Below are 269,605 nucleotides of genomic sequence, written 5' to 3' on the forward strand. Positions count from 1 at the left end.
CCTCTGTCGCCACTAATCAGGTGAGGGGCTAAGGTCACACAGCTGGCAAATGGCAGAACTGGCATTCAGCCCCCTAAGGGGACACATTTAGCCGCTTTCTAGATAATTCTGCAACCTAACAGGGACTGGAGTCTACTGGGCTCCTTTTGAGAGGATGCTACAGTGCAAAGGTGAATGATTGCGGTCTGGCGTACCGTCCTTGTTTTGCGGGATTCAACCATTAAATCAACAGCAGTCACACATCGCCTACCACCGCCAAGCAGCAAGCTGGGTGAGAGGGAGCCTCTCCCAGAGGCTGGCTGAGGCCCTGCAGAGCCGTCGCCTGGGGAACTGGGGACAGGTCACCAACAAGGGAGGAGACCTTCTTCAGAGTAAAAATTTGGCTTATCTCAGCCTCTAGCTGTCTGCGTCTGAATTTATTTCTTCTTCCCCTTTAATAGCACTTGCTGCTCTGCTACACAACCCACGTGACCCCAAAACCATTCATTCCCCTGGTCCCAGAGGGAGAGATAGGGAAGATCACTGTCCTGTCGGCAGCCTGCGTTGCCGTCTGCTGGGCCCGCTCTGCACTCCAGCTGCTCCTGTGGGACTGGACCAGACCAAGAAGGGGTCTCCCCATGGAAGTGGCTGCATCAAAAGGGCAAAGGTGAGCGTGGCTCGGGGAGGGACGCCAGGGTCATCACTGGGTTTGGGGGTGGGCATTGAGGTCCAGGTCGAGGATGAACAGGGAGTGGGAATCACTGAGGAGATACTTCCTGAGTGGATGGGTGAATGAATGAATGAGTGAATGAATGAACAAATGAATGAAGCCAAGGAACAAGGGCTGGGAGATCAGGACTAGTTCAAGGCAGAGAGTAAGAGAGATTCAGGGCCAGAGGCTCAGAGTCAGGATGGTACGCGGGGTGCGCCGGCCTTTCCCACCAAGTCATGGCCCCAGGGCTCTAAGGTGCAGGCCCCCGTCTTTGTCTGACCTTCCAGGCCCCAAGTCCTTGTCTAACCTTTGCACTCTTCTTGGATGCAAAACTCTGCTGTCCTGACCCTCTGCTCAGGCTGGGAGGGTCTCCTCTTCTCACTTCCCTCGAAGTCTTCCTCTCCAGGGCCAGCCAGCACTCGCTCACAAGAGAGCAGACTTCCTTCTCCTTTGAGAGGTACAGCCCTGCCCTGCCCACCCCTGACCTTCTGTCTGCAGGGCCTAGAGGACCCCACTCCCGGTCCCCGCTCCTGGCTGGCTGGTGCCTGGAGCAAGGCTATTGAATTGAATCCAAGTAGGACAAGTAGGACTGGAGACGCCCTGGGGTGCATCCCTGTTTCACTGTGGAGGAAAGGAACCCTGGTGAGTCACTGTTTTTGCCCAAATCCCACAGCTGGCTGGCAACCGGCTGCTTAGAAGAAATTCACACAGTTTACTTAAGAGCAGAATTCCGACTTGGTAGAAAGGGTTTTCTCATAAGGGATGCCTGGAACGGCCCAGAGCTGGTTCCTGTTACACAGTGCTCTCTGTCTCATTGTGATGCTTACCAGATGTATCGGCAAGGGACAGACCCAGGGGAAGATGCATGTGGACTTGGGGACCGAGGCTTGTCCCATATAACCACGGTCACGTGCTGGCCACAGCGCCAAAGACAGTCCAGGACCCGTGAGCCAACAGCAGCCCTGGCCTCCAATTTTCCCTCCTAAAAGGCGGGGAAAGAGCTTCGCTTGCCCCCCTTGTTGTCTGCCTGTGACAGATGTGGGGTTGTCCCTACCCCGGCTGTGGTCCAGGAGCGCTCAGCCGGATTGCTGGAAAAACAAAGACGCAAACCTGGAAACACAGCCCATACTGCTAGTTGATTCCTGAACCTGGCTATTTATAGAGGCGGTCTGCAGCAGCCTGGGGCCCTCCCCATAGGTCTCCTCGGAACCACCGCGGAATCTACACGTGGAGTGTGTGACAGCTGGACAAAAAGTTTACTTGGCACGCAGGCCCTGAAACCCAGGGCCAAGGCTGCCTGGCGGAGCGGAGGATCTGATTTTGTTTTATTTGCCGCTGGCCCGCCACGGTTAAGGGCACAGAGCGCATGTGTGTTGGCACCCGTTCTCCAGGATGAAGTTCAGAGCACGGCCAGACCTCAGACCTCTCGGAAAGCTGGCGTCGTCCAGACTCGGGAACAGGCCAGGCCGCATTTCAGAAAAGCAAGTTTAGGGCCCTTCATCTCCAGCACAAGGACCAGAAGGAGAATTTAAAATGATCTGAGGGCACTCGGTCTGATAGGTTTGTTAGTGGCATAAAAGATCCTGGAGAAAAGGTATGTCATGGGTGACATCTGGGAAAAGGACATTACAAGAATAAGAGAAACCTCTCAGAGGCTCGGTGTAGGGCCCAGTGGGAGGAGACCGAGCACGTGCAGCCCAGCTACCCCTCCATCCCCACCCACCGCCCACCCCTCCCCGGGAGCACAAGGCCAGTCTTGTTTTCTGGCCCTGAGACTGCACAGAGCATCACATCATGGGAAGCATGAGGTGGCCAGAAAGAAAGGGCAAAGAAGCGCGGAGAGCCTCAGAGCAGGAACCCGCCCTCCCCGACTGCGGCCCAAGGCCCCTGCGTGGAGCCAGAACGAGGAGTAAAAGCAAATCGATGTGCAGCTTGCTCCTGGCTAATGATATTTGACGAGGATGGAGAAGTTAATGCTTCCGTGTTCTTGGCAGGGGACGAGACCTGGATGGGCAGGGGCAGCCCTAGAAGGTGACGCTTGGGGTTTGAGAGGGGAAGGGAAGGGTGAGTGCTGTCGAGTGGTAAAATGGGGACAGAGCTGCGGGAGGACTGGTGGCTTTGAGAGGACCCTTCACACGGTGGGGCCAAGGGGGCAGCGAGCGGGGCAGGGGAAGAGCTGTGAACACATCTGCCACTGAGGGAGCCTCACGCCAGCAGGGACTTCGGGACAGGGGAGTCTGAGCCTATACGGGGAGATATGTCTGCTGCTCGGGGATCTCGTAACCCAGCCTGATGCTGGAAAGTCCAGGGGAAGGGAAGTGACCAGTGCAGGATAGAAAGTCCAGTCTGGACTGGAGGAGACCAAGGGACGTTTCACATGGGTCCAGTGCAGCGAGGGAACTCAGGCCCAGCAGATCCAGAACAAGGGCCTGCACTTCCAGGTAGAGGACCCAGACCCCAGTCCCCACCCTGCCATTTACCAGCTGGGTGACCTCCTTACACTCCCGGCCTCTGTTTCTGTATCTAGAAAATGGGGTCATTGTGAGGAGTGAGGGAGCCTGGCACAGAGCAGATGCTCCACAAAAGCTGGATAAGCCCAACTCATTTACATACCGGGGGGTGGGGTGCCATGCACCCTGCCTGAGGCTTTACATTTGGTTACAGTTAAAATTATATTTGAAAGTTCCAGAAAGATGAAAAACAAGATCCCCGAAGAAAATGAGAGACAGAAATCGACTCCAAGTTAGAAACAACTCTGGGAAGTATGCTCTAGACGGGTGTGGTAGGTCGAAAAATACCCACCTGCCCCCAAGATGACGTTACCCTATTTAGAAAAAGGATCTCTGCGGATGTGATTAAGGGTCTTGAGATAAGGCAATTACCCTAGATGATCTGGGTGAACCCTGAAAGCCACGGCAAGTGTCCTTATAAGAGCGATGCAGAGGGAGATTTGAAACAGCGACACACAGGAGGCTCTGTGACCACAGAGGCAGAGAATGGAGTGACGCAGTCACAAGCCAAGGATGCCTGGAAGCTGGAAGGATCCTTCCTCAGAGGCTCTGGAGGGAGCTTGGTCCTGCCTACACCTTGATTTCAGACTCTGGCCTCCAGAACTATGAAAGAATAAGTCTACGTTGTTCTAAGCTGCCAGGTTGACAGTAACTTGTTACAGCAGCGAGAGGAAACTTACGCAAAAGGGGGAAACAATTTCATCTCAAGGAGTCATTCCCCAAATGGGACTAAGCAGGAGTCAGCGCCCATCCTGAGAAGGGAGAGAGTGGGAGGGGCTTTAGCAGCTATCTTCTCCCAGTTCACTCCCGCCCCGCCCACATCTCCCAGAGCGCTCCCCAAACTGCAGTTTTAGTAACCCGATCACCTGGTGAACTAGAGGGGACCACAAAACACACCCAAACGTGGGATAGGTCCAACCTGGGGCTCCCCTTCATTCTTGGGCTTTGGAGGTTAGAGCTTCTAGCTGTGTTCCCTTTCGTGATTCCTGGAAAAAGCCCCTGAAGCGAAAGGCCACGGAAACCTCCTCTGTCCAACCTGTAAACAGGAGAGGCAGCCACGGCCTGCAGAGGTCAGAGTGATCTGGTCTAGAAATGTGGAGGCCAGAGGAAGATGGGACGTGACCCACTCACCCTGAGAGAGACAGGGAGGCCAAGACGGGAACTAACTCAGCTGACATTGGCAGATGGTTGCCCCTGGGAATGTTAACTCCTTTGGGAGAAAGCATCTGGTATTCCCTCGCTACCTGCCTGTCCCCATGTGGCCCCATAGGTCAGGCAGGTTCTGTGATTGGTGAAAGTCTCCCCGGAGACCTGTTGGGAAAGAACAGCTGACTTTTGGAAAGGATGGTGGTCTTAGAGGTGGGAGAGTGAAGGTCTAGAGCTGCCAGGCTTCATCATGGGAAAAGAGCCCACCTGGGAATGAAGCTGACACAGAGATCAGAGAGAGACAGACAGCACCGGCTCCTGACCACATTGTTGGAGCACCAGGATCCAGCCGTACCTGAAGCCATTGGAGTCAATGATGATTTTCCTTTTCCTTATTTGAGTTTGGTATTTTGGTTCCTTGCAACCAAAGGGCCCTGATTAGTAACAAGCCCCTGCTGTGTACTAGGAGCTCTATAGGCATCATTTGACTAAATCCCCTTGATAAGAACAGGATGGAGCTGGGGTCAGAACTCAGGCTTGGTCTAATTCAAAAGCTCATGACCGTTTTTCTCACTCTCCAGATGTGGGCTAAGCTGAGAAAATAGCTAACAAGAGAGCAAGGCTGGTGCTCCCTTCTCAGCCTAAGCGGGACATCCTAAAATCTTAGCTTTTTCCCACTATGAGTAAGTGACTGTAGGTGATTACTGTTTATTCGGCATCTCTTTTACTTTAATGAAACGCAATTCTGATTAAAACGCCAAGATCAAGTACAATCTGCCTTGATTTTGGGGTTTTTTGTTTGTTTGTTTTTTGCGGTACGCGGGCCTCTCACTGTTGTGGCCTCTCCCGTTGCAGAGCACAGGCTCCGAACGCGCAGGCTCAGCGGCCATGACTCACGGGCCCAGCCGCTCCGCGGCATGTGGGATCTTCCCGGACCGGGGCACGAACCCGTGTCCCCTGCATCGGCAGGCGGACTCTCAACCACTGCGCCACCAGGGAAGCCCCAATCTGCCTTGAGGTGTTATTATCTCTTGCTGGTGGCTCGCCCCGACATCTGGGTCTCTAACAGGCACCACTGCATACTTGGGGATAAGGTCCCAGATCCCAACAGAGTTGGCCTCTGGGGACCAGGCAAGTGGCGTCAACCTTGCACAGAAACAGTCCACACCAAGCTGTCTGAGACCCACGCACTTGAATGAGGGAATCCTGCCTTGCTTGGTGGGAAGTGTGGGTGCACCCTGAGCGGGAGAAAGGAGGGAAGTTTGCCCCCAGCAGATACAGTCCAAGAGGGAAAGCAATGTCGGGGATACAGCCCTTTAAACCATCCCGGGGCGAATCCTCCCACGACCATCTGGACCAGCAAACGTGTCTGCAGCAAGAGGCCACCGGAAGCACAAAGGACGTGAGCTCAGCGCCCAGCCTGGCTCCAGCCCCTGCTCTGTCTTGTCATCCACCTCGTCGGTGCCCAGCTCTCCTAGAAGGAGAAGAACATCTTTGGTAACATCTGCCCTCAGCGTGACTCTCTCCTGCAACCAAAATCTGCCTCAGCCCAGCCTGTCCCTGGATGGCACCGTCTCTGCAGCTCCCTCTGGTCCTAAAGCCCCTGATGACAAGACTCGCTTGCCTGACTTGACAACGCCGGGGCCACAGCTGTGCAGAGAGGCCTCCTGACAGCCATGGCGACAGGTTGGAGCTGGAACTCCGACTCCAGGCACCAAACTCGCCTGTGCCCAAGGCCGTGGGGGACGGCGGCCAGATCATCTATTTACTCCGTCACCAGGAGCGGATCCCAGAGGCGCTCAATTAACACTTGTTGACTGGAGCAGCTCCCGGAAGCTGCTTCAGCTTGGGGATCCGAACTGCAGCGCCCACCCTGGGGGTTAGAGCAGCCTCCCTCCAACTCAAGGATACGGGAAGAGACAGCTCCTGATGATGCATCCTGACAGAGCAGTGGTCCCATCACCGAGGGGGTCATTCTTTGCTGGGGAATGAGAGCCGCATGGTATTGCCCAGGACCGAGACTCACCTGGCCTAGGATACAACAGAGCAGAGGGCGTGGCGGAGCCTCGGGAAAGGTAGAACATACTCTGCGACTCTGGGAAGGTTTGCTCCCAGCAGGTGGAGTCTGAGAGGGAAGCACAGCCCACTCTGCTCCAAAGCAAAAATGATCCCAGCACGCAACCCTGCCGGGAAGCCTCCATCCGGGGCCTCCTGAAGACTGGCTCATTCCAGGGCCACACACCACTCCTGTTTCTCGTCCAGAGGAGACCACTGGCCCTGCTCTCCTGGGCAGCCTACATCTAGGCTCAATTCATAAATCTATGCAGCATCTATTTCATGGTTTCCACCAACTGCTCACCTCTGTCTCTACCACCTGTCACCAGGACACCAGGTCCGACGGCTGTAGGTGTCCCCCAGCTCAGGGAGAAGCAGTCAGAACAATGCCAGGGGACAGAGGGCTTATGTGACCGCCCACCCCGCCTGCCCCCACCACCCGGACCTGAGGACGTGTCCTGGGGAGAGGCAGCCGGAGAGAACCACAAGCCAAGAGACTTCATCAGCTGTCAACCTCAGGCCTGAGCCAGCCACAGGATGGACACTTTTATTGTGTGTTCTCTTTGGAGAAAGAGGAGGAGAAAAAAAGTTTTGAGTCTCATGCCTTTTCTACATTTTAAAAACAAAACAAACAAACAAAAACACCTATGCCTTTGCTCTCTTTCTTGCCAGCTAATCTAGCTCCAGCTGGCTTGTTAGGCAGCGGGACTGAAGTCTCCAAAAGGGACCACGAGGGCTTCCCTGGTGGCGCAGTGGTTGGGAGTCCGCCTGCCGATGCAGGGGACGCGGGTTCGTGCCCCGGTCCGGGAAGATCCCACATGCCGCAGAGCGGCTGCGCCCGTGAGCCATGGCCGCTGAGCCTGCGCGTCCGGAGCCTGTGCTCCGCAACAGGAGAGGCCACAACAGTGAGAGGCCTGCGTACGGCAAAAAAAAAATAAAATAAAGAGGGCCACGAGCCTCGCCGGCCCTGCAGCAGGCCAGGGATGCCCAGTTCCCCAGCCCCACGCAGGCTGGCAGCGGGAGCAGGAGATTGTCACGCAGACGCGGCCCAGGCTGCAGGCTGAGGCATTGATGTGACCGAGGAGGACCTCCTGCACCTCCTCCAGCGACAGACGCAGGTACAGGCTGCTGCGGGCGAGAATATTCAAGGAGGGAATGAGTCTCCCTAGAGCAGAAAAGGTGACAGGGTAATAATCGTCATCTTTAATCAGTGACAGACAGAGCCAGGGCAGCTGCTTCCGAAATAAATGCTCCCACAGCGTTTATCCAGAGAGCTGGATGCCAAGCTGTTCATTTCAGGGTAAAATCAGTCTACCCCAAACTACAAACAACAGACAGGTTGCCACCACTGTTACTCCAGGCCTCCCCCACCAGGCGCCTGGTGAAACCTCAGCCCAGTGGGGTCAGAGGAACGGTTTTTGGGTTCATCCTGAAACAGCAGGGGTGGCCCTCTTTGCTGGTCCCCTTCTGGGGTCCTAGCTGTGCTGGGTTCACTTTGGCCTGAAATGGAACAGCCAACTCCTTGCCTTGGGGGCGGGGGGATGTTGCTCTTCAGTACTAACTGCGGAAGTCCCACTGCCCGTGTTGTTACCGATAATTCTGCAGCTTTAGCTCTTGCTGTACTTAACCTCCTCCTGTGCGGGGCTGGGATGAGAGGCCCTGCAGCCACAAGCAGCTTCTAGGGCTGCCCTGGATTGGGTGGAACAAGAGCGGTCCCTGTGCTGAGTCCCCCCAGGAAGAGTCTCCCCCACGATGCAGGACACTAGAGCTTAATGTGGAGGCTGTGTCTCACCCTCCAGCTGCCCCCATCCTCCCCACCCAGGACAGGCTCAGCCCCCCAGACTTGAACCTGCACTGCCAGCGCCCCTTCTTGCTCAGCCCCTTTGCTGCCCTGACTGCTCAGAAAAGCGTTTCTGGCAGAAGAGGGCATCTTTGTTACTGCAGCTCTGGTCACACTTAGGTTGCTGTTGCAAAGTGCCTGCCATTTCCTTTCATGGTGGTCCCTGTGGAGGGGAGTGGGGAGATGACACTCTCTGCAAAACCAATCCAAGCCAAATCCAAGCCAAGCCTGGTTTATTTTTTTTACCTTAAAAAGTGCAGCAGGCACACACTACCTTCATGGAGACACAGCGTGACCAGGATCTATTTCTTCCCGCTTTGCCATGTAGAACTGGGCAGAGAGACAGAGCAAGAGGAAAGTGGGGACAATTGCATTAGGCTCAGCCCCAACTTGGGAAGGCAGGGCAGTGAGGTGTCCACAGCTGGAGGCACAAGGAAAAGCAGGTGCTTTGGACCCTGAGCGGGTATGCAGCAGAACCAACAGGCATGGTTGGAAGCAAGCTGAGGTGGCGGGACACCAAAGTAGGACTCAGGCTGCCACAGCCTGGCTGTGTGGCTTTGTTAAGTCACTTAACTTCTCTGGGCTTCATTTTCCTCTGTCCAATGAGGTGGCTGGACTTGACCTCCTGTTTTCTTTCCAGCTCTAAAATCTAATTCGATGACTAGGAATAGACAGAAAATAAGGATTATTAGAAAGAACACATGAGGCTGCCTGCTTATTTCTTTAAATCTTGCTCTCCCAGTGTGATCTCTTCATTTGAATAATTAGGGATATCTGTTTAAGTTATTATGCTGGTCATTATAAAGAGCTCAACTTTCAAACAAATTTGTTCTCTTTTTATTATCTTTGATCTAGTAATTCCACTTCAAGGAGTCTGAATAAAGGGTGAGGCATTGAGACAAAGACTCATATACAAAGATGAGCCATTTATCCTGACTAGCAAAGATAAAAAGGCAAAAATAACCCCCCAAATGGATATAACCAAGATAAATTATGACATAGCCATTAAAATGTTTTCAATGATATTCTAAAACATTGGAAATTATTCATAATATGAACACAAACACACCCACGTACGTGACAGATGCTGCTAATAGTATGCAGCCTTCTTTTCCTCTTGGAGGTTGCATTCAGGCTCAGCATCCTTCTCAACACAGCCCTCTGAACAGCCACTATCAATCACAGTGGGCATGCAGGTGAAATCTACTAGTCTTCTCAGTATGAGATCCTGCCGCTATAAGGATAACAGTCAAGGTCAGGAGGAAAAAGGGAGCTAAATGGAAGTTCAGTAGCTCAAATCAAAGAAGGTCAAATGCAAGGCGGGTGCAGGGTTATGACAGCCCATCGGTGGGGACCAGAGATGGTCTAGGATGAGGATAAGGCTATTGGAAATTCAATACATGTCCTGCTGTGTTTCTCGGAACCCTAGGAGCAGAAAGTTGTGCTTTTGAGACAACAAATTTAAAAGCTTTTGGGTGTCCTTGTTTCCCCACTCCTGTAGGGGGCAGAGTGTCCTTCGAGATATAGCTTCTCGAGAACACTAGGCTCCCAGGGCCAAGTGGTTGAAGTGGAGGGCTTTTCTCAGTTGTTTGAGAATTGATAGACTTTTGGGGGAAACTCCTTCAGAAGGTTTGCCCCAGATCTGCAGTCACCACATGACCAAACATTGCTGTGATAACTCAGGGTGATCCCGAGGGTCTCTGGGCTGCCAAATGGGGGACCAATGGTCAGAAAAGGAAGCTAGCAAGAGCAATTTTCCTAGTCCCTCCTCACTGAGGACTGATGCTCTCAGGACGGGGAGATTAAGAGGCTGAGCCATGGAGATTTACGGAGCTCGCAGGGCAGGCAGAGGTACTCCTGCTGCCGGGGGACCCCTGGGCCCCAACGCCCACATCTCAGATGAAGGAGCAACTTTTCCCTTCCCCCAACAGACACTCTCCACTACCCCTGTGAGACTGTTTGATTCCAAGGGCTGGATTTTCTAGATTAGGTCCTTTATTAACCCCAGGTTGGGAGGGGGGAAATGGGTGGAGACAAGAGGCTGCCTAGCATCTTCATCTCTTCTCTCCTGCCCTCCATAAATCCATTCCAAGTTGATGACATTTGCAGAGTGTATTTTCACGGGTCTCCATAATCCCTTCAGAATATTAAGGCTGCATTACTTTATCTTTGGTTACATTAACTTCAATTTTCCTTATGAGTTAGTATTTGGCTAAAAATTAATATAGTGAAGTTGAAAAGAATCTTATCATAGGAAAAAGACTAATTTCATCTCTGGCTGCTCCGATCCCGGAGTACACCAGGGTTAATGTAATTAACTTACAATTTGAGCCCGGGTTGTGTACATACACTGAATCTCCCCGCTAGAAACGAGATTAGATTTTATTACTCTATATATCCTGGTTATCTTCACCGAGCCTGCTCGGTGCTGCAATGAAAACGCAGAACCATCTGGTACTGAGCCCATGCAGTTTATTTAAGGATTTAATTAAATGCTCTAAATGGAGAGCTTCTCTGAATTAACATTTTAAATGTGACTTATTGCAGGTTTAATATTGTCTTAATGCCAACCTGGGAAACTCCATCGTCAAGTTGTTGACGTTCAAATTGAATTCATTTGGGTGGCTCCAGGGGGACCCATTAATTAATCTAAACAACTAATGGCGATTGGTTCTGACTTTTGATGAAGATTATTTACTGAGACAATTTGCAATGAATAAAGAGTCACAGTAGGCAAATGCTTAATTGAATTCAAAAAAGTCTCATTGTGTTTAATATCAGGGATGCATCATGTGAGTAAGCTTTGAAATACCATGAACGGGGAGATTGCTTCAATCTTCTTAGCTGTGCGCTAATAACAAAGCAAATGGGTAATTACATTTTCCTGGGTAATTTGCTGCTTGCAAAAGGACAACAGGTCTGTCTGGCTAATCGCTTCCTTGGAAAGAAATTTCTGAAAGCATAAACTTTGCCCTTGGATGGCACGTGGCCCCACTGGTTGCCTGAAGGCAATGATGCCGACAGGTCTGGGCTGCACACAGCCGGATCCTCACCCTCCAGCTGTGAGGAACCTGCCTGGCTGGAAAAGCCCTCCTCCGCACCGCACCGCAAAGTCCCTAAGTAGCCACCAACTTTCCGCTGCTTTTCTGCCAGACACTTGAGTGTCTCAGGTGATTCCTGATGAATCAAGCAAGGAGGAGCTTGCCCACCCCACCTTGCTCTGGTTTTCACATTCTGGGTCCACACAAGGCAGACCTCTGCTTCCCGGAAATTGCAAGGTTGTCCCAGTACAACCAGTACAACCTCCATCCTGTCCATCCGTCAAGGCCCAGGGCAGCATCTCAAGATCACTCCGCTCACCGTGCTCTTTCCTTCAGTTTCTCAACGTGCAGCTCAGGACCAGCAGCACCGGTCACCGGGCGTGTTGGAAATGCGGACTCTCGGGCCCACCCTGCCCCACTGAATCAGAATCTACCTTAAACAAGAACCCCGGGGGACCATGTGCATGTCCTAATTGAGACCCCTGATCCATAGCGCGTTTTCTCTGGGGGTATATGCCATCCGGTTGAATGAGCTTTTCTTCTCTCTGGCCCTGCTGGTGTCAGGTCCCTGGGACGAGGGCTCAGGGCTCTGCTTCTCTGGGATCTGCAGTGGCACCAGGGACCACGGAGAGCCAGTGAAAACAATGGAAGCCATTGGTGGTTTCTCCCCAAATCTCTCTTCAACCTGGCCTGGCGGGGGGGTCCTGAGAGCTCCCTCTATTGCACTGGGCACCACAGAGACCCAATCAGCCAAGGTCAGGGAGCACCTGCCCTCACCATGACCCCCTCTGAGCCCAGGGCTTGAGGGACACTCAGCAAATATCCATTGGGGTGAGTTTGCTGGTCATTACTATGGGATGGTCCTTCACATCCACATCCTGATGGATGCAAAGAGTCCCCGTGGGCCCCAGTTCTAGATGACGGCCTGTCTTCAAGAGAGGGGACTTGTGTCCCTGAGAAGGTCCAGCCACTCCAAGTCTTGCCACTCAGATCTCTCGCCTCCCAAATGCAGGTTTGTTGATGTTTTCATGGAAAGTACACCTGGGTTCTGATTTCATAAAGCCTGACCTAAGGTGATCTTTACCAAACAAACCCATGATGCAAAGGTGATCCATGTGACAGAGGTTTTATTTGATGAAATGATGCACCCCCCGCCCCCGCCAGAAGAAGCCTCCTTCACATGCTTACATTTTGTTTCAGGCCACCAGTGGCTGAACTGAGAGCAGAAGGATATGGGGCATAAAGAGATAAATCAAAAGTGTTAAAAAGCCAACTGACAGCAAAGGAAACAAGAGAGAGAAAAAGCAACCTAAGAATAGGGGAGGATACTTGCAAACCACAGACCTGATAAGGGGTTAATTAATATCCATAATACACAAGGAGCTCCTACAACTCAACAGCAAGAAAACAAAACAAAACAAAAAAACCCACAAATAGGGGCTTCCCTGGTGGCGCAGCTGTTGAGAGTCCGCCTGCCGATGCAGGGGACATGGGTTCGTGCCCCGGTCCGGGAAGATCCCACATGCCGTGGAGCAGCTGGGCCCGTGAGCCATGGCCGCTGAGCCTGCGCGTCTGGAGCCTGTGCTCCGCAACGGGAGAGGCCACAACAGTGAGAGGCCTGCGTACCTCAAAAAAAAAAAAAAAAAAGAAAGAAATAGCCCAATTAAAAAAATGGGCAAATGACCTGAACAGACATTTCTTCAATGAAGACATACAAGCAACCAACAGGGACATGAAAAGGTGCTCAAATCACGAATCATCAGGGAAACGCAGATCAAAACCACAGTGAGCTACCACATCACACCTGTCAGGATGGCCACTTTAAAAAAGAAAGAATAGATAACAAGCGTTAGTAAGGATGTGGGGAAATTGGAACCCCTGTTCACCGTTGCACCCACCATGGAAAACAGTATGGCGGTTCCTCAAAATATTAAAAATTAAACTACCAGCAATCCTACTTATGGAAATTAATCTGAAAGAATTGAAATCAGGACCTCGAAGAGATTGTTGCACTCCTGTGTTCATTGCAGCATTGTTCACAATAGCCAAGATGTGGAAGCAACCTAAATGTCCATTGATGTATGAATGGATAAAGAAGATATGGTCTACTTACACAAGAAATAGTATCTGTTCACCCTTAAGAAGAAAGGGAATTATGATACATGCTACCACATGGATGAACCTTGAGGACATTAGTTGGAGTGAAATAAGCCAGCTTCAGAAGAACAAATACTCTGTGATTCCACTTATATGAGGGACCTAGAGTAATCAAGCTCATAGAAGCAGAAAGTCACATTGGTAGTTGCCAGGGGGAATGGAGAGTCGCCAATCAAATAGTATAACGTTTCAGTTGTGCAAAATGAAAACGTTCTAGACATCCACTGTACAACTACAGTGCTTATAGTTAACAATAACATACAGTACACTTAAAAATTTGTTAAGAGGGTAAAAGAAAGAAGCCAATTGATAATAGTATTGCACCCATGTCAATTGCTTAGTTTTAGTGAATGTGCCATGGTTACTGTAAGATGTGAACAGGAGGGATGCTGATGAAGGGCGTGTTTTGAACTAGATCATTCTTTGTCGTGGGGGCTGCCCTGTGCACGGCAGGGTGTTGAGCAGCAGCCCTGACTTCTACCCACTAGATGCCAGAAGTACCCCCGCCCCCCAGATGTGACAATGAAGAATGTCTCCTTACCCCGCCAAATGCCCCATGAGGGACATCGCTGGTCAACAGAAACTCTCTGTACTATCTTCACACCATTCTATAAATCTAAAATTATTTCAAAATAAAAAAGTTTATATCATAACACCAAAGGTATGATCCATGAGAGAAATAATTAAGAAGCTGGGTTTCATTACAATTGAAAACTTCTGCTCTGTGAAAGACAATGTCAAGAGAATGAGAAGACAATCTACAGATTGGGAGAAAAAAATTTGCCAAAGACACATCTGATAAAGGACTGTAATCCAAAGTAAAGAAAGAGCACTTAAAATCCAACGATTAAAGAAAACAACAATCCAACTTAAAAAAGGGCCAAAGACCTTAACAGACACCTCATCAAAGGAGATATACATACAGACGGCAAATAAACATATGAAAAGATGCTCTAGAACATATTTCATCAGAGGAAGGCAAAAATAACAATGAGGTCTATACACCTGGCCAAATCCAAAACGCTGACAACATCAAATGCTGGTAAAGATGTAGAGCAACAGGAACTCTCATTCATTGCTGGTGGGAATGCAAAACGGTACAACCACTTTGGAAGATGGGCAATTTCTTACAAAACAAAGTATACTCTTACCATCTAGCAATCGTGCTTTTTGGTATTTACCCAAAGGGACTGAAAACTTATGTCCACACACAAACCTGCCCACAGATGTTTGTAACAACGTATTCATAATTGCCAAAACGCGGAAGCCATCAAGATGTCCTTCAATAGGTGAATGGCTAAACTGTAGAACATCCAGACACTGGAATATTATTTGGCACTAAAGAGAAATGAGCCATCAAGCCATGAAAAGACATGGCAGAAACTTACATGCATATTACTAAGTGGAAGAAACCAATATGAGAAGCCTACATACTGTGTGAATCATTCTGCAAAAGGCAGCTCTTTCTCTATGGAGACAGCAAAAAGGCCGGTGGTTGCCCAGGGTTAGCTCATCTTGGAACCCTGTTTTCCAGAAAATACCTATCGGTATCCCACTGAACTTGGGTTTCACATAGCACATCTTGGGAAACACTGTTCTAGACCAGTAGTTCTGAACCAGGGACGATTTGTCCCCAGGGAACATCTGGCAATATCTGAGGAGCTTTTTGGTTGTCACGGCTGTGGGTGAGGGGGTGCCGTGGCACGAAGTGGGAGGGGACCAGGGATGCTGTCAACATCCTACCGTATACAGAGCAATCCCCACTATGCAGAACCATCTGGTCCCAAAGATCAACAATGCCACCGTTGAGAACCCCTGCCCCGAGGATCAAGGGAGTATTTGCACTTAGGCTGCAATAAATTCTGCTGACATAACTGCTTATAAAGAAGAGTCTCCACGGCCCGAGTGTTGTTTAGCCACAGCAACTGGCTTTGGGGGTTCCCTTTTAGCAGAGGTGGCTGTGACGGGCATGATGGAAAGAAGGGGAATCGGCCTAATAGGGCTTTGGAAACCAACGCCAAGTACAAACTCTTGCAAAGCAGAGCTGCGAAGGGTCATGAAAAGTTAGAGGCATGACTGGGGAGCAGAGGGAGAGTCAGCGGGCGGGAAATTTGACTCTGCAGGCTGACACCCATTATTTTGTTTATGAAAGGGATTTCATTTGTCCCATTTTTTTTTTTTTTTTTTTTTTGCAGTACGTGGGCCCCTCACTGTTGTGGCCTCTCCCATTGCAGAGCACAGGCTCAGCGAGCCCGCTCCGCGGCATGTGGGATCTTCCCTGACCGGGGCACGAACCCGTGTCCCCTGCATCGGCAGGCAGACTCTCAACCCCTGCGCCACTGGGGAAGCCCCATTTGGCCCACTCTTATTCACAGGTGTATGGACCCAAAATGAAATAGCAGAGGGGAAATACGGAACAGATGTGAGACCACAGGAAACTCTGAGCAGATCTTTGCTCTCTCCACAGGACCTGCTAGCAGGTCCATGAGAGCCCTGTAGAGAGCCCAGCCGAGGGCCTCCCCGTCCCTGAGGGCGTAGGTGGTCCACGCACCGCGGAGCGCGGGCCCTGCCAGACCAGCACCTCTCCCATTTCCCTCCTGTGACAGCCCCGTTCCAGTGCATTAAAAGGAAGCTTTGCGTGAACTTCAGTTTTACTACATTTATCTCATTGCCAACCTTCAAAATGCCAAACGCTGCCACTTGCCCCGGGGGAAGTAATTTCATCTCTTACCCTGAATGTCACCCCAGAAACTCACTTCAAACGCCTCTGACTGATTGGTTTCTCCTCCTTCAGCACCGACTCCAATGCCAGGCGTCAGAGACAAAGGGACTCACCTCTGCCTCTCTGCGCTTTTGGCTTTTCCTTTACTATTAAAATCACAAGCTTCCACTTCCACGTCCTGAGAGAGACGTGGAAAATAATTTATTCGCAGAAAAAGCTTAACTGTGATACATCCTCATTATAAAATAGTATGCAGCCACTAAAAAAAAAAGCATTGAAGCCTATTTAAGGAAATGGAAAAATGCTCACATTATGATGTTAGCTGAAAAAAAAAAAAGCAGAATACGATATGATCTCAAGTTTGTAAAAATAAACAGGGAGAGAGTGAGAAAAAAAAAGCATAGAACAAAAAAAACATTATCTCTTATCTCCAGACAGAAAAAGTATAATTTGTTTACTTTTTTGCACTGTTCTACATTTTCCAATTTTTCCACATATGTTACTTGGATAATATGTAACTAAAAGATCATTTTAAAAAGAAAGCTTAACATTGTAAATCAACTGTACCCCAATAAAAATTTAAAAAGAAAAAAAAAGAAAGCTTAAATCCTATCTCTCTCTTCAGGCTTAGGGCAATGATGCTTTTATAAGTTATATCCCCACAAGAAGAGCCCAGCTACCTTCTCCCCTAATTTATCACAAAGAACCTCCCCCAGATTAGCCCACAAAGGACATCTTCATGGGACTTCTTTCTGCTAGTAGGAGTGGGCAGAAGGGGCCACTTGGGAGAACACACATGGCTCACTGCCACAAAGCCAGGGGCACAAAAGTACTTTAATGGCACAAACCCATTTCAATTACAGAATAAGAGCCCCATCCCACAAACTTTGACACCTATAGAGTCTTCCAGAACCCAGCCAGCCCTGCAAGATGCTAGCCAGGTCCAGGAGCATGTCCTAGACCTGATACCAGAGCTCAACAGGCAGGGAGAACGTATCTGGGTGTCCCGGTTAACGGAGCCCCCCTGAGAGATAAGTCCCCTGCCCGGGAGCGGGGGCAGGGTCGAGGGGGGCGGGGCCTGGCCATGGAGAGCTGGATGAGCCAAAGACGGCCCAGATCAGAAAGAAAGAGGTTGCTGTGAGCCACCTCCCTTCAGTCCCAGATCTTGGACTGGGAGTACCGGAAATCCACCTGCTGTTTGCTCACCACCCTTTGTCGCTTTGCACACCGGCTGGGGAGAGGGCAGATTCCAAGAGCGTTTCCCCAGCTCCAATCACCCAGCCCCTACTTCTTGGACACCTACAACTGTGTGGTGCGTATGTGCTGCGTGCTGGTATATGAAATACACTGCCTTTCTTTAACACAGCACTTCTCACACCTGACCGGCCTCAGCATCTCCCAGGAGGCTCGTTAAAACACAGGGTACCGAGCCCACCTCGTTTCCCATTCAGCAAGTCTGGAGGGAGGACCCCCAAATCTGCATTTGTAACAAGTCCCCAGGCAGTGTGTTGCTGCTGCTGCTGGTCGGGGACCCCACTTGGAGAACCACTGAAGAAACCCCAGTCCTCCAGGAAATCTCAGACTTGGACGGAGCGGGCAGGAGGAGGGTGTGCTCCCAAGCCTTTGTTTCTTGGGGACATGTGTGCCCAGAGATGGAGAATCTGCCCAGCCCCAGCCGTCTCCTTGGCAGCCAGGTTGGCTGAGACTCATTGGAATTCAGGCTGCTCGTAAACACCTGCAGGTTTTGAGATTTTGCTGAGGTCCAGGGCTTGGGGATTTTGCTTGGGGAGTTTATCAGAGCTAAGTCAGTTGTAGGTAAAAAGAGGTGAGTGTGTGTGGTGGGGAGGCAGCAGGGGATCGGTGAAGATTAGTAAATTATTCACACATCTCTTTCTACCAGGACGAAAGCTCACCTTCCACTCAAGAATGCTTATCAACACCCTTGGATTTTTCATCCATTTTTAACGGAGGTAGAAAAAATATACATAATAATTTTTAATTAAGAAATTAAGCCATCCCCTTCCTAAATATTCAGTTCTGCATTTATGGCCTCCAGGAGGGGGGAAGGGAGAGTCCAACCTCCGCAGGAAAATGGTTTTCATCATCCACAAAATCCGATGCCCAAAATAGCCCCACTGTTGCCCTGGCAACTAGCATTTGCCCCCCCTTCTCCTCCCCCACCCCGCCCCATCCCTTTGCATATTGCTGCATATTTCTATCACTCTTTCCAGGCACAGTTCATAAACAGGATGGCATAATAAAGAATGTTATCACCAATGACTTACAGCCCAGCTGCGCCCAGCGAGATAGGAAGTGGCAAGCAAATACAATTTCATGCCGTGAGAGTAACAGATTGATTGGGTGCCCTTCAAATGTGATGCCACTTCTTTAAGTCAGTCCAAATTCAGAAATAAAGTTGGTCTCGCCCTTTTCCTGGCCGAGATAGACAATACGCGCAGGGATAATGCCTGGGGGTCTCATTAGGACTGGAACGATCTAGCCCCGAGACAGGGATTATTCCAACAGACTCTCAGCCCCTCTCCCTCGCTTCCCCTCCTCTCTCTGTCAAAGGGCCAAGGCCCGGGAATGTGGGCCTTTCTGAATTAATTATCCTCTCTTGCCACGGATAGCTCAGGCTCCGATGCCAGGGGCAGAGGGGGTGGGGCGGGGGCCGCAGCAGATGAAGGTAAGGTACGATTTTCCCCGTATCCGTACCTGGTCTTCCAGCTTGCGGGGTAGCAGCGTCCATTGTAGCATCTCTCTCTTCACTGGTTAATGCAGGGAGAGTGGGCTCTTAGCACGACCCTCAAGAGCCACTTCTGTTCTGAGAGGCTTCTTTGAGGCCTGGGAGTTGGGGACCTGCCTCTCCCTCCCGCCACGCAGGGATGTAGTGGAGGAAAGAGGGAGTCCCCAGGGTACCAGGAGCCACTTGAAAAGACTGTAATAGGGGACAGGCAGTCTCGGCAGTCCCGAGATGGGGGTGATGATGGGAGCCGGCGGGGGGGGCGGGAGGGGAGGGAGTCAGGCATCCAGGGTGGATCAGGGCCTGTAGGTGCCAGCAGTTCAGTGACCTCTGCCTCCTGGACCCGCCCAGCCCCCACTGAGGACCTGCGGTTCCCCCTGGACCCTCAGGCGGAGCTGGCTCAGAACTCCAGGCCATCCTGGGACCAAGCCAGAAGGAGAGCTCTGAGGAATGTTCCGAGGGCAGGGGCGATGAGCAGGCGAGAAAACGTCCACCGTCCCTCCGGGAGAGCTTAGGGGCTGCCTGGGACCCAAGCACCATCAAGACACCATTTACGGAGCCTGCCTGTGGGCCAGCCCTGTACCAGCTCCAGGGAGGGAACCAGGTAAAGCGGGCCACCCTCCTGGAGCCCACAGATGGGAAGAGACAGCGGCACTGCAGTCCCCGGCTGGCCGAGCATGTGTCCCATGTGCCCAGCTTCCTGGACTCATTCTCCTTGACCCGCTGCCAGCACCCTCACCTTACTGGTTCTCACTGACGGGGTTGGCGGAAAGGTCTGGCAGTGTGGGCAGGTGCTTGTATGTGCGTGGGGTCGTGGGGGGCGATTAGCTGCGCGGGAAATGAGTAGGATTGGGGAGCTCGCCACTTTGCGTCCCCCTGGGTTCTTGGGTCTGTCCAGCCTGGGTCCCAAGATTCTCCCAAGGGAGCGTTTATCTATTACCTGACACCCTCCCCAAACCGCCACTACTGAGATACAGGAAGCAAGAAATTCTGGAGGAGAGAACAGCCGACTCTTCGCGCATTCACGGCAGCTCCCCCTGAGTCAGCCTCGCTCTTTGAGGCTACTTCTCAGGGCCCCGCTTGCAATTTTTTATATGTGTATTTTTAATTGAGATGAATTTTACGTAACGTAAAGTTAACCGTTTTAAAGTGAACAAGCAATTCAGTGGTTTTTGGTACATTCACAGTGGTGTGCAACCACTACCTCTATGTAGTTCCAGAACATTTGTATCACCCAAAGGAACTGCACCTACTCATCAAGCAGTTACCTCCCCCCCCCCCCCCGAGTCGCTGGCAACCACCAACCTGCTTTCTGTCTCTGCGGATTTCCCTGTTCCGGGTATTTCACATAAATGGAATCACACTGATTTCGTTGACTTAGCATAATGTTTCTGAGCTTTACCATGTATCAGAACTTTATCCCTTTTTTATGGCTGGATACCATTCCATTATGTGGATGGACCACTTTTTGTTTATCCATTCATCTGCTGACAGACACTTGGATTGTTTCCACCTGTTTTGGCTTTTGTGACTAGTGCTGCTGTGAACATACACACATATGTATTTGTTTGAATACATTTCTTTTGTTCTCTTGTGTATGTATCTAGGAGGGGAATTTCTGGGTCTTAGGGTAATTCTGTGTTAAACTTTGTGAGAAACCACCAAACTGTTTTCCAAAGCGCCGCACCATCTTCCATCCCTGCCAGCGCTGTGAAAGCGTCCCAACTTCTCAGCATCCTGGTCAACACTTGCTATTACCTGTCTTGACTCTAGTCACCCTAGTGGGTGCGAGGTGGGTGGTTTTGACGTGCGTTTCTCTGATGATTAACGACGTTGCGCATCTTTTCACGTGCTCACCCGTCCCTACTTGGATGTGATATTGGTTTCTCTTTTTTTTCCTCCTTTGTAAAGAAGAAGCGTGGTTTTTCAATAAAGATTTTCACTCACAGGGTCAAGAACTACAAACTGGACCCTGGGGCACATGTGGCCCAGACCAGGGTCCATCGAAGAGAGAGAACTTTCTGCCTCTTTCCTCAGACCTTCCTGATCACAGAACCAGGACAGAGAACTGTAACAGAAGACCTGAAGGTTTTGAAAAATACTTAGCATCAAATTCTCTGCTGTTCCAGGAACCTCTTAAACCTCCCACTCATGAGCGTGAGAAGACACATCCTTGTTTTCTTCCAAGCTGAAAGGTTTCTAGAGAGGAAGTTCCTTTTCATCTTTTTCACATGCAGAAGGAGGTTTGTAAATCCCATTTATTTTTCTCACCTTGATTACATTTCTGAGAAAAGCAAAACCAAAGCAACTTTGTATTCTACAGATGATGCAGGTCTTTGCAGAACAGAAAGTTCACTATTGACTTTTCCCTCTCCTAAAACCTTACACCCTGACGCCATAAAACATCTCTACAGGCCATCAGATGATCGGGCCCCATAATCTATGGGAACATTAAATGGAGGAAAATCGTGCTGAAAAATGACACTGGGTCTCTGCCCCTTCCCCCCTCGGTGGTGAGGGGGTGCTTCACTGCTCTGTGTTTTTGTCATCCAGGTCAGACACCTGCCTCCTCTTTGTCATTCTGCAACGTGACAAATGCCCCTGCACACTGACTCCCAGGGTCTTGCCTGCTGGCCAACACAGCCTCGCGGCTGGGCTTCGTCCCAGGGAAGAGCCTGGTGAGGACAGCTTGTCCCCTCCATCCTGCCTCCTATGAAGGCACATCAGTCAGAGATTTCGCTCCAGCCCAGTGTCGGACGGGGGTGAAAAGGCTCATTTGAGTGGGTGGGCCACCCAGCTGCTTCCTGACCTTGGGCCTGTTATTTATTTTATTTTTAGTTTTGGCCACTCCGCGCCACGCAGCATGCGGGATCTTAGTTCCCCAACCAGGGATTGAACCCGCGCCCCCTACAGTGGAAGGACGGAGTCGTAACCACTGGACCGCCAGGGAAGTCCCCTTGGGCCCGTGATTAAAACAGGCAGGGAGGGGCTTCCCTGGTGGCGCAGTGGTTGAGAGTCTGCCTGCCGATGCAGGGGACACGGGTTCATGCCCCGGTCCGGGAAGATCCCACATGCCGCGGAGCGGCTGGGCCCGTGAGCCATGGCCGCTGAGCCTGCGCGTCCGGAGCCTGTGCTCCACAACGGGAGAGGCCACAGCAGTGAGAGGCCCGCGTACCGGAAAAAAAAAAAAAAAAGCAGGCAGGTAATCCAAGACACAGTCACATCCCCTCGTTTCTGCTAAAATGAGCCCCTTCACCCCCAGAACTGAGAGCATGTTTCCCTGCCACACTCCCCCATGGGACACAGAGTTCATTTGCACTGCTGCTTTGATGACGGGTGAGGGTCCAGGTACTGAGGAGGGGGCACAGGAGGAAGAGAGGGTGGCCAGACCAACCCCTCGGCTCCATCACAGAGGACCTACTACACGCCCAGCACCGTGCTAGGTACCAAGGGGAGGCTGTGCTGAGACTCCTGGAAAGCAATAGTAATTTATAAGGTGCCTACTATGTGCCAGCACGGTTATGCACGTCCCTGTGTGTCCTGATTGAATTTCAGCAAATAGTGATAAGACGCACAAGTGAGAAAGCTAGAGAAAAGAGAGGTGGAGCAGAGAAGCAATGAGCGAAACTGACATCAGAGGCTGGGCTGCCCCGTAGTGATGGTCATGGTCGTTATAAGGACAATACTCTTGGATAACATGCACCTTGCACTTGCTGTGTGCCAGGCACGGCTCTGCGTGCTTCGTCTGTGTTGTCTCACTTAAGGCCGACAGAAACCGATCAGATGGATACCACGGTTAACACTGACTGTGTGGATGACGCCACTGAGCACAGTTTTGAGAATTTGTCCAGAGTCACAGAATCGCAAGTGAGTGAGCTGAGATTTGAGCTCCAGAGCCTGCGTTTTTAACTATGAAACTACTCTTCCTTCTGATGGATTGAGGAGAGGAAGTAGGGAGGGAAGAAGGAAAGAAGGAGGTCTCAGCCCGAGGACCGACCGTTTCCAAGGTGACCTCAGACCACGTGGCATCAAAGGCACTGCCGGTCACGGGGTCCCATCCAGCAGCCACGGTGGGAGGGACGGGCCTGGCCTTTGAGAAGAGGCTCTGGCTGGTGACGGGGGCCATGGTCATCTCTACGTGGCCACAGCTTGTTCCAAAACCTGTTCTGACAACCCACATTTAGCCTGACGTCAGCATCTCAGGAAAGGAGAGCTGGGAAGGAGGTGGACCAGAGGCCTCCGGAGAAAGGTGGACACGGGCCCGAGCCTCGGACTGCAGCCCCCAACCGTCATCACTGTGAGTCTCGGACGCTGGTCAGCAGGACAAGCTACCTGGAGTAGCCACACGTGAGGGCATGGGGGGTCATGAGGATTCAAATGGACGTGCCTGGTCCCACCAGCCATCCAGGACCTCAGCAGGCACTGCTAGTGGCGGCAAACTGTTTTGGGTCCTTAGGGGGTAAAACTAAACCTTAGCAAGGTCCCAGGCTGCAGGGCGAGGGCTGTGGTGGCCACAGGGATGGGCCAGCTGCCTGTCCCAGAGGCTTTGGCCAAATAAACAGCCACCTTGGCTGTCCCCGGAAAGGCCACGTGACCATGCAGGGCAGATGTCATTGATGTTGTTGGAAAGGAACACAGTGTCTTGGGGTCAAAGAAGCGAGGGGCTCTCCATGGCGGAGGGGGACGGGAAGGTCCCACGGGACAGTGTATTTGCAGAGGGCTGTTGGGAAAGCCCAGGACTTCCACAGACCAAAAGGCAGGGGGTGGAGGATACTGTGAGGGGAAGCCTAAGCAAGACCCAGGAGATGGGCACACGTCCGCTACATTGCCGGGGGGCTCACTGGGCCCTGGCTTCTCGCCAGGGTGTGGGGCGGGCGGAGAAGGGCGGGGGCACCAGATGGAACAGGGGTGGGGCCAGTTCGTGGAAGGGGTAACCTCAAATGCAAGGCGGAGGGGCTAGCATTTGGTTCTGACCTCTGCCTCACACCCGCGGGGGGCGTCAGCCTGATCTGGAAGGAAACCCCTGACCTCTCCCTGCCTCTTGGGCCGGAAGCACAAGACGCCCACACCCGTGACCTGGTGACCAGCAGCCCTGCGGTTGAGGTCAGGCGGCAGGGCTGTCACCCTCCCGTGCCCTGGGGGAGCATTGAACCCTGAGCCCCAGTGCCACGTGGGCTTCCTAGGTTCCCCCGGATCCTGGGCCTGGAGGTACCCGTCCCCTGGAGGTACCCCGAGCATATGGGTAAGCGGCCTCCTGGACATAACCCTTCAGCTGCCTGGTCTCCTCCTTCCTCTGGCCTGATCCGTTTCTGGCTGCATCCATCTCTTTTCCTGGGACACAAAGATGCAGTCGTTGCTGGAGGTGGCTCAGACCATTATGAGAGCTGGATCTGTACATCTCTTCCCAACTCCACCATCAGTGAAGTCCTATTCCTAAGCTTGAAATTGGCTGTGGTGGGAGTATTTACACCAGAGGAATTGGCAAACGTCAAGGCTTCCCCCCCAGCCCCACCAAGAGCCAGTTGTTAGAGACTTAGCAACATGCCACCACACATACAGGATGCTAGCGAGCTTCCCACTGTGCCAGGCTCAGGGTGAGCAGAGCTGCTGATCTGGCAGGGCAAGGGAGAGACCCTCGGGCTGGGTCAGAGGGTCTTCCCGGAGAAATGGTGTTTTGCAATCAGCCTGCATCTTTTTCATGGAAGAGCTTTGCAGGTTCTGATAATTCTTTCCTCTATAATATTCTGAGTCCCTGGAAGGCAGAAGGTCCTAACTGTGCCACTTTACTTCCCTGGACCTTCACCCCCATGTCCACAAAAGGGAAGACAGGGAGCTATACGAGTCCTTCTCAAACCTTAGCGTGCATGTGAAACACCTAGGCAACTTGCTAAATAAAAATGCAGATTCCCAGACCAACCTCAACTAACAAAATCCAACTCTTGGGAATTCCCTGGAAGTCCAGTGGTTAGGACTCTGTGCTTCCACTTTAGGGGGCCCGGGTTCCATCCCTGCTTGGAGAACTAAGATCCCGCAAGCCACGCAGCATGGCAAAAGAAAAAAAAAATCCAACTCTCAGGAGGTGAGGCTGGGAATCTGCATTGAGTCCAAGCCCAGGACTCTCAAAACCACTTTGGGAAACGCCAGGCAGCCAGGCCTACGTGTCCCACCCCCCAGATCTCAGGGGAGTGATGACATGACCTGCTAGTTGGACATCCATGTGCATATTTGTTTTCTCTGCCCACAGACGCTAAAAGTGCAACAGCTGCCTACAGGAATTTGAGCATCTTTGGCGTTCAGAGGAGCAATGGCTTCTAAGATCCCCTCCAGCCTGCTGCTCAAAGATGTCATGACTAATTGTCACCATGCCCTTAGGATGCCACTAGCCACTCACGGGGGCTTCATGAGGACTTGTTGGCTCGTGTGCCATATGTAAAACACTTGGAAGGAACAAATAATTCCCACACAAACAGCAAAAGGGGAGGCAATTTTCATCAGCCAAGACACCATAAATCTTTATATGTTTTATGAATCTCACTTACATTTCTTGTCTGACTTGTGCATAAAACTTCTCCAGATTTATACAGCCAGCTGCATGTCATTCCCTTCCCCAGTGGGCTCTATATCTTGATGACCTTTTAGAAACCAATGACTGCTTTTCTGTTGTTGTCCATAATTGGAAAAGCACTGGAGATAAGAAAATTTATGGCAATGAATGATCTACCTGAGCAAAGCTATAAAGAACGCTGGATATCTAAAAGAGGGCAGAGGGGACGGCCCGCTCTCCCTGCTTATCAAGTGTTATCTCCGCCAGCCAGGATCCTCTACAGCCGGGGAACCCACGGCACCCACAGCAGGCTCCGGAAGCCCAATGGGACTCATGCAGGGGTGGTCCAGGCACTCCCGCTAGAGACAGTGGTCCAGGAGCAATTCTATTTTCCGTAAGTGGAAGTCAAGAGATACAGTCTTCCCCCATCCAATTTCACTCCCATTTCCACACTGATATAGACTGTGTTTCCATGGCATTAAGAAATGGGCAAAAAGGGCAGAAACCTAAATAGACATTTCTCCAAAGAAGACCTACAGATGGCTTACAAGCACATGAAAAGATGCTTAATATCGCTAATGATCAGAGAAATGCAAATCAAAATTGCAATGAGGTATCACCTCACACCGGTCAGAATGGACATCACCAAAAATCTACAAGTAATAAATACTGGAGAGGGTGTGGAGAAAAGGGAACCCTCCTACACTGTTGGTGAGAATGTAAATTGGGGCAGCCACTATGGAGAACAGTATGGAGGTTCCTTAAAAAACTAAAAACAGAGCTACCATATGATCCAGCAATCCCACTCCTGGGCATTTATCCAGAAAAGATGAAAACTGTAATTTGAAAAGATACATGCACCCCAGTGTTCATGGCAGCCCTATTTACAATAGCCAAGACATGGAATCAACCCGTGTCCATCAACAGAGGAATGGATAAAGAAGATGTGGTGTATATATATATATATATATATATACAATGGAATATTACTCAATCATAGAAAAGAATGAAATAATGCCATTTGCAACAACTTAAATGGACCTAGAGATTATCATACTAAGTGAAGTCTGTCAGAAAAAGACAAATATTACGATATTATTATATGTGGAACCTAAAAAATGATACAAATGTACTTATTTACAAAACAGAAGCAGACTCACAGACATAGAAAACAAATTTATGGTTACCAAAGGGGAAAGGTGGGAGGAGGGATAAATTAGGAGTATGGGATTAACAGATACACACCACTACCTATAAAATAGATAAACAAGGGTTTATTGTATAGCACAGGGATCTATAGTCAGTATCTTATACTAACCTATAATGGGAAAGAATCTGAAAAAAGAATATATATATATATATATATATATATATATATATATATATAACTGAATCACTTTGCTGTATACCTGAAACTAACACAACATTGTAAATCAACTATAATTCAATTCTTAAAAATGGGCAAAAACTGAGGGGTCTGAGGGAGGGGGTGGGAGGATCACATCTCCTTGTTCCCATTAGTTTCCTGTTGGTTTACTGAGGACCTACTATGTGCCTCATGCTGTTCTACAGGCTGGAGACCTCAGTGAATAGAAAATTCTGACATGTGCTATAACATGGATGAACCTTGAAGACCTTAAGCTAAGTGAAATAAGCCAGTGACAAAAGGGCAAATACTGTATGATTCACTTATATGAGGTGCCCAGAATAATCAACTTCACAGAGACAGAAAGTAGAACAAAGCTTACCAGGGCTGGGGGAGGCGGATAGGGAGGGGAGTCAGTGTTTAATGGGGAGAGAGTTTCCATTTGGGAGATGCAAAGTCCTGGAGATGGATGGGGGTGATGGTCGCATAGCAATGTAAATATACTTAATGCCACTGAACTATACCTTTTTAAATGGTTAAAATAGTAAATTTTATATTATGTGTATTTTACCACAATAAAAAATTAAATAACACAAATTCAATAACATCACTTAGCCCCGTCCTGCAGTGCCTGCCCAGGAGGACACTTGGAAGGAAACCCAAACTCCTTCTGCTGGAGGACAAAACCTCAGAGACCTGGCCCCAACCCCGCCCATTTCCTCTCCTGCTTCTCTCCCCTCCCCCACCTGCTCCACCCCAGAGACTTCCTTTTGTCCCTTGAATGTGCCAAGCTTGTCCCTACCTTGCATTTGCTGTTTTGCATTTGCTGTTCCCTCTACCTGGAAAGTTCTTCACAGGGTTGGCTTCTTGTTACTCAAATTTCAGTTTAAATGTCACCTCCTCAGAGAGGCCCTCCCTGACTACCCTATATAAAGTAGCCCCACCCCTGCCACTTTCTAGCCCATCACCCTATTTTAACTGCACAGAACACATTTCTCTACCGGATAGTTTTCTTTTTTTAATTGATTTTTTATTGAGGTATAGTTGATTTACAATATTATATAAGTTTCAGGTGTACAACATAGTGACTCACAATTTTTAAAGATTATATTCCATTTATAGTTATTATAAAATATTGGCTATATTCCCTGTTCTGTACAATATATCCTTGTAGTTTGTTTATTTTCTACATAATAGTCTGTACCTCTTAATCCCCATCCCCTATCTTGCCCCTCCTCCTTCCCTCTCTCCACTGGGAATGACTAGTTTGTTCTCTGGGTCTGTGAGTCTGGGTTTTTTTGGTTATATTCACTAGTCTGTTGTATTTTTAGATTTAGATATAAGTGATATCATACAGTACTTATCTTTCTCAGTCTGACTCAACTCACTTAGCATAATACCTTCCAAGTTCATCCATGTTGCTGCAAATGGCATTATTTCATTCTTTTTTACGACAGTAATATTCCATTGTGTGTATATATATATATATATATATATATACCACATCTTCTTTATCCATTCATCTGTCGATGGACACTTAGGTTGCTTCCATATCTTGGCAATTGTAAATAATGCTGCTATGAGCATTGGGGTGGGATATTTCTTACTGTGTGTTTCTTTTCTGTCTTCGCCAATCGGCATAGATGCTCCACGAGAGCAGAAACTGTGCCTGTCTGGCTGACAGTGCTTGGCACAAATCCAACAGAATTTGGAAGGGGGGATGGAAGGAAAGAAGGTGCTCAGAAATCACACACCTACACGCGGCCGTGGTCAGGGTCACGGTCAGGGTCCGGGAAGCTGGCCGGGAGATGGAGTTTTATGTGCTGGGTCTCAGACCTCGGAGCTTCCTGGCAGCCCTAGTGAAGCCTCAGCCGGCCCTCCATCCTAGGAGCTTGAGCTGGGCGGCCCCCCAGAGTTGCTCAGCTGAGTCAGGGTGGCCTGGCCTTTGTCCCCCTGTGCTGGCCAGGACTGGGATACAGGCTGCCCCAGGTAGGCCCGGGCCTTTGCAGAGGCCACTCTCCAGCTGAAGGCAAGTCCAGGAGAAAGAATCAGCTGAGAGCCTGAGCGGGGGAATGAGTCCCCGGGGCCTGGACCGCAGCATCTACTATACAAACCCACGTTCCCTGCAGTTATCTCCCCATCATGGGGAGGACAGCCTCTTCCCAAATATTTCCTGCTATGGATGCTTTCTGCCTGAGGCATGCAATGCAGTGAGGGGTTGAAGGAGGGGGTAAGGGAGGGGGGGGGCAGGATGGCTGCAGAGACCCCTCCTGTGCAAGTCTCACTGCCTGCCCCCCCACCAGAGGATGCAGCTCTGGACCAAAGCCCCCAGGGGAGCGGGGATTCTTCCAGAATCTGACCTGTTTCATCTCCGCACCAGCAGGAGCCATTTTCCCATCCAAGAGCCCATAAACCTCCTCCTCAATCTGCTACCTCAGCAGATGCCAGCCCTGTTCATCTCCCTTCCCTAGGGGGTGGGCATTTCTGACCATCCCTTTGTGGGGTCCGAACCTGGGGCGGGGATGCACAGGGGGCAGTAGGGAGAGCACGGGGCGGGGGGTGGGGGGGTTGGTCAGTGACAGCTCTCTGTGGCACTTGATTTTCCAGTGGGGAGTGTGTGTGCATGCATGTGTGTGTGCGCGTGCGTGCGTGTGTGTGCACGTGTGTCGCTGCGGAATGCTGCCAGAGCAATTTGGTTTCCAAGGAAACGGTGTGAAGGTGCACAGGCTGTTGCCCACGCTCAGCGAGTGAGAAATGCATTTCTTGGTAGCCCCGGCTCCCAGCTGGAGCCCAGCCAATTACTGCCCACTTGGTGCAGCAGAACATGGAGGGGCTGGCCTACAGCGGAGCTGGAGAGGGGCCAGGGGCCAGGGAGCACTAAACCACCCCAGGGAGAGGGCCTGGCTGGGCCAGTGGGGCTGAAGGAGGGCTGGGTCACAGGACAAGGGTTAATCCTCAGCCACCAACCAACCCCCCCAGTGAAAGCCAGCAGTGCGCTATACCCACCCTCTCCCCGCCCCTCAGCCTCAGGGTTGGGGAGCCAGGCAGGCAGGCATCAGGCCATCCTGGGCCCCACTCCCCCGCTAATTATTTTCCATGATGAACATGATATTATGTCTTATACTTGAAGTAATCAATTTGGAATCACCACTTTGATGAGTTAATGGGCATTTGATGGGTGTCATTTGAGGCTCTCTCTGCAAAGTACAATTCTATTTTTAACAGTGGCTGCATCAGGTACACGGGAGGACAGGGTAAGTATGCACGGGCTCCCAGCTCCCAGGGGTTCTCTCTCTCTCTCTCTCTTTCTCTCCCTCTCTCTTTCTCTCCCTCTCTCTCTCTCTCCCCCTCCCCCTCTCTCTCCTCCTGCTTGCCCTGCTCACCCTGCTCCTCTGGGCTGTGGTCCCAGGGACTGGCAGTAGCCAGTGGAGTGGCTCCATTTCCTGTGCTCAAATCATGCCCCCTCCCCCAGCTAAGCCCTTGATGTGTTATAGAATGAATACTTGTGTCCCCCTCAAAATTCATAGATTGAATTGTAACCCCCAATGTGGTGGTATCAGGATGTGGGGCCTTCTGGGGGTGAGTGGGTCATGAGGGTGGAGCCCTCATGAATGGGATTAGTGCCCTTATAAAAGAGACCCCCAAAACTTGCCTTGTCCTTTCCACCATCAGAGGACACAGTACGAAGACGGCTATGAAACAGGAAGCAGGCCCTCACCAGACACCAAATCTGCCTGCACCTTTGTCTTGGACTTTCCAGTCTCCAGAAGTATGAGAAATAAATTTCCATGGTCCATGGTATTCTGTTATAGCAGCCCAAATACCCTGAGACAATGTGCCCACTGAATCCTCCAAACAACCCCAGAGGTAGTTTGGATTGATAGTTCCATTTCACATGGAGAACACCGAGGCCCTGGGATTTGAAGTCAGAGAGTCTGATCTCATGCCCAGCGGACGTCTGCATTATCCATCCCAGTATCACGACATGATGCTGATGAAATAAGCAGCAGAGAAATGTCAGCAGGTAGAACATTTTCATTGCAAAGACAGACCATAGGAGAATGAGAGGATAACTGTCAAACATGGTAAAGGAATGTGGAGAGAATTGGGTGGGAGGTGGACAAAAACTCGTCACCCACAGACATGCTTCGGATGTGCGAAGCTCAGCATCCAGTTTGGAATCATGGAGGGAAATATTGAAGAAGTAAATCTTCCAGGTGGGGAGCGGCAGGGGGCTGTGCTCTCATCACGGGCTCCCCCGCACTGGGATTTGTTCCTATGCACAAGTACTGCTTTGACTAAAAGACACCCTCTCAGCATGGAGAGATGGGACTGCTAGAAGCCACGTTGCCATTGGACGGAACGTGGATCTGAGCGGCCCAGGAAAAGGAAGTCTCATCTCCCCTTGGGGCACCTTGGATGAGCTCCCTTAAGACAAGCCTGGCTTCCATCTATGTGCTCTCCCTCATCCCACCTGCACAAGGTCACTGGACCAAGGCCATCTTTATGCCGGTATTGAATGGATGATGTGCCAGCAGCCCGGGGCCAGGGTACCACCCCTCTCACACATCACAAACTCACCAATGTCCACTCTCCTGAGGTGACCCTTCCCCGACTTCTGTGATCACCTGACTAGCAAACTTTGGTCTCCCTAACCTTAGTAAGACAGACTCCTATTGGTTGCCTCCTTGGTACTTATATCCCCTCTCCCCAACAGCCTCCACCTCTCAAGTCAGGGGTCTATGCCAGTCCCAGGAACCCAACTCCATTCCTGTGTCCAGGGATAACGCACATGATGTAGGCTAAGCCAACGAGTGTGTTTCCCATCCCTTTGCCACAGTGAGTGGTCCAAATATGGGTTCATTAACCAATGCAGCCTAATTAAAGCAAACTCAGAACCTTTACTTAGAATGTTAGAACAAGAGCCTCGCTCTTCCTTACTGGATATAATCAAGGAAGCATATGGAGCCCTGAGGAGGTGCCAGCAGCCATCTGGGACCTGCTGAAGGAAGAACTTAGAGATGAAAACCCACCTGCACGCACACACCCATGATAGCTGCCATGGTTTTCGTGCATCAGAGGGTCCTGGTTGCAGAACACACAGACCCCCTTGGGGAAAGTGGCCAGCAGATGGCCCCAATTCAGCCTGCTCCTCAAAAGCTGGGCAGCTCCCAGATCCGTTCTCTGTGCTCAAGAGCAGCAGGAGGCATCTAGACAGGCCGGAGCAGACAGGCCTCCTTAGGAAGAACTCCCATCCCCTGGCAAGGAGAGGCCAAAGGCTGCCCTCTCCAAAGCAAATCCCAGCCTCCCGATGGTTCCAGAAGTGGAGAACCAAGTTCTCTTCATTCCCTGCTTCATTTCTGTGTCCTCTGGCCACACCGCGCCGCTCTCCAGGGTACCTGAGCCGTTAAGCCTGCAGAGCTCGTAAAAGTCCACACTCAAGTGCTTGCTGGACACTGACAAGTTCACTGGGGTTTGCAGAACCCAGGAGAGCCGAAGCACAGTGAGATTCCCAGGGCGCCTTTCCAAGAACTGAGGTACTGTCCAAGGGAGGAAAGGATCCAGAGAAAAGCAAGTTTGCACTTGGTGTTGTGAAATCTACTGGCTCTCACCCAAGGGCTGAGAAGATGCTGCAAAAGTTTGCAAACCCTCAATTCAGGATGTGACCTATAGGAAAATGTGCAGGAGGGTATGTGCAGACCCATCACTCCCGTGCTCACTGTTAGGCTCGCTGAGGAGCTCCATCTCCACTTCCCAGACACCCAGCTGCAGAGGGTGTGGCTCTCAGTGAAGCTGGTCACAGGGGCCACCAGGCTGGAGTGCTCTGAGCTGCCCCTGCGGGACTGATAGCTCTCCGGTGCTTGCTGGGTGAGAGAAAGGGCCTCTGTAGTTAGTACTGCCTGATGCATTTCGCTCAGTGGTCAAAGACAGACTCGCTCGTGTTCAATAGAGGCTCTAGGGGACCACAAGGAGGAACAGAGCAGGATTCAGAGAAGCAAGAGCCTCAGGAACACACAGTCTCCCAAGGAAGGAAGAGCAGGGAACCTGGGAGATGCAGTTGAGGCCATCAGACCCCCAATCTCCAAATGCGGAGACTCAACCTGCCATCAACATTTAACAGGTTAGAAAAATAAAAAGGCCATGTGGGGACTTCCCTGGTGGTTCAGTGAGTAAGAGTCCGAGCTCCCAATGCAGGGGGTCCGGGTTCGATCCCTGGTCGGGGAACTAGATCCCGCATGCATGCCACAACTAAGAAGCCACATGCTGCAATGAAGAAGATCCCGTGAGCCACAACTAAGACCCAGCACAGCCTAAATAAATAAATAATATTTTTTTAAAAGGCCATGTGTTGAATAGAAAATTTAAACGCTACAGGTGTGGAACAGGTTATACTTGTAAAGAACGTAGATATCACTGTTATTGATTAGAGCTCGGGCATTAGCACCTTGCTTTATCCATGTGCTGCATTTCTTGCATGGTCTTGAGTGTTCTGAAGGAAAGGTAGAAAGTCCTCAGTAGAGTCAGGCTGGCATCATTATTACGAAAGCAATGCATCACCTGTTTAAAAGATTTTTCATACTTGCATATATGATTATTTCATGCTTGCATATATGACCTGGAAGCAACTTCTAACACATTTAAAAAAATATTTCATATGAAGAGTTTTGTGGGTTTTGAACTCACTTATTAAAGATATGAAATGTATAACGCTTTCCAAGATTGCAAGAACAACTGGTTGACATAAGGAAAGATAGAAATTAAACCACCAAATTTCAATTTTAAAAAACTTTACACAATTGTCAGATGGGATTGAAAAACAACTGTCTTGGTTTATTAGCTTCAGCCACCAACCCGCTTCTTCTGGTTGGATCTACACCTTTGTGAGGTGTCATTTTCACCTATGATCACCATGAAAAAAGTCTTCAATAAACAATTTAGAAGTAGACCTTCAGGGGATCCCCTGGTGGTCCAGTGGTTAGGACGCGGTGTTTTCACTGCGGGGGGCCTGGGTTCAGTCCCTGGTCGGGGAAGTAAGATCCCACAGTCTGTATGGCACGGCCAAAAAAGAAAAAAAAAATAAAGTAGACCTTCAAATCACATTCAGCATTAAGCCAAAGTTTTCCAAACAAACGAGTTATGGTTTATTTATTGTCCACAAAGGTACAAGGGCATTCCCATGGAGAAAGGACAGTCTTTTCAAGAAATGGTGCTGTAACAACGGGACATCCACGTGCAAAAAAGATGTATCTCAACTCATACCTTACACCATATATAAAAACTAACTCATAATGGAACACAAGCCAAAACTTCTAGAAGGAAAACATAGGAGAAAATCTTGGATCAGGGGAAGATTTCTTAGATATAAAACAAAACGCACGATTCGTTAAGGAAAAAAAAGTGATGAACTGGACTTCTTCATAACTAAAATCTTCCACTCTTTGAGAGACATCGTTAAGAAAACAAAAAAGACAAACCTAAGACTGGGAGCAAATATTCGCAAAACACGTATCTGCTCAAGGACTCATATCCAGGATATTTAAAGAAGTCTCAAAACTTAATAATAGAAAGACAAAGAACCCACCCAATTCGAAAAAAAAGGCAAAAAGTTTGAAAAGACACTGCGGTAAAGTAGACACACAGATGGCAAATAAACACACGAAAAGATGTTCAACATTATTAATTATTAAGGAAATGTAAATTAAGATCACAATGTGATATCACAACACAGATATTAGAAAGCCTGGAATTTTTTTTTTAATCTGACAATAGCAAAGTGTTGGTGGGGTTGTGGAACTCTCACACTGCTTGTGGGGATGCAAAACGGTACAGCCACGCTGGAGGACAGTGCGGAAATTTCTTATAAAGTTAAGCATATACTTATTATGCAACCCATACTGGAAGCGTGTGTTCCCACAAAAACCTGTCTGTGAGCGTTTACTTCAGCTTTATTCATCATTATCCCAAACCGGAAACATCCCAAATATCCTTCAGATGTAAGAAAGAGTAGTAAATCCACACGATGGGATGCTGCTCAGCAATAAAAAGGAACAACCCATAAATGCCCACAACACAGATGACTGATTTTCAAATGTATTTTTAAGCGAGGGAAGCCAGACTCAAAAGGCTGCATACTGTCTAATTCCATTCATAGGACATTCTGGAAAAGGCAAAATTATAGGGAAAGATAACAGACTATTTGTTTCCAGAGACCAAGGGGAGGGCAGCTCTTGACTACAAAGGAACATGAGGGAAGGTTCTGGGCTAAGGGAATTAATGGTTACACATCTTAATTGTGCTGCTGGTTCCAACACATTCATCAAAGCTCACAGGACTGGGCTTCCCTGGTGGCACAGTGGTTAGGAGTCCGCCAGCCAATGCAGGGGACACGGGTTCAAGCCCTGGCCTGGCAGGATCCCACATGCCGCGGAGCGACTAAGCCTGCGAGCCACAGCTACTGAGCTCGCGTGTCACAACTACTGAAGCCCATGCGCCTAGAGCCATGCTCCGCGGATAAAAGAAGCCACCGCAACAGGAGGCCCGCGCACCACGGTGAAGAGTGGCCCCCGTTCACCGCAGCTAGAGAAAGCCCGCGCACAGCAACAAAGACCCAACGTAGCCAAAAATAAATTAATTAATTAAAAAAGAAAAAAGCTCACAGGAATGTCTACTAACAAGGGTAAATTTTACTGTATGCAAATTAGACCCCCAATAACCCTGCCAGATAAAAAAAAAGAATACAGTAGGTCAGATTGACCACATTAAAATATAAATTTGTAACAGGAATATAACCAAGTTATTATCAATAAATATGGCATGTGATCAGGTCAGGGTGCTAACGCCGAGTCAAATAATTAACCTTAGCAATACTCAAGTAATTTTCAAAACGGTTTACCCTGCAGTTGTACTGTGTGGTCTCTACAGCCTCGCAGGCTTTCTTCTTTCTCACACGTGCAAATGTGGAAGGCAGGCGGGCTCTGCATTTGGAGACGGATGGCGGGGGCCGCAGGCTGATGTCCCGGAGCAGCATCTTTCGTGCCACTCCTGGCGGTGACGGTTTGTGCCATCCACTGAGACGGGGCGAGCAGGGGAGGAAGGGGCGTCTTCGCCTGCCAACATCCTAAATGTCATCCATCGGGCCAAGAGAGACCCACTGAGGTCCCAGGATTGGTGGAAAACTAGGTGAACAGGCTGGGGGCCAGGTGTGGAGGGACCAGGCAGAGGGGAAGGGGACACTTAAACAAGAGAGACCGTGGCTGAGAAGTGTGCTGGGGGGACAGGTGGAAGCCACCTGAGTGATGCCACTCAGCAGCCCGCCCCGGGCTGTCTCCTCCACCGGGATTTCACGAGCAAAGCGGGCTGAGTTGAGGTCTATCTACCACAAGCCAGTTCCCCCCACTGGGGATCATCCCGGCCCAGGAGCGTATAACTTTGTGACCCTGTCACTCCAACTAAAAGGGGTCACCAGCCCTTTGACCTCCGTGTAGCTTGACCAAAGACAAATAAGCTCTCCTGTTTGTTTAAGGAAAATCTGCAAAGCCCAGAGCCCTGAAAGAGACCTCCTTCCTTCCGCGTAGAGGAGCAGACTCCCCTACGGCCCAGGTGCCCGGCCAGGGTGCAGGTGCTGGGGGAACAGGCTGGAGGGAGACCCAGATCTCTGTCTGCACTGGGGGCCCATCATCTCCAAACACGGCATCTTGCTTTTATTAAGTGGATGCACATTCACCTGGGGAGGATGTCTCTAACACTCACGGGGGTTGCCTGACTCACAGCAACCCTGGGTACAGGTGAGGCTCCAGGAGCCAACAGACAGAATGCCAAGTGGACAGACAGGAGCCCCTCCTGCCAGGTGGATGGACAGGAGCCCCACCCCAGGAACTTGGAACTGACGTTTCCTCCAGGAAACCACCCCACTTCACCCGGGTGGGTGTGGTCTGCTCCCCGCCTAGCTCCCTGTATTGTGTAATTGAGTCAGCATGCCCTAGAAACAAAACAGAATTTCCCTTCTGTACACGTGTGCCCTGACTTCCCAAGTGAAATGCAGACCCTTCAGGGGCAGGGAGTGTGTCTTGTGCAGCTTGGTTTGGTCCACGGTGTCCAGTACCCAGGTGATGAGCCGTCAATCATTTGTACTTACTTGATTGGATTACCAGCCAGGCATCGTTCTCAGAACGACGTCAGCGTGCAACAGCGTGTTGTAGGTACGTGTATTCACTTTCTATTGTTGCCATGAAAAAATCACCACAAACTTAAGAGGTTTAAAATAACATGAGTTTATTATCTTACAAATTCTTTAGGTTCTAATTCTGACGTGGGTCTCGCTGAGCTAAAATCAAGGTGTCGGCAGGGCTGTGCCCCTTCTGGAGGCTCTGGGGAGAATCCATTTCCTTGCCTCTTCCAGCTTCTAAAGCATTCCTTGGGTCCTGGCCCCTTCCTCCTTCTTCAAAGCCGGCAACGTTGCATGTCTCTGACTCTTCGGTCGCCACATCTCCCTCTGACCACAGACAGGAGAAGGTCTCTGCTTTTAAGGACTCATGATTTGATTGGGGGGGCAGGAAAATCCAAATGACCTCCCATCTCAAGGTCCTTAACCACATCTGCTAAGTCCCTTTGGCCATATGAGGTGACATATTCGCAGGTTCTGGGGAATTAGGATGTGGACACGTTCAGAAGGCCTTTATTCCGCCTATCACAGTGTACTAGGAACAACAACAAAAGCGGGTGGGGCTGCTTCGGTGATCATTTAAATGTGACTCACTCTGCTAATCCAAGTTAACACAATTGCAGGACTGTTCAGAGCCTTTCCTATGCATATGAGCTTGGGAAATTTCTTTTTTCTTTTTTTTTTTTTTTTTTGCTGTACGGGGGCCTCTCACTGTCGTGGCCTCTCCCGTTGCGGAGCACAGGCTCCGGACGTGCAGGCGCAGCGGCCATGGCTCACGGGCCCAGCGGCTCCGCGGCATGTGGGATCTTCCTGGACCGGGGCACGAACCCGCGTCCCCCGCATCGGCAGGCGGACTCTCAACCACTGCACCACCAGTGAAGCCCAAATTTCAAAGAAAGGCTTATAGTGTATGGCATTGGGCAGATTTATGGCTACACACCTGTGACCCCAGAATCCCTTTTTCTGCCATAACTACTGGCACTCCATGACGGAGCTCTGCAGGTCAGTGGGGTTAGGAACACAGAGTGGGACTCTCTCACCCTTCCGGTTCCTCCTGTGCTCCCCTCCTGCCAGCCTTCCCAGGCCCAGTAAGATGTCACCCAAGGCCACATAGCAGCCGAGTTCTGGAACAGCCGGGATGGGAACTCCGGGTTAGGGTGAAAACAGTAACCTGAACCTTTAATTCTGACTGCGGGTCAGACTTAATGTGGAAGCGGCAGAAACGCTACTGCCTTGTGTTGTAGGCTCTGGCTGGCCCAGATGAGATGGTCTCCCCGCCACAAGCCAAGACCCTGGGCCTCTGTGTCGGTGACTCTGACACAAGGACTGCAGGGCTCCGGGGATTAAGCTCAGCTTCTGTTAAGTCCCTGACCTTCCGGATAACATCATCCAAACTAAACCGATGGGACATCTGTGGTTCTCCTCTGCACACAAATGCTTCTCAGAGTCCGCCAAGAAAGCTCTCAGCACAACTTCCCCATCTGCTGTCAGCCACTCTTCTTCTGAGCATCCGTGGGGGTCCCACCGTCTGGGGACACACTTAGGCACACACACACCTGAAACACTGGAGTCAGTGCAGCCGCCTCTCTGAAACACCAGGCTTTTGTCTGAACCAACCACTTCCGACCCTGGGGAACGTTGTAAAGACTGTGTCCTGATAATTTCCTCAAGGCCAGATTCTCATCTCTGTGGGACACCCAAGGAGATGCTGTAGAACAGGGGTCCCCAACCGGTACCGGTCCACGGCCTGTTAGGAACCAGGCCGCACAGCAGGAGGTGAGCAGCTGGGGAACGAGGGAAGCTTCATCTGCCGCCCCCCATAGCTTGCATTACCGCCTGAGCCATCCCCTCCCCCGTCCGTGGAAAAGCTCGTCTTCCACGAAATCAGACCCTGGTGCCAAAAAGGTCGGGGACTGCTGCTCTCTAGCCATTCAGGAAGCCTCCCCCTCTACATGAGGTCAGGACCACCTATGACCATCTCTACTGCAACTGACCGCCCAGTCTTTTGAGTTCTTAATTGGCTGATACAGTTGTCCATCACCAACCCAGGGAGCCAATAGGGTGACGGTCTGCAGTCCAGGTGTGGCTGCTTTGGCTAATGGCTTCTGCATCAAGTGCCCAGGACTCTACGCAGACGTAGCATCCACACCTCTAGATATACGTTGGCGTGACTGTAATTCCTGGTGGAAGGAAAGTGCACGTTCCCTGACCCTGTTCACATTCCATCTCTACATGAGGTCAGGACCCCCTACTGCAACTGACCGCCCAGCCTTTTGAGTTCTTAATTGGCTGATACAGTTGTCCATCACCAGCCCAGGGAGCCAATAGGGTGACGGTCTGCGGTCCAGGTGTGGCTGCTTTGGCTAATGGCTCCTGGATCAAGTGCCCAGGACTCTACGCAGACGTAGCATCCACACCTCTAGATACACGTTGGCGTAACTGTAATTCCTGGTGGAAGGAAAGTGCACGTTCCCTGACCCTGTTCGCATTCACCAAAGGAGCAAGTAACGTGGCTCCTGTTAAGGTCTTGGGATGCACAGGTGGTTTCACTGGCCTGGCCCTCAGTGAAGGGTCCATTTCTTCTCTGATTTTTTTTTTTTAATTTTTGGTCACATGACAGGGCATGTGGGATCTTAGTTCCCCAACCAGGGATCAAACCCATGCCCCCTGCAAAGGAAGCACAGAGTCTTAACCACTGGACTGCCAGGAAAGGCCCCAATTCTACTCTGACTAATGAGGTCTCTCTTCCCACAGAGGGACTGCACAAGACACCTCCTATTTGCTGAGTGTTTGTATTCACAGTTGAGCAAAGAATGACTGAACCAACACCTCAAACCCAACCTCCTTTCCGGGGGCCAAGGCCAACAGAGTCCGAGTGGGAGAGACCTCACGCCGTCCTCATGGGTGTGGAGACACCTGCTCCAATTTGCACAAGTAGCCTCAACATCAGGAACAAACACAGCATCTCTGTTGCCTCGTCCTTCTCAGAAGCATCTTTCCATTCCCACCACATCCACATCCTGTGCGGTTTGCCTTTCAAAACCCAGGGGAGGTACTTCCCTGGTGGCGCAGTGGTTAAGAATCCGCCTGCCAATGCAGGGGACACGGGTTCGAGCCCTGGTCCGGGAAGATCCCACATGTCACAGAGCAACTAAGCCCGTGTGCCACAACTACTGAAGCCCGCGCGCCTAGAGCCCATGCTCCACAACAAGAGAAGCCACCACAATGAGAAGCCACCGCAAGGAAGAGTGGCCCCCGCTCGCCGCAACTAGAGAAAGCCCGCGTGTAGCAACGAAGACCCAGCACAGCCATAAATAAATAAATAAATAAAATTATTTCAAAAACAAAACAAAAACCCAGGGGAGGAGTTCACAGAAACTCCACTGACCTGGGCTCGGGGTCACAGGGCACCCTGACTCAGCCCCAGTAAGCCCGTGACCTAGGGCAAATCCTTACATCTCCCTGAGCCTCTTCTGTGAGGGGAGCGGGGTTAGGCTAGTTGGTTTCCATGGTGTCTCCCAGCTCTGCGGCCTGTGCATCCATGTCGAATACCTCTCTGTATATTCTCCCTGAGTCCAAATCTGGAAGAGAATGATACGCATGCTCGTGTTTTCCAAAGGGACGCTCTCTCTCATTCCCCGGCATCCTTTTACACTGCGATTTTCTACCTGTATCTCCTAGCTCCCGGGGAAAGACTTGTTTAATCTCGTTGTATGGCATGGTGGTTATTAGCTGCACTTTGGCCATTGAAGAAATTCCAGCCATAAATAATAATGATAATTATAGAAATAACAGGCACAGTCCCTCCCCGTGTCAAAGCGCTGGCTGCCACTTTTTTTTTTTTTTTTAAACGCCACTCTGTGCCAAAGGCCTTCAGAAAAGGAGTTAATTAATATCCCTTGCTGTGGAGTAATTCTCATTTCAACATGTGGCTGTCATTTCCCTGTCATCATAGCTGATTTATAACAGGGTTTAATTAAATTCTCAGTACATTATTCAGCGTTCCCCAAAGACAACACCAGAGAGGCCCAGGGTATTTAAAATGTCACCTGCTGAGACATATCACCTCTTCTTAAATAAATATGACAGTGATCAAACTTTGGCTAATTACAGTGACTTAGTTATTTGTTTGTATGTTTTAATATTTAATTGCTTTCATGTTCATCCAATTACCAAGCAACAGCAAATAGAAATTAACTTTTTATCAGCGTGTTCCCAGCCCAGAATAAGCACCCGGGAGCCTCTGTACAAGGGCAGCTACCCAGCCTGAGAGGATGGCAGTCACGGTCTCAGCTCAGTGCACAGGTCGATTAAATTAAGGGAGAGCCTTCCCGGCTTCTCCCCCAGCTCCCAGCCTGCCTGACTTCAGGAGGGAGCGGCTAACTCAAGACAGCAGTGTTATCTCCTGAACACAATCAGGGATTTAGCTCCACACTGCCACCCCATGGCCACTCCGCGCAATTGCCCCAGCTCCTTCAGACGCTTGCTTGGGACACAAGCCTCAGCTGGTGTCTTCAAGTTCCCACACCGGCAACCTGCGTTCTCCACACCGTGGGTGAGGTGTCTTCACGCTCCTCCAGTTTAGGGGCGGTTCGCTCCTCGTTAGATGTGCCAGCATCTTCTGCTACGCTCTGGGGACAAGGCAGCACCTGAGAACATGTCAACTGTGTGCCCTTTATACCACGAATTCCAGCAGCCGGATGCACCATCAACTAAGAGTCGGGAGCCAGGATGTGCACACAGCTTATCACAAGCCGTGCTCTACCAAATGCTTAGTCAGACCCCAAGACAGCCCCAACCCCTCTGGCGTTATCTCCAAAGTTCCCACTCGTTCCCTCCAACACATCATTGGACACTTCCACATTTGCTTTTCTCCCAAGCCTAACCTCGGCATCTCAGAATCTCTGCAGAATATATATTTTTTTAATGGATGGAGAATTAAGCCCTTTCTGGAACTCTTCAGTGATTCCAAATTGGATAAGCATGGTCTACCTCTAACCTAACCCCACAGTCTCATGGGAGGCTGGCTTCAAACGTTCAACTTTCCAAATTAAAAATAATCTTTCCAAGGACTTACATCTTATCTCCCCAGCTCAGCTGTAAGCTCCTTAAGGGGTGGGCCCAGAAACTAGCAGAGAGACTAAACCATGGTAAGAGCTAAAGAAAGTACCAACAAGGCCTTCTGTTGAATGGCCCAGGAGTGGCCCTTGCAGAGCGTCTGGCTCACAAGGGGACAGACGGGTGTCGTGTAATGAAATCCATGTGTTCTTCGAGCAAATAATGCCTACTATGCACTAGGTGTTGGCTGTATAATGGTGACAACACGATGCAAAGTCCCTGTCCTTGGTGCTGGAGTCCGGAAGGAAACATGAATTATTGAGTGAGTTGAGGTGTTGTTGAGGGGCGGAGGGGGTGATGAGTGCAGCCAAACGAGGGGAACCTGGTCTGAGGAGCCAGCAAAATCTTCCCAGGGAAGCCATGTGTGAGCTGACAGCTAGGGAAAGAGAAAGAACCTTTTTCATTCAGCGAAGAATAGGAGGCCTTCTGGTTTATGCAAATGAGCCCAGTCCAGAAGGAAGGATTCTAATTGGTCCCAGCAGGTGTTTCCCTGGTCACGGTCAGCACAACAGTGCGACAGTGAAGCACCTGTGTGAGCGTCTCCCTCGGGGGTCCCTGAGGCCCACGCTGACTGTCACACCCACTGTCTTCAGATCCAGGAGATTTTTACCTTAAATTCACATCGAGTCCTTATTTCCCTTTCCTCTCAAACTAATTCCCCTTGACAGGCAAGTCCTTGGAGAAAGCAGCAAGGCTTCAAATCCCATGGCTTGGCTGAGAACTACTGAGAAACCAGGACAGGGAGAGGGCAGAGAGCACAGCGCAGTGGATGGAGATGAGGCTGGGCATCAGGGGCAGGTCTGGACCGCAGGTTCACACAACAGCGCTTGCTTGTGGGCACCTAGTTAGAGTTCAAGGTCAAATAAGGGCTTCAGGAGCCTAGAAACTCTAGCCTGGCCTTCTCCAGACTCTGTGTGGTCCAGATGATACTCTCCACTGACCCGGAGCGCTTGGCTTTTTTGGAAGGCCATACAGTGTGGCACATGGGACCAGTTGTCCAATGGGCTGGGCTTTAATCCCAGTTCTCCCACTTCCTAGCTATATGACCTTGGGCACTTACTTAAAATAGACCTCAATTTCCCCATCTGTAAAATGGAAATAATTCTAGGACAAAATTTATAGGGTTGCAGGAGGATGAAATAAGATAACCCATGTAAAGAGTGTGATGTAGTGCCTGATACTAGGTACTAGTTCTTTGAATCACCCCAACCACCCTGTGTGGTGGCTGTCATTCCAATTTCAAGGTGAGCAATGAGAGATCAGAGCCCATATCAGGCAGCTATGCAGTGGGAGAGTAGAGTTCAAACCCAGACACGATACACCCTCAGATGGGCATACTTGCTTTAGTGCACACCAGTGGTTCTTAACATGGCTCTGCCATGGACCCCTTTGACATCTGGTGAAGCCTATGGACCCAGTTAAATGTATAAAATTAAATACATAGAATTATAATGGTAACCAACGATACTGAATACCAGTTCTTAAAATATTTTTTAAAAAGCAAGGTATTATATGTTCTTCTTTAGTAATGCATTAAATAAAGCAGAGCTGCTGGTTTAAAAACACCATAATTTCTTAGTAATGACGAGCGTAAGAATATTTTGAGATATCTGCAACAATTTTAATATAGTGGAGAAATAGCTGTGAACGCCATGGTGCTGTGTTGATTTCCATTTACAATTGACGGAAATGCTCGATTTCAGAAGTTTCCTGAAACTAAAGATGTAAATTTGCCTCACCCAAGCTCCTGGACTTCCTGAATTCTTTCTGCAGACCCTAATAGGTCATGAACTCCAGGTCAGGGACCACAGGTCTCTATTGCTTCTCAATGAACGTCAGCTACTATTCTTTGGGACGTGGATTCCCTTTGAACTTCTGCTGAAGACGACTGACTTACTTCCTTAGGGGAACATAAATGCTTGTCCATGTGCGTGGACACAACATTTGCCAGACAATTGCAGGTGGTCCCCAGACCCTCAGACTCCCCGCTCAGACCCCAGAATAAGGAGCCCTCCTCCTTAAACAGACGTCAGTGTCCTTCTCCACACAGCAGCTTCCTCCAACAGGAAAATTTTCATGATATCCCCAAGCATACACAGTACTTCGAAAGAAAAGAAAAAAGCAGTGAGCAAAACTGACCATTTGGGAGTAGAAAGAAAACATCTTTCTTAGCCATCCAACTCAGCAGGCAGCTTCGATCCATCACATCCCATTTCCAGGTCTGATTACTTCACAGAATCCAGTTCGCGACAAGACACGGGGGTGAGGCCAGCAAAGGGCTGGATGTGGGAGTGGGGGACATGACAGAGACGCTGTTGGATTACACTAATTACTAATAATGGCCCAAACCAGGAACCCAACCACAGGTCAATTCATTTTTAAAGCCATATAATAATGCTTAGAATCGGGAATTAATTTTTATAGCCACTGGAGCAGTGGAACTTCCACTGTAACACAGATTTATTACAAATTACATTTTCTCCTCAAGTGGTTAATGTAAAGACACAGCAGAAAGGACTCCTCAATCAGACCCCCCCCTCAAGCTAGGCTGGAACCCAAGGGTGGGTGTTCAAGGGGCTGCTGCCCCTACCCCCAGACCACGCTCCCCAAATGGCACATGCCACTCGCCCAGCTCAGCACCCCCTGCTCCAGGGGGATGGGAGCAGCAACCTCCTTGCTTCCCGGAGACCAGGGCACCGTGGAGGCCACGGCCCTCTGGTGCTGTGTTCTTGGCTGCCTCATTCAGAGCCTGGAAGGGGAGCGGCCGGGGGTGGTGAGTGGTGCCAGCGCCTATGGTTCTCCAGGCTCCGACTTTCAGCCCAAGGAGTTTTGTGTTCAGAGAATGTTTTGCGTTCAGAGATAAGAATAATCTCTGCCCACAGACTCCCTGCCTTTTCAGACTAGCCATTGTCAGGTGGGGCAGCTATGGAGACCCCGGCATCCTCAGTCAGGTCAGATTTCCCTAGCTCCCCCTGGAGAGACCCAAGCCACGAGTTTCCTGGGAGGATCCCGGGCAAGGTTTGGTATCGGCACCCTCACCCGGTCCAGCTCGCCCTCAGGCCTCCCTATTGACCACAGCTGTGCACCAGTCCGCAGAGATGCGTTTAGGGGCAGCATCCGGGGCCCTACCTTGCCGTTCCTGTTTAGCAGGCTGGCATTGGGCCCGGGAATCTGCATGTGGAAGCCCTTCTTCTGGTTCTGACGATAAGCCTCTACAGGAAGCCCGTCTCTCTGAAAGGATCTCAGAGCTGCTTCTACCATGCACTCCCCAGGGTAAGTGTAAAGATCCACTTTGAACCCTGAGTAAACCGGCTTTTGGCCCTGAGGAACAATGAACTCTGATGTACCAGGCACCTGGGAACAGATCGCGGGTGCTGAGTGGGCAGGAGGGCGTCAGGGACTCCTGGGCTTCTGAAACATCAAGGTCATTTCCTTCCGAAGACTACAGGTCCTTAGGGGCAGAGCTGCCAGGGGCTGGCTCTTGTCCAGACCCTGACCGGCAGCAGGGAGGTAGAGCAAACCCCGTACCCAAGCACAAAGGGTCTCCGGACCCCTGACCTCACTCTCTCCCATCCACCCATCTAGCCACCCCTCCCAGAGATCTCACTAGATAACTGACCTAGGGTTTTTTTTTTCCTTTTTTAAAAAGTTGTGGTAAAATATACATGACATAATATTTAGCATGTTAATCACTCATAAGAGTGCAGTTCAGGGAATTCCCTGGCAGCCCAGTGGTAAGGACTCCGAGCTTCTACTGCAGGGGGTACGGGTTCGATCCCTGGTGGGGGAACTAAGATCCCACAAGCTGTGAGGTACGGCCCCCCAAAAAAGTGCAATTCACTGGCATTAAATACATTCGCGATGTTGTGTCACCATCACCACTACCTAAAATTTTCTCGTTATCCCAACTGAAAGTCTGTCCCTGTTAAACACTACCTCCCCTTCCTCCACCCCAGCCCCGGGAACCTCTACTTTACTTTCTGTCTCTACGATTTTAGCGACTCAGTTCCTTCGTATAAGTGAAATCACCCAATATTTGTCCTTCTGTGTCTGCCTTATTTCACTTAGCATAATGTTTTCAAGGTCCATCCATATTGTAAATATGCTAAAATTTCATTCCTTTTTATATTTGAATAGTATTCCATTGTATCTATAGACCACATTTTGTTTATCCATTCATCGGTCAATAGACACTTGGGCTGTTTCTACCTTTTGGCTACTGTGAATAACACTGCTATGAACACGGGTGTACAAACGTCTATTCAAGTCCCTGCTTTCAATACTTCAGGGTATATACCTAGGAGTAGAATTGCTGGATCATATGGTAATTCTATATTTAACTTTTTGAGGAACCACCAAACTGTTTTCCACGGGAGCTGCACCATTTTACCTTCCTACCAGCAATGCATGAGGGTTCCAATTTCTCTACATCCCTTCCCACACTTGTCATTTTCTGTTTTGTAAATAGTAAGTCATCCTGGTCAGTGTGAAGTGACATCAAATTTTCATTTCGATTTGGACTTCTCTAATGACTAATGCTGTTGAGTGACCTGGGTTTCATTGTGATGAGTTTGACTTTGGGAGTATTTGTGAAAGCCCCAGAGGTCCTCAGAGACACCTGGCTGGTGTGATGGTCAGGGAAGGACTTGCTTCCTGGCCTTCGAGATGCTGTCAGCTGAGCCCACCTGTGGGTGCTGGGCAGGCCACTCCCAGCCTAGCCTGCTGCCTGGCCACCTCTCCTGCCCTCCTTGGGACTAGGGCCAGACACTTAGACACGCTCATCTTGTGAGACTTTCCAAACCCACTCAGGAAGCCTTCAGTTAGATTCCCCCAGGTCCCAAACTGGAAGGAGTGTTTTTCTCCTTTACCTAAAGGAGTGTTTTTCTCCTTTACCTAAAAAGGTCTAGTTAAGAAGTAAAACTTTGGAGGTTTTTTTTCCTGCCTGCTTCTGCTGTTAGAGAAAAAAATTTCCCCCATTTCCTTTGACGTTAGTATTCCTGGTTCATATCAAAATCACTCTGCCTGTGAAAGCCCAGGTAACAGCACCTCACCTGTGCTCCCCCCGACACACACACACACACACACACACACACACACACACACACACACAAGCTCAGCTAGCAGGCTGCCAAGCAGGAGGGCATTCCCTCCAGTGGGCTGTGTGTGACCTCAGCCATCTAAAGTACATTAAGGAATTCATCCTTCCAAGATATCTTAGGGATACGCTTTCTTAATGAAAACAGCCATCTCTGACTTACTTGGTAAGTAGATGCGGGCTGAACATTTTCTTAAAGCAAAGTTTCTTGACACCTATAGCACTGGTGCCTCCCTAGATAGATGACCCCATTGTCAAATGGCTTCATGTCTCAAAATTTCCAACGTGGAATTTTTTGGAAAAGCACCACATAATATGTGAGATATAAAAATCACAAACGCCTGACCAGGGTCACGTTCCTGAACTTCTCTGCCTCTCTCTCCCCGTCTGTAAAATGGGCATGATGTGACCTCTTTCGTTTCCTACAGTAAGCATGGGCGGAGGGCAGATGTGCTGAACGGCCAGGGCTGTGGAGATAGTGGGATCCACTTCCCCAACTCTCAGGTGCTCTGGAGTCTAGGGTAAGAGGTAAGGGCACAAGATCCCGAGTGGTTTGGAAATTTGAAGGAAGGCAAGGGTATCTCTGGATGTGGCACCATCATGGAATCCTCCGTGAGAAAAGGAGGGAGGTTGTGAGGACCAGTTGAGATCATGTGATTCTGAAAGGCTTGGAGATAGGACTCAGGGCCGGCTGCCCCAGGCCCCCAGAGCAGCCACGCTTGGCTGTGTCTCACAGGCCCCCTTCCCTCTCCAGTGACCACGTGGATGGCAGGGCCACATCCTCTGGTTCCCACACTGGAGGCCCCATCAGGAAGTGGGTCACAGACACAAAAAGCTGCTTGAGGAAGGACATTAACATTCTCAACTGCTCCCCAGGGTTTGGGAAAACAAAACATTGCGTGACGGGGTGGGGGTGGGCAGGAAGCAGGTCTGTCCTCTATCAAATTCATTCCTCTGTCTTTTACTGGAATAACTTCATTCCCATTAGTAGCTAAAACTGACAGTGATGTGACATTATCATAAAGGTAAATACATAGCTACAGCACGCGGCAAGTTTAAAGGCTGACGATTTATGCAACCAACTGGCAACCCCCTCTGACAGGTGGGCAGATTCAGAATTGCTTTTTAAACGTGTATTGAAATGTTGATCTGTTGGGTTGATACCATTTTTTAAATTCTTAGATTAATTAATTAATTTATTTTTGGCTGCACCTCGTGGCATGCGGGATCTTAGTTCCCCAACCAGGGATCGAACCCATGCCCCCTGCAGTGGAAGCGTGGAGTCTTAACCACTGGACCGCTGCCAGGGAAGTCCCTGGGTTGATAACTTTTTAAAAGGCCACATCTTTAAGGAGCCGTCGTTAAGGGGGAGCTTGTTGGTCAGGGGCGTGGGGCGTGGGGCGTGGAAACTGTTCCTAAGAGCATCTTGGTGTCTCCCGGCCACACATTTGTGAAGCGCTTCCCCTCCGATCAGAGCAGAGGTTTTTAGGGACCTGGAATGTGTCTTTAGAAATACATTTTGGATTCATTTTTTTTCAACAGATTCTGCACATGTTGGCTCAGCTACCATGACAAAGCACCAAGACAGGGCAGCTCAAACAACAGAAATGTATTGTCTCACTGTCTGGAGGCTGGACCAAGGTCACGGTGCCCTCAGGGTCAGTTCCTCTGAGGCCTCCCCCCTTGGCTTGTTGACTGCCGTCTCCTCCTTTTCCATGATCCTCCCCGTGAGTGTGTGTGTGTGTGTGTCCTAATCTCCCCTTGTTATCAGGACAGCAGTCCTATTGCCTTAGGGACCACCCTAAGGACCTCATTTAACCCAATTACCTCTTTAAAGACCCTCTCTCCAAACACCCTCACACCTGAGGTCCTGGGGGTTACAACATGAATATATGAACTTGGGGGGAACATGGCCCAGCCCGTGACAGAGTCCTTCTGCAAACATGCGTTACTCAGGGAAGGAAGGGTTTCCTGGGAATGGTGTGGGGCACAGTTCCGAGAGCTCTCCTGGTTTTGACCACTGGCTTTATTTATCTTTAAGTAGAAATATGCCAGAGGGTGATTTTAAAATAATAATAAATAAAATTACTGCCTCAAAGGAAGAAGGAACATTCCAGAAAATCCCCGTCTTGGAGGACTGTCCTGATAAGAGAGGCAAGCAGCTGGTTTCCAGAGTCAACCTTAGACGCCCCACGAGGTGGCCAGGAGGGCAGGGGGAAAGGGAAGCCTGGCCGCAGAGAGCAGGAAGCGGCACCCCCAGGCCAGCCCTCGCCCCCGTGGGCAGCCCCTCTGCAGCCTCGTGAGCAGCCGTCCCTGCTCCTGGGGGCCGCTCTCCTGCTCTGGGAGAATTGGCGGCTCTTCCCCGCGGGGATGCAGGCAGGAGACCAGTGCCCATCTGACATGTGTCAGGTCAAATCACCAGCTCTCCTGAAAACATCTTCCTCATGTGTCACCCTCGCCTCCAGCCACCCCACGCCAGCAGTGGACAGACAGACAGACGACAGCCCCCCTAATGATGCCAGGCAGGCGGCCCCCACAGCACTGTCCTCCTGGCCCTCCAAAGACCAGCAGAATAGTCACCACAAAAGGCGCGGTCCCTGGGGCCCACACCTCCACTTTAGAACAAAGCGTGGCTGAAAGCGGGGCACCCAGAGCGGCGTGGCTGGAGGGCTGAGGACCCTCCCTTTCTAGCCGGCCCATCACTTCCAAGCTGCAGAGAGAAAAGGAGGGACCCGCTTCCCAGGGGACTGCATCGTCGCAGCATCTCTGAAGCCCCGGTCCACAGTGGCCCCTACCTGTGTGTGCAGCCCATGGCCCTGTTTCCTGTATCATTGTCACTGAATTTATTCTATTTATTATCATCGCTGCCACCTTGGCATTTCAAACTCTGCACCAGGACAGAGATGCGTGCTCCAGCCCCTGCGTGCGTGCCCCCTGCCCACTCCCGAATGCTCTCTGCTATTGTATGAACTGGCTTTTCAGAAGTTTCCTCAGCCGGGCCCTGGCCCTCGCACGGGCAGCTGGAGGGGCATCCAGGTGCTCTGCGTCCTGGCAGCTGCTACGGCAGGGCAGGTGGGCGGGCCTTCCTTCCCAACAATGGTCCCTCTGTCCCCCATCCCTTCTCTCCTTTGGGGGCCCCGCCCCCTGGGAAGCTGTGGGAAAGAGGGTGGTGAAATGAAGGGGCAGAGGGAGGGAAGAAATAACAGCTCACGGGCACCGAGCGTGGCTGCGTGTACAGCGGGTGGAGGAAAGAGGGGCGCCCCGAGTACCCAGGACAGGCAACTTGGAGGCCAGGGCGCTGACACAAAAAGCTTTGCAAGAAGTTAAAAAGCAGAGGGGAGGGAAGAGGGAAGGGCTTGCAGGGTGGGAAGTGGGGAAAGAAGAGGAGATCCTCTCTGGCCACACTGAGCCCCAGAGAGGAGCAGAGGGGCAAACCAAGGCAGGGCCCTGGCATTGCCCTCCCCACCCCCAGGGAGCTTGCCCACAGCCTGGCGCACCTGCCTCTTGGGCGACGACGGGGCACGCTGCCTGGCCACTGCCACTCAGAGTGCCACCCTCCCAGCTTTTGTTCTTCTCTTCCCAAAGTAGCCGTGCTTTGTTCTAAAGTGGGAACAAGGGCTGCAGGGACCACGCACAGGACAGAGGGTCTTCTGCTTGGAGGACATCGGGAAGAGGCTTGGTTGAAGCAAGAGCCCTTGACTGGCCCCTCGGGTTCCCCCCAGACTGTGCACACACTCATGGGCACGACTCAGGCTCTGAGCAAAGCAGGGAGCGAGAGCATTGATGCTCCGGTGCCCAGATGCTGCCCCTGGGCACACAGACGGGACTCGCCGTCCAGTCGCCCTCAACAGCCCAGCCCACACCATGCTGGTCTTCTAAGTTCATTTGCCTGCAATTAATTATAAAGCAAAATCTAAACCCTGAAGATTTTCCCGTTATCCAGCGGAGTGACAGGCACAGAGGAGCCCTCAGGCTGCAGTGGAATGTAAACAGTGGTTAAAAAATACCTGTGGCACGACGGGGAGGGCAGGAGCAAGGTGCAGGGCCGCCCCAGCCTCAGAGCAGCTCCACCAGAAACGGCCGCGTCCCTGCCACGCCCGGCATTGCAGCATCCCGGGGCCCGCGGCTGGCTGCCGGCTGCTGACTGCATCCCCAGGAAGGACCCCAGGGTGGCCACGGCTCCAGGGGGAGGCTGTGGTGCTTCTGAGCATGGGAGGCACTCACGGTGGTAAACATTTCCACGCCCTGAGATGGGGAGGCTTGGGGATGTGAGAATATTATCACAGGGGCTCATTAGCCTCGAGCCCAGATAGAAAGCCAGAGCCTGTGACTGCTCTCTTGGTAGGATTTCTTTTTAATCCTTGTATGTTACAAGAACACGAATTAAGCTCTGATGAATGTGATATTAATTAATTACATGAAAATCCACGTGGGAGAGGAATGCCCCGCAGATCCCGGGGAGGAAGGAATGCTGCATAAACGTACTTATTGTTTCTCCCTCAAGAACGTGGAGGCCCATCGCAGGCAGCAGATGTGGCTCCACAGGGTTGAAAGCTTCTGGCTCCGTTACAGAGGAGGAAAGCGGGGGCACCGGGGGTGACATCCACGTGGAGGAGGGGGGAGGGGAGGGAGGACCCTGGCACAGGCTGTCATCTCCTCTCACTGCCAGCATGGGGTCGACATCCACTTCATATGTCCTAAACCGGCTGCTCCCAGCCCTGAGCCCTGCAAGGCTCAAGCAAGTAGGGTCTTCACTGCTTTTTAAGAGCCATTTAGAAAAATCTGGCTAGAGGAAGATGGTTCTCCAAAATATTTTGCAGGGGCCTCTTAAACCTCCCTCTCCAACTCTGAGTCCCTGGGGTCGGGGCAGCTGCCACAGAAACCTCCCCCCGCCCCAAAAAAAAGACACTTCTGAGGAGAAATGTAAGACTGAACTTGAAAATCAGGAGGAGGACACTGCAGCCTGGGTTTTAAACTGTTCGGCTGTCAGCAGCCACTTCCCAGGTGGCTCTTGGATACTGGCACTCCTCCCAGTACCTCCAACTTGAGCACCTACACCTTCAGGAGATTTCTTCAGGGAGCTGAGCAGACCCGCGGGGCGGGGGGCCCCCAGCAGGATCCAGGCCAGACGGGGAGAGACACGGCAGGTGCAGAGAAGGGAGCCAGAGGTCAAGTCCAGAGACCCCCGCCAAAGGCATGAGCTGTGGGTGTAGGCAGTGGGGTTAGGTCCGTCTGAATTAGGTCCACCTGGAAGGTGAGGGAAGCAGCGGGCAGCAAGACTTGAGTTCAGGGGAGGGGAGTGCCTGCAGCAAGTACTGCTTTGACACAGCTGGAGAGGTTCCCCGCTTGAAGGGACTCTTGCATTAACGCTGTCCCAACCGTCACTGCAGGGACAGGCCTGTGGCTGCAGGTGGAAACTACTGAGTCACCAGGTAGGGGAAGGGAAGTAAGAGGGAGGAGCAGAGCACACCGGTCCCCTGTAATCCTCCCTCCTCCTCTTCCAGGAAGCCCCCTCGGCTTTCCCTCTCCTTGATATGAACATTGGTCAGATGCTGGAGTCTAACATCATGCTTAGGTACGAGGTCTCTGCTTTATTTAATATTAGGGATTCCCTATAGACGGAATGTCTGTGTTCTCCCCAAATTCATTTGTTAAATTCCAGCGCCCAAGGTGATGGTATTAGAAGGTGGGGCCTCGAGAGAGCACCAGGTCATGAGGGTAGAGCCTTCACAGATGGAATTAGTGTTCTGACAATAAGGACCCCAGAGAGCACCCTTGCCCCTTTTGCCCTGTGAGGACACCAAGAGAAGGTGCCTTCTATGAACAGTAAGCAGCCTCTCACCAGGCACCAAATCTGCCGGCATCTTGTTCTTGGACGCCCAGCCTCCAGAGCAGTGAGTGGGGTAAGTGTCTGCTGTCCATAAGCCACCTAGTCTATGGCATTTTTACTAAAGCAGCCCAAGTCCCTAAGAGGGATTCTTTCTGCCAGACGGAACCAAGGCTTAAATGTTCTGCAGCACCATCCATAAAATGTCAGACGTTGCGTGTGTGTTCACAAGCCATTTCCCTTACTTCACCTGGGCTGGGGACCCAGGGAAACTCAAGACACATCTGGAGGTAAAGCAGATCCTATTATTCTCTCCAAAGACCAAAGGAGAATTTTTCTGCCAGTTTGCGCTGGATATTCTCATTCAGCACCCATTCCTACCACTTTGTGTTAGGGGAGATAGAATGCTAAAAGCCACATCTCCCAGACAGCCTGGCTTTTGTAGAACACCAGATTAGGGTGATTTAGGGGCTGCCAACAGATGCACTTGTGTAATATTTGAACAGAGAAATCCTAACTCTTTTCTGTGGTGGTGGAGATTCATGAGTGAGTTTCTCGCTCCCGAGCCCACCTTTCACTGCCTGGTCTGAAGCAGTGGTGATGCCAGGACCTCTGGATCACAGCTGCAGTGCACGAGCTTGAAATTAGTGATGCCCCCTCATTCCCACTGTTTCCACCTTCCATTAATCTTATAAGCACCTACTTTCCCATATTCAATCCCTTTTGGCTTGAAACACCCAGAGTGGTTTCTGACTTTAAAGTCACAACTTTTAACAGTTCATCAGTAAGTACAACACTTGCTGTCAGTTTGGGGTAGACCACCATTATTATTAGATTAAGGCTTCATTATTATGATTCAAAAGTGGCCATTGAATTGTACCATGTACCTTTTCTGTATCTGTTGAGATTGTCTAATCCTATGGTGTTTAAACCTTAATCTGTTGGAGGTACTTCTGGGCTAGGGTGGGGTTCTGGGCTTTAAGTAGTAAACTAGACAAAACTGTCAAAAAATCAACCTTTTGGGGGCACTGGGAATCAAGTAAAGACAAACAATAAGCTGAGAAGCTCTTGTTCTTGGAAAACTGCTAGAGCTTCAGGTGAGAATAGCAAGGGCTGTGGTCTTCTTACCTGGGGCTGACCCCACCCTCCCTGCGTGAGGTGAGCAGTGCAGCTGTATCAGGGGTGGGGATTGATTCGGGACAAGGGGGAAAACCACAGTTTTGTAATGCATTCTGAGCTGAGACAAGCAGCAAACCAGGCAGAAATTTACCAGGGAGAACCTGGAAAGGAGAAAGCTCTGGGAGCCCTGAAATCAGTTTTCCAAAATACCTGGCTGAATGGGGAGCAACGTGCACGCAGGACACCTGAGGGAGGCCAGAGGGAGGCCGCCATAAAGGACGAGCCAAGGGAGGCTGGGCTTTGAGTCCACTCCAGAGGGAAGAGGCTTAGGGCTCCGGGTGTCCGAGCACGAACTGTCAAAATCATTGGCTGGGGCTTCCCTGGTGGCGCAGTGGTTGAGAGTCCGCCTGCCGATGCAGGGGACACGGGTTCGTGCCCCGGTCCGGGAAGATCCAACGTGCCGCGGAGCGGCTGGGCCCGTGAGCCATGGCCGCTGAGCCTGCGCGTCCGGAGCCTGTGCTCCGCAACGGGAGAGGGCGCAACAGTGAGAGGCCCGCGTACCGCAAAAAAAAAAAAAAAAAAAAAAAAAAAAAAATCATTTGCTGCCCACTAAGCAATGCAGACTCAGGGGTGACTCTGAGAAAGGCAGGCTGAAAAGCCAAAAATGTGAGAACAGACATGAGCAGCCACACACCTGGGGGAACAGATCCTATAGGTGAGTCAAAAACAAAACTCAGAAAAATAAAGAGATCCAGTGGTTAGGACTCTGATTTCACTGCCATGGGCTCAGGTTCAATCCCTGGTTGGGGAACTAAGATCCTACAAGTCTCATGGTGTGGCCAAAAACAAAAAAAGAAAGAGAATCCAGAGTTACTGCACTGTATTATTTTAAATGTCCACTTTTGATCAAAAATTATGAGACCTGCAAACAAACAGGGAAGCACGAGCCACATCCAGGGAAACACAGCAGTGGCTCTGTGCCCTGACGCTGCGGTTAGTTTCCAGGCAGCTCTTAGAAATCTGTTCAAAGAACTAAAGGATAGAGAAACTGTTAAAATGACAAATTGTATGTTATGTATCTTTTACCACTATTTTTAACCTGAATGTGGGAGGGAAAAAAAAGAACTAAAGGAAACAATGTTCAAAGAATTAACGAAAACGTGATGACCACTCAACAAATAGTTTTAGTAGAGAAATAGGAATGATCATTCTAGAGATTACAGGTAAAATAACTGAAATGAAAAATTCCCAAGATGGGCTCAACGGCAGATTTGAGATCATAGAAACAACCAATAACTACCTAGAGATGGAACTGCTGATTTACAGAGCAGGCGTATGTTTCACTCCATTAAGGAACTTTCAGGAAATTAGGAGAGTTCTGCTTGTTCCACATCTTTGCCAATACTTACCATTATCAGAGCCTTAATTTTATTGGACGTGAATCAGTATCTCCTTGTGGTTTTCACTTACAATGTGATGGCAAATGAAGTTGCCCAGGTGTTGACGTGCCGACTGACCTGTACCTATAGCCTGTTATCTTCTTTTGTGTAATATTTACTTTCGTTGCTTTGCCCATTTTTGAATGGATTGTTTTTTAATCGAATTTTAGCAATTCTTTATATATCCTGGGTTCAAGCCTTTTGTCAGATGTATGTTTTGCAGACATTTTCTCCCAGTTGGTGACATGCCTTTTCACTTTCTGAGTGACATAGCATGGACTGCGTAAAGCAAATATAATTAGAAATTTTCAAAATTGACAAAATCGTAATCACAGTGGGAAACTTCAACACACATCTCAGGAATGGGCAGGTCAAACGTACCAAAAATAAAATAACTCCATAAAGAATTTCAATAGCGGCTATAACCAGTGTGAACATCTCATGGCAGCTGCTCTGATAGGCTTCATGAATTCTCAGTCTATACAGAGGTGCCCAGTCATCCAAGACCCAAGGGCTATTTATATCACACTCCCACAGAATAAATCTCAATGTCAAAATACGAGTTTAAGCCCAGTTTGGCAAATTCTTCTTCTTCTTCTTTTTTTTTTTTTTGGCTAATTACTCTTTAAATGAGACCATCCAGTGCAGTAAGAATATAGGAAGATGATCTGTCCTATCCATCTTTGGCATATATATAGATCCACCCTTTCGGAGGATAACTTGGCAATATATATCAAAATTATAAATGCATGCCCTTTGGCCCAGTTATTCCACCATCTGGAACCTATGCTGCTGAAACATTTGAACACCTGTGCAAATATATGTGGTCAAGAATGCTTTTGAGGGCTTCCCTCGTGGTGCAGTGGTTGAGAATCAACCTGCCAATGCAGAGGACATGGGTTCGAGCCCTGGTCTGGGAAGATCCCACATGCTGCGGAGCAACTAAGCCCGTGCGCCACAACTACTGAGCCTGCGCTCTGGAGCCCGTGCTCCACAACAAGAGAAGCCGCCGTAATGAGAAGCCTGTGCACCGCAACAAAGAGCCCCCGCTCTCTGCAACTAGAGAAAAGCCCGTGCGCAGCAACGAAGACTCAACGCAGCCAAAAATAAAATAAAAAAAAAATAAATTTATTAAAAAAAAAGAATGCTTTTGAAGGTGACATTAGGTGTGGCAATGCAGGTAGCAAAAGTTTTGCAATCTGGTTCCAAGCAAGATGTCTCCCACCCATCCGTGCACCTCCCCTGGTGAGCTCCCTGACATTCCCTTATGCCCACTTCCAGGGAAAGGGCAGCCCCAGTCATGGAGACTGGTTTGACTATTTTGTTAAATGTTCTCTGAGCTGATCGCAGTAGAATCACAAGAAGTACACAGCGCACAAGAAAGGTTCCTTCCGTATCTGTTATGAGCCCTCAAGGCTTTCACAGTATGATCCCTGCCTATGTTCTGTCCCCCGCCCACACCTGCCAGCTTCCAGCCGCCCCTCCAGCTCCATGGAATTCCTAACTCACCTTTGATCCACTTGTGCTGCTTCATGCCTTCAGGTCCTGAGGCTCACCTTCCCCTCAACTGAGCGCTCCCACCTCCCCTGCTTCATCTCTTCACCCCCTATCCATCCTTCACAACCCAGCTCCTGCATCCCCACGTCACTGCTTTGCACAGCACAGCTCCACCTGATTTGGGTGCCATGCCCTCAGCTCCTCAGCCCTCTATGCCAACTCCATCTGGAACTGTAGTCATGATACAGTCACCTGTCTTCCCCACCAGACAACAGAGTCCCATCTTTTATGACTTAGGCTCCCCATAGGGATCATAGTGTCTGGCACATGGAGTTTCCCCCCAAAAAATATTTCTAAGATAAACAGCGGGGCTTCCCTGGTGGCACAGTCGTTAAGAATCTGCCTGCCAATGCAGGGGACATGGGTTCCATCCCTGGTCCGGGAAGATCCCACATGCCACGGAGCAACTAAGCCCGTGTGCCACAACTACTGAGGCCCACGTGCCACAACTACTGAGCCCGAGCGCAGTAAGTACTGGAGCCCATGCGCCTAGAGCCCGTGCTCAGCGGCAGGAGAGGCCACCACAATGAGAAGCGCCGCAACGAGGAGCGGCCCCCGCTCGCCGCAACTGAAGAAAGCCCGTGTGCAGCAACAAAGACCCAATGCAGCCAAAAATAATAAATAAATCTTAAAAAAAAATTTTAAATAAACAAATAAATAGCTAATCACATGAATGCAGAGAGAGGAGCAGGAATTCCCTACAGGTCAGTGGTTAGGACTCTGCGCTTTCACTGCCGAGGGTGCAGGTTCAATCCCTGGTTGGGGAACTAAGAACCCGTGGCGCAGCCAAAAAAAAAAGAGAGAGAGAGAGAGGAACAAAAGTGGGGCACTCAGTGCGTCAGGGAGCAGTAAAGGGACTGGCTGAATAATAGAACCTGGGGAGATGGGCAGATTACACCTTTCAGCGGGCTTCCATCCAAACCGATGATCAAACTAGGTGAATTCAGAGCTTCGGAGGAAGGCACGGTTGCAAAGAGCAAGTTCGGTTTCCTTTGGGAGCTGCTGAACATTCAATTAACCTTTCTAATCTCGGAAAAGCAGCACAGACCCCGATCTGCACTTTTGTGTGGTCTGCAGCTGACTGGGGGTGGGGATGGCAAATGCCAGCCTTGGTTCGGAGCGTTAAAGAGAAAACTATTAAAGCAGCATATTTTTTAGAAGAGCGAGTACGAAGAAGAATTACAAGAACCCCCTAAATTACAAGTGTGGGTTACAGTAATTGCTAAATTACAGAGTTCCAACTTTATTAGACACACACCCCCTCAGCTTCCACAGTTTTCAAGGGCTGTCTCGAGATGACAAAAGCCAAAAATCTCGGTGGGAAGTCTGGCAGGGAGCTGAGTGGGGCTTCGGGAGCCCCCATTATGGGCAACGCTGGAATGCAGAGATGGGCCAGGACCAGTGAAGTTTCTGTTCTGTAATAGCAAATTCCTGTGGGGGACAGTGCAGCCTGCGCTGGGGATTGCAGGCAGAACTGGGATGTTGGCCCTTTTTGACTACAGTAAGTCCCCTGCATACGAACAAGTTCCATTCCGAGAGCGCGTTTATAAGTTCAATTTGTTCATAAGTCCAACAAAGTTAGACTAGGTACCCAACTAACACAATCGGCTATATAGTACCGTACTGTAATAGGTTTACAATACTCTTCACACAAATCATACATAAAAAACAAACACAAAAAATAAAGAGAACATTTTTAATCTCACAGTACAGTACCTTGAAAAGTACAGTAGTCCCAGCTACATCACCGCTGCTTTTACGCTTGCTTCCAACATCCTGGGCTTGAAATAAAGATACTGTACGCACGTGACAATGCGCGCCGGACGTGTAAACTAACTTACGTGATTCGACGTGCGAAGGCACGTTCGCACCTTTGAAAGTTTGCAACTTGAAGGTTCGTATGTAGCGGACTTCCTGTACGTGGAAGCAGCAGTGGCCTGTAGCCAATTGATTTGGAAATACTGAGAATTTTTCCAGGGTCTCTGAAGGCACTGGATTCAGGCCGGTCTCCATCATTATTTTCAGCATTCCCACCTGTACCATCTAAAGTTTCAAGGATAAGTTCTCTCCTCCCCTGAGAATTACCACCCATCTCTGCACACCAGCGGTCTCCTGTTGAATATCACGTCCCCCCTCCACATACCATGTTCATATCTTCGGCGGCTCCAGACACACCAGCTACATACAGGTGTGTCCCGCCTACATTGTTCATATAGACACACGTTATGCTTTTCATGCTGTCTCTAAGCGCTTAAGGGAAAGACCTGATCCCACCTTCAAAACATTTAAAGTGAGTGGGGAGGTGAACCTAAAACTTCGTCAAAGCCCAGACGCAGCTCACCTGCATATTAGATTGACAGCCCCTCACAGTCATGGCCTGATGGAGGAAGGGGCAGGTTCTTTTTCCAGGGAAAATATATCTATTTTACATACTACTGTTTTTTTACACACGATATATGGAGTAAATAAAAAATGACATGCAGGGAAGTCCCTGGCAGTCCTGTGGTTAGGATTCCGCGTTTCCACTGCAGGGGGCATGGGTTCGATCCCCGGCCAGGGAACTAAGATCCCGCATGCCACCTGGTGTGGCCAAAAAAAATAAATGACATGCAAGGAAGCAGGTCACATGTGGGAGGGTCGGGGAGAGGTTCGGGTCACAGCTGCTCCTGAAGGGCTGCCAAGCGGAGCCCAGCCCCACACTGGGTCCTTGCCTGCTTCTCAAGACTGGCGCCTACACGTCGGCCCCCTCTAAACCATCTTAGCCCCTAAGGAAGTGGCCTTCTAGGCACCTTTAAATGAAATCCTATGACGTTTCCACGGGTCCAACAGGCTTCTGCCCTCATGAGGCGTCTGCTCTAGTGCAGGAGTCTCGGGGCCTGTGATGAGTGTAGCCGGCCGGTGTCCCCCAAAATTCACGTCCACCGGAATCTCAGAATGTGACCTTATTTGGAAATAGGGTCATTGCAGATGTACTTAGTTAGGTCAAGAGGAGGTAGTACTGGATTCGGGGGCCCTAAATCCAACGACAGGTGTTCTTATGAGAAGAGGTGAGACACAAGCGTAGACAGATGCAGAGACTGAAGCGGCGCTGCCACAAGCCACATGATGCCAGGAGCCACCAGAAGCTGGAAGAAGCAAGGAAGGATCCTCCCCTAGAGCCTTCGGGGTGGGTGGGCTGGGTAGGGACAGGCAGGCGGGGGGCTGGGCCCTTGTGCCCTCCTTCCACCAGGCAGCTCAGTTCTCTTTTGTTTTTTTTTTAAATTGAAGTATAGTTGATTTATAATACTGTATTAGTTTCAGGTGTATAGCAAAGTGATTCGGTTACACACACGCACATCTCTGTATATGCGTGTGTAGTACATACACGCATATATAGATGTAGTATATAGATATATCTATGCTCTTTCTTTTCAGTTCTTTTCCTTTATAGGTTATTACAAGATAGTGAATATGGTTCCCTGTGCTACACAGCAGGTCCTTGTTGTTTGTCTATTTTATATAGAGTAGCGTGCATCTGTTAATCCCATACTCCCATTTTATCCCTCCCCTCCCGTCCCCTTTGGTAACCAGTTTTTCTTTGTCTGTGAGTCTGTTTCTGTTTTGTAAATAAGTTCATTTGTACTATTTTTTAGATTCCACATAGAAGTGACATCACAAGACGTTTGTCTTTCTTTATCTGACTTCACTCAGTATGATCATCTCTAGGCCTAACCATGTCGCTGCAAGTGGCGTTATTTCATTCATTTTTATGGCCGAGTAATATTCCATTGTATATATCTGCCACATCCTCTTTATCAATTCATCTGTTGATGGACACTTAGGTTGCTTCCAGGCCTTGGCTTTTGTAAATAGTGCTGCTATGAACATTGGTGTGCATGTATCTTTTCGAATTAGGGCGTTTGTCTCTTCCAGGTACGTGTTATATATATGCCCAGGAGTGGGATTGCTGGATCATATGGTAGCTCTATTTTTAGTTTTTTAAGGAACCTCTGTACTGTTTTCCAGTTCTCTTGTGTGTTATAACCAGATTTGTGGGTTACATTTTATCTTATTTTATCTTTAACTTTTAAAAATATTTATTTTATTTTTGTTTATTTTATTTTTGGCTGCATTGGGTCTTTGTTGCCACACGTGGGCTTTTCTCTAGTTGCGGCGAGCGGGGGTTACTCTTCATTGCGGTGCGCAGGATTCTCATTGTGGTGGCTTCTCTTGTTGCAGAGCATGGGCTCTAGGCACGCGGCTTCAGTAGTTGTGGCACGTGGGCATCAGTAGTTGTGGCTCATGGGCTCTAGAGCGCAGGCTCAGTAGTTGTGGCACACGGGCTTAGTTGCTCCGCGCCATGTGGGATCTTCCCGGACCAGGGATTGAACCCGTGTCCCCTGCATTGGCAGGCGGATTCTTAACCACTGAGCCACCAGGGAAGCCCCACATTTTATTTTAAAACCCAGCATTAGATACAGCTCAGGACAAGAGAGACTGCCCACACACACCTTAACCCGCACCCAATACACACTGTCTTTCCTGCACATACATGACCTTATAGTCACAAGAGGCCAAACCAGCCAGCTCAGCGTCCCCCAGGAGCCCTCTGTCATGTCGGAACCCAGACCTCCTCACCCCTCTTACCAGAGCTCTTTCACAGAAGTCACACCCAAAACTTGGTTCGCAACACAAGACACAGGACACCCGGTTAAAGTTGAACTTTGTACACATAATGAAAAATAGTGTAGTGTAAATCCCCTGCAATATTTGGAACATACATATACTAAAAAAAAATAAATAATAATAATCATTTGTGACTTATCTGAGATTCAGATTTAACTGGGCATCCTGCATTTCTGTTCACTGAATCTGGCAGCCCTAGGAACTCGGCTGGGAGGTGCCTATTCACCCCCCACCCCTCACACCCCACCCAGTCACCCCTCCCGCTCCCTCAATCTCTCTGTGCCTTCCAGGGACCCCGTGGTTTGGCCAGCCCTGCTCTCAGCAGCCTCTCCCAAGGCCCTCATGGATTTGGGCTGCTTCTTACTCCGGGACAGGCCCCCCTCTGCTCTCACACCGCATCCTGCCGAGGTGCAGGGGCCCCCTCCCTGCACCCCCATCACCCAAGGAGTACACCTGGAGCCACACCCGCCGCTGAGAGACGGGCCTGCTCCAGGCCCAGTGGGGCTGAGACACAGACATTTTGTTTTAACACTCATTTTGCAAATTGTGGGAAACTACACATAACATAAAATCTACCATTTCAGCCATTTAAAACTGTACAGCTCAGTGGCATTAAGCACGTTTGTGCTGTTGTGCAACCATCACCACCATCCTCCTCCTGAACTTTTTCTCTTCCCAGACTGAAGTTCTGTCCCCATTAAACACTCCCCCTTGCCCGCTGCCCCAGCCCCTGGCACCCACCATTCTAGCCAAGGATGTTCTGAGGGTAAGAAATTCTGAAGATGCCCAGCCAGGACGAGGCTGAGAAGGATGCAATCTGGGGCGCATCCCCAAACCGCACCCCCCATGGGGCCCCTGATGGGAGGAGGCAGAGGCTGATTCTAAGTGGTACCCACACTGGCTGGGCCGGCGAAGTCACCCCTGGGGTTTCCTGAGTGTCCTGGCCCTAGACTCAGCCCCTCCTGGATGGCGTCCTTGGCATCCCTCCCACGTGGTCACTCCACATGGCTGTGTCCTTCAGGGGACTTAATATTTTTCCATGGAACGGGCTCTGATGACGTTACTAATCAGGGAGGTGGAGAGGCCGTGGCTGTTCTCCATGTGCCGGGACTGCTTGATGACTGTGCCCCTGCTACCCAAGAGCGGGGAGGGGGAGGGGGGAGGGGGGAAGAGGGGGAGTAAAGGGGAGGGGTGGATGGAGAGGAGGCGGCGGCGTTGTGGGCGACGGGCAGCAGCTCCCTGGCAGGGCAGGCTCTCCAAGTAATTAGTTTTTAAATCATGCAGACGGTTCAAGACCCACTCACTCTGCAGCTTTAATTATTTACACTCCCTTTTTAGTCTCATTATTTACAGTCGTCCTCTCTGAACTGGAAGGAAGATGCTTTCTCCGCCAGCGTCTTGGCATTCCTACAGCTGTGATTTCTCCAAGGCCCAGCGGAACCTCCTGCTTGCCGGGGAAGCAGCGGCTGCGCAGCTGGACAGCGCTGCCCACAGGACCCTCAAGGGGCTGGCCAGGCCCCCGAGCGTGGAGGATGGCCTGTAGCAGGCGTGGCCCCGGAGCCAGTCCTGGGAGCGTGGGGCAGAGGCTCTGGCTGGCCGGACCTGTGAGAGGATGAGTCCCACCTCCAGGGGTGCGGGGAGGAGAGCCTGGTGCAGGCGGGCGCTCACCCTGCAGTGCTTGGCCTGGGAGAGAATCGGCCCCCATCGTGGCCTGGCCCCCGACCTCTCCCCACCTTCCAGCCTCTCTGGCCTCCTGGTTCCTCCAACTCTGGGCTCCCTCGTGTCTCAGACCTTTGCACAAAGGAGGACCTTCCTGATGCCGCCCCAGAATGGGTTGGGTCCCCCCATTATATGACCCTGCAGCCCCGAAGTTCTCCATCCAGCACTTAGCACCACGGACAATACATAACCATCGGGCCCTTGGGGCCTTCTTGTCTGGCATTTTCCGGATGGCCTATGTTGTACGTGCTAACTCTGTAGTCAGAAAGTAGTGTTTACAAATGGGAGGGGCGCACCCATAAATACAGATCCGAAAGGAGAGCCCCGAGTTGGCTGATTTCTATCTGGCTTCCTCCCCAGGTGGAGCCTACCTGCCTTGGGTCCGCGCCAGATGCATATGAGGCAAAGTAGGTCTGGGCAAACCCAAAGGCTACCTGTTGATTTTCTGACTTGTCCAAGCACTGCAGCCCAGAGCAGGGGAGGAGGTGACACAGGACACCTGGGCCTTGCAGCCCCATTGGGACATCCCAACCCAACCCCCCCCCACCCCAAGCAGGTGCTCAGGCCAGCAGGAGGCTGTGGCTCATCCCCCTGGGACTTCTTGGCGACAGCCCAGCCTGGATCTTGAGGTCCTTTAGGAGCCCCTTGGGCCAGAGAGCCTGAGGCCGGGGCTCCAAGGGTCAGGAGAAGGTGGAGCGGGGTCTACGCAGGGACAAACTCGTTTAGTCTTCCCAGGATCTCCCTGGTTTTAGCACGGGAAGTACTGTGTCTTTGGAAACCCCTCATTCCCAGGCAAACTGGGACATTCGGTCACCTGGATCTACAGCAGGGGATTTGATTGGTTGGGTAGAAAGCAGGAGAACTCATCACTGGGCCTTCCTGGGCTGCCCTTGGATGGGAGGTGCAGATGAGCTGGGCGGAGGTGATGGCCCGGGCCCTTCTTGGTCCCGGAGTCAGGCAGGCTATCGAGGTGACAGCAGTGTAAGGGTCAGGGAGCCGGCTGGACATGGTAAGCAGGCCCCTCGGAGGAGATGCACGGCTTGGAGCCGGTGTCAGCCCCGGAGGGTCAGGGCCACAGAGAGAGAAGCTGCTGGACAGGCATGGCCAGCAGAGGCGGCAACGGGGATGGTTTTAGTCTGCAGGAGGAATTGGGGCTTCAAGTGCAGGAACTGCCAAGAGCTACAGACGAGGAATCGAGGGATTGGGCAAAGCCGGCAGAGCCAGGAGCGCCTTCAGATGCTGGCCAGCAGGGTTGCAGCCCCGCGCGTGGGCCAACCCTCCCCTCCCCTCCCCTCCCCTCCTGAGCCCACAGCAGACGTGGGCGTCGATGACATGCCTCGGATCCTGGAAGTAGAGGCTCCGTGCGGCCACTGCCCATCGGCTCATTTGGAGATGAAATCCACTTGTCTTCTCCAGAATGAGCCAACCTGCCTGACAAAAGGGCCCGGGGGGCCCCGAGGGGCTGAGACAATCCTGAGGCCACCCGACTCACTGGTGGCAGAGCCTCGAGCCCAAGTCACCAGAGTCCCAATTCAGGGCTTTCCTGCTCCCCACCTCCGCTGCCTGCCTCGTCCTGAAGCCTGAGACGGGGTAGGGGCAGGCATGGGGGGTATCGTGGGTTGAACAGTGACCCCTGACTCCCCCAATTCATGTCCACTTGGAAACTCAGAATGCGGCCTTATTTGGAGACAGGGTCTTTGCAGTTGTTAAGATAAGGACCGAGATGAGGTCACCCTGGATTAGGGTGGGCCCGAGATCCAATGAGAGACAGACAGACACAGAGGTCCCGTGAAGGAGGCAGAGACTGGAATGATGCAGCCACTGAAGCTGGAAGAGGCAGGAAGGCTCCTCCCTGGACCTTCAGAGGGAGCCCGGCTCTGCCCACACCATGACCTTGGACGTCTGGCCTCCAGACTATGAGAGAATCCATTTCTGTTGCTTTAAGCCCCCCAGTTTGTGGTGATTTGTGACAGCAGCCCCAGGCCACCCTGCCACGAGGGAGAAAGGGGCTGGTGAGGCCTGTGCACAGCTAAGAATCTGGACCCGGACCCCCAGCCTCACTCCCCGGCTCTCAGGATGCAGAGAAAACCTCGCATGGCAGCCTCTTATAGTCTAGCCTTTGGGGGCCAAGTTCTCTTGGAATAAATTGGTATGAAATTATTGTCAAATATCGACCAGCTCATAGAGCTCCCTGCAATAGATTTCAATTTTAACAAGAAAAACATTTCCAGGGATACAGTAATAGAAACAGCTCACAGCACTGCCCTGTGGAAACCCTGCAAAGCCTTCTTGTAATGAATAAATTAAGATTCTCTGTTCTCTTTTCAATCATCCCCTTAAATCAGTGCTTCTAAGTCCCTGAAACCTTTCTTCCCCCCCCCCCACCCCGCCCCGGGGAAAGGAGATTAAACAGCTCCCCAGCGATCACTTTCACGCTATGTCCACAGTCATCTGCTCTTCCAGGGTCAAAAAAGAGAAAAAAAATCCCCACTCCAGAGCCTCCTGGGTTTGCATTTGGAACATTTATTTCAGGAAATACATTTTCAACACTTTGTTATTTATACAAAAAGAGACGAATTTCTCAAGAGGCACATAGCGAAAGGCCACTGTGGAACAGATCCCAGGGAAACTAACAATGTTTCAAAATCTGGCTACAGACAAGGAAAGCGAAGGCATCCCGGGACGGAGGCTGCGACCCCGACGCTGGAGACAGACGCGTCCTTCAACATCTTAGTTTTGGCAAAAATGGCAAGTCGGCAAGTAAACTGTTTCGCTAAGGGGTCCTTCCTCTCTTGAGTGGGGAGGGAGCAAACACGCAAAGCGACGACACTCGCACGCACGCGGACATGTGCACACACACGCACGCGCGCACATGCCAGGTCAGTCTGCACCCACTCCTCCCACATTTCTCACCAAGCCAGGGGTCTGCAGATGGCCGTGCATCTCCCGGTGTCTAAGCTCACAGGCCTGAGCCGTGCAGACGTGAAGCCCGCTCTGCAGCCCAGCAGTGGGCCATGCACACCTGACCCCTGGCCAATCCCTCCTTGGGGTCATTACGATGGGCTCCGGGGTGCGGGGGGGAGGTGAACAGAGGCCCAGGCAAACTTAGGGCAACACAAAGTCGGGCTTGCCTGGCCTCCCACCTCCCTGGCGGCGGCGTCAGCACGGCCTGGGCGGGAGGGCCGAGTGTGCATCTGGGGTGCCCAACTGGGCATTCACTTAACCAGAGCATCTCAGGCCCAATGGATGTCTGAACAGACAGACACAGGCTTCCCCAGTCACACGGGGTGGGGCAGGGCAGCCACCAAGGCCACAAGGGCCACTCTGAGCGTCCCCAGCCATGGTCCCCGTGGCCCACTTCCTTTGGGCACCTGCCAGTACCTCCTCCCTTAGCTTCTGCTTCAGATTCTCTCACCGGACCTTCCCCAAAACTCAGGCGGGTGGGGTGCACCTTTCCTCTTCCTTTGAATCCTCAATCAAATCCCAGTGGGGGGTGGGTGGGACACGAGGGGAGATGAAGACACACCTCCCTCTCTCCAACTTGTCCCAATTTCTCGTCCAAGGGGACAGCGGGGGAGAGCTGCTGGCTCGCGAGGACGGCTGAGATAAAGGCACTTCCTGCTCCAGGACAGGTGCGCAGGCAGGTGGGCGGGCAGCAGCCAATGGCCTCGCTGCATCTAAAGCAATTGGCAACTTGGGTCTCGTGGAATGAACTGCTCTCCCCTGGGGCGGGGTGGGGTGCTCTGAGTTACGGCCAGGGCCATGTGGGGAGGCAGGGGCAGGCAGGGGCTCCAGGTCCACGAGGATGGCTCCATCCTCCCACGGGCACCACCCTGCCACGCCGCAGAGGCTGTGTCCGAGGGGCACCAAGAGCTGGAGGCCACTCCTCCGGCCCCGGGGCAGGGTCAGGACTGAGTCAGTGGTCCTCCCGCCCCTCCTGGACCTCAGGGACGGCCAGAGAGCCGGCCTCCACTCCGAGGACCCCCCCAGCCCGGGTCCCCATAGTCAGCGGGCTAATGACAAACATACTCAGAGGACACTCGTCATCTTGTTACTTGGCAGGTGTAAAGGGGCGGAGATGGAGGACACATGGAGAAAATTATATAAAATAAAACGGGGCAGGTGGGTGGGGGGAGGGTGGGGGGAGACGGAAAAGACTCGGGGCGGGGTCCCGGGACAGGCGGTGTCTACATCTCCTGGGCTTCTGGAGCCTTCTCCTCGACACCATTGGCCACAGCGCTGCTGCCCTCATGCAGACGCTTCACGCGATAGGCTTCGAAGTGGATGGTGCTGGTGATATCCTTGATGTTCTGCATGTGTGTCCTGGGCGGGGCCGGGGGGGGTGGGTCTCAAGGCGGGCCACGGGCGAGGGCAGGAGGCTGGCCTTGCTCACTCGGCCTGCCCTCCCCACCCCCAATCCCCACTGCTTGGCTCCCCGGGGGTCCCCCAGTGATAGACCAAGATAGACCAAGCCTGGGCAGGGGTGTGTGGAGGTGGGGGGGCGGTCTGCAGGGCAACCCCAGCTGCTCTCGGGACCATGTGTTCTAACATGTCCCCCTTTCTCTGTGTCAACCCAGTGGCCAGTCCAGGGACAGGGGTGAGTGCAGAGGCCCCTGGGCAGTGCGCAGGGCTGGAGCGTCCCTGCTCCAGTTTAGAAGAGCCAGGCCGGCAGCCAGGTGTGCTGGCAGGTAAGGGGCAGCGGCTTGCGGCAGGCGGCTGGGGTTGGGGACGCTGGCACCCCGCTAGTCCTGTGTTCAACCTTCCCTTCTCTGCAGCTCAGCAGGAGAGATTTGGAAAGGGCGTGTCAAAAGGGCCCAAGGTGGGCGTCCTTCCTCAGCCAGGCTTTCCAGCATGGCAGGGCTGCTCCTGGAAGCCAGAGCCCCCCAACCTGGAGGCCGCGAGAGACGGTCCCGTTCCTCCTATTGACATTGTCCCTAGCATCCATCCTGCTGGCTGAGAAGCTGGGAGCCCCTGGTACCCTGGTGGGAGCCCCTACCTTCTCTGTTCACCTGCCCAGGCCCAGACACACCCACCTGGCACCCTCACGAATGGGCGGAGGACGGGCTACTCCTTGCCTGGGCTCAAGGAAACTGAACAGGGGCCTCCACCAGTTCAGAGGATGCGGGGATGGGAGCTGGGAACCCCCCAACACACGCCTAGCGTACGAGACCTCCGGGGGCCCTGAATCTAATGGGCTCAGGCTGCGGCGATGCAGACTCAACCCTTTCCAAGTAGAAGCAGAAAGGAATTTCACTTCTTGCTTCATTTCCAAGAAGGTGTTTTAGAAAATGGGCCTCCGAGGTCCCTCCCGGGAAGGCAGGCAGATGCGGGGGGCCATGCCGGCTGCTGCTCAAGACCTCCGCCCGGTCCCACCCCTCCCTCGGCCCCGATGGAGGCCCCTCCGGCGCTGTCAGCACCAGCCCGGCTCTCACCTGATGAGGAGGTCCCGCAGGTAAGCAAACTCACAATGCGTGGTGTTCTCGACTGCGGAGAGACAGAAGGGGCTTTAACGTCAGGCAAAGAAAGCCCCGTTCCCCCAATGCTGGGCAGGCAAGCGGAGGAGGGGTCCACCGCGCACAGGGGAGCCGTGGGCACCTTGGCTTCTGCCCTCCGGAGGGTTCTGCTCTCGCAGGGAGATGGCGCAGTAACCCGGCCAAGACGGCCGCGGGGGGGGAGCGCAAGGCTAAGCAGGCGGTGGCGGTGGGGCGGCTGCTATGCCGGGGGGACGGGGGGGATGTCCCAGGGGAGACCGGAAGACGAGAGGGGGGCTGGGAACGGAATGAGGCAGGAATCAGGGCTGGGACTTCTCCCCCACGTGCTCAGGACACACACAAGGACAGCCGTGTACAGGCCAGGCACCGGGGGTGACTGTTAACACTGAGCTCAAGAACCAGCAGAACTGAGCCGTACGCCGCCTGGGGAAGGTGCGCACGAGGACACACAAGAGCCTCCCAGACCGACAAGCTGCAGAGCAGCGGATAGCTCTGGGGACGCGGGAGGAGGGCAGGGAGGGGTCCCCGGGCCCCCGCGGGTACCCTGGAGCGCGCACGTAGTGCCTTGGGGTTGAAGCTAGCGGTAGTTACCGCCACGGTCCAGAACCACGTGGGAACACTCCGCACAGCTAGCACACCTTTTAAAGGGTGGTGAGTGGCATCACTTGGACTGAGGGAGGTGGGCAGAGAAGGCAGAAGGAGAGGCTATTCTCTGCTGTTCTGTGGAGGCGTCCAGCCCGGGGGACTTAATCCGACCTTCACACACCCTACGGGATAGCGACTAAGGTTCCTCTTCTGTGCTTGTAGGGAGATGGGGCTCAGAGAGCAAAAGAGATCTGCCCGCGTTCCACAGCCCGTGAGGCCTGGCTCCCTGGTCCAGGCTTCCCCATCCCAGAGCAGCAGGGCCTTTCTGAAGCTTAAAGGGTTGGTGAGCTGGCAGGCAGGGCCTCCACTGCTCCTATTGGATTTCACTTGCCTCTTGCCTGGGCTCTGCCCTCCACACCCCTGCCCTCCTTTCTCCCTCACCCCCCGCACCTGCAGGGCTGTGCCCACACTAGAATCTTCTGCCGGCTGTCTCTCATGCAGCCTTTTTTTTTTTTTTTTTTTTTTGCAGTACGCGGGCCTCTCACTGCTGTGGCCTCTCCCACTGCGGAGCACAGGCTCCGGACGCGCAGGCTCAGCGGCCATGGCTCACGGGCCCAGCCGCTCCGTGGCGTGTGGGATCTTCCCGGACTGGGGCACGAACCCGTGTCCCCTGTATCGGCAGGCGGACTGTCAACCGCTGCGCCACCAGGGAAGCCCCTGACGCAGCCTTTTAATCTAACTTGGAGAAGCAGTGAGAGCTGGTGGGAAGAACAGAGCTCTGAACCTGGAGTGAGTGTGTTTCTGCCGCTTCCTGGCTTAGGTAAGTTATTCTGGCTTCTCTGACCCTCAGTTTCCTCATCTGTAAAATGGGGATAATAATGCCACCCACCTCTCAGGGACACGAGAGGATTAAATGAGTTAACTGTGTGCTTTATGACACCTGCCTACCTCTTAAAACATTTCAGGAGGCTTCCAAGGATGAGCAAAGTACCTCAGGACGCTGCTGTACACCAAGTCAGAGGAAGAACAAAGAACTAGGACTGGTGGGGGTGGGGATGAGGAGAAGCACTTAATAATTCTGGCTGAGGGCCAGCACAGAGTGGCCAGCTCTCTGGCCAGCTCCCAATTCACAAGGTCCCAGAGATCAAAAAAAAAAAAAAAAAGTCCACCAGGCCCTGGGGAAGTTCAACTATTTTAAGATAGGGCAGAAACTCCCTCTAGGGCCTCATGAAGGCTGCTGGGATGTGAGAACCACCACCCCACCACTGTCTTTACAGGCTCCATGGGGCTGTTTCTCATCACCACCCTCAATGTGAGCTGGTGGCACCACGACAACGCACAGGTCATTCAATGCATGGTATCCGGGCCAGAGCAGGAGAGGGGGACACGGATAACCAGCCTCGCTCATTTCCTGACAATTTCCTTTACCGCCTGCCTGCAAGGCCCTAGCTGGCCGCCAGGGGGCAGCAGAGGCCTGTCAGCTGCCGGGTTGCCCTTCCCTGCCCCTCCCAGGTCCCCATTGGCCTTTTCTTTTTTTTATTTTTTTGGGGGCTGCGTGCCGGATCTTGGTTCCCCGACCAGGGATCGAACCCGAGCACCCTACAGTGGAAGCGCAGAGAACTACTGGACCACCAGGGAAGTCCCCCCCGCCCCCACTGGCCCTTTCTTATCCCGAACTTCTCCACCCTCCAAAACATACCTTCACAAAAAGGTTCCTAAACAGCAAGATTTCAGGAAGAGAGGAAACGGAAGAGGTGGGGCCAAGGCGGGATGAGCCCAGGGTGCAGCCTCATTGAGACGGCCCAGGTGGGTCAGGGAGGTAAAGGAACTTAACAATTAACCCAGGTAAAATGAGCCAGGCTGGGAGCGCTCCATTGTATCGTTTTCCTTCTATCAGTTACTTAAAAGTATCTGCTGGCCCAAAGCTCCAATGGTCCCTGAGACATTCTCTCATTTTATTAAACTCTTGGCACATGGTACCCACTTTACAGGTGGTGAAAACAGGGGCCCTGGGGGATGCAGGGACATGCCCAAGGTCGTGAGCTGGGCGTGGGTTGGGGTGGCAGCAGCTGGAGCTGAAAGCAACTCCTGGATTTTCTGCTTCCTTCTCTACGCTGGGCCTTTCAGCCAAGTGAACAAGGAGCAAAGTGGCCTATTTTACTCTGTTCTAAAGAGGGAGAACGGAACGGGGCGGGGGGGTAAAGAAATGCCCAGGTCCACCCCACCCATGGTCATGGCCACCGTAGTGGGTTGGATTGTGTCCCCCAAACAACGTCCAACTCCCAACCCTGGGCACTTGTGAATGGGACCCTATTTGGAAAAAGTCTTTGAAGGTATAATTAAAGTAAGGATCTCAAGAGGGGGTCATCCTGGATTTAGGGTGGGCCCTAAGGCCAGTGACAAGTGTTCTTATAAGAAGAGGGAAAGAAAGACACAGGCACACAGAGGAAGGCTGTGTGAAGACAGAGCAGAGATTGCAGTGATGCGTCTATAAGCCAAGGGATGCCAAGGACAGTGGGCAGCCACCAGGAGGGCGGCAGGGAACAGATTCTCCCTCAGGGCCTCCAAAACTCGGAGGATAAACTTCTGTTTTAAGCCACCCAGACTGTGCTGGTTTGTCAGAGCAGCCCCAGAACACTAAGACTGGGATCCCAGGAACTTCTGGGCGTGGGAAGTGGGGAGGGCATCTGGCTCTCAGCTGGACAGAGCTATAGCCCAGCCCTTTCCTAAGCCCAGAGAGGCGGGGTGATTTGTCCAGGGTCACACAGCACGCCTGTGAAACCCCAGCACCAGGACCTAGAACTTGACAGTGCCCGTCATACCTCCTTCCTCCCTGGATATTTCCCCGCCCATGGGAGATGGGAGTGGAGGTGCAGCTCCGTCAGCTAACAGCTGTGGGCCCCAGACGAGCCACTTGCCCCCTCATTTCCCCCTAGCCGAGCGGTAACCATGGGACCCCTCGCCATGGCTAGGTGGGCAATGCAATAGATGAACGCAGCTCCCAGTCAGCAGAAGCAGCTTTTATTCTGACCTGTCTGGAGGCCCCAGACATCAGCTCAGTGATTACCTTCAATGGTGCCCCATTTGGTTTTCCTTCCAAGGATCCTCTTCCCGTTCACTTGGTACTCATGGTCACTGCCCACCACGGCAAACGGGATCATTTCCTGGGGGAAGGGCAGGCAGCATTGGTCACGCGAGCGTGCAAAGGCCAGTCCACTCCCTGGGCCCCTGGGTGGAGCTGCCCGGAGTCCAGGCCCCCAGCACTAAGACCCTTGGCCTGAGAAGGTTGCATGTGAACACTGGCACCGACTCCTAGCCCAGAAAATAACGTTCTCATGGCTCAAGGCCTTCCCACCCGTTTCCCAGCACACCCTGGATGGGGTGGGAAGACCCCCACCCATGTCCTCTAGCAGGAAGTGAGAGGCCTCTGGGAACAGCATCCTGGTCGGTCCACTCACTCGGAATTTCTCGTTCACCAGCCGGTCCTCTGAGTCCTCGTCAAACTCCTTCTGGGGGTACACGTCGATGCCGTTGGACAGCAGGTCTGCGGTGATCTGGGGTCCAGAGGGGAGAGATGCGGGCACCGTCCACGCAGCAAGCTGGACAAACCCAGCTTTGGGGGATCTGCTCATGCCACAACCTCCACAAAGTGAGTGGCCCCAGGCTCGGGATCAGGGGTGGGCTCTGGGGGGCTGGTGACACTGCTACTCTTCAGTTCTTGTGCCTCCCGAGTGGAGGAGGGGCAGCTGCAGACCTGCCTGCCAGGAGAGACCACAGCCGCCCAAGGGACCCGGGTCTCTGTCCCGGGTATCTCCCTGTCCTTGTCCCCCAGCTCATCACACCCCGAAGAAAATCACTCAGGCTTGCCGAATCCTCCCCTCCCTGAGCTCTACCTGGAAAGCCTCTCACTGCAGCTCACCATCCTGCACAGGTGCACCTGCTTGTGTTAAACCGTCACCACCCTTTGCAGCGACAGCTACCCATATGGATGACGTTCAGTGATAACATCCCAGTGAACAACTGTCACTTCTGCCCTGAGCGCAAATGCCTGTGTGCAGCTTTGGGAGCTCTCTCGTTCCTTTTTCCTCCAGACACACCCATTACCAGGACACCGTCCTCCCCGAGCATGCTGGGAAAATCCCTGGCACCTGGGCTGTGAGCGGAGGCCCGCGGGGTGGTTTGGTGGGGGGGGGGGGGGCGGGTGAGGAGGGCAGAGCTTTGGGGATTAGACTGAGGGGCCTCCTTGCTCACGCCCACTGAGGCGGAGGCTCTGCGGGGGCCCAGGCACCTGGGTTTTTCAAGTTCCCCAGGTGGTTCTGACGTGCGGCCCTGTTAGGAAGAAGAGGCCCAGGGCTCACCCTCCTGCTCGGACAGCGGCCCAGAGCGGGACAGTGGCAGAGAAGAAAGCGGCCAGCTGTCCCCTGGCGGAGCCCATCCCTTCCGGACCATCTCTTCCATCTAATAAAAACCTGGCCTGTTCTGTCTGACTGGCCCTCACCCGCCTCGCTCCCACAGAGGGGCAGGGGGCCAAGGAGCTGGGCAGAGATGGAGCCCTACCCGCTGTTTGAAGTAGACCCTCTCCTCCAGGGTCAGCGTGTCAGCCTTGGCGATGACCGGGACGATGTTGACCACTTTGCTCAGGCGCTTCATGAACTCGATGTCCAGGGGCCTGAGGCTGGAGCAGAGAGACATGGCTGAGGGTGTGGCTGGAGGGACGTGGGAAGTGGGGGGCAGGAACGAGGGACAGAAAAAGGAAAAGGGCTCCTGGGACACACTGAGTCCGGGCAGCAGGGGGCGGAGGGGCAGGCCTGCTCCGAGCACCCTCGTGCACGAGCTCCCAAAGCCCCCAGTGTGTCCACTCGGAGAAGTGCTGCCCCTGCCACCGGCTCAGGTGGCCATCGTGCCGTGGGTCCTCGATACGGGGGAGAGGAAGGAGGGATGGGAGCTCACTCGGCCCCAACTCCCGGGACGGGCTGGGAGGCTGCTCTCTGGGGCGGTCCCAGCGCCCCGCCCGCAGGCTCCAGTGCGCCTGAGATCTGACGTGGAGAGAGGCTTACCCTCCAGCCCCTCCCTGCCCCCCACCGACTCGAAACCTCTTCTCAGCAGGTGTGTGGGCAGGGCCGCAGGACCCCCGAACGGCGGGCAGCACGTCCCCACCATGAGCAGAGCTGCGTCTGCTCTCCTCCCCCCGTCAAGGGTCAGTCAGTCGCAGACATGGGGTGGGGCTGAGGCGGGTTCCGGGAGGAGGTCCGAACGAGGAGGGCGAGGGGCCACCCCAGCCCCACGGGCCCGGGACCCGAAGGAGGGGACGGCGCAGCGCCCAGCTGGGTCCCTGCGGAAGCAGCAGTGCCCACCCTCAGCTCGCCGGCCGGCTCTGCTTCCCAGCGTCGCCCTCAGTGGAGCAAAGCCTGGACCAGCTGGACCAGCTGCCGTGGGGCCCGCGGCTGAGCCCGCTGTCCCCCAGAGGGAGAGGCTCGGCCACAGTCCCTGCTCTGGTGCCGGGCCTGCTCACCCCTGAGCTGACCCTCGCTGCGGGCAGCTCGGGGACTCGGCCTGCTTTCCCACAAAGGCCCCGGCCGAGGCCGGCCGCCTCCTGCCGGGCTCCTTCCTGGACGTGCCTGCGGGGCTGAGGCCCCCAACCCCTGGGCTCCCTGCTCCGAGTAGAACCGAGGTAGAACAGCCAGAAAGAGCCGGAGCCTCAGGCCGTGGCGACCAGCAGGACGCCTGGCCCCAGCTCTCCCTCTCCGTCCACCCACGCTGCCTCCCCACCCCACTGCACCTGCTGCCCGCTGGGTGCTGGGTACACCTCCTCCCCACGTCCTGACTCAGGACAAGCCCGAGGGTGTCCACCAGCGGGCAGAGAGGCACCAAGGTATCTGGTGCAGACAGAGCCGCAGGGAGCCAAGGACAAAGGGTCTATGAGGCCATCAGGAGCCCAGCTGCCCTACAGGGAAGACCACCCTGCTCACAGGAGGCAAGGAGACCCCCCACCCCGGCTCCGGGGCACCCAGCGCAGGCCAGCCTCGCTGACCCGTGTGTGCACCTCTAGCTGCAGACAGAACCCGCAGGAGAAAACAGCTCTCACCAAGGTGGCCTCGACCGACAGCCCTCATCCAGCCCTGCCGGGGGCCAAGCCCGTTCTCTGTGCTTTAAACCCTCCTGGTGGTCCCTGCCGGGGACTGTTATCACACCATCATCACCCCCCTTAGGGACCGGCAGCCACCCTGGAAGAGCGGGTAAGTGCTAAGGACACACAGCCGGAGTCTCAACCCGCCTGCCAGGGGTACCCGAATGGCCGGCCTGAGAAGGCAGGTCCCAGGCCCCGAACCATCCTGGGCCCGCCTGGTCCTCCACCCTGCCAGGCAAGCTGGATGGTGGACAAGTGGGTGGGACGTGGTACGGGGGCAGAGGGAGACTGGGGCACATAGGCTGCTGACCACGGCCCACCCAGCCCTTCTGCACGCAGGGCAGCCCAGCCCCGGGCCTCGGCTGTGTGCACCTACGAGTGGCCGGTGGCGGGGATGAAGTACAGGCAGCAGTGGACGCGCGTGTCTGGGATGCGCTTCTTCCGGTTAATGTTGACCTCCTCCTGCAGGTACTTCTCGTACTGGTCATTGATGAACTTCATGATGGGCTGCCAGCTGCATGGAGAGGCCCCAGTCAGCCTGCACGCGGGACCCCCACCACCCAAGCTGGGGGGCATGCCTCCATCCCCACCCGCAGGTCCGTAATTCCCCAAATCCCAGCCCAACGCCCGTACACGTGTGGAGGTGTCTGACATTCTGAGCAGAGCAGAGACCCGCACTAGCCTCCCATGCTGAACTTTGACCTCATGGGTCGGGGGGAGGGGTAAGATTCCCAGCAGCCCCGTTAGGGCTCTTCCACCCGGGGAAGCGGCCCCCGGAGCCCCTCACCAGTTCTCATTGTTGATGTGGTCCCCGAACCCCGGCGTGTCGATGACCGTCAGCTTCATGCGGACGCCCTTCTCCTCGATATCTGCACAGAATCCCAGCCCCACCGAGCTCAGGGGGAGACCCAGGGACCGTACAGACACCCCGGCCAGGCTCCCTGACCACCCTGCCCCAAAGAAGCCCACTTGGGGCGCCCGCAGGGTGAAGCCAGGGAGATGACAGCCTGCAGCAGTGAAGTCCGGCAGAGCTAATGACACTTATCCTGGGCACGCCCTGCCCATGATTTTTGGTGGAAAACTCAGCTATCTCCAGGGGGCTCTGACCAGGGCCTGCAGGGGTCCTGGAGAGCAGCCCTGACCCTTCACCCTTCACCCTGAGTCTCAACGTGCCCAGAGGTGTTGCCGAGAGTCACCAGCTCAGGGGACCTGAGGTACCCGATTTGGCATCCCTCCGCCCAGCCCCCGCCCGGCACTCACCGTGTGTGATGGACTTGATCTCAATGGTCTTAGGGATGCGTTCCTCCGAGGTGGGCTGCACTGACTTCCGGCTGATTTTGGATTTGAAGAGGGTGTTGATCAAGGTGGACTTTCCCAAGCCACTCTGCCCTGGGGAGAGAACGGGGCTGTTTGGCGTGGCGCTCCAGAGAGGGCAGGTCACGGGCCTGCGATGCAGTGATGCCTGGGCATCGCCCCCCAGCACACCTTGGTTGGGGGTGGGTCAGGGGGAGGTCAGGAGGCAGGAGGGTGCCTGGGTGGTGGCCGAGCCCTCACAGTGCGTTGTGGCAGAGCAGGACACGGACCCCTCGCCTTCTGACCACAGGGATGGTCAAACTGCCCCATGCGAGGTCCTGGGGTGCCCGGGAGGAGCTGAGATGCAGAACGGTGTTGGGGAGGCAAAGTGCGGGGCTGGCCCCTCCAGTGCAGATCCACTCTTAGCTGTTGGGAATACTGGGATCGACATGGGGTTTGAAGGAAAAGCCCTACAGAGCCCCCCACCCTGGGACCTCAGGATGGAGGGTCTGCATCCCCCAGGGCCGGGCTGCCCACACTGTGGGGCTCCAGTCCAAAGCCCTGGGGGCCGGGCTCCCCGCCTCCCAGGATCATCTCGGTTGAAGAGTCGGCACACAGCACACACAGCCTGCAGCCAAGTGACCACCAGGCTCCATAAAAGGCCACTGCTGCAGTTCTTCCTGGCACAAGAGGTCTGACCGGGCCCCTGGATGCTGGGCAGCTCTGCCTCACTGCCAAGGGCAGGGACAGCGCTGACCAGTGCCCACATCAACAGACCTGGCAGCTGAGGGGCCGAGGGGCCAGTGAGCCCCTGGGGCATCAGCCGCCCCCAGGTGTGGCCCCAGAAGCGATTCTGGCCTGGCTGTGAGCCCAAACCTCACGTCACCCACAGTACCCTCCCACAGCAAGAGGGACGAGGGCAGAGGGCACAACAGGGAGGGGACCTGGACTCAGTCGTGACTGGAAGGCCCCCCCTCCTGCTCTAAATCACCCTGAACCTAGGGTCCGCCTCGCTGCTGCTGCCCCACGTCCCGCCCACGCAGCAGCCCTCGCTGTGCGCCAGGCACTGTCCTAAGAGCGGCAGTTTAACCCTCACAAGCAGGTGCTGTCATTAGCCCATCAGACAGATGAGAAAAACTGAGGCCAAGTCCAGACTGAGGATTAAAAGCAGCAGTCCAGCTCCAGGGCCCCAGCCAGGACCTTCCACATCGGGGGTTAATAGCGGCGATGGCCACTGACGCTTATAAGATGTCTACTACGCACCGGGCACACCTCAGCACCATGCACACGTGCACGCACATGCACGCACCCGCACATGCATGCACACAGGCTCACACACTCCAGACTTGCAGCCCCATCACTTTGCCTCTGCGCTGAGCTGGCCTTAGGCCATGGTAACCAAAGTTATTTTTAAAAATTAAATCACACTGATTTTCCAACTCTGATAACCTTTCAAGGAAAAGTGTGAATCCCCCAGAGGGTGGCGTCGGGAATCCCTGGCCTGAGCTGTTTACCAGCCCGAGGACTGGCCCTCCTCCTCAACCATCTCCCCTTCTGCCCAATGGTTTTGTGTCCCCACCAAGCTCAGGCCAGGGGCTACATCAAATATTCCAGCCATGGCCCCTGACACCTGGGAGATGCCAACCAGGATATTATAAAGTTTATCCTGTAATTATTATTTTTATTACCACCATCCTCATAATTGCTTCTGAAATCTTCTTGAGTGCCCATGACCATGCCAGGGACCGAACACGTTCTCCCATGTACCCCTCCTGGCCCTTGGGGGCCAGGACTATCCCATTTTATGGATGAGGAAACTGAGGCTGAGACAAACCCCAGGGAAGTCTGGGCAAGCATCAGGCAGCTCAGCAGGGGCAAGGCTGGGATTCTCCCCCTGTCTGCAGACCCCCCACAGGTGCCTTTCCACCCTGGCTGCATCTTCTGCGGGGGCACTGCTGTGGGAAGGAGGGCGGAGGCGTGGAGCCTGGATTGTGAGCTGAATGACCTCATCATGCCCTCCTGTAAAATGGGCGCTCCCTTCACAGGGTTACTGTGAGGACTGAACAGGACCTGAGAGTCTTCGGGAACAAGGGCTGCCCACTGTTCCCCCAGCCTAGCCCCCCAACCCTGTCTGGGCCGGGCTGATCAATGACCACCCCCTCCCCGTGACCATCCATCCAGCTCTGCAGAGGCCGCAGGGGAGCCTCCAGCCAGGCCTGCTGGGTGCGGGGCTCAGCCCACCCAGGGCTTGAGCCACAGCGATGGGGATGCCTGAGCAGAAGGTAAAAGCAGAAGGTGGAGGCCACTGGTCAGAGAGCTGTCGTCGCCTGAGCCCCTGCCCGGCCCGGGGCCGAGCTGTCTCCGGGGTTCTTAATGTAATGGGCAGAGGCCCTGCTGAGGAGCTGATGGAGGCTGAGACCCTCCTGGCGGGCACGCGTACACACACACAACGCCACTCGCAATCTGTTCTGCAGGCCAGGTCTGTCGCCCCCGTTTTACAAGAGAAGATGCCCCGGAGCCTGTGTGGCTGGCCCGGGGGCAGGCTGAGCAGTGGTGGGGACCGGGGACTCACCGACCACCATGATGTTGAACTCGAAGCCCTGCTTCATGGCCTTCCTGCGCATCTGCTCCAGGATGGAGTCGATCCCCACGTAGCCGAAGTCCACGGGGGCCTTCTCATTCCTCTGCGCGGGCGGCTGCTTGAGCCCGGCGTCTCTGGGGGTGTCGGCCATGTCGCCAACGCTGCCGGGAGCTGCCTCGGTGGCTGCGGGACGACGAGCGGGCGCGTTAGGGGGTCATGGGGGGCACGTGCAGGCGTCTGCTAAGCCCCCACATCCTCAGGCGGGGAAACTGAGGCTCAGCTGCCCGGGAGACCCCTGAGAAATGCCCGGAGCTGGAGCCGGAGGCCCAGGTTGTCCTGCAGCCACTCAGCTTGGCCCACAGAGCCTCGCTCCAGATCTGAAGCCGCCAGCCCTGCCTAGGCTGGGGCCCTCCCCTCCAGGGCAGGGCTGAACCCTGAACCCTCCTCTATCTCACCTGAGCTGCACCCAGGAGAACTAGCCTGAGCACGGCGGGGAGCGCTCTTTGCCCCCCACCCTCCTGCCCTGCCCGGGGCACCCAGGTGGGCCCCCCCATCTCCTTCACCTTTGGCCCCAACACCTGCTGCAGCCTGACGGCCGAAGGGGCCCTGGGGGTCAAACAGCCAGTGTTTGGGTGAACCCATGAGCCAGGACAAAGGAGAGGACAGCCCTCTGAAGGAAGGATGGAGGAGGCCCGGCACTGGCTCAGTCCCAGGTACCAGCCAATAGCCCTGGGGCGGCAGGAGTGCTGGGACGAGGGGCGTTCTTTCGAGGCAGGAGGGCTTGGATGCAGTGCTAGCTCCTCCAGGCCCAGCGTTCCTGGGAGATGGCAGGAAGGAGAGGGCCCCGGGCAGCACCTGGGGGCACTGCCCCCCGCCTCCCCCCTCCTTGGACTGGATCCAGGTGGCCGTCTTCTCTCTGGCCACCCAGCACCTGTGGGCCTCACACCCACAGGCCAGGAGGAGGTTTTGCTTTCATGTCTGCGGGCGGGCTGAGCTGCTCGAAATACCTCAAGCTTCTGCGGTCTATAGGTTAGAGCCTTCCTCCTTTCCTCCCGTGCTGCCCTCAAGAATCCACATGCCCAGGTTGGAGGTCTGGGGGTGGGGGGATGCCCCCCCAGTGGGGACCTGAGGTGCACCCGGCCAGCAGGGCTGGTCAGGGCGCTCAGGACGGTGCAGGGTCCCCACCAGGGTCCCGCTGGAGCACTTTGGCCGCGTCCCACTGAGCCCCCGACGTGGCACATGCCCAGGCCACACCCTCCCCGGCTGGCCCCCCAGCTCCCCTTCCCTGCCCCCTTGGGTCCAAGCTCTTCCCACTAAGAAGCATTTTCGGCTTCATCCTACCTCCCAGGAAGGATCACCGTCTCTCCTCCTGGGGCACCCTGAGCTCATGGGAAGCGACCACACAGCGAGTCCAGATGCCTCCCCCGCCCCGCGAGCCCCTCCCGCCAGCCCTTGGGGAGAGGCTGTCGGTTCCCTGGGCATCGGCTCCGGGTGCCCCATGCTCCAGGGGGCGTGCCCCACCGCCAGGGTGGGCAAGCAGCCTTCCCAAACGTGCCCTCCTGCCCACCCCCTCCGACCCTGCCCCAGGAAGCAGCAGGACACAGGTCGCCAGGTCAGGAAGGTCACTGCTGGGCTTTCAGATAAACTGCCTTTCCACTTCCTGGGGAAAAAACCGGACTCTACCCCGTCCCCAGGCTCGCACCTCTGCAGCCACATCTGTCTTCAGGAGCCGAGATGGGGGCCAGCACCCTCTCCTCCCACGCCCAGGCCCAGGCCAGTAAGACAGGAAGGATGACGGGCACCGTGTGCTTACAAATCCGAGACATTGGGGTGTTGCTGGTTCACCCTCAAGTCAGCCAGTAACTTCCCCATCTCCTCTGCCCTTGACCAAGCACAGCCGTTCCTGCTTCCCACAATGGGGGTGCTGAGCAAGGAACATAACGCAGATAAAAGCGCCAGGGGTTGCCAGGGGGCGCATGCATCTCTCCTAACAGGCTGATGCTTGAGGCTTCGGTTCCAGGTCCACCCCCACCACCGCCCTAGGCCAGGGAAAGGCGAAGGGCCCGGGGCGGGGGGGGGGTTCGACCGCCATTCGCGGGCCTCCTCCCTGCATGGCCTGGAAGGCCTGTGCCTCTGTTCCCTCTTCAGAAACACTCTGCCCCGGGGGCTCCGGCATCTTTAAATAAACAAAGACCAGAGCTGCATCTGGCCTGAACGTGTGGCTTTGGGGCTGTTTCCTGGAGACAGACGTGGGGCCTTGTCTTTCAGGACCGCAGTTCAGCCCTGCCCCACGTGACCGAAAATTGCTTCCATCTGTCTGCGGGTCTGGGAGCCATTCTGCCCGGGACTGGGCCAGCCCCCCACCCCACCCCTACATCTCCCTCCATCCCTCACCCCCTCCCGAGCAGCACAGGGGGTGGGGTGGGGGGCGTCCCCTGAACCCCCTCACCTCCCTCCACGGGCCCTGGGAGCAGCAGAGCGAGAGAGACTCCAGCCGGCCCCTCCACAGGCACCAACAACCACTGCAGAAACTCAAACCAAAGCAAACATCCTGCCCACCAGGGCCCTGCTTGAGAAATAATCACAAAAACATGACAAGCACCATCCTTTCCGCTGAGGGAAAGGCCTGGCCCTTTGCACAGGTGAGGGTACATTCCTGCAAGGTCCCTCCTCCTCTGGGAGGCCCCCTGGTGGGCAACCCCAATTGTGCCCACCCAGATGGCCCGCAGACACGGGACCCTCCCTCTATGCCCACCCAGCCAGGAGGCTTCGGGGTTTGCCTTCAGAACCGCGCGGGCGAGAGTAGAGGCCCTGGCAGGCCAGCTCGCCCAGAGACGCTGTCTGCGTGCGACCCCTTGCAGGCCCCTGGGGCTCCAGCCGGCTGGATGGGACGACGGAGACCGGCGACTCCAGTACCATCCAGTGTGGCAGCCACGTGTGACTTCTCAAAAATTGTGATAAAATGTACATAACACAAAATGTACCGTCTTAACCAATTTTAAGTGTGTAGATCGGGAGTGCTGCAAAACTGAAACTGTCCTCATTAAGCACGAACCCCCCAGTCCCCACTCTACTTTCTGTCTCTATGAATTTAAGTACTCTGGGTAGCCCATGTTAAGTGGAGTCATACAGTATCTGTCTCTTTGTGGCTGGCTTGTTTCACTGAGCTTAATGCCCTCAAGGTTCATCCATGTTGTAGCACGTGTCAGGATTTCCTTCCTTTTGAAGGCTGAGTAATATTCCACTGTGTGCATGGACCACAGTTTGCTTTCCCATTCATTCCTTGATGGATACTTGGGTTGCTTCTATGTTTCAGCTCCTGTGAATAGTGCTGCTGGGAACATGGGTGTACAAATATCTCCTCGAGACCCTGCTTTCAAACCTTTCGGGTGTAAACCCAGAAGTGGGATTGCTGGGTCAAATGGTAATCGTGTGTTTAATTTTTTGCAGAATCACCAACTGTTTTCACATGTGACTGGCGTGCTTGAAATGCACCTGGTCCAACGAAGGATCACAATTTTTTATTTAATTTAATTTTAATTAATTTCAAATAAAGAATGGCCACTATACTGGACAGCACAGAATTCTTGTTCAACCTACTCATTTTACAAATGAGGAGACTGAGGTCCCCAGAGTGATTTTTTTCTGAAATGCATTGGAAGCGGTCTGGCCAACCTGAGACCTTCACTGAATTTAAGCAGCCCTGTAACTTCACATTCACTCCTGCGATATTTGATTAACATCCATGTCCCCCCACAGATCGTGAGCTCCAGTGACTATGGCAGTGATATGTATGGATCCCCACTGAGCCTCCAGAGACCTACAAGGAGGGGACACTCAACCAATACTCCTGAATGAATGGGGTCTTAGGAGTCTCCCCTCAGAGTGGGGTGGGGAGCACAGGGAGGAGGGCTGTGCTGCCCCAGGCTGCCTGCAGACCCTCCACGGAGGCCAGACGCCACCTCCTGACCCGCCCCCCAGACCTGTGTCCAATCCACCTCCTCCAGTGAGCTGCCTGCGGCTGAGGCCTCACCCTCTTCCCCATGGCCCTGTTATCTGTTTTTGTTTCACACCCAAACTTCATCAAATGCTATTAATAGGAAAGGGAAGTTCTTACCAGAAAAATAAGAGGTTTCACATTTATGTCCAAGGTGACTCTCACTTCAGGCAAGTAGAGCAAGAGGGAGCCCTGGTCTTTAAATGTGGAAAACTCACGCTCAGAGAAGTCAAGTAACTTATCCAAGGTCACACAGTACGAGCTGCTGCTACTTTTCACTGCACCTACTTGGGAAAGGGGATGGTGGGGTGGGGAGGCGGTGTGTGGACCACCATATCCCCTCCTTCCCAGAGCCACACTCTGAGGAGGAAATGTAGGTTTGTGGTGGGGGTGGTGACCCCTGGGGCAGCCTCACCCCTGCTCCACCGGGTCGGCCACTCTGGGTCAGTCGCTCTCTCCCCAGGCTCCCAGGCCCAGGGCAACATCCCTGCCCACCACAGCACCACCCTCCTCTGGGGAAGAAAAGCCCAAGTGACCACCTGGGGTTGGGGTGTGTGTGGTGACCTTAACACGCCAGTTTACGCCTTCCCTCCACTTCCTACTCACTTTCTTTACTGTAGTAACAGACACAACGTACAACCTTGACCGTTCTGACCATGTTAAGTATTTGAGTCCGCGTCATTAGATACATTCAGGATGGCATGTAACCACCACCACTACCCACCTCCAAACGCCTTCATCATCCTGGACAGAAGCTCTGAGCCCATCAAACACTAACTCCCCCTCCCCCTATAGCCTCTGTTCTACGTTCTGTCTCTGTGAATCAGGCTCCACTAGGAACCTCATAAAAGTGGAGTCATGCTGTATTTGTCCTTTCGTGTCGGGCTTCTTTCACTGAGCATAATGTCCTCGAGGTTCCTCCCTGTTGCAGCCTGTGTCACAAGTTCGTTCCTTTTTACGTCGGAATAGTACTTCATTGTTTATCCATTCATCTGTCCATGGACGCTTAAGGGGTTTTCACCTTTTGACTATGATGCATGATACTGCTATGAACATGGGTGGACATGTGTCTGAGTCCCTGCTTTCAATTTTTCTGGTATCCAGCTTAATTATTAACAGAACCCAGGTGGCGCTCAGAAAGGCTGCAGTTTGGACAATAGGCGACACGGTCATCCCGCAGTCAAAGTGAGGTGCAGCGCCCCCCTCAAGGCTTCGAGGCCAGGAACCAGGGGCCTCAGGTTCTCGTCCTGGCTCCACGTGGTCCTTTGCAGGTCCCTCCAGCCTGCCCTGCACTCCCCCCCCCAGCTCCTACCCCACAATCTCCTCAAACCCGAGGCCATGGCTCGCTCAGCGGTACCCCCAATCCTAGCCCAGGGAGTGGCAAAAAGTAGCTTTTCGAGAAATACCTAAAAGGTCCACCCACAGATGAAAGGATAAACACAATGTGGTAAATCCACACAATGGAATATGAGTCATAAAAAGCACTGATGTAATTAGAGAAATGCACACCAAAACTGCAATGAGGTATCACCTTACACCGGTCAGAATGGCCATCACCAAAAAATCTACAAATAAATGCTGGAGAGGGTGTGGAGAAAAGGGAACCCTCCTACACTGTTGGAGGGTTTATCAATGTAAATTGATAGAGCCACTATGGAGAACAGTATGGAGGTTCCTTAAAAAACTAAAAATAGAACTACCATATGACCCAGCAATCCCACTACTGGGCACATACATACCCTGAGAAAACCGTAATTCAAAAAGAGTCATGTACCACAATGTTCATTGCAGCTCTATTTACAGTAGCCAGGACATGGAAGCAACCTAAGTGTCCATCGACAGATGAATGGATAAAGAAGATGTGGCACATATATACAATGGAATATTACTCAGCCATAAAAAGAAATGAAATTGAGTTATTTGTAGTGAGGTGGATGGACCTAGAATCTGTCATACAGAGTGAAGTAAGTCAGAAAGAGAAAAACAAATACCGTATGCTAACACATATATATGGAAACTAAAAAAAAAAAAAAAAAAGGTTCTGAAGAACCCAGGGGCAGGACAGGAATAAAGACGCAAATGGACTTAAGGACACGGGGAGGGGGAAGGGTAAACTGTGACAAAGTGAGAGAGTGGCATTGACATATATACACTACCAAATGTAAAATAGATAGCTAGTGGGAAGCAGCCGCATAGCACGGGGAGATCAGCTCGGTGCTTTGTGACCACCTAGAGGGGTGGGATAGGGAGGGTGGGAGGGAGACACAAGAGGGAGGAGATATGGGGATATATGTATACGTATAGCTGATTCACTCTGCTATAAAGCAGAAACTAACACACCACTGTAAAGCAATTATACTCCAATAAAGATGTTAAAAAAAAAAGCACTGATGTCTTAGATGAATGAATAAAGGATACGTAGCATATGTATACAATGGAATATTACTGAGCCATAAGAAAAGAATGAAATAATGCCATTTGCAGGAACGTGGATGGACCTAGAGATTATCATACTGAGTGAAGTAAGTCAGACTAAGACAAATATCATATCATCACTTTTACGTGGAATCTAAAAAATTGATACAATGAACTAACTTATTTACAAAAAAGAAACAGACCCATAGACATAGAAAACAAATTTATGGTTACCAAAGGGGAAAGGGTGGGGGAGGGAAGCAGGGATAAATTAGGAGTTTGGGATTAGCAGATACAAACTGCTAATAAATAAAATAGATAAACAACAAGGTCGTACCTTAGAGCACAGGGAACTATATTCGATACCCTGTAATAAAGTAAAATGGAAAAGAATCTGATAAAGAACATATATATATGCTAAAGAGTATATTTATATAAAAACTGAATCCCTCTGCTGTACACCAGAAACGAACACAACATTGTATTGTAAATTAACCATACTCCAAAAAAAAAAAAAAGCACTGATGTCCTGACAGGCTACAACAGGTGAACCTTGAAAACGTTACGCACAATGAAAGAAGCCAGACGTGAAAGGCCACATACGGTATGAGTCCATTTAAATGAAATGTCCAGAAGAGGCAAATCCATAGAGACAGAGAGCGGATGCGTGGCTGCCAGGGGCTGCGCCATCATGCCTATGGGATTTCCTTTTGGGTGATGAACACGCTCTGGAAGTAGGTAACGATGACGGCTTTTCAACATTGTGAAGAAGCGCCACTGACGCACACGCTCAATGGGTGAATTGTATGGGGTGGGGATTATATCTCAATGGGCTGTTATGTTACGACAAAAACGAAGACGCTGCTGGTAGAGATGGATTGAAAAGAACCCACTGTGCCCATGAGTGCCCACCAGCCAGCTGTATGACTGGAGGACAGCTGAGGCCCAGACGCCCCCACTCAGGCCTGAGGTTGTTGCGCACCCCCCGTGCTGTCCGGCCGTGGAAGCATCCCGTCATCTCCCAGCAAGGATGTCCAGACCAGCCAGAGGAAACCTTGGCGCTTTCTCTCCGCAGGCCGCCATTTTGAGCCCAGGCCCGCGTCCCTGGTGGGGAGCCCTTGTCCCCACAGGCTGGTGGCAGCTGGTCCCGCCGCTGATGGGGCTGCCCTCTCCTCGCCCTCTCCTTCCCCACAGGGGCCTGCTGGGCCGCCTGTTCTAGGAGTTGACGGTGGGGGTCTGTAAGTCACCAGCGCCAGCTTCGGACTTCTGCTCCAAGGGAGAAATTCTCCCCTTGCCCCCAGGGCTGGGATCGCTGTCTGCGGCTCGCCGGGACCGGGGCGGTGGGACACACGTCTGGCTGGGAGGTACCGCCCAGAGAGGAGCCTGCTCCCAGGTGGGACGCCTCACAGGGGGGTTCACACTTCATCGCAGCCCCAAGGCGGCCGTGGGAGGTGGTTCGGCATGGCAGGCTTGCAACACCCAGGGGTCACCCTTCTCCGCCCGCCCCCTCCCTGTTTGTCCTGCTGCTTGTCCTGCGGCCCAGAAACGTCCCCACAGGTTCCACCCTCCCCGAGCATCAGCCCCATCTGCCAAGTGCAGAGGTGGCTCTATGGGAGCAAAACGGCCCCTGGGCCGCCCAGCCAGAGGGGGCAGCCACGTGGTACCCGTGTCACAGGCAGGGACACAGCCCAGGACAAAGCTCTCAGGGTAAAGCCAGCTCAGGGCTCCTGATCTCACCCCGCCCCTCCCCAGGCACACCGGCACCAACACCCGCACAGGCCTTGCTCAATCACCGCCCACAGTGGCCGAGCCAACCTGTCTACAGACACCCACGAGGCCACCCAACAGAAGCCAGTGTCACCAGGCAGATCCAGATGGACCCACTCAGAGGTCTGAAGTTGGGGGTCCTAGGGAGCCGACCACCATGTACTCTTCCTGCAGGAAACTGTGTCTCCAGCCAGTACCCCACCCTCAGTGAAGCCTTCCTTCCCCGTCCCACCCTCGCCCAGGTGCTCCTCGCAGCCAGGCAGTCTCCCAGCTTCATCTGGCAGCTATGCACACAGCAGAGGGGCCCCCATCCCCAGCGGCCCTGGAGTCCACCCTCTGGGACCACGGGGAAGGCAGCACTGCAGGCTGAGGGGACAGCCACAGCCCCCACCAGAGCACCTGAGCCCATGGCCAGGACCAGGCAGCAGATGCTCCTTGCCCCCTGCAAAGAGGCTTCTTAAAGATGGGCATGTCCCTGATGGAGGAAGTGCCAGGGGGACAGAGTGACAAGAGCTGCCCCTTCCTTCCCTCCCACCTCCCTGGGTGCTGCACAGGCCTGCAGGGCCCGGCCTGGCACCCAGATTAGCCGGCCTCACTGCTCTCTTGCTGGGCCTGCGCTCCACTTTATACAGTCTCCACAATGATAACCGAACAGGGCTTCCCTGGTGGCACAGTGGTTAAGAATCCGCCTGCCAATGCAGGGGACACGGGTACAAGCCCTGGTCTGAGAAGATCCCACATGCCACGGAGCAACTAAGCCCATGCGCCACAACTACTGAGCCTGCGCTCTAGAGCCCGCGAGCCACAACTACTGTGCCTGCGTGCCACAACTACTGAAGCCTGTGCGCCTAGAGGCCGTGCTCCGCAACAAGAGAAGCCACTGCAATGAGAAGCCCGTGCACCACAACGAAGAGTATGCCCCGCTCACCGCCAACTAGAGAAAGCCCACATGCAGCAACAAAGACCTAACGCAGCCAAAAATAAATAAAAATTAAAAAAAAAAAGATAACTGAACAGTGATGTGTGTGGTTTACTTTAACCACGTGTCCCCCCCCACGTAAGATTCACAAAGCCACAAACCTCAGCCATTAAGCTCACTCCTGTGCTGCCACATTCGGAGCAGGGCCTGGCACGTGGCAAGTCCAAGACTAAATGTTTGCTGAGCAAACGAACGAACAAACAAAGGAATGACGCAAATCACAACAGCCAGCGTTTGCTGGGCTTGCTCTGCACCAGGCGCTATTCTAAACGCCTTCCGCGCACCAACTTGGGGAACATCACGACAACCCTATACGTCAGGTATTGTTAGTTTCCCCATTTCACAGATGAGGAAACTGAGGCCTACAGTGCTTTTGTCACTTATTATGGTCACAGAGCTAGTGAATGGCAGGCAGGGTGACTCCACAGGCCAAGAAAAGGCTAAAAGAAGTATAGGTTTCCTACAGCAAAGACCCAGAAAGTGCCAGGTGCTGGGGTAGCGCTCTGAGGCCTCAGGGCTCCAGCGCTTCCTTCCTTTGGGTGCTCTCCCCAGGAGCTGCTGGGAGGGGATCCCACCCAGCCATCTGGAAAGGCCTGTTGAGTGCATTAGCATCTTAGTCTCCATAAACTCCTGAGAAAAGGAGCCTGCAGGCCAAGCCTGGCAGGCCAAGCTCTTCAACTCCAGCCGCCAGGCTCAGCATGGGGTCCAGGATTCCAGGGCCCTCTCAGGATTACCTACAGCTCCCTCAAGACACCGGTGCTGATGAAGGCAAACCCTGGCACATCAGAGGCCCACACACCTGGTGCCCCAGCCAGAGGTTCCGGGTGGACTGATGCCAAGCACATATCCAAATGCCCATCCTCATTGTAAGCCTGCACCTCCGCGAGGCCCCAGGGCCCCAAAGACGACTCCCCACTTCTCGCACACGTGACTGAGTTGACGGAGACACTGTTATTAACCAGCTCAGGAAACGCGGGTGAACGAAAGAGAACAGGACAGCGATGGGTCTGGAAACCAGACACATGTACAGAGGCGGGGAGACCTTGGAGAAGAAACTGCCCTGGAGAAGATGTCAAAGATATGGCTATAATAACAATCTTGAGAAAGAAGAACAGAGCTGGAGGAATCACACTCCCTGACTTCAGACTATACTACAAAGCTACAGTCATCAAAGCAGTACCATACTGGCATAAAAACAGACACATAGATCAATGGAACAGAATAGAGAGCCCAGAAATAAACCCACACACTTATGGCCAATGAATCTACAACAAAGGAGGCAAGAATATACAATGGGGTATAGAGTCTCTTCAATAAGTGGTGCTGGGAAAACTGGACAGCTACATGTAAAAGAATGAAATTAGAATATTCTCTCACACACCATATACAAAAATGACTCAAAATGGATTAAGGGCCTAAAAGACCGGAAACCATAAAAGTCCTAGAGGAAAACATAGACCAAACATTCTTTGACATAAATGGTAGCAATGTTTTTCTGGATTCGTCTCCTAAAGTAAAGGAAATAAAGCAAAAGTAAACAAACGAGACCTAATTAAACTTAAAAGCTTTTGCACAGCAAAGGAAACCATCAAAAAAAAAAAAAAAGAAAGAAAAGATAATCTACTGAATGGGAGAAAATATTTGCAAATGATAATGACATATAAGGGATTAATATCCAACATATACAAACAGCTCATACAATTCAACATTAAAAAAAAAACCTGATTAAAAAATGGGCAGAAGAACTGAACAGACATTTTTCCAAAGAGGAAATGCAGATGGCCAACAGGCAGAGGAAAAGATGCTCAACATCACTAATCATCAGGGAAATGCAAATCAAAACCACAGTGAGGTCCCACCTCACACCTGTCAGGATGGCTGTCATCAAGAGGAACACAAATAACGAATGTTGGCGAGGATGTGGACAAAAAGGAACGCTTATACACTGTTCATGGGAATGTAAACTGGTGCAGCCGCTGTGGAAAACAGTGTGGAGGTTTCTTGAAAAACTAAAAATAGAACTACCATATGACCCAGCAATTCCACTCCTGGGTATATATCTGAAAAAATCAAAAACACTAATTCAAAAAGATACATGCACCCCAGTGTTCAGAGCAGCATTATTTACAACTGCCAAGATATGGAAGCAACCTAAGTGTCCATTAACAAATGAATGGATAAAGAAGATGTGGTGCATATGTATGTGTGTGTACACACACACACACACACACACACACACACAAAATGCAATACTACTCAGTCACAAAAAAGAACGAAATTGTGCCATTTGCAACAACATGAATGGACTTGGAGGGTATTATGTTAAGTGAAATAAGTCAGACAGAGAAAGACAAATAATGTATGATATCACTTAAACGTGGAATCTAAATATACAACAAACTAGTGAATATAACAAAAAAGAAGCAGAAACAGATACAGAGAAGAAACCAGTGGTTACCAGTGGGGAGAAGGAAGGGGCAGGGACAAGATAGGGGTAGGGGATTAAGAGGTACAAACTCTTACATATAAAATAAGCTACAAGGATATATTGTACAACACAGGGAATATAGCCAATATTTTATAACTACAAATGGAGTATAACCTTTAAAAACTGAATCACTATATTGTACACCTGTAATTTATATAATATTGTACATCAACAATACTTCAATTTTTAAAAATGGCTATAAACGATAATGGTTGAAAAAGATCCTGGGGTCCTGGTGGACCAGGACCACAACAATGATTCATTCAACAAATATTTACTGAGTACCTATTACTTAGTAACAAACAAAAAGAAAACACTAGAGGCTTAAAAATCAGTCTGAATGAAAACAGTGGTGGCACATAGGAACATGAATTTCATTTATTCAAATGTTTATTAGCCTAAAACTTCCAGGCAGATTCACAGTAGTCCCTTACATGCAAGGAACCCAGTCTGGCACAGCAATTCAGGACTTTTGTGTATGTATCACAAACCTGTTTTAGAAGCTGTTGAAAGGTAAGGACACTCTCCCTAAAAAAAAAATACACATGAAGACAAGACACATGCAAATAAATTTGGACAATCTGGGGGGATTCATCAAAGAACCCCTAGCTTTCTTTTATTATTTTTCTATTTTATTTTTATTTGTTTTTGGCTGCGTTGGGTCTTTGTTGCTGCAGGTGGGCTTTCTCTAGTTACGGCGAGCGGGGCTACTCTTCATTGCGGTGGCTTCTCTTGTGTGGAGCACGGGCTCCAGAGCACAGGCACAGTAGTTGTGGCACACGAGCTTAGTTGCTCCGTGGCATGTGGGACCTTCCCAGACCAGGGCACAAACCTGTGTCCCCTGCACTGGCAGGCGGATTCGTAACCGCTGCACCACCAGGGAAGCCCACCCTAGCTTTCTTGATGAAATTAATTTGGTCTAATGAGAACTTAGAATTTAATCACATTATCTCTGAATTGAACTTCTCAACATACAAAGATGTTCTGGGTTCCATGGTGAGAGAAGGGTGAGAAAGAGTTTAAGAAAATGATCAGGGAGGGACTTCCTTGGTGGCGCAGTGGTTAAGAACCCACCTGCCAATGCAGGAGACACAGGTTCGAGCCCTGGTCCGGGAAGATCCCACATGCCACGGTGCAACTAAGCCCGTGCGCCACAACTACTGAGCCTGTGCTCCAGAGCCCGCAAGCCACAGTCACTGAAGCCCACGTGCCTAGAGCCCCGGCTCCGCGACAAGAGAAGCCACCACAATGAGAAGCCCGCACACCACAACGAAAAGTAGCCCCCGCTCGCCGCAACTAGGGAAAGCCTGCACGCAGCAATGAAGACCAATGCAGCCAAAAATAAATAAATTTATTAAAAAAAAAAAATCAGGGAATCCCGTGGCGGTCCAGTGGTTAGGACTCTGAGCTTCCACTGCAGGGGGCATGAGTTTGATCCCTGGTCAAGGAACTAAGATCCCACAAGCCACGTGGCACAGCCAAAAAATTTTCTTAAATAATAAAAAATTTTAAAAATGATCAAAGGCGGGAAAAGAGGCTATGAACAGCTGGTCTCCATCCCTGAGCCGGAGGAGAAAGCTGCGAGTGGGGGGTGGGGGGGGTGGGCAGGGATGTAAGGGGTGCCATTCTCTGCAGGGCTTTGAAACAGAATCTTTTCCCATTTACCGGATTGCGCTTTTCCTTGTGTCCCCGTTAAGCCAGCCAAGCCACTACAAACTCCCTATAAATGTCACAGGGGAACTTCCTGTTCCCTTCTAAAGATGGAAACACTGACTATAAACGACCGAATTTTGCAAATTTGTGCAGTCAGGGATCAAGGCGTGAATTTTTAAAGTGCACATGGCTCATCTAATTTGGTAACTAATTCCAAATCGAATTACACTTCACACTTTGTACAGGGCAGGAAGCGTCTCCCCGAAGTCTGATCGGTAAGCGTGAGGCCAGAAATCTGAGACTTTGCCCTCTGGCCTGAAACCCAGCTTAGAAATCCAGCACAAAGGTGAAGGCCTCTCCAGAGAAAGACAGGGTTTTGCAAATGCAAGGGCTGCATCTCTCCCCGTTGGAGCCCCAGCTCTTTCCCAAGAGGAGACCCAAAATGAAACTGTAGTTTTACGGTTTCTGTGTGAGGAGAGATTGGGTGGAAAGAGTTCCCACGACCCTGCGCCCTTTGCAGGACCTGGGAGAGGTCACGGCAGGAACAGCGCCGTCCTCACCCGATTCTATTCATTCAGGGGCCCAGGGCGCCCCAAAGTCCTGGAGGCGGGGCGTTCTCCACTCTTACTGCCTGCCCCTTTCTCTCGCCAAACCCTTTGAAGCAAACTTCTTCTCTTTTGTCCAGGAAAGAATCTCAAGAAGCTCTTCATTTCTGCCAACACGGTTTCAATTGGCGTCGGTCTTTAGAGCCAGATTTGGACAGCGTCCAACTCTGAGCCCGCCCCCCTTCTGGAAGAGGCCCCTTCTGTTCTCTCATTTCCAGCCCGCCTCCCGCCTCCTCTTCCAGCAGAGCTCCTCACCCGGGCTCAGCGGCCTATTGAGACATCAATCTTTGGTCAGAGCAGGCTCCAACCTGCACTCCATCCCATTCACTTCCTAAAAAGCGGCCTGCAGTGAAGGCCAGGGAAGAGGCCTCCGACTTCCTGTGTCAAGGGATTTATCTTTCGTTTCCTGTTCCACCGCCCACTCACCTCGCAGGATCAGGGAATGTGCCCCTGAGCCGCCTCCCACCCCAGGGAACCTTCCAGCGTGATGGGCCCCTGCCCCAAGGCAAACGCAGAATCTGGCCCTGGCCAGCCCGCCCACCGCGTCCAAAGCAGCCGGCCACAGAGATTCCTCCATTGATTCTTGGCAAATGCTTGCCAAGTTAAAGAGAGAAAGAAAAGATCTCCCCCCTCTGATGGGTGGAAAGTAGCCATTTGTCACAGGGTGGAATTTCCTCTTATCAGGGATGTCCCCCTAAGGGGGGGAGGGGCAGAGCATCCCTCCCCCAGCCCCCTCTGCTATCAGCAGGGCTGTCAGCAGATGCACGCCAGGGCTCCATGGCTGGGGAGGCTGGGGAGGCTGGGGGCGGTGGGGGCTCCACCTCCCGCAACTGATGGGATCATTTAAAATAACACGAACTAGACAGGGGTCTCTGGGGCGCAACAGGGCGTCCCGCTGCCAGGGGCTAAGTAGGAAAAGAGCTTTTCCCCTCAAAGGTATCAAGCAATGCCCTTCTCCTGTGCAGATCTGTCCACTCAGGCTCCGGGATGCTGCCTAAGGTCTCCCCGGGCCCTGGTCCCTTCAGAGAGGCAGGGGCTAAAGGCAGGGCCAGGGAGGGGGACAAGCGGGGAGGGGGGAATTCCTGGGGCAGGAGTGGAAGCCTGACCCATGACCCTTGAAGGAGGCAGGACACTTCGTACCACTGGCTGGAGGGTCTAGGAATGTTGGGGGGGGGTGGGGAAGAAACGAAGGGTCAGCAGCTCTGGACCATTTAGAATGATGTCAGCCATCCAATGGCAGCCCCAGCTCCGGGCTGATGTGACTTGGGGGGAGCTGGAGTCATGTCCCCCCCCACCACCACCACCCCGGCCAACTCCGGGCAGCAGGTCAGGAAGTGTGCTCATGGCCTGGGAACCTGCAAGGCCCCTGACATGGCTCCCTCCGCGTGAGCTCTGCAGACAGCCCACCTGGACTGTGCCCACCTGCCTGCAGGGCTGCTCAGAGCCCTGCCTAGCGGGAAGACCCCACTGCTCCCCGCCCCACACAACCTCGAGCCCCTGTTCTCCCAAGGGAGCCACTCAGGGGAGCGGATGCGCCAGAGCAGGCCTGTGAAATCTTAGGACACACCCTAAGCCACGACTTCAAATGCTCTCTGAGGTGAGGGTGAGGATGGATGGCCCGCCTATCCAAGCAGCCTCAGAGACACACACCTCCTCCTACCCCAGGCTCACTCCAGAAAAAAGCAGTGTGTGTGGACAGCTGCCTGGACACCCCTTGGGAGACATGCTCATCACCCCTGAACCACTGCCCGGGGGAGAAGCTGGCTGCGGGCAGGGTGCACAGACACCCCTGAGCCCCCTGCGGGTCGGACACCAGAGCGAAGCAGGAAGGGCCCAGCTGCTTGCGGCCCCTGCGTGCCCCCGCTGTGCGTGAAGCTTGGGTGCACCTCTGGGCTTGGGGCTCTGGCCAGATGGAGCCGCCCACGCTCTGAAGAGCAAACGCACAGGGGTCACCCCTCACCCCAACTCGCAGGGATGCAGCCCTGACGGCCCAGCTTTTCCTCTGCTGATTCTCCTCTGTCTCTGGTTATTGGTTCCCAGCGGCCTCGCTGGCTCCTCCTCTACCTATCGCCCATCCTCTGGGCATCGAGTGCCAAACTCTGTCCAGATTGATACACCAGTGCCAACCTGACCGGTGCCCTGAGTCCATCATGACTCAGCAGAGATGTCCCGCTATGGCAGGCCCCCTGCCCAGAACTGGGTACCTGTGGCCCCTGCCCTAGGGAAGTCTAGATGTCTCCCACCGAACATGCCCCAGACTGAACTCTGGACCTCGAGCCTACCCTCCCCACCCCACCCCCTCCCCGGTGAGTAACGGCATCTCCATGCATCCATTTATGACAGCTAGAAATCCAGGGGCCAGCCTTGGTCCCCCCGCCGCTTCCATCTCCCCAGATCCAATCATCCACCCCGAAGTCCTATCAATCCGAATCCAACACACATCTTGCAGGCAGTCGCCCCGCCTCCCTCCCTCCATGGCTCCCACAATCCAAACCGTCATCGCCATCAAGTGCCCTCCCCCGCAGTCCATCCTTCTCAAAGCACCAGGAAGGCCTGTTTAAAAGAAACTAATTGCATCATCCCCCTGGCTTGAAATCCTAACTAGTTCTCCCTGCACCTGGGAGAACACAAGATCCCGAGGCCCCAGAATCCTGGGGCTGGGATCCTGTTCCATCCCAGACTCCCTGTGTGACCCTGAGCAAGTAACTTAACCCCTCTGTGCCTCAATTTTCTTATGTGTGAGATGGGATAACAATACTTGCCTCGTAAGAGTACTATGAGGACCAAACGAGATATTTACAAAGCACAGAGAATGGTGCCTGGCACTGCAAGTGCTCTAAGCGTTTGCTAATCAAATACAAGCACATGCCCACCTCTCCAGTTTTGATATGTGCACCATCTCCCTGGCTCCTTTCTGCGGCTCAAACAAGGTTCCTCAGAGAGGTTCTCCCCCAGCACTGCTCAGGGGGACTCCCGCTGGGTCCCGTGGTTCTCTTCCGGAGTGGTCCTGCGCTCAACTTGAAATTGCAGGTTTTATCCTCCTCTATTGAACGCCTGGGTCTGTCTCCTTTGCTGCTCACAAAACCTTACACATTCGAGCGCCCAGTAAGTAAGATGTTGAATGAATGAATGAATGAAAGGTGAGTTCACTGCCCTTTCCTCCTGCCCTCCTCTCTTCCCAGAGCATCGCGGGGCCGGCCACTGCTCCCGGGTCAATCCAGGTGGCGCCTCTCCAGCCCTGGCCCCTCCACGAGGTTCCCGCAGTGCTGGCCTGCATCCTTTCCCATGGGCTTCCCCCTCATTCGGCTTTCAGTGTGTAGCAGCGTGTGAATGAGATGTGAACAATTTCCGGTTTCCGTCCTCCTTCTGCAGCCACAAAGCACCTCAGCGGAAGGATGGATGGACATCCTGGGACAGCTCCTGCCCATTCAGGACATTTTGCTCAGGAAACAGTCAGTGGGGGGATGGGGGCGCCCACTGGGGCGGGGAGACTGGGTGGTCCCTAATCCCTACCACCTTCCTCACCCACTCCTAACTGGGGCTTCAAGGCACGTGGGGTCTCTCCCAGAAGCTTGAGGCAGGCAGGGCTGGTGTGCAGGGGGCTCAGGTCCGAACACCTGGACCCACCCTGGGCTCTGTGCTGACTCTGAAACCTCAGCCACGCTGCACCCATGCTGTAGCTGGCCTGGCCTGCCTGGCCGCGGCTTTGGCGAGCAGTGGGTCCCCTACGTGGAGTGGACAGGCTACCAGTCACTAGGTATCCATTAATTTGCTGTCCAGCAGTTAAATGTGACGTATCACCAGCCCAAACTTAAGAGTGATTTGGCCAACTGCCAAAGGGTATTAATCGAGACACAAGTAGGGGCCGGGATGGACCATCAGAGGAGGGCTGACCCCTGGGCTGGCCTGCGCACAGCACTTTACAGTTTACAGAGCGCTCAGATTTGCTTTATCCTTCCCTATCCTCGTCCTCACATCCTTCCTTAGAGTCTACATTTCCTGCTGTAATTAGCTGAGACTTTTGACATCAGACCAAAATAACAAGAGCTACAGTAACAACACGTTCTCCTACAAGTTGAGACGAAAGCTAAAGGAGGGAGCACGCCTGTCTCCCGGGCCTCCCACACTTGTTGGGACCCAGCAGGCTCTGCCCTGCCCGCAGGCAGACCCCAACCCACCCCCCACACCCTCCGCATCCAGAGGGGACCTACTGTGGATCGAAAACGCCCGGCGTCTTCCACCAGATCGATCTGTGCCACGGTCAGCACAGAACCGGGAGGCCCCCGAGGGTGGGAGCCTGTCCCCTCCCAGGTCTCCCCAGCCGGCGGCTCCGGGAAGGAGCCACATTCATATGGTAATTTCTGCCTGAGAACTGGTGAGAAGCAGAGGTCCCTCCGGCTGCCGGGCGGGGAGGGCCCAGAGGAGGAGGGAGGAGCCCAGCCGCTCGGCCGCCTTCCCGGTGGGCCCTCCCCGGCGCGCTCCCGGGCTGCGAAGCTGAGAGTGGACGCCCAGCGGGCGCCCAGACGTGTGCAGGGGTGGGCCTTTCCCGGCTGCACTTGTGCGGTGGTTTAAAAAGACAACCGACATGCATTCTCTCTACGGCTTACCTTTTCTGCGTGTGACGCACAGAACATCAGAAACGCTGTAGCATGTAGCTCCTGCAGATCTGGGAGAACCGCGGCCACCCTCACCCCCTCCTTGGATCCCAGAGGCAGCCCCCCACCCTACATTTCCACCCTCCCAGGAAGGAAACGCCTCCTACCCCCCCCACGCCCCCTGGGGCCAAGGCTGGTGGAGAGAGGGGCAGGTCCCCCCGGGGGAGGGTACGCCAAACCCACCCACTCCTTCCATCGACCCACTTCCTCTCACACTGCGACTAGCTCACTGCTGCATGCTTCCCTGTCTCCCTGGAAGAGGACACACAAGCCTTCCATTTCCCCTTTCTGCCTTGTTCTGGGCCCCATGCAGGCAAAGGAAACTAGAAGTCAGCGACAGGCCCCAGCTGCGGACCCAACGGGCTTCTCTGCCCCCGCCCCCCCCCAACTCATCCATGCATTGATTCCACGTCGATTCATCCTGTTCCACAGATCTTGGCTCTGGACTCAACAGTGAAAGCAAAAGAACCCCCAGCAAATTTGCACAGACACGCAGATTCGAGACATGATATGCAAGATGCTCACAGCCACTGGGGGTGGGGCCCGAGGGACCAACAGGGCACCCCCGACTCAGTGCTGGTGAGCCAAGCTTTCCCAAGTGACCCCAAGAGAAATGAGAACACACGTCCACACCCAAACCTGGACACCAATGCTCACTGCAGCGTGATTCAAAAGAGCTACGAAGTGGACACAGCCCAAATGCCCATCAATTGATATAAAATGGAATACTATTCAGTCAGAAATAGAAGTGGGACATGGACATGTTTACATATGGATGAACCTTGAAAACATGACACTAAGTGAAAGACGCCAGACAGAAAAGGCCACCTACTATACGATTCCACTTATATAAAATACCTAGGATAGGCAAATTCATGGAGACAGAAAGCAGATTCGTGGTTGCCAGGGGCTGGGAGCAGGGAGTTGGGAATGGAAAGCTACTGCTAATGGATCTCTTCGAGGGGTGATAAAAATATTCTGGAATTAGTGGTGACGGTTGCCTAACTTTGTGAATATACAAAAACCACTGAATTGTACACTTTAAAAGAGTGAATTTTCTGGAAAGTGAATTCTTTCTCAATAAAGCTATTATCAACAACAAGAAGGCTGATGGCTGAGCTCCCCAGGGAATCAGAGCAGGGACTGTGTCCTCTGGTCCACGGCCAGCCCCCAGCACTGACCCAGCATCTGGCCTGCGAGGCGCCCCGCCCCCTTACAATTCCGCAGCCCAGGTGACTTCGGTGACTTCTATACCTGCCCAGCCTGCTCCTCAAACCACCAGTGCTCATAAGGACGTGAATTTTTAAAAAGGGCCCTCGGTGTCATGGGCTGGAACCTGTCAAGTCACAGAATGACCCGGGAGCAGGCCCCTTTTAAAGACGGAAGCCGTAAATCTCACCCTGAAAGGAGGGGGAAGTGGAGATAAAAACAGCCCATAAGCAATCAGAAAGGTTGAACTTGGCTCATCCTGAATCCCTGGGCAGGAGGGACAAGAGGGGAAAACCTCTGCTTCCCAAGACACCCACTCAGACCCCTTCCACATACCTGAACCAGCGGGGGGCAGCGGCCCCCCGGCAGCAGGACTCAGGCCCGGCACCCACCTGCGGCCCGGCCCGACCGGTCAGGGGCTGAGTCTGGTCAGCACCTTCAGCGCAGGCCCGGAGGAAATGATGGGGGGAGCCGGAGCTGCTGGGGGGCCGCTGCCGGATTTCCTGGGCCCTCTTGGTAGGACCCACCCCAAATCTGCTGGAAGCCCAAGTCCTCTCCCTCCCCTTCCCAAACCCTAAGGATGCCAAACAAGCCACGACTAGAGAGAATTCAGTTCAGTCCCACTTTTACAGGGTTATTAGCACAGGCCGCAGAGGGAGACGGGCCTCTGCGTTGCTCAAGAGCAACTTTAATTATAACTTTCGCACTCGGGTCTCCGGGTGCCCCGTGGTGTGAATCAGCTCTTTACTCCCCAGCCGTCGTCGGAGAGCCCCACGAGGAGCCAGCTCAGGGGGCACCCACGGAGGGGGGTTTACCTCCCCTCCACCCACCCCACAAAACCGGAGGACCAGCCCCCCATCCCCACCTCACATGTCTCCCCACAACCCGACGAACTGGCAGCAGGCTGAATGCAGAAACTGAGGTGCACACAGAGGTCTCCTGTCCTTCCCTCCGTGGCCCACGGGGGACCTGGCGCCCAAGCACAGTGGCACCTCTTCCGCTCAGGATTGTTGAGCAGGTGCCCCCAAAAGCACTGGTGGATGAACGCACGAGGGAGTGAAGGAGTGAATGGGGACAGAGGTGGCTGCTGGCGCATGGTGGAGGGGGGTCCCAGGAGCCTCGGGGAGACGGGACCAGGCCATCCAGTTTCACAGCGAGCCCTGGAGGAGGCTGGGGAGACAGGCAAGACTTTGGAAAGATGGAAAAGGAACTTCGTGTCAGGCAAGGAGGAGGCGGGCATCTGCTGAGCGGGTGCCGTGCCGGGGTGGCCCTGCCGGAGGTGAGCGATTTGAGCAGAAGCCGCCACATCGGCCCTCCCCCCGCTGCCACCTGGACACGCAGCCCCACACTCCCCGGGTCCCCTCCTCTGCCCCGACCTCGCTCCTCACTAGCACTCCAGCCCCAGAGGGTGGCCGTGGAGGCGGGGTGGACGGCAAGCGGCCAGAGACGATGGAAAGGCCCCTTCCCACCTGCCCTCAGCACCTCCCAGGCAGCAGGTGACACAGTGGAGATCCTTCTGTTTTCCCACTTTTTTAAACAGCTACACTTAAACCAAGGGTAAACAAAAGCCTCGAAAAACGTGTTCTTTTTCCCATGAGGAAAAGTCTGGGAGGATGACATTTTGTCGTGGACACGTCCCGACCTACCGTTCACCTCGGCCTTGGTCCCCACCTCCGTCACGTGGGGAGGGAGGGAGGGAGGCAGCTCCAGCAGTTGGTGACAAAGGTCGCTTCAATGAAACTCCTCGACATTAAGACTGGGGGCCCCGGGCACCTGGCCAGAGTAAACCTGGCCAGACAGCGCTGGTTGTGGGGTTTGGGGCCTGGAGACTGACTGCAAAGCCACTGGGGTGACCAGAGTGACATCAGCAGAGCATGCGGTTTGCAAAGTGGCCGCAGTGCCTCTGCTCCGTGCCCTCCGTCGCCGCAGGGCCGGGGGCAGATGAGTGAAGCCAATAGGTGGTGCATTGCCCACCTGCTCCCCCATGGGGTCTGTGACACCCCCTCCGCCCTCTGCACCCCCTGCCCACCCTTGGCCCCCACCGACCCCCAAGCTACAGTCAACAACGATTCTCCCTCTGACTCAACGGGGCCGCTATCCAGTGGCCATTTGTCTCCGGGGCCCACAACTGACCCCCAGCAACGGGCAGCTCTTCCTCTGTCCTTAGAAGACAAGGAACAAAAGACTGGGATCCTGTCCTCACTCCCCTACGGCTCCCCCAGCACCAGAGCATGTGGGCAAGCCTGGGGTCATCTGGTCCAGTCCCCTGCCCCAGGAGAATGTATTCAAATCATGGAAGAAATGCTGCTCTTTGGTCCTTTATCTTAAAAAAAAAAAAAAAAGCCTCCAAGGAGAGCTTGTATGAAGAGAGCAAAACAAATGTCTGTTCTTATAAGGCCCTCTCGAGCTTGTCTCACAGAAACCACAAGAGTATTTGGACAAAAGATGAAACGCTGCAACCACGTGGTGCGTGCATCTATTCCGACAGCAACCGAGCAAGCACCTGGGGCGTCCAGGCCGCCACAAAGACCAAGAAAACACAACCCAAGTGCACAGTCCAGGGAAAGACACACGGACAGGACGAGGACGTCCCCACCTGGTGTGGGATGTCCTCCACGCAGGAGGGAAACTCACTTTCCTGCTCCCAGGAAAGGAAAACCTTATCTACTGTCAGAGCCCGGTGACAGGCCTGGTGACAGGTCTGGGAGATAAGATAAGCGATAAGGATCTGGGAGGTTGGAGGAGGTACGGGCACATTCCACCAGGGACACCAGCAAGGGCGCTCTTCCAATGCCATGGGAGTGACTGCCTCACTGGGCACTCAGTGCCTGGCACTCACAGAGCAGGACAGGGGCTGGCATCCCCTCTGGGGGACATGGCCCCAGAAGGGGGTGCTGCACACCAGGCGCAAAGGAACAGAGGGCGGGGCACCCCAGCGGCTGGTGGACCTCCTTCCCTGTGGGGGTCAGCGCCGGTGACTGAACCCCAACCCGGAGCTTCCGAGGGCGGCCTGGGTGCTCAGGAGCTGACCTTTCACCCCACTCCCAGCTTCAGGAGAGCGACAAGAGATTTGGTGTTTCTGCTATGATCCGGCTACCAAACCCAGATTAAAGGGTTTAAAAATCGCATTTAAGCTGGAATGGCCTCCCTCCAAACCAAGGCCCAGCCCCGCACCCCAGAAGGGTGGGTGGGGTGAAGCTGAGTCCAGATGAGGACAAGTGGCCACACAGGCCCCTGCAGAGTTGGAATCAAAGCTCCGTGGGCCTCTCGGGATTCAGCCCTTCTCCACAGGACACAGATAAAAAGAGAAGAGAGTGACAGGCTTGAACCCCACCCATCCACCCACGCCCAGGATGAGATGTTCCACCCGCCACCTCTGCCAGCCCCAAACAGGGCTCCTGGTGAGCCCGCTGGGAGGTGGGCCGGTGGAGGGCTCGCCAGGTGGGGCAAGGCGCCCTCCCGGCTGTGATTAGACCTGCACCGTCGCTGGGCCCCCAGCCTGCTCACCCAGCAAGCTCGCCCTCGGAGCTGTCTGTGCCCGGCTGCCACCTCAGGAGCGCTCCTGGGAAGGCGTCAGAAGGCTCCACTGAGCTTCTGAGAACAGGTCCCTACCTGTCCCAGGAGCCAGGCTGGCAGGCAGTGAACAAATCAAAGCCCGGTGCTGGAAGGCAGAAGTCTGGGAAGAGAGCCCCGGCCAAGGGCTATGAGCTCTGCTGGAGTCATCTTCCCCGAGACTCCCCTCCTGTGGGGAGCTGGGCCACCGGGATCTCAGCACCAGGCCACATCCAACCCCGCATCTTTCTGAAGCCCAGGGGTATCAGTGGTCTAAACCAAGGCTGGGGAGAGGAGGGCTGAAGAGAGGGATGGGCGGGAACAGCAGGTGTAGAAGGCCACTGCAGAGGACCCTGACCAGGGACTTGGGGTGGCCAGCAAGCGTCTGTCCTCACCCTCACACGATAAAATAAAGTCCTCCTTCCTACACACCTGGCCAACGGGAAAGTGAGGGAGCCCAGAGCCGCTGGCGGTATGGGAAAGCCAGCCCAAGAGTGAACCGTGCAGGGGGTGACAGGCTTCCTAAAACAGCCTAGAGACCTTTGACACCGTAGGAAGCTGGCACTGCTCCAGGCTGGTGGGGGTCTCTCCTTCTGCCGAATGCATCTCAGCCCCTAGGAAACCTCTTTCCTGCAAAGCTGCCCTATCTGACCAGAGCAGCTCAGGCTGGTGGTGACACAACAGGAAGTGGGGCGGGCACGGTGGCCCGGGGGATCAGGGAGGGGGTGGGGAGGCAAGGCGCCCTAGGGACCCTGGTTACCCTAACGGGTTCAGGGCTTCTGGGGTGAAAGCCCTTGTGAACCCCGTCCTGGAGGCCTGGGGCAGTGGGCCCGGCACTCAGGGGGTGACCCCACGGGCCCCACAAGGCTTGGGGTTGATGGGACCCAATGACAGCACTGGCTGTGTTCTGCCTTTTGGCTTCCCCCTTCCCATCAGAACAGGGCTCTGTCTCCTCCATCTCAGAATGCCCGGGGCCCTGATCCTCCCCACGCGCCAGCTGAACCGGACAGCATCCCGATCACAGTGCTGGCCACGAGGTGCGGAGTCTGGCGGAAATGCAGACACAAACCAGTAGACCCAACAGTACCGCAGGTGCCACAACCCGGAAATGATGGGGGCAGCAGGGACACCCAGGAGGGGTGGGCGAGGGTCAGCGACCAACGCAGGTCCCCCGAGACGGGCTTAGTAAAGAGAGGTCAGCCACAGAAGTGGCCCCCTTCCCCAGCCATGTCTTCACCCAGAAGGGACCCAAGGGGAGAGAGGTGGGAATCCCCCCTTTCCAAAGAGGCGTCATGTGGATGCTGCTCCCCACCCCCAGATGGTTAAACAAACTTGTTCTTTCTATTTCCTGAAAAGGAGCCCCCAGGTTGCCAAAGAGAAATGACATTTGTGTAAACACCCATGCAGGCCCTAGTTTCAAGGCAAAACAACAATGAATGAAGGGCGGGGAAAGCACACACAATTATGGGGACACAGGGGCTTTTTCTCCCTCCTTCCCAACAGGTTTTTCCATGCGGGATCCAAACTGAATCCCAACGAGGGTGCTGTCCCCACGGGCCAGAAACCAGCTGTATGGACCAGAAACCCGCTGTATGGACCAGAAACCCGCTGTATGGACCTCTGCTGGGCAGCACACTTTTCTCCAGGAAAGGAATTTCAAACGTCTCTTTGGTGAGCAGAGATGCTTCCCCAAACCTCGGACAAAAATGCCAGCAGATTTCACAGCAGAAGAAGAGGAGGGAGACAAGGACGAAGGGCAGCAGCCTGGAAGCTGAGTCAACACCCAGGGGACATTTGGGATGAAGTTTCAGAGCAGATGGCACTGCCTGTGAAGCACCTCGGCCCTCCAGCTTTGGTGCCTAGGGTGACGTGCCGGGCTGGCTGTGGGATTTGAGTCTGGGGGTTCTCCCAACTTCTTGGCCGGGCCGGAAAGCCCCTCGGAAGGCACGTCCCCGAGAAGCCGCTTCCTCACCCCTGCTCCTCAGCACGGCGTGACGACGTGGTGGACGCCCTCGCTCCATCCTCCAGCAAAGCACTCGCATTCCAGCCCCCCGCACCGCCACCCCTCCACCGCCCCCCGGCCCGCTCCCAGGAACATCGCCCACATCCCAAACACCTCCCAGGAATCCAGACACGCTGCGGCAGAAACTCCCCAGTTCGCAATGCCGGCCGCAAGATCTCTGATTCCAGCATTTCTAGCATCTGTTGAAACTAATCTCCAGCAGGTCCTCGGAGCCGCCTACCCCTAACGGCTGACCATCTGGACGGGACGATTTTAAGAGGCAGCGGTGGCCAATCCGCAGATCTTCCCAGCCCTCCTGGAAGTCAGGGAAGCTCCTTGCGAAAGGGAAATGGGCTCCAAGAAACTCCTGGCCGAGAAGGACTTAACCACTCGGGTAGCTGGCCAAATATTTACAGAGACACGGCTGTGGCACACAAAGCCCTTCCTTCTGCTCCGCGCCCGAAAATCTGGGCCCCGAGTGAAGACCGAGATCCCACCGTCCCGCTCCTGGGGCCCGGGGGCTGTCCCGCCGGTCGGGGGGCTGGACCCGGGGGCCCCCGGGGAGGCGCTGCTCCCGCCCGGCCCTCGAGGGGGCTGCCGGGCAGCCGGACCACCTGAGGGGCCCCTGCAAGCGGTGCGAGGCTGGAGGGAACAAAGGGAGCGAGGACTCACCCAGCAGCTGAGTCGGGCTGCGCTGGCCGCCTGAGAGCGCGGCCCGCCCACCGGGTCACATGGCTCGGAGCCGAGCAGAGGATCAAAGAGGCTTTGTGGCCGAGGAACAAGGAGCCTCCCAGAGCGCGGGCCCGAGGTAGGGAGGGACCGCGACGGCCTCCCTGCGGAGGGGGCAGGGCGAGGGGCTGCCGAGGGAGGGGGGGCAGGCGGAGAGAAGGGGCGCCCCCGGCAATCACCCCCGCCCCGGGTGCCTAGGAAATGCCAAGGAGCCCAGTTCCCAAGCCAGCCTGAGTCACCCCCAAAGGGAGTGACATGGCCCCCGGGGAAGGAGTCCGGGAAAGAGAGAAAAGGAAAGAGGCTCACCTGGCCAGCCAGCCAGGCTGCCCTGCTTTCCCAGCCCGTCCGTTCAGGGCGATGCCAAGAATCTGACGCTGCCCACAGGCGCCCTCTCTCCCCGCCGCCCCGCCCTCGCTCCCTCTTTGCCAGGTGCACCCCCCCACCTGGTCCTGACCCCGAGCAGCTCGGATGACAGGCCGCCCTCCCCAGGAGGTCCAGGCTTCCTGGCAGCTGCGGGTGGGAGCACAGCCAGCCCTGCTGTGTGTGCGGAGGTGGCAATGACCCCGGGAGGGAGAAGAGAGGAGCGGGCAGGGGCTGGGGAGGCAGAGGTGGTGGCCAGCTCACCCAGAGCTCTTTCTTCTTCCTGGAGCCTCGGAACTCCGATTCCGATCCGGCTCCTGCCTCTCCAGCCCCTAAGGGCCTGGGAATGAGTGACGGAGTCTCCTCCTCTCTCCCCTCCCTGCAAGCCCCTGGGAAGTGCCGAGACCCCCTCAGGGGATGGGCTGGGTGGTCCCCAGAGGAGGGAGCTTGGGATCGACCCTGTTGGGCCTGGACACTGGGATCTGCCAGATCCATCCTGTGTCACGACCTCTGACCCCGAGGGAGTGAGTCACTCCCAGGCACAGGCAGGGCTGACTACGCTCAGGCCGACTCCCACAGGAGGAGAGAGCTGCTGGGGGCCGGTGTGGGGGGTCTTCCTGGGGCAGGGAGTGGTTATTTCAAGTGCACAAGAGCCTGAGTGACACCTGGGAAGGCTGTCTTAGGGCCAGTGACACCAGCCAGTCCATCCTCCTGCCTCCGGGATAAAGACCTCCAGCCCGGCCCTCGTGGGCCAGGCCACACCCAGAGTTTCCCTTCCCAGATGCCCCTGCGTGGTGGGTGGGTAAGGCTCCAGGGCACCCGCCCCACCAGTCACATGGGCGGGCTGACCACGTCCACCACCATGTCCCTCAGCAGCCAGCTCTCCCCAGCAGCGGCCACTCCCACCCCTGACAGCCAACTTGCTCCCCAGTGGCCTCCGAGGTCTTGGGGTTTGTCACAAAGGCTTCAGGGGGCTGTGTCCCACACCCTTCCACACCCCCATGTGGAGTGGCCATGGAGAGCTGCTGCCATGGGTCTCCAGGCACTTGGCCAGAGCCGGGGGAGTGTCCGCGGGAGGGACTGCATGTCTGGAGCCCTCTTTCGCATCTCAGTGGGCACCTCAGTGGGCGGGAGGCCGTGGTGGATCCGAGACATGGGCCTCAGAGTCAAAATGAGATGGAGGTCCCTTCACTCGAACTAGTTTTGGCCCACTACTCGACATCTGCTGGCCTGGACCTTCCCCATCTGTAAAATGGGTGTAATCAACTCCAGCTGCAAGAATTAAAGTGAGATGTGTGTCCAGAAACAGGAATGGCAGCCACTCAAAAAATACAATTCCCTTTTCTCCAAGGAGGTGATTTCCTAGGCAGAGAGTGGGGAAGGCCCAGCCCCTCCTGACACCCCTGCCCTCTTGGCTGGGCCCTCATCACTGGGCCCTAAAAAGCAGCTCCAGGAACCAGCACAAAGGAGGCCAGGCCAGGTGTCAGGGTTAATTAACACAGAGCCTCCGTTCCACGCCTGCCCCGGCAGACTCCTTGCCCCCCAGCGCTCCCCTTGGAGCCTCCTTCTCATCTCTGGCCTCACTCTGTCCCCCAGCTTTCTGGCCCCAGAATCCACTCCCAGGGCCCACCACCCCTTCCTGGGCGCCAACCAGCTGCTCTCCAAGCCCAGCCCTCGCCCTGCCCGCCGTCTCCCCCAACCCCCAGATCTCTGGCCCAGGAGGCAGCCTGGGTGCTTTGTATACGTGACAAGCTCCTCTTGTACCTTCCCCTCACTTGTCACTGACAGCGGCCCCCAGAGTACAGGAGAGGGAATCCCTGCGCCTGACAAGCCCCCCAGTCCAGGGGGCTTTTCCAACACAGCGCATCTGCCCCCCAGAACCGCTCAGAGCCCACTGCTGCTCAGCACGCACGCGGCATCTAGAGAGAGCAACCCGACGCCTGCGCAGCTGCCCATCCAATCCTCTGGCGGAAATGGAAGGCCGTCCACAGACGGGCCAGCCACATACATAATTTTAAAGGTTCTAGTAGCCACAGTAAAAAAGTAAGAAGAAACCGGCGACGTTAATTTCAAAGCATTTTACTTAACCTAAAGAGCTAAAGTATTATCAACCCAACATGTAATCAACATAAAAACTTTTGAGATATTTACATTCTTTTTTCTTTCCGTACCAAAATCTAGCGTGCATTTTACACTTACAGCACCTCTCGATTTGGACTGGTCACACTTCAAGTGGTCAGTAGCCACATGTCCTGGACAGTACGGCTCTCAATACCCTCAACTGCATCCTGAGATGACACCAGATCCTTGGAGAGCCGTTTATCTGCATCATTTTTAGCACCGTGTATGCAGCCACGCGGGGGGTGGTACAGGACACAGAGAGGCATCTACTGTGAGATACTGTTGAGGCCACTGATCCCTACATCACAGGGTCCCCTTTCTGGGAACGTATGGGGACATTACTCTCAGATTCGACCATCAGAAAGAACAGAGCTTCTCCTAAGCAATCACTTTGCCAGATGTGTGCTAAGTATCCGTCAGACGGTTCCAAAGATGTGTCCGTTCCTGCGACTGCCAACCCCCCCGCCCTTTCCGGGGTTCCCTCACTTACCTGGCTCACAGGTGCTCAGGCCAGGATGCACCCCTGACTCAAAAGCAGCGGCTCACGAGTGAGCTGGGCTGTTGGAACTTCCCCGGGAGCATGGAGCCAGGAACCCTTCCAGACACCCGAGCTACTGCAACTTGTGCTCCTCTGTGCACAGGCATCTAGGCACCGGCCTCCCCGAAGTACCTCAATATGCTTCTTTTTATTGACTTCAAAGTCACACAGAATTACAGTGATTAAAAAACAATCTGTAGGGCTTCCCTGGTGGCGCAGTGGTTGAGAGTCCGCCTGCCGATGCTAGGGGACGCGGGTTCGTGCCCCGGTCCGGGAAGATCCCACATGCCGCGGAGCGGCTGGGCCCGTGAGCCATGGCCGCTGAGCCTGCGCGTCCGGAGCCTGTGGCCCGCAACGGGAGAGGCCACAACAGTGAGAGGCCCGCGTACCGCGAAAACAATCTATAGAGACAGAAAGCAGTGGTTGCCAAGGTGGGGGCAGGCGTTGGCTGGGGAGTGACTGCTTCGTGGATATGGGGTTTCCTTTTGAGGTGATGAAAATGTTCTGGAACTCGGTAGTGGTGATGGTTGCACAACAATGTGAATATGTTCACGGCAGATTAAAGAGAAAAGAATTTAACGTGTCCTTTTTTCACTTGAGCCAGTTTCTTCTCCCGTTTTAGACCTTAAAACCAGAAGGGCCCTGAGACAATTCAGGAGCCCTGGGGGATGCTGAATCATGCCCCCTCTTCCTGGAACCCGTGAATGTTACCTTACATGGCAGGACGGACACTGCAGAGGTGACGAAGGATTGTGAGATGCAGAGATTACCCCGATTATCTGGGTGGGCCCCAAACATAATCACGAGGGTCCTTATGAGAGGGACGCAGAGGGAAAACTGAAGAATATAGAGAAGATAACCGGGTGATGCTGGAGGCAGAGTGGAGTGATGTGGCCACAAGCCAAGCAGTGCCGGCAGCCACCAGCAGCTGGAGGAAGTGAGGACAGACTCTCCCCTGGAGTCTCCAGATGGGACCAGCCCTGCTGACACCTTGACTTAGCCCAGTGACCCTGATTTCAGACTTCTGACCTCCAGGACTGCCAGAGAATAAATCCTATTGTTTTAAGCCACTGAGCGTGTGGTAATTTGTTATAGCAGCCACAGGAAACTCATACGGCCCTGCAGTCTGGAACTCGACCCGTATATGTTAGGATGAAGAAGCAAACACTCAGAGCTGGAGGGAACTTGCTCCAGGCCGTGCATCCATGAGCGGGACCCTTCCCAGACCCGATGGGGTGTAAGTCAGGTTTTGGGGGAGGGAGTTGGACTCACCCCCACAAAACTAAGGAAGCTCCCCTCGCTGGGCACCAGCTGACGTGCAGTGGAGGGGGGGGGTCCCATGGTGTCCTGGACAAGGATGCTGTGGGCCGTTTCCACCTGCCCATGAGCAGAGCCCACCATCCCCCCTGGGGAACCCCCAACAGAAAGGTTGCCAGGGGCGGCAGCACTGATCAGCTGTCCTGCAGCAGGATCCTACTCTGGAAGCCACAGAGGGGTAGTCGGGGCTCCCACCTGCAGCTGGGCCAACTGGGTGAAAAGCACAGCAGCCTCTGCGGGACCGCCCTGCAGGACAGGGGCACTCATGTGATGCCCGAGACGGTTGCTCTAGCATGCAGCAGCAGCGGAAGGGGAGGAAGTGGTTACACAGCATCCTCCCTCCCTCCCTCCCTGTCTCATGCACACTCACACTCACGCACACACACATGCACACACATACCGCCCCCCCACCCCAGCTCCCAGGTCCCGAACGTTCCTCCTGCCAAGCCCAAAGCCCGAGCACGAAGCTCAGCCCACCTGCCAACTCTCTTCCCACCCACCCCGGGCAGGCCCCCATGGGAGGCAGCAGAAGCTTCCTGTCAACTGCCAAGAAAAAGATCCCTCCCTCTCCTCTGTGGGCAGCTCGCTGGGCTCCCCCCCAACAGGGGGACAGGGGAGAGGCTGGGCGGGTTGGAAGTGTGGGCCTGGGGGCTGAAGTGGGCAGGGAGCATACTCAGCCACATGCCCCCCAGGGGTGGGGGGGTGGGGAGCCCCCTGCCTAGAGGCAGGCAGACCTCAGAGAGGTGCTGGCACACACACACAAGCCCCGACCGTCCCTGGGGGTAACCCCCAAAACCCCAGAGCGAAGGCCCAGGCATGCATGGGGGAGAGAGGGGCCCTACCGCACAGCTTCTCTCTGCAGCAGAGCAATGCTTGCAGGGGCTAGCTGTCACATTGGGTTGACATCTTTCTTTTTTCCAGTTCCTTCTCAACTTGACCTAGGAGAACGTTCAGGCTGCCCCTCATCTCAAAAATAAGGCCAGCCCCCTTCCTTTGGCCCAGCTCCCTCCTCCACTGTAGGCTTGCTTTCTTCCTCTCTGAACAATCCAGCCTCTTAACAGTTGGTCTACACTGCGGCTTCCACCCTCCCACCACCCACTCACTTCTTAACCTTTGCTATCTGGCTTCTGCCCATTTCACCATTAAAACCGACCTCTTGAAACAATCCTCATGGCCAGCCTCCAGTTCCTCCGTCCCATCTGACCTCAGAGGCAGCACGTGGTGTGCATTAAGCACCCCTCCTAGAAGGGCACTTCTCCGGGCGACCTTCCTCTCTCATCTCCCAAGGCAGGGGTTTAGACAGCACACGGGGGTCTCCTCTGAGATGCGAGGAGAGGAGAGGCCGGCCTTACTTCCATCACCAGCTTCAGCCACGACACCCAGACTGCCGCCGCCTCTGGCCCTGACCACCTTCCCGCCAGCCACATCTCCAAACATACTGTGTTCTAAGGACCCTATGCCCTTCATCCAGGCCCTGCAGTCTCCCAAACCCCACCTAAAATCCCCTGTTAGAAGTCACCACTTCCAGGAAGCCCTCCGGATGTTTCTCCATCAGATGTGACCACCCCCGCCCCCTTTCGTGTTTCCCACCTCACATCTTGACCCGGAGCACTTGCCTGGCTGACTTACCTCCTCCTGGGTTCCTAGGTAGTGGCCCCATAAATGTTTGTGGAACTCAGCGGCAGGAAGGCCCCATTTCCTCCCTTGTAAGAAGTGCTTCTCCCACCCCCACTGTCAGGCTGCACCTTCCCCTCGCAGGCACCTTTAATACACATTTCTTTTTCCTCTTGAAAAGCTATCATTAAATCAACAATGTGTCAGAAATTATTTGATGATATCTTAACTCTCGTTGGCAGCCAACTCTGTTACGCTGGTGTGAAGGATACTTTGTAGCTGAGCAGTAGCCCCCGGCACATTTCCAACCCCACCACCCCATCCTCCTTCCAGAATTCTGAACACCCAGCAACAAAACAATCAGATCCTGCACTGATTTCAAACAGAAACCAAGGACGTCTATCGCATCAGGGGTGTCTGACCCTGAAGGCTTTCTCCAGGGTGTCAGGAGGGAGGACCGCCAGGCGGGGGCGCTCCAGGCCGCCATTACGTGTGACACTCTGGACCTCCTTACCCTTCACAGAAATAAGGACCGAAACAAAAGCTTTAGCAGCTAAGATGGTAAATTTTTGAGTCAAACAATACATGGTTTAGTATGTAGAAGCGGGGGACTGAGGTTCTACCGGGGGGTAGGGGATAAGCAAGCAGAAAGGGCAGGGTATTTGCTTGGCCTCTGAAAAGAGGTTCTCAAGCCTGGTGGCACACTACCATTCCAAGGGGAGCTTTTAGGAAATACAGATGCCCGGACCCCACCCCAGTGATTCTGATTTAACTCATCTAGGGGTTGGTAATTTTAAAAAGATTTCTTAGGGACTCCAATGGGTAGCCTAGGTTGAGAACTACCGTTAGGACTGACAGACACATACACAGCCCTGAGATTTGGTGAGATCTTGACAGCGTTTTAGAGCTGGGTGTGCCCAAGAGACACACGGGCGGGGGGGGGGGGTGAGTGGGATGGGAGTGGGAGGGTCAACAGTTCCCGCAGTGGCGGGGGCGGGGGCCGGGCCAGAGGCGCCCCGGCCAATTCAGTGCGCAAGGCTTGGCCTTTTTATTAAGGGTCTCCACACTGCCCACTGCCTGGCCGGCACCTGGAAGAGAACAAGAGAAGGACACCCAGAAAGGAGTCCAGGATACGCTACCGCGGCATACGATGTGGGAGAGAAGGCATTCGAGTTCCTTAAATCTTATCTGCCTAAAAGCAGAGCCTTCCAGAAGAATGCAATTGTCATCAATCCCCTCCCCTGAGCAACCCAGGGAAGACCGACTCTATCACAGCAGAGAAGTCTGCATACCACACCTACCAGATACTCTCACAAAACTACCCTATATCCCATCTCTCCTCCTAAGGGCCCATTTATCTTTCCAGAGTCCTTTGTTTTCCAGTAAGTGCTCTTCTCCCCCTCCCCTTCCCCTACTAAGAAGGTATGTATATAAGCCCCAAATTCTAACGCCCCTTTGAGTCACAGTTTCCTGTGAACTCCCTTATGTACGTGCTTAAGTCTGTCGTTCCTCTTGCTAACGTGGCTCTTGTCAGTTTAACCTGCACACCCCCAGAGACTGAATCTAAGAGGGTAGAGGAAAAGTTTTCCTTCCCCAACATTTACCCAAAAAAACCCTCTTCACTGCAGACTGGCACCTTCCCCACCCACAGCCAGCACTTTAGACCCGTTTCTCAAAGTCTGTTAAAGCAGGACAGCCTGCTCTGCAGGATGCTCCCATCCCAAAAGGTTTCCGCAGTCAAACAGACTTGGCAATCGCTACCCTCTACAGTCATTCTTTTGGATATTTACAAATACATTTCAATATATTTTTGAACTAAATTCTACAATGTGAGTTTTTTAAAAGTTCAAAGTCTCTAACTATTTCCCAAACTCATTGGACTGTGGAAACCCCCTTTGCCTCTCTAATGCGTATTAATGAGCCCGAAGAGAACACAGTTTGGGAAACCCTGGTTTAGACTTAAAAGCCCATCAGCTCTCTGCTCTTGCTCTAGGCCAGACATCGGACCAATCCAGCCTCTCTGCACACAGGTTAGGGAGGGGTGGGAGTGGAGAACATAAGTCCCAAAGAGGGGGAGGGTGGTAGCCTACCTGGGGCAGCCACAGGTCTTGGAATAAGATTTTTAAGTCCAAATTCCTAAATTACCAGGGGACACAAGAATGGTCGGAGCAGCATGGTTTTTTATAAAGGCAAAAAAATATGAAAACAACCCAGATGTCCATCAAGGGGAGCACAGAAAGCTATAGTGTATCTGCCCGCTGACTACCATTTGGCAGAGAAAATGCACAGGCCAGAACTACAGGCACTGGTGCAGATGACCTCAACTCACAAATAGAGTAAGCTTCAGAAGGCTACTTACAGAACATGCTCCTGGTTATGTCGTTTTGCAACGTGTAAAACAATGGCATACATTACTGAGAGAAACAGAGGCGCGTAGTAAAAGTTCTAAAGTAAACATGGGAACGATAAATAGATAAATACGGATGCAGGTCGTGTTTGGTGAGAGGAAGGAAACAGGACTGTCAAATGTTTGCTTCTCAGGCTAGACAGGTGTTCACTGAGACAGTGCCTGTGTTTTTTAAATGCAAGCAATTTTCGCAGGCACTGGGGAATCAAAGCCCTGAGCTTACCCATGGCTAACTGGCCAGGTGGCCCCGGAGACGAGGCGCCACCTCCCTGAGCCTCCATTTACCCAACTGAGACCCAGGGCAATGAACCCACCTGCTACTTGGCTGCTCATGAGGAGGGTGGCTCAAACTTCCTGCCCTCCCTTGTGGGGTTCTGGGGAGGGTGGTTTGAACTAACCATGTCAAAGTGCTTTGAAAACCACATGAAGCTTCTAACCAAGGGGAGCTGGCGACTCCAGGCCCGTTTTCATGACCTGGCAGAAAATGCCCCAGCCGAAGAAGCCTTGTTTTTCCCTCGGGGCGGAGGCCTGGGTGTCAGATGTGAGGGCTGAGGGCTTTTACGGCTGCTGAGGGCGTATGGTATGAGGTTTTGTGAGCCCCAGACCCACTTTTAACTGGGGTGCCTGAAACCCCTCTTCCCTTCAGCAAAGACCCTGGGGCAGGTAAAACCGCCCCTCATGGGAAACTAAGCAGCTTGTTTAATTGGGAATTGGGCCCAAACCAGCCCAGCCCAGCTCTTTCCTCTCCTTTCTCTTCTCCCAGAACTGGCAGCTCAGGAAATTCAAGGCTGTGAAACAGCGGGCACATGACCTCCGGCTGTTTACTCAGACAGGGGACACTGACCCTTCCCAGCTGGCTCCACAAACCTGGGCATCCCCTTATGCCAGACCCTCCCTGCCCAGGGGCCAGCAGTCCCATTTACGAGCACTCCAGGGCCTGCAGTCCAAGCCACCCAAGTTCCCATTTTATCCAGGAAACCCAGGCTTAGAGGTCAGAAGGACGGGTGTTCAAATCTGACTCCACCACCTATCAGCTGAGTGACTTTAGGTAAATTTCTTTATCTCTTGCGAGTGATTTTTCACATCTGTCGAAAGCGGGAAGGGGTTCTTCCCTCACCAGAATTCAAGGAAGATGAAAAGGAAAGAGACGGCACTGAGCCATCTAAGCCCAGTACAGATGGTACAGACTGGCGCTGAGCCTGGCACCCAAGCAGACGCTCCACGAAGATGCTTCCCTGCCTCTTCTTGGTACCTCCACAGGCGTGGGAGCAGGGAAGACAGCCTGCAGGAACGCAGTGTCTGCCAGCTCCCCAGCGGAAGCGCAGAGAAGAATCAGCAGAGACTACTGATGGACATGAAGAGTTTGGATTACCGATGAGTTTCATGTAACTGTGCTTTCAAAACCTTAATGGTGGATCCAGAAGATCTTCTGGGAAATTTCTCTTTTAAAAGTACATTAAAAAAAAAAAAAAAAGGAACAAATCCTGCAAACATAAGATTCAGTGAAAGAAGCCAAAAATAAAAGTATACTGGGGCTTCCCTGGTGGCGCAGTGGTTGAGAGTCCTCCTGCCGATGCAGGGGACGCGGGTTCGTGCCCCGGTCCGGGAAGATCCCGCATGCCGCGGAGCGGCTGGGCCCGTGAGCCATGGCCGCTGAGCCTGCGCGTCCGGAGCCTGTGCTCCGCAACGGAAGAGGCCACAGCAGTGAGAGGCCCGCGTACCGCAAAAAAAAAAAAAAAAAAAAAAAAAAAGTATATACTGTATGGTAACATTTAGATAAAGTTCAGAACCAGGCAAAACTTTCTCTGGTGATGGAACATTTCTGTCTCCTGATTGTGGCGGTGATTGCATGAACCTATGTATGTGATAGAATTTCCAAGAACCATACACCCGAAAGGGGGGGGGGGCGCCTGTAAAACCGGTGAAAAGTGAATACAGTGTGCAGCTGAGTTAACATTCTTGTACCACCGTCAGCTTCCTGGTTTTGATATGTACTGTGATATGTCATTAGGGGAGAAGCTGAAAAGGGTACACAGGAACTCTCTCCTATTACTTTTGCAGTTTCTGGTGAGTCTAAGATTATTTCAAAATAAAAAAATATTTTTTTAAGTACACTCAAGGGAGCTCCCGACTAGTTGCTAAAGGGGATGCTGCCTGATTCATGAATCACGCAATAAAACCACTTCGATCTTTCACACACCCACAAAAGTATATTCAAAATGTGAAATGCCACACATATTTTATCATGATGTACCAGTTAGAAATGGGAATTGGATGATTTCACAACCTAACTGTTCATTCCTTCATCCCATGCACACGTGTAGTGCGTGCAGGCATCTCGTCAGGTATGGGGATGGGGCTGAGCCTCACAGAGGCCCTGCCCACTCAGATCCTGGCCTCAGGGAGAAGACACAAAGCAAGGAATCTGGCAACAATGAGCAAGGGCCAGTGGCGCCTGAGAACGCTGCACTAAGGCTGTTCTTAGAGAATCCGAAAAGAGGCCCCACCGCTGTGGGAAAGCAGACCTTCCAGGCTGAGGGACCTGCAGGCAAAGGCCAGGCAGCAAAGCCTCGGGGAACCTCAGGGAAGCCGTTCAGGAAGCCAGGGGAGGTGTGAGCTGCAGAGGGGCAAGTGATGCGGCTGTAAAACTATCACTAAGTGTCATCTGGGCTGTTTTTCCAGACCCCAGGATAGGATGATCACAGCGGGTCAGGGGGCAGAGATTTGCTCACCTGGGCCCTAAGCAGCTCAGAAAATGACTATTTCATGGCCAGAGACAGGAGCCTAACTCTTGTAAGCTGCTGGCCACGGGTGCTGAAGAGGAAAGGCGGGGCTTGCAATCAGGCCTCCACCCCAGGCAGGACACCTGACACTTTCCCACGTGTTATCTCAGGCCACGGCCTCCAAGCCTGGGCATCCTCTGGTCCCTGGGGCTCCTCCAGCTGCCCGCACCGCCCCCCCCCCCCCGGGCCAATCTGCTTTTCTCCCTGGACCCGCTAACCTTCCACCACCACCAGGCACGCCCTGGCCACGCAGGCTCACTTCTCTGGGCCTCAGTTTCCTCACTTGCAAATCACGCAGATGAACCCTGGGGTCTCCTGCAGCTAAAGAATTCTAAGTCTGGGGGGCGGGAAAAAGGCCACAAAAAGGAGGCAGGTGCACAAGCCCACACCCTTGCCCTTCATCTGTATAAAAGGGAAACAGTTTCACAACTGGTTTCTTTCCTGCCCTGCCTGGGGGAGCATCCTGTGCACTCCAGGGCTGGGAGCGTCTAGGGGAACCCAGAATCTGCCAGGACTCAGGATACAGAGGGAATTCCTCCTGAATCCTTCCAGAAGGGGATCACCGCTTCCTAACTGTATTCGCTTCATGCTGCTGCTGTAACAAATCACCACAGCGTGGTAACTCAGGACAACACAGGTTCCTCATCTTACAGATCTGGGCGTCAGAAGTCCAACACAGGTTCACTGAGTTGAAACCAAACGCTGGTTCCCTCTGGAGGCTCCAGGGAAGAATCCGTTTCCCCGCCTGTTCCAGCTCCTAGAGGCCGCTGCATTCCTTAGCTCCTGGTCCTCCCAGCATCTTCACGGCCGGCGTGGCCAGTGGAATCTCTCCCACACCCCATCACTGATGCGGACTCGCTTCCCTCCTCCCTCCACTTCTAAGGACCCTTGGGATTACACTGGGTCTGTGTGGATTAGCTAGGATAATCTCTCTAGATTATCCTGGATAATCTCCCTATTTTAAGGCCAGCTGAGCAGCAGCCTTGATTCCCCTTTGCCTTGTGACCAGACATTGTCACACGTTCTGGGGATTAGGACACGGGCATCTTTAGGAATCATCATTCTGCCGACCCCACTAACCCAGGTCCTGAAAGGAGACGAAGGGGAGGATGCCCAGCAGGCTGCCTGCTTTTGTTCAAATCCTGGCCCCACCACTTAGTAGCTGAGCGACCCAGTTATGCACATCTGTAAAATGGGATAATGTACCTAAGAGGGGCCGGGGGCTGCAGAAGGTCCTCCCCAGAAATTCCATCCTCAGCTTGTGACCAATGATTCTTCCAGGACAATGTTGGGGTTCACCTGGGCTCTCCCAGCATGGTGCTTGGCCGCCCCAGAAGGGTGACAGGCCACGGCCACAGCGATGGTGGCAGCTGGCTTGTCCGCGGTCTCCTCCCTCACCAGAACCACTGGAAGCTAGCGCAGTCTGCCTCCCTCGCTGGCTCCCTGGACGCCAAGCTCCTCCCACCTCACTGTGGCACCCTCTCGAGCACAGAGAGCCCCCTTCCACCACCGGAGATAACTGGTCACAGTAAGACAGCCTCATGTCCAGCGAGATGAATTTGGAATCCCCGAGCCCAGGTCACTCCGGCTTTGTGGCAGAGAGGTCCCGGGGGTGTGGGGTGCAGGATGTGGGCAAGGCGTCAGTGCTCTGCTCCCAGGAACCAGGCCACTGGTTCCTGACAGCCCAAACCACAGGCCTCACTTCTCTCCCACGGGTCTTACTTTCCAACCACTGCTGCATCAGGCGTCCACGCTGGACAGGCCGAGGGGCCCCAAACCACAGCATCACAGTAGCTGCCACACGGGGAGGCATAGAGAGAGAGAGAGAGGGAGAGGGGTGCTGGGCTGTGTGGCCTTGGGGAAGTCACTCTGCCTCTCTGGGCCTCTCATTTCCTCCTCCATAAACTGCGGGATCGGGGCCAGGGGAATCCCATGAATTGCCTCCTGCATCCAGAGGACAGAGAACAGCTCACCAGTCCCTTCCAGCTTTGGTCTGGAAGACAGAGCTTCCAGAGCCCAGTGGCACCCCCCTCCCCCCACATAGTGGCCCCCTGGCCTTTCCCCTGGTGTCCTCCCAACACCAGGACAGTCAGCACTCCCTGCAGGGGCATCGGCTGCCTGCAGTTCCTCCCAGGACCTGGCCTGGCTGCCGGGAAGTGGCTTTTGCCCACGCCCGCCCCAGCCTCCACGAAGAAAGGCCAGTTCTGCCAAACAGGAGGCGGTAGGTGGCAGGGGCCAAAGGGGCCAAGCCATTCTCTTCCGCAGGGGCAGGAGGGAAGTGGAGGAAAGCAGGCACGTGATTCCAGCCTGCGGTTCTCAGGGGAAGGGCGAGCCGCAGCAAAGGGAAGCAGGGGCCCCGGAGCTCAGTTGTGGGGGAAGGGAAGGGACTCCGGCCTCACCCCCCACCCCCACCCCCTGGCTCGCACCCAGGGCCTCCGACTCCTGCAGGACCCTGCCCCCATCCTATCTCAGGGGAGAAAGTGAGGCTCTCTGCGTTGCCAAATTCCAGTAATGAATCCCACATTCATTCCTCTTTGCTTATTGGAAACCCTCCCTCCTCCTTCTGGGTTCGCTCTGAACAGCTGGTCTGCAGAAGTCGGTGGAACTGAATATGCAGGGTGGCTGGAGGTGCCTGAGCAGAGGAGCTAGCTCTCCTCGCATCCCCCGCCCACCCCTTCCTCTGAAGAGGAGGCCTCGCGGTTCCTGCCCTTTTCCTGGGAAAGCTGGAGAGGGATCCATTGTTAACTCTTTCACTTCCTGCGGGCATCCTCCCCATAGAGGCCAGCGGGGCAGGAAGGCAGCCAGGGCCGGTGGAAGCGTGGACGGCAGAGGCCGCCACCCTTCCCCGACGCCCCAGGCACGAAAGCGCACGCGGTCAGGGCTAAGAGGACACACGCTCTGTCGGGAAAGGGCTTTTCTGCTCTTGCCCTGCACAAGGTAGGCAGGGCGCGGATTCTGCAGGTGGAAGAAAGGAAGCCCCAAGAGGTTGGCGCCTCACCGATTACACAAAGGCAGAGCTCAGACACCCACGGAGCTGCCTGCAAACGTGTGCTGCTCTCAGGCACACACACAGCAAATGCAAGAGGTGAAGAGCCGTGAGACGCAAAGGCACCCGCAGAACTGTAACAGTTCATTAGCGCGAAGGCGTCCGTCTCCCCCCAGCTGCCCCATCGATCCGGTATTAATGTCCTTCTGGAACGACGTGTGGGAGACTGGGCTGTGCAGACCAGCCACTGCTGGCACCTCTGGCCCCACCCCAAGGATGGGTGGGCCATCCAAAGAGGCACCGGCTCAAGAAAGGCTGCAGCATCAGGGCCTGGGAGACGTGACTCCACCTCCGCCACTAACCCACTGTGTGACCCTGGCCATGTCACCAGCCCCCTCTCTGAGCCTCAGGGACAAGAGGGAGTGAAACCAGAGGTCTGAGGAGGTTTAGGGCCTCTGGAGTCAGGCTTGCTGAATTCCAACCCTCCTCTGTCACACCCACCAGCTGTGTGGCCTTGGGCATGTTGTTTAACCTGTCTGTGCCCTGGGTTCCTCATCTGTGAAATGGGAATAATGACAGAATGGACTTCACAGGGCCGATAAGAGGATTAAATGAGGTACTGTACTTATTCCAGGTAAAGAGCCCTGCGACCGTGCAGGTTCCACAGGCAGCCCTGGTTACTGACCACTGCTGTCCCGGGCATCAGGGATCCTGCCCGGCCTTGGTGGAGAATGGCCTGGAGAATGAGGTGGAGCATCCCTGGTCCTCTGCTGCCCTCCTGTCCTCTAGGCTCTCTGCTGACGGCGGCCACAGCTGGAGCCCAGCCGTGGTTCCCAGTGACCCGCCACCCTCCTGCATTAGCCGTCACAGAGGCCCCAAGCCCGCCAGGTCTAGATCAAACCATCCCTCCTCGCCCTCATCAAACCCACACCTTACACTCCCTCCTCCCAACGAGTCTTTACTTCATGTGTGTGTGTGATGGGAGGTTGGCGCGGGAGACACAGGGGTGCCTCGGACTTGAGGCTGCCACAGTAAGCCAGGACGGCACGGAGATGCCCGCGGCCGTGGAGGGTCTCCCCGCGGGCCGATGGGGCCCTGCCATCCCTGCCCGCCACACCGCTCCCTCTATGCTGCATGTTCCCTGTCCCCTCTGCCCCTCCCTCCAGCGATGCTCCCAGCAGCCCTGCCGGGAGGACACAGTGAATATGGCCCAGGCAGGGGAAGTGCGGGGGAGCCCCGGGCACACGGCTAACGGGCTGGAGCCCGGAGCCCGAGCTGGTCCTGCCACCACGCTGCGTGGCCCTGTTCTAGGGAAGCTCCTATAGAAAGCAGGCCAAAGAGGAACAGCCCGGATCAAGGGGGAAGGGGCCTGCCTCTCCCAGCGAGCACGGGCGGCTCGGCCTGCAGACACCAAGCCAAAGGCCCTTAAACAAGCGGGAAAAGTGAGAAACACACGCAGATGGGCTGCAGCTTAGTATTTCTCCTGCCCCACACGCACGCACACACGCGCGCGCGCGGGCACACACGCACAGTCTGGTTTTTAAGCCCAGGAGATGAGGGCTGTGCGCTGGGGAAGCCCCACCCCGCTGGTCGGGGAGGCACCACACGAGCTTCGCTCTGGCCGTCCACGGAGCAGGGGGGCGGAAGGCCCTAATCGGTACCATACGCTTGTGCAGGGAGCAGGAGGGGGGCAGGGAAGGAAGCCGACAGGCACACGAAGGGCCCAGGGAGGGCAGGCGGGGGGCCGGAAAGAGCGGGGTGCCCACCCCGCAGGGAAGGGGGTGCAGAGGGGCAGCGCGCCCCCTTCGTCTGCCAGTCTGTCCCAGCATTTCATTAGCTACAGCCTGTCGCTGGGACAGCTGGATTCCGCTCAGAGGTCAGGCTCCAGCCCGAGCCAACCCTCTCGCCCCAGAACGCCAGCCGGTCGGTGCCGTGAGCCGCAGCTGCCGCTTCCGGCGTGGCCGGCCGGCCCCCGTTTCAGCCTGGGGTGGCAGATGGGGCCTGGCTCATCCGCTAGTGGTGGCTGTACACGCCTGGTCAGGAAGGACCGGTCGTGATGGCACCGTCTCTACTCGGACCCCAGCTAGTCAAAGGGCCTTGTCCCTCCTTGCTCCCTCTGCCGAGGGACAGTGGCCACAGAGGACACGCGGTCCCTCCCTCCTCCGGCCCCGCTCTGCCCGGCCGACCCTAATTTGGTTCAGGGGTTCACTCTCCTCGTTGAGCTGCCCGGAAACACTGCGTGCTTCGGGGCAGAAGCCATCAGGTTGGGGCTCATCCTGTGCCCGGGGGCTAAGGGAGGGCGCCCGGGGGCTTGGCGCAAAGGTTTCCCGGCTTGCGGATGAGGCCCACAGGAAGGGGGCTCGAGTTCCTCTGAATGCGGCGTGTTGGCAAATGATGCAGCGTCTGTGACCGTGGGGACCAGCCGGGAACAAAGCCACAGCCAAGGATGGCCGAACGCAGGGTCCTCCATAGCATTCGTGGGCTGCCCAGGCTCCGCACTTCTCATTTTGTGCAGCAAATTCTCCTTGGAGCTCAGGCCATTCTGAGTCGGGGTTTCTATTACTCGAAGCCAAAGCCTCCTGTCATAGCAGCTGAGCGCACAGCAGGCCAGAGCAGCGAGGGAGGAAAGGCCCTGGCCATCAGAGCAGGAGATGACCAGACTCCTGCAAAGGGCCGTCCAGGCACACCGCCACCAGCCCCCACTGCCCCCTGCTCAAGCGGAGGAGGACAGAAGTTTCTGGGAGGAGGGACTCCAGGGGAGCCAGCCTCCCTCTCGAGAACAGTGACTGTGCTCTGGGCCGTGGCTCCCAAGTCAGTAACTGTTCCTGCAGCCGCTGAGTGCCCCCCTTGATGGCTTCCAGAAACAGCATTCCATCCACAGTTGTCAGTGTCCGGAGATCCAAGAATATTCTCAGAACAGCAACTACAACCAAAGCTAACACTGAGTGAGTGCTCACTAAGTGCAGGCCCTGTTCCCAGAGCCTCACACGCAGCCCCCTTAGGTCCTCGGGGCAGCCCCATTCGAGCCTCACTATGGCTCTCCTCCTTTAACAGATTTCGAAACGGGCACAGAGGAGCTAAGCGGCTTGCCCCAGGTCGCACAGCAAGAAGGGACAGAGCTGGCTCCCTCCAGAGCTGGCCCCCTTCCCTGCTAGCTTTCCAGTGTCCCCCTTGAGGAGGGGGCAGTGGGGCAGCCTGGTGGGCCAGTCTCCAAGATCATCACGTTCTCATTCGGAAACCCCGGGGTCAGGGAGTAGGGCGTCATCCTCAGCTCCAGGCCTGACACAGAGGAGGGCTCAGCAGGTGAATGAATGAATGAACCAACGAACGAGAGCCTGACCACGGAGGAGAGAAACAGGGATACAGACAGAACACAGTGAAAGTACCATTTACCACAATGGCGGTGGTGATGCCAGGCCCGCCCTAAGTCCTTTGCGTGTATGAGCAAGCCTGTTTCTCACACCGTCTCTTGAGCGGGCGTCTCTATTCGCCCATTTTACAGAGGGAAACAAAGTATGCTGGCCAAGGTCATGCTGCCAGGAAAGGTCGCGGCCCAGACACTAGCCACACCCTCACTCACACCCCTATTTTACTCCAGATATAAACCCCCCGGAATAAAAAGTGAAAGCATCCAAGCACCCCCTCCCCGCCCACCACGCTGGGCTGGGGTCCACCCTCTGCCAAAACTCCTCAGCCTGTTTCCAAGTCCCACCGGCCACGAGATGGTTCTTCAACTGCCCATACCCTCCTAGGGCAATTTATCCCCATCCCTTTATGAGGCAAGGCTTGGGCCAAGAGTGAGGAAAATCTCCCAGTGAGGGGCGGTCTTGTCAGTGGCAGGGAGAAGTGTCAGATCCCACTTTTGTTCTTTAAAAAAAATAAATAAATCATTTGTATTAAGTATATGTGTAGGGAAAAGACTGGAAGAAAACCCCAAAACGTGAACAGTGCTTATTTCTGTAGAATGCAGTTATAACTGATTGTCTTATTTATGGCTTTCTAAGTAAATTATTTTTGTCGTAAGAAGGCATAATTTTTAAAATCGCAACAAAATTGTTTTTCAACCAGGAAGATAGATGCTTCTTAGCTTCTCAGAAGTGCTAACACCTGCCCGCTGCATCACCTAGACAAGTGGATGGAACATTCCAAGGATCTGTCAGCCAGGCACTGGGCTGGGTCTTCCCCGGGGGGCTCCGAGGGGCCTGGACCCTCCTCCATGTGCAGAGCTGGGTCCTGGCTCTGCCGGCCCTGCCATGAGGTTACTTCCGCTGGGTTGCAGGGAGGATATGGGTTCAACCGGAGTTTGTGTCAACACAGCTCTGCTTTGCCCACAGCCTGGTGGGCGCCCCCCCCCCCACTCCACCCGGCATGACAACCCCGGGAGAAATGTCAGCAGGGAGGGACGACACTGTGGGTGTGATGCGAGAGACTTTGCAGGGACAGATCTGTAAAAACTCCACTATGCCCAGTCCTCTAGGAGGACTTGAGGCCTCCACTGCCCCCTACTGACCAGCCGAGGCTCAGAGAGGAAGCTGGAGGTGGAGTGCCCTGTGAGACCACAGCTGGGGGGACAGTGGCAGCACCGGGGGAGGGAGTGGAGCTGGGGGCACTGGGAGGGCAGCTTCTTACCTGGACCAGCTCCTGTCTCCAAAAAAGTCACTGTACCCCTCTCTCTCGCCACGAAATGAGGCTGCCTGGGATGGTACACGGACTTCCCGGGTTGAGAAAGCCCGGCTCTGCCTGGGCAGTGCACCCCACGGCCAAGCCCTCCAGAGCAGGATCCCAGGGTCTGCTGTTGCCGCGGAAGAGGATGTGGGGCATCGACAGAGCCCAGAAGCGCCCACGCTCAAGCCGGTCCCCGGGCTGTGCCGGGAAAGGATTTGACAGCGGTGGGTGGTGGGGGGATGGGACAGGGGTGGTCACAGTTCTGCAGCAGGAGAGAAAGCAGGCAAGGAGAGCTCTCGTCCACTGTCCTAGAGACCCTCACGGCTCCAGGCTGGCCCGGACCACCCTGATGGGCCAGGCTCCTGCAAGGCACGTACAAGCTACGAGCCTCAGCGGGAAGGCAGGCCGCAGCCAGCACATTCAGACCCTCCATTCATTCGCCCTGCGCGGGGACAGTCAGGCACAGCGACAGCCCTGGGTGGGCCCCGTGATGTCGCAGCCTCACTCCTCCTGAACAACGGGGGAACGAACGGTGCTCACGTCACGGGACGAAGCCCAGCTCACAGGTGAGTGGTCCTGGCTCCACGAGCAGCCGGCGCACCAAGACCGCCCACGACTCTGGAGGCGAACCCCGAAACGGCAGCCCAGAGCGGCTCCCAGGAGCCTGCCCCCAATCTGCCCCCGCCCGCCGTGTGGCCACTGCACACCCCTCCCCTCTGGACCTGAGTCCCATCAGCTCTCAGGATCTCTGCATGGCTTCCGCCCTCACTGCTTAGAACGCCAACCAAACCCTGCCGAGCCTCCCTCGTCAGCTCCACCCCTCACCAGCCCCTGTCTCCAGCCTTTTATTCCCCAAACCCTTCCTCCTCCAGGAAGGAGACTGTCCCCAAACATATCTCCTAAGAAGCCACCCTTTTCTGATCACAGAAAACTGAAACGCAGCTTCCAGCCTTCCTGGCCCCTCCAAGAGGACAGACATCATCACCTGGGTGCCCGAAGCCCAGAGCAGCCCATCCACATCAAGGTGCCATGGCCTTTTCTGAGGTCCCCTCGGATTCTCTGCCACTGCCCCAACGATGCAATCATCCCGCAGCTCCTCCACCAACGGAGCCACGGCAGCCCAGGCGTCCGGCAACTTCCACACACAGCCCATGCCGGTGCCAGCCCAGCGCTCCGCCAGGCAGCTGCAGGAGCCAGTGGGCAGCCCAGGCACGGTCCGTGAGTGCTGGCGGCAGCGGCAGAGACAGCGAGCCTTCCACATGTGCCCACTGGCTCGGTCAGGCCGCGGGTGCACACTGCTAACAGCCACCAACCCACACGCTCAGCCCTGGGAAGCAGGCTCACGGAGCGGGAGGCCTGCCGGGACGCGCCCACGGCCGATGCCGTCAATGGTAGCAACACTTAGCATTTATCATACACTGACTGTATGCCCAGGGCTGCACCACGGCCACCTCTCACATTATCCCATTAAATCCCCACATGTGTCCCCCCCCCCCCCCATCTACAAACGATGAGATGAACTCGGAGTAAACAACCAGCCTGGAAGAGTCAGTAGAACCAGAATCTGAACTCAGGCCCGGCTCCAGCCTCCCTCCGTCTGAGCCCACCAGGCGCCGGCCAAAGTAGGCGCTTATTAAATATTCGTGAACTGCTGGGAAGCCCTCCCTCCCTCCACTGACATCCCACCCCCGCCCCCATGCTTCCAGCATTCTCCCTTCCAGCACTGCTGTCCGCAGCCCAGGCTCTTGCTGTGTGACCAGGGTCAGTGCACTAACCTCTCAGGGCTGCAGCTTGAAAATGAGGACACAGCAACACCAGACTGCTTCAAAAGGCCATTGAGGGCACACAGCTTTCCTGAACCCCACGTATGCTGCCCCTACCCACCTTGCGGGGTAGAGACGGTTAGTTCCCCTTTTCCTAGATAAGGAAGCTAAAAGGTTCTGGGAGGCACCCAAGGTCACCCGGGCTGCAAGTGGGTACACGGAGCTCAGAGCCCACACTCCTGTTTGTCAGTGGACCAGCCCACTGCAGTCACTGCATCAGCTGGGCCTGCTGGTGCTCAGAGGTCGGGCCAGTTCTCATACCTCACACTTCCTCACCAATATCCCCCTGGGGCCCTGCAAAGGCCCTGAGGTCAGAGGTCCCACTTGAATCCTGGTGCCTGCGGTGCAACTATGGGCCAGCAACTCAGCCTCTCTGTGCCTCCTGAGATGCTACGAGGGCTGCAGGAGATGCGTGGAGAGCAATGAGTCCGGTGGCTGGCACCCTGGAAAGGCTGGACACATGGCAGCTGTGGGGTAGGGATGACAGCGACTAGGATAAATGGATCAAACCAAAAAGGCAGACGAGCCTGGGGTGGGACGCTGATTAAACCAAGCCGAGCTGATCGGGACTCTGAAATGTCAAGCAGCGCTCCAAACAGTAACCGAGGTAGGGCCTGGGAGGACAAGGCCCTGGGCGCTGTCCAGGGCCCCCTCTCCCCACCCCTCGCCCGCCTGGTCTCCTCAAATTCTGCAAATGGGATCACTCAGGGCCGCCCGTGGTCTCTCCCTCACCCGAGGCAGACGTTGCCAAACCAGAGAGAAGGTTTTCCTCCTGGCCTCAGAATCCTTCTCAACACAGTGCTTCAGGCAGCCACGACCCAGGGACTGCAGCCAGCCCTGCACTTCAAACGCATTCACCCAGCTTCACCAAGAGCTAGAGCCGGGCTGGCCGGGGGAGGTGAGGCGGTATATCCCCCGTAAGGAGTAGGACGCCCACCCCAGCCATTTCTGCCTCTGGGGGCTTCCAGAACTCAGCCTGCCCTCTCGGTTCCCATGGTTCTACCCTCACTCAGCCTCCCAGAGCCTCAGGCTGGGCAGGCTTCAGGGCCCGCTCCCGTCCCTTCCCTTCTGTTCCACTGTCCACCTGCGCTAGATTAGTCCCTCAGAAACACCCCCCTCATCCTTCCTGAGGCACCTTAGTTGGTTGGTGGTTTCAGGGCTGCCCCTCATCTGACAGGGCTCCAGTGGCCTGAGCAGACAGGCCCACTCCACACTGAGCTGCACCCACGGGTGTCGTTCCCACCTCCAGCCTTTGCTCAGCCGGGAGCTCAGCCTCCCTGGGGACTCTGACTCACAGGTACTTCTCTCTCTGCCTCCTACTTGTGCCAGCCGTCGATGCTCAAGGCTGTCTGCTGAGTTATGACAATGCCCCTTTGCCCTCTGTCCTAATCTGGCACCAAACCTCCCACTTTCCAAGGCCCCCCAGACACCACTTCTTCCAGGAAGTCTTCCCTGATTGTTCCAGCTGGACAGAGCCTGCCCTTCGGTGCTCCTCTAGCACTCAGTAGGTGCCCAACAGGCATGAACTGGGCACCGCTGACATGCCAGGCCCTGGGGACACAGCCAGCTTCCCCCGACTTCCTGGAGCTCACACTCCGTGTGAACAAATCAGTGGTAAGAGTTTGGGATCCCATATAAGCAGGCAGACAAGTGTATAAGCAGGGACCCAAATGAGGCAGTCAGGAAAAGATGTGGGGAATGATATCCCAGGAAGGAACAGGCTTGCTGGGGACAAACGTCTGTGTCCCCAGGAGCAGCCAGGCCAGGGGGCTGCAAACCCATAAGCAGGGAGTAGGTGTCCCAAGTACAGGAGGCACCCACGGGGAGCTTTAAGCTAGGAAGTGATCTGAACCGATCCTCCATCCAGGAAATCACTGGGACTGTCAGGCTCACCATGTCCAGCCAACGCACACCTCCAGGGGGCGTCCTTCACACACATTACAGGTGTGGACGCTCCTGGGGAAGGTGTAGGGGCCTGTAGGCCACTGCGGGGAGCAGACCGCAGGGGGCAGTTCGGGGCGGACCATCTGCCAAGGCAAGGCCTGGGGCTGGAGCAGGCGGACGAGGCGCACGCAGATTTGGGTCTGTTTTGGAGACGGCTGTGGCTGGTGGATGATTCCCAAATTTCTGAGGCCCAGGCAACTTGGTGGGCGGAGAGGGTGCTGTTTCCGAAGCAGGCGGCCTGGGGTGTGGACTCAGGAGGAAATGGCTGAGCTGGGCTGTGCTGGGCTGAGAAGGCTGGGAGGCGCCCAGTGCAGCTCAGGGAGGGGTGGGCCTGAGGAGGCGACCCCGGAGCCCCCCATCCCCAGAACCCTTGCTCAGCCCCATTCACTGTTTTGTGCCACGCCCACCTGGGCGAACACAGACCTTAACTTCTCAGAGGGAACACCTCCCCTCACGTCACACCTCCTCCTAGATTAGGACACACAGGCAGGAGACCTGGGTCTGTCCAGATCACAGGACCAGGGGCCAGCAGAGCTACACAGAGGGCTGTGCTCCATGCATACACCCTGAGCATGGTGCAAATGTCTGCTGGATGGGTTGGCGGTGGGGTGGGGGGAAGGACGGGGTAGGGGTGGACCTGTGAGTAACTGGAGGATGCGCAGGGCTGGGGAGGTTGCTTGACCGCATGTGGAAGTGCAGTGTGCAGAGTGGACGTTCTGCCCCGAGTGAGCTCTCCCTCCATTCCCGGGAAGTGTGACCCCGCCACCCCCCAATCCTGCCCCCGGCTGTTCCTGGCGCCCTGCCCTCCCCCAGAGCAGGCCTGCACCACGTGACCCGGGCCTGGGAAGATGGACCCGGCTGTGGGAGGTCGTGTTGCCTGGGGAATGAGCATGCAGGAGGACCCAGCTGCACAGGAAGCCGGGCCAGAGGCCTCCAGAAGCCTCAGGGTTTCGCAGGCTGGACTCCCAGGGTCTGCTGCTGTGGGGCCCTCTTCTGCCTGCAGCCGGCAGCCCTTGACCCACACCTGCAGGCTCCAGAGATCCAGGAGGGGGGATGTGGCTGCGTCCCCAGGGTGGCTGCCCACCCGGGGTGCGACTCTGGGTGCAGCCCCCGCCTCTCCTGGCCCCATGTTAGCCATGGGGGGGCTGCCCCGGCTGCTGCCTGTACACAGAAGGAGCCTCAGCCGAGCTGGCTGCCCCAGGGGCACAGAAACCACGCACCTAGTTACAAACCAGCCGCGGCTCTGGAGTCAAACGGCCCTGTGTTCAGATTCAAAGCTGGATCAGCCACTTCCAGCTGTGTGGCCAAGGGCAAGTTACTCAGCCTCTCTGTGCCTTGGTACCTTCTTTACAAACCGTAACAGTAACTGTTTCTAAGGTCGTTGTGCAGAAACATCCCAGGAAGCACATATAGCTGCTTCCAGCCCAGCACTGGAGCGTGTAAGTACGCAGTAGGCGGTCACTGTGATTAATGAAAAATTAATACAGGCTAGGAAGGGAATGACAGCCTCCCCGCGGTGTCCCTCAAATGGAAACAAATCCGTGCAGCTCTCAAAGCAGCAGAACTCAAGCCAAGGGCAGGCTCCCAGGTCTCGCTTCCAGCTCGTCAGGCAATTCCCCTGCAGAACATTCCCTCCTGGTTGCAGGCAGGGCCCAGGGCAGGACGCCACCTTCAGATAATCTCAGAGCTGGCACCGGCTTCGCAAGCACATGGTTGGACTTTCCAGATCTTTCCTCCCCTCTCTCTGACCTTCCCCTACTCACTTACCCCCAACACACTTTCTTACTCACTCTCTCCTTTCGTTCCTGTTCAAAAACAAAGAATCGGGGCCAAATGTGACAGCTGGCTCCCTGGAAAAGTTTCTCTGCAGCGTGACCGGATGTCAGTTACACTGCAGGGGGTGTGGTGCTGGGGGGGCTCCGTCCTCACTGCAGAGCCAAGGACTGGGGGCCGGCGGGGGGTGGGGGTGGGGAACAGTGGGGGTTACGAGGCCCCAGCCCCCCCCTCCCATTAGGACCTGGCCTGGGGCCACATCTCTAAAGCCTCCTGGGCAGACTGCACACACTTGGTCACAAACGCTACATCAAGTCGGCCATTTGCGGGGGTGGGGCAGTGCTTAGGGTTAGGGTTAGGGTTAGGTTCCTGAGCAATCAGTACACAGAGCTTTCAGGGCGACTGAAGCTTCTCATCTTCTACCCACGGCGTAGCCAGGAGGCAGATGTGACCTCAGAGCCCACAGGTCTTCCCGGTGCCCACCCTGGAGCCCAGCCCTGACCAGGGTCCCAGAGGGAGGACGGAAAAGCCTTAGAAGGTGCGGGGGAGGGGTCAGAGCCACGTTAGTAACTTTCTCTGCAGAGCTGTCCCCACGCCTCCCCCACAGACCCTGGTCCCCAAAAGGCTGGGTTTGGGCCCAGGAAGCTGCCTTCAGATTCAGAGGTGCCCACCGTGCTTTGGAAATACAGGCCTGGAGGGTAGAGCTCGGACCCAACAGGTAATAAGAGTGCCCTCTGCTGTGGGGTCTCACCCCGTGGGTATCAGCTTCCCCACGTCCACGTGGCCAGCAGCCTCGCTCCCTGGGACCAACCCCAAGCAATCCTGGGGAAGGAAGGGCTGCAGGGGTAGGCGAGGGTGGGGGGAGATAGTTTGCCAGAGTGCCCTGGCTCCTCCAGGCCCTTACTCTCAGCTGCTCCTACCTCAGGCCCCCAGGCAGAGCTCTGGGGGCCTGCTCCCGAAGCCCAGGCCAGAAATGAGGGGAACTGGGGACAGAAGCTCCCCTCCTCATATCCCCTGGGCCGTGCTGATGGGCTGACCTCCCAGAAAGCCGGGCGGTGGCCGCTACTGTCCTGGCCGCCCTGCCGGGCCCCGACACAGCGTTGACAAGAGTGAAGATGCTGTTTGTCCAACTGCTTCTCCACCTGCCTCTCCGTCTCTCTGATGCCCTGCGGGTACACCACCGCCCCCCGCCATGGTGTCCAGCAAGCATGGACAGGGCCTGGGCTGTCCAAAGCAATGGCAATCAAGAGCTGAGCCAATCCCTGGGAGTAAGACCTGTGCCCTAGTGAGGTTAGTTAGAGGAAGCCCCCAGGCAGAGACGCCCGCACTCACGGGACCCCTCCTCCGCCCATCTCAGCGCCTTGCTCAGCCCAATCAGGGGAACCACTCCAAGCCCCAGGAGGATCAATAGCCCAGGCGAGCCTGCAGAAGCCGTGCTGTACATAAGGACAGCCTCTCTGGGACCCGCAGGGACCTGCTCCAGGGCGAGGGAGCAAACCTGGCAGGTAGGGACGACGGTCTCCCCCTCTTCCAGTGCCAACCAGGAGACTACAACCAGGGTAAGGTCTTAATTCAGCCCCTCCCAGCCGAGAAGGCACACCGCCCCTCTGCTCCGCCCCCAGCCCAGCCAGCACATCTCTGGCTGGGTCTTCAGCAACACTCACGCTGGTCTTGTGAGGAGGAATGGGGTGGGGAGGAAAAAGAGGAGAGAGGGTGAGACGGGCTGGGCTGGGCTGGGCTGGGGGCAGCAGCCACTGCAGGCTCCCTGCAGCTGTGCTCGGGGGAGAAACGGGACTTCCAACCTGTTCCCACTCACCCCGGACAAACAGCATCTTGCTCCAAAGTCCAGGGCAGCTGAGGGGCTGGAGGAGGAGGGGGAGTACCAGAGTCCCTCCTTTCTAACTGGAGTTTTCTTTTCTTTCATTTCATCATCTCATGGCACCTTCTGAAAGAAAGAGGCCAGAGGAGGGCGCCAGCCTAGGCGGCTCCGCACCCCAGTCCAAGCTTCGGGGCAGGGATCCAGCTTCATGCCTCAGCCCTGGTCCCCAGCCCTAAGTGGCCAGCGCCGGCAGAGAGCTCCATCCCCCAGGGTTCAAATTCAGACTACTAACAACTGGGGGGCCTTAGGCAAGTGGCTGGAGCTCCCTGTGCCTTGATTTCCTAATCTGGAAAATGGGGTAATGAGAGCGCCTGGAAGCTAACCTTATCCTGCTGGAGTTGTTAGGCTGGTGGTTATTATCAACCACTCGGCCTCCTACTCCGGCTGAGATAAGGATTTCCCTCATTGTTGCCACAGGGATCTGGACCTGGATGGACCTGGAAAGTCTTCCAGTTTCAAAGTTCCATCCGGAAAGTGCTTGTGCCAGCTGGCCCGCGCAGGGGCCAGGGAAGGGGAAATCCAAGGGATGAGTGAAGCGTGCAGGAGAAGGGAACAGCCAACGGGGAGGCCCCCACCAAGGCCGCACCAACCACTCCCCTAGCCCCCCCCCAAGCCTCATCTGGATACTAAGGCTGAACCGTCCCGGACCTTCTCAGTCCAAACAGAGCCACCCACCACTGGAGCCCGAAGACTCACGGGCTTGAAGGCCCAGGTGGGGCTGCCCAGGCATCACGGGGGCAGGCACCAAGGCCGGAAGACCCACGCCACCCACGGAGAGCAGAGCGCAAATACCTGCCCCGAACAAGCACGTGTAATAAGCAAGGGCTTGGTAGGGGCGGGGAGGCAAACTTGCACTAAATTAAATATCAAGAAATTCAGCTGCCAACTCACTGACCTAGGCTCTCTCGCCTGAACAGAAAGTCCATTGACAGAGCCACTAAATAAACCACCCCACTCCCGAAAAGCTGGGATTGGGATTCAAGGTCTGCCTACCGTTCCTGCACCAGCTGGTCCATACAGCTGCCCTACAGCCTCTGCCCAGCTGCCTGTCACCCTCCTGAGAGACACAGGAGCGGCCAGGCCCCCCGGCTGCCACAGGAAGAAGTGGGGCTGCGCCTCCCCGCTCGGCCTCTTCCATCGCAGCCTCCCCAGCCCTGCCCCCCACTGGAAAACCACAGCCCCCCGCCACGGCCTGGGAGCCCCAGGACGAACTCACCTGGTGGGGGCTGGGGACAGAGGTGCCTGAAACCCAGGCGGGCGGTGGAGGCCGACACTGCAGGGCCGTGTTTCAGGAAGTGCCCCAACCCTCTGTAACCTGAGCCCTGGACGCCTCACCAAGCCAGCTCTTCCCATCAGGCACCAGATAGGCATTAGTCAGCAGGTAAACAGGCAGGGAGCCACAGACCTCAGGAAGGCCTGCCTTAGACCAGCACTAAGGAGAGGGGGCATGATCCCAGGGGTGAAAATAGAGCCCCCCCTCCTGGGCTGGGCTATTGCACTGTGCAAAGAAGTGGACCCGACTGCCAGGGGAACGGGCAGGGGTCACATCGTGACTCAGGCATGCCCTGGGGTCACCAGTGACAACGGTGACCGTGGGTGTTACCTACCCCCCAGCTGGGCTCCCCATCCCCGTGCAGAGGAGGGAGTGGACACAGCAAGTTCTGCCAGGGCAGGAGGCTGCGTCTGCAAGGGCGACCCGCCCCGGGGAGGGACAGAGCCCCTCTGTTCACACAGCAGTCTCCTCACACCCGTCGGGGGTCCCCCAAGATCTCCCTTTTCTGCCCTGTCAGAGGTAAGGCAAGGCGTGAAGTCTGGGTGACAATAGATGAGAGGAAGTGGGCCTGGAGACAGTGACTTAGGAGAATGGGCTGTCAGGCTGGCCTTCTCGGTCCAGGGACCAGGCGACTGGGGGGCTCAGAGGAAGGGAGGGGCAGGCCGCTCCCTGGGACGTGACAGCCAGCCCTCCCCACCTCCAAGCTGCGGCCGCCACGGTTATAAAGCTCCAGCTCCTCCCGGGCCACAAGGGCCTCATCTCAGACCAGACACGCCCCCCGCAGCCGGTCCCACGGCCCTGCACGGGAAACAGGACGTACAGGTCTCAGATGATGGCCAGGGCTGTGCTCCCGCCAGGGCCTGGCCGAGCTGAGGCTGCCTGGAACCGAATATGCTGTTTGGCCAGCTCAGGGAGCCCCCAGAAGGAGAGCGCTTTGGGTAGAGCACCTGGAGACCTCACTGGGATAGACAGGAAAGGAGGCCCTGCTGCATCCTCGGGGCCTTGGAGGCCAGCCGGGCAGCAGGTCCGAGTGGGCAGGGCTGCCTCCCCACCGTCAGCAGAAGGCCCAGCCCAGGCCCGAGCTCTGGACCCCCTTTATTACGCCTCTTCCTCCCACTGGATCTCTGGGTGTGCAAGGGACCCTCCTCTCCCCGTCACACTCCATTTAGGGGGACAATGCCTCGGCACAGACGCCAGACGTCCAACAGCAAAATGACAGGCCGGAAGGGTGGTTGTACAGCTCCCCCCATCCCCACCCCACCGAGCTTTCTAGAGGAGGACGCTGCAGCGCCTTCCTGCCCCCAGGCACTCCCCACCCTGCCCCACCCTCCCCACTGCCATCCCTGGCAGGCGCTACACTCTGCAAGTTCAAAGTCCTCAGCCCCTCAGACCTCAACGCTCTTGGGGCGGAGACCAGGGAGCGCAAATTTCAAAGGGACCGCCACATAACTCAGGAATCAAGATACATAATATGTCAATGCAATATTTTTTGAAAATCAAACTTCTGCAAAAAATCCGTAATGATTTTTTCCAATCCAACAGGGCGGGATTCGGGCGAGAGTGCGGCAGGGCTGTGCACGTGCCTGGCCCATCTTTCTTGAAAATGTGCATATTTGTTCACTAAGGATTTTGGGGGGCACAAGTCTGATTTTTAAAAGCATTGCATAAAAATACTACTTCTCCTGATTCCTGAGTATTCTGGCGCTCCCCCACCCCTCTGCTAAATTTTGTGCCCCTGAGGAGTGCCTCGCTTGCCCTAATCTCGGGCGTGTTCTTCTTGCTTTCACCCACCAACCTCCAGGGGTCCACACCCAAGCTCGACCTTGAACCCAGGACCACCCTGGTTAGGGTCACAACCTCCTGGTGCCAGCGATAATTCCCGAGCCGCCTCGCCTGCTTCACTTTCCTCTTTGGCCCTCACCACGGCTAATGGGCTTTATGTTTTACTGTTTGCTTTGTTTACCCTCTGCCTCTTCCCATCAGCACATAAGCCCCAGGAGGACAGGATTTTTCTCTGTATGTTCAGCACCCATGAACTCCTCAGCGCCGCGAACAGTGCCTGGTACATGTCAACGCTCAACTCTTCCTGAATAAACAAACACTCCAGGCATGATAATCTCTAGGAAATCTGATCAGGCCCTGGTGAAACACCTCTGGTGGATCGGGCCCGTAACACAGCATCCAGCCCACCTCTGGCCCGGCCCGCCTTCAGCCCACCGCCTAGGCCAGTGTGTCCCAAACTGTGGGTCCTGACGCTTTAATGGGTCCTGAAGACTAGTTAGCAGGTCCTAACCAGCATTATTTTTTAACATTTAAAAAGAATACATTCATCCTAGAAGAAGAAGGTAGAAACAACCCAAATGTCCCTCAGCTGATGAATGGATAAACATGATGTGCGCGGTCCATAAATGGAATATTACTCAGCTAGGAAAAGGGATGCAGCCCTGATCCAGGCTACAACACACAGGAACCCTGCAACACGATGCAAAGGGAAGGAAGCCAGTCCCAATGACCACACACTGTATGATCCCATTTCTAAGGAAGGTTCACAACAGGCAAATCTACGGTCACTGTTTAGGGCTGGGAGAAAAGGGGGTGGGGGACAGGAGGTGACAGTTAATGGGGACAGAGATTCTTTCTGAGGTGATGAAAACGGTCTAAAATTGGATGTGGTAACAGTTTCACAGCCCTGTAAATAACTAAAAACCATTGGATTGTACACTTTAAATGGAAGAACTAAATGGTATTATGTGAACTGTATCTCGATAGAGCTGTTTTCAGAAAACAAGAAAAGCTCCCCCATCCAAAGAAGCACACACAGCGAGTATGAAGGTGTAGCAGGCACGCAATAGAGGTGAGAAGTACTCCGTGGAAATACTGTTTCATTTGTATACACACCACACACACACACATCTACACATACGTGTGTCCCGGTTTGTGATGTAAAACACGCTTCCTACTGGGGGTTGCAGTCCAAAATAAGTTTGAAAGCCACTCTCTGGGCAACATCAAACTCAGGATTCCAGAAAGCCAACGGCCCTTCACCTGCCTGGACCACTCTGCCCCCTTCAAGACCAAGGGCCCTACCCCCCACCCCCCACCTCCAAGAGGTCTCTGCTGGCAGGGTTGGGGGGCTCCCTCCTCGGGGTGCCAAGGCCCTCTGGACTCGTCCCTCTCAGAACACTTGTCACACTGCACTGCACACATGTTTCGGAGGGAGCGTCCCCAGGACATGGGCTGTGTCCTGGCCACTGACGCATATTCTCCTCTGAGGACAGAGCCAGGCCCAGGGCAGAAACTCAGGTGCACAGATTGATGGTGGCAATCATGGGGGTCTGGCCCCTCACCACCCCCTCTACACACCACTACCTCTGAATGATCTGAGGGATTTTAAATAGCTTACAGGATGATTTTCTAGGAAAAAAAGGTATAAAATAGGAAGAAACAAATGCTAAACTCAAACAAACCTATGGAAAAAACTTTTTAAAGGATGAGGCTCCCACAAAAGTATCCAGCTCAGATGGTTTCACTAGTGAATTCTTCAAACGTTTTAACACAGAGATGATCGTGTAGCCGCTTAAAAATGTTCCAGAACACAGAGGGGGGTAAAGAAACGCATCCAAATTATTTTTGCTAAGCCAGCACGACACTGACACCAAAATTGATAAAAATAGCAGGGGCACACATGTCCAACACGCTGTAGACCAAGCTCACGCGTGCGCATCCATGCAGGAGTTGTGCCTCTCTACCTCGCTGTTTAAACCCCAGTAAATTCCAATGGATTAATGATTTCAGTACATAAAAACGAAACCATAAAAGTACCAGAAGAAAACCTGAGTGAATTCTTTTGCTATGATTTTGGAATGCAGGAGGCCTCTAAGCAGGACATAAACCTCCACAAGAGAAAAGAAAAAGAATAAACTTGACAACCTAAGGGTTAAACATCTCTGTTTAGAAGAACACACTAGCCACAAAATTAAAAGTTAAAAACTGGGAAGAAGCACTTGTAACAGCTACGACAAAGGTGTACCAAGAACTCTTAAACAAACAAACAAAAAGAATCAAGAAAATGATTCACGACCCAACTGGGGAAAAAAAGGAACCTAGGACAGGAATGAGAAGTTCACAGGGAACCTAGGGCCCTTGGCCTGTAAACAGAGGAAAAGATACCCCTCCACCCCCCCCACCCCCGCAACTTAATAAGAGATGCACAAAATAAAACACCCATCAGATAGCTTTCTACCTCTCCGCGCAGGGCAAGGGACACAGTACCTATCTCTGTCACGACCAGAAATTGATGTAGCTGCTTTAGAAGCCAATTTGGCAACATGGATCACAATCTTAAACGCACACGTCCTTTGGTGCAGAAATTCCACTCCTAAAGGTTTATCCAACATGTGCACATATATAAGCCAGAGGATGTTCATGGAAGCCTCGTTTATCACAGAGGAAGCCGGACAAGAATGGCAGGACCATGTCAGGGCCGAGGACGCAGCTGTTATGAGGAATGTGCCCAATCTACATCCACAGTGTCATTAAATGGGGAAAACACACACACGCAAACTCCAGAAGGACACACAGTGCGCCCTACCATCCACATGGGCTATCCTGAGGAAAGGCTGGGAGATCAGGAGAGACAGATTTCCTTTTCACATTTCATGTGACCTTGATTTTTTCTCTTCTACCAATGGTCACGCACTGCTTTTGAGAATTAGAAGAGAGAAAGTCAATGGGGCAGACGGGGCCGAGGGAGCCAGGGATACAGACCAGAGCATGGACTACAAGCTCGGGGAGGGAGAGGCACCGTGCAATGGCCAAGCTGAGCCCGTTCGTTAAATAAGGCTGCATTTGGTTTTCATTTATGAGCCTGTTTAACAAAACCTCCCGGGTGCTGGGCCTGCACTGGCGGTCCTCACACGTTAGCACTTTCGTTCTAACAACGCTGTGCGGGAGGAATGAGGTCCATTGCGATGATGAGAAGAAGGACTCAGAGAGCATAGGTCATCAGGCCAGGGCAGTCTGAGGGCCATTTCCCCCACGAACAAGTGGGCAAGGCCTCCCGAGTGGCTTCCTGCTGGAACATTCTGTGCTTCTAAGCTGTACTCTCTGTGTGTTATATTTTAGAAGGAGGGAGATGGAAGAGGTGACCTCCAAGGCCACTTCCACTTCCCAATTCCTTGCTGGGACCAGCGCTGGGGTCTCCGAACTGCATTGGACAGACCAGGGATTTCCAAACCAGGTTCCCTAGAGCCCTGGGGTTCCACAGCGGTGTGCCCGGTGACAGCATGGGGAAGGGGAAGGGGACAGGAGGCCTCCCTGCTCAGAGAACTGGACGCTCAGTCCTGGCCACGAGCTGCCTTTGCTCATTCGCTACAACTGGTAACTGTGGGAGCCCCTGGGATTCCAGGGTGGGGGCGTCTGTGACACCCACAGAAAGGCCCAGGTCAGGGAAAGCCAAAGTGGATAAAACGTGGAAAGGAAGTCATGCCTGGACCCGAGAAGGGTCCCCTCCTCACCGCCCACAGCTCTCAGACATGCGGCCCCAGGTCCACATTTAGCCACGTCAGGCCAGTGGGAACCACGTGGCATCATCCTTCAGGCTGCCTGCTGGAACCCAGGGTCTGGGCAGGGCCGCCCACACTTCGGGGCACCAGGCGGGGGTCCGAGCCGCTCCTCCGGTGCTGAATGTGCCCTCTGTCCACAGAGCGTGGCTGTCCGCGCAGGCGTGTCCCCCGGACAGCAGTCCCATTGTGCCGACCCTGGCTGCCAGCAGCTGTCCTGGGCGGAGAGGCTGCGGCTGCAGACACAGCCCCTCTCCTGGCAGCTGCTCGGCTTCCCAGGTCAGGCACCCAGGAGGCCTCACCCAGCACCACGTGTCTGGGGCCTGGGCTCTGTCCCTGGTCAGGGCTGCAGCCCCCAAACTGCAGGGAGGCAGCGCGGGGACCCGCCTGCAGCGCCAGCCTCCCTGCCCGGCCCGCTCCCGCAGCTGTGCCCAGCTCTATGTAAGGCATTCCGCAGCTGCTCGGCTGCATTCCCTGGATGGGCCCGCATTCCTCCCTCCTCACCACTGGGCTGGGCTTGGCAGACAGCTGGAGGGCCAGCGGGGGAGGTGAGTGTTTTCTCCCGGGCCCTGGAGCCACGCTCTGTCCTCCCTGCCCCCTACTCTGCCCCACCTTGAAGGAGACACACCTGGGCCTGGCCACCCCTCCACCACATCCTCCTGTCCCCCCATGCATGGGGACTTCCTGCTTCAGAACGAGGTGTGCACGGGCTTCAGGGTCAACTCAGAGGAGAGCGTCTGTTCTTAAAAGGCGGAAGGAGAAAGGGACCCAGTCCCCAAAGGTGAGGGGGTGCCTGGATGCCCTCTGGGGCCACGACGGAACGGGGAGGAGCCCAGAGCAGAGGGGTCTGTCGGGCAAGGCAGCCAGGTGGGAGCATCCCTGCAGGAGGTACAGCCTTTTTCCCACCAGAATAGAAACACGCAGCCCCACACAGAAGAAAACGCTCCGGGCTAAGGGCCCAAAGGCACAGAGAGATTCAAGTTCACGGCTCTGCTTTGCCAGACACAAACGAGACCCTCAACATGTATGAAGCTCCTACCATATGCCAGGTGCTGGGATGAAAGGGTGGACAAGGTGCAGACCCCGGCACTGGGGAGTTCACAGTCCAGGGACAGGCCCAGTGCGGACCCTGGTTAGTGAGTTGTCCTGCGAACACGGGGGGTGTCTAGGGAGCCTTTGCAGAGCTGGCCCTTCCTCCCTAAGCAGATGGCGGTCCCCTTCTCCCCCCTCTTCACGCTCTCTGATCCCCACACACACTTCTGGGGCACGTCACGGTCCCCCCACTTCACTGGCTGACCCCTTCCCACCCTTCAGACTCAGCTCAGATCTCACGTTCCCCAAAGCCTTCTCTGCCCAGCCTCCTCTGTCCCCATGTCCCTGTGCTTGTAGCCTCCCATGATTCCCCGTGGAAGTGACATCTTCCCTGTTCTGCCCCAGCCCCTAACACAGGCCTGGTGCAGCCGGCACCCAGGTACACCGGGAAGACGGCAGGCTCACCTCGTCTGCCAAAAAGCCACGCTCACCACCAGAGGCGTAGGGGGCCTGACGTCCACCTTCCTCAAGGCTCTACCCACGACCAAAGATATTTCTAGATGTTTTTAGCCGTAGGGAAACCGGGGGAAGACATTCGCTGTGTCTGCCCCACCCCAATGTCACGCCCACATCACCAGGGGCTCCTGGCACCACCGTGAACTGGATACCTGTCTTGGTTATCGGGGGCTGGGTAGGTGCAGCTGTACCTGGACAGCTCAGACCCCCTACCACCATTGTTGCCTCGGGCCAGCAAGCCCAACGCCTCCCTCGTTTGACAGATCAAGAAACTGAGGCTGGGGAGTGGGGGGCAGGTTGGGGGGGCCGCGAAGTGATGGCTCAGAACCAGTCGGCCAGTGGGGTGGAGCCAGGACACACCCAAGAACTCAGCTGGGCGCCAGTCCGGGGACACCCCACTCACCACATGGCCCGGTCACCCCAGCCTCCCCCACAGCCTCCAGTGAGCATCCAGAGATGGCAAAGAACCAGACCCACGAGTGAGCGGCCAGCGCCCGCCTTATAAGGCAGCCTCGGGGAAACTTGGCCGGTGGAACCAGGGGATGTGGCTCCCGGGGGGAGGGAGAGCGATGAGCCTGCCACACAGACACGGTTCTGGGTCCTGCAGCCCAGCCCCACCCAGAGCCACCCAGGTGGGGGCAGGGGGACCTGGAAGGGGAAGCAAGAGCCTGAGAGAGGAGCAGGGCTGGAGGCTGCCAGGTCCAGGGGCCTCGGAAACCAAGAACCCAGCACGCCAGAGTGAGTGGATCAAACCTGTGGGGTCTTGGTTGACCAGAAATCTGCTTGATCCTTGGAGAGTCCCATGGGGTCCCTGCAGCCCCTGCATCTGCCTACAAGAGCCACCACAAAGCCATCCCCATGTCACTCCTCCAACATTGTTTTATTGAGCACCTGTTATGTCCAAGTCACTCGGTATCTCATGAGAGTCTTTCAAAAAGAAAAAAAAAGACAACAGCCCCAGCCTCAAGTAACCTAGAATCCAGTTCAGGGCATGGAAGGAATTCTGAAGAAGACATAGCAAACGTTAAGAGTGGGTATCGCTGGCTTACAGGTGAATTATAGTTTCTTTCTAATGTCTATATTTTCCAAATTTTAAAGAAACAGTACTGTGAAAAACTGTTTTTGCATTAAAAAAAAAATCTAGCAGAAGAAAGAAGGTTCATACACAAATAATTTACATTCCAAGACAAACACACGATATTATACATGAGAAAGATGCAAAAAGGCACGGGAATCAGAGGAAGTGAGGCTACTTCCAGTTAGTGGGAGAGGTGCCATTTGAGCAGGACTTTGAAGGATGCATAGGAGTTTGAAAAGCAGTGATGTGAAGAGGAGCGGGGCTGGGGATCAGGAGATCAGTGCAGAACCGCTGTGAGGAAAGGTGGCCAGTGGCAGACCACGAAAGGACCAGAGCAGGAGGGGCTGCGGAGCAGGGAGGTATAAGCCGGACAAGAGGGTGAATCCACTGTGGAGGGCGGGGGCCCGGGCGGGTGAGCAGTGAAAGCTCATAGTGGGCATGGATTTCATCAGTGCTGTGCTTTAGGGAGGTCAATCTAGGAACAACTTAGCTGAGGTCCCAGGACACCCTGTCCTGTGCCCACGGTCACAGTCTGGAGGGCTTCCTGGGGGTAGAGGCAAAGGGCTGAGTCTGATCAGAGGGCACAGAGCTCCCTACCTCCCTGATCCTTTGACCCCGCAGCGCCAGCTGGCCCTCAGGGGTAAGGGATAGTGAGCCCATGGAGGGCAGTCAGAGCAGGCCCTGCAGGCTGGGGGGCTCCTGGGAGCTCCCAACCCAGCCCTGCCATGGAAGGGCGGAAGGGGATGGGAGTGCCAGGTCTGCAGGAAAGATGGACAGGAAATGAGGCCGAGGGACAACCGGATCTGTGCCTGGAGGGGCTGGATAGGCCGAAACCAGAGGAGGGGGAGGGAGGGAGAAGCGGATGGAGCCTCAGAACAGGGGCTGGTGGGGGGGAGCTAAGACCCGGGGCTCTGCAGAAGCCACTGCAATAGATGCAGGGAACACCCCTCCATCGGGAAGACCCTGGCCTCCACCTGGACTTGCCCAGGACCTCAGGACTGGACGTGCAAGCGAGCAGGTGAAGGCCAAATTTCCGAGCCCACAGAGAGCCTTACTTCCTCCCCCCCAGCCTACTTCTCACCCCGCATTACTTCCAGGCTCACCCCACAGTGACTTCTGTTTTAAATGAAGAGAATCCTCCCAGAGTCATCCAAGCCCCCACCTCCTCCAAACCTGAGAATCCTTCCTCTTTGCAGTATCTGTCCAACGCCCCCGCCTGGTTCAAATGCACCCAAATGTTCTCAACCTGTGGGCCCTGGTCTCAGAGAGCCCCCTCCCCATCCAGCCAATAGGACATACAGGAGGCGGGCTCAGCACACCTGTGAGTTCACACATGTGCACACCCATGACTGCCACATACGCCGACCCCCAGTTCGTGCTCCAGGGGCGGGAAGGCAGCACACCCCTCCCCCCCGGCCCGTGGACCTCTCCACGAAGAGCTGGACTTCCATCTGCACAGAGGGGCTGCGGGTCCACGGTGCTGGCGCCCAGCTCAGACACTGAAATGCTTTTCCCTGGAAAAACCGCACAGGCCCAAAACCAGGCTCCCCAACACCTCTGGACTGCGGCCTCAGCTGGGAATGCTCTTCCCTCCCCCGTCTCTCCCTGGTTAAATCCCACCCTCTCCAAAACTCAGCTGCTGAGGCCCGGGCTCCCGGGGGGCTCTCCCACAGCCCCGCCCACTTGGTTCCACGGCCGCTGTTCACATCCCGCTCCCGAGGCAGAGCTGACCTGACCAGTCCCCACAGTCCGACCTGACCAGCGGCTGCCGCTGGAGGAAGATGTTCTTAGACGTGCCCGAGGCTGCGCCCCGCCCTGCCCGCCCTGACAACCCAGGCCGGTGTCACCCTGAGCAGACACCCCCTGCCTGTCCCCCAGAGCAGGACCACCTCCTCGGGCATGCAGTGCCAACTGTCATCAAGATCTGGACGGCGACGACCGTCTCCCCAGCCACATGCTGTTTGACTCAGCTGAGCGCGAACACCTCACCCCTGTGACGGGGCCGCGTATCCGGCAGCAAAGGCCCTGGACCAGCAGAAGATCGTGAGGAAACAGCCTCCTTGCCGCTCCCCAAACACCAGCCATGTGTCCTGACATTGGCACCAGCGCACCTGGAGGGTGGCGTGGCTCTGCAGGGTCACGTCTGGGGAGATGCAGATTCACACACCAGGGCTGGAAGGGACCTCTTGGCCCCTGCTGCCCACAGCGTGGCTCAGCGTCAGAGGAAATTCAGTCAGCCCCTCGGCCCACCAGACCTGCTCGGTCAGATGTGCACTTGGGCAGAATGCAGCTGCTCCACCAACACCCCTACCCCACCCCATCACAAGCCCCCAAGTCCACGGACCACAGGAAAACTCTCATTCAAAAAGGAAAACCTGAAAGAATTCAAAGCAAGGAGTCGAGATACTTGCACACCCACGTTCACAGCAGCTTCACTAACAAGAGCCAAGCAGCAGGAGGACCCCAGGTACCCATCGACAATGGATGGATAAGCAAAGTGTGGTCTACACATAATGGAATATTACTGAGCCTTAGAAAGGAAGGAAATTCTGACACCTGCCACAACATGGATGAACCCTGAAGATGTGCAAAGAGAAACAAACCAGACACACAAGGACAAATATTTAGGATTCCACCTACATGAGGTACCCAGGGTAGTTAAATGTGTAGAGACAAAAAGTAGGATGGTGGGTGCCAGGGGATGCGGGGGGAGGGGGAGTTAGTACGTTATGGGGACAGAGTTCCAGGTGGTGAAGATGAAAAAGTTGTGGAGATGGAGCACGGTGACAGCTGCACAGCAACATAATGTTTTTAATGCCCATGCCTTGTACACTTAAAAACGGCTACACCAGTCAGTGTTGTTATGTGTATTTTACCACCATTAAAAATAATTTTTAAAAGGTATATCAAAATCCCAGAATGTTCTGCCTGTTCAACACAAAGGACACTTACTGAACATTTACTGAGCTCCGAGTCCCGGGATCAGAACTGGACCCAGCTTTCACTGGGCTTACAACCCAGCTGGCACCTTAACACAGCCCATGGGGCCAAGACCCTCCCTGCGGGGGCAGTAACAGTGTCCCACGGGACCGGCACCACCTCCCCTGTGAGCTCCCCGTGAGCACAAGTCCGGGTCTGGACCCTCCGAGGATGGTAGCCAAGCAGAACACCCCCGAACGGAGCTGTGAATAGGAATCACGGGGCTCCCTGGCCTGGGACCCCCTCCAGGCAGCCCTGAAAATATTAGCATGCAGAGATGAGGCGTTCTCATGCTCCCTTTGCATCTGGCCACAACCCTCCCTACCTGGGAAGGAAGAAGAGGAAGACCCTCCTGTGCAGAAAACCCCTCCTCACCCCCTGCCCCGGGGGTACCAGCAGGGCAGTCATAATCCCCTCCTGAGCAGGAGCCTGCCTCCCCACGGCCCAGTGACCACCAGCCACCAAGAATGTGACAGCCTATCCTAGGGTCTCAAACCCATCCAGCCCCGACACGAGCCTGCCCCGGGTCCTGCCCCCAAGTCCTGGGCTCACAGCAGAGGTTACACCACGGCCCTGTGGACCAGTTAACAGGGGCCCTCCACAACCCAGAGATTCTTTGCCAAGTCTAACTCAGATCCGACTTGCTGCATCTCGGTCCATCCCCCGTGGACAGAAAGAGCTGCCAGTCCCCCCCGCCGAGCCTTCGGAAGTATACGCGCCCCCTCCTCAATATTCAGCTTCTTCCTCCAAGACTCCAGGGCAGAGCCAGCTCCCCACCCCCCAAATCACTGCAGCACGGATGACCAGCACCTGCTACTCACCCTCCTGGCTCTTGGGTGGGGCCTCGGCCACTGGCGGCTGGGGCTTGGGCTCCAGCCTGCTCTGCAGCTGAGACATCGGGGTGGGTTCCGAATTCTCCAGGGTCTGGGGTGGGATGGGGGAGGCGGGCCCCTCGGCTGGCTTGGGCACCTGGATCTCGACCCTCTTGGGGGCTGCGTCGGCGGTGGGGATGGAGGGCACCTCAGGGATCTTGGAGGTGGGGGTCTCCATCCTCCGGTGGGCTGACTCCTGGGGCTTGACTATGGTGATCTCCGTCCTCCGAGGGGTGGGCTCTGGCGTCTTGTGGCCCAGTGCCTCGGCCCGCTTGAGCCCGAACCGGGACGGCCCGGTGGTGCCGGTGTTCTCTACCTGCTTGGACGAGATGTCGATGGAGATCTCGGTGCGCCGAGACACAGGCTCGGCCTTGGGGCCCGAGAGCTCAACCCTCCGCAGGGCAGCCTTGGGGGATCGCTGGCTGAGGGAGTCTACATGGCGGGCCGTGGGCTCTGAGTTCTTCACACCCAGGTCCTGGAACTTCTGCGTGGAGCTGGCCACAGAGGCCCGGAGCAGGGGAGTCTGGACCCTCCGGGTTGGGGTGGAGTTGGGCGTCTCGACCTCCTCGACCTCAAAAGATCTTTTCAAGGCTGAAAGAGAAAGCGAGGAGAATGTGGTAAGTAGACAGCTCGGGAACCCCTGGGAACATCCCACTAACGGGGAACATCCCGCTAACAGTGAACACCAGAGGCCGGCTGGCAGGGATGCTACAGCAAGGGGCCCCCGGGAAGACTCTTGCGCCCTTCACCTCTCAGGAAGAAGAGAGGACAGCCCCACTCTCCTAGGGGACTGAGGCATCAGCAGCCACGTGTTCTGGGAGACAGAGAAAAGGCGGAAGCTTGGAGGACGCCCTCTGTCCTCTCTGTCCTCTCTGTCCTGCCGTGGCCACGGTCCCGCCAGCTACATTTTCTATAAGGATGTTCTGGCTCAAGGGAGGGGCCTTTGATTTCTTTCCCTCCTCACCTCCGACCAACACAGACACCAGCAGCAGCGGTGGAGAGATGTCCCCAGTAATAACAGCCACAACCATAACCAATCAGACTCTCGATGGGGGGACTTCCCTGGTGGTCCAGGGGTTAAGACTCTGCGCTCCCAATGCAGGGGGCCCGGGTTCGATCCCTGGTCAGGGAACCAGATTTCGCATGCATGCCGCAACTAAAAAGATCCCGCGTGCCGCAACTGAGACCCGGCGCAGCCAAATAAATAAAAATAAATAAATAAATACAAAAATTCACTAGAAAAAAAGAAAAGAATCTCGATGGGAATGTCACCACCATATCAATAACAGCAAGGACAGCCAACGCTGGAACTTTTAACACAGGCAAGGCATTGAGCTTACTGTGCATAACCACATCTACCCCCCCCACCCTAACCCCATGGTGTAAACGATGCTATAATCCCCTGATACAGATGGGAAAACTGAGGCCCAGGTGCTTAAGCAAAGTGCCCAGTGGCGTGGGGTGAGTAGCAGAGCCGGAAGATGTGTCTAACTCCAAGGCCCAGGGTTCTTACTCCTTTCTGGTGGAATAATGGAGATCCTGGGCGAAGTTCACACCGCTGCCTTTCTTAGTCCTCACACCGGCTGCTTCTGCCTCCATCCTATACCACTTGCCCCAGCCGGACCTGGGCCCAGGCAGCACACTGACCACCAAACTCCCACCCCGCAGCCCAGCATTTCCACCCGTCCACCCGCCATCTCCGCCAGGATCTGCTCCCTCCAAGGCGGTGGGGACACTGCCTGAGAAGCCACTATCCCCACAGTTCCTGCAGCCGTGCTGCAAACGAGAACCAGCTGCTCCCGGTTATAAAGACCAGAGTGGGAAGGGGCCCGCAGGGCAGGAACATGCACCAGCTCCTCCCCAGCCGGGGCCACAGCGCGCCCTCAGCGACCCACAGTGTCTCTCCCACCCCCCTCCCCACCTCACCTCACAGCCCCAGGAGCCCAGGATTACAGGGGTCCCCCCCAGCCCACAGCTGGTCCCCAGCCCCCAACACCAGCTCTCAGGGCCATTCTGAGCAGCCCCTCCCTCCAGTCTTCCTTCCTCCAAATTCCAACACAGCCCTCGTCTCTTCCCTGTGGACATTACCTCCTTCAGAAGACCAGGGTGTAGTGGGTGGCTGAGTGGGTGGGTGGCCAGGGGCATGTGTGCTCTGAAGCACTGGATGTAGGGAAGCAAAGGAGACCCCAGACCCTGATACCTGGCTGCCGGAACTACCAGTTTCCCAAACGTGACACCTCTGGGGGACCCTGTCTAAGCCCAGGGCACACCTCCTTCACAAAATCCCGGGTCACAAAGCTCGACGGTCCCAGAGGCCCTGCAGGGATGGGAAATGTCCTCCGAGGGAGGGAGCTGTGCAGATTTCGGGAGCGGGCGCCTCACCACGCACTGACTCAGGGACACACCTGCTGTCCAGCTTCACTGTGGCCAAGCAGGCATGTGTGTGCAATGTGGCCAGAGCTCCTGATTCAAGAGAATCTGAAAATCTGTGTTTTTTTTTAATATGTTATCTCCTGATTTTTAAATGCTGGCACAAACAAAGCAAAACAACCCCTTTAAAAACACTGTGCGGTCAAAGGAAATCACATCCAAGGGCTGCACTCGGCCAGTGGGCCCTGCCGTGACCTCGGGTTGATAAGGCACACGGCCAAGTGCGGCAGGGGTGTGCCTGTGCAAGGACCCCAGCTGGCGCAGCTCTGCCTCTCACCGGGGGCTGTCCAGCAAGAAACGCAGGGTACAAACTACCCATCCAAAGAAGCCTCAAGTGCCCAGGGAGAGGTCGAGTGCCTGCTAAACTGGCCAGAAAGTCCAGGGCTGAGTGCCCGGAACTCTATCCTCTCATGGTTCCCAGGGCCTCCCGAGACATCTGGTCTACCCCCCCCCCCCGAGAGCACTGTCCAAACTGTCCCCGATGGTGGCTCCTGTCTGTGAGCTCCCTCGAGGAGGGGTCCACACCCCACCCGCCTAGGCATGTGCATGTCCCAGAGTACTTGGTGTCAGCTCCTTGGGGCCAAGTTGGGAGAACAGGAACTAGGTGGGTGAGGGCTCTTTCCCAGGTTTGCCCCACGGGAATAAGATGACCTTTTCCTGGGAGTCCCGACAAGGTCTGTGCCCCTGTTTGGAGAGCCCCCTTCTTGGGGAGCCCATTTGAATGAACCTCCAACTGCAACTCATGAATTAAGACCCTGCACCAAAGCAAAGGCCTCCCTCAGTCGGGAGGCCCAATTCGGCAATGACTTGGAACCAGACTGGCCGGCACACAGATCACTGCTCCCCGGAACACAAAATCTACACAGAACGCACAAACCCGGCCCCATCCGCCGCCCTCTCCTCTCTTGGGCTGCTCTGTGCTTCTTCCTGGCACATGCCACTCCCTGGGCCCATGCTATCCACATGCTAGGCACTCGGCTGTATTATCTATCCAGGCATTCACTGGCCAGCACCAACACCCCCATTAGTCTAGTTCTCTCTGAGAGGACAAGGGCTGTTCCCACCATCAGGACGGTCACTGCTCAGCAAACACCCAGGGCTGTTGGGGGTTCTTGATGGCTTACGCCATCCCCACAAACAAGCATTACCCCCACCCAAGGATTTCAAGTACCCCCCGTAAAGCCAGGCTCACTCTTGCCTCCTCCCAAAGCCTGCCGTGGTGGCCCCGTGCAGTTCACGCCACTCCCTCCCGTGTCATCCCGATCATCCCAGGGTGCCAGGACTGACTTCGGGGGAGGGGGGCTCCCTGGGAAGAGAGCCAGAGTCCTCTCCTCTGTTACACCACGAGCCAGCCCTCCAGCCCTTCCTGGGCCTCGGGTGCTTCTTCTACACAACGTAAAGGCCAGACCGGATCACAGGTTTGTAACTGTGGGCCCAGAGCAGGGAGGCACCAGGCCCTCAACCCCATCTGAGCCTGAGAAGTTTCACTTTCCTCTAAGGTTCTATAGGGAGTTGAACAGTGTCCCCCCCCACCCCAACCCAAAAGCTACGTCCAAGTCCTAAGCCCCAGAACCTGTGAATGTGACCTTACTTAGAAAAAGTCTTTGCAGATGTAATCAAGGTAAGGATTCAAGATGAGATTATCCTGGATTTAGGGTGGGCTCTAAGTCCGGTAAGTGTCCTTATAAGAGAAAGAAGAGGGAGATCTGAGAGACACGGAGAAGAAGGTCATGTGACAACAGAGGCAGAGACTGGAGTGATGCAGCCGCAAGCCAAAGATGCCTGGAGCCATCAGAAGCTGGAAGAGGCCAGGAAGGATTCTTTCCTAGAAGCTTTGGAGAAAGCTGGCGCTGCCAACACCTTGCTTTTGGACATCTGGCCTCCAGAACCATGGAGTAAATTTCTGTTGTCTAAGCCACATTGTTTGTGGTCATTTGTTACATCAGCCACAGGGAGCTAACACAGGGACCGTTGGAGGGATGAAACCTCTGGGCTACAAGATTGTCTGGGGCCCTTCCCGCTGGTGCTGTCACGCCCACTCTGCACCCAGCCCCACTCAAGAAATGTCCAAGGACTTCCCGTGGCGGCCCAGTGGTTAGGACTCGGCGATTTCACTGCCGTGGGCCCGGGTTCAATCCCTGGTCAGGGAACTAAGATTCCGCAAGCCGCGAGGTGTGGCCAAAACGTAAAAAAGAAAAAAAAAGAAGAAGAAGAAGTAGAAACGTCCAACGGATGGACCAATGGAAGCGTGGCCGAGTTCCGGAACTGCTGTATCAGGCACCCAGAGGAGGAAAAGCTGACTCCTTTTTCAGGAATCACACAAAACCCCGGACGGTGGGAGAAGTCATCACGAGGATAACATTGCTCTAGATTTACACCGGCATATTTGGTGATGAAACCAAAGATCATTTTTTAAGGCAGGCTGTGCGAGGGATGCCCTAGGAGCAGCCGCCTCTATACAGAGGATGTCATGACACAATTAGCACCCAGCTGGGAAGAGTTAGGAGACGGCTTGTCACGAAGCTGGCAGGACAGGGTCCTCCGGCATCCCGTCCCCCAACGGAAGTCCTAAACACACGCTCCAGGTCCTGCCCCAACACGCACAGCCACCCCTCCCTTTCCAGGGTCAGACTCACCCTGGAAACTCCTTCCACTTCCTCCGTGGAGAATGGCTATAATCCACCATGGCAGTGGGTGCTTTTTTCCACTTTACTCTTCTCCCCCCTCCCTGCGGAGAGGCAGCCCAGGGGGTCCAAGTGCGGCCGAGGAAGCCAGCAAGAGTGCAGACTGGAGGCCCCTACGTAACCGCATCTGATGGGGGACCGACGGGCAGAAAAGTGGCCTTTCACTGGACCAGGGCAGTGGGGAGTGGTGCTGTGCTGCTTCCTCTTTTGTCTGCAGGATGCTAAATGCCCTCAGAGGGCAGGCAAGAGACCCCCACATCCCCGCCCCAAAGCTGGACAGGACAAACGGCATGGCTGAGGGGCACCAAACAAACATGGGACCAGGCTGTACTGGGAGGGTCCCCGAACTGCCACTGGGAGGGAAAAGGACTGACATCTCCCACAGGGCACGGGGGGCCCACCCATCCTCACACCATTTCCCAAATAAGAATGCCCCCGTTCTCCCTCTCGTGAAGTCAAGAACCCCCAAAGCTGGGCTTGAACACTGCTTGCTTCCCAAAGCCCTCCTCGGCCCCAATCAGCCCTTCCCGGCGAGCACATGAGCCTGAAGACTGCCATGCCCTTTGGCCCACTGCTGGGAATTTACCCCCAGGAAATCATCAGACGTACAGAAAGATTTATGTTCGGGATGTTTGTATCAGCATTAAAACAGCAGATGCTGGAAACTATTCGAGTTTACGTAGAGTTTTCTGAACCCATATGCCAGAGTCCTGCAAAGTCATCAAAATCACGGTTCTGAAGCTGAGAAACGCTGAGAATACTAAGTAAAAATAGCAGAATCCAAGCTGCATGCACGGGCCTGGATTCATCGCACACACACATGTGCAGGGTGCACGCACATTCGAGGAAAACAGCCGCCTCTGGATGGAATTAAGGTGGCCGTTTAATTCATTACACTTTCCTGCCTTTTCCCAAGGTGCCTATGCTAATGTGGGTCACTTCATATTCTCAGGGGATAAAACCATCAGCACTGCTCTTAAAAAACAAACCTTGCTAAGAAGAGGGGGAGGGTGTGGATAACTGCGCCTCCGGCCCAGCCTCTCCCGGTCCATCAAACACCTACAGTCCAGGCTGCTGCAGAGGCCAGGCCGCCTGGCCAGACGCAAACCTCCCGTCGTCGTGTGCATGGGGGTCGAGGCAGGAGCAGCCTGGATCTGGGCCTGTTTAAGGAGGAATGTGCCGCACACAAGAGGCCATTGTGAGGGCCCCCGCTCTGACCACAGGCACGCTGCCTGCCCGCAAACCTCTCCCCGCTCCAGGAACACTTCCTGGATCACACCGCGGGCCTCAGTCTGGGGAGGGGACACGGGCTGAGCCACAAAGCCCTGCTCCAGCCTGGGATAAATGTCATGCAAAGAAATGTTAGAGAACAAGGTCAAAACAAAGCCAGGGTCAGCTCCAGTGGGAGGAGCAACGTGGCCACTGCCCAGCTCAGGGGTCTGATTCTGGGCTCAGGCTCCAGGAGCATGGCCCTGGTGAAGGTGAGTCTCTTCCAGGCGGCAGCAAAGCAGGTTCTGTCCTGAGAAACAATGGCCACCTGGGAGCCAGGGTGAGACACCCAGGAAACACAGGGTGCCAGGCGAAGGACACCTCCTTGCTCCCTGGCCTGAGGCTGCAGGGAAAGGTCACAGGAAAAGTCAACCCTGAAGCTAAGTGCATGGGCCATCAGACTCACAGAGTAAGTCCGGAGCGTGTGCGACCCCTGGGGTGGGCTGGAGGCAACCCCCCAGTTCCTGCTCTCCCGCGAGGACAGGGAGCTGGGGCTGCAGCTGGGCGGACAAGCTCCCTCCAGGGCAGCAGGGAAGATGGAACAGGAATCGGTGGGCCAACGGGCCAGTCCCTGAAATAACAATCCTCCGGAGGGAAGGAACCCAAGGCCACAAAAGCAAGATCTGGTCCAGGCGAAAGAACAAATTCACTGGGGAAAACCGGGCAGGGCAGGGCAAGGCGGACGATCCCAGGCAGAGGGCAGGGCAGGACAAAGGCCCTGCGTGCCTCGGATAAGCCGAGAGCTGGCCGGACGTGGGGGTCTTGCAGCCTGGATGCACATCGGACTCCTACTTTCAGGGCCTAATGCAGGGGCTCAAACAGGGGGCGGCACAACCACAGTCACCTCCGGGCATCTGCTTCCCCATGTGTGGTGCTGAGGCGCTGACACGGTGGTGCCCGGGCAGCAATCATGACTGTTGTTGGTATAACTGCCATCTGTGTGTGCACCCCGGGGGGTGGGTGTGCACACGTGCATGTGTGGTCACCCCACTGGTGGCCGAGGCTGCACGTGCCTTACCCGTGTCCATCACACCCACGGTCAGTATCTTCCCTTGTGCCCAAGGGCCTCCCCCGGCGCCCCCCCCGGTGCCCAGGCCCGGAAGGCAGGAAGGGGTTAACAGTGCTTCCCTGGCACACAGCCTTTAGGCAGTAACTGGAGGGTAAACACTCTGGGGGGCTTGGTGCAGGGTCCCCCAGCACCCCCATGCCTGGGGACCACCTGGGATCACCTCCCACCTGAATCCTTGTCTCAGGAACTGCCTGGGGGCGGGCAGTGGAGGAGGGGCAGGGCTGAGAGGGCAGGTGAGAGCAGGTGTGGGGCGGCAGGCTCAGGGCAGGGAAGAGGATGCAGATGGGGAAAGTGGGAGGGGGTGTCCTCAGGAAGAAAAATAGTCCAAAAGGAAGGGCTTAAAATAGACACAGTGGCTGAGCAGAGCCTGGACAGGGACATCAGTAAACAGCGCTGTCAGCGGGTGGCCCTGGGTTTCCCACTGAGAAACACAAGAAACCAGCCAAAGCCCAAACAAAGGAAGAGACAAGGTCCAGCCTGGCACTCACAGCTCAGAATCCTCCCCTCGGGCCTCTCCCCTGCCCTCCCTGGGCAGGCCTGGCTGGGCTGCAGGGCCAGCGGCAGCCTAAGAACCCTGTCCAGTGCCAGCCCCGTCCTGCTTCCCGCTCCGGCTCCGGGTCCCGGCGCGCTGGCCAAGGGCACCGGCCGCCCTGGGCTCAGCTGCACACGTGGCTGAAGGCGGCACACAGCCCCTGCTCCGGGCCCTGACCAGATGCAGGCCTGCATCTCAGCACCCTGCACAGTCCCACAGGGATGGCCTGTGCGCTCTGGACGACAGCACCAAGCTGAGCCACTTTCACTCGGCCCTGAGGGGCCGTGCGGGGTGAGCCCAGTGTCCCTGAGAACTGGAGGTTCCCCGGGGGGTCTTAACGCCCAGGTGAAAGATGTGAGGTCAACCCCTCCACCCTGCAATTTATTTTGAGGATTGTCTTTTACTTTGGCTGTTAGGACACGGGCACCCCAGGGGGCCTTCCTGCTTCTCACAGCCTCCCCCTCAGGAGCCCTGGCCCACGGCCCACCCTGGAACAGCGACGTGGGAAGGAGGTCTGCCGTGCCTGCCAGTTGGGTTCCCAAGTTGGGCCAAGAGAAAGCAACAGGCCCCCTCCTCCCTTCCCAGGCTGCCACTCACCGCAGGGGGACCCTCCACGCAGCCCTTCCCGCCCATGACATTTCCAGGCACAAAAAGAGCGCAAAGGTGATCCCTGGCCCCCTCAACTCGGGACACGAACAAGACCCCTCACAATGGGCAGGGAGCCCAGTGGCAGCTGTGGTCAACAGCCAGCCCTCGGATTCCAGACCTTCTCTTAATCCCCAAATTCATTACGTTAACTTCTCCCTGGAAAAAGCTCCCCAGCGCCCTGGCTAGCAAGGACACAGGCAGAACCAGCCCTCCCCAGCCCAGCTACATAGTGTAATCCACCCAGAATGGGTCCTGTCCGATTCCTTCACAGGGCTTCCAAACCTCATGCCGTCTGCAGAGGCCACCGGTCCAACAGTGGCCCCCAAAATGGTCTGAGTCCTAACTCCCGGAACCTGTGAAAGTGATGTGGGAAAAGGGTCTTTGCAGATGTAATTAAGGCAAGGATCTAGAAGTGAATCATCCTCCATTAGGGTGGGCCCTAACTCCATGACAGATGTCCTCGTAAGAGACAGAAAGGAAGACACACAGAGGAGAAGGCCGTGTGAAGATGCAGGGACGCATACACAAGCCAAGGGACGCCAAGGATTCTCGGCCGTCACTGGAAACTGGGAGAGGGGCCTGGAAGAGGCTCTCACTCGGAGTCTCCAGAAGGAACCAACGCTGCGCACACCTGACATCCGACTTCTGGCCTCTAGACCTGGGAGAGACCAACCACATTGCTATGTTTGAAGCTCCCCAGTCTGTGGCACTTTGCAGCCGCAGGAAATTCACGCATCAAGAGAACAGATTTTTCGGCTGCCGTGGCCTTTCTCTTCAGTCTCTCAGCCTCCGTTGACGCCGAAGCTACTTTCCGCAGTGACTCACCAGCTCGGGGAGGGCACGTGGGTGCCCTGGAATCGGGCTGGCTGGCAGGAAGGACCTCTCCCCTCTCAGCCTGCGTCAGCCATCAGGTCACCCCAGACCTTCACAGCTGCCAACGCCTGGGCCAGCAGCCCCTTCCTGCGACTGGCCTCGGAGCCTCGCCCCCCATCTTCCTGGGGCAGGGCCCTTGTGTCCAGCCCACCTGGGACGTCCCAGCACACACCCGTTGCTCCACTGTCATCCATCAGGGCGCCCTGTTCATTCCCAACAGGGTCCCCATCGGGGCAATGAATTATCTGGTCGGCCTACCTAAGGTGGGTTCATTACCCGTGTTCCCCTCCCTGCCGTCAGAGAAGGGTCTTGGGGTGACGGCTCTCAGGGTTGGGGAGCAACCTGACAGTGGAGACCCTGGCAGGCACCATGGGACAGCCACATAGCAACTTCTGCTTCAGGAAATCTCTCAACACAGAGAAAAACCACAGCAAACGCTCCGAGGAAGCCACTTCTCAACCTGAGGTCTCTTCTCGCTCCGGCCGTCTACCGGTCCCCCTGGCTCTGGCGACACCGGGGTCATCCCGGGCAGACTTTAACAGTCACCCTAAGACACTGGACTTCCTTCTTTCCTTGATGAAATTCAAGTTATGGGAACATGAGCACATTTAGACCCATCTGTCCTCCCCCTCTTAGGCCAGCTGTGGGCTCTCTCCACTAAAAGGACAGACGGAACGGGGCTTCGGAACGGGGCTGGGCTGAAGCCGCGTGTGAGGAGATGCGGGCCAGATAGGGGAAGAATTTCCTGACCCAGGGTGGGGACGCTGGGGGTGGTGGTGACCAGGCTTCCTGAAAGGCCGAGGAGGAGGGCCTAGGTGCGGCCCAGCCTGCGGGGAGAGGAGGGGACAGAGGACTTTTCTGGCCTCCAAGGGTCAAAGGTCCCCTGATAAATGGCAGCGAAGGAGGGCAGGAGGGAGCCCCTGGGAGGGGACTGACTTCGAAACCAAAGCCACAGGCTGCGGCTCCGAGGGCTCAAAGGTTACAGGGCCCTTTAATCCACAACGCCCCTCTGGGCTGCCCCGGAAGCCCTGGCTCCAGGTTGGAGCACAGCCCCTCCCCCAACAGGAGGGTTCCGCTCCCCCAGCCCCACCCCCCCCACCACGGAGCAAGGATCATCCCATCCACGAAAAGACTCTGCGAACAAGCTGGCCTGCTCTCAGCCATCCGCGCCCCTGCTGGCTCTTTCCCACACGACTGGGCTGGGTGCAGAGCAGGACCCCAGAGCCCCCGGGTGCACCCGGTGGCCTCAGCTCCACGGCACCGGGCTGGGCTGCCAGGCTGCTGGTCAGCGTGACAGTCCAACCTGGTGGAGCTGCTGTTCCCTTCTCTGTTCTCAGCGTAGCGGGTGGTGGCTGTTCCCTATCCACCGGGAAGAGGAACCATCCTGCTGACTGCTACAGGAAATGGTAGAAACGCTTGAAAATGCAAAAAAAAAAACCAAAACAAAACCCTAATACCAGGGGCTGCTGGGCCCAGCTGGAGCCCTCCATTAATCACGCCAGAGGGACAGTTGCAGCTCTCTGTGCTGTGGCCTGAGGGCGGGCGCAGGCGAGTGCTGCCCAGGCCCATATGAGCTCTGGCCTAATTACAGGGGACGGTGACCCTAGAGAGCAGAGTTCAGGCCCCGGTCAGAGCAGCAGCCAGGAGTCCAGCTGCTCCCCAGGCCTCCCGAGGAATGGAGTGGGTCACAGCGCATGACCCCAAACTAGCCAAGCTCCGCTGGGCGAGAGGACGGAGTCTCCGTGACCACAAAGCCCTGCAGGCACCAAGGCCGACTCGAGGGTTCAGGAGGACTTGGTCTCTACCCTCAAGGACACAGGGGTAGAGGGGGCTGGCAGAGAAGGTAGAGTCCAGAAAACTGACAGGAGGAAGTGGGTCTGTTGTGTGACACAGGCCACGGCTGGACCTTGAGGAGATTCTGGAAGGGGCTCCCAGGGGCTGCCCAGCTGTTCCAAAGAGCCCTGGTGGGGCCTGAGTGAGGCCACCTCCAGGGCTCCTCTCGAGGCCTTACCAGGCTCTCACCAGGAACGGCCAGATCCTGACCGACTCCACACAGCCACCTGGAACTCGGGGAGAACCCTGGAAACCTAAAGCAAGCCAGGCAAGGCCTCTAGGCCCGGCTGCACCACCAGGCAGAGGATTGGAGACGGGGCACCCTCACGCTCGGGGGATACAGACGGGGAGGCCGAGGCCCGCGGAGACCATCGGTCAAAGTCACGCCATTAAGCCCGTCCAAGCCTGGTCTCCCGACTCACACCCAGACGCTCTGCTGCCCCCAAGGAGGGCTGGCGCAGAGGGCAAATGGGGCCCCCAAAGACTGTTCCGTGCCCTAACCCCCAGAAGCTGTGCACGTGACCTTATTTGGAAATAGGGTCTTTAAAGATGTAATTAAGAGCCTTGAGATTAGATTACCCTGGATTTAGGATGGATCCAAAATCTGAGAGTGAATGTCCTCATAAGAGCAGAGACAGGGCTTCCCTGGTGGCGCAGTGGTTAAGAATCCGCCTGCCAATGCAAGGGACACGGGTTTCAGCCCTGGTCCGGGAAGATCCCACATGCCGCGGAGCAACTAAGCCCGTGCGCCACAACTACTGAGCCCACACACCACAACTACTGAAGCCTGCATGCCTAGAGCCCGTGCTCCGCAACAAGAGAAGCCACCGCAATGGGAAGCCCACACACAAGAGTAGCCCGCGCTCGCCGCAACTAGAGAAAGCCCACGTGCAGCAACGAAGACCCAACGCAGCCAAAAATAAGTAAATAAATAAATTTATTTTTTAAAAAAAGGCAGAGAGAGAGACACGGAGGCACAGGGAACAGAGACTGGGGGGATGTGTCTACTAGTCAAGGGCACCACGGTTGGCCAGCCCCCCCAGGAGCTGGGGGGAGAGGCTGGGCAGGAGGAACCAGCCCCACTCACACCTTGAATTTGGACTTTCTGGACTCAGGACTGTGCTTTAAGCCCCCAGCCTGCGGTCTTTGCTGCGGCCGCAGGACACTCACGTGCTCCTTCGGACTCCCAGCCCCTCACCCATCTCTGCCCCCCGCCTCTGAACTGGCCACGCAGCTGTTCTGTTTTTCTGTTGCACCTTCCAGGGGCCACCCAGCCGCGGCTTCCAGGCAGCGACCCACTTATTCTTTTCTCTTTATGTTTGTTCTTTGAGCCTCTGAGTGTTCACCTGCCCCCCACAGGTTTAGGCAAAAACCTCCCGAAAGTCAGAACAGACCTGTCTTCTGGGCAGGGCGGGCACTGTGCCCCGACCATTCTCGGAGGGTGACCAGCCTTAAATATGACCCTGTAAGGCGGCCTCTGGTCCCCCCACACTTTCTTCCCAAGAGAGGAAGGGCCTCTGGGGCAGGGAGTGTGGGAGCCTTCCGCCACCGGCCTGCGCAGCTGCAGGTGGACAGGTAAACTACCCACACCCCGCAGAGCCACAGCCCCAAAACTGACAACCTCTCAGTTCTGCTTCTGGCCTGAGGGAGAGGGAAAAGATGAGAGCTGTATACAGTAAACTCCAAACCCGCTGTGCCACAGAGTGCTCCGAGAGGCCCACCCCCGCCCCTACCACCCAGTACCACCAACTCAGCCCCATAACCTCTGACCTGGCTGCCAGCCATGCGGGGCCCAAGCTGCCAATCACCACCTCCCCGATTCCCACCCTGCAAAGCCCCTGGACAGCCAGGCCCTTCCGGCCACCAGCTGCAGAGGCCATGGGGCAGAGAGGGCTAAGCCGCCCCTCATACACACACCAGGAAACTGCCCAGGTACCCTACACCACCAGGGACACAACCAACCCCCCAGCCTGAAAGCTCCTGGGTGGGGGAGGTCCGGAGCAGCAGAGAGAAAGTGCCTTCAGGAAACAGGGCTGCAGGTGGGAGTAATTCTTTTCTTAACAAAAAATGGAGAATTTCAGCCAAGTTGTCCTCAGCAGAACTGCTAGGTGTAGGAGGGTCTGGGGGGGGGTGCGCGGGGGGCTCTGCAGACAGCCCAGAGCTGGGGGCTGCCAGACGATGCCCAGAGTTGTCACGAGTACCGTCTACGCCCCACCCGAGCCAGGCAGCTGACCCCTCTGGCCTCAGCATCCTGGTCTCTTCCAGCCGGGACACCGAATGACCCCATGAGGGCCATTTTGGGGTCTGCCACCAGCTCCAAGTTTCTCTCATCGCTCCTGCGACACAGGCCCGGCAATTCCAAACACTCAGCAGAGCTGGAGGGGCCCGGCCAGCCCACCTCCCATCTGGGCCGAGGTCGAGGACCAAGGCTGTGGCCAATTCCTCTGCAGCCGAACATACAGCTGCCGGCGGTGCCTGCAGAGGTGCTCCCACAGCCTGCGCGCCTGGGCAAAAGCTTCACTCCACCCAGCACCCCAACCCAGTGCTGGAAAGAGCCAGGGGGACCCGGGGGTCCTGGCTCGGCCACCATCAGCCAGGGGACTAGTCACTTGGAGTCTCTCAAACTGGGGTGGGAGATCGGGTTGGGTGAGTTGTTTTTCTTTTTGACAATGAACTTTAAAAACTAATATCTATTGCTCTTTTCCTGACTCTAAAAGCAATATGGAAAATGTATGTGCAATGCAGGAAACCTGCAAAACACGGAGAAACGAAGGGAAAAACGTATATAAACCCATGACCCAGATAACCACTATCAATAGTTTGGCAAACGTCCTTCCAATCTTTTCACTGAGGGTATATATAAATATTTTGAAAGCAGGCTCGTGGAGACACGGCTCCAGGCTTTTCTCCTGCAGCATCCCACAGCCCACATCTCTATACATTCTTGCACTCGTTATCCAAATTCCTTTGTGGTTCTAAAGTTCTGGTTCCAGATCATTCTCAGCTCCAACTGATGATGAGAATCATTCCTGGAGCTTGTTAAAAAATAGACTGGGGCTTCCCTGGTGGCGCAGTGGTTGAGAGTCCGCCTGCCGATGCAGGGGACGCGGGTTCGTGCCCCGGTCCGGGAAGATCCCACATGCCGCGGAGCGGCTGGGCCCGTGAGCCATGGCCGCTGAGCCTGCGCGTCCGGAGCCTGTGCTCCGCAACGGGAGAGACCACAACAGTGAGAGGTCCGCGTACCGCAAAAAAAAAAAAAACTACATCGACTTTACTGCAGTAAAAATGTCGGCTGAGCCTGCGCGTCCGGAGCCTGTGCTCCGCAACGGGAGAGGCCACAACAGTGAGAGGCCCGCGTACCACAAAAAAAAATAACAATAAAAAATAAAAAATAGACTGTCCCCGCCTCCTGGAGGTTCTGTCAGGAAAGATGGGTGGGCCTGGCACCCCAGGGTATGTCTGGGGTGCAGGTGGGTGAGGACCTCTGCCCTCCCGTGGGCTCATAAGCCTTCTCTCCATCTCCCTCCTGAGAATCCTACAAGAAGGAAACCCTAAGCATCCCAGGCCAGCAGCTCTGCCCGCCCCACCTTCCCCTAAGGCACCCAAGGTCCAGCCTCAGCTGCCACATTCAGCGCCTGGGTCGGTCAGAGACCAAAGGATGTATACTGGGGCTCTGCTGGGGCAAAGGCCCGTGTGACGAGGGGGCATGTCAGTCACAAGGTCCCCAAATCTGCCCAAGGCCCGCAGTACGTGCACCTTAGAGAAGGTCAAAGCCACCCAGGGCCTCCAGGCTAACTCACCTGCCCCAGGAAACAGGCAGGAGAGAGGCCCAGCGCTAGCGTCCAGTGCCCCAGCCAGCCTCCAGCCAGCCTCCCCCTCCTCCCTAGAATGGCCATCACATCCCTCCCAATAGGCTCTCACCCTCCTGAGGGCAGGAGCCAGGCTCGTCCATGTCGGCCCCTGCTACACACTGCATGTGCTCTCCACTGATTCACCAGTTGAATGCTACCCCTCAAGGTGATGATATTAAGAGGTGGGGGCATTTGGGGTGATTAGGTCACGAGGGTGGAGCCCTCGTCATGGGATTAGCACTCTTATAGAAGAGACCCCTGAGAGTTCTCTCTCCCCTTCCGACCTGTGCAGACACGGTGAGAAGATGCCATCTATGAAATGAATCTGCCGGAGTCTTGATCTCGGATGTCCAGCCTCCAGAACTGAGAGAAGTACATGTGTGCTGTGTCAGCCACCCAGTCTGTGGTCTTTCTGTTACAGACGAAGACAGTTCCACTTTCCACTAGGGCCTTGGGCCCTGTCTGGAATGTCCTATGAGTCTCTAAACGGTGTTTGTTGCCTTGAATCTTTAATAGTCAATGTTTACTGAGTGTTCACCACATACCCGACACCACCCTAAGGGCTTTTGTTACATTAGCTCGTTCACTTCCCATCATCCCCAGGAGACGGAGAGATTTCACTCTCATCCCCATTTTAGAGATGGGAAACCGAGGCACAGAGAGCCTAATAACCAGCCCAACATCACAGCGTGAGCAAGGGTGAAGCCGAACTGAGCCAGCATGCTGAACCATCCTACCGCACTGCCTCCAAACCCCACCCCGCCCCCTAAAAGCCAGGCTCTAAAATCGTACAGCGCCTGCTACACACCAGCACTGCACCTGTCCTGTGCTGAGCCCCAGACACACACCTGCAAGATGGGCCCTGGGATTCCCACGTCACAAACGTGGTCATGGAGCTGGAAAGCAACGAGGCAGGGATGGGAGCAGAGGGAACCCCTGCCAGACCCCAGGCTCTGGACAAACAGGTGTCGCCACCCACCACTGCCAGGTAGAATGAGATTTCCATCCCAGCCAGGCAGGGTCAGCCCTGTGAGGTGACACAGGCAAGGGCCGGGGGGCAGGTGCATTGGGGTCTGCCTTCCAGCGTGGCCTCGGGCCAGCCATGACCTGCATGACCTGTCCACCTTGCTGAGCTCCAGGAGGACCAAGAGCCCTTGACACAAAGTGCCTAGCCCGGGGCCTGGCATGTAGTAGGTGCTCAATAAGGAGACGGTTACGAAGAGCAAGAACCAGCACAGTCAAAGAAAGTACCTGTGAGAGAAGGGGGAACAGCTGGAAGGGCTGGGACTTGGGTCAGAGATAAAAAATTCAGGAGGGAGGCCGGAGCCCACCAGCTGGCTCCCGGGCAGCTGTTCGCAGGAGCCTGGCTCCATCTTTTAAATATTAGGAGAGATGTAAATATTTGAGTGCCACTCTCCTCCGTGCCCCCCACCCCGCCAAGCCCAGCCTCACTGGAGCTGCAGCCAGGGCAGGGGCAAGACTTCTGCACTCACCAGTGTCCCCACCCTTCCCCCAGCTGCCCTCAAACTCCTCCTCCAGGGCCAGGAGCCGGGGTGGGGACACAACCCCACCTCTGCCCTCTCCTCTGCACTGCACCTGCAAAGGTATGAATGGGGCCTTCCCATTCTCACCCACAAGGGGCCCCAGCGTTTCTTTTGTAGTTTAGCAGAAAAGCAAAGCAGCCCTTTCTGAGGTCTTCTGATGGAGGCCTGGGGAGTAAGTAAAGTTCGCCACTCCAGACCCAGTCCACCCTCGCTACAGGAATACATCACGGGCCCCTCTCCCACCCGGATTATGCACCACCCAAGTCCCTCCCAGCTCTCTGACCAGGAGGAAAGATGGAGTCTGGAGCCTCTTCATGCCCCAACCTATGCTTGAAAGCACAGGCCCCTCCCACCACCTTCCACCTCGGTGCCAAGGGCACCTGTGCCAGGTGTGGGCATAACAATGTCTTCCAAACAAACTACAAGTTGACAGAAATTGCAACGGGAGCCAGCCAGCACCATCTGCCTGGAGACCTTACCTAGTAAACTCCTACCCAGCACTCTGCTTGGGTGTCCCTTCCTCCAGGAAGCCTTCCTGAACCTACCCCTCTCCTGGGCTCATGCCTGGACCCCCAGAATGTAGAACAGAGCTAGCACTTAGCTGGCGCCCACAAATAGCTGTTAAATAAACAAACGAATGAGCTGTCTCTCCCACCCTGGCCATCCTCCTCCTGGCCCACCAGAGACAGAGGGATTCCAGCACTTACTTCATTTTGAACTGAAAGAAAAACCCAAACCCAGCTACTCTACAGAGCACTCCTCCCCTGACTTGTGATGGGGGACAGGAGGCAGGGGACAGCAGAGAAGGCCACCCCTCCGGGCCTGGGATGGAGCCAGGAAAACTGGTATGCTTTTACTGTAGATAATATCAGTCTCCAGGGGCTCAGGGCAGAGGCCTGGCCTACCCCTCACAGGGAAACTGCCCACCCACGTGGAAAGGAGGACCAGAGAGATAGCCCTGCCCAGGGTCGGCTTTCTGCACCCAGGGAGGGGCCAGCAGGGTCCAGGCTGAGATCCTGCCTAGGAGAGTCTGCAGAGCCAGAGACTGCTGGCCACTGATGGGCAGAACCAGAAACATCTCCATCTCACAGGAGACGGGGGAGGGGGCACGGTGAGGCAGCCCGAATCTAGGCCCACTCTGCCCCACTCTGCCTAGGACACCATGCCCCCTTCCTGCCCAAAAGTTCCATCAGTTAACGTCCCGCAGAAAGGGGGCCGTCTGTGTTCCAGTGGCTTCCTTCCCCATTCCCAGGGGGACCTTCAGCCACAGCACCTCCCACAAGGAGGTGCCCGGGACCCCCAGGCCGCCCCAGGGGACAGTCAAAAACCCAGCAGCCAGCAGAGCCATAATCCAGCGCTCCTCATAAGGCAGGGGAAGCCTGTGGGTTTGAGGGGTAGAAAGCCAGACACAACCATCAAAAATGACTGGTCACTGGCTGCAAAAAGCTCAGAGTTCCAATCTCGCCTTGTTTGAGAGAGGGAAAAACCAGACCCAGGAACTCCCAACTCAGTCTTATAAAGGCTCAGGAGGCAAGGCAAACCCGACTCCCTACCCCGGCCCATCCCCCGCAAGACCCTCCTGAGGCCCTGGAGGTACACTTGCCCCCCATCTGTACCCAGGGAACACCCATCGAACCCCCAACCAGATGGTCCCTTGGAGGCTGTAGCCAGAGGACAAGTGGAATGGACAGGAGGTGGGGGGAGTGGTGTCACCTCTCCTGCCTCCCCTCCCCCATGCCACCTGGCCCTCCCAGTGTTTGAAGGCAGAGGCTCCCGCTCTTGGGGACAGGGACACAGGAAGCTCTAAGCCGTGTGTGGGGAGGGCACACCAATGTGTTCAAGGCCAGGTCCCTTGCAAAATCTCTGGATTTTGCAACTTGGGGCAGACATGGGCTTCCCCAGCTGGCCCAGAGACCCTGGTGGGCAGAGAAGGCTGGAGACTACGGGGGCTCAGCATCCCGGGAGGGGCTGTCAGAGACTCAGGAATATGAGACAGAGCGTCAACAGAGAAGAGCACCAAACACAAAAATGACAGAGGCAGGCTGGAGCCTTATTCCCAGGGGCTCCCCCGCCTCCCCTGCAGCCCCTGCTCTGTCCTATGGGGTGGGGGGCTCGCTGTGTATATTCTAAGGCCACCACCCTCTTGACCCTTTGCCTAAATTTCTGGGCATTGGCAGCACTTTAAAAAATGACAACAAACTTGAAGCTTCTAGACCATCTCCTGGTCCAGGCTGAACGGAGCCTCCGGGCTCTGTCCAGACCAAATTAAACAGCCGGAGCCCAGAAATGCCCCAGGCGCCAGGGGTGTCTAGGGGTCAAGCGCTGGGTCTGTTTGGCCAGAGAGATGACAAGTCCTCAGCCCTCTGGGACCATGTGCCAGAGAGTTCCAGCCTGTTTGGTCTCATAACAACTCAGCCTCCAAATTTGGGAAAAACCGAGAGAACTTTGGAAAGATAGCCACTGTTTGACCATTTTTCCTCAGTGGCTTTGTCAAGAAAAAGCAAAGGAACTGGTTTCCTGGCTGGGTTTCTGGGATGAACCAAAAAACTGACATCCCCTGAGGCCTTCATCTCTGATAAACCTGTAGCCCGGCACCCCTTACCCCCTATCCCAGCCCACCCTTCTTACACACACCACCAGGTCTTTGAGGGTCTACAGCATCATGCATCCACTGTTCCTGCCCATCGGGAGCGCCTGGCCTGGCCTGGCAGGAAGGTGGGACTCCTGGGTTTGGGGGCCACCGTGGATCCCTTGAGCCTGGCCCCCAGATCCTTGCTGCTGGCCCCGTGGTCCTGTCTGTACCCCAAGGAGACTCTTCTGATAGCAGCCAGCCCACCCCCAGCACAACGAGTGAGGGACATTCAGCTGGGAAATGGGGGGCGGGGGGTGTGCAATAATAGTGATGGCTGAGCTGAACCGTGGTAGGGGGCTTGATCTCGGAATGTGACAACACCCCTGAACTCTGAACATTCAAGGAAGAAGAGAAGGGGAGGCCCCATACTGCTCAGCCAGCGCCAGGATGAGGGCCACAGCACCCCTGAGGGGCATGCCAAGGCCACAGTCACCGAGCTGCGATGTCCCCGGCCCCTGCAGGGCAAGCATGCCACCTGCACGTTAGTACTTCCTTGGCAACGTCCCATCACGAATAAGCTGCCAGGCCACTGCTTCCACCAGCAGGACAGCCTTGCCCAGACACGTGGCCTGAGCAAGTACCCACCATGTGCTGGGCACAGTGCTGGCCGTGGCTGCCACTGAGCCTGGGGGCTCACACTCTGGTGGGCTCGTTCCTCCAGGCACAGAGGCCCCAGCCCGTGCCCAGGCACCCTGCCCCCAGCCCTCAGCCTCAGCGGGCGCAGGGGTGCAGACCTAACCAGCCCCCGGGGCGAGCTCGAGGCAAAAAGCTCTGGCCTCTGAGCGCTGGCTCTCCCCACTGGCCCCAGATGGGATCGTCCTCCTAGCTCCTGGTCTGCAACACAACCAGCTCCCAGTTACGACTCCCTTTCAGGAAGGCTGGCAGCCAGCAGAGCCACGGGCGGGCGGCCACACCCCACTATCTTCAAAGTCAGGTCGCCCAGCGTACGCCTGGGTCGCTGTCTGTAGGACGGGCCCTTGGTCCACCCATCTGGGATGCTCTGGGGTGGGGGGATGCAGAGGAGACTGGAATGGCCTCCCCAGTGAAGGAACCCTGCAGCCCACCTGACCCAAGCCTCCAAGCTCTGACAGTGAAAGAGCGTGATGGGATGTCCACTGGGCTGGGGCCAGGGCTCCCACGCTGGCCGGCAGCCCAAGTATCTGCTGGACTCAGGGGGACCCCCCGGCAGGCTCCGAATCTGCTGTGCTGACCATGCCACACAGTCTCACTCACCACCCCATCACCACTCAGGGAGACCCTTGCCGGTGGCCTCTGAACCCCCCTTCCGTCACCCAGATTCCTGCATTTAGGCGTCCACGCCCACCCGTTTCTTGCAAATACCTGACCCCCCACCTCAAGCTCTGCTCCCGCGAGCAGGCACCAGGCTCAGGCTGTCGGCTACCTCCCCGAGACGACCCGCGGGCAGCGGTGTTTATGACCCCATTCAACAGAAGGGGAAATTGAGGCTCAGGGGCCAAGACACCCTCCACCACCCAGCTGTCCAATGGCAGAGTGAGCCTGCCCTCCCAAGCATTACACCGCGCGGGGCTCCCAGCTGCCCTACCCATCACTTCCCCCAAAGGCCCTCTCCCTTTGGATGCAAACTCTGCCCACTTGTCTCTTTCAAACCTTCCTACGTGGACTTCCCTGGCGGTCCAGCAGTTGAGACTCCGCGCTTCCACTGCCGAGGGCCCAGGTTCGAACCCTGGTTGGGAACTAAGATTCCACAAGCCACGTGGCACAACCAAAAAAACCAAAACAACAAAATACCTTCCTAGAGATCCATGTCCTCCAGGAAGCCTTTCCAGACTGACGCCCCACAGCACGGGGTGTCCTCCCTGCTGGACCCACCTCCCTGGCCCACGTCTGACCCTCAGCCCAGCCGATGACGGGGACGCTTCTGCCACCTGGCACGTGTGTGTCCGCCATCTGCCTCACAATCAGGACGGTGGGTGAGCCTAGTCCCGGGCCCGGGACACGAGAGCAGCAGGCCAACGAAGCCGGTGGTGGTCAGAGCCGTCAGAGAGCCGTCCCCCCGTAGCTGAAAAGCAGGACTCATCCCCCAAGAGTCCAGCAGAATGCCGGCAAGGCCGGCTCCTCCGGTCCACCAAGTAACCTCACGCCGCCATAGATCCTGTCTCCTGCCACCAGATGAGAACTGCGGGAGGCTGAATTCACAGGAGGCCTCGAGTCTTGCTGAAAAGCAGGACTCATCCCTCAAGAGGCCAACTGGCATTAATTAGGGGCAGATCTGCACCTGTCACAAAGCTAGGCCTTGTCCTCCTGGGAGGAAACGGGCACCCGAATCCAGCCATCGAGGGAGCCCTTGTCCAGGAGGTGTCTGGGCTCCCAGACAAGCAGGTGCATCCGCATGGTCTCGTCTCCCCAGGAGACCCTCTCCCTGCCCTCTGCCCGTGCTCATGCTCTGGGGCCTAGGGCCTGCTTGGGCTCCAGGACCTGGCTGGCAGGGTCCTCGAGGAGACGGCAGAGGGTTCAGAAGGGCAGACATGTCCTCTAGGCGGGAGAACAAGGCTCTGGGTCCGGAGCTCCTGGGTCCTGGGCCAGACTGTGTTTCAACCAACATCAAGGACTTTTAGGATTCTTTCTCCGTGTGCAAATCTGGTTACAGCAAACACTGCTAGGGAAAGTAGGCCAACAGCTAGCACTTGGAAGGGCTTTTGTTACACAAAGACCAGGGTTGTAATAGCGTTTGCGATAGCAGATTTGGCCTGCGTTCACTAGAGAACACGCCGTTCCCCTGCTCTGTGCCTGGCAGCCAGATAGGGGACTACGTCACCGCTCGGGCCACCCCATCACCCAGGGAGTGACGGGCGCGGAAGCCACCTGAGGCCCATCTTCAAACAGGGGGAAGCGGAAAAGGAGACTCTCTAAAAAAAAATCGCATCAGCAAAACACAAAATACTTTTCTTGCCCCTACATGAGGGTCTCCACGGAGCCCTGAGATCCTCCTTAGGGCGAGAGCAAAGACCAGTGTGGGAGGTTTGCATCCATGGAGGACACTGCCACCCTCTCAGTCCCCCGGGAGACCTGAATCCAAAGACGTGTCCAAAATAGAAGACAGGCTGAATCCCCGTGCCACCTCGGTGATGTGATGAAGCTTAAAGATCTCGCCCTCAATTCTCCAGGGTGGGGAAGGGGACGGGCAGGAATAATAGGATGAAAAGAGAAGAGCGTTCCTCAGGGAAGGGGGTGGATGTGCCCGGGATGTGGGGCATCAGCAGAATTTAACGGTGGGTGCCCGTTCCATACCCCCCCACACATGCATATCCACCTGGGGCAGCTATCTGTCTGCCCTGCAGGGCATGCTGCTCTGGCCTGGATACTGCCATCACCCCAAACCTCCAGGAAACACCCCATCAGAGCCCGTCGACCCCCGCTGCAGGATTCCAGTCTGCTCAGACGTACAGTCATCCCCAGCAACGCCGTGGCTCAGAACTCGCCCGGCTTTGGTGGTGGCCCCTGGGGCCTCCATCCTTCGGCCATCGACATGTGCTTCGAGACGGGGCCAGGTCCGCCAGCCTCAGGAACTACTGAGACTTTGACCCTACCTCGCGGAAACTGAGACGCGGAGTGGGCAGCCCGGGCCGAGGCCCCCCACTGGCCCCAGAGAAACAGACCAGCACTTCGGCTCCGAGCTCGACCACTCCGGCTGCCTCCCCAGGACGGTCCGGGCTCCCTGCGGATGGGCACACCTGGGCCTCCGTGGCCTCGCCGTCCGACTGTGGCAAGCTGGCCCCTCTTTATGTCCCAGTCCTAATGGATCAGCTCATTCCTGCCTCCCCCGCTTCTGTAGCTGCCTGAACGCGCTCCTCCTTCCGCTGCAGTCAGACTGTGTCTCCTCCACACGGCCTTCCTCTGCCCTGGCTCTGCCAGCCTGTATCACCCACTGCCGCTCTGGGTCAGGCACTCTCCTCCTTTCCTGATCGCTCCTTCCCACGTCTCTCTGTTTGAGGCTATCAGCCCCAAAACCCAACTCCACTCCAAGTTCCTGGGGCTCTCAGGGAGGCCGCCTTTCTGGTCCCCAAGCTGGCCGTGCGGAGCCCACACACACACACACACACGCGCGCGCACATGCCCAGGTGCACTGGGGGGCTCTAACTCTCCTGTCTTCAGAGCACAACGGCTCTCCAGGGCACACAACGGAGAGGCTGACACACAGGGAACCGGGGGGGTCCGAGGCCGCGCTCCCTAAGAGTGAGAAATCTCCCCCCGATGGCACAGGGTTGCCAACTGCTGCACCAGGACAGTCTCAATGAGGCCATTGTCTCCAACTAAATGACAGCCTCCAGAAGCCGCCTGGGAAGCAGCCTCAGAGGCCACCAGCGTCTCCAGATGGGGCACTTCGGGGTGAGGATGGAGTCGCACGCGGGGCCGGGAGGGAGGGGCACTAACTACCTTCGTGGCACGAACTGTGACAGACCACACAACCCCCAAACCTCCTCCTCCCAATCCTGCCTCAGGGCTCCCATCTCATCCCCTGAAACCCCAGAAAGCTCTGCTTCCAGGTCAGGGACCGCAAGCCAACCTAACTCCCACAGGCCACAGGAGAAAAGCACACACAGCGCGGAACCTGAAGGCGGCAGCAGTCTCCAGATGGGCCAGTTCTCCCGCTCGGACACTCAGGAGATGAAAGGCCCCTGAGGAGCTGCGGGAGGGCTGCTGGGGGCAACCAGAAGGCGAAACAGAAGGAAGGAGACTCGGGGAACATGCTGGGTATGAGCATGCGCCCCAAGAGGTCCCGATGTTGGGGTACAAGCCATCACAGCTCTGCAGACCCACACTCCCCTTGTTCAGTGCCCAGTGTCAGAGTCGGAAAAGTGCTCCAACCACAGAGCCAGCCCCCAGCAGACCCATCCCTCGCACAGGGCAAGCCGGCCACTGGACCCCACCCCCTCCTGTCTCTCCACCCCCTGCTAAGCCAGTCCAGGCCCAGCCCAGAATCACCGCCTCTGGGGCTCTGCTGGGGGCGCAGCCAAGCTCTGGTCCCGGAGAAGTGCCCCCCGCCGATGGGGCTGACCTCCGGTGGGCCACGTGCATGGCTGGGCTCTGGACCCCCAAGAAGATCCCAGTCCTGATTCTGCCCTTGGGGGAAGGGGACCTCCCCGCAAGGCCTGGCACCTGGACGTCTGTTAACTCCTTTCAACCCAGCCTTCCCAAGGCCAGGTCCACCAGAGGGCTCTGCCCAAGGCTGCCTGGGAGCCCCTCCGAGGGGCGGGGGCTCCAGATCCCAGCAGAGGCAGACCCGCCCCTCAGAAATCCGGCCCCTAAGTGCTGGAGACTATTGTGTGAGCTTCCCTTCCGACCGCTTTATTTAATCCCCAAGACGCAGGACGCAGAGCCACAGGCAGTCACGAGGACGCACGAAAGCCACACACACGAGCCCAGGACCGGGATGCCCTACCGCACCCGGCGGGAGAAGCCCCCCAAGTCTCTCAACACTTTGTAAACCCAGGAGGGGGGAGGGGACCAAAACGCGCTCCCAACCAGCAAGCAGGCCCCTCCTCCCCCCACAGCCGGACTCCGGGAGGACGAGGAGGATGTCCCCAGGCCCGGATGGGGGCCGATGGGACGCCCCCCTCTACACTCGCCGCGGCCTGGGCCGTGTCCACTCGGGTCCCTGCCCAGCCCGGATTCGGCTCAGCCCCGGCTCCGAAACTGGTGTGGGGGAGGGGGCTGTCCTGCGGGCGGGACGCGGGGGCGGGTAGCGAACTCCCCCAACCCGCCGCAGGGCCAGGGCCCCGAGGCCGACGGGGAGCGCGGGAGGGATAGGACTGAGCGACAGCTGAGAGGGAAACCGCGCGCCAGGGCCGTTTGAGGAAGCCCCGCGAGCCCTCGAGGAGACTGTCGTCGCTCGGCAAACACAAACAACAATAAAAGGAAGGAAACCCGGCGGCAGCGCGCAGGGCGAGCGCAAGGGCCAGCGAGGGCGCGCGGTCCCCGTGTCCCCCTAACGGGGTGCTCCACGGAGGCGACGCGGGCGCGGGGCGGGGGGCGCGGCGGGAGGGCACCCCGTCGGGGTCCTCCCTCCCCGTCCGCGCCCCCGTCTCGCCTGAGGTCCGCCCCGAGGGGGCCCCGAGCACGCCCGCGGCGCGGTGGCCGGCCGGCACCCACCTTCGAAGTCCGAAATGATCCCGTCCAGCTGCGCGTTGACCGCGGGGTCGGACATGGTGGCTCGCGGGCGGCGCGACGCGCGGAGGGCGGCGGCAATGAAGCGCCCCGGCCGGCACGGGCCCTGCGCGCTGGCTGGGGGGGCCGCGCCCGCGCTCCCGCCGTGTAGAGCTGGCCGCCGGAGCCCCTCGGCCCCCGGGCTCGGCTGAATGAATGGGGGAGGCGGGCGGGCGCCGGCGCTCCCTGCTCCCCGCGCCGCCGCCCCGCCCCGCCCCCGCCTCCCGGGCGGATCAGGTTCCCGCACCCGCGGCCCGGCCTCCACTTCTCGCACTGGCTGCTCCGCCCGCCTGTCAAGGTTGGGCCTGGGGGGCTGGGACCCGAGCGGCCGCCGCGGGGACAGGCCGAGTCCCGGGCGCCCGACCCGAGAGCCCCCCTTCTACCCGCCTGGCCCGCGCCCAGGGGACGGCGACGGACGCGGCCCCGGCGCCCTCCCCCCCCGACGCCCCGCTGAGGCCAGATGTGGGCGGATGTGGAGGTCGGGCGGCGGCGCGGGGGCGGCGCCGAGGGGGGAAGAGATTCCTCCCCTTCCCTGGGGCGCAGGGTTCCTTCTGCGGGAGGTTTTATTTACGCAGCCAAACAAAGTTCGCCGCCGCCTTCCCGCGCGCAGCGCCTCCAAAGGTTAAGCGCTCGGACTGGCGGCCGGCAGGAGCCCAGCATGTTGGCCAAGAGCCGAGGGGCGAGCGCCAGTCACGTGACCCGGGGCGGGGAGGGGGGCGCCAAATCCCACCCTCTTGGGGCACCTCTCCAGCTGCTCCCTACCCCCAGCCCACCGCCCCCGAGGTCGCTGCTGCACCCTCGGGGGCGGTGTCAGAAAAGGCGCTGGCCCACCGGGGACGCGGGGCAGGGACGGAACACCCTTGTCAGAACCGCCAGGGACACGTGCCACTCCAACGCTGCACAACAAGGGGCTTCCTGAAGGCAGAGCGTAGACCCCATGTTCTCCCTGGTAAGGCGCAGATATTTCAAAGTATCTGAAGGGAGGCGTTGGGGGAGGGGACGGGGAGCAAGGGGCCTGCCGGTGAGGCTCGGCCCCATCTGGCCCACACCTCAGGCCTGGCCTTGCCCTCCCGGCCAGTTAATTTCTACCCTTCTCCGTACATTCGACAAACATTGATTAAGCCCTATTACCTACAAGGCAGTCAGGTCCCAAGGGCTGGGGACAAAAGGATGGGCTGGAACTTGAAGAGCAGCCAGGAAGGGCCCTCCAGGTCTGGCACCAACAATGGGGGGAGGGGGTCTCTTCCAATCCCCCCAGCCAGTTAGGCACTCCTGCCTATCCTCCCATTTTCTTAGACCCAGGGCCTCTGCCCCAAGTCGGGGGCCTGTGTGAGAACAGCAGGGAAAGACGCTCTCTGAGCTGGTGGGCAATTCGGCAATACGGTGCCCTCCGGGTGGCATGCGAGTGCCCGAGAGCTCGTCCTGGGTCTCAGACTGGTCACTGCCACTCCCCTCCCAGCCCCCACGCCCCCAGTTCTGAAAGATCCCAAATGTGCAGGGGATGCTGAGGCCTGACCGCCATCCCGGTTAATCAGGGCCTCTCGCGGAGAGTGCAATGCGCTGGGCATGAGGAGATTTTTGAAGTTGATGAAATCGAGTCCTTCCTTTTTAAGAAAAGCAGTCTCTCCCTCCCCCATGCTTTGGATATTTTGAACTATTTTCAACCAAGTGAGTTTATGGACAAGGAACTGCAAAACCACAGACATTTCAGATGTGCACACACCCTCTGCCTGGGAGCTGGGGTTTCAGAAATGGAGTCGCCACTGTCATTAATAGCACCCCTGGTGGCTTCCACACCAGCCCGGGGCATTTCTTGTCTGAAAACCAGCACCTGGGCCCACCCGATAGTCCAATCTTCTGGCCACCTGCCCACCCAGTATTTGGGGGTTTGGTGGTCCACTGCCTCTAAGAAACAGCCTAATGCCATAACCCCCTGGGAAGATGCTGGGTCTCAGAGACAGGACAGCATCCAGCCTGGGCCACAGCATTACTCTCCAGTGTTTTTATAAAAAGCACCTGGTGAGCGTAGACACACCCATGCGATTGTTCTTCCAGGGCGCTGGCCTGGAGTTCTACCGGATTCGAATAGGTTGGCTTATTGTGCATTATTCACTTCCATTCACAGTGGCGCTAAACATACTTAAGCTTATCTCCTCAGGGAGCCCAGCCAGGGTGCATGCCTCACCAAAATGCTCCCCTATGGGAACCCAAAGGACAATGGCAGGAGGGAGCAGACCTCCGGGGCCAGAATGTTGGCAGGACTGTGCTCCAGACCCCGTCCAGTCCATCCCCCTGCCTGCCTCTGGCCCCCCTTCACTTAACCACTGAGGCTGCCGTTGCCAGGCCTAGACACCTCCAGGTAAGGAGATTCCCCCCTGTTCCCTGAGGAAACCGACCCCGGCACTTGGCCACACTCCCAGCCAGGAAGTTCACCCTTGTATCTAACCAACCGCTCTAATTGTACATCATTTATTTCCTCTTTTTTTCTGTCCTCAGAGGAGATGGGAAACAGCTGGGCACCACCCTTCGAGTAATAATTACCTCCTCCAAACTCGAAGACAATCCAGTTGCTCCTTGGCCTTCTCTTCCTCAGCTTAAATCATCTGGCCCCGGCCCTTTAATCATCCCCCATCCTTTGATCACTTCTGATGACTGTGTCCAAATTGGGGCTCCAGGACTTTAATAAGGCCTGATCCCTGTAGGATGGGGAGGGTGCCCTGACCCCCTGTCCCAGGGCATGAGCAGTCAGGGCCGGGGTCTGGACAGACAGTCCTGGTAGGGGCGCTGGGCAGATAAAATCAGCAGCAGCAGCAGAAGAGGGAAGAAAATGAGCTTAAATTTGGCGAGAGCAAAAGAACTGCAATGCGTCCAAATTCTGTGATGGTGCGCTCTCCCAAGGCCACGGGGGAAGGCAAGACCGTTTGTAGGCCTGGCCCAAGGGAAGGTGTGATCAGGGGGACATCAGAGGGGCCACCTACCTCACAGGTCCACCATGAGACATGTAGTGGGGTGCATGGTGGGCCCCCCAAAAGATATGTCCATTCTGAACCTCAGAATGAGACCTGACTTGGTATAAGGATCTTTGCAGACGAATGAAGCTAAGGATCTTGAGACAAGATCACCCTGGATTAGAGTGAGCCCTGAATCCAATGACCAGTGTCCTTATAGAGACCAAAAAGGAGAAGACACAGAGGCGCAGAGAAAAGGGCCTCGTGAAATCAGAGGCAGGGATGGGAGTGATGCAGCCACAAATCAAGTAACACTTGGGACCCCAGAAGCTGGAAGCAGCAGGACTCTTTCCCAGAGCCTTCGAAGACAGCTTGCCCTGCTGACACCTTGATTTCAGGCTCCTGGTCTCCAACTGAGAGAGAATAATTTTTTGTCCTGTTAAGCCCCTCCCAGTTTGTGGTTCTTTGTTACAGCAGCCCCAGGACACTCCTACAGACCTTAAATTCCCATCTGAATCATCCCTTTAGGCCAAAGCTGCCTCTCCCAAAGATGTCTCATAAGCCCCAAATCCTGCAGTCGGCAGTGAACGCTGGCCAGCAGGTGGCAGTCCCGAGGGGGCTCGGGGGCACTCAGACAGCAAGTTTTCATCAGGAAAGCTGGAGGCCAGGGCTGGGTGAGAAAGGTATAAATATGAAGCCTTTCTGGAGATGGAAGGAGCAGGCCTGAAGGGAAACCCCACAGGTCCAGCCCAGGTGGAGTGACCCTTGCAAAGCATGGGGAGAATGGGAGGAGGAAGTAGATGGGCAGAAACAGCCATTTGGCTCACCCATCAGTACCCCTGACCCCACGCTCCAGGGGGGTGGCATGGGGAGCAGAGGGAGGATGGTGGCCCTTTGCCCAGCAAAACCAGGCCTTTGAACCGGACACCCCATGCAGTGGACCATCTGGCTCCTCTGGGGCAGGGGCCATATGGTCTCAGCTCTACGTGCACCTAGCGCCCCGCAGGGCCTCCCTGAGCCCCAGAGCCTCGGGTCCATCGGCTGCTGAGCCTTCCACAGCCCCCAAGCCCCTTCAGCCCACCATCTCGGTAAATGGCACCAGAATCTACCTAGCCACTCAAGGCATCACCCTCGAGTTCTCCCTTTCCCTCCCCACCACATCCAAGCCATCAGGAAGCGTCTGCCTCAGAAATATCCGTGGATCAGTCTACTTCCCTCCTCAAGTTCCCCCTCTCCAGCCCACCCCCTCTGCCAGAGGTATGCTGCCTAAGGTTTAACAACCAGCAAAACAACTGTACCTGATATGTAGCATTTGCCTAGTTCTGCGGTGTAAGTGTTCCCATCTTGGCCAGTTTGGGGCTACCAATGAGACACCGTTGAAACTGGGACTGGATATCGTTTATATGTGGAAACTAAAAAATGGTACAAATGAACTTATTTACAAAACAGAAATAGAATTACAGATGTAGAAAACAAACTTATGGTTACTGGGGGGAAGGGTGGGCAGGGATAAATTGGGAGATTGGGATTGACATATACATACTACTATATATAAAATAGATAACTATTAAGGACCTACCGTAGAGCACAGGGAACTCTACTCAGTACTCTGTAATGACCTGTACGGGAAAAGAATCTAAAAAAGAGTGGATATGTGTATATATATAACTGATTCACTTTGCTGTTCACCTGAAACTAATACAACCTTGTAAATCAACTACACTCCAATAAAAATTAATTTAAAAAAAAAAGAAACTGGGGCTGGGAAGAGATTGCAGTACCTGCCGTTATACAGTGTCTCTACCATAGAGATACAGCAGAGGTGAAGGACTCGAGAACGAAGATGACCCGTCCATCTATCGTTGGACATTTAGGTTGCTTCCCTGTCCTGGCTGTTGTAAATAGTGCTGCAGTGAGCACTGGGGTACATGTGTCCTTTTGAATTACGGTTTTCTCAGGGTATATGCCCAGTGGTGGGATTGCTGGGTTATATGGTAGTTCTATTTTTAGTTTTTTAAGGAACCTCCATACTGTTCTCCATGGTGGCTGTATCAGCATTCCCACCGATGGTGCAAAAGGGTTCCCTCTCCAGCATTTATTGTTTGTAGATTTTTTGATGATGGCCATTCTGACCAGTGTGAGGCGATACCTCATTGTAGTTTTGATTTGCATTTCTCTAATAGTAATGTTGAACATCTTTTCAAGTGCCTCTTGGCCCTCTGTATGTCTTCTTTGGTGAAATGTCTATTTAGGTCTTCTGCCCATTTTTTAATTGGGTTGTTTGTTTTTTTGTTATTGAGCTGCATGAGCTGTTTATATATTTTGGAGATTAATCCTTTGTCCGTTGCTTCGTTTGCAAATATTTTCTCCTATTATGAGGGTTGTCTTTTCGTCTTGTTTATGGTTTCCTTTGCTGTGCAAAAGCTTTTAAGTTTAATTAGGTCCCATTTGTTTATTTTTGTTTTTATTTTCATTACTCTAGGAGATGGGTGAAAAAAGATCTTGCTGTGGTTTATGACAAAGAGTGTTTTTCCTATGTTTTCCTGTAAGGGTTTTATAGTGTCCGGTCTCAAATTTAGGTCTTTAATCCATCTGGAGTTAAGATGTGATACGTATATACAATGGAATATTACTCAGCCATAAAAAGGAACAAAATTGGGTCATTTGTAGAGATGTGGATGGACCTAGAGTCTGTCCTACAGAGTGAAGTAAGCCAGCAAGAGAAAAATAAATATCATATATTAACGCATATATGTGGAATCTAGAAAAATGGTACAGATGAACCTATTTGTAGGGCAGAAATAGAGACACAGATGTAGAGAACAGACATGTGGACACAGAGGGCGAAGGGGAGGGTGGGACGAATTGGGAGATTAGGTTTGACATAAATACACTACCATGTATAAAACAGATAGCTAGTGGGAACCTGCTGTACAGCACTGGGAGCTCAGCTCGGTGCTCTGTGACGACCTAGATGGGTGGGATGTGTGTGTGGGGGGAAGGAGGTCCAAGAGGGAGGGGATATAGGTATACATATAGCTGATTCACTTCATTGTACAGCAGAACCTAACAGAACATTGTAAAGCAACTTTTCTCCAATAAATAAATAAATAATAAATTAACTCAAAAAGAAAAAAAGAACAAAGATGATGGTTAAATGTAGTAAGATACTTCGGAAGGGGTGAGCTTTGTGTATTATCTTTGTTCTTAATATAATTACTTGTAAGTAATTTAATTCATACCATATACATCTACGATTTAATTTTATAATTTTTTCTAATAGAGCGATGCATTTTTATTGTGGTAAAATATATATAATATAAAATCTGGGGCTTCCCTGGTGGCGCAGTGGTTGAGAGTCCGCCTGCCGATGCAGGGGACGCGGGTTCGTGCCCCGGTCCGGGAGGATCCCACGTGCCGCGGAGCGGCTGGGCCCGTGAGCCATGGCCGCTGGGCCTGCGCATCCGGAGCCTGTGCTCCGCAACGGGAGAGGCCACAGCAGTGAGAGGCCCGCGTACCGCAAAAAAAAAAAAAAAAAAAAAAAAAACACTACCATTTCAAACACCTTTAAGTGTACAGTTCAGTGGCACTAAGTGCATTCACGCTGTTGTAAAACCATCACCCCCATCCATTTCCAAAACTGTCTTCATCATCCCCAAACGGAAACTCTACTGTCATTAAACAGTAGCTCCCCATTTCCCCTCCTCACCCCAGGCCCTGGCAACCACCATGCTACTTGCTGTCTCTACAGATTTGACTACACAAGGTACCTCATGTAAGGTGGAATCGTAATATTTGTCCTTGTGTCTGGCGTATTCCATTTAGTGCAATGTCTTCAACGTTTGTTATTCTAGGTACACATGTTTTGGCGTGTGTCAGAAACTCCTCCTTTTTATAGGCTGAATAGTATTCCATTGTACGCATATACCATATTTTGTTTATCCATTCGTCCATCGATGGACACTTGGGATGCTTCCACCTTTTGGCTATTGTGGATAATGCTGCTACGAGCATGGGCTTACAAACGTGTCTTTGAGTCTTTGCACTTAATTCTTTTGGGGGTACACTCAGAGATGGAATTGCTGGATTGTATGATAATTCCATAGAATTTAATTTTAAATAATAATTTATTTTTGATCGTATGTTTTTCATAAAACATACATTGTATGAAGTGGAAATCACGTATTTTATATTGTATACACTTAATATATAATTAAAATTTTAATAATGACTGTGCTTAACAACTGGCTCGTGCCCTGCCGTGGTCCCCTCTCCCCTGCATTCCTGCAAAACCTCCCAACTGACCTGCCTGTTCTGCTCTCACTTCCCTTCGCCCTAGAAATCACGGCAAGGCTTTAAAAATGGGATCAGACTACGTCACCTCCCACAGCTTAAGAGTCGAGTACAGATTCCTTACCGAGGTCGCCGAGGTCCCAGGTGCCTGGCCTCTACCCACCGCTGCAGCCTCACCTATTCACTCGGCGCCCCCGGCCTCCTCCTGCATAGCTGTCCTCTCTGCCTGGACGGCCTCCCCCAGGTCTTGCCCTTGATGGCTCCCTGCCTGTCATTTCCGTTTAAATATCAGAGCGACCACCCCAGGGCCCCCCAGGAGACCCCTTGAGCCAGTTGCTTCCTTGCCTCCAGGCCTGCAATGGAGACTCCCTGAGACTCCCCTGAGACCCTGTTAGATCCTGTGGAATGACAGAGTTCATTCAGTTCCCTTTGCGGGATGGCAGGGTCACAGGGACTTCTGACAGGGAACCGGCCCAAAGGGGCAGAGGGCCCTTTGGGACTCCCCTGGACTCCCTGCACTCCTGCCAGCCTCACACAGACCAGCCCAGCCCCAGCCCCAGCATTCAGGGTGACAGGCAGGGGCGTTGCCTGTACTGGACCAGGCCTCCAGGACCCGTGTCCCTTTATCACCCTGTGAAATCAGCAGCAACCATGCTTCAGACCACTGAGTCTCTCGGGCAGCCTGATTTTGAATCTTCCCTTGAAGCCCGTCTGGGTACGGCTGACATTTAACCAGTGCGTAGGCTACAAAACACCCTTACGCCATCTGCCTGGCTGCTTAAATGCAGCCAGAAGGTTTCACTTCAAAGGGGAATGCCGTGCTCTTAGCACGTGATCAATCTGTTCCCCAAACTTCCCAGTTCTCGCTCCAGCCTGCTTTGCTCGGAACATTTACAGCAAACTCTGACCACAGCGGCCTGGCCCTTATCTCGGAGGCAGGGGACTTTTTAAACAAAATCTTTCTCTCCTAAATCATGCTTTCGAGCCACCAAAGGAAGCTCCTGGCCTTCGGGCCCCAAGCAAACAGGCCTCCCCACCCCCAGCGAGCCGGAGCCCTCGACTCCAGTTGACAGTCAGCTGCAGTTCCCCTGCGTCCTATGACAGCATGACCAGGGGGGCAGCACTGCCCACCCCTCCCATCTTTCAGATTCGCTGCAAACTTTACTGCGATGATATTAAACCCTACGGGACCCTGGGAGCCAGGGCAGGGGGAAGCGGCCCCTAACACAGAAGGCAGAAGGACAGGGCGGAAATTAGGACCCTGCAAGATGACCACTCACCAGCTGAACTCCGGCTGTGGCTTTGGAGACTCAGTTGTTTATTCGTGTGGCCAATGGGCTTTTGATTGGCAAATTCGGCTGTCTGGGACTCTGGTTTGGTGAGTGATCACCCAGATACCATGGGGGAGGAGGAAGTCTCTTCTTCTGATGACTCATGTTTTATTCCTGATTATTCCCTCTTTACACAGTCCCACAACCCTCCGTTCCCACTCCAAGCCCCCTAGACAGGGCTTTGGAATGGACTGAAGTCCCCAACTTCCTAGCAACCAGTAGAGGCTGGAGGTACAGAGATGGGGTGGCGGACGCTCAGCCTCCCACACCCCCCAGCTGATGGGAAATTCCCTCGGGCCCTCCCGATGGCTCTGCAAAGTCACACAAGGGGCCCCAGGGGAGTGGCCGGCCTGGTACCGACCCAGCCTCAAAGCAGCGAGTGACTGTGCCAGCCTGCGGACTCGTCACCCCCAAGGCTGCCAGGAGACTTGGCCAGGCCACCTTCCCGGGGGGACAGGACATTCCCAGGTCCCCAGGGGCCATCACTGTCCTGGTCTCCTCGCCACTTTTCTCAAGCAGGCACCCTGCTCCGAGGGCTCGAAAGCTGAAGGCCGCTTGCCACTGCTGCAGTGTGGGGACAAGGCTGAGTCACCAGCCTGCCCTAGTTCCACATCAGCGGGAACAACGGGATCTGAGCGGGATCTAAGCAGAGAAGAGGGGACAACAGTGCCTCTGTGGCCACGCTTAAAGCACCGCAGTGACCAAGGCAATGTTGTCCCCAGGGAGCTGCCAGCCGGCCTGGCCCCTTGGACTGCGGCCACATGCTCTGACAATGCCCCAGCCCATTGCCAGGAGCGGTGGCCGGTCAGCATGGAAAGGGCAGGGAAACAGGTTCCCTCCCCGCCTCTTCTGCACACTTCAGAAGTGTCTTCAAGGCTTATCTTGCAACCACAGACCCTGCTGGAATCCCCTCCAATGCCTGCCCCCTAAATGCTCATCGACCTACCCTTGCAAACCTCCAGTGACCGGGAGCTCAGTACCTATCAATGCTGCTCACTCTATCTTTAGCCAGTTTGGGCTATTTAAAAGAGATGGGGTTGGGGGAGGGAAGGAATGAATTAAAGTCTGCCTGACCGCAGCTTTTGCCCATGGAAGAGATATCTACTTTACTTTTCTCCAGAATACAAAAGTGAAAAGGAGATGTAGGGGCATGGACTATAGTTTTACTGCGAGATCTTTCTGGGGGCCTGGAATTAGGGGTGTCCGCCCTCTTCATGGCCAAAATGTGTGTGCAGGTTCGCTGGGGGCTGGATTTTTTTCCAGCCCGTTCCCAGTCCACCGTGAATTCGAGAGGATGTTTTGTGCCCCTGGACATGCCCGTTGGCCCGCCGTGACCCCCACGGGAGAGGGTACCTGAGATGCAGGCTCCGGGTCCTGGCCGGCAGCCTTGGGAACAGACAGCTCCGCGTGGGAGGGAGGGAGGAAGAGCGGGGCGTGCTGGCGGGGCCCCTCCCGACAATCTGGTGTTGCTTTTCTGGATAATGAACTCTCCTACCCCAAGTGCTGCTAGAGCCAGCCAGCAGCCAAGCCAACCTCAATGGACCGTTTGTCCCTCATGTGAAGTGACCTCTGGGACGTAATGGGTTTCCTATTAACTCACCCGCCTCCGCTCTTCCCCTCTCCCCCGCCAGCATGAGTCACTCGCCTAGATGACTCGGCCCGGCAGGGCCCTTGCCAGTTCTGGCCGGGCCGTGTGAGGGGAGACACAGAGGACAAAGGCTGTCCAGCCGGAGGCCAGTGGCCCGGGGTTCACACAGCTTCCCGGGGACTGTCTATACCCCGGGCCCCCGAAGCCAGGGGTAGGTCCCTCTGTGCCTCCCTGGTGCCTGGGGACCCTGGCAGCCATGCCCCTTCCCATCAGCGGACAGACCGTCTTCTGGCAGACTCCTGCAGGCAGGGAGCTGAGAGGTTAACTCACGTGGGAACCGGCCACAGAGATCAGGAACAAGAATGCCGAGGCTGCTGAGCGCCAGTTACCACCCTTCCCACCTCTGAGAAGCAGGTTTGGGGGCTTGTTTGCTGGCTTTTCTTAATCTAAACACACAGGTTCTCTCACCCACTCAGCCCTAGGCTCTGGGGAGGGAGCCTCCAAGCTGGCCTCCCTGCCCGGGTTCTTGGTAGCCCCCAAGCTGAAGCCTTTCTAAAATGCAAATGTGACCGGCGACCCTCCAGATACAGTGGGAGCCTGGCAGGGCTGACAACCAGGCCTCCACCTCCGGCCGGCCACCCCGCCTCTGCTCATGCCCAGTTGCTCCCGGTTCCTGGACACGCCAGGCGTCATAGCTCTGCGACTGTCCGACTCTGTTCCCTCTGCCTAGCAGGCCCTTCCCGCCCTCCTCGACCTGGCTCATTCTCAATCCTTCTGCAGGTGCCTCCCTGGCACTTCTAGGGAGCTTCCCTGGAACCCCTGGGTGGGGGCGACTCCCTTCTAGGCCCTACCGTGGGTTTTCCCAGTGGCCGGGTCAGCCTCTGACCCAGACCATTCGCTGGAGGGGGAAGCCAGGCAGCGGGGAGCAGGAGGTGGGCTTCCCGGAGCAGAGAATCAGCACCAGGGAGTGACACTGCAGGGCAGGAAGCGAGACGGGGAGCCCCCAGCCCAAGGAGGAAGGAAGCCACGAGCTTCGCCCCTCCCACGCCCCAGCGGTCCTGCCAGTCAGATGGGCCACCTTCTCAGCACAGCTGTTCTTTAGCAGAGATAAACTTCTCCCCTTCGGGAACAGGGTGGGGACATTCCAGATGGGGCCTCGTCTGGTCAACAGGGACCATGGAGTCTGGGTCTCCGTGGTTCCTTCCATCCACGTGGCCACGGACCTGGCTCTGCCCAAGTGAGCACACATCTGGAGCTGCACGGCCCAAAGGGCAGGGCAGGGAATCTGCCTGGTTAGCTGAAGCTGCCACACAAATGGAGAATAGACCTGCTCACAGATCCAAGTGGAGACTCTGGTACCCAGGGCATCACTTCCAAGGAGGTGAACAAGGACATTCTAGGCCAGTGAATCACCAAATGTCTGCACATCTGGACAGGCCGTGGGCCCATCCCCCTACCACTGGAGAAAAGGAAACTGATGCAGCTTACATATGGTGCTTGTGGTCTTCTGGGTCAGCAGGGTGTGCAACCCAGCAGCTGAGAGGTTTGACCACTTGATTGTGAATAATCTAGAACATTTATCCAGGAAAAAGTCCAGCATTGTCCAATTGGTGACCTAAAATCTCAGAACATATGTCCCCTTTCTGCAGAACCATGTCACTTTCCTAGCGCCACCCTCTCATCCCATCTGCCACCGAAGCATCAGTCGTCCAGAACACAACACAGCAACAACCGTTGTTAATCCTACAGGTCTCCCAAATCTCCCCCGTTTGTCACTACACCTTTAGTTCTCAGCAGGAACTGACGTTCAGAATGGTGACCCCAAGACAAAGCAAGATCTTCCAAGGAGGGTTCAGTAGGAACCCTCATAAAAACAGAAATCAGTACTCAACTTTCAGCAAGATTTTTGTTAAGAAAGTTTGAAAGACCAGGCTGAAACAGTGGCGTGCTCATAAATGTTTAACAACCTGCTCTGGTGGACGAGGGAAAGAGTGATTTATAACATTTGCCAATTGCCGTGATGTCAATACTCCCACCATGGCTGAGTTCAGGCTACCAACATGACCTCCCTGAGCACAGAGCTGGCAAGAGATGTGCACACCACTAGCTGAAACTCTCAGATCGCTACAGCTTATTCTTTCTTCTTGGGAGGGTGAGAAGTCTAGGAAGCCCTTTGCTAGGCAGAACAGCAACAGCAAATAGGGTTCAACCAGCAGGCCAACCCAATCAATGGCCCACCATCATGATGTGAGGGAGGTTTCTGAGGCTGCCTCAGTGCTCGGGGAGAAAGAACGCGATGATAATTGACTGATGATGTCTGCCCCAGCCTCAGGATGGGAGATTGGTGCACGTATTTGCCATTTGCCATTCCTGACCTAAGACATTTCTCTTGCCTCTAAAGTTCAGTGCAAAGTTCACCTCCTTGGCGAACTCTTTCCCAGTCTCACCTTTTTCCTGAGTAATCCCTACCGCAGAATTTACTACCACTCTGTACATACAAAGGGAGTTATTGGTGTGTGTGGCACAGACCCTAATTGCTCCCCCAGCATCTGACCTCCCTTTCTTCTACGGTAACAAAAGTGTCAGTTGGCACATGGCTTCCCAGCTAAAGAATACATTTCCCAGCCACCCCTGCTGCTAGGAGTGGTCATGTAACGAGGTTCTGGCCATCGGGAGGGGAGCTGAAATGTTTAACTTTTAAGGTGCTCCTGCCCCTTCCTCTCCCCCTGGCTGGAGTGCAGATGTGATTGCAGGAGCTGAAGCAACCATCTTATTTCATGAGGTGGAGGCTGCATGTTGAGGATGGCAGAGCAGCAAAGGAGGAACAAACTGTGTCCCTGCTGCTCTGGGCCACCATGACTGCTTACACGTGGATTAGGAAGTGGAAGAGAAATGAACTTCTCTCCTGCTTAAGCCTCTGTTGTGTTAGTCTTTGTCATGCAGCCAGACGGCACCCTGACTGAAAAGGTATGTGCCCATCACCCCAACAATCCGGGCAGGAGAGGGCAGGGCAAGGCTCTTAGCATCAGGCACTGAGCCCCTAGCAGGAGAGGGCAGGGCAAGGCTCTTAGCATCAGGCACTGAGCCCCTAGCAGGAGAGGGCAGGGCAAGGCTCTTAGCATCAGGCACTGAGCCCCTAGCAGAGTCTGATACGATAAGCGTAGTTAAAGCAAAATGAACAGTCTAGTTCACCCAAGGTTTGTTTTGTTGGCTTGTTTTGGTACTTGAAACGGGAACATAAAGATCTGAGGACGTACACTAGCTAACATAAAGCAGAGAGGACACCCGATAAATATGTACCCAGAGTAGGCTGGGACTGCTCCAGGGAGTTAGATGTTGGGATAGATCTTGAAAGTCACCTACACAGTCAGACGCGTGCTGGACAGAACAGAGCAGCAAAGGAATAAAGGAACCAGCCACGTCAGGAACAAAGCACGTGCCCAGAACATCAGGAGGTGCTGAGCCTGGGCTCCGGCCAGACGGTGGGTGCAGACTCAGGGCGGCCATTCCCCAGGCCATGAGATACAGGGCAAGTTACTTCACCTCTCCGAGCTCCCCGTGACTATGTTAAGAACAACAATACCTAGATTGAAAGAATTAGTGATCATAAGTGGAAAGTGTCTGACATAAAACAAGAGCTTGGTCAGTGTAGCTCTTATTATCTATAACATACGGTTTAACCCCCTTTGTTTTTTATGGGTGTGAAAACTGGACCTAGAGAGGCAGAGTGGTTTGCTGAGGGTCACACAGCTGTTACTGACAGAGGCAGGATTAGAACCCAGAGTCCCTACTCCTCCTGCAGTGCCCTTGCTGTGTAAGAAGTTGTCCTGGATGAGTATAAAGACTAGGTAATCGGTGAGAAATTCTGAAAGTGAGACTGGAGGGGGAGAAAAAGATGGAGGGGGAATAAGAACAAGAGGAAAAACAGGAGGAGGACCTTTTCTGGAAGCCGGCCCTCTCCTACATTCATTATCTCCTTTAATCCTCACGAACCCCCAGGAGATAGGCTCCCCAGTACCCCGTTTCTGCACAGGAGCGGAGGTGTGGGGAGGATGGGGGCCTGCTGAGGCTGCCAGGTACCAGTAGAGCCTGTGGGACCTGGGCTCCACCTGTCCGACTACCACATTCATCCGTGTGGACCTAAAAAGGCTCCAGGGCAGCAGGGGCCATGGCTTTGAGCCCCTGCAGGAGGTCCTAAAGGCCAGGGAGAGTGGACTGGAGGCCAGGCCAGGTGCAAGGTCCCCACAATGCTCAGGAGAAGCTGGAAGGGTGAGGGGGTGTGGTGGGTGCTCAGAGTGTCTGTGCAGCAGAGGGATAACCGGGCCGAGAGGCAGCACGGCTTCCCCCAAACGATCCACGGCGGGCAGCCGGCACTCCAGTCCCCCAGGATGGGGGTCCTTGTTCACGGCAGTACCTCTATAGGTCTGGGAATGACCTCCATCCTGCAGCGAGGACCCCACCCTGCATCGTTGGAAGATTCAGATGCTGGTTTTCTTCTGAGGATGAAAACTCAGAACCTCGACATGGGAGGAAGCAGCCTGGAGTGCTTCTAAAGGCTCCAGGGATTTTGCACGGATCCCATCACATCCCTCATTGTGAAGGCCTTTCAGACGCGGCAGCCATGGTGCGTGGGACGTGGGTCTCCACCTACCAAGTAGAAGGAACATGGGGTGGGCACGTGACCCACGAGCCACCTTCAGGCTCTTTGCACACACTGTGTGACACAAATGAACAGGCACAGCAGCCAGGATACAAGGCAAGACCCCCCCACTGGCTAGTGTTCCAGAATAGAATCCTGGCAGCCCCCCCCCGCCCCGCCCCCCCCTCCCCCCCGCCGATGGGGCTGGGGGAGGTCGGGGGATGGGGAGCGTTTGCACAAGCTCTTCATACACATACGGTTGACAATCACCCCCACGTCCGTGGCCCGGAGTCTGGCCCAGAGCCCACCAGCATCAGGGCGCCGGTAATCCCCAGCTGCTCTCCTGACGCCACTCGGAGACGCTGTCCAAGGTGGAAAGGAGAGGGTCACTGTTTTCAAGGTCACACAACCCAAAGGGAGATGCCGAACCGGAGGATGGAGACAGGAATTTGGGCCAAAGCCATTAGCTATCAGTCACGCAGGTCAACGGGGGAACACAAACCCATTCATTTAGCACTTTTATTGAGCAACTACGAAGAGCCCAGCAGCCCAGAGCATCCGGGGAACCCAGCTCGTGAGACACATCTCGATCCTTTCCTGGGCCTAATTGTAACAGGAAGAACTGGGCTTTTGGTGTCACACAGACCTAAAGAGGACTCCTGGCTAAACTATTAGCTGGTGGAGTCCGGGCAAGTTACTCAACGTCTCTGAGCCTCTGTTTCCTCGTAACACAGTCCCCGTGCCTGCCGCAGCTGGTGTCAGAAATGTGATGTCTGCAGACACCCAGCACTGGCCTGGGCCACAGGACTAGATCCATTCCTTGTGGACAAGAGTGTGACAAGCAGGCGCCAGGCCTTGTGCTGTGCTCTGCTCCCCGTGGGAGATACTCCAGGGATGATCTACCCATGGCCGTCCTAAGGCACAGGGAAATCACAGCAGGAGGCAGCCCAGGCCCCTCAGCTGCTTCTCCCAAAGCCTCCCCCAGAGGAGAAATTATCACCTCAAGTGCCATTTCCTTCCCTGACAGCTGCCTGGATCCATAAGCAAGCCCACTGGCCGGGCAGCCGGCTCCATGGTGCAGGAGGGGCTTGCGGGAGTGGGGTTGAACCTGACCAGTGACCTCCAGGAAGGAGGGGGTCGTTCAGCCCTTCCTCCAGCTGGAAGGGAGGCTCCGGGCTGGGCAGAGGCATTTGGAGAAATCCAGTTCCTGGGAGCTGGGCCAGACCAGAGGGACCAGGCTGCCAGAATATCCCTCAGTGCCCGAAGCACGACAGGGCCAAAGAGAGACCCACACACTGACCAGGGCCCTGGCTGGCAGGAGCCCTGCTTCACATCAGAGGAGAAACCACCACCACTGAGTGAGCGTGTGAGTGTGTATGAGTGTATATGAATGGGGGATGTGTGTGGGTAAGGGAGCTACAGAGCCTGGATAAGGCCCTGTACCCCTCTATGCCTCTGTTTCCTCATGTATAGGATGGGGCTAACGCTACCTACTTCCAAGAGTTGTCATGAAATGAAAACGTATTCATATTTATAATATGCTTAGAACAGGGCCCGGCACAAAACCACTGCTCTAGGTTTGCTGAGTAAGTAAAAATAAGACACATGTGGGATTTCCCTGGCAGTCCAGTGGTTAGGACTCGCGCTTCCACTGTAGGGGCCGCGGGTTCGATCCCTGGTCGGGGAACTAAAATCCCGCATGCTGCGAGGCGCAGCCAAAAGAAGATAACAAAAGACACGTGTTATTATGTGCTTAGAACAGAGCTTGGCATATCGTAAACATGCATAGCTGGCGTTCTTGAATTCTCCCACTTGAACCAGGAGAAGCCGTGGGTGCTGAGCCCTGTTCTAGGGACCCTTGAACAGGAGGGTCTCTACCTAGAGGGATTTGCCTCTATGATTAGAGTTGCCTCAAGCCTCCAAGCGCATGGGTGCGTGTCTGTTCATACATACGCGTGACTCTCTTCACGTGCTTACCCAGAACCCGTCCGACATAGCTCTGAATCATGATGTCGGGGCCAGGCGAGTGGGCCACAGGGCTGAGGCTCCATTTCCATAGGAACCAGGTGAAGCGAGCTTTTGGTCGGCACAGGAAGCCAAAGAGAAAGAGCAGGGGAGAAAGGGTGGTAGGCTCAAGCCCAGCCTGGTCCCCTGCCCTAAAGACAAAGCAGAGTGCATGGAGCCTGATGGTGGAGGGCCCTTGTCACAGACATAGTCTCAGTAATATTACACTTTGCAACTCAAGTTCTCATAAAATAACAGACGCCTGGCATCGGCAACAACCTGAGGTCCCTTCTGCTGCCATCCTGAACAATCTCCATACAGTCCCTGTTTGAATACTTCGAGGCATGGGGAACTCACTACTTTGCAGAAGAGCTCGCTCGTCTGTCAGAAAGTGAAACTTGCAAGAAAAACTCCTCTTTAGGTAATGAGTCAAACTCCACTTTCTGTTACCTTCCAAGTATCTGGTTATGGTTTTGTATTTTGGAGGAACTCAAAATAAGTCCTCTCTTTCTTCTACATGACAACTCTCCAATTATTTGGAGACAGTGACTGTAGCTCTCCTCTTTTCTGCGTCTCCTGTGCAGGCAACCACCAGCCCTCTTCCAGTCCCCTTCTCTGACCCATCTCAAGCCCTCTTGCCGTGCAGGCCCCTCTCCTGGGGCCCTCACTTGTCCATCCACATCCTCCTTCAGGACTGAGCCCTGGAGACACCCCTCTGTAGGCAGGCCCTGCTGCAGGTTGAACTGTGCTCCCCCAAAGATATGTTGGAACCCTACTGCCTGGAACCTGTGAACATGACCTTATTTGGAAATCAGGTCTTTGCAGATGTGATCAAGATAAGGGCACACCGAGTTAGGGTGGGGCCCTAAATCCAGTACCTGGTCTCTTTATAAGAGAAAGGAGCAGGTGATTTGGACCCAGAGACACATAGGGGAGAAGGCCATGTGGTGACAGAGGCAGAGACTATAGTGATGTGGCCCCGGGTCACGGAGCACCAGCAGCCCCCAGGAGCCAGGAAGAGGCATGGGAAGAATCCTCCCTCTGAGCCTCCAGAAGGAATCAACCCTGATTTCAGTTTTGTTTTGTTTTTTTTTGCGGTACACGGGCCTCTCACTGTTGTGGCCTCTCCCGTCGCGGAGCACAGGCTCCGGACGCACAGGCTCAGCGGCCACGGCTCACGGGCCCAGCTGCTCTGCGGCATGTGGGATCTTCCCGGACCGGGGCACGAACCCACGTCCCCTGCATCAGCAGGCGGACTCTCAACCACTGTGCCACCAGGGAAGCCCTGATTTCGGCTTTTTGAGTCCCTGGATTGTGGTCATTTGTTACGGCAGCCACAGTACTGATCCAGGGCCTGAGCAAGGGTGGCCCAGTTGGCACCGTGTCCCGCACCCCTCAACCCCTGCAGCCAAAGTCTTCATCTGTCATCTTGTCTCACTGGCAAGGTCAAGCGGCCATTCACCCCGACTTCCGGTCAGCTAGTATCCGTGGATTTTCCCACACCCCCAGTAAAGGCAGCCCAGCCGCTCACCGAGTACCTTGCTGTCAGGGGTCTCCCGCCATCCTGGTGCCCCTCATCCGGCTCACTCTGGGCAGCCCAGTGCCCTTCCCACACCCCGTCTCATCCTGGGGCCCCGGGGTAGGCCCGGAACCTGCATTTTAGCAGGTTTCCCGGGTGACTTCATCAGCCAGCTTGGGGGGCTCTGGACCAGGTGATCTTGGCCCAGGACCCCAGGACAAGGGCCGACCTGGAGTGTGGACCCTCCCGACCTTGAGAGACTCCCTGGGGCACAGGTGGGTCTCCTGAGCCCCCCAGAGCTGGGGTACGCAATGCCAGGACAAGCCCTCAACTGCACCAGACACTTCTGGCAAATCTCCGCTTCTGAGGGCTTCCCTGGTGGCGCAGTGGTTGGGAGTCCGCCTGCTGATGCAGGGGACGTGGGTTCGTGCCCTGGTCCGGGAAGATCCCGCATGCCGCGGAGCGGCTGGGCCCGTGAGCCGTGGCCGCTGAGCCTACGCGTCTGGAGCCTGTGCTCCGCAGCGGGAGAGGCCACAGCAGTGAGAGGCCCGCGTACCGCAAAAAAAAAAAAAAAAAAAAATCTCCGCTTCTGAACATCAACTGTCCCCACCCACCCCACTTTCTGTTCCTTTCAATGAACAGCAACAAAAAACATGATTTTGTGCCAAAGGTGGGGCTGAAGTTTCCCAGAGTCCAGTTTCCTGTCAGGCCTAGGTACAACCCGCAGGAGCGCTCCCTATATGTGTGTGTGTGTGTGTGTGTGTGTGTGTGTGTGTGTGAGTGCACGTGTGTGTGTGTGTGTATGTGTGTGTCCCCCTCCCCATGCAGCCTGGGGAAGGGTGGAGAAGCTCACGGAAATTCTTTCTGGTGTCAGGAAGATGGAAAAACGGAAAATGGGCACATACGTGTGTGCACACACACACGCACACACACACACACACACACACACACACACACACAGAGGGAAGGCCTTCCTTTCCTTTCACCTCGAAGGATCTCTGGGCTTGGGAAACAAGACCGGACGTCAGGAATTTGAAGATCTGTCTTGAGCATCCTGGCAACCTCCATCGGTCCTTCTAGGTGTGGAAGGCGTTTCTCCAGTTTCTGCTGCGTCTCCTGTTCCCACCCCACCCTGTTTCCTCCTCCGGGCTCCTTCCATCCCTGGGCCGCCTGCTCTGACCGTCACCCTTGCACTTGGCTGTGAACCATTTCCTCTGCACCACGCGCACGCGCACAGTGCTGGGGGGAGCAGAGAGGGAGGCTTTCTCTGCCGAGCGGAGGAAGGGGCTTCTCTTCCTGGTCCTGGGCCTTGTTCGGCCTCTGGCACAACTGCCACGGAGTTAGCAGCCAGCAGGCCCCTTCCCGTGGACCAGCTCTATCCCCCTCGCAGTGCCCCCGCACCTAGCCAACACTGGGACACCTGGTCCCAGCGCACTTCCTGTGCGCCAGCTCCAACCTGCACATCCCCTCCAGAAGTTTCTCAGCCACCCAGTAAACTGTTGCTAGAGATCAACTCCATCCACACCCTCCCGCAAGAACTTTTTTGCCACCAGCAGGCCGCAGGTGTCTGTGGCAGCCACAGACTCTCCAACAAGGCCTGAGCCCAAGGTGAAGCAAGGCGGGGATGACACCCCAAGCTCCTCATTTCTCCTCATGTACCTTCCCTCAGCCCCGGAGGGAGTAGCTGCTTCTTTTGTGTGTGCGGTAAAATGTCCATAACATAAAAGGTACCATTTTAACAATTTTCAGGTGTACATTCCAGTGGCATTAATACATTCATGTTGCTGTGCAACCATCACCACCATCCGTCTCCAGGACTTTGTCACCTTACCAACTGAAGCTCTGTCCCCATTAAACACTAACCCCCCGCCTCCCCATTCCCCCAGCCCCTGGTGACCACTGTCACATGCATCTGCTCTGGATCCTGCTCTCCGTTCTTTTGGGTATATAACTAGAAGGGGAATCGCTGGATCATGTGGTAATTCTACGTTTAATTTTCTGAGGAACCACCAAACTGTTTTCCATAGAGGCTGCAACATTCGACATTCCCACCAGCAGCACCCAAGGTTTCCAATTTTGCCACATTCTCCCCAACACGTGTTACTTTCTGGGTTTGTTTTTGTTTTTATGTAACAGCCATTCTAATGAGTGTGAGGTGGTATCTCATTGCAGTTTTGATTTGCGTTTCCCTAATGATTAGTGATGTCGAGCATCTTCCCATGTGCCTGTTGCATCTGTATGTCTTCTTTGGAGAAATGTCTGTTGAGGCTCTTTGTCACTTTTTTAATTGGGTTGTTTGGTTTTTTGTAATTGAGTTGTAGAAGTTTTTAATATATTCTGGACATGAATTCCTTATCAGATATATGATTTGCAAATATTTTCTCCCATTCTGTGGGTTGCCTTTGCATTCTGTTGATAGCCATCTTTGAGTCACAGAAGTTTTTAATTTTGATGAAGCTCAATTTACCTATTTTTTATTTTGTTACCTGTGCTTTTCAGTGTCTTATACAAGAAATCACTGCCAGGGACTTCCCTCGTGGCGCAGTGGTTAAGAATCCACCTGCCAATGCAGGGGACACGGGTTCGAGCCCTGGTCTGGGAAGATCCCACATGCCACGGAGCAGCTAAGCCCGTGCACCACAACTACTGACCCTGCGCTCTAGAGCCCGCAAGCCACAACTACTGAGCCCACGAGCCACAAATACTGAGCCTGCGTGCCACAACTACTGAAGCCCACGTGCCTAGAGCCCGCGCTCCACAACGAGAGAAGCCACCGCAATGGGAAGCCCCTGCACCGCAACGAAGAATAGCCCCCGCTTGCCACAACTAGAGAAAGCCCGTGTGCAGCAACAAAGACTCAACGCAGCCAAAAATAAATAATAAAGAAAGAAAGAAAAAGAAAAAAAGAAGTCACTGCCAAATGCAATGTTCCAAAGCTTTCCCCTACGATTTCTTCTAAAGTAGTTATTTCTCGTCTTTGCTGTTTCTATGTTCCTCAGAGTCCTCTTTCACCCTTGCAGTAAACACCTTTTACCAGTTAATAATCCGTTATACTTCACTTTGCTGTTCAAATTACTGGTGTGGTTTCTGTTTCCTGCCTGGGCCCCGACTGATACACCAAGTAAGTAGAAGGAAGGAAGTAATGAAGATAAGAGCAGAAATCAAGGAAATGGAAAATAGAAGCAAAATAAAGCCCAAAGTTGGTCCTTTAAAAAGATCTACAGATCAACAAACTCATAGCAAGACTGATAAGAGAGAGAGGAAAAGAAATGAAGAATATAAATTACCAATATTAGGAATGAAGGGTTATCCCTAAGATCCCATGGATATTAAAATGATACTAAATATTATGAACAACTTTATATGAATAAATTCAACAACTTACATGAAACAGACAAATTCCTTCAAAGTACAACTTACCGAAATTGATACAAGAGGAAGTAAAAAACTTGAATGGCTCTCTCTCTCTCTCTCTCTCTATATATATATATATATTTTGTGTGTGTGGTACGTGGGCCTCTCACTGTCGTGGCCTCTCCCGCTGCAGAGCACAGGCTCCGGACACGCAGGCTCAGCGGCCATGGCTCACGGGCCCAGCCGCTCCGCGGCACGTGGGATCTTCCCGGACCGGGGCACGAACCCGTGTCCCCTGCATCGGCAGGCGGACTCTCAACCACTGCGCCACCAGGGAAGCCCTCTCTCTATATATTAAATAAATGTATATTTAAATTATATTTACTATATTTAATTAAATATTTATTTAATACATTTTTTTTTTTTTGGCTGCACTGTGCAGCTTGAGGGATCTTAGCTCACCTACCAGGGATTGAACCTGGGCCCTCGGCAGTGAAAACACTGAGTCCTAAACACTGGACCTCCAGGGAATTCCCTAACACACGTTTTTTAAATTAATTTTGTAACTTAAAAAAACATTTTCCAAGAAGAAAACTCTAGGAAAAGATGGCTTCCTTGGTGACTTCTATCAAACATTTAAGGAAGGAAATAACACCAATCTTATGCAAACTTCTGCAGAAAACAGAGAGGAAGGAACACTTTGATCACCTTGAGGCCAAAATAACCCTGACCAAGACAACAGCAAAACAAACTAACAGAAAATACCACACAGTATCCCTCACGAGTCTACACACACACACACACACACACAATCCTTAACAAAAAACTAGGCAAATCACATCCAGCAATATATAAAAAGGAAGCTCAATAGATAAATTGAGTTTCCTGGACTTATTTCTTGGTGTAATATTCAACAGTCAATCATTGTGTGACTTCCCTGGCGGTCCAGGGGTTCAGACCCTGTGCTTCCACTGCAGGGGGCGCAGGTTCAATCACTGGTTGGGGAACTAGGATCCCTCATGCTGTGCGGCGCGGCCAAAAAAAAAAAAAAAGTCAATCATTGTAATTCACCTTATTAATAGAATAAAGAAGAAAAGTTACCATTTCAATAGATACAGAAAAAGTATTTACAAAAGTCAACACCCATTCTTATGAAAAACTCTGGAAAATTAGGGATAGAAGGGAATCTCCTCAGTTTGACAAAAGGCATATATGGAAAACCTATATTTAACATGATACTTTCTGGCACAAGGCAAGGATGTCCGTGTACCACTTCTATTCAACATTGTACTGGCAGTTCTAGCTTGTGAAATAAGGCATGAAAAATAAAGGCATCAAGATCAGAAAGAAAGAAGTCAAACTGCCTATTTTCAGACAACATGGTTGTTTACTTAGTAAATCATGAAACATCTACAAAACAAGTGCTAGACTAATAAATGAATTTGACAAGGTCATGGGATATAAGATTTATACACAAAAACCCACTGTATTTTTATATAACTTTTATATACTAGCAGCAAACAATTGAAAATGAAATTTAAAATATATATTCAATTTACAATAGCACCAAAAACAGTTAGAAATAAATTTAACTATTGACATGAAGATCTTTTCATTGAAAACTACAGAACAACATAATTCTGTAGAGATTAGAGAAATACAAAAAAAAAACTTAAAAAATGGAGACATACCATGTTGATAAGACTAGAAGACTCAGTGTTATTAAAATGCCAATTATCCCTAAATTGACCTATAGATTCAACGCAGTCTCAATCAAAATTCACATAGCATTTTTGTAGAAGTTGATACTCTACTTCTAAAATTTATAAGAAAATTCAAAGAACCAAGAATACCCAAAGCGATGTTTTGGATATATTAGGAGATCTTATTTCAAAGCGTATTATAAAGCCACATTAATCAAGTTAGTGTGGTACTGGCAAAAGAACAGACAAAATACTAATAAAACACAAGAGTCCCGAAATAGAAGCACATATACAAAATTAACTGATTTTCAACAACGGTGCCAAGGCAATTTAATGGGGTAAGAATGTCTTTTCAATAAATGGTTCTAGAACAACTGGATGTCCATACAGATAAAACAACAACAAAATGGACCTTACCCCCCACATCATACCATACAGAAAAATTAATTCAAAGTGGTTTCTAAACCCAACATAAAATCTCTAACTGTAAAACTTCTAGAAGAAATCATTGAAAATATCTTCGCCACTTGGGGGTAAGCGAAGCTTTCTTACAAAGAACACAAAAAGTGGTAACCACGAAGAAAGAACTTTGTTAAATTAAACTTAGTCAAAATTAAATTACAAACTTTTGCTCACCGAAAGCTATATCATTAAGAAAAGAGTAGGCAAGCCACAGACTGGGAAAAAATATTTGCAATTCATGTATCTAACAAAAGACCAGTATCCAGAAAGAATAAGTCAAACAACCCAATTTTAAAATGGGCAACAGGGGGCTTCCCTGGTGGTGCAGTGGTTAAGAATCCACCTGCCAATGCAGGGGACACAGGTTCAAGCCCTGGTCCGGGAGGCTCCCACATGCCTTTAGAGCAGCTAAGACCGTGCACCACAACTACTGAGCCTGCGCTTTAGAGCCCGCGAGCCACAGCTACTGAAGCCCGCACGCCTAGAGCCCGTGCTCCGCAACAAGAGAAGCCACCGCAGTGAGAAGCCCGCGCACGGCAACGAAGAGTAGCCCCCGCTCGCCGCAACTAGAGAAAGCCCACGTGCAGCAACGAAGACCCAAATCAGCCACAAACTAATTAATTATTTTTTTAAAGGAATAAGATTGTCAGAGCTGCAAGGGATTTTTAAAAAAATAAAATAAAATGGGCAACAGATTTGAAAAGACGTTTCACGAAGGAAAATATACGGAAAGCCAATAAGAACATGAAAATGTGCTCAACAGCATGGGTCATCGGACAAATGCAAGTCGAAGCCAGAATGAGATCGCCACACACCCACCAGAGTGACTACGTTGTGAAAGAGACGGCACCGAACGCTGGTGGGGATGCAGGGCACCCAGAATGCTCAGACGTTGCTGGTGGGAGTATCTGATACAGTCACTTGGAGAAAAGAGCTAGCATTTTCCTACAAATCTAAACAGACACCTATCCTCTGGCTCGACAATTCTACTCCCTGGTATCTACACAAGAGAAATGGAAGCGTATGTCCACAAAACCTTGTATAAGAATCTTTATTCAGGAGACCCCCAAAATGGAAACAGTCAGGGGCCCATGAACAGAAGGGCTAAAACAAAAAAACCCAGAGAAAGTTCATGCAATGAACACTACAGCAATCACGGAACAACTACTGCTACCTGTGGCAACATGGGTACATCTGAAAAATATATACGTAGTCAAACTGGCAAAATTCATTTATAGTAGAAAAAAATCAGAAATTTGGTTGCTCCCAGGGCAGTGGAGGCAGACACCGACCGGGAAAGGGCATGCGGGGGTGATCGTGATGTTCTACACTCTGATAGGAGCCGGGATACAGAGAGCGGTACCCTTAAGATCTGTGCGTTTCAGGGTACATACATCTTACCTCAAAGAAAGAAAAAGAACCATAAACAAATACTGGCCTCTGGTTAGTGAGAGGCAAGCTGAAGTGTTTACAGGGTAATGTGGACTGATGCCAGCAACTGATTTTGAAACGCATGCAAAAATACCACACGGAGTGCTGGTGGCTAGAGGGAGGGGAGTGTGAGGACGCAGAGAGCAGAATGTGCCCCGCAGAATCAAGGTGGTGGGCGTGGGAGTGTTCGCACCGTAATCTTTCCGGTGTGTTTGAAAGTTTTCATAGTAAACATCTGGGAAATTTTAAAAAAGACTGAGATATATCAACCAGAAATAGGGAAGAAAGAAGAGTGGCAGGAGACCCCTCCCTGAAGCCCAGAGCTCTCAAACCTCGCTTGCTTGGCCTGGTTTAGGACCACCCCGGGCGAGGTCTGCAGCGCTCCAGCCCCAGTGCCAGGGGAGGTGCCGTCCTCACCTACTTCCCGTGCTCCCCACCCGTCACTTCCGTCGCTGCAGCCGACACAGTGAGTGGAAATAACCCCTGGGCAGCCTCTTCCCACAGATTCAGCGAAAATGAAAACCCAGCAGGCGCTGGGCTCTTGAGGGCCTGCACCGCCACCTCCTGGAAGAAAGGCTTCCTTCACCTGAATTCCTGCCCCTTTTTGGGGTTCGGCTTCACTGCGGTTCCCTCGCTCCCTTCCAAGGCTGAGCCAGGCCCCAACTGCAGTAAATTCGCGGGTGAGATGCATGGAGGATGCACGTCTCCAGAACCCGGGCCCCTCTGTCCACACCTCCTCAGAGGGATGCAGGCTCCCCTTCCGCTCCCAGCTGCTCTCTACAAGCTGGGGGGTGGCGAGGGCTACGGGGCATTCCTGGAGGTACGCACCCCCCCCCAAACACACGTCACAGAGGCACAGCCCAAGACCACCCTCTCCAGGTGGTGAACAAGCCCCCAGCCCGCAATCACCCCCAGCCCCTTCCCTCTCTCTCGGACACGGCGACATCAGGATTAGGACACTCTAAAGACCCTTGAACTTGGAAAAACATTGAAAACAGTCATTCTAAAGCTACAGTTCTTTAGTTATTATCAGATAACAATATACCGACATCTCCCAGGGCGGGCATGGCTGAGGGCCCTGCATCCTTGGATGGAATACGCCACCTGGAGAAGGAACCTGGGCCCCGGGGGAGGGACAAGCCGGCCAGAGCTGAGCTGGGCGGATGGTGGGGGGCAAAGTCCAGACTGAGGGCTGCCCATTGTGGACGTCAGGGAAAACAGGGCCAGAGAAGGACGCGGGCCTGAGCAGAGCCATGGAAAGGGAGGCCTCGGGCCGTGCACTGAGCCCCTGTGCTGACAGTCACACCTGTACTGCCCTCACCAGATGCCCCGCAGGTGGGTGAGGTCTTGCTCTCTGAGTAGCAAGCAGGGCTCTTGGGGCTTTGACCAAAACGTCCCCTCTGTGGGGTGGGGTGTCCTGTCAGGGAAGCCCTTGAATCTCCTTTGTCCCCAAGCCCCACCCAGCCTTCTCCAGGTGAGCAGAAATGGTGCCAGGAAAGGCCAGAGGGAGAATCCAGGACAGGCTGCCCAAGGGCCAACTTCAAGATGCCCCAGAAACAGAAGCGGAGAAGCAGCATCTCAGGCCACTCCAGCAGGAGGGGAGGGTCGGTGCCCTGACCCATGAGCCACATCATGGTCACACGTCCCCAGAAGCACCTCTTCTCTGACACCCGAGCCCTGGGGGCTGCAGCCAGCAGAGCAGGCCAGGTGCCCAGGCTCCCTGGGCAGCTCCTTCCTGCTGCACCAGCTCTGGATGCGGGACAGGGCCAGGCTCTGTGCGGAGGGGCCACAGGCTCGAGGGAGCGCCAGAGCAGAGAGGAAGGCGCTCAGCACACACGGGCACTCTAACGGTGCGTGCGTCCTGAACTTCCCTGCACCTGCCTCCCTGGGTGGCAAGGGACACGGAGGGGACACAGTGGACCCCGGGGGAGCAGTGGAGGGTCTGAAGGAGAAGAGGCAGGAGGTAGGGAGAGCAGCTGGGAGGGCCAGTCTGGGCCAGAGGAGAGGGTTGGCCCCAGAGGCGAGAGAAGGGATGCAGAGGCCAGCGAGCGGAGGAGGCGCAAAGGGAGCCCCAGTGGGACCCGGGGCTGGGACAGAGCGGGAGGGGAGGAGCCGCAGCCCAAGGTCACAACAGGCTCAGCCCCCAGCCCTGCCTGCCTGGCCACCTCGCTTCTCCTGCCCCAGGAACCGGGCACCAGGCCAGAATCCCCGGGCCTTGGCTACTGCTCCATTATGGGAAGAGGCTCTGACTCACCCCAGCTCTGAGGGCCAGTGGGGTGCCCTGGAAAACATTCTGTACTTCCATGCCTCCCCCAGAGTCAGGGGCCCAGAGCTGGGGAGAAACCTGAGGCTCAGAGGGACCAGTGGGATGGGACGGTGTCCTCAGACACACTGGCCACTACCCCACATGGGGGCATGAGCAGGCATGTGTGACAGCCCTGCCAGAGAGTCAGGACCCAGGAGATACAAAGCGAGGAGGCCCGGAGTCATGCTTCCCCTGAGGCTGTCCGCTCCTCGGGTCACCTTCCCAGGACTCAGGCCACCCCACCCTCGGCCAAGCATGCACCAAACCACAGCCTCTGCGCTCAGAGGCCGCAAGCACTCCCTCCTAAAGATAGCAGCCCGCGGGGCAGGACTGCGCAGGGCTGGGCAAGGCTGGCCAACACGTCAGGGCGTCCAGCGGCCTCTTCAACCACCAGGGTCCACCCAGCAATCAGAGGTCCTCCCTCTCCAGCTGCATAGAGCGACGGTGATGGCCACCCCTCCAGGCCCCCGTGCTTCTCCTCCCTGCCTGCTACAGGCGAGTCTCAGCAGCCACGGGGCACTCAGGTCCTGCCACTTTCTCCACCCGGCACACTGAGGAGAGAAACGAACCCTCGCCAGGGCCTCCGAGGCCTGGCATGACCTGGCCCCGCCTATCTTGCTGGTCTCAGACTTGCCCCTCTCCTCCAACAGTGCAGTCCAGCCACTCGCACCTCCGTGATGTTCTAACCTCAGGGCCTTTGCACTTGCTGCTCCCTTTGCCTGAATGTCCTTCCTCTGGATCTTGACCTGTCAGGTCCTTCTGGACACGTAAGTTTCAGCTCAATGTCACCCCCTCAAGGAAGGTGTCCATTAATACACACCCACATACACACACACACACACACACACACACACACCTACCAACAATCACATCACATCACCTGTTCTTTGCTTCTTCATCTAAAGTCATCAATTGATGTGTTTATTGGTTAGCTGTCTGACATCCAGCTCAGACTGCCAGCCCCAAAGGAGCAGGGTGCTGGCTCCTCACTGTAGGTCAAGAACCCAGGAGACGTCTCGGCTGCACGTAGTACGACCTCAATAAATACTTGCCAGATAATTGGGACGACAGGTGTCTGGTGGTCCTGCGAACAGCCACCGGCAACATCAGGACCTGAGGTGAACGTAAAGCGGAGGACAGAGACAGAGGCCACTGACTGTTCACAATCGCTGGCAGGAGGGAGAATCGGGACCATGCAGAGGAACGGGCTCTGGGCGTGTGGGCTCCTGCCACGCAGAGCTGGGCGGCTCTTCACACCCACCTACCTGCTCCAGCAGACAGGCCCAGCCCCAAAGCATTTTCAACTTTTCATAGAAAAGTTTCTGAGCTGGTGCCTCTTTGCTAATTTCCAAGGGGTGTGTTGCTTTGTTTATTCAGCTTTGCTCAAGTCAGTTTCCTCATTTGCTAAAAAAAAAAAAAAAAAAAAAAACTTAACTACTGCACCACTTCCCTGGTGGCGCAGTGGTTAAGAATCCGCCTGCCAGTGCAGGGCACACGGGTTCGATCCCTGGTCCGGGAAGATCCCACGTGCCACGGAGCAACTAAGCCTGCGCGCCACAACTACTGAGCCCACGCACAGCAACTACCGAAGCACGCGCGCCTAGAGCCCGTGCTCCGCAACAAGAGAAGCCACCGCAATGAGAAGCCTGTGCACCACAACGAAGAGTAGCCCCCACTCGCAGCAACTAGAGAAAGCCGCGTGCAGCAACAAAGACCCAACGCAGCCAAAAATAAATAAATACATACATACATACATACCTTAAAAAGAAAACAGAAAGAAGAGGGAGGGAAGATGAGAAGATCTAAGGTAGGTCCCAAGCCCGCAGGCAGAGAGGGGTCTCCAGGAGCTGAAATCTGTGTTGCTATCTGTCCTGAGTTCATACGAGGCCTGGGGCCCAAAACAGTCTCCAAACATTAGCCTCTGGTTAAGAGGAAATCTCTCCAGTTTCTCCGTTGGGTCCCACCCCCACCCCGCGCCCAGCCCAATGGGAGCAGAATTGACATAAGCCGGTGAAGGCGGGACGGTGGTCCAGGGGACTTCGGGCAAGGCGGTTTAGGTGGTAGCTTCCGGACAGAGGTTTGTGCCCGGATGGGAAGGGAGACAATGGGGACGACCAACTCCGAGCAGGAGGCAGACGGAGTCTAGGATCGCAGAAGCAAAGAGGGAGAATGGAGCTGGAGGAGGCTTCCTGAGATGCAGCATGGGGACAGACCAACAGACACTGACACACAGACAGTCAGTCTCACACGCAGGCCGGGCACTGAAACCACTGAGAAGAGGAGGCCCACCTGAGAGTGGACCCCAGGAGACCCCAGGCTGGCCTCGTCGTCAGTCCAGAAGGACACAGGCCTGGGCTGCCCCGGGCAGAGCACATGTCCAGCCATGCCCAGGGCCGGAGCTGAGGCTCCCTGGCCAGCCTGAGGGGATGGTCAAGGCCAGCCCAACCCAGGATTTCCCCACTTCCTGCCACCTCACCCAGTGAAGCCAGCCTGGGTGTGAAAAAAAAAAAAAAAAAAAAATCAAGAGCCCAGGACGAAAACTTGGAGCCTAATCTCATACCATGTACAAAGTTAACTCAAAATGGATCAAAGGTCTAAATGCAAGAGCTAAAACTGTAAAACTCTTAGAAAGAAACACAGGGGGAAAGGCTTGTGGCGTTGGGTGCGACACTAAAAGCACAGGCACTAAAAGAAAAAGTAGATAAATTGAGCTTCATCAAAGTGCAAAACTTTTGTGCATCAAAGGAGACTCTCAACAGAATGAAAAGGAAACACACGGAATGGGAGAAAATATTTACAAATCATATGTCTGATGAGGAATTAATATCCAGAATATGTTTTAAAAAACTTCTACAACTCAATCACACACACACACAAAAAGCCAATTTAAAATCTGACAAAGGACTTGAATAGACATTTCTCCAAAGAAGACATACAGATGCCAACAGGCACATGGGAAGATGCTCAGCATCACTAATCATTAGAGAAATGCAAATCAGAACTGCAATGAGATACCACCTCACACTTATTAGAATGGCTGTTATGTATCTATTTAAAAAAATAACATGTGTTCAGGAGGATGTGGAGAAATTAGAACCCATGGGCACTGCTGGTGGGAATGTAAAATGGTATAGTTGCAGTGACAAGCAGTACGGTGGTTCCCCCCAAAATTAAACATAGAACTACCATACGGTCCAGCAATTCTGCTTCTGGGTATATACCCAAAATATTTGAAAGCAAGGACTCAAGCAAATACCTATACATACATGTTTACGGAAGCAATTTTCATAATAGCCAAAAGGTGGAAACAACCCAAATGTCTACCCATAGATCAACAGATAAACAAAATGTGGTCTATCACATAATGGAATATTATTCTGTCTTAAACAGGAGGGACTCTGACACCTGCTACAGCATGGAGGAACCATGAAGTCATGAAGTGAAATAAGTCAGTCACAAAAAAGACAAATTGGCATGATTCCACGTATATGAGGAAACTGGAATGGTCAAATTCATAGAGACAGAAAGCAGAAGGGTGTTTGCCAGGGTCAGGTCAGAGGGGGCAAAGAGGAGGTAGTGTTTAATGGAGTTTCACTTTGGGAAGATGAAAAAGTTCTGCAGATGGATGGATGGCTGCACAACCATGTGGACGTACTTAATGCCACTGAACTGTACACCTAAAAATTATAGAAAAGGTACATTTTATATCATATGATATCGCTTATATGTGGAATCTGAAAAAATAGGACAAATGAGCTTATTTACAAAACAGAAATAGAATCACAGATGTAGAAAACAAACTTACGGTTATGGGGGGGAGAAGGGAGGGGAGGGATAAATTGGGAGATTGGGATTGACATATACACGCTACTATACATAAAAGAGATAACTAATAAGGACCTACTGTAGAGCACAGGGGACTCTACTCGGTACCCTGTAATGGCCTATACGGGAAAAGAATCTAAAAAAGAGTGGATATGTGTATATATATAACTGATTCACTTTGCTGTTCACCTGAAACTAATACAACCTTGTAAGTCAACTATACTCCAATAAAAATTTTTTTAAAAAGGTACATTTTATGTTGTGTACATTTTACCACGATTTTTTAAAAAAAGAGTCCAGAGCCCCAGGCACCCCAGGTCCTTATAGTACAGAATGGCTGCAGTGACCACTCACACGTGGCTCGGGACAGTCCCAGTCTCACACTATGGTGTCATTGAAGGCGGTTCTTTAACGCATAACGATGTGATTGTCACGCCATTCCTCAGTAAGACTTTCCATAGAAATAAATCCTCTAATCAGGAAAAGTTTTGAACAGACCAATTTGGAGCTCAAAGAAAAAAAAAAATTACAAGGCACCAGGCGAAGGTGCCCTTATTGGGCAGGCTGACCCAGGTACCAAAGCCCTCCATCCTAGGTCCACTCTGTCCCCAGGGCCTGCCCCAGGCCTCACCCCCACCAGCAGGGAACACAAGGCAACTCCAGCAAGCAGGTGCCTGGAAGGGGGGTGGGCAGGCTTCTGCAGTTCTCCTCACCAGGGGTAGGGGACCCAATGGCCAGAGTGGGGGATGGCAAGTGACCTTGGGACATGGACCCGTCCTGTGCATCCAGGACGCATGGGGACTGGAGTGGGTTGAATGGTGCCCCGCCCCCCAAATTCACGTTCACCTGGAATCTGTGCATGTGGACCTATTTGGAAAAAGGGTCTTGCAGATGTCATTAGGATAAGGTTCTAGAATTTTGGTCATCCTGGATTATCCGAGTGGGCCCTAAGTCCAGGAACAAGTGTCCTTATAAGAGAGAAGCAGAGGGAGATTTGAGACACAGAAGAAGGCTGTGTGACAACAGAGGCAGAGACTGGAGAGAGGCATCCACCAGCCAAGGATGCCAAGCAGCGCCGGCTGCCGCCAGAAGCCAGGAGAGAGGCCTGGAAAGGATGCTCCCTCAGGGCCTCCTGAAGGAACCAAGCCTCGGACACCTTGAATTTGGCCTTCTGGCCTCCAGAGCTGGGGGAGGATCAACTGCTGTCCTTGTAAGCTCCCCAAGCGGTGGCACTTGGTTACAGCAGCCCCAGGAAACCAAGGCCCTCCTCAGTCAGAGGTGGAAGAGGCAGAGGGCCAGGAGGGCCTCGGGCCAAGCTTCTCATCTTGGAGACGAGGAGAGTGAAGCCCTGGCAGAGAGGGTCCAGGAAGCTGATGACCGCAGCAGCTGTCCAGGCCAAGAGTATGAAATGTCCGGGACCCAGAGGCAAGAGGGTGCAGCAGAGTGAGGACCGAGGCACTCCTCCCACGGCGGGGGCTGTCCAGCTCCCTGCCCTCCCCATGACCGTGACACAGGACCCCCCGCCCCCGAGCAGATCAGAGTGCCAGCTCTCTCCTCCCGGGTGCAGTGCAGCCCGGCCCTTCCAGGCCCCCGCGCCAACCTTCCTGACCGAGCGGAGAAACGTCCACATTCTCTGCAGACAGCTCACCGCGTGGCCCTTCCCACCCTCCCCGAGGCCTAGCTGGGCTACGTCACAGCCCCTCGGTGGAAAGTTCCCTTCCTGGAGAGTCTCCCTGCTGAAACACAAGCACTTGGAACGAGATAAAACTGCTTGATTTGTCAAAGCCACAAAGCCAGTCCAGAACAAGGAAAAGAGGCCGACCCTTGGCTGGAAGAAGCGGCCTGTGTCTCAGTGGCCAGTCACTGCTCCGTGACTCATCCCCGCCCGGCTGACGAGCCCTCCGGCATCTTCCCAGGGCAAGGCCGCAGCCTCGAGAGGGCTGGAGGCTGCCTGACTGCAGAAGAGGACCCAGGGCCCACGTCCCAAACCAAGTGGGAGCTAGGTGCTCGCGAGAGACGGAGGAGGGAGATCTGAGGTCTCCTGAGGCCGCCCGCACCTGCCCCAAGCCCCCTCCTCACCAGCCCCTCCTGGACAGCTGCTGGGCAGCGGCCAAGAGTCAGCCAGACACGCCTTAAATGCCAGCCCAGTGGGCCATGAGCAGTGACAGCTACTTCTGGAAACTGGCGGGTGGGGCGTCTGGCCAGACAGGCCCCCGTCCACACACACGCTCGGCATCGTGGCCCCCAGCCCCACATCCGCCCGGTGCGGACTGAGGCAGCCACAACTGTCTTACGTTGTCACAGAGGCACAGTGCCCTTGAGAAGCAGGCCCGCAGCCGGTGGGTTCCCCAGAACAGGCTCGGAAGCCCGCTGGCTGTGGGGATGCGGCCTCAAGGCCGTGCTGATCCAACTCCCTCCCTTTACAGGTTGGGAAACTGAGCCCAGGGCTGCAGAGACTTGCCCAGGGACTGCTTAAGCTCTGAGTTACAAATAAAGACCAAGGTCAAGGTCTAACCGGGTTTGAGAAACATGGGGAGACAGCTTGGGGACCTCTCTCTTCTGGAACCAGTTTCTAACCGAGCTTTGAAAGAAGTGTTTTTTCATGAAAATGCATCCAAATGAGGATTTCATAGAAAGTACCAATTTCTCCTCAGGTACATCCTGGGAGAAGGTCCCTACTTCACCCGTCGTCGTGCTGTCCTTGGCCGAGGGCGTGGTGCTCAACACTTATAAAGGCACAGAGCGGACTGTTTGTTCAGTTCATGAAAAGCTCCTCAAGTTCACTTAGCCCAGGAGGTTCCAAGACGTTGCCACCGCTTCTGATTCCCCCAAGGACCCCCTTCCAGCCTCCGTGCCCTGGCTCTCTGGTCTCCTGGTGGTCACCCAGCTGGGCCTTGGCTTGGTCATCTGTTAAATGAAGGCTGGGCCTGAGGCCCCTGGCAGCCAGACCAATGGAGTAACCATCTTCCCTGGTCCCACAGCCTGCAGCCCTTGCCAGCCGGAGAGCAAGGCACCCTGGCTAGCGCCCCGTCCACCCCAGCTGGTCCGCGTCACTGAGCTCAAACACACGTGGGATGCGGTTCCACCAGCCGTGCCTTCCGCCAGTCTCCATGGCTGCCCCACCTCCTGTGGTCAGTCGCGGTGCCCATTTGTGTGCCCTGCAGCACAGGCGTGCGCACGCACACACGCACCCCGCCGGCAGCTCCCCTGCCTGTGGCTGCCCCATCAGCCCTGACATCACACTGGGATCTGATCAGCCCCTGGAGCAGCAGGCAAGGGGCTATCTTCAGAGGAGACACTGACATGCGCCTTCCTTCCCTCTGGCCTCTTGGGGAGCCCCCCCTGCAACACATACAGTGGCAAACAACAGACCAAGCCAGTGGCACTTGGGGAGCGACATTCTTATCCTCACTTTGACCCAGGGGTCATCTTGGAGCACCTGAAGCCCAGAGGCTGATGCCCCAGGACGTCTCAGGCCTGCACAGTGTACCCCAGCACCTGGCTTGAGGGGTGTGCCGTAAGCAGCAGGCCCCATAATGAATGGGAATTATTCGCGATGATATCAGATGCTGACACAGGACACCGAGCCCAAGAAAGAGGGGCTTCTAACCGGGGTGACTTAGGAGGGGCGGCCTCTTTTCTCTCCACTGCTTGGTTCTTGCCCCGATGGGTCTGAGCCCGCTCCAAAGTGACCCACTTGGCCTCGGTCCCACACAGGGTGCGGGGGCAGATCCAGGGACCTGCAAGGTCCCTCCAGCCCGAGGGCCAGCCATCTGCCCTCACTCCTTGCCCCAACGTGACGTTCTGATGTTCTGATCAGTGATTCTGCCCCAGAATCTGAGCAGAGCCCACAGCTCCGATCTTTCCGTCCTAAATCAATCCCATCCAACCGCGTGCATGATCATTGCTACCCCCTCTCTGTCCACGGTGCCCAGGTGAGTACAGGACCCGAATGACACCAGCACCTCCAAGCGGGAGTCACCTTGGTCAACTCCCCCAAGCTTCCGGCAGAATACAATAAGCTCTCTGCGCTGTACGTGTGCATACGCGCACGCACGCGCACGCACACACACGCATTTGCACATCTTGTTTGGGCACCGGGAGCTCCCGGCCCTGTAATCAACTCCCGGGAAGGCACCGAAATGCTATTTCAGGGAGGAGACCAAGGCGGCCTTGAAGACGGGCTTTGGCTGGCAGCGAACAAACCAACCACACAGTGGACAAACCACAATCGGCATCCCGGTGCCGCCACCCCGGACCCCAGCGCCAGAAGCAGGTCCCCCCACCCTTTCCCAGACTTCGGCGCCCACAGTCTCAGCATTCACAGCCGTCTTAAGATGCAAAAGTGGCACATTGGGAAATGAAAGAGAAATAGTGAGGGGACGGAGAGCCGAGTTTAAATAAAAGCCCGACTTAGCGAAGCTTCACTTTTGGAACATTACGTCCCAGGACCTCAGAGCAGTCAAGAGGAAAAGAAATATGTCCACAAAAATGAGTCAAAGTGACCCTTGGGTGCTTATTTCCCGAAGCATAAAGAAAGTTGTGAGTTAAGGGGAAGGGGCAGCCGGGGGAGGAGGGCCACTTGCCTACCTGTGATCCGGTCTCTCTCCATCACTACGGATATATTTAGCAGCAGGCGGGAGTCCCGGCGTCCCCCTTTCCAGAGGCGTCCTCCCCTTTCTCACCCCGTCGCCCTCCCTCTTTCTGCCTCCTCTCCTCCTCCTCCAAAAACACTCTTTGTCTGGTCTAATTTCTTCAATCTGTTGCAATCACGAATGCATCCAAATTACCACATTTCCATGTGCTGATCATATGTTTGTGCTCCAAACTGAAGTAGCATTGTCTCTTGGAATCGGGAGGGGAAAGGCAGCGAAGGAGAGAAATAAAAGAAGAGGCGGGAGCAAGGGCCGGACGTGGGCCTTGAAAGGCTCCTGCGGTCCCCAGGGTCCTCCGGGCCGAGGACCGGCCGGCGGGGCTTTGTGCGGTGGCTCCAGAGGTGCAGCGTGCGGCGGCTTCCGGTGCCTTCTCTCCACCCCCTCCAGCCCCTCCGCCCGGGCTCGTCTCGCTGCTCCTTTTTAATATCCACTTGGAGAAGCTTAACTTAGCCTCTTGGAAACCAGCTCACAGAATCAAATTCCTGGAGACTTCCAGAGTCTTTCATTTCCCCCGGCCCGCGATGCTGCGATTTCCTTTGGTTGGAGCGTTTGAAAATCCTGGCTCCTGCCTGCCCGCCTTCCCTTCCCTCCACCTCTGCCGGCCCTTCACTCCCACTCTGACCCGGCCGGAAGGAGGGGCAGTCGCGCCCCAGGCAGGGGCCGAGGGAAGGTTCAGGAACACCTGCCGGGGTTGAGCCCGGAGAAGTCACCCCTGCAGACGCCCGGGTGTCCCGTCCGCCTGCGGAGACAGAGGCAGCTGGCCGTCCCACCCCAGCCGAGAGGGGAGCGCGGGATGGAGACTTCCTGGAAGAGTCCTACCACTCACTCATGAGTCAGTGAGTCTCCAGCTGTCCCCTGGGAGGGAGCGCAGCTCCTCGCCACTGATTTCCCCAGACTCAGCGCCTCTCTGGGAGAGGACACGGGGCCTGGCCGGGCTGGGGGCTCAGCACTGCTCCCTGCTATTCATCTGGGGTCCCGGGACTGCTCAGCTGGCAACTCGGGGGTGGAGGGGGACAGCACGTGGTCAGAGCGAGGGCTGGGGGGCACCCCCTCTGCCCTTTAAGCTTCATTCACCGCAAGGGTTCAGACTGGCAGCCCTCTACCCAAGACAAAGAAGCAGGTTTTGTATGCCTAACTGACCCTGTCTAAAGAAAATGTGTATTCGTGCCAATGTTGCAAACTGGCAAGTTCACCGAGAACTCCAGATTTTCCTCATCTCTCGGAAAAGTGAGGGCATATAGCCACACGGAATGAGCCTTCCTGCCTGGCCCAAGGGGCCGCCTTGAAGACTGCTACCCTCTTTAGATGAAACCGTGTTTTCTGGATTGCTGTGGTCCCCAAGGCCCCGTCACTCATTTTCGTTATCTGCCAGCCCCTCCTCCAGGTGACCTCTGAGTTTACAATCCTGCCCTACAGGGCCACATGAGCCACATGTCAACACAAGGGGGCCATGCACGCTTCTCTGCTGGATGTCACAAAGTCCCCGTCCCCTCCTGCCCAGGGCGGGACCCCAAATGCAGTCTCCTAGGTAGCAAGGGCATCTTCTTGGGGGTTGGGGGGTGACACCTTCTGGGAGACACCAAATAGCAACACCCCACCCCCAGCAGACTCTGCAGGACAGCTCCAAAGGTGGCTGCCTGCACAGTGACGGAAGGTGGGCACTGTGGTAGGCTGAACAGTGGCCCCAAAGATCTCACACCCTAATCCCTGGATCCTGTAAACGGGGCCTTATTTGGAGAAAAAGTCATTGCAGGTGGGATTAAGTGAAGGATCTTGAGATGGGAGATTATCCTGAATCAGGGGGTTGGGAGGGTCCTAAATGCCGTCACGTGTACTCACATAGAGGGGGGCAGAGGGAGATCTGACACAGAGAGAGAGAAGGGGATGTACAGACGGATCAGAGAGAGATGTGAAGAGGCTGGCCTTGAAGAGTGGAGTGATGCGGCCACAAGCCCAGGAAGCCTGGCAGCCCGCAGAAGCTGGAGCAGGCAGGGAACAGCTTCTCCCCTAGAGCTCCCCAGGAGCCCGGCCCTGCCGAGACTTGGATTTCAGACTTCTGGCCCCCAGAACTGTGAGAGAATAAATTTCTGTTGACTTAAGCCCCCAAGTTTGTGGTAATTTGTTACATCAGCCACAGGACACTCAAACAGACACCCCAGACAGACTTAAGAGCCAGGGCTCCCTGAACGATGTTTTCGGGTGATTATATTTCATTCTAACACGTTACATTAAGCCAACCACCAACAGTTAAGTTAGAACAATGGGAAACAATGGGAATCTTGGAGGTTTTTTGATTTGTTTGTTTAATCTCCTTTCTGATTTTGAAAAACATATTCCTTATTGTTTTTCTCTGATTATAAACGTACTATACGTTCATTGTATTAGATTTAGCAACTACAGAAAACGTATGAAAAAAGAAACCCCTTTAATGCCACAGGGCACTCTTCGACACCAATTCCCGCTGCGGTGAGCAGGCCCAGGAAGGCCCCGCGGAGCGGCAGACCGGGCCAGCTGGGGGGCGGCTGGACCAGGACGAGGAGCCCAGCCGTGGCCTCAGCCAGCCTGACCGCCTGCTTCAGGTGCCGGCTGCACACGCTGTGCGTTTTGTTGCTGCGGCTGGCACAGCTTGACCCTCGGTTTTTCTCCGGCATAGTCTGGCTCAGCGTCCTTCCCCCAACCATGCCTAAAACTCCAAACATTCTGGCCCAAGCGGGGGATAATTTGAAACCGAAAACCTGGCAGCACCGATTGGCTCCGATGGGGCCGTGTTAGTCATGAGCCGCGAAGAGGCCAGGCCCACAGGTGGGGTGAGGCCAGGCAGTGGGAGAAGGGGGCGGCCGACCCCCACTGCTCACTGAGTCCTGGCCTCAGCACCGGCCACTCAGGGGGCAACTGGTCAGAAGGTCAGGGCTCCCCACGTGGCTTCTCCTTCTAGCAGAACAAGACAGGGCTGTGTGGTTATGAAAGACTTTGTCCTGGTCTTTGATTTCAACAAGCATATTAGCATAGAAAACCCGTGAGCAGCCCCAGTGAGGGCGCTGGCTTTTGAACTCAGCACATCCCCACATTGACCAACGCCTTATGCCCTGGGGAGGCAGGACCCGCTCCCCGGGCCACAGTTCTGGGAACTCTGCTCGTGCCAGCCAGCAAGCCGCAGCTCCCAGCCACCGGAACCTGCCCACGTCCTGGGATGGGTACTGTTGCCCAGCAGCCCCTTCCAGACAGTTCTAAAGGCAGTATCTCTACCCTTGACCCCCACAGACCTGTACCTGTGATCTGCATACTCCCAGCCACCTTCTTTTTGATGTCACCATCACCAGCGAGGAGCCCAGTGCGGGGTAAGGAGGAAGAGTGAGGCCTGTTCTATCTTTAAAGACACTGCTATGCCCCTTTCCACGAAGTTCGTGTGCGCGTCCCAGCGCCTGGCTGGGACGGGACCCAGAAGAGGCAATCCCAGTGACCCCTGAACTCCCACCACAAGCCAGGAGGCCTGAGCTGGCCCAGCCATGCGGAAAGGGGGCAAGCGCTCCAGGTGAATCTGACACAGGCAGCAGGGGCCTCAGGAAGGGGTTGACAAGAGGGGCACAGCCTTGTTCCTGGGGTACATTCTGGGGAGGGGCCTGTGAGGAGGCGGGGGAAGAGGCATTCGGCTGAAAGGACACTTTCTGAGGCTCTGAGCTCAGAATCTCTGCCACCTCTCCCCTCCCCCTCCCCTCATTCAGATACTTGCGAATCCTCCATAATTAGCTCCAAGCTATAGGGGATGCCCACCTCTCACTTAAAAAAAAAGACTTTTCCGTTCATTTCCTTCTCATCCCCAGACTCAACCACACAGTTTGCTTCCCTGAGTTAAAAATAAAGAAGCTCCATCCCCCAGACCCCCTCTCACTGACCCTCCTGCAGTCACTGCTACTGTACCTGCCAGCAAGGCGGGCAGCCGGCCGAGACCCTCCAGGGCCGGCCCCAGTCTGGCCGCCAGCAGCCTTCCAGAGCAAGACGAATTCCGGGCCCGGGGCCTGCTGCATTCCTCTCCGGAATCTTCTCTCCACTTTTTATTGCGCCTCAAGTTTCGGCTGTTCCTGAATAAATACGACCCAGCTACTCTGTGCCCTGGGGACTGCTGCAGGGTCTACTGGTGCAAACAGCCTGGACCGGCCTGCTGCTCTGGGAGCTCTTCCAGGCCAGTGTGGAAGGAAATCTAGACAATGGAGAGAGGCGGCCCAGACAGGGCCAAATTCCACCACTAACGGCCCTCATGCTCAGCCATCAATCCTTGGCTGCAGCCCCGCCGGAGCTGGGGGCTGCCGCTTTATTCCTAAAGGCCCCCAGCTGCCCGTACAGAGCAAGGAGGGTCCAGGGCCGTGGAGACCAGGGTCCTTGACAGAGTCTGCCCCAAGGCCCCTGTGTTTAAACGCTCCAGAATACACGAAAACTCCCCGAAGAGCTGGTGTCTTTCACTTCCCACTGGGATCCCAACATTCTGTCTGCTCAGCGGCACCCAGTAAAGGCTCTCTGGATGAACAATGAATCTGAAGATCCAGTGTGTAGGCTAATCCAGACCAGTCCTGCCCAGCAGAACTTTCTGCGTTGATGTAAATGCCGTGGACCTGCCGTGTTCAATATGGCAGCCATGTGTGGCTGCTGAGAGCCTACCGTGGGGCCACTGCTATGGAGGAACTGCGTTTGTAATTTGTATTAAATAAATAATTTAAATGTAAATAGCCACTGTGCCTACTGGCTGCCTCTTCTCCTCGTCCTCCCTGGAGACATGGAATTCTCCATAAATTTCTTCCCCAGAAGGCAAAGAGAAAGTCTCCTTGTCAACCAAGGCAAAAGAAGGCTGGTATTTTTATTTTAAACTTGTTTTTTTGGCCAATCCCCCCCAGCTTCTCCTATCAAGTTCAATTCAACAATGTTTACTGGCTGCCTGCCGTGTGCCATAAGAGCACGGGGTGGGGAGGATAGAGGAATCCCCGCCACCCACCTGCTAACGGGATTGACAGGCTGGGTCAAATCACCCTGGAAAGAGAATGGCTTCCAGAGCTGTGACCCCTCCGAGCAGGGAGGGGAGAGCAGGGGTGAGAGGCTAGACAGGGGAGGGAAGCCTCACGCTGGGTTTACCGTTTATCCTATGAGGAGAAGGGAAGCAAGGGTTCTTTTGGTCAGAGGACAACCAGGTCTGTTTTAAAGAATCCCGTGGGTGGAGGCTATCACCCAGGCCCAGGCACACAGGCGGGACTGAGTAAAGCCCCCCAAACACCAACTGGACAGGAAGGAGGAGCCTCTGTTGGGGAGAAAGGGGGTGGGGGGTGAGGGGAGACACAGAGGCCTGACTGAGACACAGCCAAGATCACGGGTGGCCCGTCCAAGGGCCACCTGGGGGGATGGTGAGTCGACAAGACCTTGGCCACCTGTTGACCTGGGGGGGCTGGGGTGGGGCAGAGGTCAAGGACGACACTGAGACTTGTCACTTGAGTGCCTGGGTGGATGGCGAGGCTGAAACGTGAGGGAAGTGGAGGAGGCGGGGGTGCCAGTGGGAGGGGGGAGTAACAGCTGGGGATGCCTGCGGGGGCCCGGGTGTCAGGTGCACAGCGGCCAAAACTCTGGCGGCCTCTTCCTGGACCAGCTCCTCCACAAAGGACACTCCCTTCCCTCCCTCAGTGACAGAGCGAGCGGCTCTTCTGTGCTGCCCTGGAGAAAGGGTGGGCAACGAGCTGGAGGGGCCCTACCCCTCCTCCGGCGCCTACTGTCCACGGGGGACGACCATGAGTACAGCTGAGTGACAGCGCACTGGGGTGGGGCCCTAGCCGGGCCTGAAGCAGGGCCCCTCCCTAAGGAAGGGGTGTGTGAGCCGGGACCCAAGGCGGGGGTGGGGAAGGGGGACACGGGGACACCCGCCAGGGCCTCACGTTGGGCACCCCCCGTAAGGGCAGGGACACAGCCCAGACACCGTACTAGGGAGCTCCTTGTGTGGGTGGGGTGTCGATCACAGAGGGAAGGGGCCCTAGCTTCCTGCGGCTACTGTAACAAATCACCACAAACAGGGGGGCTTAAAATAACAAGAAATCGATTTTCTCACAGCTCTAGAGGCAGAAGTCCAAAATCAAGGTGTCAGCAGGACCGTGGTCCCTCCAGAGGCTCTGGGGAAAACCCCTCCTTGCCTCTCTGGCTTCTGGCGGCCCCAGGCAGCCCGTGGCATGTGGCTGCAAAACTCCCAGCTCTGCCTCTGCCCTCACGTGGCCTCCTCTGTGTCTCTCTTCTTATAAGGACCCCAGCCACTGAATTTAGGGCCACCCTAACCCAGTATGACCTCATCTCCAGGCCTTCAACTAACCTGTAAAAGCCCTATGCCCAGCTAAGGTCACTTTCTGAGGTTCTGAGCAAATATGAATTGGTGGCAGGGGTGCGGTTCGGCACTGTTGAACCCACCACTCAAGGGATGAGGGTGGGGCTGGGGCCCTGGCCACCACCCCCCAGAGGTACTTGAAGGATGTAAAGCAGGACCCGGCCACACACCAGATGTCAGGGCAGAAGGAGAAGACCCCAGGGATCCCAGCCAGGGGACAGACGGGCTGGGCTGGGCAGGGCAGCAAGGAGGTGAGGAAGCAGATGCGGGGAAAATGCCATGGGTGCCGTGGGAACCAGGGCAAAGGTCGCCCAGCAGCGCCCGGGGTGGCTGCTCATAGCACGGAAAGGGGGTGAGGGTGGGTGAGCAAAGAGGAAGGCCACTTGGGAGGGCCCAGGGCAAGCGTCCCAGAGCCCAGGCAGTCTGCCCAGGGGAACACACACAGGCCCCAGACCCATGACAGTGGGTCCAGCAGTGTCTGTAAGAGAGGAAAGCTTCCATGGGCCTCCAGCAACAGGCCGAGGGGGCGAAAACTCTGCCCCCCTGCACAGAGGAATCCCCGCCTGCCCAAGGTCAGAGCAAATGAACTAAGATACACGGAGCTGCGTGGATACATCTCAGTCGTCCCGTCTCGTGAAAAAGCAAAGGGCAGCAGCTGACTCCCCTCGGACACATGATGCGATGCTGCTGGGGTCAGGAGCAGACGGCGTGTCGTCTGCAGACACACAGCACGCGGTACAGACACACCCAGCAGCGAGCAGTTCTAAATTCAGACGGCTGCTCACCTCGGCCGGAACAGGGTCACCCAGGCTCTTGGGCTGCACCTGTAACACCTTATTTCTTAAGCGGGATGGTGGGTGTACAGGTATCTTACTATATTCTTCACCTATTTTTATATGTCTGACAATTCTATTTCTGGGGGGAAAAAAAAAAAAAAGGCCAGAGTGAGCTGGTCAAAGGGTGACCGTGGGTGTAGTCTGAGCTGACGGACTGTGGCTCACGGCGGAAACGGCCATCTCTGGCCCAGTCCCAAACCCAGCCTCGTGAAAATCTGAAATAAAGGAGGAAACACCACGACGAGGGCCCTTGGCCTTCTGGGGAGGAGACGGGGTGCAGGGTCCAGACACGGGACAGAGGTGTCACTGGGAGGAGGGGAGGGGACGACAGCTCCGAATGGGGGCATTCTGTGAGGTCAGAGGGACTGGGGGTCCAGGAAAGAAGCCTGCCTGGACCAAGGTCTTGGCCACAGGGAGGCAGGGGTTGGAAAAGGGAGGCAGGAAGAGGAGGAGGGGTGTCTGGGCCGGAGCCCGCAGAGGCCCCCAGAGAGTGAGTTTCGTGTGTCAGCAGGCGGTCCCATGCGAAACCCAGATCACAGCTTTGAGCTTGGGCAAATTATGCCTTAGGCTTCCAAGCAGAGCCATGATCATGGCTGCCAAGTGCTGATGGCACAGAACTGGCCTCTCTGAGCACAGGGAAGTAATGCCCAGAGGGAGGCTGTGTTCTTGCAGCCCCGGGCGCCGGCCTCCTGAGACCTCATTCCTGGAGCGCAGGCATCTCCCCCAGCCCATCAAGCCGAGGGGCCCGGAGACGCAGCCCATCGGCTGAAAGGGAGGGACATGGAGAGGCAAACAGCGGCAGAGGCTAGGGGCTCCGAGAAAGGCTTCCAGGAACAGAGCAGCAGCCGGGCAGCCCAGTGGTTAGCAGCCCAACGTGTCTGCAGGGGGCGGAGCTCCCGCTTAACCATGGACATGAATCACTCACCACCCCAAGGCCTCCAGCCGGCGTCACCCTTCCCTTCCCACACCCGGCCTGTCCTGTACCGCAAGGGCCTCCTACACACTCATGTGGACGTCCAGCCTGCACATCACGTGCCCCCCACCCCACCACTCCCAGCAAAGAGCCGCCATCAGCCACCACACGGGCCTGAGGGTGCCCAGCCCACTGGCGGGGGTTGCCTCTGGAGGACACACTTGTAGAGAGGTCGGGCTGCCCCAGGGGCATTCGGGTTCAGAACTCTGGGGTCCCAGAGAGCCAGCATGGGCTCGGATTGTCTAATTTCATAACCACTAGCCACAAGTAGATATTAAGTGGGAATCATAAGTTAGTTAATTCTATGCAAATGAATGAATAAATAACATAGACAATGTATACTTCAGGTGCTCAATGGTCACGTGTGGACAGTGGCTAACGTACTGGACGATGCAGACAGGGAACACTTCACTGACACAGAAAGTTCTACTGGACAGGGTTGGTCTAGAAGGTGGGGCGTGGGCTCCGGGTGGGCACATCCCCTCCTGTAGAACAGCTGCTACGTCGCCATTATGCCCCTCTGCCTGTCCAGCCTGGGGTCTGACACCCAGCAGGTCCTCAACACACTTCTCCCACCTCCTAGGGGAGGCGAGTCCCTTCACCTCTGGGCCCCAATGTCCTCTGACACGAGATCACGGATCAGGCACAACCCCTGGGCCTGGCCGCTGGACGTGACAACAAAGACACAAAGCAGGCTCTCATGCTGGCCATGCCGGGATCTGGGAGGCCGGAGCCGCCCGCCCGGTGGGGAGAAGCTGCACAGACCCCGCCCCCGAAGCACCAAGGTTGACAGGCGGAGCTCCACAGCCCCTCCCCACTCTGCCCACCCAGGCCAGGCCATGGTTGGGAGAGTCTCTTCGGAGCATGTGAGCAGTTAACTCCTGCCCCAGACAAACCAAGGGGGCCAAGGCTGACCTAGCCACTTACCCGGGCCAGTCGGGTCGCCAAGCTTCCGGAGACGGCCGCCGGAGGTCCGCGTGACTCCTAAAGACAGGGCAGAGGGCAAAGGTCACCTGAGGCCACTGGGCGTATTCTCACCTCTGCTCCTGCCAGGGGCTCCAGAACCAGAAACCCATCCCCTGTGGGGCCAGAGGCCCCAGTCCTCCCAGGTAACACCGGGCCCCGGCAGCCACCGCCGTCCGGATGCGTGCCAGGTACTGGGTCAAAGCCTTTACACACGTTCCCCCACCTAACATAACCCTCAGTACTCCATTTTGCAGATAAGACAGCCAAGTCTCAGTGGGGTTGAGTCACTTGTCTGAAGCCACACAGCTATGAGGAGCTGAGCCCAGGATAAAGACAAGTCCCTCAAACTCCAAAACCTGGGCTCGGCTCCTGCGTGCTGGGCTGCCGGGACTGTCTGCGGGATGGAGAGGTGCTGGCACAGGTCAGGCACGGGCCAGCCCCCGTATAACCTGCATCCACCTTGTTGGGAATTGGGGTTTCCCTGTCCCGGGGTCTGTAACATGGAGGAAGCCGGGCTGGACTGGGGAACATGGAGGACAAGCCGTTCTCTCCCCCACCCACCAGGAGGGAGTCCCAGATTAACGCGGCCTCGTGCCTCTCCACACACACCCCTCGGCCCAGCATTCAATGCTTGGGGAGGCTCAGGGCAGGCAAGTCCCAACTCGAGCAGATTTGCTGAGATGCTAAGCCGGCCAGACTCAAAAGGTTTCTAAGAGGGAGTGGCAGGCGGCCGTCCTATCACTGCCAGGTCACGGTGCTCTAGGGTCTGCTGCCTCGATGACCAGGCCGTCCTACAGAGGACGGCAGGGACACCCACATTGGCCCAGCGGAGGCCTTCCCCATGGACAGCAAGACACAGTGGAGAAGAGCCTGCAGAGCCAGAGGGGCCCAGGTTGGACCCGCCTGCAGCCTCCGTCATCCAACATGCACCCAGAACGCTGGGGTCAGTTGTGCTAGCTCCTCCCCTGCAGTCCTCCAGACAGATTATTCATTCATTCATTCATTCCACAAACCCACTCTTAAACTATGACCAACCAGGAGTGAATGCAGTCAGCTATGTTTCAAAAGGTTCCAGAGCCCTGAGCAGGGCAGCCTGCAGACCTGGTCTTCCTGTCCAGCTCCCCCGGGACACACGCACTGTCCACGTCTGCATCAACAGCTGACAAGACGGGAGAGGTCTATCCTTCAGGGCCTGGTACTGACAGATACCTGCCACTAGGCCCTGGCCTCTTTCCGGGCTGGGGAGGACGCCAAGACAGCCCCAGTTTTAGCTGAACTCACCCACCATGTAAACAACACTGCAAGAGATGCATGTGACATGCGGTTCTGATGGGGGGGTGAACACCGGGGCCCAGGGTGACTGGCGAGGCTTCGAGGAGACGGGGGGCCAGGAAGGGGGGTAGCAAGCTGACCCTTGAAGGAGGGCCAGGTGGACACGGGGCTCTCACAGCCACTTCCAATGCCAAGGCTCCACGACAACCACAGGCTTTACATCCATTCTCCCACTCACTCAACATGACCATCCCATGAGGCAGGTGCCACCACCCCCATTTCACAGATGAGGGAAGCCCTGAAGCCGTCGAGTTCAGAAGCCCTGAAGCCGTCGAGTCTCCTACAAAGCCCCCAGCCCCACCCCAGCCACGACGGGGATCGTGATGGTGGACTGCACGTATCAATTTAACTGGATCATGGGGTGCCCAGATATTTGGCTAAACACTACATCTGGCCCTGTCTGTGAGGGTGTTTCTGGATCAGATGAACGTTTGATTGGGGGGCTGGGTAAAGCAGGTCACCTCCCCAATGTGGATGGGCATCTTCTAGTCCCTGGAGGGCCTGAACAGTACAAAAGGCAGAGGAAGGGAGAATTCTCCGCCTGACCACGTGAGCTGGGGCACCCATCTTCTGCCCCAGGACTGAGCACCAACTCCCCTGGCTCTCAGTCCTCAAACTTGGACTGAATCCACCAACGGCTTCCCTGGGTGTTCAGCTTGCAGACAGTAGATGGCGGATTCCTCAGCCTCCATAATTTCATGAGCCAATTCCTCATGATAACTTTATCCCTCTCTCTCCCCTGCTGAATCTGTTGCTCTGACGAACCCTGACCATCAGTGGCCTCACACGGCAGAGATGGGAGCATCCTTCCCCAGCGCCCACTTGACACTGATGAGAAGTCTGCCCCCTGCTGAGTGATGAAAGCTCCATCCTTCCTCAAAAGTCCAACCAGAATGGTGATTCCAGGCTGGTCCTGCCAGAGAGACAGGCTGGATGGACCACAGCCTCAGATCTGCGGGGGGCAGGAGGGCCCAGCGTCCAGCTCCCAGAACTGACCGCCCCTTAAGACCAGGAGAGGGCAGGTCCAGAGTGGCTCTGGTGGGGCTGCCCAGGGCTGGGGAGGAGAGGGAGGTGGGGACAGGCACAGGTCCCAGGGCTGTTGAGAGGGTAGAGGAGTGAGTGTGGGTGTCCCCGGCCCCAGCTCCAGCCTCACTTCCACCATGGCTGTGACCTCCCTGCACACGCCTAACGGGGATCTGCACTGCATACAGCGATACACGAGAACCCTTAACATCTGTCCCCCGACGCCACACGTGCGCACCACGAGCTACTTAGGGGTCGGCTGTCTGGGCTGAAAGTGGCACTAGCGAGCGACAGCTGAGCCCATAAATCCAGTGAGTCCCCAGTATGGAAACAGCCTGGCAAGGAATGGAGAAGGATCGGCCACACATTCCTGGGGATCCAGTCACTTCCGGCCGCGCATCCCCCCAAGGCCAGCTGGGTGCCCACCCTCGCCCCCGCCTCTGGCTTCTGGACAAAGATAAAAATGAAGAGGGTCTGTTCAGGTTAAACCCCAACCCCAGGCATCTGATCCCTAAGAACCAAAGCCACGGTCGGGGTGGAGACACGGTGATGAGGAAAACAGCATGTGTCTCAGATTTCTCCGGTCGAGTTATGTTTTATTTACACTGTTTATTTTTCAGATTTCCCAAAACGTGCAGCTCGTGCCAGGCAGCCCCTGGCACAGAGAAGACGCCAAGTCTGCTCCCTTAATAGAGAACGGGAAGCAGCCGCCCGGGCTTCCCGCGCTCCAACCAGCGTCCCGCCCAGGGCCGCCTCCACCGCAGCCCTGGGAGAAACCCCAGAACGAGAGCAGCTGCAATTCAGTTCCTTGGACCTAACTACTGAGGCCTGTGTCGGAGACCCGCGAAGAGGTAGCCAGAAAAGCCTCCAAGACATCTAAAGGCTCGGTCCTTCCAGTGGAGAACTGAGTTATTTTTATGTGATTTTTAAATAAAACATACTCGGAAAGAGAGGAGATGATTTGAAGTTCAGCCCTGGGAGAAACCCCAGAACGAGAGCAGCTGCAATTCAGTTCCTTGGACCTAACTACTGAGGCCTGTGTCGGAGACCCGCGAAGAGGTAGCCAGAAAAGCCTCCAAGACATCTAAAGGCTCGGTCCTTCCAGTGGAGAACTGAGTTATTTTTATGTGATTTTTAAATAAAACATACTCGGAAAGAGAGGAGATGATTTGAAGTTCAGCTCTCTGGCGACATCCCAGACCAAATTATTTGAGTTCTCAGAGGCCAAGGAGGCAGGAAAGCCTGCAGTCAGATGAACAGGGTTCGAATCCAGACCTTGCCAGGCGCTCCCTGCAGGCCCCAGGAAACAACCTCCCCTTTCCAAGCCTCAGCTTCCCCATCTGCAGAATGGGGACAGAGATGGGGATTACTCACAGGTGACTAAGACTAAACGAGGTCACACATGGTAGGCACGTAGCACAGTGCCTGGCACAGAATGAACACTCAGTAGATATTATCACTATTAGCATATTATATATTACATACTAATATAAATTATTATTATACGCCAGCCACATACACCAGCCTGGACCCAGGGATCTACAATCGGAAATTAACAAAGCTTGGCTGCCCTGTGCTAATACATTAGACAAAATGTAAGTTATAACCAAGGCACCTTGCATGTTATAGCCAGGATACTGCTACCCCAAGAAAGGCTACCAGGAGCCCTATTTGACTCCCTCCCAACTACGGGAAGCTGAAAACCCTCCCAGCCTCCAGGATGGACTGCACATTAGAGGAAGATGGGGGGGGGCAGTTTCTGCGATCCAGAGAAAACAGTCAGGATTTGGGGGGACTCAGAATCCCGGTGCCCTCCCACACCTGGCCACACCAGAAACTCCCCAACTGGTGTCTGGGCTCACTTAGGCCAGGGCAAAGGCCATTTCACAAATATTCATGACCTACAGGCCAGTGACAAACACCAGTCAGGTTTCCCACGTGGAGGCCACGAGATTAAAACACACTTCAGATGAGATGAAGCAAAAAAGACAGGAGAAGGGAGTGGGGAGTCACTGCTGGCTGGTGTCCCACTGAGAATGAAAAGGCAGCATTTCAAATAGGAAAGAAGATGGCCAGACAAAGAGATGGGGCTCCTTGGTCCTGGAGAGAAAGGGGATGATGCTGGGCAGGGGGCGGAGACCTAGGACGCCCTGGGGAGCATTTCCTGGTAGAACCAGCATTCGGGGTGGGGAGCCACCACTGCAGCCTGACGGCAGGGCCCACCTCCAGGTAAACAGCCCCATGTCCTCCCTGCCCCTTCACCACAGATGGGCCCCACCAGACACAGGAGCCTGGCAGACCTGGGCTGGCCCCGCGTCTAGGAGCCTGGATGCCCAGCTCATGGGTGTCCCCCTGTGTATATAATTTGGGGAGCCTGGATAAGAGAGAGAAGGATACAGTTACTGAGAAGACCTTTTGTTTTTTCCTTTATGATAGATCCTGGTATTGTAAAATACAAGGTTAAACGGGCACTGAGAATCTAACTAGACTCTGGAGTTCGCGGATTATTATTATTACGTCAATGATGGGGAACCCACGCACCATCATCCTCTCCTACTGGGGTCGCAGTCACTGTCCCCACCCATAATCAGGGTGGCCGTCCCCAACCCTCCTGGGGTCTCACACAGCCCAGACATCTTAACCCAAGGACAGGGGCAGAACAGGAAGCAGGTGGTCTCCAGTGGAGGGTGACTCGGCCCCATGCGCACACACGTGCACGCACGCACACACGCACACACACACACACACACACACACACACCCCCTTCTGCTCCTGTGCCAGCAATGAGTGGTGCTGGACAGCCCTTCCCAGCCAGAAAGTCACCATTTTCTCAAAAGGGAGCTTTGCAGGAAGGGGTGCTGTGCAAACTCGTGCACAAATACCCATTTTCAGTAATGACAGGAGCTTATCTACAGAAAGGAATCAATTCTCAATTTTTTCTTAAAAATCATGAGAGTCCCTCCAGAAAGGACAGGGTCACCAGGACCTCGGCCAGGAGCCTCCTGCCTCTCTGGCTGCCCCCAGGACCACAGTCTTCCCCTTTCTCCTGAGGCCAGCGGGGAGCCAGCACTGGTATCCCACTCTCAGGCCGGGGAAGTGCCAGCAGCTCCTGCATGTGGAGGGCTCTGCCCAGCAGGCAGCGGCATCACCAGACGGCCAAGTCCATCACATGACATCAATGCTGACCAAGGACCCACAGAGCCCTTCCCTTGAAGGTTCACCAGTTGGACGTCTGGACTCTGGGTCCCACTCCCATAAAAGACATTGCCATCTAAAGTACACAACACTCAGGTAAATCTGAATTTCAGATAAACAATGAATAATTTTAAGCATAAGTGTACCCCGCATTCTTCACCCTTCCCAGGCTCTCTTTAGTGGCAGAAAAGCTGACCTCTGCAGGCTGAGGTCTCCAGGTCCCCAGGTCTGTAGCCTTTCGGCTAGATTCAACCTATAGGATGAGACTGGAAGGTGGGAGCCAGGGAGAACCAGGGTAGATCTCTCCCCCGCTTTCTGCCTTGGAAGGTTTCTCCAGCAGTAGTTTCTGTCTATTCTGCAGCTGCAGCTCCCGCCAGGCAGGCCCACCTTTGTCCAGCCTCCCGTCAGGTGACCCTGGTCCCTGGATTCTGATAACACGCCTTCCTCTCTCTGATCCTCTGATCGCAGGTGGTGGGGTGCGGTAGTGGCTCCCCCAGGCTCATCTCTGGTTGTCCCCGGGAAGCTACGGAACCTCAAGCACCAGAGCCCTTGGCCCATGTGCATCCGTTTCAAGGCACTGAGAAGGGCCATAGCGTTTTTGTAAAACTGGCAAAACAGAAGATATTTTAACCCCCACCAGTTAAGATTGCTGTCTCTTTCCTCTCTGAGTTCCTGGCCATCACCCTTTCTCCTGTGTAAGGTACCAGTGGAGGGATTGTTGGCATTTGGGGGCTCCTGCTAAGGAAAAGTTGAATTGGAAAGACATTTAGCTTGAATGTAGTTGGGTTTTATTTACATAGTTCACAGTTATTTCCATGCAGAGTTAAGTGACGGCTCGTCGCCCCAGTGTGCAAGGCCAGGAGTACTCCTTCCATGTACTTTCCCAAATCTGTCTACTGTGCAGAATCTGAAGGGATAAGATACGAACGTGTCCTGCAGTACCTGGTGCCGGAAAAACGTGGGCAGTGGGGGACAGCAAGATTTGAAACGTATGGAGCCAGAAGCTAGTCTATGGGAAATGATTCCAATCACCAGATATAAAGTTGTAAGCAGAGAATTCAATTCTCTTCAATGTCGACTCAAAACAGAAAGTATCTCTGGTCAGAAAGAAATGCAATAATGCATCACGTACAGTTACAAATGGCCCATACTTGTCTATTTCTTTCTGGATGGGAATCACATAAAATGGAATCTACCAGAATTCTTGTGTTTGTAGGGTGAAAACCAGCAGCAGTACCACAAACCCTTGAGTTAAGCCACACGTTTTCATGCATCCCAACTACCAAAAATTAAATTCTGATTAACCAGGAAGATGAATTAACTTTCTATTCATTCAACAGAAAATGATATTACATAGTCATCATATAAAGAAGTGATCAAAGAGTATGCAGCCAAAAAAATGTAGGGAAAAAAAATTACTTTGGAGATAGAACAAGTAGTTGATTGATAAAAAAACATTGTTATTTTTCTGGATTTGGGGATGCTTATGAAATTTGCCCGCTGTTTAAAATTTATAATTTGCTGTTACTTCTTTTCTCACTCGTAACAAATAATCCCATTCGTACCTTCAAAGAGCTGTATAAACCCCACCCAACCCTGGCTGCCTCCTTATGCTTGATTTGGCTTTTCTATCATCTGTACATTTGAGTCCTTGTTCTAAATCCTGGAGTGGTTTCTGTTTCCTGGTTAGACCCCGGTTCACACGCCATGAACAGACTGCACAGGTGAGAAAGACGAGCAGACTGACAAAGTAAGGCCAATGGACCAAGGGGGAAATCGTGGATAAGGTGCAGGATGGTTAGCGATCAGAAACAGCTGACAACAGCAAAGGGAGCCGCAAGGGGACGCCCCAGAATACGGGAAAGGCTGCATCAGTCTTCAAGCCCTTCTGTTTCATGGGCACCAAGTCGCCAAAGAGGTACACGTGTTTCACTCAACCTGTCGACGGTCGTGAGATTACAATGCAAGGATATATTAATACATAGAGAGAGGTGCAATAAGGGACTGAGGGGCAGAGGCCCTGGGAAGGAAGAGGGGAGGTGAGAGAAACGAAATAGCGGCCTTGGAGGGTCGGCCCGACAGGCAGCACTGTTGACTGGCCTGGGGAGCCTGGAGATTCCAGAAGAAACCACTGCCCAGGTAACCCGGAAGCAGAACAAATGATCTCCAGGAGAGGTGGCTGGTCACCTGGGGGCAGGTGGCCCATCGCCAAGACTAGAACATTCAGGCTGGCCCAAGGAAGCAAAGAGACACCTCCTAGGGTACATGAGCATCCAGTAGGGGCCAAAGAAGAGAGGGAGAGAAGGAGAGGCAGGGCGAGGTGGGGGGAGCCCCTGGCATTACACACCAGTCAGAGAGAGAAATCACAGACCGTGGGCAATGGGCAGATCTTTTAAAGGACAAGTAAACCCTGGGACTTCTCAGTGGCTCTAAGCAGGCTGATAATCAGGGCAAATGGCGTTTTCTGTTCCTTAAACCTCTTAATAAAATGCTGTGTTAAGAACACTTACTTGGGGGGGCTTCCCTGGTGGCGCAGTGGTTGAGAATCTGCCTGCTAATGCAGGGGACACGGTTTCGAGCCCTGGTCTGGGAGGATCCCACGTGCTGCGGAGCAACTAGGCCCGTGAGCCACAACTACTGAGCCTGCGCGTCTGGAGCCCGTGCTCCGCAATAAGAGAGGCCGCGATAGTGAGAGGCCCGCGCACCGCGATGAAGAGTGGCCCCCGCTCGCCGCAACTAGAGAAAGCCCTCGCACAGAAACGAAGACGCAACACAGCAAAAATAAATTAATTAATAAACTCCTACCCCCAACATCTAAAAAAATAAATAAACAACATTGGTTGGAAAAAAAAAAGAACACGTATCCAGCCAGCTCATGTCTCACAGCTACAAGCACGGCCACTGCAACATCTGCGGCTCAGCGCAGCAGGCACCCTCCGTCAGGGCCACGGGTGCACATCACCAAGGAAGAGCGCCAACGTCAGCAGAACGTTTAAGAGCTCTGGCGAGAGGATGGCTAAGTGAATTCGGGAGCATCCTCTCTGAAGAGCCGTTCAAACTGTGGTCAGGGAATCCATGCGTGAGATCTGATTTCAAGTGAAAAGAGCAGAGTTAAAAACGATTTGTACAGGGCTTCCCTGGTGGCACAGTGGTTGAGAGTCTGCCTGCCGATGCGGGGGACGCGGGTTCGTGCCCCGGTCCAGAGCCTGTGCTCCGCAACGGGAGAGGCCACAACAGTGAGAGGCCCGCGTACCGCAAAAAAAAAAAACCAAAAAACGATTTGTACAGAGAATACGCAACTCTGTGAAAAAAAAACTTATACGCCTTTGATAGTTAAATCAAACGATGCGTCCTATGCATGTGGAAACAAGTACTAAAGGGAACAGAAAAAGCAATGTTGTGACCGATGCGATTGGAGAATTTGTCCTTTTAATTTCCTGTTCACACTGTTTGGTAACGAGTAATGAACAAAGTGAACAACCAAATAAATAAAGGCAAAAGAGAAAGAAGAGATACACGGTGTATTTGAGAAAGGCTTCCTTTAAAAACTAAAGCACACGCTTGGCAGCTAGAGTGTCAATCCCCAGCTACCAGGAAGGCGCTGCCACCAGGACGACCCACTCCCCGTTGCTGAGGGTCCGTTGACCACACCTCAGGCGCCTAACATTGACGAGAGATCCACCACCTCCTCCCCTCCAGTCCCATGCCGCCGCCACTGCGTGTACTCGGCTGTTATTCCACCACCTGGTGTCCCCACGGTGTCTATACCGGGTCACCTCTGCACAAAAACCCACCACCTGTCCTTCAACACACACGTTGGACCCTGTAGCTAGAGTCAAAGTCACGTGCTCATTAGTGAGTTTTGCAAACCACCCTCCACAGCCCTCCAGGTGGATTAGCCTAGTCCTTAGGCTGGAAGATGGCAGGGGCTGGATTTAACCCACTTCCAAGTGGCTTGGGTTACAGAAGCATTATTCTCCCACTGGGTTCTGATCCTGGTGGAAACAGAAGGCACAGTCCAGGGGAGGGCTGTGAAAGCCCCAGGATGCAGATCAGATCAGATTGATCTGCAGGACAAGCCCAAGGCGGCCTGCCAGCTTGCCCCTTCCCAGGTCTTCCTGGTAACCACGCTCGCTGGGAGTGATCCCCAGCCTGGGCAGACAGTCTCCACTGCTGCCCCGACACGCCTAGCCCGGCTGGGACAAGGGGCCCAGGCACGGCTCTCAGGGAGATCTAGGGTGGATGTGGCCAGCCCCCAGTTCCCAGGTACAGCCTTGGGGCGCCCAGGGGGGCCCAGCCACAGCCAAGGCTTCACTGCATGCCCTTTAAGAGTCCGGGGAGAAGCAAGCCCTCCCCAGGAGCCAGAAAGAGGGTAAGGACCCCCCATCCCTCACCGGGAAAGGAAGACTCCTCCCTCAGCCTTGCCTCTGAAACCCTGGGCCAGGGAGGGCGCTACTCCCCAGGGAGAGTGATCTGGCCCTTCTTGCCCCACCCAGCACTTCGAGGGGCCCCTGGGAAGCTGGGGTCCACACACGCAGGCCGGAGCGGCCATGCAGGGTTCCTCTTCCCATCACAAAGCCAGCATCGCTCAGAGGATGACCGTGACTCTCATTCCAGCCAGAGGCAGCCTGGGCCAAGGGCCGCCCTGCGACCCGGGATCATCTTACTCTCCCCGCCGATGTCCCTTTTCCCGTCCCGGAGGCCTACAGGCTGCCAGCAGTCACGCTTCGCAGAACCAGGTCAGATTAGGCCTGGAACAAAGCTCAGTTGTTGCAAGGCTTCCAAGAGGCCGCTGACAGCAGGACGCCTGGAGCCGCTTCGCCCGCTGTGGGCAGCGGCTCAATGCCCCCCTTCACGTGGGCTGCAAAGGGACCCAGGCCCAGGGCGGGCACAGGGAGATAAGACAGAGAGAAACTGGGCTGGGAGCAGAGTGCCACACTCAGCCCAGGAGACCCGAGGCCAGGCCACCCTTCCAGAGCAGTGCTGAGAGCCACCAGCATGCAGGAAGGACTCAGGGGCACCCGGCAGACACTTCTGGAATGAATGACTGAACCTACAGGGAGACTCAAAACAGGCCAGGGACCTTGGGGAGATGGGCACCCCCCAGCTCAACCTGGCTGCTGCAGCTTCTGGGCCCAACTGTAGGCAGGGGCAGGGACAACCAGCCCAGCGGCCTCGGGGACACTTCAGTTCTCCCATCGAAGCTCAGTGCGCCATGGTCCCAGGCCTGACCGCAGTACCCCCGACCCCAGGGCCCTGTGCCCACCAGGACAGGCTTCCTTTGGTTAGTGCTTCTGGACCAGGCAACCTCTAGCAGCTGCCACTGGGACTCTCTGGCCGAGGTCTCTCCTGGAGCACAGTGGGGGCTGTGATCTTGTGCGCTGCACGCCCACACAGGTCCGCAGGGGGCTTCACCCGGCCACTAGCATCCACCGGTCCCCCATAAATCCCCCAGCAATGCCTAGGGCCGGGGTGTCCCAAAGTAATAGCTTCAACAAGGGTGTAGGAGCTCAGCATGTCACCTCCCTCCCCACCCAACCGCGCACACCCCCCAGGCCTGGGGTCTCTCTCTCCAGCCCCCCTCCCCCCAAGGCCACCAGCTGGATCCGCCCAGGAACTGGCACTCACTGGTCGTCCCAGGGCCGGGCCCTGCACTGCTGTTTGCTGAACGCTTCTTATCAAGTACATCTTAAGCAAACTTCAGAGCCCACGCAACGCCTCTCAACGCTGCTCATGGACAAACAGCAGGGCGTGCGGAAACGAGGTCCCACTCCCAGGTCCCATCCATGTGGGATGAGTCTCAGAGGAGGGCAGCCCAAAAAGCTGGGTGGAGGATAGGAAGTGCCTTTTTCCTGCTCTTGGGGTCCCTGGGGAGATGTCCTCTGCTGCTAACACCCACACGGGAGCTCCAGGCACGTGGCCAGCCCGCCCTTCCACCTGGACGTAAACTCCAGACCGCTGCTCCTGAGCAGCGAGCCGGTGTCCCTTCTGCACCTGTCCTGGCTTGAACTGGTCACCCGGGGGGTTCCAGGAGGAAGGTGGGCTGTCTCAAACTCAGGCACGTTGCCAGGTGCGTAGCACTCAGTTCTCAGAACCCCTCTGGGCAGGCTGGGGATAGGCTGACGGGCAGGCGACTGTGGTCTGGGGTGAGCCGGAGGGGCGGGCAGACAGGAGCTGGCCTCCCTCCTCTGCAACAGGCCGAGAAGGATTCAGGCTCTGCCAGCTCCCCCAGAACTGGGGGATCTCGAGGTCCATGATCCTGGGCACGAGTCCAAGGGGGCCATGGACTGACTGCCACAGGTGGCTCTTCGTCTCCGCCCAGGTCCCTGCAGGAACTGGAGCAAGCAGGCTGGGGCATGAAGAGAGGGAGGCGGGCCAGCAGGAGGGGGCGCAGGGCGAGCAGGGGAAGGAACCGGCCTTGGCACACTCCCCTCCTCGCCCTCACCCGGGGCTAGCGCTCTGGGGACCTGCTCTCCTCTCCTTCCCAGAACTCAGCTCCCGGAGCGCCGGGCGTGGGGAAGGCCTCTCGCTGGCTAATCTCTCTAATCCGCCTCCTCTGGGTGCAGCCTCCCGCCTTGCCCAGGCCTCTGAGTCGCTAGTGCAAGAGCTTTTTAACCTTTGGTAGGCCAGGTACCTCTTCGGGGATCTCCTGAAAGCCACCAAGCATCTCCGAATAATTCCCAGGTGCACACTGGTCTGATTTTACTCCCCACTTCCGTGGCTCGGGGGCCTCGGCTATGAGCATCTGTGCCACTGAGAATTCCCAGGAGAGCCATGGCCACTGAACGGCAGGCTCCACGCGAGCTGGTACGCAACCAGAAGCCCCAAGCTCAGGACACCGGAGGGGTGCAGAGAGCAGCCCACTCTGGCACCAAGGGGCTGGGGGAGAGGCCACCCTCCTGGCCTCCAGACCAGCAAAGGCCCAGGGAGGGTGCCGGCAGCCCCCAGGCATCCTGGCAAAGGCGGTAACACGTCCTTCCAGCTGTTGATAAGGACAGTGAAGACAACAGCAGGAAGTTATGGATGGAGAGGCATTTTCAAGCCTTTTATGCAACAGTTCATTTCATCTTTACAACCAGTTGGCATCCGTCCCTGTTTAACAAATGAGGCAAAGGAGACACCCGAGATCAAGCACCTTGCCCCACATCGAGGAGGTGCCAGCCTACGATTGAATTCCAGGAGCCCGTGCTATGAACCACTGGGCCACACCGCTTGCAGCTCTGCCCCGTTGGAGCATCAGGTGAGGTAGATCCAGGAAGAGCGTGGAGCAGAACTGGAGCTACCAGACAGAGCTCCCACACACCCACCTGGCATCCCGCAGCCCCACTGGGCATTCACTCTGCTCCCCACCTAGAAGGGTCCTTTTTATTCTCCACCTTCTCAGAGCTGCTCACTCCTCAAGGCCCAGTTCAATCTTGTCTCCCCCTGAAACCTCCCACCTGGGCATTTGGAACCTGTACTGCTCGGGAGGGGGTTGGGGGGTGTTAACCAGCCGGGGGCCCCCCTGCATCCTGCCTCCCCAATGAGAATGCAGCTTCCCTGCAAGCAAGGACCACGTCTTTCCATCATCTTTGTACCGTTGAGGGCCTGGCTGCACAGGCCTAACACATAATGTGTGTCCAGTGAATGTATACCTAAGGCACTCGGGATCCCCTCAAACATTTTGAAAATTCCCCGCTTTTCAGAGACTCATGAGTGTTCAAGCCAGCTCTACCGAGAACATATTTGATTTATTTTGGAGCCCATAAATAGGTCCAGAAGCAATCATCCCACTCAACCCAGGTGAAAAATAAAAGCCCTCCCGGTTGGCTGTCCTTGAATTTTTGACACTGGGAATTTTTCAGTTTGCTGCTTTCCTTAATTTCATGGCATTGATGCTACACAGGGGTCAGTCTGACTTCTGCAAAATGCCTCTCCTCAGAACCGGGCGGTGGGGGCGGGGGGCACTAAGAGAACCGGAGCCCCTCAGAATGGGGCCAAGCGGCCACCCCGCCCCTGGGCCGGCCCCCTCCAGCCCGACCCCATACAACTGCAACAGAGTGACCCAGCTCGCCTTGGACCATCGCCAGGAGGAGAACAAGCTGGAAGAGGTCCAAGCCCTTCCAGGCCCATCCTCCAGGGCCCTGCCCCTTCAGGTAAACACTGGAGCCACGGAGGCTGCCTTTACAAGAGCTGATTCCTACCCACCCATGAACTCTACTTCTAACTACTGCAAAAGCCTTCGTCTTCTTTTTTTTTTTTTTTTTTAATTTGCCAGGGCAGGAGGGGGCAGGCGTGGAGGAGAACAGACATTGAGCCTGCCCCAGGGGCCCTCTGGCATCTGTGTAGTAGGGTCTCAAAGTCCCCCCAGGAAAAGGCCAAGTGAGCGGGGGGGCGGGGGGGGCGGGCCCTGGTGGCCCCCACTGTCTAGACTGATCAGCAGGAGGCAAAGTTTGAGAGCCAAAGGCAAAAGCCAGCTGGGGTCCCTGGGCCACACTGGGCTGCAGAACCCAGGGAAAGGGCCGCGTGGGGCAGTGATGCCCACAACCATCTCAAGTATTTGGAGCATGTTGGGGAGGGAGGCTGAGCACCAAACCCCAGCGTATGCCACCTGGAAGCCCCCTCCTCCCCCACCATTACATCAACGCTCCCACGCTCCTGAGACGGAGCTGTGAGCAGGGTGTCTGAGGGCCATGCTGTTTGCAACAGGGGGTGAAAGTTGAAATTCTATGCCACTGGCCCGGAAGGCCATTTTAGGGGGAAGTTCTGAGTAACCCTCTTTGAGACGAGTTGTTCTTTACTTGTTTTCCTTTCTGAATGTGGAAAGCAGGAGGAGACTGGAAAAAAATGACCCAAAGGAAGGGTCAAAAAATGACCCCCAAAATGGCCCAAATGACCTCTTCAGCTCCAACTAAGTACCATGACTCTGTCCTCTTATGAAGAAAAATTAATTCATGAGTCCTTGGCAGAAAACTTCATGTCCAAATAGATTAAGGGGAGGAACATGAGGAGAAATTTTGCAGGGTTAGCAGAAGAAGAGATGCTGTTTATAATTCGACAACTGAGGAAGACAAAGATCCTGCCTGGATCCTTTGGGGAAAAAAATCACAAAGAAAAAAAGGGAAATAAAAAAGAACAGAGGGCTTCCCTGGTGGCACAGTGGTTAAGAATCTGCCTGCCAGTGCAGGGGACACGGGTTCAAGCCCTGGTCCGGGAAGATCCCACATGCCGCGGAGCAGCTAAGCCCGTGCGCCACAACTACTGAACCTCCGCTCTGGAGCCCGCGAGCCACAACTCCTGAGGCTCACACGCCTGGAGCCCGTGCTCCGCAATGGGAGAGGCCATGGCAGTGAGAAGCCTGCACAGTGCAGCAAAGAGTAGCCCCCGCTGGCCACAACTAGAGAAAGCCCCAGCACAGCAACGAAGACCCAAGGCAGCCAAAAATAAATAAATAAAATAAAAAAATAAAAAAAGAACAGAGATCTGGATTACCCTTAACCTGCCCTTCAAGGCTCGTGGCCTCAGTTTACCCATCCATAGAATGGAACTTCAGAGTACCCAAGGGGGAAATGTTTACAAAGGATCCTGTGCACATGATAAGAACTGGTCAGGCCCCCTCCACCTATGTGAGGTCAGGCCTGCTAGTGGACCTAGGATGCCAGCACACCTGACAGCATCTTGATACCTAAAAGGTGAATCCGAGTTGCCAAGCTGGGGTGCAGCTGGATGGTCCCATTTGGCGAAGTTCCCGTTCTCCACTGGGTAGAGGAATAACAGGAGTTCACGGGAAGAAAGGATGCTGTGACCTGGACCACCAGTCCTGGAGGCTGACCCCAAGGAAATCCTCTACCCAGCCCCCACCCACGCACACTTACGCCCCGCGGAGGTTGCGGGGGGGGGCGGGGGTGGACCACAAAACGCCTGCACCCTCGGCGCCTGTAAAGTCAGCAATTCCAGAGAAGGTGCAAGGGGGGAGGAGGGCAAACAGGAAGGCCGGCCAGCCCAGGGCAGCGGCTCCCACAGTGGCCCCTCCAGACACCTGAGCGAGTAGTGGCCGACATACAGGGGACCCTCGGCCAAGGTCATAATCGGGGCCCAACCGTGCACGGGTCGGAGGTCTCGAGCACCCGGTCTCCCCCAGGCACCTGTGGTCTCGGACCAGCGCGCGGGCCCCGCTGCCTTGCAGCGGCGGCTTGGAGCAAAGGAGAAAGCCAAGTCCGTCGAGGGGTTCAATGCCTCCAGGACCCCGCGATCCCGATGCGGGGTGGAGCTGCGTCAACTGGCCGGCGGGAACGCCCCACACATCAAAATCTGCCCCGGGAGCCCGGAGCCCCGCGGTGTCCCCGCCTCGAGGACCCACTCGGCCACCCGCGACCGCCTCCGCTCAGGTGAAAGGGGCTCGCCCCGGGACACACCCCTCCCCAATCCGGGCGCGGCGCCCACCTGAGTACGACTTCCTCATGGTGCCGCCGTGGCTGCCGCTCCCAGGAAAGTGAGGCGGCGAGGCCGCGGGGCGCGGGCTCCCAAGTCGCAAATCCCGGGCCGGGAGAGGGAGGGGTGGGGGCGGGGAGGACGGGCGGCCCTGCCCGGCCCCGGCCCCGCCCCGCCGCGCGGAGGTGAGCGCTGAGCCCCGCCTCGCGCAGCCCCATACCTGGCGGAGCCCCGCGGGCCGCGCCTCCCGACGCCCGGCCTGGAGAGGCAGCAGCCCTGAGCCCGGCCCCGCGCTCTACCCCGTTCGGCCCGGGCCAGTCCCCGCGGCCCCTGCACTGCAGCCGCAACGCAAGCGGTCCGAGGGTGGGGGTCGCCAAGGCGACAGCCGTCCTCCGCCGCCACACCCCCCTGGCGCGAATGGTTCCTTCCGGGGCGTCGCCGCCACTTTCTGGTCCGCAGTCCGGGCTGGGCGGGGCCGCGCCAGGTGGCAGCGGGAGGAGGGCGGAGGGAGCGGCCGCCGGGCCGGGCGGTGGCGCGCCGGCACACGCCCGGGGGTCGGAGCCCGGACGCCGGCTTAGTGGACCAGGGAAGGGCAGAGCAGGGCAGGCGAGGTACCATATCTGTCCCACTACTTTTCTGGTAATCAAGAGGGCCGACTGCATTGACTCCTTGAACTGGGGCCTCGGGTAACTCATCTGTAAAATGGGTGCGTTGGACCAGATGATAATTTCTGTTGCATCTGAGAAATATTGAGCACCTCCCCTGCACAGGGTACTGGGCGCGCTCAGGGCCTCGACCTAGGAGAGCAGATACAAGGACACGCGTCTTTACAGCCCGGGTAATATAAGCAGTGAGGAGAGTGTGCGTTTCTGAGCAAAAATTGTACAGAAGAATTCTGTCTGCCTTTGTACCCTAAATAAATTTTCCATAATAAAACGACTTTTTTTAATGTACAGAGGAAAAAGTGATGAATTTTGTCTAGAGGGTGTTGTCAGAGTCTTACTGAGGTGATTCAAAACAAGGTTTTAAAGAATGAGCAGGAATTTGCCAGGAAGCCAAGGTGATGGGGAGGCGGGCCGTTCCTGGCAGAGGGAAGGGTGTGGCCGAGCCAGAGGCGCGTAGTATCCCAGAACCTGCGGAGAGAGATACGCAGGGGCAGCGAGGCCCCTAGATGAACAAAGGGGTCGGGGAGCGCCGCAAACTGTCAGCAAGGGCGCAACGCTGCCTTCTGCCCGACAATCCAAAGAGTGTACAGGAGACCGAAAGTAGACTTAACGTCACCAAAGCACCCTCTTCCCTTTTCTTTCTCCTTTACTTTCCTTGGGGGTCTAAGCAGCATTTTCCTTTCCTGCCAGAGAGTAGAAAACCTGTATAAATAAGAACCGAGGCACATGTAGTTCCGTCAGATTGTCTGTCTCTCCTGTTACCCTTCCTAAGGAATCTGTCCAGGACTTCCCTGGTGGTCCAATGGGTAAGACTCCACACTCCCAATGCAGGGGGCCCAGGTTGGATCCCTGGTCGGGGAACTAGATCCCACATGCATGCCACAACTAAGAGGTCCGCATGCCTCAACTAAAGGTCCGAATGATGCAACTAAGAGCCCGCGTGCTGCAGCAAAGATCCCACGAGCGGCAACTGACCCGGAGTAGCGAAAATAAATATAAATAAATAAATAAAATTATCTCCTTTAAAAAAAAGAAATCTGTCCAGCCACAGACCTGCAGAGGGAGCAGCCCAGCCACGTGACCTCCTCTAACCCCTGGCTAGAGCTGACTGGACCAGAGTGGACACCGGACTCCACCTGGGCCAACCTCCAACTCCTTATCTGGGGACCTGGGGAAGAGGTGAAGGGAGGAGAGCAGCCACAGGCCTGGGGAGCAGAGATGAACTGTGAACAGCTGTCCTTGGATTCTGGGATATCCACATTCACACACACACCCCCAAGTGCTGCTTGTACAAGCTCCTGCAAATTTCGCTCTGGCCAAGCCAGAAGGCTGAGCTCTGTCCTCATTCTGGCCAGTAGGCATGGTGATAGCAGCCCCATACTGATGCCTGAGCTTCCCAAGGCCCAACTACCTCTCAAGAATCTGTCTAACGGGATGAACCGGTTTGCAGGGCAGAATTAGAGACTCAGATGTAGAGAACAAACGCATGGACACCAAGGGGGGAAGTGGTCAGTGGGGGTGGTGGGGGGATGGGGGGGTGGGAGGATGAATTGGGAGATTGGGATTGACATATATACACTAATATGTATGAAATAGATAACTAATAAGAACTTGCTGTATAAAAAAATAAATAAAATAAAATTCAAAAAACTAATTTTTTTTTTTTTTTTTTTTGCGGTACGCAGGCCTCTCACTGTTGTGGCCTCTCCCGCTGCGGAGCACAGTCTCCGGACGCGCAGGCCCAGCAGCCATGGCTCACGGGCCCAGCCACTCCGCGGCACGTGGGATCCTCCGGACCGGGGCACGAACCCGTGTCCCCTGCACCGGCAAGCGGACTCCCAACCACTGTGCCACCAGGGAAGCCCTAAAAAGCTAATTAATTTTTAAAAAGGAATCTGTCTAATGGACACGTTAGGGGTTGGTTGTTTCATTTAGCTCAAGTCAAAGGTGCTCTGGTACACTTCCATCCTCTGAGCAGATGGATCTTGGAGTCATGGAGGACCCTTGGGTGTCCTCTGTGTTTGGTTGGCCTCTCAATGATAGCATTTCTGCCTGTGAGTCATAATTCACAAGTACCTGGGCACCCAGGAATCAAGACACCTGTGTTGTAGTAATATTGCACATAAAAAACTGCCAAAAATCTGAAGGAAAGACAAGAGAGAGGGAGGGAAGGAGGGGGAATGAGTGCTTTTTCAGGATGCATGAAGGTAAATTGTTTAAGCACGAAATTTTAATTTTATGGACAACTCTGTAAACTGTATGATGTAATCACTTACCTCAATGAGTAGAGTATACCAAATGTTAGTGACCCTTCTTCTCGTGGCTCAAGATCATTTTTTTTTTTTTACACATTTAAAAAAATATATTTATTTTATTGGACTTCCCTAGTGGCGCAGTGGTTAAGAATCCACCTGCCAATGCAGAGGACACAGGTTCGAGCCCTGGTACGGGAAGATCCCACATGCTACGGAGCAACTAAGCCCATGCACCACAACTACTGAGCTCGCGTGCTACAACTACTGAAGCCCATGCGCCTAGAGCCCATGCTCTGCAACAAAGACAAGCCACCGCAATGAGAAGCCCGCACACAGCAACAAAGAGTAGCCCCGGCTCACCACAACTAGAGAAAGCCTGTGCGCAGCAACGAAGACCCAATGCAGCCAAAAATAAATAAAGTAAATTTTTAAAAAATATTTATTTTATTTATTTATTTAGGCTGCACTGGGTCTTAGTTGCGGCATATGGGATCTTTAGTTGTGGCATGCATGTAGGATCTAATTCCCCAACCAGGGATCGAACATGGGCCCCTGGCATTGGGAGTGCGGTGTCTTAGCCACTGGACCACCAGGGAAGTCCCAAGATCATCTTTTTTTTTCAAGATCATCTTAAATGGCACATTTAACCATTACAGACTCACATACTACTATGTTGTTCCTTCACTAAGTGTCCCAAGGCTACCATGCTATCCAATTTTTAAAATTGTTTTTCAACATTCAGCTTCCTCACCTACTGTGTGATTTGTGACAAGTCATACAGTTTCTCCGCCTCCATTTCCACTCCTATAAACGGGGATTACAATCCCTTACACAGTTTGCAAGGCAGATGTAATGATTAGGAAAGTGATGTATATTAAGTGCCTTGCTGTGCTGCTGTCGCTCAGACCTAAAACATGTGGCATCGGCTGTGAGAGTGCGAGGTGGGCAGAAGCCTGATTGTCTTGGAGGAAGTTGGCGAGAGCTTGAAGAGAAGCAAAGAGAAAGCTATTGGACGTGGGAAGAAAGGAAACCTTCATAATTTGGTGGCAGAAAGTTTAGCACAACTGTTGCCTGCAGTAGCACAGAAAACAGACACCAAGTGTATGCAGCAAACCTGATGATCTAAGCTAAGACGGTTTCCAGGCAGAATGTTGAAGGCACCGTAATAAAATTTAAAAGGAGAGGGATGAGCTAAAAGCAAAATTCCAAGTGGCATTAGGAGGGAATGCAAAGGACCAGGACAGTCTTTTCAGCCAGCAGAGGAGTCTCAAAGTCAAGGGCTTCAGAACAAAGAAGTCCAAATGGGACTAGAAGATCCTTTGTTGAGACTTCAGAGAAAAATGTCGAGATGCCTCATAAACGCTTTCACAAAGGCTTTCTGAGGATCTCCAGAGCACACCTTGCAGTAGATTCTAAGCTCTCAAGGGGATCCACCTACTGCATCCTCATGTGAGGGTAGAGAGGGCTTAATGCAAAAAGTTTTGTGGTGCTGAGCGGAAGAAGCCAATCTGGAAAGGCTGTAGACTGTATGATTCCAGCTATGTGACATTCTGGAAGAGGCAAAACGATAGACGGTAATCAGTGGTTGCCAAGGGGTGGGGGGAGGCGGGGGAGTGGAGAGGTGGAGAACAGGGATATTTAGGGCAGCGAAACTACTCTGTATGACACTGTAATGGTGGATACGCGACATGAAACATTTGCCCAAACCCACAGGATGCACAACACCAAGAGTGACCCCTGATGTAAACTACGGACTTTAGTTAGTAATCAAGTATCAATATTGGCTCATCAATTGTAACAAATATACCACACTAATGCAACACGTTCATAAGAGGGGAAATGACCAGGGGCCGGTGCATATGGGAACTCTCTGACTCTCCATAAACCTAAAACTGCTTTTATTTTTTTTTTGGCTGTACCGCGAGGCATGTGGGATTTTAGTCCCCCAACCAGGGATCGAACCTGGGGCCCCACAGTGAAGGCACCAAGTCCTAAACACTGGACCGCCAGGGAAGTCCTAAAACTGCTCTTAAAAAAGTCTATTTAAAAAAAAAGAAAAAGGTTTGTGGGTAAGGTTTTTATCTCATAGAATGGATTTTAAATGAACACATAGGCATCCCCCAGGTTTTGAGAGGAATTAATTAGGTTCTTGGACTCAGTGGGATGAAGACAGGACAAAATGAAAAAGAGGCTTTTGGACTCGAACTATTCGAGGAAGGAAGCAGGCTGGGAAAGCCGTTTGGTTGCAAACTCCGTTTTCTTATGAAAAAGGAAGTATGACTCAGAGGCAGAGCCGAGGCAGGGGGAACAACCCCCGGGTGAAGGCCTTGAAGAACGCCCCCCTCACCCAGCACCCATCTGCACTGATTTACAGGACTAGATCCTGCATCTCGAGTCTGAGCATGCACACCATGGTGGGTGAGACTTTCGGGGTCTTGGAGTCGAGTGAGCGTATTCTGCACGTGGGAGAGATGTGAGCTGTTGTGGCCGAGGGCGGGCTGTGTCAGACTGTTTTCCCTAAACAGTCCCAACATTATCTCCCACCCGTCCTCCTCCCCAACACGTGAGCTTGGCATGCTTCTCTGTGTTCCCTCCCTTTGAATCCGGGAGGGCTTTTTGTTTGATTGTAAGCCTTGAACTTGGAGCCCTGAGCCACTCAGTAAGGGTCTGATCACCCAGAGACCTCCATATTGCAAGGAAGCCAGGGCACTGCGGTGTATTAGTTATCTATTGCCACATAACAAGTTAGCACAAACCTAGTGGCTTAAAATGACACACATTTATCATCGCACAGTTTCTGTGGTCAGGAATCCGGGGACAACTTAGCTGGGTTATCAGCTTCAGAGTATCTCACAGGCTACAGCCGAGGTATTGACAGAGGCTGGGCCTCATCTGAAGGCTCAGCTGGGGAAGGAGCCACGTCCAAGCTCACACGGTTGTTGGCAGGCTCAGCTCCCCAAACGCCCTTAGTTGGAAAGCCTCACTTTTTAGCCGACTAGAACTCAGTTCCTTGCCAGGCAGGACTCCCAGCGTAGCAACTTGTCCATCAAAGCCAGTAAGAAAGATGGTCTGCTGGCAAAATGGACATTACAGTCTCATGATCTGACCACGGAAGTGGTAGCCCAGAGTACCAGGAGGCAGAGTTCACTGGGACCATCTCAGAAGCAACCTGCCACGGGGAGGCCACAGTGGCCGCCCTGGTGGGCAGTCCTGGACTTTGAGTCGTCCCGGCCCAGACGCCAGAAATGAGAGCAGAGAGCCTTCACGGGTGCGCTTACTGCACCTTCTCCCATCGTCAGCGGGTCTGAGGCTTCCTGCCCCAGCCACGGCCTCTGCCATCTGCCTCCGTTTCTGAGCTCTGCTGCTTCGGCTCACTTTTTCTTCTTTCTCTTCTGTCCACTTCTTTCTAGTCCTTTCCCCGGCTGATCCCTCAGGTTTCCAGACCTGAATGGTCAGACTTGGCTTTCACGGGCCAACTGGGGGCATTGCTTTTGTCTCCTGACCCAAGGGGGGCCGGCTCATGCCGGGGGTGTGGCCACCTTTGCTTCTTAAGCTCAGCTCAGCCGCTCTCTCCCCTGCTTGGCTGAGCATCTCTGCTGACTGTTCTCTGGCTTGCGGTAGTCCCCAAGCTTGAACTTGTCAGATGACTGAGGCCTTGCCGCATGTGTACGATTTACGGTAAAGGTGTGGCTGCACTGACGTTCTCCTATGTAACGTGGGAATGTACGCTGCTCCCACCTTTCCAGAAAGCACTCGGCAATAAAATTTAAATGGCTTTTAAAAAGTGCCCACGTGCTTTGTTCCAGTAATTACACTGTTTTCTCGTTGGTTGATGCAATATATATTTCTTGATTACTCATTATGGCTTCTGCCCTCTAAAGCTTATACTTTAGCAGGGGAAACAAACATGAACCAAATAACCACATAAGAAGGTACAATGAGGGTATACACTAAAAGGTTCGCAGCTGGTCTGGGGTCAGGGAGGGCTTCCCTGGAGAAGGGCAGATTGGGCTGAGGCCAGGAAGATGGACAGGGATTAACCAGGAAAAACAAGGGGAAAGAGATTGCAGGTAGAGAACAGCAAAGGCCATGTGGTGGGAGGAAATATAGTCCATACAAGGAACCGGAAGAGGACCCAGGAGGCTGGGGCCCAGAGAGGCTGGAGAGATGGTGGAGGAACCAGGCCTGGTAGGCACGTCAAGGTCTTGGATTTATCTTTAGGATAAAGATCCTAAAAGAAAAGGGAAATCATGGAAAGGTTCTAAGAGGGGAACAGTGGGGCTGACATGACCAGATTGGCATTTTGAAAATGTGGCTCTAGATGAACAGTGGGGAGGACTTCCCTGGCCGTCCAGTGGTTATGACTCCGCGCTTCCACTGCAAGGGACGGGAGTTCGATCCCTGGTCGAGGAACTAAGAATCCCACGTGCCGCGCGGTGTGGCCAAAAAATTGAAAAAATAAGTAAACAAACAAATAAAAAAATAAAAATAGACGAACAGGGGAGCGACAGGAGGGGATGAGAGTCCAGCTGGGTGCCTTAAAGCAGTGTTCCCGGCACGAAGAGATGGTGGCTTGGACCATGATAGGGAGATGGACAGATGTGAAGAGAGAAATTCCAGAGTATCCAAGAGGAATTCTGAAGAGAAAATCACCGGGACCTGGGGACGGGCTGCATGGGAGGCCAAGAGGGAGGGAGGTGACAGGGTGGCTCAGGATTCTGACGGGAACAGCAGGATGGCAGGTGGTGCCCTCGGCAGAGAGAGCAAAGAATGACAGAAGACTGGCTGGGTTCTGGGTACGTGGTGCTGAGGAGGCTCCAAAGCACCCAAGGCTTCAGGGTGTGTGGTTTGGCGTCAGAGGTGGGGTCTCAGCTGGGGAGAGCTGGGAACTGAAGTGCAGGAGGGGACACGAATGCCCAGGCCCTGCCTAATGGAAACAGACTCACCAACAAAAGGCAGACCCAAAGGTGCTGGCAGCAGTCTTACTGACAATACCGGGAAGTTTAAAACAAGCTAGTGCTCAAGAACAGGTTGAGATTTAAATAATAACAGTCCTCTTAGTTGGTAGAAGAACAGACACAACTCTGAGGGGCGCAAAACGAGGATTTCAGGAAATGTTTTGGAACTCGGGGGGATGGTGGTCGCACATCACGGTAAATGCTCTAGATGCCACTGAATTGCTCACTTTAAAATGGTTATTTTGTGTTATGTGAATTTCACCTCAAGAAATTTTTTTTAAATATTTATTTAGGCTGCGCCGGGTCTTAGCTGTGGCACTCAGGATCTTAGTTGCGGCATGCGGGATCTAGTTCCCCAACCAGGGATCGAACCCAGGCCCCCCGCGTTGGGAGCGTGGAGTCTTAACCACTTGACCACCAGGGAAGTCCAAGAAATTATTTTTTTAAATGAAGGCTACAAGGGCTATATGCACATAAAGATTTTACTTGTGTAGAAAACAGAAACATAAAACATATAATTTTATAATAATAAAAGAAAAACATAAAAATAAAGGAAAGCAATACATTGAGCGCCAACAGCACTGCCCATCAGTCGTGGGATTGTGGGTGACTTGTTCCCTTTATTGCATTTTTCTGTGTTTTCCATAATGAACATAGATTACTTTCATAATCTAAAAATAAATAGATATACATGCTATGTATACACATATGGACAGGAACATATCAATGGATAATATTATTTTTATCCATGGACACCTTTTTTTGAGGTCAATGTTGGTATATTGTAAAAGCCTCTTTGTTTTATCTTGAAATCTTTTACAACTAAACATGTTGTTATTAGGACCTAAAGCAAGTTCTTGTTTTTTCTAGATTTGGGCCATTTGGCCTGCCAATTTTCAAAGCACCTTTAACCACTCATTTCAGATGGGCAGTTCCCATGTAAGTCCTCATTATAGAGAATCTGTGACATGGAGTCTGAGGTTACCCAGTGCACACACAGTAGAGTTTCCATCCCCGTGAAGCAGGGGTCTGGGCCTGTCATTGGCTGAGTCCCACAGACCATGAAAGCCAGGGCTGACCCCCAAATCCTGGGACCCAGACTCCCTTGGCCTCCCAGATCAGGCCTCAAACAGTGACTGAGCCTCTTCCAGGGAGAGATCCGTCCTGGATTCACACAAAGTGCTTCCTCAGAGGAGACGCTGCCCCCCCTCACCAGCAGCCTGAGGAAGGGGCAGCTCTTCTGGAAGATCAGCCTGGGCAGCGCAGACCCTGATGACGCCCCCATTGCCCACATTTCTTCAGGGAAGCCTTCAGTGGCCCTCCCGGGAACAACCACCCACTATCCTCATGTAGCTACTGCCTGCCTCCAGGGGCTGGGGGTGTCAGGGGCAGCAGTGCGGGGGGGCATAATCCATGATGTTCACAGAAAAGAGAGCTCTGAGGTTACAAAGTGCCAACACTTAACATTAAACAATCTTGCTGGGCTGCTCTTCATTGCAGGACTTCTCAGAGCCTTTAATATGCTCATAGATGCTGCGAGTCTCCATCTCAGGGTTGCAGCATGCAGCATTTCCCAAGCTCATTGGACTCCAGGGCTCTCATCACAGGGCCCCTTACCGTACTATGGGATGTCCTTTGGGAAAGGATGCTTGTACACCATACTTGGTCAGATGGGGGCAGGGAGGGCGTTATCTCAGCCAGGGCTGGACACACACCTTAGAAGACTCTTCTGAACCTTGGCCCTTGTCCCCTCTTGCTGGCCTTGCCTACTCCTCCTCTATCCCTCTACTACCCCACAGGAGAAGGAGTCAGGATGACCTTTCTGATGGGAAAACTGCATCCCACGAATGAGGAAGGGGAGGGACTGACATTTCACCAGCGCCTTTGGCTCAAGGGGAAGCTGGGAATCTCTGAGAAGCACCTAGAGGAAAGCGCAGGCAACCCCCCATCTTGGATCTTGTCTTCATCACGGCCCATCCTGTTCACTCAATGGCAAGCACATTCCCACCCCCCCGACCCCCGTGCCTTTGCTCCTGCTGTCCCTTCCCCCGGCAACACCCTTTCCAGGGACTCGAATCTGGTCTTTGGAACGGGATGGAGTTCCTCCTCTTCTTTGTCCGCCTCCTCTGTGGGGCTTCCCCTCCCACGGGGAGGTTTCCTCTGGGCTTATCTCTGTAGCAGGGAGAAGCTAGAGTTATCTCGCTCCATTGGAATCTCCCAGGGAGCTTTGACAGCCACCCACTCAGGCCCTGCCCCAGGCCCATTCGATCAGAATCTCTGGATCGGAATCTCTGGGACGAGCTTTTACAACGCTCCCCGGGCTGAGCCCACGGGCCTGGTGGCAGGAAGCCAGAGGTCTGGGCTGAGATCCCGGCACCACTGGCTCTCAGCACTATGCCTTCCTGCACAACCCCAAACCTCTGTACCTCAGTTTCCTCGTCTGCTCTGTGGGGATAAAGATGCCTGTCCTGGACCGTCCTGGGGTTGGGTGATGCCCCTGCGTCCCCAAGTGGACGGTGAGCCAGGTGTGCAGAGGCGCTTGGTACACATTTGATGGTGGGATGAAGGGCAGCCGGTGGGAATGGGCCCCACGCAGGACGCGAGAGGAAGGCCAGGTGTCTCCCGAGAGCAATCGCGGTACAGTTCCCCAGAGTAAGTGAATCTTCATTTACTTTCATTAAAAACATAAATAAATACAGGGCCTGCCAGACAGGGCCAGTGGGAGTGTTGGGAAAGAGCTGGCAGCCCTCAGGGGCTGTAGCTGAGCATGGCCGAGGGTCATGGAGGGGAGTCGGCGGGGGAGGGGACATGACCATCCCCACAGTGCCTTCTGGCTCTCCTTGGCAAACCCACAGTCCTCTTGTGCTCTAAGTGTCCCTCATGAAGTTGCCAGATAAAATACAGGATGTCCAGTTAGCTCTGAGCTTCAGATAAGTAACAAATAATTTTTGTAATATAAGTATGTCCCATGTAGTATTTCGGATATACTGATGCTAAAAAATGATTGTTTATCTGAGATTAGAATTTAACCGGTCATCCTGTAATTTTCCTTGCTGAAGCTGGAAACCCTGTGGCCTCCGCTCCCAGACCTAGACTAGTAGCCTTGCAAGGGAGCTTTGACCATCCCCACAGTCAGGGTTCCCAAACACCAGGCTGGGGACTGGAGCCAGCCTGTGACAAGTCCTCACCTGTCAGAGGCCAAATGAGACAAGCGAGCACAATGCAAAGAGGTGAGGTTCTGGGGTTTTGTTTTTGGCTTTTTTGCTATTTGCCTTTTTTTTTTTTTCAAGTAAAGCTGAAGATGTTCAAAGGACTGGTCGTTATTCTGAAAATTTCCCTTCTTACATGTATAAATGTCCTACATGAGAAAAAGTCCTTAAAAAAATAAAACAATGGTGGGACTTCCCTGGCGGTCCAGTGGTTAAGACTCTGCTTACATTGCAGGGGGCCCAGGTTCGATCCCTGGTCCAGGAGCTAACATCCCACATGCCCGCATGGTGCGGCCAATAAATAAATAAATTTAAAAAAATAAAATAATGAAAAAAAAAAATAAAATAAAATAAAATAATGGTAATAGGAAGTAGTGTGTGTCTTTTAAAATTTATCTTTTGGGACTTCCCTGGTGGCGCAGTGGTTGAGAGTCCGCCTGCCGATGCAGGGGACACGGGTTCGTGCCCCGGTCCGGGAGGATCCCACATGCCGCAGAGCGGCTGGGCCCGTGAGCCATGGCCGCTGAGCCTGCGCGTCTGGAGCCTGTGCTCCACCACGGGAGAGGCCACAACAGTGAGAGGCCCGTGTACCACAAAATAAATAAAACAAAATAAAATTTATCTTTTTGGCAAAATGAAGACATAGCCACTCCATCTTAAAATCTCCAATTAAAAAAACAAAACTGGACTGTGAAATCCCAAAGCCAGGGGCAGTAAAATGATTGTCTCCACACCGGAGTCTGGTGGGTTCGCCCCTCCCCAGGTCCTGTCAGAAGTTACATTTCTCTGCTCGCAGCTGCCACTTCCCAGCCCTTCCCCCCTGCTCCCCCCTACCCCCCACCCCCCAGCCATGAGGCCTGGCTGTGCCCTCCTAGCTGGGAACCTTGGAAAAAGCCCTTGACCCCTCTGACCTTTTGCTTTCTTGCCCTTGGGATGGAGACCATGACCCAGGCCACAGGGTTGCTCAGGATCAGGTAGAGGCTGCACAGGTGTCTCCACGTGCTGTGTTCTTCGTGTTGTACACTTATAATCTGTGCACTTTTCTAGTGTTGATGCTATAATTCAATAAAATCGCGCATTAAAAATTAACAACTAAGTTCAATTAGCAAAGAGGCTTCGAATAGAGAGAAACTGACACGATTTATCTTGCTAGGAAATGTTCTTACCTCCAACTTTTAAGTGGGGATAGTAATTTATTATTTGTTGCCTGCATGTAGCTGGCAAAGCCCGCCACTATGGAACCAAAATGTTCAGCTGAGCTCACATTTGGGTCAGTTTAATGAGGTTTTATTTTTTTAAATTAACCTTCAAACCTATTACATTCCAGGACACTAAAAATTTCCACTGGTTTTCCATTTTTAATGGGCTTACAATAAAAGGAAACATTTAAAGCTCAAAAAAAAAAATTAGATGGCACTTTAAGTTCATTTTTCAAGTCATCCCGTATAGACATAAGAGACAGAGAAAGACACATAAACTATAAAAAGAGAAACTTAAAAGACATAACCATAATAAAAAATAAGACACCCATCTCCACGTAACAGACACTAAAGGAAGCAGGGACTGGAGCCACGCTCGGCACAGGGGCTGGAGCAGGGCTCTCAGCTGTGTACCTGGAGAAGTAGGAGGAAGCAACCAGAGCTTCCAAGCCATGACACCCAGGGACTTAGCGACTGGGTCTCCAATATGCCCAACATCTCCCCAGGAGATGGGTTCTCTGAGCCTACAGGAAATGACTTCACTGTTCTGGACTGTGACCACCAGGAGGCCAAGTGGAGGCCACTGGAAAAAGGGGGAAGGTGGTGGAATGGGGAGGGTTGAAGAGAAAGAAACATCTGCTCAAGATGAGCCTACAAACCTGACCCCCCAAACTTGGGCACAGTTAATGGTAATAAAGATAATCAAGAAAAATCAACCACGGAGACATGAAATCATTCCATAAGAAATGGAAATAACAGAGGAACCTGAAAATGATTTTCAGATAAAAATATGTAGGATTATCAAATAAAATTTTTAAATTATGAAACCCAAACTGGCTTAAATGAAACAAAAATAGGTGGTCTTGAAAAAGAATCAACTAGAAATCCCAGAGGTAAAAGGTGTGATTATTGAAATTAAAAACTCAACGGAATACACTTGGTTGGACACACTGGAGAGAGCATTAGTTGGCAGATATTACTGAGAATGGGGCCCAGAAATAAATAAATGAAACAGACAAAATAAGAAGTTACAGGTAAGAAACACAAGGGTGGATCAAGAAGCTTCCGAACATGTCTAACAGGGACTTCAGAAGATGAGAATAGAAGGAATGATGCAAAAATAACATTCTAAAAGACAACAGCCAAAATCTTCTGAACACAAAATACAGCACATGATAAGATAAATAAACATCAATTCACACTCAGACACTGAATAGTGAAACTGTACCACACCCAAGGAGAAAGAGAAAATCCAAAAAGGTATCAGAGACAAAAAGACAGATTATCCACAAAGGAATGAATAGAATTCAGTAGATTTCTTGTAGTCTGGAGAAATATTTCCAAGGGCTAAAGGGACACAATCGTCATCCTAGAATTCTATAGCCAGCTAAACTATCATTCAAGAGTGAGAGTAGAGAACAGACATTTTCAGACATGCAAAGTCTAAGAAAGAGTTCCCCTACCTCAAACCACCCCTGAAAGATTTACCAAAGGGTGAACTTTAGCAAGAAGAAAAGTCAACCCAGGAGGAAAGAGAAGGCTGCAAGAAACAAGGGTGAACACAGAAACATACTGGTTGATTTAGTACATGTTGATTGTGAAAATAATAACTAATTTCATGTGTTATAAACAGTGGGACTGAAATTCTAAAAACAGTAAGAAAGACTATGAAGGATTATGTTCAATGGCAAGTTCAAGCTTGCAAAGAAGGATAGAAATACTGAATAACCTTCCACTTTGTTATAAAAATTTACAGTTAAATATCTATATTTAAATACCTAGCAGGAATTCCCTGGCAGTGCAGTGGTTAGGACTCCACGCTCTTACTGCCAAGGGTGTGGGTTCAGTCCCTGGTCGGGGAACTAAGATCCCACAAGCTGTGCAGCATGGCCAAAAATAATCAATTAAATAATTAATTAATTCCTACCAAAAGGGTGCTTCCTGCAGCTTCCAAACAGAAAAGAAAAAGAGAATGTTGAAACCCTTATCAATTCAACAGAAGATAGGAAGGGGAGACAAAGCGTCATGGTAAATAGGAAACATAAAATTAAACAACAAAGTCCAAATATATCAATGATGCAGAATGATATGAACAGCAGGACTGACACACAATCTAGGTATTCCTTATGGATACTTATACATGTTAAAAAATATATAAAATTATAAATGTGAAGACATTAGGAAAGTAGTTAGCCTTGCAAAAGCAGGAAAAATGGGGTCCCAGACAAGGTACAGAGTGGTCTTCAATTTTATGTGTAACATCTTATTGTTAACATTTACTGGAGGGGAAGGAGGGAGAGAGGGGCGGTCTGAATCAAACATGGCAAGATGTTCACCTTTGTTAGCTCCAGGCGGTGGACACACATGTTTGTTACATGGTTCTCCACTCGGCAGCTGTGGTTGTTTCCGGGGGCAAAGGCGGAGTGTGGTGGGCAAAGGAGAAAGCCCCTATTTAGGCCCCTGCCTGGGTCTCCAGGCTGCCAGGGGGGCTCCTGGGAAGGCAGCTCCTCACTGACCAATAAGCTCAGAGGACCTGCTGGACCTCTCAGAGCCTCGGCTGTCAACTGGGAAGACAATTCCTGCCTTGCAACGTGGCTTCAAGGACCAAGAAAGGGTCCGGCGCTGAGCCTGGCTCCGAGTAAGAGGTGCTCAGTGATGGTGCGAGACTTGGGACCTGGGGGTGCCTTCCTGCCTGGCAACACTGCTGCTTGCCCCTCCACTGCACACCCCTCACCTATGGGGCAGGAGCCCACGCCTGGGCCAAGAGCACTGATCCTTTCCCAGGATGTCAGGCGTGGCAGGGACAGGCACTGGGGCTGATCTGACTTTTCCAATTAGGAGATGGTTTGGGTTGGTACCTTCCAGAGAGGAGCATGGCAAGGTCAGGAAACAGAGCTGGGAATGGTTTCAGGAAATGATGAAACAGGCCAGAAATAGGATGTGAAGGTAGAAGTGGAGGTGGAAATGGAGGAGGTGATATGGATGGAGGAGGTCATAGAGATGGGGGAGGTTGAGGAGGTGATGAGAATGGAGATGATGGAGGAGGTGATGGGATGGAGGAGATGGGGTGGTGGAGGTGATGGGATGCACGAGGTGACAGGATGAAGGAGGTGGGGATGGAGGGAAGGCAGTTGAAGGAGGCCACAGCTGTAGGCTGGAGTCCACGTCATGGAAAGGGTGACCAGCTTACTGAACGGTGACCAGCTTACTGAAAATAAAGCAAACCGCTTTATTTTTTCCTCCATCACTATTGTTCACTAGGCAGTTTGAGAAGATTTCCTCCATCTTCAGCACCAAGAACCATCTCATCTTTGCTAATCTAGACTCGCTGTCGCATATTCAAATAACCAGACTGATCCAACCCATAATGTCAACATCACACTCCATTCAAAGCCGCAGGGCCCGAGGCTGACTGCCCTTCACCTACGGGCTCCCCTCCAGCCCCACCCCCCACACCTCCTCTCCCCTCACTCTGGTGAGGCAGGAGGGAGAAGGAAAGGGGGGCGAAGCTGAGGCTCACTCAGTTGGCGCCGGCGCAGTTCTCTTGCCCGTCAAGTCCTGCGTCGGGGGGTGTCCCAGCAGAGGCTCTGACGTGGAGATGCCCGCAGGGACCACTCCAGGCCCCACCGCAGCCCCTGGCTGGTGGCTCAATGCACTCAGGCAGCCAGCCCTCCAAAGACTCCCCACCTAGCCCACCCCGCGGTGCCATGAGGAGAATAGTAGAAATGTAGAGCGTGGCCACCCAGGCAGCCTTCAGATCGCTCCAGACGCACGCAGAGCCAGCTCTGCCTGTCTGCACACAGGAGCCCCACTCACACCGGCCAAGCCTCCCAGGAACGCCCCACTTCTCACGTCCCGGGGCGCAATTCTGAAGCTCAGCAAACGCCCCGCTGAGGATCTGACCTCTGCGAGTGGTTCCCTCAGGACTCCCTCTCTCGGCTTGGGTGGGGGGAGCACGCCTCCCCCTCCCCACTCCCCACTCCCCACCTCTGTTCCTAAAACCTTGCCTCCAGCTAAGCCCACTGTCAGATTCTAGCATCCTCTGTGCTCTTATGGCCTTGGCTCAGGCACGCCCTGTCTTTGTGCTTTACAAGCACTAGTTCATCGAAGCCTCATCACAGTCCCATTTCAGATGAGGAAACAGAAGCACAGAGAGGTTAAGTCACCCACTCAAGGTCACACATTTGCTCAGCAGCGCAGCCGTAACGCAATCCCAGGCAGCACACCTCCTGGCGCTGTGCTCGTAACCACTATGCTGTCCTGTCTGCCCTCTGCTGACGGCTCTGCCATCTCTTGGTGAGTCCTGCACGGCGTGGCCAGCACCCCATCTGAAATGTGCAGGCTTTGTCCATTCTTCTCTGCTTCTGGGCTTCATCCAGACCCCGGGGGCATCGGGGAAAGCCCAGTGGATGTGGGGGGCCCAGCGCTGCCTGAGCGGGCGGGGTGAGGGAATAAAGGAGTGGCTATTCTCAGCCTGGACTCATAGCATTTAAAGGCTTATTCACAGGCAAGGCCTCCTGGGAACAGGCCTCTGGGCTCCCCACCGCAGGCCCAGGACCCAGCAGCTCACTGCAGCGCCCATGCTAGGCGGCACGCTTACCCGGCTCTGGGCAGGCGGCGGTGACTCAGCCCTCAGAAATTACAGGCTTCCAAGGATCGGTGGGCGTCTGTCGGAGGAGGTGGCCCAAGAGGGGCCTAAATACAGGCTGGGGGAAGGAGAGAGGGGCAGAGCCGGGGTGGGGCAGGGCCTCTGCTGAGGGCGACCCGGGTCACACCCTCTGGGAGCCACAGACGGGCCCCAGCAAAGGGAGGTGAGGGGAACACAGTAAGCACCGGGGGCGGGCCCCCCCCCCCCGCAAGACAGGCCCCAGCAGGAGAAGGGGAGGGAGCACAGGACAGGCCTGGGGGCAGTGACTGGGGGCTGGGCTGGGCCTCAGCTCCCCCTCAGTGATGGAGGGGACCCCTCGCCCGGCCAGGTGCCAACCTAGAGAGAGATTGGCTCTGTCCGAACGCTGGCATCTGGAACCTTCCAGTGCTCTGAACTGCGACCACCTAGGGCAGGACTGGGAAGCATTCTCACTTTGTTGCATTCCTGAGCCTGCATTGCTCTTCCAGGGCTAGGCTGTGGATTAAGGGTTTGCGAACTGGCACGGAGAGCGGGGCTGGGTCTGATTCATCTGTGTGCCCACTCCCCACACCCTGCCTCTCTCCCAGCACGGAGTTGCGCACAGAAAGGGACTGTCTATGTTTCTGGAAGGAAATGGAAAAGAACAAAAAAGGATTGTCCTCTGGGGTCTCCCTTTCCTCCTGTCCTAATCCCCCCAAAGTCACCTGCCTCCACGGCCTCCCCTCCGGGCCCCACCCTGGCGGGGCTGTTTACACACTGACTCAGTGGCCAAGATTCCAGGCGATAAGGAGCTGGGAAGCTGGCGGGCTCTGAAAGGCAGCAGCCGTTCCCTCTGGAACAAAGGCCCGTGACGGAGCTCTGAGTTTCGTTAGGCCCACAGAACTTTCTAGAGGTTTGTGCAGCTCCCACCTGAGCCCAGGCTCAGGCACTGGGGCAGTAGGAAAGGAGCAGAGAAAGGAGATTTGGTCTCAAGAGGTCCCTGGGCTCAGAGGGATCCGTGCGGCTCGCCGCCCAGCTTTTCTCTTTCCCACTCCAAAAGGCTGCACACCCATCCTCACAGACCCTCCACTCGAAAGGGTGACCCTCATCTGGGGCAGAGGTGGTTTTGCAGGTGTACCTCTCCCTGCTTCTCTCCATCCCTCAGCTGGGGAGCAGTTGGCTGCTTCCCCCCGGCCAGTGCCTTTCAGTGGAGGGCAGATGAGCAGCGGGTCCTTCAGGACACATCCCGTAGCCTGGGATCCTGGCCCATCGCTCCAGAGTGGTGCCCCTCCGGGGGTGGGACAGTGGGAGAAGCTGGCTAGCCTGCGAGTCCAGCCTGTGTCTCATGGGTCCAGCAGGAAGCAGTTCGTCCACCTCTCACAGAGGAAGGTCTTGCCTGGGACAAGGTCCTGTGTGCATCACTGTCCTTCAAACAGATGCTCCGTCACTCAGACAAATAATTAGGGACGTCCAGGCTGGGTAGGACGGTGCAGACTAGTCTCTTCCTGCACCTCTCTGCTAAGCACAGCTATAAACCCTGGGATGATGCAGGAGGCAACCAGAGGGGGTTCTGACGAGTGGAAGGAGAAGGCGAGCTGGTCAGGGACCCCAAGGCTGGGTCAGGACAGTGAACAGCAGGGCACCTATGATCCTTCCCCTCCGCAACCCAATAGAAGCAGGTGACCCAGGTGTGCATTTCCCAAGCTCTGACCGCGAAACAGGAGGCAGTCCCAGCAGGCTCACTGCTCTCCTGGACTGACCCAGAGTCCCACAAAACACAAGCTCCCCCAGGCAGAACCAGCAAGAGGACCGACTGCGAGTCCCTGACATTAAGTGGCCAGGTGTCAGACGGTGCTATAGTTTTTGTTTCAATCATCACATTTGATTTACAACCCTGGTGGGGAGGAGAGTCTACTGTATGTACCTACATTTATGCTCTTTCCATTGTTCTTTACACCTTCCTGATGCTTTAAGATTCCTTCTTGGGGCTTCCCTGGTGACACAGTGGTGAAGAATCCACCTGCCTGTGCAGGGGACATGGGTTCAAGCCCTGGTCCGGGAAGATCCCACATGCTGCGGAGCGACTAAGCCCGTGCGCCACAACTATTGAGCCTGCGCTCTAGAGTCTGTGAGGCACAACTACTGAGCCCGTGTGCCACAACTACTGGAGCCCGCGTGCCACAACTTCTGAAGCCCGCGCGCCTAGAGCCCGTGCTCCGCAATGAGAGCAGCCACCGCGATGAGAAGCCCGCGCACCGCAATGAAGAGTAGCCCCCACTCGCCGCAACTAGAGAGAGCCCGCGTGCAGAAACGAAGACCCAGCGCAGCCAAAAATAAATAAATAAATTTATTTTAAAAAAAGATTCCTTCTTTTATTATTTCCTTTGTTTTAAGAAATTCCTTTAGCCATTCTTTAGATCTGTCAGCTAGCAAAAATTCTTTTAGTTTTCCTTTATCAGAGGAGGCCATTCATTCCTGAAGGACAGTTTCACCGGGTTTAAAATTCACAGTTGACAGTTCTTTTATTTCAGTACTTTTGTGGCCATGATTCCAATGACAGTCTCACTTTCAGAGCCTTGGCAGTGCTGTTTGGGTTGGGCCGGTTTATCCGGTGCTTCTGGAGCTCCCGCTGGTTTCGGCTGGTTCTGCTCAGGTGGAAGGATCCCGGGCCGGTGCTTCTCGTGGTGGGGTTTCCCTCATCAGTGTCTCCCTCTCTCCCTATGCCGGCATTTTTTTCCCCAAGTGCCCAGAAAACACTCATCAAGATAGACCGTATCCTGGACCATAAAATAAACCTCAACAAATTTTTAAAAATTAAAATCATACACAGTATGTTCTCTGACCCTAATAGTATCAAACTAGAAATCAGTAACAGAAAGACAATGGGAAAAACTCTGAACACTTGGAAATTAAACAACACACTTCTACATAATCTATGGGTCAAAAAGGAAATCTAGAAGGAAATTTAAAATACATAAAACTGAGCAAAAATAAAGATGCCACATACTAAAACACGTGGGATGTACCTAAAGCAGTGCTGAATGGGAAATTTATAACCCTGGATGCTTACATGAAAAAGAAGGAAGTCTCAAATCAAGTGTTTATGGAGATGAGTCCTGTGCTTGGTGCTGGGGTAACAGTGGGGCTGGGGTAACAGTGGGGCTTACCAGTACCCAAGGGACAATTCCCTGGCGGTCCAGTGGTTAGGACTCCACACTTTCACTGCCCAGGGCATGGGTTCAATCCCTGGTCAGGGAACTAAGATCCCACAAGCCATGCAGCATGGCCAAAAAAAAGAAAGAAAAAATACCCAAGGGGCTTACAACTCAAATGAAAGTGAGGCAAGGAAATAAAGATTTCACATGCAGTGTGGTCAGGGGCTTCCATCGAGGGTGGTGCAGAGGTCCAAGAGAGCAAAGACAGTGCCAAATCCAGGCTGGGGGAACCAAGGAAGGCTTCTCAGAGGAGGTGATCCTGAGCTGAGTCTGGTAGATGAGGTAGACCCCTAAAATGGGGAGAGGGAGCTCTGGGATCAGGGAGCTGGACACTCAGGAGTGCCCGGCAAAGGCGAACACGGCCCACTGAGGCCCAGTCAGCTTGGCCAGGGCAGGCAGACAGTGGCAGGCGGGGCCAGGCCCAGAGCAAAAGGGCCTTCCAAGACCGGTGAGGAGTTTGGGCTTGACCCCAAGGCAACTGTGGTTTGCAGATATCTTCTTCCCTTCCACAGGTTGCTCTGTCGCGCTGTTGGTTATTTCCTTTGCTGTGGAGACCCGGATTTAAAGGATGCCTGTGATTAGCCCAACCTGATAATCTCCCTACCTTAAGGTGAACTGTCTTGGGACCTTAATGACACCTGCAAAATCCCCTCACTGCAGCGTCTAGACTGGCATTTGAGCAAATCACCGGGAGAAGGTGTGAGCACACGGGGGGGGGGGGGGGGGGCTGGGAATCCTGGGACATCTTGGAAGCCTGCCCTCAGCTGTCACTGAGTGGAGGAGGCTGTTGTCACTCAGCCAAGGGTGTCGGCTAAGATGTCACAGATACTGAAGCTGTTTATCAAGATGGCAGGATCTGGGTGAAAGGAACACAGTGAACCAGGGCCCGAAGCCCTAGGGTGTGGCAGTGGGGGCTGAGTCAGGTGGGAGCCCTGGCCTCAGTGGGGCAGGGGGAGGGGGAAGACCAGGCCTGGAAGCAGCATGGGAGCCAGAGGTGCTGTCTGTTAGAAAGGGGGTGGGGGGCTTCCCTGGTGGCGCAGTGGTTAAGGATCCGCCTGCCAATGCTGGGGACACGGGTTCGAGCCCTGGTCTGGGAAGATCCCACATGCCGCAGAGCAACTAAGCCCGTGCGCCACAACTACTGAGCCCACGAGCCACAACTACTGAAGCCCGCGCGCCTAGAGCCTGTGCTCCGCGACAAGAGAAGCCACTGCAATGAGAAGCCCGCGCACCTCAATAAAGAGTAGCCCCCGCTCGCCGCAACTAGAGAAAGCCCGCGCGCGGTAACAAGGACCCAACGTGGCCAAAAATAAATAAATTTATTAAAAAGAAAAAGAAAGGGGGTGGGGAGGGCAGAGGAGGATGGGAATTGGGGTGGCAAGTCAGCACCCTGCAAGGAGCACCCATAAGATGCTCCTGCCGAATCTGAGATATGACCAGCTACGGGGCTGCCCCTGGACCTCACTGGGGGATAAGGGTCCTGGTGCCCATCTGTGAGCTCGGCAGACACAGGTCCTGCCTCTGCACTGCTCAGACCCCAGCTCAGTATCTTCCTTGGAGGCAAACCCCAGAGGTACCCCCAGCCAAACCCAGCAGGAGATGAGCTTCTGGTGCGTCCTCTGAACTTGCTCCTCCTTCACTGTTCTCCACCCTCTTGTAATTAAGTTAAAATTATGCAATTAAAGGTTTGGTTCATTACAGTGGGCAGGTGAACAAAACAGACGCGGTGACACCTTCAGGAGCTCACAGACTGGGATTAAGGTGAACGTGGGACAGATGAACAATGATGGTCCAACCTGGCGAAAGCTAGGATGGGAAACAGGCTGCTAGGCGAGCACAGAGCAGGAGTAACCACCCTAATGTGGAACGATCAGGGAAGACTTCCTGGAGGAGGTGGCCTCCTGGAGGTAAAGTTCCTTAGGTTAGGCTGAGGGAGAGAACATTCCCGGCAGAGAGCCACAGGTGACTGTGGAGCCAACCAGCCTGGGTCGGAATCCCAGGCCCTCTGCCCACCCACAGGCTGTGACTTCTTTGGGCCTCAGTTTCCCTGTCTTTAAGATGGAGAAGCAACGGGGGAGGGGGGGTTAGGGGGGAGGAGTGCAGTGTCATCCACCTGGTGCAATGAGGCTCAGTGAGGACCAGCCCTGCGAGGGAGGAGGGAGGCCCAGTCCCCGCTGACCTTTGGAATGTCCACTGAAGGTCCCAAGGCCCAGCTCTGGGTGTCAGACGCTTCCCCGTGTCGCGCAGTCTCCTGGCCTTGGTCTTTCCGGGAGCGTTTGCGGGTGGGAAGGGCTAGGTGAGCCCCTGGCACCCTCGCCAGAGGCTGGGAGATGGCCCAGTGCCCGCCGGCCTCACTCCAGCAGGTGGCGCTGTTGCCCGTCGGACCGAGGCCCGGGGCTCCCTCCCCGCGGACCAGACCAAGAGCCGAGCAGAGGCGGGGTCGGGCCAGTCTTCATCTGCAAAGTGGGGACAGCATTCTTTGTCGCCCCTCCCTACAGAGAGGAGGGAGCTGAAAATCCAAGCCCATTTTCAAGTGCTTCGTTTCTAATTATCCTGGGACCATGGAATTTGGAGTTGAGAAGAGCCTTCGAGGTCTCACTGATGGGACAAACGGTCTGGCATTCCTTGACCTTTGCACGTGCCCCCCATCCGGGGCTGAGGTGCCTTCAGCTGGCTTTGGTTTCACCTTCAGAGGGATCCTCCCTCTACTTTTTTTTTTTTTTTTTAAACATCTTTATTGGGGTATAATTGCTTTACAATGGTGTGTTAGTTTCTGCTTTATAACAAAGTGAATCAGTTATACATATACATATGTTCCCATATGTCTTCCCTCTTGCGTCTCCCTCCCTCCCACTCTCCCTATCCCACCCCTCCAGGCTGTCACAAAGCACCTCCCTCTACTCTTAGGTCTTCGTCAGGCAGGTGAGAAGGTCGGGTCTCAGAGAGGCTGAGAAACTCACACCAGGGCCCACAGCCAGTGACTAGGAGGCAGGGCTGGAAGTCTGACCCCACCAGCCCAAGCCCGATGCTCTCGACCACGCAGTCTGCAGCCCCGAGACCCTGGGAGGGCCTGGAGACCCCAGCTCCCTGCCCTGCAGCCCTCTCCTGTAGTAAGGACATTGATGATCCATCTTCATCCTCCATTCAACCACCCCCACCCGTGAGACTCTGGGGCTATAGCACTGAACACGGCACACGGGGCCCCTGCTCTCATGGGGCCCGAGTCTGCGGGTCACTTCAGAGGAGACTGCAGGAGTACCTGAGCAGGCGGTGCCATTTAAATCAGGTGGTCAGAGATGGGGCCATCAGGCCAAGACCTGGGGGAGAGATGGCAGGTGCAAAGGCCCTGGGGCAGAGACCAGCCTGACTTGAGGGAAGGGAGGCAGGGGAGAGGGTCTGCAAAGAGGCTGAGCTGATGAGCGGGGCTGGTGTGGTGAGCTGCACACAAACCAAGTTCATACAAGAGACCAGGCATCGGCAAGTGTAATCTTCTACCTCAGTGCTGGCCAGTGGACACTGTTCTCTTCATTTTTGTAGGTAAGAGGCATGAGCTTCTGGGACCTCCCGGTGGTCCGGTGGGTAAGACTCCATGCTCCCAATGCAGGGGGCCTGGGTTCGATCCCTGGTTGGGGAACTAGATCCCGCATGCATGCCGCAACGAAGACCACACACACCGCAACAAAGATCATGCACGACGCAACTAAGACCCAGCACAGCCGAAATAAATAAATATTAAAAAACTTTTAACATAAGTAAAAAAAAGAGGCATGAGCTTCTGAGAAATTCATTCCCCCAAGGCCTCGCAGCTAGAAAATCATGGCCTGGGATGGGCGGCCTTTCTCTCCCTGTGATGTGCTGTCTCAGGGTCTCTGCTCCCCTCGTTCCCCTGAACTTTGCAGAGTTTAACTGCCCATCCCTTGCACAGACTCTCCTCAGGCCTCGAGTCCCCCCCCACAGTTCCTTCCTAAAGCTCTGAACTTTCTGCTCTCCTTCCCCTCAGACTCCTCCGCCCCCCGACACACACACAGTGTTGATTACAGATGCCCTGTAATCAACAGCTGGTGCTCAGCACCCTGCCCTGGGTCCTGTCACTGCCCCCTCCTGGCTGAGTTCCCTGCCCAGCCCACCGTCCACTCTCACTGCTCTGATCGGCTCAGATTCCCCAGGGTTCACCCCCAAAGTGGGCCACAAAAGTTTGAAGTGGATCCTTAGGAACCAAGCTTATAGGAGATCATGAACAGGTTAGCCTGAGGTTTGGAACCAAGGCCGCAAATACCCTGGGGGAGATCCTTCCACTGAGAAAACTCGGGGGGAACAGTCACCATGCAGTGGGAGGTCTGCAGGTTCAGACCCCAGCTTGATGAGTGTAGGGGAGGGGCTGTTGAAGCCGTGTTACCTCGGATAGATTTGGGGTCAGAGACAGTATCTCTCAGGAGGGACCAACAATCAAGGAGACAGGGTGAGGACGCAGAGAGGACACTTTAGGCTCCGGGTCTGACGGCCACAGAGCCTGGTGCTGGAGGCAAAGGTGAATGAGCTGATTTCATCAGGAATCAGTGAGACTTGGGCACAAATGGTTCTACTCCCGCCACAGGTGAGAAGTGCCCCCTGGTGTCGGGGGGGGTAGGAGGTCTTCCATTTCCATACAGCACACAGAGCGGCCCTGACACAGCTAGGGGTAAGCGGGGCAGTGCACTCCGGTCTGGTGAGTCACAGCCATGAAGGTGTGCGCCCCCTTCCTTCACCTGCAATCGTTAAGAAGTGGAGCTGGACAGAACGCACCTGCACACCTGCCGTAAACAGGTGTGAATGAATCACCTGGGAGACACGGGCTTATGGCAGAGGCAGAGGTTCTGACGTTTGGGGGGTTTTGCCGATACTCTGGCCTAGTGAGGCCTTGGGAAGCTCAGCTTACAGGTGGGAAGGAAAGATCGCAGAGCCAGACAAAACCCGTCCTGTGTCACTTAGCCACACGGTGACCAGCACTGCCACTTTAACCACACCGCTGCTACTCTTCCTATGACTGGGTCTCCTTGCCTAGGGCAGCGCACCTGCTCTGGGCCAGCATTCTACCCCCAGGCGTGGGCCGAGAGGCTTGGAGTTCAGCCAGCTCCCCAGGCCCAATGTCTCGGGTCTGGAAAAGTGACATTATGGGTGATGCAGCCAGACCCCAGGCTCAAGAAGGACGTGCAACTACCAGGAATCGATGAGAGATGGGAGTGTCCATGCTTTGCAGACCACGAGCACCCCCGTGCTCAGATTTTGGTCTCTAAAACCAGTCTCTACTCAAAGGAACCAGGGCTCCTTGGAGAAATGGCTGATTCCAGGTCTAGGGGCAGAGAACGTACAAAGTGATCATGGGACATCTTGTGCCAGAAAGCAAGGAAGCTTTCCAAGACTAATAGGGTCATGTCAAAAGGACACAGGAACCAGCTCAAAGAGGGTACCCCTGGCCAAAGCGGTGACCATTTGAGCATCAGAAAGAATAACGATTGAAACACACTGGATATATAAAAATCCACGAGTCCATTATAATCAACAAAGAAAAAGCAAAGACAAAACAAACAAATAAAACCTTCCTTGCCTTTCTTGGAGATTATTACACTTACTCCTTAATTTGAAAACAGGATATAAAGAGAACAAATCAAGTGTCAGCACTGCCACTCAAGTAGGAACTGTATTTAAGGACAACAGAATGGTCCAGGTGATGAGGCAAATTCTTCTTTCAGAAGAGCGTCACGCGGGCGAGAGAGAGGCATGGACATATATACACTACCAAACGTAAGGTAGAGAGCTAGTGGGAAGCAGCCGCATGGCACAGGGAGATCGGCTCGGTGCTCTGTGACCGCCTGGAGGGGTGGGATAGGGAGGGTGGGAGGGAGGGAGACGCAAGAGGGAAGAGATATGGGAACCTATGTATATGTATAACTGATTCACTTTGTTGTAAAGCAGAAACTAACACACCATTGTAAAGCAATTATACCCCAATAAAGATGTTAAAAAAAAAAAAGAAGAAGAAGAACATCACGCAATAAACGTAGAAGGAGTGATCAACTAGAAATCCCCATTTTGTAACTCCGAATGAAACGACTGACTCAAGCAGGGTCATTAGCAGGTGCTGGGGACGGACTGGCAGGGAACTGCATGTTCTCCCTGTGCCACGGTGTCTCCCACGGGTTACCCGATGGCCCCCAAGAGGGGAGCTGTGGCTTTAAGAACGGAGAGGGCCAGCTCTCACTCCCGGGCCCAGGGACCAACCTTAGAACCACTGGCCACTATGTGCGTCCTGAGGTGACGCATCACCTATAAGACATTCCCGCCAAACGTCTAACCTTCTGCTCACAGCTCGTTCAGATCTGACACCCGTGTCACAGCCAACGTGGGGCGACAAAGCGAGTAACGGCAAGAGGGAACAGACAAATCCTGAAGGTCGGACACTCTGCAAATCACCCGGCCCAGTCTCTTCCACAGTCAGTGTCATAAGAACAAAAGGGGAGGCGGGTCTGGTTCTAGGTTACAAGTGACGTAAGAGACTTAACGACCCAGTGCAAGGCACCATCCTTGATCACATCTTGATTGCACAAGTCAGCTCTGAGAGACATCTGGGAGATAACTGGACAGATTTGAACATGGACCAGGCGCTCAACGACATTAAGGAATTATTGTTAATTTTGTTAGCTGTGATAATGGCATTTTTGTTTTGCTTGGTTTTGTTTTTTGGTTGCGCCATGTGGCATGCGGGATCTTAGTTCCCCGACCAGGGATCGAACCCGCGACCCTTGCAGTGCAAGCGTGGAGTCTTAACCACTGGACCGCCAGGGAAGTCCAATAATGGCATTGTTGAAGTAGGAAATGTCCTTTTTTTGGGGGGGGCCATGTTGCACGACTTGTGGGATCTTAGTTGCCCGACCAGGGACTGAACCCAGGCCCCGGCAGTGAAAGCACCAAGTCCTAACCACTGGATCGCCAGGGAATTCCCGAAAATGTCCTTTTTTTTTTTTTTTTTTTTTTTGCGGTACGCGAGCTTCTCACTGTTGTGGCCTCTCCCGTTGCAGAGCACAGGCTCTGGACGCACAGGCTCAGCGGCCATGGCTCACGGGTCCAGCCGCTCCGCGGCATGTGGGATCTTCCCAGACCGGGGCACGAACCCATGTCCCCTGCATCGGCAGGCGGACTCCCAACCACTGCGCCACCAGGGAAGCCCGAAAATGTCCTTTTTTGAAGATACGTGTACTCAAATACTAAGGGCGGAAATGTCACTTACTTTAAAATAATTTTGGAAAAACCAGATGAAGCAAATATGGCAAAATGTTAGCAACTGCTAAATCTAGAGGAAGGATGCATAGGCATTTGTAATTCTACTCTCTGTACTTTTCCATACGTTTGAAATTTCTCATAATAGTCTTTTTTAAACTTTCAATAAAGATCAAGTACAGATCACACAGGGGACGTGGGCGTTGTATAGCACACAATTATAGTGGCAACAATAAAGTGCAGTCGGTGGCCCTGACGTACAGGGAGTGGCCGTGTTGGAAATTCCACGTGAGTGCTTGGGAGGTGGGGACGGGTGCCAGAGGACGAAAGCCCTGGGGGCCCCGGGGGCACCTTCTCCGGGGCTCAGCACCCGGTCCATGGCTCACACACCCCACGGTCAGAGTGGAGACGGAGGAATTGTATGACTTGTCACAAACCACCACATCGTTAGTAGGTGAGGGAGCTGGGTGTTGAACAACAATTTTAGAAACTGGAGAGCATGGCAGCCTGGGGACACTTAGTGAAGGAGCAACATAGGGGCATGTGAGTGGGGAAGCCCCGGTGCTCAGACTACAGCCTCCACCTGAGACCTCCGCTCCTGACCAATCACAGCACCTGCTGAGGCTTCTGGCCAGTTCAAAGTGTTCCTTGAGCCACAGGCCCCCGCAGGCCAGTCTGCACCCTGCCTGGGGGATTCTGGTCACCCCTGACTCACCTCCAGTTTCATCGTCCCATTGGGAGGATTTGCTTTGTTTCTGGACGGGAGCTGCCTGTGTGAGGCTGGCAGGATTGTCTGGTGACGTGCGCTGCAGGCTCCCCCTGAGCCACTTTCATGGAAGAGGTGCTATTTACCCTCTCAATTCGCTTTCAGGGGGCTGGGGGTGTGGGAGTCTCGCCAGGAAAAGTATTGAGAAACTGTGGTCTCTGAGAAAGGTCACCGGTCCCTGCGGCAAATGCAGCGGCCCGGCTGGTCCGTGGGTGCCCCCAGGTCACTGCCCTGGAGTGTGCACAGCCGTCCTCGGCCACAGATGGAGGCACAGCGAGCTGTCCCCAAGGCAGCCATCCCGGGAGCCAGATCTGAGGACGGGAGTGTCGTGGGCACATGCGCTAGCAGCCCTGGCTCAGCTCGGGGGCCATGCATCTGCCCGGGATTCTCCCGAAGGCTCAGCTGTCTGGGGAGTGGGCGAGTCTGGAGTTGGCCCTTTGGAAAGGCCCAAGGCATAACGTGACACCCCAAATCAAGGGGAAGGTCTCCAGGAAGGAGCGCTGCTGTATGGCGTCAGGTTTGCGGACATCTAAGAACTAACGTAATCCAGCTACAGGTACTGGAGTATGCAGACTTCTACCGTGTTATTATGTTCATCAGCTTGTCTCTCAAGTTTCAGGGGACCCTCAAGTGGGTCTGAGTCCTTTGCCTGGAGGAGCCTCGGCTGCTGGACCCCGAGGGGCTGTGTGGCCGTGTTCCCAGGACCACAGGCGCAGAAGCAGCCGGCGGTCCTCGCTGGCGTGCACAGCCTGGTGGAGGGCCTCACCCTGTGTTCTGCTCCCCTACTTCTGTCTTCCCTCTGAGACCAAGCAGGCGTCCTCTGGCTGTGAAAGCTGGAGGGAAGGGACAGCGGAGCAGACAGCCTGTGACAACACCCGGCTGGGCTGAGCTGGAGCCCGGAATGGCTCTGGGGGCCTTGCTGCAGCCGAGACCCTGCAAGTTTCAGACTAGCTCTGATCACATCTGAGGAAGGAACCGAACCCTGAGTGTGACTGCAAGGTCCTCAGGTCACCTTGAATCAGCGTCATCGCGGGCCTCCTCCAGTGGTGAATATTTATAAAAGATTTGCTGTGTATGTGCCAGGCTCGAGGCTAAGCACACCATGCACGTGAGCTCATTCCACCCGGAGGATAATCCTCTTGAGATTTAAAGAGGTCCCATAGCTTCCCCAATGCCGAACAGATAGCCCGTGGCAGAGCTGAGGCCCGCATTCCCCGAGCCCTCGCCGGCTCCCTGACACCTGGGCTCCCGTGTCTCGGTCTGCAGACGTCCAGCCTGAAGGCGTGAGACGGGACACACGCAGACCCCAGGGCTGTGGGACGTGCCTGGATGAAGATTAGAAACCCCCACCTGGCTCTGACCGAGGCCGTCCCGAGGGAGTCGGGAGAACAGGCTAAAAACAGGAGCGAGGCTCTGCTCATCTGGGGCGACTTCCCTCGGATGTGCGCGTCGTGTGCGGGAGCCGCTGACCCCGTCTGGATGACAACGTCAAATGCGTGCCTGGATTCACGCACCCTGTTCTAGGACAGACAGACCCAGGCCTTAGGGTATGTCTGACCCCCACAGCACACGCACACACTTCTATCGCTGCCCCCAAATAACTGTATTCGTGATTTAAGGAAATTCCCCACCGTGTCTAGTTTCATTTATTAAACAGAAAATCAGGAAGTAACCACAAGGGGAATCTGGCATTACTAAAGGATTCTTTTTTTTTTTTTTTTTTTTTTTGCTGTACGCGGGCCTCTCACTGTTGTGGCCTCTCCTGCTGCGGAGCAACAGGCTCCGGACGCGCAGGCTCAGCGGCCATGGCTCACGGGCCCAGCCGCTCCGTGGCATGTGGGATCCTCCCGGACCGGGGCACGAACCCGTGTCCCCTGCATCGGCAGGCGGACTCTCAACCACTGCGCCACCAGGGAAGCCCCTAAAGGATTCTTGCTGGGGGCTCCTTTCTACACCCTTTTCCCAGAGCACATCTTCAAATCTGATCTGAGCGACTGGGGAGGTGTTTACCGAGGAGCCTGCAGTCACGTCTGGACCTTGGAGTCTGTGGTGAGTAGTTATCGATGATTAGGAGGATGAAGACGGTCCGTGAGGCTGAGCACAACAGCTGGAACAACCCGGGCATTGTCCGGAGGTGAGCGCGTTACTGTCTGCTCCAGATGTCCCGGCCCGGATCTGCAAGGCTGTGTTCTCCGTGCAGGATCAGGCAGGGGAGGGTCCATGCTGGGGCCTGGAATTCAAACTCCCTTGGCTCTTGGTCCAGCCGAGGAGACTAATTTCTGCCCGTCCCAAGCACCTGCAGTCTCAGTGACTGCCGTGGGAGAACTGGGCCTTGGAGGAGTCCGAGTTGCACCCTTCATTAAAACCGCACTCCTGGGCTTCCCTGGTGGCGCAGTGGTTGAGAGTCCGCCTGCCGATGCAGGGGACGCGGGTTCGTGCCCCGGTCCAGGATCCCACATGCCGCGGAGCGGCTGGGCCCGTGAGTCAGGGCCGCTGAGCCTGCGCGTCCGGAACCTGTGCTCTGCAACGGGAGAGGCCACAACAGTGAGAGGCCCGCGTACCACAAAAAACCAAAAAAACGAACAAAAAAAAAACCACACTCCTCGCGCCGGCTGCTGCACTTGCAATGGGCAGAGCACCAATCTGGGGGCCCAGAACCAGAAGCCAAGCTCCAGCTCCACCTCCATGGACTCGCTGTGTTACTTTGGGCAAATGTCTTAACCTCTCTGGACCTCAGTTTCTTCCTCCCACTCATGAGAGTGTTGGATTAGAACAGCAATTGGGGATGGTTTCACCCCCACAGGGGGACAGTGCACAATGTATGGAGACATCATTGGCTGTCACAACTGGGGGATGCTACTGGCACCTGGAGGGTAGAGGCCAGGGATGCTGCCAAACACCCTGCAGTGCACAGACAGCCCCCACTGCAAAGAATGATCCCGCCTAGAATGTCAGTGGGGCCGAAGTTGATGCCATTTGTCAGGATGACGGGGCAGGACCAAGGTCGTAGCCAGCCCTGGCCGGGCAGGACTCGACCGGGGAGGCGGAGAAGGCTCACTGCCCAGTTCTCCCCCCGTGCTTGAGGGTTTCCAGGGAATCTGGTGGCATTCCAATGGGATTCCCTCCAGCTCTGGCAGCAGCAGAGAAGATGTGAGGAGCTGGCAGCCGAGGCTGGAGCTCGTGACAGTGAACCCTGGGAACTCGGGGTCCAAATGTCACATTTGGGGCTCAGAGAACAGGGTGACCGAGGCCTGGGCCTGCCCTCTCTCCTCCATCCTGCCTTCGTTTGTTCATTTCCTAATAGCTTCAGAGACAGGCAGGCACCCCTTTAACCTGACAGATGTTCCCTGCCTATTTCCAGAGGCAGTGGAAGCAATATTCTTTATGTTGGTTAATAAAAACCTATGTGCCTCTTTCAGATCTGTATTGGGAATCAGACCCTGCCCAGGAAACAGCCACCTGCTCCAGAAGCCCAAAACTGACCCCTAACAAGTGACCCACAGCCGAGTAGAGCCAAGGTTTCAGGGCAAAGCCTTCCCCACTTGTCTCTAGTTTGCATTTTCTCTTCAGCTTTCTCTTGTAATTTTTCCAAACCAAACAGCGTCCTGGGAAGCATACTGAAATGTTTTAAAATGAGGCAAGGGACCTCCCCGGTGGTCCAGTGGGTAAGACTTCGTGCTCCCAATGGAGGGGGGCCTGGGGTTCAATCCCTGGTTGGGGACCTAGATCCCATATGCCACAACTAAGACCCGACGCAGCCAAAATAAATAAATAAATATTTTTCTAAAAAGACCACTTGATTTAAATAAATAAATAAAATGAGGCGGTAAAAGAAATCACTTGTCCTCGGACAACAGCTGGTTAGCTATCTGGCCGCATGTTTCTGGGACTCAGCGCTGACGCAGGGATGCTGTCAGCTTTGTGTCCACGTGAGGGTGATCACGACTGTGGCCGCTGGGTATGGAAAGTGTCCACGGTCAACACCTGAGCCGACTGGCATTAGCACTGCGATTTTTCAACCCTTAAAACTGTCTGTCCACAAGCAGCTGCCCAGCTGGCCCTGGCCCTCCCTGGGGACCTGCTACTGTCTGCCTCTTTCTCCCCGCCCTTCCTACCCGCCACTCGGCACCAGTCCCTAAAGGATTTCTCACGAGTGTCTCAAGGAGCTGGAAATGAGTTTGGCCCTGCAGCGGCTGAATCTACAGAGTCACTGAAGATGAATCAAAAGTCACTACCTAGAAACCAACATCTGATGCATCAGAGATTTAAATGTGGAAAAATAAAACCAGGAAAGCACCTTAAGAATGCAGGAGATTTTTTTTTTTTTTTTTTTGCTGTGCCACACAGCTTGTGGGATCTCAGTTACTCGACCAGGGATTGAACCCAGGCCACTGCAGTGAAAGCCCGGAATCCTAATCACTAGGCCACCAGGGAACTCCCCAAGAATGTAGGAGAATTTAGCATGGGGAACTCCTTTCTAAGCAAGATGTAAAACCCAGGAGCTACTAAGGAAGAGATAATAGAGTTGATCTCATAAAGATTAAAATTTTCTGTTCAAAAATAAACAAAAGAAAAAAGTCAAGGCCAAAGGACGGAAAAGACAACTGCTCCCAACTCATTCAGAGCTTAAGCCAAAAAGCTGGTGGCCTCACAGGACCCATACAGCCTTTGGGGACCTAGCCTCCCCTCCCCGCCCCGACTCTGACCTCATCCTGTATTTGTCAGGACAAGCTCCTTTCTGCAGTGGTGACAGATAAACCCTGACGTCACAGAGGCGTAATGCAGTATGAATTTACCCCCACTCACGCCAAGTCCAGTGAGAGACAGGCAGCAGCCACTCCACGCAGTGACTCAGGGATCCAGTCCATCCTGGGCACGGGGCCATCACTGTTTGAGCTTGTCCAGAGGCAGCTCATCTCCTCGGTACCAGGTCCCCGTCCCTAACAGCCAAGTCCTGCGGTGCCAAAATCAAAGTGCAGGTGAGGGAGAAAATAGCAGCAGGTGCTTGTCCCCAGACTCACACCTGTCCCGCTCTCTTTCCCGTGCAGAACTCCGACTTGCCCTATTTCGCTTCCAAACACAAAGGGTCTCCTACTTGCTTGTCTGTGGGTCGGCAGAGAGCGGTTCTGAAATAGGTAATCAGGTCCCAGGAAGCTGAGCGCCACCCTCCACATACACCCACCCACCAACCACCAGGGACCCTTCCCCTCCTCCAGGCTTCTCCTACATGGTCTATGGGGCACGGGTCCTTCAGAGACCTCCGCAGGGTCAACACAGACCCAGCGTGCGCACATACACACACGCACACACATGCATGCACACGCATGCACACACATGCCAATGCCTGGGGCCGTGAGGGGGCAACATCCCCTCGGAGAAGCGCTGTAGGGACAGGGCCGCCCGGCAGGGCTCAGGGTTTACCTGTCAGCGGGTGGCTCCGGACAGGACTTCTGGAAACCTGGCAGGTGCCTCCCCTCGCCCTCTGGGCTGCCCTGACACTGGGCCAGCGCCGCCTTCCTCACCAGGCCCGGGAGGCCGGCACCCAGGGCCCAGGATTCTTCCGGGGGCCCCCGAACGTGTCTTAACTTCTCTTAAAATCAGAAGGAAACATGAGCACAGCCGTCCCTTGGTTTCTGGGGGAGTGGCTCCAGGCGCCCCCGTAGCGCCCAGACCCCGCGGTTGCGTGAGTCCCTCACCCAGAATTCCTCCCGCGGCTGCGGATTTCGCATCCGCAGATTCGCTCCAAGCAGCCACGGTCGGTTGAATCTGAGGATGCGAAACCCGCGGCCACGGAGGGCCGACTGTGTCCCAGGGCTGAGGGTACAATGAGTCCAGACCGGATTACGTGCATCTTTATGCCTCCAGACAGAAACGTCCTCAGCCGCCTTGTCGAATAGAGGAAGGCCAACGTGCCCGGCTCGTGGGGTCAGAATAACGCCCTGACTGCGAGGCCGGAACGATGAGAACTCCACTCTCACTGCACAGATATTTCGGGATGTGTGCCCTGTGGCAGGCACTGTCCTAAGCCCCGGCAGAGCCAGAGCCACGGGCCGGGCGAGCCCCCGCCCATTGAGCGCGGGCGCCTCGTCTCCGCCCACCCCGCCCCGACGCCTTGTGCTGAGCGCCCCACACGGAGCGCGATGAGTGAGGCCAGCCGGAGGCCAGCGTGAGGGCAGAGAGAAGGTGCCGGAAGGCCTGGGAGCAGCTCTCCCGGGCAGCCACCTACCCCCCCCCCCACCCCCACCCAGCCCCTGGCTCCAGCAGCAAGCCGTCTGTCCTCCGGTTCTCATGGGCGCCTGAGCAGAGGGACATTTAATCATCCCCTGTGGTTGTCTCATTTCCTCCCCAGAAGAGGGAAGAAAGGGCCCCACAATGCTTTCTTACTGTTTGCCCTTTCTGATCTCCCCTGTGGTGGCTTGCCTTCCGTTGATGCCGAGCTCGTTCTTCTCCCAGAGGACCCTCCCGCGCAGGCACGGTGGGGACGGGCAGGCCCTGGTGTCTCCTCGGACCCGGGCCTGGCTGTGCTCCCAAGTCCTTGGTGCGCCCCGGCTGTACCGCACTCCCCGCGTTCGCTGAGCGCTTCCAAGTGTGTGTGACATGCGCTAGTATCGCTTGCTATGTGTCTTGACAACGACCCGAGGAGATAACCTGCTTCTTCCCACTTTATGATCAGCGGCAACGACAGCGAGATGGAAGGGATGCAGGAGCTCTCCCGACTCAGCCTTCACGATGGGCAGATGAAATCGGGGCTGAGGAGGTGGACTCACGGCCACCTGCTCGGGGAACACCCCCCCTCACCCCTCTGGGCTGCACCTTCTCAAGCTGCAAGAGTTGGAACCAGATCAGGCTAAGCTCTTTGCCCAGCTCTGACAGACTGGAATTTTTTTTCTTTTTTTCATTTTTTTTAGAAAATTTAATGGCTGCTTCCTTTTTTTAAAATTTATTTAATTTATTTTGGCTACATCGGGTCTTAGTTACAGCATGCGGAATCTTCACGGCGGCGTGCGGGCTCTTCGTTGTGGTGCGCGGGCTTCTCTCTAGTTGTGGCGGACCAGCTTAGCTGCCCTGCAGCATGTGGGATCTTAGTTCCCCAACCAGTGATCAAACCCACATCCCCTGCATTGGAAGGGGGATTATTAACCACTGGACCACTAGGGAAGTCCCCAGCCTGGAATTTTATTCTACATAAAGAAGGATAAGCCTATTGATGGAAAAAACCCAAACCAAAACACACACACACCCCAACAAGATATGATTCCAGATTAACCAGTTTTTGGTAAATGTCAAAGGCTTTGCAATGCCAGGACTTTGGAGCAAACTTCCTGTAATTGGTCAAGGTTCCACAGAGAAACAGACCCAATAGGATGCATATATACAGAAAGAAGCTTATTATAAGGAATTGGCTCACATGACGATGGAGGATGACAAGTCCCAAGACCTGCAGTGGGCAAGCTGGAGACCCAGAAGAGCTGATGGCATAACTCCCGTCTGGAGGCCGGCAGGCCTGAGACCCAGGAAGAGCCAGTGCTCCAGTCCAAAGGAGAGAAAAGCCAGTATCCCATATCATGGCCACTGGGCAGGAGGAAGCCTCTCTTACTTGGGGGAGGGTCATCCTTTTTGTTCTATTCAGGCCTTCAACTGACTGCATGAGGCCCACCCACATTAGGGAGGGCAATCTGCTTTACTCAGTCTACTGAGTAAATGTTACTCTCATCGAAAAACACCCACACAGGGACTTCCCTGGTGGCGCAGTGGTTGAGAATCCACCCGCCAATGCAGGGGACACAGGTTCAAGCCCTGGTCCGGGAAGATCCCACATGTCGTGGAGCAACTAAGCCCGTGCACCACCACTACTGAGCCTGTGCTCTAGAGCCAGCGAGCCACAACTACTGAGCCCATGGGCCACAACTACTGGGCCCATGAGCCACAACCACTGAAGCCTGCACACCTAGAGCCCGTGCTCTGCAACGAGAAGCCACCACAATGAGAAGCCTGTGCACTGCAACAAAGAGTAGCCCCTGCTCGCCGCAACTAGAGAAAGCCCACGTGCAGCAACGAAGACCGAATGCAGCCAAAAATAAATTTATTTTTTAAAAACCACAAAAAAACAAAACACCCTCACAGACACACTCAGAACCTTAGTTTGACCAAATATCTGGCCCATGGCCCAACCAAATTGTCACACAAAATTAACTATCACACCCCTCACAAGGTAAGATTTCGGTAGACATGTGGGCTGGAGACTTTGCTCCCATGGCTCGGACTCCAGGGGCAGAGGTGAAAGGAGCAAAGACACGCTCATCGCCCCAGCTCGTGACCGGGATGAGCATCTCCCATGTGGCCACAAGGTGGCGCCCGCGGAGGCAATTCCCTGGATGGAGCCGTGACCACATGCAGCCGGCTGGAAAGGGGCTCCACCTGGGGGCTGAGGTTGGGTTTCACTCTCTGGCTGTAGCCCCAGGGACTCAGATCTAGAGTGTAGACCAGCCTTGCAAAAGGGAAGGAGAAGGACTTGGCAGCCAGACAATTCCGTGGAAATCTGGAAGACTCTACAGGCGGAGCTGAGAGGGTCCTCCTTTCTGCAGCCAGGCACCTGCCCCTCTTTGGTTCCCAGAAATAGCCCAGAAACCCTCTGTGCTTGTGTCTCACTTTGACAGAGTGGTTTGGGACTGGTGCACAGAGGCTCAGTAATTTGAATCTCCCAGGGCTCGTAGCTGGCTCTCTGTCGCTGTCAAACTGGGTCCTGGTGACTGACCGAGCTCTTAAACCCAAAGGCAAGGTCAGAGTGGGAAACAGTCTAGTTGCTTCTATTTGAAGAAAGAGAAAGGACGGGTCATGGGCAGCACATGGCAAGGGGCAGAGCTTTAAAGGGACTGGCCTCAGATTTTCTCCTGGAGAACTGCAGGAGCCTTGCTGTCACTTGTCACCAGCTGGGTGACTCTGCTTTGCTGTCCTGGGCACAGACACAACACACGCAGGATCGAACACTAGCTACTGCAGGGTATGTCCCCGGCCACAGTGCCTGGGCCATAGATGCCAGCAGTCCCCACATGGTGATTTGGGTAAAAGAAGGAAACTCCCAATTCAAGAACCTGCGTTACTTTCCTTGAAGGCAAACTAACCCACCTAAAGCCCTAACTAAAACAAAAAACCCTTCTATGGTAAGATAAAACACAGACATGGAAGAGCACACATGTCGAATCTGCGACTCAGTGAATAAGAACTGCCCCACGCCTCCCATTCCATCCCATGCAAAACCAACACTGAATGCTGTCTTCGCTCTCTGCCTTTCTTCATGAACGCAAAAATCCTCTTCGGAGTTGTTACCGAAAGTGGGTATTAATGTAGGTCTTTCATAAAAGCAAAATGGTGTAAGACGAACTCTGGAAAAGCAGGCTATACCTGTATACACACACATATACACATGCACACACACAAACATGTTATATATGTATCCACGCATATATACATCAACATGGTTATTCTTAGTATGTGACCTATGTGTCGATGTATGTGTATACATACACACACACATATATTACATACCAAGACGCTCAGAATAACCATGTTAATTTCTTGCGTATGCCGTCCCCACTCTCCCCTCATTTTTTATGGCTGTGCCC

At 54.6% G+C, this 269,605-nt stretch overlaps 1 protein-coding gene and 1 long non-coding RNA gene across 6 annotated transcripts; both read right to left on the reverse strand.

The window, feature by feature from the left end:
* Positions 1 to 66,018: 66,018 nt before the first annotated feature.
* Positions 66,019 to 231,992, reverse strand: SEPTIN9 (septin 9). 5 transcript variants are annotated; one of them, XM_030762117.2, is made up of 12 exons: positions 231,868 to 231,992; positions 215,857 to 215,913; positions 145,116 to 145,757; positions 79,586 to 79,777; positions 76,981 to 77,109; positions 76,508 to 76,589; positions 76,097 to 76,234; positions 74,151 to 74,268; positions 73,052 to 73,147; positions 72,661 to 72,757; positions 68,949 to 69,000; positions 66,019 to 67,839 (listed from the first exon to the last, which is right to left on the reverse strand). In XM_030762117.2, exons 1-12 carry the CDS (start codon positions 231,884 to 231,886, stop codon positions 67,704 to 67,706), a joined length of 1,758 nt encoding a protein of 585 aa, XP_030617977.1. In that variant the 5' UTR covers positions 231,887 to 231,992; the 3' UTR covers positions 66,019 to 67,703. The 5 variants fall into 5 exon arrangements, with proteins under 5 accessions (XP_030617977.1, XP_089757753.1, XP_089757755.1 ...); XM_089901627.1 differs by having other exon boundaries at positions 73,052 to 73,192; XM_089901629.1 differs by lacking the exon at positions 215,857 to 215,913 and having other exon boundaries at positions 73,052 to 73,192; positions 231,868 to 231,948.
* Positions 231,993 to 238,251: 6,259 nt separating this feature from the next.
* LOC149746795 (uncharacterized) lies at positions 238,252 to 249,045 on the reverse strand. The gene is made up of 3 exons (XR_016389053.1): positions 248,742 to 249,045; positions 243,854 to 243,997; positions 238,252 to 241,905 (listed from the first exon to the last, which is right to left on the reverse strand). It is a non-coding gene; the product is annotated as an uncharacterized LOC149746795 (long non-coding RNA).
* Between the last annotated feature and the right edge of the window lie 20,560 nt (positions 249,046 to 269,605).

The sequence above is a fragment of the Delphinapterus leucas genome, chromosome 19 (genome assembly GCF_059928025.1).
Source record: "Delphinapterus leucas isolate spDelLeu-1000000601 "Yukka" chromosome 19, BTC_Dleu_Yukka2, whole genome shotgun sequence".
NCBI classification, from domain to species: domain Eukaryota; kingdom Metazoa; phylum Chordata; class Mammalia; order Artiodactyla; family Monodontidae; genus Delphinapterus; species Delphinapterus leucas.

Coding starts and splice junctions, on each gene's coding strand:
- SEPTIN9 (XM_089901627.1), bottom strand. Junction 77,110..79,585: donor GTTCAACATCATGGTGGTCG/GTGAGTCCCCGG, acceptor TTCTCTCCCCAG/GGCAGAGTGGCTTGGGAAAG. Junction 69,001..72,660: donor CAAATGGGGCACCATTGAAG/GTAATCACTGAG, acceptor GTCTCTCCGCAG/TCGAGAACACCACGCATTGT.